The sequence below is a fragment of the Ricinus communis genome, chromosome 6 (genome assembly GCF_019578655.1).
Source record: "Ricinus communis isolate WT05 ecotype wild-type chromosome 6, ASM1957865v1, whole genome shotgun sequence".
Classification (NCBI taxonomy): domain Eukaryota; kingdom Viridiplantae; phylum Streptophyta; class Magnoliopsida; order Malpighiales; family Euphorbiaceae; genus Ricinus; species Ricinus communis.
This window is the reverse complement of record NC_063261.1, coordinates 18,981,148-19,218,080: the sequence shown is the minus strand read 5'-3', so window position 1 is coordinate 19,218,080 and position 236,933 is coordinate 18,981,148. Positions and strand designations below refer to the sequence as shown.

Sequence of the window (236,933 nt, the reverse complement as noted above, 5' to 3'; positions counted from 1 at the left end):
AATATATATTTATTTAAATATTATTTTTATTTTTCATTATTTATATTTATTAATTTAATAATTATATATAATATTTCATATAAATAATTATAAAACTCAAATAATATAAATAATAAAATTAAATTATAAACATAAATAAATATACTTAATGAATAATAAAATTTATTAATAAAATAAAAATATAATAAAAATAAATACAATATAACAAATATTATAATTAATCTAAATAATATGATCATAATTTAATTTAATTACTCTTATTAAATTATATTATTTACTATAGTATTATTCTCAATTTAGTTAATTTTATTATATTATTATTATTAATATAATTCTAAAAATTAAAATAGAGACCACAATATTGGTCTCTATATGGTAGCTAAAAACTCACGCTATTATTTGGCGCGCAGTTTAGCAACCACAGTTTATGGTCTCTAACTTATCGTGGTCTTTAAAATGGTCACTATTTTCTTCACTATTGATTGACGCTCAGATTAGAGATCATGCACGTAGTCTTTAAAGTGGTCGTTATTGTTCCCGCTATTTTTTTGCGAGAAATTAGCGACCACTTACGGACCACATCTAGTGGTCGCTAGTAGTGTGTTTGCTATATGGTTGCAAATTTAGAAAAAATAAATTTTGTATTCAAGTGGAAATAAAGTGATCGCTATGTGGTAAGTAAATAGGTGGTAGCTAAAAGTTTTCTCTAAATTACTGTTATCTTGTAGTGATAATTGCAAACTCTATAGTTTTATTGAATTCTAAAGAAGGATTTGAGCTTGTTTCAAATAGTAAGATGTTTGAATTTGAATTTTTTCTTTTATAGCTAATATAACGAGTTGATTATTTCCATATTGTATATCCTATCAAGAAAAGAAATGAATTAAATGAACTTAATTTTTGTTGTTGAAATTGGTTATTGTTGGTTGGTTTTTCTTGCGTTGCTTTTGCTGTTTATAAGGGTACATAAAATAACCATTGCCAGATGATGTTCACTTCACCGTAACCACACCTTACTCCACATTTTTCTCCATTTTCTCAACAATGTAACTTTCTCCACTCTGGAACTTCCTTCACCTTCCTCCATTTTTCTCCATTTTCTAGTACTGCTCTAAAAGTATCTAAAACATGGATTGTAGAATTCGGCTAAACATTACTGTTAATGGGCTTAATAAATTCATGAGCTTTTAACTGAGTTGGCTAAATATCCAATTAGGATACAAACAGTATTGCATGTTTATGTGTTAGACAGTGATAAATTAATATATGTTTATATAAGTATTTATAATATTTTGTCAAAAAAATAAGACAAAAGAATGCAAATCCTAGCTGGGACGAAGATCCCATAGGATAGAAATGGGAAGAATATATGTTCCCTATTCAGAGTGGTGAGTGACAACTTGAAATGGCTCCTCGTTTCTGCTCCACTTGCCATTCATGAATGCTTTAGGCCGGAACTATATACGTAGCTAATAAGTTTAGTTAATTATGCATCCACTTAAGAAAATACAGACAATTTCTAGAGTTTCCATGGGAACATTAAGAATAAATAACTACCTAAAAGATCATTAATAAGTAGAAACTAACTACTAAATATAATGTAACACTATATATTTCTCTCCACCTTTTTCTTTTTTTGGTACTTCATTACTAAGAAGCAAAAGTCCTCTCAAAACAAACACAATATTTCTCAATAAAAATTTAATGGTTGTTCCTCATCAATTCTTTGGAGCTTCACTATCCTAGCACTTTTCCTGCTAGTAAATTTATTATTATTATTAGTTCTCTTATTCGACTCCTCTTTTACTTCATTTCCACTTCTTCTTCCGGAGATTGATGTTGTCAGAACTTCACTACTTTCCTTGTCATTCCTTGAACTCCATGAACAAACAATGGAGCTTTGGGGCAAGCTCATTGTTTGCACAGGACAGTATACTGCTCCATTGGAACCTACCTTGCCAGCACAGCCCTTTACGCACGTCGCAAAAGAATCTGCACTCTTTCTTAGAACCTTGATGGGTGCTAATACAATCTTCATGATCTTCGTTCCCTCTCTTTTCATGTTTCCGGAGCTGAAAAAAACTTGTTAAAAGGGGCTATGCATATGAGGGATTACAGGTATTTGGTATTGCAGGAGTAATACTACATAGACACATATAAATGTGGTGAATTTCTGTTTATCTTAATGGTTGTTGGACTTGTTTATTGGAAATGTAGCAATGGTATATAGAGTTTGAATTAAATTAAATGGCTCTGGCCTTTTATTTGTCATATATATGTACTGATTATTAGAAAGAAGTTGGAAAGTATTCAAAGAAGAATATACTTTTTGCAGGGGAAAGAAGGCGTAGTTAGGAGTCTCATAAGACTATGAAAAGTTCAATAAAAAAATCTGAATTAATTATCAGTCGTATTTTACTAAGCAATAAGAATTTATTTACCCATCGCAACTTTTGGTGTTATCTTGCATTTTATATTATCAATTAATAATATTTTTTTTTATTAATAATTTAAACTGCACTTATCACCAAATTGTGAAAAATTGTGTTTATATTTCTGTGATTAATAATGAATCTTTACAAATGAGAATACTGAGTAAGTTTGCTTTGATATATACATGAGCTTGTAACAGTCTTTAAGCTACTTAGAGAGTTCCTATAATCTATGTCAATATTAATTTCTCTATTTGGAATGGTTCAAATGATCTTTCTTCCCTAAGGAAGAAAGTTTGCTCATTTTTCCTTTCTGTAGGCCTGTGATGACTTCAGTTGTACATATTTGAGGTCATTCACTTTGGTCTTTAAATTCTTTGTCCTTTGGTTACTAGTGCATGAACTGGGTAAGTCTTATTTCCTTTAATCTTCAACAGATTAAATCTATAATTATTTAATCGGTTATCATTTGTCAAAGAAAAGGAACCACAAATAAGCAAGATTTTGTTCTGTTAAAAACATTTAATTCTTTTATTTTCTTTTGGATTGGGGGATGTAGGGACATCCTGACTTGTTCAAAAAATTTAAAAAAAAAAAAAAGAGCAGTCAACTTGCTGCTGCAACTACATTTTCAATTGACTTGTTCATTGGATCACACTAATTTGACTTGTTCTTTTCAAGTTAGCTAGCAATTGCAGTTAGCTTTTTCTCATAAAACTATTATAGTTTCTGATTGTTTTGTCATATAGGTTTTATTTTTATCTTGTTATCTAAACCTCATCAATTATGACACACTACCAATTTAAGAATTAATTTTCTTTAATTTTCTTTAATAATATCAGTGAGCGGAGGTTCAAAAGTCCACCAGAAGATCTCAAACTAATGTCTTAATTGCATCAACATCGAAAATATCTAAAAGAACATATATTGAATTAGACTCGATAATTTAATTAAATTTTTTTATTACAAAGCAGATACTCAATTACATATAATAGAGCATTTTTTAATGATATATAGTAATTTAACTTCTAAGTAATCTACATTTATGTTGCTAAAATTTTGAGAATTATTCATTTAATTGTTAGAAAAATATTGTTTTGACTTGGTCCCTCTGGGGCTTTAAATCAAATTGAGAATAAAAATTTCAATAGTTTTTCTTGCACCGTCCTCTGAATTTGGAATGGACCTACGTACGAACAAGGACAAATGTGATTTCTATAATTACCTAAAGAACATCTACTTATCATTTACCTAGTCTTTGTATTGTTGTCGTTTTGATGACAAGTAATGGTACGGTTGACCATTCCCTCACAACAAAATCACAAACAAGTCAAACTTTTCCATTACTCATTTAGCAGAAAAAGTCCTTAATGCACCAGAAAAAGACATGGATAAAGAACATTGGCAGTTTAATATCATTAAGGTACTAATCAGGCTTTATTTTATAGGCTTTCTTGTATCTCTTATATTTTTTTTTTTTTTTTTTAAGAATAGGCTTTCTTATATCTTATAATGATACGAAAAGTGAAAAATTGCTAAATTCAAATCAATTTATTTTTTAAATATTTCAATCACAAAGTGTTCCCGTTGATATTTTCATTCATGTTAGTTAAAAAATACTTTTATCAATTTATGGTGAAGAAAATATTTATATATTTCAGATTTATATTCCTGTTTATATACCCAACTGATAAGTAAATAATATAATAAAAATAAATAATACATATTTATTAGTTATAAATAAATAAATATATGTCAATTATTTTAATATTAAAATTTAATATTATTTATTGCAGTATATACAGTTCAATGACAATAAATAAATAATTTTTTTTCTTAATGTAATTCACTCACCATTAAACCTCCAATGAATAAAATGCTTTCTTCAAAATATTAATGTTTGTTTGAATATTTCATTCGCTGTTTTTCTTTTTTAGTTTTCCTGATAAGCAGTTTCACCTTTTTAATTAATGATCTTGAAAATGTCCACACATATAATGCTGTTCCGTTCAAACTGCCCTTAAGTCTCCCTTCCAAGAAATAAGTCATACGTAGTCTACTATGAAGCCCGAACCGCTATTTCCTTATTTATAAATACACATATTTCCATCCACTCTTCATCATAAAACTTGCCAAGATATTTTTTTTTATCTTCTTCTTCACAACCAATTCCCATTTTCCATTTTCTTGTAACTAAGCTTGTCGCAGGATTACAGTGTGTCATTATTATAGGTACAAGAATGAGGAGCAATAAAGCAAATAAGCAAAGCAAATTCATCTTCCAAATCATTTTCGCACCCATTAAGATTCTTAGCAAAGCAAGAGACTTCTACATGAAGAGCATGCAAGACTGCGCCGGTAAGATTGGCTATGGCGCCGTGACATTTGGTGGTCCGGCAGTGTCTGAAAGTGTGTACTTGCCTAAGAGTTTCAGTGTCAGTTATACACAATCAGGCTCATGCAACAATGAGGAATTGAGACAACTTTTGAGGAGGAGAAGAAGTGTAATTCAATCATCAAATATGCATATTGCACAAAGAGAGGTAAGGGTAACTACAATGGTTTCTTGTGATGAGGGGAGAAGTTACAGCGTTGGGCTGGGGAGGATTGGAAGAATTGATGAAGACAGGCCTTGTTCATTTAAAGAAGGGGATGATAAGGATGCAGATTTGTATCTTAGAAGTAGAAGTCATGCCCTTAGGAGGAATATTGTCTACCAATAGTGATTAATTAGTAAAATATGTTACCAATATGGAGTCATTTTTAGAGTTGTGGATTACTGGTTCAAATGTTAAATCACGAAAATTCTTTGTTAGACTTTATGAATATCTTCACTTACATACTAAATTAATAGATAATTGATACATATTTATTAATTTTAAATATTAGAGTATGTGTCTATCATCTAATATTAAAGTGTAATACTCATATAAATGTGTTACTTTCCTATTTGTTATGATGCATACATAAATATACGTAAAAATTTCTCGCTAATGAAAATTTGATTAGTTAATAAATAAAATTCAATTAAATTGTGTCAAGTATCTTTATATATCAAATAGTCTGTTATTACTTTTTGACTTCTAATACAATTTACCTTTCATCACACTATCACATATTGTTGGATGAAAATTCAAATATTAATTTTTTTAGATATATATCGAATTTGGATTTTATATTTTTATAGAGAAAAAAAATAAAAAAAAACTATAATAACAGAGTTATTATACGGTTAATTTAATGTGATAGACGGAGTTTATCTTAGAATTTCTCTACTAGTTAGTAAGTACCAGCTACCAATAATGTATACATTTTCCAAAAGTAACAAATAGAGAGAGAAAGAGGTTAGCAATCACTGGAAGATGGAAGATAACAAAATCAATCACATTGAATTCCATTAAAGAAATACAGAACAAATTCTATCACAATATAAACAACATATTAAGCTTAAACCACAACTACCATGTTTTTATTAAATACATTGGTGGTAGATCTAACGTTTTCGCATGCCAAGACCGTCACCAATTATTTTTGTGGTTAAGTGCACACATGCATGGTAGCTAGATAGTCTTGCTAATAGCAGAGAGCCTCTTATCTAAGAAGCCTTCTTTAAAGTAGCTGATTGAACCCAGACAAAATGACCAGCTGGCAAGAAATGGCATACAGGGGTTGTTGTTCCAGGCTTGATTTTAAGTAAGTGATGAAGAATATCATCAGGATTTTGTCCTGAAGTGTGCATATGGCAAACACCAATTGCTTCCATTTTATCTCCGTTTACAGTACCTAATGAGACCTTCAGAACCTTGGTTTCGATAGAACAATGGCAGTAGAAAGCATCAGACATAGGATGACAGAATACCTTTCTTGGACCTTGAATCTCTCGTGGATCTTCCACAACAGTATATTCTTGTAACGAGGCAGTAGATATTTCAGCTTGTTTAGTTTCCACAATTCTGAAACTCCCTTCTGATCCAAAAACACGACTGATAAATTCACTGATTGATTCCATATTTCTAATACAGACTTTGGTTTCAGCTTCATCAGGTTGAATTTCACATTTATCAGCATCAGGTTGGATTTTGAGTAGAGAATCATCGAGTACAGATAAGGGCTGGAAAATCTTTGGCAGGTCAGACAATGGATAAGTAATGGAAGAATCAACCATTTCCTTTTGAATGGTGAAAGGAAGGTAAGAAGAACGGTCTTGAACAGGAAAATAGATAGGCAAAACCTTGCCAACATATATATCATCAGGAGTGAACAAGCCTATAAATGGAGCTTCAATGTAATCAAACACAAAGTCATCAAATTCCATTCCTTTTCCTGGTAATCCAGGCCCTGGAGGACCAACAGTTGCAGGCCTTTTGAAAAGCTCGCCCAGGATTTTGTAATACAGTTGAACTGATTTATCCTTGACAACATCCTTTATATTTTGGTGGGAATGCTCTTGGTTAGGTACTTCTCGGATTCCTTTTGCATGGCCACTCTGCACATGAGATTATACATCAGAAAAAGAAGATAAATTAGACTCAATTGTCATGTAGATTAACGTATAACTACCGCAAAATTTAATGACCATAAATATAAAATTAATAGTGATAAGGAAAATTGAACATCTTGGTATGTCTTAGAATTTCGCCAAGTTTATTGTTGTTTTACATAACCAAAATGTGGTCAGTAGCTCACTAAACTGCATACTTGATAAACTTAGCCAAGGATGAAAATCTTTTTTTCTTTTGGCATTTTCTTTCACAATAAAAAAATATAAACAAAATTGGAAAAGGAAACGAACCAAATTATTGTTTCAGAATAATAAAAGTTCTAAATCTGTTGAAAAAGAAACAATCATATAATGAACTATGTTTATTGATAATAAGACTCGAAGGCATGCTTTCAAGTAGAAGCAAGAAGTTACCATCAAAAGCAAAACATGAAAGAAAATAATACAATAAGCAAATCGAAGAACCATATTTTCTTTCCCTCTCTCTCTCTCTTTCTCTATGCTTCTCACTTCTTACTAGTATTTTTTTTTTTCCTTTGTTACAGAGTTTGTGATTCCAAGGCTTCATTATATAAGTAAAAAGAAACCTTTAATAATTATAAATTGGCCTCAATTATAGTTTGTTTTTATCTCTTTTTCCAAAGGGTTTCATAATATCTGCTTTGGTCAACCCATATCTTTATATATATATATATATATATATATATATAATTGTTTACTTGCTAGTTGAGGTACTTAAAACAATATTAGTACATCTCCTCGTACTATAAAAATAAAAATATTGACGTGATCACATATCTTATACAAAAATAATTATTTAATTATTTATTACATAAATTTATATATATATATATATATATATATATATATATATATATAAAATTGTTTACTTGCTAGTTGAGGTACTTAAAACAATATTAGTACATCTCCTCGTACTATAAAAATAAAAATATTGACGTGATCACATATCTTATGCAAAAATGATTATTTAATTATTTATTACATAAATTTTTATTTAATTAGTTATTACATCTCCATTAATAACGTTAATAACTTTTGTTAGAGATCCGACATTATTAAAAGAATAAAAAATACTTCAACCAACCAAATTATTAGTTATAGTCATTTTATTATTAAATAGACTCAAACCCAATTCTATTAATTAGACTTTATATGTCATTTATATATTTAATTTTTTTAATTAATTAATTCAATTTCTAATATAGTATCAATATAGATCTAGTTCAGTTTTTTAATTTTTTGATTTTTTATTTGGATGTCCAGTTTTAGTGGCCCAGTTGGACAGGTACAAACTGAACTCTTTTTTATTTAATTGATCTCTACTACTTGTCGAGATTCCTTATGCAAAGTTCTTTTTTAAACAAAATACCTCTAATAATTATTTTTTAATTATCTTAAATAAAAACAAATAACTTAAAAGTAGTTATACATAGTTATATAATAATTAATTAATATCTCTTTGTGGGCCTTCATATATTCGGCTAGGCCTTTAAAGTTAATAGTCCATGCGTCTTTATTCTGAGTCTCAGCAGTGGCAGTCCAATTTAAGCTCGTTTATGAATATTTAGCTCGTATTTTTCCTTTTTAGTTATTAACTCTTGAAATTAAACAATAAAGCTAAAGTGAGGTAATAAGCACATATTTCTACATATTATGTATATAAAATATACCAATAAATCACTACAACTCCTTAAATATATATATATATAATATGAACATATCAACAATCAAGTGGCTAGTTCTCGTCATTTTGGTATTCGTTAAACCCAAGTCAAATTTTATTAGTTGAATTCTACATTTCACCAATTTACTTAACTCACACCTTAATTAATTAATTCAATTAAGGTCTGGCTCAGTTTGTGAATTTTCGGTTTGTGTTGCTGTTGCACAATTCAATTTCAAGTTTCAAGTAATGAATTTAAATTTTTAAATAACAATTGAGCGTTAAAATTAAATTGTAGTTACATTTAAGAGGGAGTTGACTATAAATTTTATTTTTTAATTATTAATTAAAAATATTAAATTACATCAATAATCATACATATTTTATTAAAATAATGATAAAATTGACTAACTCCAGAAAGAAAGGGAATCTACATAGAGTGTTGAGCCTTGCTAGCATTTTCATAGATCTATTATTAGGGTATTCTCCCAAATCGGTTAATCCAAAAAAACTCAATAAAAAGTGAAAAAAGATATATATTAGATTTAAACTGTTTTGGATTGAAAATGGTTTGAAATTTTCTAAAACCAAGTAAGAGTAGGTTGGACTAAGATTTTACTTTAAAAAATATAGTAAAATCTAACTCAATCCGATATAAAATTAAAAATTAAAAATTATATATAGAACACGAGTTATATAAAATTACATCGTTTTATATATATATAATTTTTTTTTTCTTTCCTAACTCTAAGGCTTTAGATAATAGTTTGCTTTTTCATGTTGACGCTCTCTTCTCTTAATCTCTTAAAATTATTTCTTAGTTCTACTTTTTATCATAAAAGAATAATACTGAATTTTGATCTTTATTTTTTTAAATTAATTTTTATTTATTTAATTCTATCTATTCATTTAATTTAATTATACAATCATATGTAATTTTATTTAAATAGAATTTTACTTTTAGATTGTATTTTTAAAATCGAACCCAACTAAAAGCCGATAAATTAAAATTTAATAATTTTTAATTTTAAATAAATGTAAACCAATTAATATAATTTAAGTTAACATCTAGTCTCTGGACCAATCAATCCAACCCACTAATATCTTATCTATTATGATCAAATTGTACACATATAACTGCACCAAACGTAAAGTCAACCAGAGCATTAACAAGAACTTGTATGGATCCCAACAAAACATTTAGAATATGACTTCTCTACCAAAATGAAAACAGACAAGATCTGGAGTAAAAAGAAAAATTAACCCATCATTAATTGGAATCTGAAAGGAAGAAAAAGAATGTATATTTTCCATGTTATGTGTCCTTACCAAATTATTAAAATGTTAAAATTGTTGACCTCGTTTATCTCAATGATATAAGAAATTGGTAGCGTGCTTGGATATTATTAATACAGATTGTGATAGATTATGTTTCGATTACCTATTAGAGGTTGGGCATGTGATCAGCACTAGGAAATATCTAGATTGTTGATTAGTTATGCTTGCTACGGATTATATATATATATATATATATGCTACTAAAATATACCAACAATTCGTTCGCATGACCACAACATAATTAAATCAATCTACCAGCATGACCGCTTAATATTTTTCCATAGTTTTAACAGACTAAAATAAATTGTTCAAGCTTTGAAACCACTACTGCAGAGAGTCTAGATTTTTAAATAGTTCGAAATGCAAAAAATAAAAATTAATTACAATGGGCCTGAAAGAAAAGGAAGTCGGGCTATCAAGAGAAAGACGACGGAAAACCTACCTGTCACCTGAAAATTTAAAATTAAAACTGTCAGCCTCGAGAGTGAGTTAAAATCATATAATCCTAAAATAAATATAGCCATCTCATTAAAATATTTCTTTAATCAGAATAAACTATCATATTATATCAAATCATGTGTCATATGCCATGATTTAGAAAAATATAATTTAAATGTTTATGAGATGATTACCTCAGTAGAACCCTAAACTCCAATCCTATTAGCCATTCCACTCTGTTATTCTAATAAGACTAGCGCCCAGAGAGCAAAGCTTGACTACGGTCCTTTCATCCAGCCTGATCACTTAATTTCCAATAAAGCCGGTGCCCAAAGAGCAACGTTTGACCAGAGACCTTTCCTCCGACGATTAAATTTTTATAGCCTAGAGAGTTATACTAGACCAGGGCATATCCTAAAAAAATATTCTTTTACTACATGTCTTTATTTAATACCGGTGCGCATGCTGTTCTAATGCAATCCATCAGGTGGCATGTTCTACTGCCGCCTCATCCTGAAATTATAATCATAACATCAGTAATAATTGTAAATAGTACAAATTATAAGTAAACATAATTATTCAATAACATATTAAGAATTAAAATTGAATAGCTTCGAGTATAGCAAACATAAAAATTAAGTATAATAATAATAATAATAATAATAATATTAAAATAACAATAAATATGATAGCAAAAATAATGATAATAATATTAATAATGATATCGATAATAATGAAAACAAAATTAATAATAATAATCGTAATAATTTTTAATCAAATAAAATTCCTAATAATAATGCTAATAATGATTATAATAATTATTAATTAATTAACAATGCATTTAATTTAGACATGACATAAAATCAGTTGATTATATGACTTTAACTCACAGTTCTGCGGCGCTCTGCAGTCTGCTCCTACGCCTCAGGTGGAGCTAGCTGGTTGGATGGATTATCTATTTATGAAAATAACTCAATTAATAAGATATTCTTATTTTTTCCTAGGTTAGACTCCTAGATTAGACTGCCTAAGAAATTCCGACTCGGAAATTCTACCAAAAATTCGGTAGAACGTCCCCTAAATATGGACGTTTACCTCCCGTAAAACGGGTACAGAATCTGCTAGAAACACTTCACATATTCTGCAATTATTTAAAGGGAGTCGGGCAACTAAGACTATATTATTTTTTTCCGACTCCACAACGTAATTCAAAACACAAAATTATTTATCTGCTCGGCAAAAACATTTAACTCTCAACTAACCCACAAGAAATTTGCTAGTATTTAAACTAATATTACACAATCACATCTATCACAAATCAGAATAATAATTAATCATTCTAATTAATTTATAACATTTATAACTAAGTTATAATTAAATAAATCTAATTAAATTAAATTATTTATAATTTACAATTAATAGTAATAGTATTTTCTAAAATTATTAATTAATTTATAAGGTCAAACAAAATAATACCAAGCCGAAAATCTGAAATTCTACGCGTCCGAAAAACACCAAGGTCCGAAAGCCGGTACCGCCAACGGTTTCAAATTTTGAATCCGGAAGCGCCTACATGAAGCTTGAGTTGCAGGGAGTTCGAAAATACAAATGCTTTTGCCAAAAACTCGTCGGAAGCTACCGGATCGAGGCTAGAAAGTTTCAATTTCGGCGAGGCTATATACTGCCGCCGGCAGAGGAAAAAACGGCAGTGGAGCTTGGCTTGGAGGTTTTCGACCGTGGGAAGCTCGTTTTTCGGCATCGAATTTACAAGAAAAGGGTGGTAGACGGTTGTTGCTTAGCGGCAGCTTCCTTTCTTCAAGCTCGATGTTGGCAGCAAAGGAAAGGAAGAAGGAGGCGACACTGGCAAGGGAGAGGAAGAAGAAGGAGGAATTTCCGACGGCTGGATAGTGGCAACAGTGGTGGAAAAAAGAAAGGGAGGAGGAGAGGAAGGTGGGGGGGGGGGGGGGAGGAAGAGGGAGAAGGAAAAATTGTGTTTTATATATTATTATTATTATTATTATTATTATTATTATTTATTTTTATTTTTTATTTACGGGTATTACATTTTATCCCTTTTAAGAAAAAAATTCGTCCTCAAGTTTTGAAAGAAACAAAGCTTACTTCAAGATTGAAACAAATGAGACTAAAGGTTCCTCATCTCCTGCTCGGTTCTAAGGTACACTCCTCTGATGAATGATTCTGTCACAACACCTTAACCATCAGTATAACCTTAGAGCGTAGTTGGCGAACTGGAGTATCCACGACCTGTTCCTCGTAAGTGAAGTCTTCGCTTACTTCCACATATTGAGGCTGCAATATGTGCGAAGGATCCGAAATATACTTTCTCAATATGGATATATGAAATACCGGATGTACATGTGAGAAATTTGACGTTAAGTCCAACTTGTATGCTATCTCTTCAATCCTGTTAATAATCTCAAAGTGTCCCACATAATGAGGGGCCAACTTGCCTTTCTTTCCAAACCGCATCACACCACGCATAGGGAACACCTTCAAGAGCACATACTCCTTAATACTTAACTCCACATGCTTCTACTTTGGGTCCATATAACTCTTCTGCCTATTGAAAGCTGTCTTCTGCCACTCACGGAGAATATGAATCTTCTCTGAAGTGATATGAACCAATTTTAGTCCTGCTAACTTTCGTTCGCCAACTTCTTTCCAACACACAGGAGATCTGCACTTCCAGCCGTATAATGCCTCATAAGGGGCCATCTCAATGCTTGCATGGTAGCTGTTGTTATAAGCGAACTCAATCAATGGTAGGTACTAATCCCACTGACCATCAAAGTCTATCACGCACATCGGAAACATATTCTCTAAGGTTTGAATTGTCATCCCCGATTGTTCATCAGTTTGGGGTGAAAGGCTGTACTGAAGTCCAATATAGTACCAAGCTCTTTTTGTAGCTTTCTCCAAAATCTTGAAGTGAACTGTGGTCCCCTGACTGACAATTCTCTTTAGATACACTCATGCAAACTTAGCCACAAAATAAGTAGTCTTTACAAGAAGGAAATGCGATGACTTAGTCAATCAGTCCATAATTATCCAGATAGAGTCATAACCAGCCGAAGTCTTGGGTAAATTTGAAATAAAATTCATAGTAATCCTTTCATATTTCCACTCTGGTATGGGAAGCAGTTGCAATAACCCTAATGGCTTCTGATGCTCCAGTTTAACCTGCTGACACGTTAGACACTTAGAGACAAACTTTGCCATATCCCTTTTTATTCCATTCCACCAATAATTACCTTTCAAATTGTGATACATCATGGTAGAACCCGGATGCACGCTGTAAGCTGTACAGTGAGCCTCTTCTAAAATCTATTTTCTGAGATTATCCATATTGGGAACACATAGCCTAGTGCCCATCTTGAGAGTACCGTCATCATCTATAACAAAATTATTAGCTCGATCCTGCTGCACTTCTTCCAAGATTTTTTTTAATTGTGGGTCCTAACTCTGAGCTAACTTGATTTTTTTAACAAGCACAAATCTAACACTGAAATGTGCCAACAGTGCTCCCGATTCTAATAGCTCACTCTACAACCCTTGGTCGCATAATTCGTGCAACTCTTTGGTTAGAGGTCTCTTCTCTGTACTGATGTGAGCAAGATTACTTGCTGACTTCCTGCTCAAGACATCTGCCAAGACATTCACTTTACCTAGATAGTAGAGAATACTACAATCATATATCTCACATGTCTCCCCGTAGAGATAGTGCCTCCAGATTTTTAGGGCAAAGATTATTGCTGTCATCTCCAAATCATGAGTATGGTAATTTTGTTCATGCCTCTTCAATTGCCTGGATGCATAAGCCACTATATTACCATGTTGTATTAGAACGCAACCCAGACCCACTCTGGAAGCGTCATAATACACTGTGAATCCACTAGTCCCAAAGAGTAAGGTTAACACTGGAGCTGAAATTAAACGTTCTTTCAGTCTCTGAAAACTTCTTTCACACTCGTCAGTCCACTGGAATCTAACGTTCTTCTAAGTCATCTTAGTTAAAGGCATTGCGATTCTCAAAAACTCTTGTACGAATCGACGGTAGTAGCTTACCAAACTCAGAAAGCTACGAACCTCTGTCACTATGGTCGGTTTCTGCGAGTCAGTCACTACCTCTACTTTCTTGGGATCCACTTGAATACCCTCTCTAGACACAACATGACCTAGAAAAAAGCAATGCTTTCTAACCAAAATTCACACTTGGATAACTTAGCGTACAACTGATGCTCCTCCTTAACGTTTGAAGTACCATTCTCAGATGCCACACGTGCTCCTCTTTGCTTCTAGAGTACATTAAAATATCACCAATGAATATAATGAAAAAATGATCTAGGAACGGCTTGGACACTCGATTCATCATATCCATGAAAGTTGCAGGAGCATTAGTAAATCCAAATGACATTATCAGGAATTCATAATGCCCATAACTCCTTCGGAATGTCTTCCTCACGGATCCTCAACTCGGGATACCTCAATCGTAAATCAATCTTGGAGAAGCATAAGGCTCCTTGAAGCTAATCAAATAGATCATCAATGCGAGGAAGCAGATACTTGTTATGAACCGTCGCTTTATTCAGCTGCCTGTAGTCAATATAGAGGCGCAAAGTACCATCTTTCTTCTTCACGAATAGAACAGGAGCACCTCACGGAAACTTACTGGGTCTGATAAAATCCTTATCCAGGAGGTCCGACAACTACTCCTTTAACTTGGCTGGTGCCATTTGGTAGGGTGCTAAAGAAATAGGTGTCGCACCCGGTACCACATCGATACAGAACTCTATCTCTCTATCAGGCGGCACTCCTTGTAGCTTTTTTGAAAATACATCGGAAACTCGTATACCACTTGTACGTCCTCAATTCTTCCTTTTTCTGTCGAGGTATCCCTGACTAATGCCAGATATCCCTAACACCCACGTCGAAGCATCCTTTTAGCCGTAATGGCTGACATGAGATTCGATAGAGTAGGTATCTGCTCGCCTTTAAAACAAAACTCTGAGTCTCCCGGAATAAGAAAAGTTACTTGCTTTTTCTTGTAGTCCAACATGGCATAATGCATAGCCAACCAATCCATTCTCAAAATTACGTCAAAATCTATTATATCCAATAGAATTAAATTAGAAATCAAATCCCGATCCTCCCTGACACGATGGAAATACAACATCGGTCTCTAAAGCGTCACTTAATGGCGTAATGACCAATATAGGAACCTGAAGTCTAACCGGTTGAACATCGAACCTTAAAGCAAAACTGGGCGATATAAAGGAATGGATAGCCCCACGGTCTAACAAAACTCTAGCCTCAGAATAGCAGACTTGGAAATTTTACCGAAAATTCGGCAAAACCTCCCCAAAATATAGACGTTTACCCTCCGTAAAACGGATCCAGAATCTACTAGAAACACTCTGAATATTCCGCAATTATTTAACGGGAGTCGGGCCACTAAAACTGTATTATTTTGCCCCGACTCCGCAACGCAATTCAAACCATAAAATTATTTATCTGCTCGGCATAAATATTTAATTCTCAACCAACCCACGAGCAATTTGCTAGTATTGAAACTAATTATACACAATCACATCAATCATAAATCAGAATAATAATTAATCATACAAATTAATTTATAATATTTATAATTAAATTATAATTAATTAAATTAAATTATTAATAATTAATAATTAACAGTAATAATATTTTCTAAAATTATAAAATAATTTATAAAGTACAAACAAAATTATACCGAGCCAAAAATTGAAAATTTTACGCGTCTAAAAAACATCAAAATCCAAAAGAAATAATTTATTGCACTATATACATTTCAATGAGAATAAAGAGATAATTTTCTTTTTAATGTAATTCACTCACCATTAGACCTCCAATATGCTTTCTTCAAAGGACTTTGGCCATATTCATGTTTGTTTGAATTTTTCAGTCACTGTTTCTTTTTTTCTTTTCTTTTTTTAGTTTTCCTGATAAGCAGTACACCTTTTTAATTAATGATTTTGAAAATGTCCACACATATAATGCTTAAGTGTTCCTTCCAAGACAGAAGTCATACGTAGTCTACTTCGATTAGTTAATAAATAAAATTCAATTCAATTGTATCACCTATTTTTATATATCAAATAGTCTGTTATTACTTTTTGATTTCTAATACAATTTACCATTCATTATACCATCCCCCAGCGTTGGATGAAAATTTAAATATTAATCTTTTAGATATATATCGAATTTGAATTTTATATTTATATAGAGAAAAAAAGTAAAAAAAACTATAATAACATAGTTATTATATAATTAATTTAATATGGTAGACGGAATTTATTTCAAAATTTCTCCGCTAGTTAGTAATTACCAACTGCCAATAATATATATATATATTTGCAGAAGTAACAAATAGAGAGAGAAAGAGATTAGCAATCACTGGAAGATGGAAGATAACAAAAATCTATCACACATTGAGTTCCACTAAAGAAATACAGAACAAATTCTATCACAATATATTGTGATAAACAACATATTAAGCTTAAACCACACTTAAATACATTGGTGTAGATCTAACATTTTTGCTTTCCAGGATCATCAACAATTATTTTTATGGTTAATTGCACACATGCATGGTAGCTAGATAGTCTTGCTAATAGCAGAGAGCCTCTTATCTAAGAAGCCTTCTTTAGAGTAGCTGATTGAACCCAGACAAAATGACCATCTGGCAAGAAATGGCATACAGGGGTTGTTGTTCCAGGCTTGATTTTAAGCAAGTGATGAAGAATATCATCAGGATTTTGTCCTGAAGTGTGCATATGGCAAACACCAATTGCTTCCATTTTATCTCCGTTTTCAGTACCTAATGAGACCTTCAGAACCGTGGTTTCGATAGAACAATGGCAGTAGAAAGCATCAGACATAGGATGACAGAATACCTTTCTTGGACCTTGAATCTCTCGTGGATCTTCCACAACAGTATATTCTTGTAACGAGGCAGTAGATATTTCAGCTTGTTTAGTTTCCACAATTCTGAAACTCCCTTCTGATCCAAAAACACGACTGATAAATTCACTAATTGATTCCATATTTCTAATACAGACTTTGGTTTCAGCTTCATCAGGTTGAATTTCACATTTATCAGCATCAGGTTGGATTTTGAGTAGAGAATCATCGAGTACAGATAAGGGCTGGAAAATCTTTGGCAGGTCAGACAATGGATAAGTAATGGAAGAATCAACCATCTCCTTTTGAATGGTGAAAGGAAGGTAAGAAGAACGGTCTCGAACAGGAAAATAGATAGGCAAAACCTTGCCAACATATATATCATCAGGAGTGAACAAGCCTATATATGGAGCTTCAATGTAATCAAACACAAAGTCATCAAATTCCATTCCTTTTCCTGGTAATCCAGGCCCTGGAGGTCCTGGAGGTCCTGGAGGACCAACAGTCGCAGGCCTTTTGAAAAGCTCGCCCAGGATTTTGTAATACAATTGAAGTGATCGATCCTCAACAACATCCTTTATATTTTGGTGGAAATTCTCTTGGTTAGGTACTTCTCGGATTCCTTTTGCATGGCCACTCTGCACATGAGTTTAAAAGAAGGTAAATTAGACTCAGTTGTCATGTAGATTAATGTATAACTACCGCAAAAATTAATCACCATGAATATAAAATTAATAGTGATAAAGAAAATTGAACATTTTGGTATGTCTTAGAATTTCGCCAAGTTTATTGTTGTTTTACATTCTGAATGAACTTTGCATCATTTGTAACCAAAATGTGGTCAGTAGCTCACTAAACTGCATACTTGATAAACTTAGCCAAAGACGAAAATCCTTTTTTCTTTTGGCATTTTCTTTCACAATAATAAAAGAATATAAACAAAATTAAAAAGGGTAACGAACCAAATTATTGTTTCAGAATAATAAAAGTTCTAAATCTTTTGAGAAAGAAACAATCATATAATGAACTATGTTTATTGATAATAAGACTCGAAGGCACGCTTCCAAATAGAAAAGCAAGAAGTTACCATCAAAAGCAAAACATGAAAGAAAATAATGCAATAAGCAAATCGAAGAACCATCTTTTCTTTCCCTCACTCTCTCTCTCTTTCTCTATGCTTCTCACTTCTTAGTAGTATTTTTTCCCTTGTTACAGAGTTTGTGATTCCAAGGCTTCATTATATAAGCGAAAAGAAACCTTTAATAATTATAAGTTGGCCTCAATTATAGTTTGTTTTTATCTCTTTTTCCAAAGGGGTGCCTTTCATAATACCTGCTTTGGTCAACCCATATCTTCTTAAATATATATATTATTGTTTGCTTGCTGGTTGAGGTACTTAAAACAATATTAGTACATCTCCTCGTATTATAAAAATAAAAATATTGAAGTGATTACATATTTTATATAAAAATAATTATTTAATTATTTATTATTTTTTTTTATTTAATTAGTTATTGGATCCCCATGAATAACATTAATAACTTTTGTTAGAAATCCAACACTATTAAAAGAATAAAAAATACTTCAACCAACTAAATTATTAGTTAGAGTCATTTTAATATTAATCCGACTCAAACTCAATTCTATTAATTAGATTTTTTATGTCATTCATATATTTAATTTTTTCAATTAATTAATGAAAAAATTTAATATAGTATCCATATAGATCTAGTTTAATTTTTTTTTAATTTTTTAGTTTTTTGTTTGGATGTCAAGTTTTAGTGGCCAAGTTCGATGTGTTGTTGCATTTCAATTCAATTTCAAGTTTGAGGGATGGATTTTAATTTCAATTGATATTAGATGTCAAACTCAAACTTCAGATGCATTTAGAAAGGATGTTAGAGATCCAATATCACTAAAAAATAAAAAATATCAATATTTTAAAAGGGTTAATTAAGGTCTAACCAATTGATGTCTCAAACTTAATACTTGCAAGTGTACTAATCGAATTATAATATGGGCAAGTTCACAACGAGGTCGATCTCATAAGGAACTGTAGAGCATATGTTATAAAAACTAACTGTCACACAAAATCACTAAAAATAAATCTAAAAACTTTAAGCCAATATTTTGAAAAGAGTTTAATGGTTATAAAAGAAATTAGATAAACTATAAAGTAAATATGCAAATGAAATAATTAATAAAAATTATATGATAAAACTCAAAGCTAATGAATGAGATGATGATGTGTCTTTTTTCTAACTCCCCCAATCAAATGATGCAACCTAAGTTTCTTATACCAATATAGACTGAAGTGAAGATGTTGTTTCTAATACATTCAACTTAAAGCTTTTCATAATAAATATTATTATTGAACTGATATGATGGTCAACTAATAATAATAAAATTATAAAGGTAAAGAAATTATCCATTAAATATATAAATAAATAAAGTTCATACATAAGTAAAAAGCTAAATTAAACACTTATAGAAATTAGCCTGACATATTTAATCCAAAAATTATTATAATTAAATAGAAAGATATAAAAATAATATAAAAAGTAAAAGCTCCCTCAAAATTTAGAAATGCTTCAAGGTATAATGATGATTAATCATCACTCTCCACTTCTTGAAAAACTTCTTAGATTTTCAAAGAGTAATGTAAAAACTAACTAAAGTGTTTGTGGAAGATGAACTGTAGAAAGTTGCAGAGAAAGAAACAATGGACAGGTACAGATTGAACTCTCTCTTATTTAACTGATCTCCACTGCTTGTAGAAATTCCTTATGCAAAGTCCTCTAAACAAAATAGCTCTAATAATTATCTCTTAACTATTCTAAATAAAACAAACAACTTAAATGCAGTTATCTATAAGTACATGATAATTAATTAATATCCTTTTATGAGCCTTCATATATTCGGCTAGGCTTGTAAAGTTAGTAGTCTATAGGTTTTTATTCTGAGTCTCAGCAGCGGTAGTTCAATTTAATTATATTTATGAAAATTTAGCTCATATTTTTTATTTTTGGTTATTAACTCCTGAAATTAAACAATAAAGCTAAAGTGAAGTAATATGCACATATTTCTACATATTATATATATAAAACATACTAATAAATCACTAAAATACGTTTTATATATATATATATATATATATATATATATATATATATAATATCAATATATCATCAATCAAGTAGCTAGTTCTAGTCATTTTGGTATTGGTCGAACCAATTCAAATTTTATTAGTTGAGTTCTACATTTCAGCCATTTACTTAACTCACACCTTAATTAATTAATTCAATTAAGGTCTGGCTGAGTTTGTTAATTTTCGGTTTCTTGTCTTGGTGTCCAATTCTAGTGGCCTGGTCTGTGTTGCTGTTACACAATTCAATTTCAAGATTCAGATAATGAATTTAAATTTTAAGTAACAATTGAGCATTAAAATCAAATTGTAGTTACATTTAAGAGGGAGTTGACTATAAATTTTATTTTGTAATTACTAATTAAAAATATTTAATTACATCAATAATCATACATATTTTATTAAAATAATAATAAAATTGACTAACTCCATAAAAAAAGAGAATCTACACAGAGTGTCGAGCCTGGCTAGCATTTTCATAGATCTATATTAGGAGTGTTCAACCAAATTAATTAATCTAAAAAACTCAATAAAAATTAAAAAATGATATATTAGATTTAAACTGTTTTAAATTGAAAATAATTTGAAAATATCTAAAACCAAGTTTTTACTTTAAAAATATAGTAAATTTTGATTCAATCCGATACAAAATTAAAAGTTAAAATTTATATATAGAAACGACTTATATAAAATTATATTATTTTAATATTATATATATATATATTTTTTTTTTCTTTCATAACCCTAAGGCCTTTAGATAATAGTTTGCTTTTTCATGCTGCCTCTCTCATCTCTCAATCCCTTAAAATTATCTCTTAGTTTTACTTTTTTATCATAACAAATAATACTGAATTTTGATCCTTATTTTTTAAAATTAATTCTTATTTATTTAATTCTATCTATTCATTTAATTTGATTATACAATCACATGTAATTTTATTTTTTATTTGTTCTTAAGGATTCTCTATTTGCTTACAAATAGAATTTTACTTTTAGATTGTATTTTTAACATCGAACTCAAGTAAAAGCCGATAAATTTAAATTTAATAATATTAAATTTTAAATAAATACAAATCAATTAATATAATTTAAGTTAGCATCTTGTCTCTAAACCAATCAATCTGAAGCATAAATATCTTATCTATTATGATCAAATTGTAAACATATAACTGCACAAAACGAAAAGTCAACCAGAGCATTAACAAGAACTTATATGGATCCCACCAAAAGATTTAGAATATGACTTATCTACCAAAATTAAAACAGACAAGATCTGGAGTAAAAAGATAAATTAATCCATCATTAATTGGAATCTGAAAAGAAGAAAAAAAAAATGTATATTTTCCATGTTATGTGTCCTTACCAAATTATTAAAAATGTTAAAATTGTTGACCTCGTTTATCTCAATGATATAAGAAATTGGTAGCGTGCTTGGATATTGTTAATACAGATTCTGATAGATTATGTTTCAATTTTCTATTAGGCGGGTGTATGCCTTTTTCTTTTCCTTTCTCTATTTTTTTCCCTTTTATCATGTAAGATGCTTTCCTTCATTAATCTTTCTTCAACAATTTTTGATCTCTAGTGAACCTTTCAGTAAGATTCGAACCCAGATGAAGTTCTGACGATCTGTCAGAGAAAAAAGAACGAATGGATCTTGTACGAGGTTGATTTCTCAAGGAACTATAAAGCTACTTATTGTAAAAAATAATTATCAACAAAAAACAATAAAAATAAATATAAACACTATAAATTAATATTTTGAAAAACTAATATTTATAAAATAAAATAACCAAATAATAAATAAATATACAATGCAAATGTAAATGCTTATGATTTAAAACTATATGCTAAAGGCAGTATTTAGTCTAGCCATTTAATTAGTGATATTTTTATTTTACTATAAACCAAGATCTAATGAATGAGATGATGATGTGTCTTTTTCTTTAGTCACGCAAACTAATGATGCAACTAAAGTCTACCAAGATAAATTGAAATAACGTTAGTGTCTCTAATACATTCAACCTAAATATGTTCATAACAATTACTGTTATTAAGTTAATGTGATGGTTAATTAACAATAATAACTTAAACTAATAAAGATATGAAGATAAAGAAATCATTCATTAAATAAATAAATAACAAGATTCATACAAAAATAAAAATAAAAAGCTAAACTAAACACTTATGAAAACTACCCTAACATATTTAATTCAATGATCATGGTATTAAATAGAAAGACATAAAACAATAAAGTAAAAGCTCCCTCTAGATCCAAAATTTCTTCAAGTAAGAAGATGATCGGTACTCACTCTCCACTTCTTAAAAAGCTCCTTAAATCTTAAAAAGAGTAATGAAAACTAAACTAAAGTGTTTATGGAAGAGATATAGAGAAAATAATCGTTGACATATGTACAGTGCAGATAGGAGAGAATTCTCCCCTCCTCCTAAAACTAGGTTTGTAGGGATATATATATAAAAGAATCATCTTCTAAGTAAGTCTCCCTAGAGATAAATATACTAATATAAATCTATCTGATAGATAAGAATATATGTATTTTTATCGCCACTAAGTACTATCCTATAAACAACTCTTAATATAAATCTTAATAATTATACAAAATAACTAAAATATCCATTGGGCCTTGTAATTTTTAGCTAGGCCTTACAAATAGCAGTCTATTCGTCTTAATCTTGAACCTTCATACGAATATATCCAATTAAGTTTCTTTTTGAGTATTTAGCTCCATTTTTTTCTCTCTTAGTTAATATTACCGAAAATATACAATTAAGCTTAAGTGAGATAAAAATACATATTTTCACCATATTATATATAGAAATCATATTATTAAAGCTCTAAAATACCTTAAATATCTATATATAATTTGAATCTATTAACCACATTATTAAATTATAATGATATTAGAGAAATAAATAAATATATATATATATATATATATATATATATATATATATATATATATATATTAAGTTATCAATATTATTTTTGTATAAGTATACTATCAACGACTTAGCTTACGAGCCTTATGAGTTAAGATTTATTTAATTTAGATTTGGTTTATTTATTAAATCAATTTCATTAGACACGAAAAAGCATATTTGAAAAAAATAAGTTCACCTGCTTTAGGATATTCAAAACAGCGAATTACCTTATTTGATCTTAAAAGTTGTGGTTTGGGTTATTATGGCATAAATGTTAATTTTGGTTTCATTTGATCTTTTTGCACAAATATAAAGGCCAATTTGATCATCTATCCAAAGCATAAGAACGCATAGAAGTTAATAGTAATCTATTAAGCTTTGTGTAGGGTGTTTGAGGGGGCCTTATACCCTGCACACTTGTCAGAATACTGATGCAAGTTTTTTCTTAAGAAATTTATTTTTATTAAATTAATATTAAATATTTATTAATTTATATTCATTAAATATGTACTAAATATTTATTGTATATTAACTTTATTTTACTAACAAAATATTTGTACTACAATATAAATTTTTACAAAATAATCTTAGTTTAATGTTTTATTTGTTTACTAACTGTAAAAATGATTATATTATATTTATATCATATATGTCCATTTAAATAAATTAATGAATATACATTAACAAACTAATGAAGATTATATCTATAACGATGAATGCTTATATCAATCCCAAAAGTATTTCAATATATATTACACAAACAATGAATCTAACTTTCATAAAGAATCAACATTATTTTCATTTAAAAATAAATATTTCACGGTGATTTAAAAAATATATATAAATTTATAATTATTGAATTGACAATAACAAATTAATGAACATAAAGATTATAAATAATAAATATCTTTCACTAAAATAATAAATATTTAAAAATTGATTGAATATAAAATGGACATCATTAAAGTAAATAATAAGTATTATCTTTTGAATATTGAATATTGATGTCTATTATAAAAAGGTAATGATTTTGATTATGAAATTATCAAATTACATATTAATGAACTATTTAAACTGTGAAATATGCAAAAAAATTATTTTATTCACTAATAATATAAAAATTTAGCATATAAAGAATTTCTAAAGATTATATTATATTAGTTTTAATAGATCAGTTATTTTATCATTTATCGAAAGTATATTAATTTTTAATTCTTTAAAGCATGATTAATTGAAAAATAAAAATATATGTTACTAATTATATTAATTTTATTATAGATTTTTAACTTTTATAATTGACAAAACTAACCTTAGTTAACTTAAAGAAATCGTAAACTGGATACAAGTTTTAAATTTTATGCAATAATTGAGTAGTATGAGACAAAATAACAATTAACTTAATTCAACCTAATAAATTCTAGAATTTTAAATTCTCTCAAATATTTATATTTCCTGCATTTATATTTACCCTTATGATATACATAAAAAAGGATTAACTTTAATTATCAACATTTATACGTAAAGGAAGCTAACATTATATTTTAAGATGGCCCAATATGGATTTTTACTTAAACTTAAAATGCCGATTGATTACTAATTTATAATATTAACAAATATTGAATTAAAATCATTTAATTTTATTTATTTTATAAAGATTAATAACACTTAATATGACAGGATGAACAATAAAAAAAAGAGTATAAAACTATTTTTATCAAATGAAATTTTAGTTTTTTTTTTTTTTTCTATATGGCTAGCTATGTAAATTCATTTAATATATGTTTATTATGCTATTCATATTATCCTACAATCTAAATGAGTGTTGCTTTAATTCATTAATTAAATATATAACTCAATTCTTAAGATATTATTTATGTATAATAATTACATTACGCAAAATATGTTTTATAATTATTTATATATATATAGCATGTTGTCTGAACCGTTAGTTAACCAATTATTGTCGGTCAGACCATATCAAAGTCCACACAGGGGTCTGTGCCATTTTGTTTTAATTCATCCCCGAAGCTCAACTGCTTTTTAGATTAACAATTAGTATTAATTGGGCGGAATCTATTCATAAAATTATAATATATGGCCTAAAAATCTCTCTTTTGATTTCCCTTTTATTAGTTTAATTTGCTCAACTAGGATAAATTATATCATGAGATTATATCTAGGAATTTTAGTTGGAACAGAAAAAAATCAAATATTTAAAAATACCTTGAATATTAAATGTTAAAAGAAAATCTCAATTCAGTTTATATATATATATATATATATATATACACGCACGCAGTTCGGCCCATATCTGCAAACTAGTCGCAAAGAGGAGAAAAATTGCTTTTATGAATAATTATTTTTATTTTTATTTATTATATTACAAATTTTATCCGAAATAGACCCTTTCTAAATACCATTTTATTTATTTGCTTATTTCTGTATTCAAATAAGTCTTTATTTATCAAATAATAGCAGCTTAATCAAGTGGCAAATATATATTAATGCCTCTCAGAGAACTGTTAGATTGTCCTATGTATTAAGATATAGAAGAAAAATTCAACAACCATCATAATTTATAGTCAGAGCACATTTAAGTAGACTGAGGACCGTCGCTTGTATTATTCTTACCATCATTTTAATTCCCTCACGTTTATTCTACTCTTTTTTGCTTGAATATTTATATGTTTCAATTTAATCGGTTTAGCCAGGTCAATTCAAAGCCTTAATGTTGCTTCCAAGAAACAACTTCAACAGCCATTGGAAGTCAGAACTGGTTAACATATAAATACCACGCTCTCCATTTCAATCTCAAAACCATCATCAACGCCAATCCAAATTAATTGCCTGCTTCACAACTTGCATCCAATACCGATCCTCTTATTATATATCTTTAAAGAAAATCAAGAATGAGAAGCAAACCAAACAAGCTTAGCAAGCTCGTCCAAATTACAAAAGCACCCATCAGGATACTATGCAAGGCAAGAGATTTTTATGTGAAGGGCATACTAGGTTTTGCTAATAGTGGTAACGTTGGCTGTGGAAGCATAGGCGGCGGTGCCACTGACTTGCCGAAGAGTTACAGTGTTAATTCTTTGAGGGATGTGGATGATGAGGAGTTCAAGAAACTTCTGAGACTGTTGTCTGAGAAGGGTACTGAAACGGAGTCATATATGCAAAGTTCCGAGCAAGGGGATTGGAGATCATGCAGCAGGAAGGCTAGTGCGATGAGAAGGAATTACAGTGTAGGGGTCGGAAAGATTGGGAGAATTGACGAGGGCAGAGCTTGTTCATTTAGAGAAGAAGAGGACGATGTTAATGGAAATTCGTATAGTAGAAGCAGAAGTCATGCAGTTAGAAGGAACGTCGTGTATTATTAGAGAAAAAATTAGGCATACTAGATTTTTTAAAATGTCCTTGAGTTGATTTAATTGAAGATGTAAAATTTAGAATATGCATGTTGCAAATGATTCTCGTGTGCTGTGTAATTACTCATGCTGCCTGGAACTTTGTTCAGGCCAATTATAAAATCAGGAACGATTAGATGCAGGATTCCTGAAGCCAGTTGGATACAAGTTCTTAATGTTTGCATTAGTTCTAGGCAAGCCATTTCAGCGTTTTCAGAAGACTTGCTCTGGCAGGCAGCTACTATGTACTTCATAAGATTGTAATATAACATATTGAGTTGACATCAATAATTTGGTGGTTTAGCAATTCAGTACCTTTCGACCAAAAATTTATTTTTCAGTCCATAATCTTAAACACAAAAATTTATAAAATTATATGTGAAAAAACTTATGACTCGAACATAATTGTATATAATAAATAATTTAAATATAATTACAGTTAATCAATAATTAAAGAAAATTATTGATATTTCTGATAGTAAAGATTGAGACTAAATCAACTATCAACTATTGCTTTTAAATTCTTACCAAACGTTTCAATTCAGTGAAAAACAGCTATCAACTGTATCAAGTATCTAAACCAAATACTAAAATTGTAAAATCTTTTAACGTTTAGCAATTGTTCGAGGCCTTTTAAAAAAATTTACATTTTTTGAGCTATTTAGCGTGTTGCATGTAATTCTTTTCATACATTTAATTACAAAATTTAAAGAATATTTTCTGTTTGTAATTCAGTTATATTACTAACAAAATTAGTAACATTTTCAATGGTAGTTGATTTTTTTTCTTTTGAAGTCTCAATGGCAGTTGATTTAGATGTATATATTGATCGTTCCTATTGAGTACAATAATTGTTCACAGCAGTAAGATATTGCTTTCTTTAGCAGATGGGACTTTTTGGTTGGTCGTGGCATTGGCAATATTGATGAAAATATGGAGCCAAAAAGATGAATTCTTTTACAGTAATAAGATAGTGCCTTTTTCAGCAGATAGGACTATTTAGTTGTTTATAGTATTAACAGTATTTTCTTTCTCATCATTTCTCCTCTCTCCGACAGAGTGCCTTGAATTTCTCCTGTCTCCTAAAGGGTGTCTTGAATCTTTCTTTCTTTTTGTTCTTCAAAAGATACATTGAAAGAAAAGTTCATTAAAAGACTGCGGTAAGGAACACAAATTTAATTGCTATATTTCATGAAGTTGCTATTTCAAAATGTTATTTGAATAGTTTAATCTAACATTTGAAATGTTTTTGTTCTTCAAAAGCTAGAAGTCTGAATCTGTTATTTGAATAGTTAATTGATATATAAAAGCTAGGATTATAGAAATACATGCCATGCATATTGTATTAGTTTAGTCAAAATGTTAGATTAAACAAAATATATAGTCAATTCTTGTATATTTAATATTTAATAAATTAATAATTCAAAACTCATTAGTTATTAAATAATAGAATTATTAATTATCCAAAGAAAAACAAAATTAATGTATTAACTACAAAAATATAGTCTTTAAAATAAATAAATAAAATGACCCGCAGGATCGCGACTAATTAATTATGCTAGTCAGTAAATAACTTGCAATAAGCTTCCCTGAATACTAATATTAATTAGCTAACTTTTTTTATAAAACATTTATATTTTTATTTGTTTTTAAAGACAAATTTTAGATAATCAAAATTATCTTCACAAAATTTTAAAATACACTATATAACTATCCTGATTTACAAAATTGAAGTTCTTATTGTCGTAATTACTAAATATTATTGTATTTATTTTTTCTTTGTTTGAAGATCAATTATATTTTCTTTTTTTTTTCTTCTTATGCACTTTATAATTTTATTGTTAATCCATTATATTGTATATTAAGTATTTCTATGTAATATTTCAAAAAAAAAGTGTTTCTATGTAATTTTTATAAATACTTTTAGATTAGACGAAATAAGTATAAACACACTAAATTAAAATAATCATTTATACTTTAGATGTATCCTAATAAATAATTAAATTACTAAATAGACCATTATTCTTATTTTAAAATTATTATTAGTATTTTATATAAAGTAAATCCTTATATTTTTTTTGTAAACTAGAATTGAAACGATAACTAATTTAATTTTAATTGGATAATACTTTTCTTCTGAAAATATATTATGTTATAGCTTGTTTTTTAATTAAAGTACTATTTTCTATTCTAAGTTTGCATGTATTTTCCTTTTAAAACTACGAGGCTACTTTGATGGTTTAAAAAAAAAAGGAGGGAAATTTGATATATATATATATTTAATTTTAATTTATGGTAATATATTAATAACTAAATTATAGAATGTTTATTTTATTAAAATATTGAATAATAATTTAATATGAACTTCTTTTTAAATATTCTTGCACCTCAATAATTATATATATTATTTCTAGATATTTTATTTTTTAATATAATATCTTATTAGAATCATTATGTTTATGTAAATTATTTTTTAATATAAATAATTTTTTTTTTCTTTTAGAATAATTGGAAGTCGGAAGTTAAAAACACAATTGATACAGAATTCATAGTACTATCAATTCCCCCAACCCAACCCATCTCTTTTATGTACCTTTTTGTCGCTTGGAAACTGCGAAACCTAAAAGCCCAAACTTAAAAACTATAATAATATAACAACGATAACACTTTTCTTTTTCTTTTCGGAGTTAAAGAAAGTTCCTTATTTCTCTATTCGAGTCCGCACAAATTGGAGCAGGACCACCGCTATCTTTAAACGCCGTTAATCCCTCTCCATCTCTTCCCGCATTATCAAGAAACTATACCATCATCGTCATCGTCAACAGTTAAGCACTTCGATTATTTTTATTTTTTTCATAATATGAGGAACAATGCTGTCAGGCTAAGCATCATGTTCTTGCGAATAGTTCTTATGGTAGTTCTTCGCAAGGCAAGAGACATGTTAGGGTTTGCTTATGGTAGTGAGAATATTGGGTATGGAAGCATTGGCGGTGCCCCTGCCACCAACTTTCCCAGGGATTTTAATGTTAATAATAATGCGACGGAAGTTGGGTCATATACGCGAAGACCATGTAGTAGCATTGGGCGAAGCGGGAGGAGGAGGAGTTACGGGCTTGATCTTGGAAAGTTGGGAAGGATTAACGAGGATAGAGTTTGTTCATTCAGGGAAGATCGTGTTTATGAAAATTTGTATCGCAGAAGGATTATTGTCTATCGTAAGGGAAAGAATTATTTAGTCAGATAGATCATGTTAACGGAAGCTCGCTTTTCGTATTCAGGGAAGTACTCTTTCTTTATTTTTCTTACTGTATTGATACATTTAGGACAATGAAGGGTTTAGTGTGGGGAAAGAATATGAAAATTAGATTTATAGTTATTTTGAATTATTTTTTTTAAGGAAATACTCAACTCTTTATCATTAATTGAAGCAATATTCTGAAGAAAAAAAAATGTTTGAGCTCAGTAAGGAAGCATGACTAGAAAATACATGACTTATTTTGAAATATTTTTCTTTTAAGCTAGTCCTAAATTCAAGGTTTAAGTAAACATGAGAAATATTTTGAGAAAAAAAAAGTATATATATATATATATATATATATATATATATATATATATACTTTTGAATTTTGGCATGACGTAATAGGATGGAGCATTAAATGCACCTGTTAATCAAGTCAAATAATTCTAAAGGTGAGATGGAGCATAAAATGCACTTATCAAAAAAATAAGAAAAAAAAAAATAAGACGGAGCTTAAAATGCACTTGCTATAAAAGCATTTTTAAAATGTTTTCCGTAATTTACTACCTGGTTTGTAGTAGTAAAAAAAGAATTAGTTGATTGATAAGTTTTGTATGAATTAGTCGTATTGATTGAATGGTTTACAAAGATTGATTTTTAATATTTGTGGAAAATGATGAAAAAGAGTTGAGTGGATTAGAAGACGATCAAAGTTTAAATGTGAGGAAATTTATTAGATGGTATATTATTCAATAATTTTACATTTTTTTTTGTTCTTGTTGATATTTTGCACTTAAAGAATAATATTTTTACGGTGAATTTATTGATGGGTGCTCTTCCTAACTCGAGGTAAACCATACTAGGAAACTATACATTCTTGATTCTCATTCCTTCTAACTTCACAAATTAAAAGGTAGAAAGCAATACAAGAATACTAATGCAAAAATCATGCGCAGCTTATTTTATTAGAATCGCAGAAGAGTAATATTAGATGTAAGCCGGACCTCAAGCCTCTGCTCTGTATCATTCCACTCAAACATTGGGAAATCAGTCAACCGTAGAATTGAATGTCTGGACCAAAATATCAGAGGAAAAACAAGAAAGATTTCAGAGAATGACATAACAAATATTGTAAAATTTCATAATCCAGACTATGTGTGTGTCTGTGAAGGAGATTATTACATCTTTCAACTCGATCAAATCTTGTATCCGACCTGTCTGAACCATAACGGCTCATTGCTTCAGCATATGCAAGTCTTGGAAAAGGGTTTGGCAGCTGGACACCTTTAATCTTCAGGAAAACCTACAATGAGCACAAAATGAATCATAATCGGTAATGAAGATGTTAAACAAACATAGGAAACGGTGGCAAATTCTGCAAATATAAAGTGAACTCATGATACAGATACATGCAGCTAGGTTGAAATACGCCCTAGTTGACTTATTCCCTCAGGACCCACCAAAACCACAATTACATGGAAAACTTTTGATGAAATATCTCAACCTAGATACTTTGGTTATCAATAAGATAATCTGGCTTACTTTGTTACAGCCTAGATCGACTCAAAATTGGTTCAAGCTGAGTTTGAAAAGTAAAAGCAAAAAGCAAAGCCTGACTACATTTCATAGATTGCTACAGGCTACATGAAGCTTTCCTCAACTTCAGCCATAACAAAAAACATACAAATTTATTCGCAAGACTGAAGGAAGCCTCACCCTCATATTTGGCTTCTATGTTTTATAAATGACTTGGTGTATATCAGATCATACCTCTTATGATGAAAGAAAATATCATATCATATTTTAGTGGTAGACATATAAGAAAAAGAAAATCAGTAAATTCTTTCAGTTTACAAACTTAACTAGACATAAACATCCCAAACTAGTATGGTCCTTCAATTTACCGAGCCAAGGATAGGTAGGAAGGCCAACATTATTTTTATCGTTTTCCTTTCCTTTGAACTCCTAATAATATCCTGTCATACTAACCTTTCTAATCACATCTTCATTGAGCTTTAGCATGTCCTCCAAGAGAGTCAATGCAAGTTCCATATCAAGCTGAGTGAACTCAGGTTGTCTGTCAGCCCTTAAATCTTCATCTCTAAAGCATCTGTATAAAGAGAAGTACAATCCCAACTTTAACGCCATTATAATTAACATTGCAGACCTCCCCATCCCTAAAGTAAAAGGCAATAGACCCACAACTCAAACCAAAAAAAAAAAAAAAATTGAAAAAAAGAGCATGTCTGTCTTGCTCAGTTCAGAAAAAATAGTCAAATGAACAAAATAGTCAAATGAAACTAATTCAGATAGTCAAATAGTCAAATGAACAGAATAGTCAAATGAAACTAAGTTCAGATAAAGCTCAGTGGTTCTCTTTGAGGCATGCAGAAATGGTCCACAAGTCAAAGATTTATCAGCAAAGGAAGAGAAAGAAGGATGATCACAATTGAATAGGCAATAACAATGCAATAGAAGGCCAGCAAAGCCAGGAAAAGTTACCTTGCAAATTGATAATATTTGTCAAAACCAGAGACCATCAACATCTGCTTAAAGAGCTGAGGAATTTGGGGCAAAGAATAGAAGTTCCTGGCTTCAGAATACACAATAGATTGACTCAGAGGAATCTCCTCTTTGATAGAATCTTTAGCATCATCTGATGTAGTAACTAAGAATGGTAACTTCGATACCACTGCATTCAGTATTTGAACATTTTCTGCAGCGACCTGCCATGCATATTATGAATCAGTACAGCTTCATCAAAAATCTGTTACATAATATCAATTTCACAGAAATTGAAGTAACAGTGTCCCCACACACCAAACAATGAAATGGGGCCAGCCGTTAAATTCCATTTCTTCTCATAAGTAATACGCAAGAAAGGAAAACGATAATAAAGAAAAAACAGAATAGAATGAAATGGAATGGAAAAATACCTCAGTTAAGCCAGTTTTCATTTTCTTATTAACAGACTCATGAGGCCGGGACCGAACAACACCTTCAACAGCTACCACATACTGCAACCTCAAATCATTCATAATCGAGCGGGCATCGGGAAACTCATCAGGAAGGGCAGTAACCTGAAACATTCCACCATATCATTATAACAAACGAACAAAAAGCAAAAAGACCTAAACTTCACAAACAAACACATAAAATTAACGACACCGCGTCTCAATCCGTCTCACTATTAAAAAGAATAAAAAGAAAAAGATTGAACTTATAAGCAAATACGTAAAGTTAACAATATCTGATAATTGGAAATGCGCATTCAGAACCATACTTATTCAAAAATTGCACATTCATATGCCTGGACAGTACCAGTGTGGTCTCTAAGATTGAGGAAAGTGAGACCACCGTGGACTCTATAAAGAGCAACCACCCACAAAGGAGGACCCGTTTACCCGCATCGTTAACGGACAATTCACCACAAAGCCCAGAACGGGAAACCCAATTGAGAGTTTCTTTGAAGGGTACTGGTGGTTGTTGTTGTTGTCTTTGATGATGTGGGAATAGTATAAGTACAAGCAGAAACAGAATTATAATCATACTGGAGAGTGAGGGAAGGAGTGAGAAGAAGAGACACGGTGGAGAGTGACAGAGACGTTATGGATTTGTTGCTTATCCAGTAATTATAATGATATAGTCAAAGTAGGATTCTACATTGTCAATAAATAAATACGCCACCCACCCTCTCCATCTTATCTTAATATCAAAAAGAAGACAATTAATCATCACCATACTTCCAATAAAATTAAGAAGAATGAGGAACAATGGTAAGCTAAGCATCATGTTCATGCGAATAGCAAGAGCACCCATAAAAGTTCTTCGCAAAGCAAGAGACGTTTACGTTAACAGCATGTTAGGGTTTGCTCGTGGTAGTGAGAATATTGGGTATGGAACCATCGGCGGTGACCCCGCCACCAACTTTCCCAGGGATTTGAGTGTTAATAATAATGCGACGGAAGTTGAGTCATATATGCGAAGACCACGTAGCAGCATTGTGCGAAGCGAGAGGAGGAGTTACGGGCTTGATATTGGAAAATTGGGAAGAATTGACGAGGACAGAGTTTGTTCATTCAGGAAAGATCTTGTTAATGAAAATTTGTATCGCAGAAGGAGTGTTGCCTATCATAAGAGAAATAATAACTGAGTCAGATGATCATGTCAACGGAAGCTCGCTTTTCATATTCTGGGAAGTATTGATTCTTTATTTTTCTGATACATTTAGGACAATATAGGGTTTAAGTGTCGGGAAAAGAATATAAAATTTAGATTTGTAGGTTTATAGTTTCCTTTAGGAAATACTCAACTCTTTATCATCAATTAAGCAATATTTTAAAGAAATCTTTAAGAGCTTAGTAATGAAGCATGATTAAGTAATATATGACTTATTTTGAAACTTTTTTCTTTTAAGCTAGTCCTAAATTCAGGTTTAAGTAAATAGAGAAAATATTTTGAAAAAAAAAAAAAAGAGTAAGAGCATATGCTTTTAAATTTTTGACATGATGTAGTAGGATGGAGCATTAAATGCACCTATTAATTAAGTCGATCAATTCTAAAGGTGAGACGGAGCATAAAATGCACTCATCAAAAGAATAATAAAAAAAAAAAAGTAAGATGGAGCATAAAATGCACTTGCTGTAAAATAATAACATAGTAAGATGGAGCATAAAATGCACTTGCTATGAAATAGTCAAATAGTAAAATAGAGCATAAAAAGCACTTACTATAAAAGTTTTTTCAAAATATATTCTCTAGTTTACTACCTGGTTTGTAGTAGTAAAAAGAATTGGTTGATTAATAGGTTTTATATAATTTGGTTGTGTTGATTGAATAGTTTGCAAAGATTGATTTTTAATATTTGTGGAAAACGACGAAAAAGAGTTGAGTTTATAGTATGGTAGATTAGAATTTGGGAAAAGTGTAAATGTGAGGAAATTTGTTAAGAGTGTATGTCATTCAATAGTTATAAAATATCTTTTTCAATTTGTATTCATATATTTGGCACTTAAGAATAATATTTTAATTTTACTATGCTATATAATTTGAATTTTAAGGGTTTAATTACTCTTCAGTTAAAGGTCTCAAGGCTCACTACATCCCTTTTATCTTATACTATACTTGTTTTCATCAATTTTTGGTAACAAGTTATTTTTTATAATTTCAGTAACTTGGGATTTCAATTTCAAAAGCAGATAACAAGGAATTTTCAAATAATTGTACAAGTAAAAACTGCAGAGGTAATGCAAAAAATGTCTGGTTCAATAATGATTCAATCTTAAAGAGGGTATAAGAAAATAATAAAACATGATTCCACAATATACATAAATAATTCCCTGATTATGCAAAACTGGAATCATGCAGACTGCCAAAATGGTAACTGAAGCAACCCAGTGCACAGAATACTATTAAGCATTGAAAGATAGATCTTTCAGCTGTTGCGGACCAACCTCCGATGGAGCACGAGTAAGAGCACATTGGGCGGTTGTTGTCTTGGGGAAAGCTATGACATCCCTGATAGAATTAGCATCAGCCAACAACATAACCAATCTATCCAACCCATATGCAATTCCCCCTACAAAACCAGAAAGTAGATATCAAGACCAGTAAATTCATTATGCACTACAGCAAGGTGAAGAGGTCCATACCGTGAGGTGGAGCACCCATGTCTAAAGCCTCTAAAAGATATCCAAACTTTTCTTCAGCCTGTGAAGAAAAAGAAACCTCACATCATTTATGGTCATATTTTGTGCTCTTAGCATTGTTGACCTTCTGTCCCACCTATTTCTAGTGCTACATGCTTGAGGTTCAAGATTGAGACTTGCAAGTTCAAGCTGATTGCTTCAACTGGTTAGCACCAATGTTTACACTCGGCAAAATGGTTTCCAGATTCAAATTCAAATAAGTGAAGCAAAAATGACAAATAGCAATATAAACTAATGCAACCTGCTCCAAATATTAAAGTACTGGAATATGGACCTGGTGAATCAAAAAAGAAAACCTAATAGCAAATAAAATAAGGGTCTTCTCACCTGTTCAGCGGAGATGCCAACAATTTCCAAAACCTTTTGTTGAATTTCACGCTTATAAATTCTCAAACTTCCTCCACCAATCTGACAGCAAAATATTAAACGGGACAGATAGATTTTGTTACTGTCTCACTTAAGCTTCAAACTTGCATCGATAGAAAGAAATAAGAAACTACCTCAACCCCATTGTAAACCATGTCCTAAGCAAGGGCTCTAGCAGAAGAAAGGTCTTCCATATCTTCAGGATTAGGTGCCGTAAATGGATGATGTAAGGCCTAACCCTTTCAAACAAGGGATAGAAAAGGATAAATGTAGTCAAACTATAACTAAAAATAACTTGCTGATGCTATAAATTGAATACACCAACAACTAGCCCAAAGAAAACTTATAAGGTGAGAAACTATAAGAGCTCAATTCCATTATTTCAAGCAAATTCCTTGAGCTAACTCGAGGTAAACCATACAAGGAAACTAAAGATTTTTCTTTCTCATTCCTTTTAACTTCACAAATTAGAAGTAGAAGCACTTAAAGAGGCAAAAATATTAAGATTTAAATTACACAGTTAATTTATTCAGACAAGACAAAGAAAACTTAGTATTTTATGATTATGATCATACGGGAAGAAAAGAAGCTAAAATTATCAAATAAAGTAACTAACACTTGTATTAATAAGTTGTGCAGTACAAGGATAGTAATGCAAAAATCATGCACAGCTTATTTCATTAGAATCGCAAAAGAGTAATGTTAGATGTAAGACAGACCTCAAGCCTCTGCTCTGTATCATTCCACTCAAACATCAGGAAATCAGTCACCCATAGAATTGAATGTCTGGACTAAAATATCAGAGAAAAACAAGAAAGATTTCAGAGAATGACATGACAAATGTTGTAAAATCTCAGAATCCAGACAGGTCAAAGGCATACATGGTGAATCAAGCAAATCTCATTGGCTATAAACATCCTAAGTCGGTCCAAAGTTTTATTAACTGATGCATAATGACCCACTGCAAACAATATGAGATCGCCTGGTCCTGCAGAACATCGCCTCAGTAGCTCTTCCTTCTTCATTGGATCCAAACTTGACACTAGTGTATCCCAAGTAAATGTAGCCAAAAAAATCTATTTTTAAGTACATTTCAACAAATGGTATAACTGTAACAATAAACGAAAATTTGCCCAAAACTCAATGATAAAATATTAAGGGGTTGTCATAAAGACACATCAATATCTTTCTGCTGTACATCTACCTCATGGCTCTATCTCTTTAGTTCATGATTTATGAATTTTACTAATTGATTGCGATCTCTTCATGTACATCAGACAGCCAAGACATTGGAAAATCATTTTATTTTTAAGAATGACTTTGTAGAAAGACCATCTTACAGTGCAGAAACTATTAAATCAAAATTAAGCTGTGCAATCGCCAATTGTTAAAAGTATATCCGTAAGAGTAGCATACCACAGCCATAAAAGCATCAAATAAAATATTGACATCTGCTGAATAAAATGACAAATACCTGAACTCTCGAGGGGACCAAATAATCTCGAGCACCTTCTGGAGTAGATCTAGAAAGTATTGGAGTCTCGATCTACCTTATAACCATGAAAAATCACAATCAAAACAGAGTGTAACATAAGAATGTAATACAAGAAGGAAAAAGAATCCAGTGACAAAGGAGAAGAATATAATTAAAGTAAATGATATGCCATACTTCACATGGTATACCCCCACAAATCCATATACATCCTCTAGATATCTTCGAGTCAGTTTTACTATTCTCTGCCTCAACATTATATTAAAATTCATTTGCTGCCACTGTAAGTCAAGGCACCGGAACCTAATAACCCTCAAGTTACTTTAACAACATGAACTTCAAAAATATAAATCAATGGATAAAAAAAAAAACAAAATAAAAGTGAAACCTTATGTGAGAAAGAATAAAATTTGTGAGCCTTGTTCGAAAAGCTATTGACAAGTTATAAAATCTTTTGGACCAAAATTTTTAAGTTCATGAACTATGGCAACTTTAAATAAGAAAAATCTTAAGTTAGCTACCTCAGATGAATCTCCTATTTGACAGAATCTTTAGCGTCATCTGCCGTAGTAACTAAAAATGGTAACTTCGATCTCACTGCATTCAGTATTTGAACATTATCTGCAGCGAGCTGCCATAAATATTATGAATCAGTACAATTTCATCAAATATCCATTTCACAGAAATTGAAGCAACAATGTCCACACACACCAATGAAATAGGGCCAGCCATTAAATCCATTTCTACTAGTAAGTAATAAATAAGAAAGGAAAAAGATAATAAAGAAAAAACAGAATAGAATGGAATAGAAAATTACCTCAACTAAACCAGTTTTCATTTTCTTATTAACAGACTCAGTAGGCCGGGACCGAACATACTCCTACCTTCAACAGCTACCACATACTCCTACCTCAAATCATTTATAGTCGTATGGGCATTGGGAAACTCATTAGGAAGGGTAGTAACCTGAAAAATTCCACCATATCATTATAACAAACAAACAAAAAGCAGAAAGGCCTAAACTTAACAAACAAACACATAAAATTAACAACACCAATTAAATGGGATTGTGTCTCAATCCGTCTTACTATATATATATATATATAAACAATAATTAAAGAAAAGAAAAGAATTGAACTTATAAGCAAATACATATAGTTAACAATATCCAATAATTTGAACTGCGCACTCTTCTTCAAAATATTAAGGAAAGTGAGACCAACGTGGACTCTATGAAGAGCAACCCACCCACAAAAGAGGAACCATTTACCCACATGGTTAACGGACAATTCACCATAAAGCCCAGTACGGGCAATCCAACTGAGAGTTTCTTTGAAGGGTACTGATGGTTGTTGTTGCTTTTGTTGTGATTATATGGGGATAGTATCAGTCGTCGAAGAAGAAGAAATACAAGCAGAAACAGAAAAAAGATTTGTTGCTTTTCAATGAAATGGTTTTGGAAGGTGGTGATAGTGTGGAGAAGTGGAAGAGAGGATTTTGAACGGAGAGTTCCGAAAGGAAGTGAGCTCAGAAGAAGAAGAAACACGGTGGAAAGTGAGAGGGAAACAGTTTGAGACAGAGAAAGGGTTTAAGGATTGCGTTTAAAGGACGAGGATGAAGAAAACCACAACTAAAATCAAATTGACAAACTATAAATCTTAGTTTATACACTGTAGTTTTATCATTTCAATAAAATTAAACAATTTAGCAAATTTAATTTTATGATTGATCGACTAGCAATCTGTCATGAAGTTCCAGCTCAAATCCGAGCTTCATTTTGCTTATATGGTTAATAATGTTTTTTTTATATGATTTTAGCTTATTATATAATTGTTATCAATCCCCTGAAGCATATCTTTGAATATTCAACACCTTATTGATCTACAATTTTTATGGATTTCCTTTATGGAACTCTTTTAGATTTTTTCAATAAAAATGTAAATTAATTATATAATAAGTAAATATCTTATTCATTTTCTTTTTGTAATGCCAGACATTCTTTTATGTAATCCTTACGTAAAACTTGCACAATGTCAATAGTTTAATGGACTAAACTTTGCATGAAATTGTTAAGGGTTGATACCTTTACATGGTATAATTAAGCATCATTATATAGAAAAGAGATGACTTTAAAAGGTAACATAGAAGGAAGAAAAGAAAGATTGCAGTAGAGAAAATAATGTTAAAACTACAAGGTAAACAAACAATATGAAAATATATGAAAAGTGAATGAATTAAAAACTATTTGGAGTCAAAAGTTGAAAAATAATAAAAGTAAAGGGTAATAAGAGAATTTCAAAATGTGGTGGGACTCATGACAAAAAAATTCATTAAAAACTTAATATCCATAATTTAAGAGAATATAAATAAAATACTAATAGTCTTTTGTTAGCCTTAAATATAGACTTTGTTGGCTTGCTTCATACCAAAATTTTTGTTGGGATTATAGTGGGCCCTTTCTAATATATCAAGTTCTAAACTGCTCGATATTTTTTTGATACAGAAAGACATATTTCAAAAATAAAATTCAATTTGGCTATAAGTTTTATAGTTAGGTTTGATTTAATTCTTTTCTTAACTTTTATGGTCAATTTAATTTTTGATTTTTTTGAATATGTTTGATTTAGCTCTTTTATAAGCGAGTTTATTGCACGCACTATGACAAGAGTGCGAAAAAAGAATAAATTGAGCATGATTGTAAAATTCGAGAGCCAATTGAACTCGAGCCACAAATTGAAAAGCCAAATTGAAATTTATTATTTTTAAGTTAAAAATTAAGAAAATAAATATAAAATTTTTTAAATTACCACAATCAATAAAATATCAAAATCAACTCACTATCACCGCCGTTATTTTTTTTATCACTATTACCAATACTTTTTAAATAAAAAATTATTAACATTATCACTAGAAAAATAAAAGTGTATATGAAATTTTACAATCCAACACTATCATTTTTACCATTTCATCCGTCTTTACATGACTTCCACCAATTAATTCAAAATCTAAAATATATAAAAAAATTAATTTATAAATTTAATTATATAATTAAATCATTAATTATTTTTTAGAGTTAAATTGAGCCGCACAAAAAGTTGAATGGCCAAATTGGACTATATATCTTGCGCACTTCACTCTCTTACAAAATGATTATATTATATTTATTTAAAGAGTTTATGGATTAAATTGGCTGGAAAAGTTAAAAACACTAAATTGAAACTTATTGCAAAGTTTAAATGTCAAATTGAACCTTATCAGTATATTTTATTCCCCTCCCGAAGAAAAAGAAAATGTCATCAACAGCTTTTGGTCACTGCAAGAAAGCAATGTCATGACCCATTATCCGTTTACTCTAAACATGTTTCAAATGGGAATTTTCTACCATGTGAATCGAATACTAAAACCAACAGGGCTTGATGAATCCTTCACTACACCTGATGCTTTTCCTTGTTTGCAAGCAAAGCATGCCCTTTTTTTTTTTTTTTTTTTTGCAGTTTCTAAACTTCTTTACCTTAAAGGCTTCAAACATTACAATGATTCCATTTTTCAATTAAGAAATAAACTTACTCAAGCTCGGACCATCCATTTAGAGTTGAGCCCGACTACTAACAAGCAAATTCCAGAATATCTAGCTCAGGAACTCACAGTCAGGATGTCCTACTTGAATACCAGCAATAACAACTGGCGAAGAGAAGAATTATTGTGTTCTTTAGTTTCCTGCCTGATAAGCTACCCATTGTGGGTAACATGCTATAGCTCTTTTAAAGCCTATAGCCTATAGCCTACTGCATATACAGAATACTGTCAGAAACAATTCAATGCAAGACACACTATCAATTTCTTGTCTTTAAAGCATTGAAAATAAAATATACTTTAGGCATGGTTATGCTTGAAAAACTATTTGACTAAGATTGTAGAGTGTAGGAGTGGATACTAGGATTCTACTAGGATCCAAATCTCATTAGACCAATCCCTTTGCCCATGCCCATATCTCTTTTGCCATCTCTGTCGTAATTAATCAATGGAACAGTTTGAGAAAATGGCAGGACAGGAGGTGGGTATGAAGTTAACGAAAAACTTGAGAACATGGTGAGAATTCCAATAGAGATTGAGGAAGAAAAAGTAATGGAAGTACAGGATTGGGTCGCTCAAGTTAATAAAAACCTTCAGAACATGGTGAATCATTCCGCTGAGATGGATGACTCCTGGACGAAACGTTCAATCTACAAAGTTCCTACCCGAGTGTCAGACCTGAACGAGAAAGCCTACAAGCCTCAGGTAGTCTCTCTTGGTCCTTATCATTATGGAGAAGCTCATTGGCTGATGAACTGATGGATTTGGAAGAAGCATACGACATGCTTGACAGAAAATGGCAAAAAGATATCCGCAAATTTCTGCAGATGATGATTCTTGATGGCTGTTTTATGCTGGAAATCTTTCACTTTGCTACTCTTACATCTGATGATGATAAGGGTGGCGCATTGGATGGCTACACCGTTAATTATCCAATTTTTAGCAGACATGGGAAACTTTACATGATGCCCCATATCAAGCATGACATGTTGTTGCTTGAAAATCAGTTGCCAATGAGGGTTCTTGAGAAGCTGTTTTCTTTTCAGTTTGGGCAGCAACACAAAGGTATAGATATATTACACTGTTATGTTGACATCTACCCTGATTTTTTATTTGCAAAACTATTGAATTTGTGCAGGAAGAAGAAAATCTCAACAATCTAATACTCAATTCTTCTTTCCCTACATGACTACCTCATCGCGCCTTGGTAAATGCTTGCACGACTTAGATTTGCACAGGAAGAGCATGGTTCAGAACGATGCACCCAAGAGCAAACCTCAACGCCTTCAGCAAATATCTCATGTAGGAACTGAGGAAGTTCATTGGTCTGCACCAATCCTTATGCAAAGGTGGAGAAGATATAATCCAGTCTGCAAGAGAGCTCAATGAAGCAGGAGTCGAGTTCAAGAAAAGCAAATCTAGCAGTTTGGCAAGCATCTCATTCCAAGGAGGACTCCTTGAGCTACCTGTCATCGCAGTTGATGATTCAACTGAATCGATCTTTCTTAATATGATCGCCTTCGAGCGTTTCCATTTCTATACAGGAAATGAGGTAATTTCTTACATCTTTTTCATGGACAGTATCATTAACAATGAAAAGGATGTTGCATTGTTACATTCTAAGGGGATAATCAAGAGCCCCATTGCTAGCAACAAAGCTGTGGCTAAACTGTTTAATTCTCTCAGCAAGGACATTCCATTTGACCCAGCTGAAAGCGACCTGCATAAAGTGCACAAGAAAGTCCATGACTACTGTCAAAAGAGCGGGAATCAATGGCGAGCTAATCTAATTCAAACCAATTTTGGAAATCCATGGGCTTTTCTGTCTCTTTCTGCTGCAGTCATCCTCTTTATCCTCATTATTGCTCAGACAGTATCCTACCAGCCCGGGAAATGGAAGTGAACCTAAAACCACTCCACGTCCTCGTCGTAAGCTTCTTTAAATGCCCTCTACTATTCCATTTTCTCCTATTTATGCTTTCTCCAAAACCATCTTCAACCCATCACCGACTGTCATCAGTGTTTCCATTACTCTATATCCACTTGATTTCTAGAGAAAATTGATGAATCCTATTGCTTCCCATGGCTAGATATCTCCTAATTGGTTCTGCCATCTATGTAATATCTTGAACTGTTCTGTGAGCGACTTGATACTAGGATTTGCAAATTAGACAAATTATGAGGATTAGGTCGACAGTAATGTATGATTGTATATGTAAGACAAATAACCTCTGAAACTAGTACCGAAAATTGACTGAAAATTTTATTTATCAGAATCGAGCATAATCTGCTGTTTACAATCTCTTGTTCTTTTTCTTTTCTTCTTTTGGAACAATTACAATCTCTTTTTCTGCTATGTTTAAGTTCACTCTTAACAGTAAATAGAGATTGCTTGGAGAAGGGAGAGCATCAAAGGCATGCAGTTAATTAACAAAATGGAAATTATTTTCCAAGGGATTTGCAGTGCCTTTATGTAGAATTTTGGATTGTTGAGCTATGATGAGTATTTACAATAGATTAAGAATTCTGAGTTCATATTTACAAATGTGATGAGCATATATACTAATGCTGGTACATGTCCTAACGGCTACTTTCTGAAAGGGAAAAGTAGAAGTGACCTTTTCTGCTTTGCAGGAAAGGTTGCTCCCTTTCACCCTTGGTCAGGGATGAGAAGCCTGCACAAGCAATCTAGCTTGTGCAGTCTCTGAGACCATGTCCCTTAATCTGTTTTCTTCAACACTCCCCCTCAAGCTGGGTTCATATAGGTTTATTGAACCCATCTTGCTGAGAATGGACCGATGATTCTATTTGTCAAGAGCCTTTGTAAATATGTCTGCCAGTTGATCTTGACTCTTGATGTAAGGTGTTTCAATTTTCCCTTTTTGAACCTTTTCTCTGATGAAATGGCAATCGACTTCGATGTGCTTGGTCCTTTCATGAAACACTGGGTTCGATGCTATGTGCCGGGCAGCTTGCTTGTCACAAAACATTTTCATAGGCTCCTTGGTTTCTACTTTCATGTCCTTGAGAACTTGCTTTATCCAAATGAGTTCGCTAGCCGTGGATGCCATTGCGCTTTTTTGCTTTTTCATGTCACCAAGTTTCTCCGACGAATACACAGAATTCAGTGGTTGACTTTCTATCACAGCTTCCAGCCCAATCTGCATCCGAGAAACCGACTGTATTAGTAGAGTTATTTCTTTTCATCCAGACTCCTTGTCCGGGTGTTCCCTTAAGGTATCTGAGGATTCGATCAATGGCTTCTAGATGGCTGGTGCAAGGAGCATGCATAAACTAACTTATCACACTAACTGCAAAAGAAATGTCAAATCTAGTGACAGTTAAATAAATTAATTTTCCTACTAAACGCTGATAGTGTCCTATGTTGGTCAGTGGATCTCCGTCTTCTAAATTGAGTTTAATTTTGGTTTCCATTGGGGTGATAGCACGTTTGACTCCTATCTTGCCAGTTTCCTTTAATAGATCAAGGGTATATTTCCTTTGGGATAGGAATAAACCTTTGCTGGATTTTGCTATTTCTATGCCTAGGAAGTATGATAGCTGACCTAGATCTTTAATGTCAAATTCCTTTTTTAGACTTTGTTTGACATTCTCTATCTCTTGATTATCGTTCTCGGTTATTATGATGTCATCAACATATACCAAAAGAATAATGGTGTGTGTGTGAGTGTGTCTAACGAACATGGAAGAATCAGAATCACACTTATTAAAATTCGTGCTTAATAAAAAACAGCTGAGTTTAGCATACCATGCCCTTGGGGATTGTTTCAAGCCATAGATTGCTTTCTTGAGCTTACATACCAGGGATAAGTCTGAGTTTGATTTATATCCAGGGGGAATGGCCATGTAAACTTCTTCTGCTAAATTTCCTTGAAGGAAGGCGTTCTTGACATCCATTTGGAATAGATTCCAGCCTTGATTGATTGCTACTGAAAGTAGGATCTTGACTGTGTTCATCTTGGCCACTGGAGCGAAGATCTCTTGATAATCAACTCCCTAAGTTTGGGTGAAGCCTCGTGCTACGAGTCTGGCTTTGTATCTGTCAATAGTTCCATCACTATTGTATTTGATCTTGTATACCCATTTGCATTCCACTAGTTTTTTATTTGATGGAAGGGATACAATGCTCCATGTGTCATTCTTTTCAAGGGCTAGAAGTTCTTCTTCCATAGCCTTACACTATTTGGGGTCGGCATTGGCTTCGTAGAAGTTTGTAGGTTCGGAGTGATTGGAGATCTAACATAGATAATTGCGATATTGGTTAGATACAACATTATATGAAATAAAATTCTGAATGGGATATGTCACCGTATGAGACACATAGTCTCTAAATTTGACAGGCAGTCTGGTTTGTCGACTAGAGCATCTCAAGGCAGTTGTTTCCTCTCTGACTTCGTGAGATGGGGCTTCGTAGGGCCGGATCGAGCGGTCGGATCGGGCTTCTGAGTCGGTTCAGTGGAGCCCTATGTAACCGGATCGTGTTTCGGGTCGGGGCGTCATATAATTTTCGGCATATGACGCCCCAGCACCCACACCCCTTCTCCTAGGGTTTTCATCCCTCTTTTCTCCAATTTTTCTTCCTCTTTTCTTCCAGGCTCCCGGACCTTCCCACCCCCGTGCTGGTCGCAGTTGAGGGTGGAGGTGCCAGCAGCCGTCACGATGGTGACCCTGCTTTTTGCAGTGGTCACATCATTCGATGGCGCTGACTCCTCCCTTCTATCGATCTAAATCGCGGTGGGTGGAGTAGGCTCGGTTGTCGGTGGTTTCTGCAATCTCGTTCATCGAGTTCTTTCTTATTTCCTCACGCTGAATCGTAGCTATTATGGCTTCGATTGAAGGCAGTTGAAGGGCGAGCAGGATCTGCGATCGCAAGCCCTCGTAGCTTGAATCCAGACCCCTCAAGTAAGTATAAATTAGATCTTGCTCCGCTATTCTCTGTAGTTCTTCCGGATCATTTGATGGTAGGAGGTAGTTTTGTAACTCCTCCCACTTGGTTAATATTTCTGTCGAATATTCTGTGGAATTTTTGGTCCCTTGAACGATCTGGGACAGTTCCTGCTTTAGCTTGAATATATGTGCATAGTTGTTTTAATGGCCATAGAGGGTCTGTATTTTTTCCCATATTGCTCTTGATGTCTCCATAAGGATACATAGCCGAGCAATTTTACTTTCCATTGTGTTGGTGAGCATGGACATGACCAAATGGTCAGATGATTGCCACTCTTCGATTTTCTCTAATTCTTCCTCTGTCGGTGCTTCTAGAATTGCTGGTTTTGGTTTTTGTTTGCTGCCTGTAATGAATCCAATTTTTTTTCAGGCACTGAGGGCAATGAAAATGGATTTTGACCACTCAAAGTAGTTGTGACTGCCCTGCAGCACAATGTTGGTGATTTTGGTGGTTTCATTGTGAGCCATTATTTTTGAATGTCGAAATGTGAGTTTTGTGGCTTGGTAGGTGATGACTGGCTAGACCAGCTCTGATACCATGTAGAATTTTGGATTGTTGAACTATGATAAGTATTTACAATAGATTAAGAATTATGAGTTCATATTTACAAATGTGATGAGCATATATACTGATGCTGGTACATGTCCTAACGGCTACTTTCTAAAAGGGAAAGGTAGAAGTGACCTTTCCTGCAAGAAAGGTCGCTCCCTTTCACCCTTGGTCAGGGATGAGAAGCCTGCACAAGCAATCCAGCTTGTGCAGTCTCTGAGACCATGTCCCTTATTCTGTTTTCTTCAACACTTTATATACCAAATTAATTAGCCTAAACCTGCTACTTGACAGTTCAGTTAATTGATAAAGAAAGGAGGATTAGAGAAAAAGAAAAAGAAAGCTAAGGTTTGCAGATTGCCACTCTAGTGGATATAAAGTTGCAGAATCATTTGATCCTCAGAAGGGGATACTTTCACAATGTTCCTCATCTGTTATTGACTCTTTTTCTTACTGAGGAGCCCATAAAGCCTCCACTGCTTGCATGAATATGTCAGCAAGATATCATGCACTTGATTAATAATCTATTGAAAGCAGAAATAAAGTAGGTATGGCCTCAGACACTCACAGGCAGAAAAGCCTGTGCATGATTGCTCATCACAGGCCCTGAAGAAAGGGAGCAACCATCCCAGTGACAGGGGAAGGCCGCTTCAACCTTTTCCAGAGAAGAAAAGGACGTTGGACAGAGATACCAAGGCAACCAAGTAGAATAGGGTACCATTGTATATGTGTATATAAATACCAACACAATCAATTGTAAAAAGATCAGAATCATATAAACAACCAATTCATCATTTCAATTTTCTACATGGTATCAGAGTAGGTTTAACCTGTACTCATCATCTACCATTTTTTTTTCAGCCATGTCTCAAAATGACAAACTAACCAACATAACACTTAAAGGAAATTCCAACTATTTCGAATGGTCGAAATCAGTGTACATTGGCCTCAGCGGCAGAAGAAAGCTGGGGTTCATCACTGGGACCAAGCAACATCCAAAGCCAGAAAGGCCAGAGGCCCCAACAGAGGAAGAACTAGACAGAATGGAGGAATGGCAAATGAATGACCATTTGGTCATGTCAATGCTTACAAACACTATGGAAACCCAGATTTCCAAACTCTGTATTTTAATAGAATCATCAAAATCAATCTGGGACAAAATGCAGAGCCTATACGGCCACCAACACAACTTCACACACATATTCAGACTCAAGCAAGAGTTATCAAAAATCACACAGGGGACCAAAAGCTCATCTCAATATGCAACAAAAATACTCATAAGGTGGGAAGAGTTACAGAATTACCTTCCGCCATCAAACGACCTAGAGGAAATACAGAGACAAGCATAACAGGATCTCGTATATACCTACTTAGGAGGTCTGGACTCAAGCTACGAAGGCTTGAGATCACAGATCCTCCTCGGAGCGAAACTCCCCAAAATCGATGTTGTAATACCAAACATACAGCGCGAGGAGACTCGAAGAAGCACAATGAACCCTGTCTCCGACCTCACAGACAGCCAAGCCTTCAACATCCGTCGAGAACCGGCCGAGGCTGACTCCTCTACCCACATCTGCGGCCATCTCGGGGGTGAGAAGGCCCTGGGGGAGTGAGGAGAAGGGGCAGAGGAGAGAAACGGGGTGGCAGCAGAAGAGAAAACCCTAGAGAAGGGTTACATGTCGAGAGTGGGAGCGGGAGTTGTTATGAAATAGGGTTAAGAGAGTCAGGTGTATATACCGGGTTAGATAAGCAAACCCGACCCGGCAGTGAGCAACCCGACCCGACCCGCCTTTCCGCTGCCCCCAATTCTGACTCGACCCGTCTCAGACATAGATCTGACCCGACAGTCTCCTTTCAACTCAATCAACTACTGTCTCAAATCCAGGCTCTGGTTCAAAATCAACAACCTAGTGGGTCAGGTTCGGTATCTAAATCATTTAATTCTGTTCCAACAAAATTAACACACTGCTCTACTGATTGGATTATTAACTTTGGTGCCTCTGATCACATGACATGGGATTTCATGAAATTGCAAAATTTCTCTCCCGGAAAAAAATTTCAACATGTGACAGTCGCTAACGGGCACAAAACTCCAATCCAAGGTAGTAGTAATACTACATTACTCAGCCAACATCTAAATAATATCTTATTTATTCCTGATTTTAAATCTAATCTATTATCCGTTGGACGAATCACTAATGAATTCAACTGCAATGTTATTTTTTCATCTTCTTCTGTTCTGTTTCAGGATCGCACTACAGGGACGATGATTGGTGAAGGATATTATGACAATGGTCTATACTATCTTAAGAACACCAATCAATATTTTATGTCTGCTAAAACAGCCGATCAGGGCATGTTAATGCATTTATGTTTTGGACATCCGTCCGACTCTGTCTTAAATACCTTATTCTATTATAATTTAAATTCCAGTCACTGTGAGACTTGTAAATTTTCCAAACACACTCGTCTCACTTTTCCTCTCTCATATCATACCTCTTAAAAACGATTTGAATTAATTCACTCTGACATTTGGGGTCCGGCCCCTGTTACTTCTTACAATCATTTTAGGTATTTTGTCACCTTCATTGATGACTACACTCGCACAACTTTGGTCTATTTATTAAAAGGCAAAAATGAAGTTTTATCATATTTTCAAGAATTCTTTCACTTTGTTAAAACTCAATACACCGATAGTATTAAACCTTTTCGTTTTGACAATGGTACAAAATATATAAATCAACACTTTAAAAACTTCTTTAAAAAGGAAGGTATACTTCATCAGACTACATGCATTAATACCCCTGAACAGAATGGGGTCTTTGAAAGGAAAAATAGGCATCTGCTTAATGTCACTCGCACCCTGCTTTTTCAAAATAATGTTCCCTCTATTTCTTGGTTCGATGCTCTCCTTACTGCTACCTATCTTATTAATCGTCTTCCAAGTGTCAAACTCCACAATCTCAGCCCCTTAGAAATTCTCAAAAACTGAAAAATTAAGCTAGGGCACATTCGTGTTTTTGGTTGCACTTTGTTCACATTAAGCGTCTTCACAAATTTGAAAAAAGCTCTGCCAAAACCATCTTTTTAGGTTACTCCATAGGCAAGAAGGGATATAAATGTTATGATCCCCTCACTCACAAAGTCTATGTTTCCAGGAATGTCACTTTTTGGAACACGAACCATATTATAAACCTTATGATATTCACAGTACTTGACCTCAACACTCTCATGGGCCATCCACATTATTTCCACATAACTTTTCTTTTTCAGATCTCAGTAGTTCCAGCCAGGACACTCATCTGGAGGGGGAGCCTCCTCTCGACTTAAGAAAATCCCTTCAGGGGGAGAAACTATTGCCAGAAGCGAGGACATTGCACCTCTACAGGAAGAGATTGCCTTAAGACGATCCACTCGAATAACTAAACCATCTGTCAGGTTAAGGGATTACATATCCCATAAGGTATCGTATCCAATTTGCAACTTCATCACTTATGATCACATGTCTCATAACTATCAAGCCTATCTAGGAAATCTTATGGCACATACAGAACCCACCTCATTCTATGATGCCAACACTAACCTAAAATGGTGTAAGGCCGTGGAGGAAGAACTATCTGCCTTAGAAAAAAATAACACTTGGGAAATTGTCCCTTTACCATCAAATAAAAAACTTGTAGGATGTAAATGGGTTTACAAGATAAAATTTAACTGTGACGGATCAATCGAGCGATATAAAGCCAGATTAGTAGCCAAAGGGTTTACTCAATCCTATGGCGTCGATTACCAGGAAACCTTTGCTCCTGTAGCAAAAATGAACATTGTTCGTATTTTATTATCTGTTGTCACTAACTCAGGTTGGAGTCTATTTCAAATGGACATAAAGAATACCTTCCTCCAAGGAAATTTAGAAGAGGAAGTCTACATGACTCTCCCCCCAGGTCACAAGTCCACATCAGACTCGTCATTGGTATGTAAGCTAAACAAAGCAATTAATAATCTAAAGCAGTCTCTAAGAGCATGGTATGCCAAGCTGAGCTTGTTCCTTCTTAATATTAATTTCAGTAAATGTATTTCAGATTCCTCAATGTTTATCAAACATAATCACTTATGCACCATTATTATCTTAGTATATGTTGATGATATCATCATAACTGGTAACAATAACAAAGAAATTAAAAAGGTTAAGAAAAAATTAAAAAGGAAATTCGACATCAAGGACCTTGGTCAGCTTTCATACTTTCTTGAAATAGAAATAGCCAAATCACAAAAAGGTCTATTTCTATCTCAGAGAAAGTATGTGCTCGGCCTCTTAAAAGAAATAGGGAAACTAGGAGCTAAGCCTACATCCACTCCAATGGAAACTAATGTCAAACTTAACTTAGAAGATGGTAACCCATTAGATAACATAGGACATTATCAACGGCTAGTAGGGAAGTTAATTTATCTGACTGTCACTAGACCTGATATCTCCTATGCTGTAAGTATGGTAAGCCAATTTATGCATGCCCCTCGTACTAGCCACTTGGATGCTATTGATAGAATTCTTAGATACCTCAAAAGCACTCCAGGTCAAGGTATTTGGATGAAAAATAACCACTTTAACACTATAATTGGTTTCTCTGATGCAGATTGGGCAGGAAGCAGCGATAAGAAGTCAACAACAGGTTTTTGCACATTCGTAGGAGGAAACCTAGTAACATGGAAAAGTAAAAAGCAAAGTGTAGTGGCAAGATCAAGTGCAGAGGCAGAATATAGAGCCATGGCATCCACGGCAAGCGAGCTCACTTGGATCAAACAAGTGCTCCTCGACATGAGGATTGATCATAAAGAACCTATGTTGATGTACTGTGATAATCAAGCTGCCCGACATATCGCATCCAATCCAGTATTCCATGAACGTACTAAACACATTGAGGTGGACTGTCACTTTATCAGGGAGAAAGTACAGTCAGGCGAAATTAAAACTCCATTTGTCAAGAGTCATGATCAATTGGCCGACATATTTACAAAAGCTCTAAATAAAAGTAGTCACCAGACCATCCTTAGCAAGATGGGTTCAATCAACCTTTACGAACCCAACTTGAGGGGGAGTGTTGAAAGCAGAAATAAAGTAGGTATGGTCTCAGACACTGCACAGGCAGAAAAGCCTGTGCAGGGTTGCTCATCACAGGCCCTAAAGAAAGGGAGCAACCATCCCTATGATAGAGGAAGGCCGCTCCAACCTTTTCCAGAGAAGAAAAGGACATTGGACAGAGATACCAAGGCAACCAAGTAGAATAGGGTACTGTTGTATATGTCTATATAAATACCAACACAATCAATTGTAAAAAGATCAGAATCATATAAACAATCAATTCATCATTTCAATTTTCTATACAATCCTAAATATTAAAAATCCAGAAGAAAAGAAACGGTTGATTAAGACAGCATGTATTTCATAGTTCAAATTCAGTCAGGCCAATGGTTGGTACTACTTGCAAGGCTTCCTATAAGTCTACAGGGCCATTGATAGTGGGCAATTTATTAGAACTTCCATAAGTAGCAACCAAGATTGTTACCTGAAAACAAAGAAAATTGAAGAAGAATGAAGTCGGATATTTTGAATTCAATGGAATCCCAGTTGCATAAGCAAAACCAGAACATCTAATACTCAAGCTTACCACTGTATGGCCTCTGCTTAATTCATTATCTTTTATGCTTGATACTTTTTCCTTTCTCTTGTTGTCTACATTAACAAGTGTCTCTTCATCGAACTTTTCCCGTTCTTCCAAGGAAAGTTTATCAAAGAATTCCATAGCAGGATCGCATTTCTCCTGCTGATGCACCTACAAAGAAAGAGTATGTACTCAAGTTCATGATTACAGGTATATGTCATCAGATGTATCAACAAATACAAGATTAGAAACTTACAGAAACGTAGCCAGATATGCAAGAATCGAAATGCTTAAGCAATAGCCTTGTAGTATCTGCAAACACAAAGGTAAAAGAAACGACAATGCAAAGTATTACACAATCATAAAGACAATAGCAGCAGCATCTAAAGATATATACTCCTAAAGATTTAATCCAAGTAAGAAGGAATAACACATAAGTGTTTTCATATAAAAGAGAATTTAAAATTCAAGATCATTACCTGAAAGCATACGATGCAAACCAGAAGCTTTAGATGTATCAGCCTTTTCAGCAATTCGATTAAGGTCCATTCGGAAAGTCCTTTCTGCGTCATATACTGCTACCTGATATGGACAATGACATATAATAATTTCTGAATCAAATGACATATACAACAAAACAAATAAATTTTGTATAATCAACAGCTTCCTGTTAAAAATTGAAAAGAGAAAATGATACCTGAAGCTTGGATACATAATAGGTCTTTGTGCTGTCGATAAAATTTCAAACGAAATCAAAACTACAGAAAAAATTATAAGTGCTAGAACAAAATAATTAAAAGAAAAAATTTCTTCTTCAGGTGTTAGTTTTTCAGGAGAGCTTGAATAAGAACAGGAAGAGGTTGGTCCTGAATACAAGCTTGAACCACCACTACTGTAGCTCGAATAACGACTACTGATACTATAGCTCGAACAATTACTACTTGAACGTCCGCCCATGCGGCCACCAGACAAGGCTAATGCAGAGTCACAGCCACGCATAAAGCTCATCATTAATTCAGCCATTGCCAATGCCATTACCATGATGGTGGCTGCTTTCGTCGGAATTCCATAGGATTTCTTGAGAGTTTCTGGGATGATACTATTAACCACTTCAACGATGTTCCTATTTTGGCTTGCGATATTGTTCTTGGGATTCTTTTGCTCTCCATCAAGACTGGAAGGGCTAGTTTCTGTAGTTAAGGATTCATAGCAATTCTTGAATAATCATTTGAACCTATGAAACATTTAAGGGCGAATTTATTAGGATCAGGATGAGCAAGTTTCTGGAGGAATGCAGGGTTGTGGCGACCAAGCACTGGCCGAGAAAATGATGGTTCAATGTAAAAACCAAAAAGCTTTAAATAGAGGGTTTGCTCTCACAAGAGAAACTTGTGCCTGTGCCATGGTCAGGGAGAGGCATTTGAGTTGTTATTAATTTGCATAGAAATTTGATAAAAGATTATGGTGGTGAAGAGTGTGCTGAGTTTTGAGAAGATAACTATTCCGAATAGTTTAGAGCAAAGCCCAAGATTTTGAAGGTAAAAACCTATAGTTTATTAGTCTTTTAAACTGTGTTTAAGTCCTACGTAATCTTTTCTTTTTGAATAAAAAATTCGTGAAGTTTGAATCCATTGCGGTTTAATTAAGGGATTAAAATTGTTTTATGTTCAAATTCAACATCATAGATTATATTTATATAATCTTGATTATTGATTTGAAGTCAGATTAAAATTTGTTATTCAATAAAAAAAACTACTAATTTTTTAAATTTTAAATTTAAATTTTCAATAAAATCTTTTGATTTTAAATTAAAAATATAAATTATGAACATTGGTATGTTATATTCACCCGAACATGAACATGAGAGAATCTTGTACTGTAAAATAGATATGGAGATTCTTAATTAGATTTAATGTATACATCAAAACTAATAGAAGTGACCCATTGATTAAATGTTTTACATTTTGATATTTGGATGATTGACACATACTTTATCATATAAAACTAATAAATATATGTCATTTATTTATTATTTTGGTGTATAGATAGAAATATACACTAAATTTATACAAAAAATTTCCTTCCAAATAACAAAACTTTTTAATTAAATTTACAGCTCAACAAATCCCGCAGTAAATTTAATTTTTCCCCATACTTTTGTTTCACTTTATTTCTATTGCTACAAAATTGCTATCTATTTCTTGGTTATATACAAAATAAAGCTAATTCTGTAAAAACTAAATCAACCAAACAAAAATAAGTTAAGAATTATGAAAAATTAGGTTGAGAAGTAAACGAATTACAAGAAAGAGAAAAATGAATTACATTCCCAACACAAAGATTATTATATTTGCTTTGTTATTAGCAGTTATGACTCTTTATCTTTACAGTTTACATCTTTTCCATGTGCAAGATAATTGGAAGCAGAAAAGCTTCGGCAATCATCCTTTCTTTTATCCTCACTCGGTATACTTTGCGTGAAGTTCCTCTCTATGATACTGACTCATTTTCTTTTTCTTGCTCTGCGGGGCAACATATTTCACTCAGCTTAATGCAATTTGGGAGGAGTTAAAGTCTTACTGTCCTCACCCTAAATGTGAATGCGGAAAATGCAATGACACTTGTTTTGAAAAATATGCTGCTCTTCAACAGAAGAATTATGTGTTTAGTTTTTTAAATGGACTGAATGAGAGCTACCAAGGACTTAGATCACAAGTTATCTTGCTTAAGCCGTTTCCAAGTCTTGATCATGCTTATAATATGGTGTTGAGAGAGGAATCCCAAAGAAGCATGCATTTACAATCTACTAATTTTACTGATGCTGCTGCTATGGTTGTCAAACAGTCTAGACAATATATTAAATGTTTAAAGTATGGTAAAATGGGACATTACAAGGATCAATGTTTGTCAAATGTGATTTGTGCATATTGTGGCAGAAATGGTCATTACAAACAAAAGTGTTATAACTTACATGGCTATCCATAAAATTATAAATTTAATAATACCAGGTCAGTGGACTCACCTCACTCTAAACTTGGTTTTGCTAATCAAGTTGCTCAGTTAGATGACAGTGATACCACTCTAAGGATTCAGATTCTACTGCTTCTCAAGTTGACATGTTGAAGGATCGAGTTCAGAAAATCATGCACCTCCTCAATGCTCAAACTTTAGCCATAAACAACCCAACTACATCTCTACCAATCCTTTTTAATACTCCATCAGTTTTTAATGTCCATTCTAAAAACTTTTCTAATATGGCAGGTATATGTCTTTCATTTGGCATGAATGCTCATATGCATCCTTTGCATTTGCATAATCATGCCAACTGGATCATAGATACTGGTGCTATAGATCATATAATTTGTACACCAGAAATATTTTTCAAAACAATTAAAGTTCATAATTCCTTTGTTCATTTACCTAATGGACATAAGGCATCTGTTACTCACATTGGTAGTGTTTAGTTGTTACCTTCTCTATTACTTACTAATGTTCTTCTAGTTTCTTCTTTCACTTTTAATTTACTGTTAGTAAGCCAACTTATTGCTTCTAAACAAGTTTCACATACTTTCTTGCATGATCATTGTCTGATTCTTACTCAGGTCCATTCATCATGGATGAGGACTGTACTTGCCAAGATGCAAGCTGGGCTATATTTTCTTCGACAGGACAATTCAAAAACTTCTGAGTTTATTGTACCTAGTTCTAGTTCGGTCGATTGTATTTCTCATTTCAACTCAGGAACTATAAATTGTACTACTTCAGTTTATAATGTTTTTTTTTAATGTTTGGCACTGTAGATTAGGACATCCTTCTCAAGCCAAGCTTTCTCTTCTTTCTCCTGTCCTTTCCATTGCCAAATAACCTATTATAACTCCTTGTTTTGTTTGCCTAAAAGCCAAGCAGAAAAGGAATTCTTTTCCAATTCATATTAATAATACTAGTCACACTTTTGAAATTGTGCATGCTGACATATAAGGCCCTTATTCTCAAGCTGATATTTCTGGTCACCACTATTTTCTTACTCTTGTGGATGATTTTTCTAAATCAACTTTGGTTTTCCTTACGCATAATAAGTCTCAAGCTTCCTAATTATTGCAACAGTTCTACAATCTTATCCTTAATCAATTTCATGTTAGCATTAAGATTGTAAGAACAGATAATGGCCCTGAGTTTGCTATATCTAGTTTCTATGCTAATAAAGGGATTCTTCATAAAAAATCGTGCACTTATACTCCTCAGCAGAATGGAGTCGTTGAACAAAAACATCAATATCTCCTTAATATTGCTAGATCTCTTTTATTTCAGGCCCACTTACCTACATGTTTTTGGGGGGATACAGTGCTTACTGCTATATACATTGTTAACAGACTTCCAACTCCTCTCTTACAAAACAGAAGTCCATTTGAAGTATTGTTTCAGAAAACACCTTCTTATGATCATTTTAGAGCGTCTGGTTGTTTAACCTTTGCTTCCACTTTATCTAATCATAGAAAGAAGTTTGAGCCTAGGTCCAGGAAGTGTGTTTTAATTGAATATCTTGTTGGTGTTAAATGTTATAGGCTCTATGATCTTGATACTAAAGCAATCTTTATTTCTAGGGATGTACAGTTTCATGAGTTTGTTTTCCCTTTTCAAGATCTTTCTTTTTCTTCTGATATGATACTATTCCATTTGTCTGATCATGACATTTATTTTGATAGCTATTCACCTCCTGTTCACTCTAATGTCCCAGCTGCATCTCATGCTCTAGCATCATTTCATGATCATGCATCTTCTCTTTTTCCTTCTTCTTTTCCTACCGCTACTTCACCTCCAACTATCCTTACCAGACATAGCACAAAAATTTCCAGATTACCTTCATGCTTACAAGCCTATCACCATTCTTTGAAAACTGGTACTTCTTCAGTTACAAATTGTTCTACTTCTCATCCTCTTCATCATTATCTTTCTTACAGAATCTTTCCCCTCTTCATAAGCATTTTGCACTTTCCATTTCCTTACAAACAGAACCTACTTCTTATAACCAAGCTCTTGAATACGAGCATTGGAGAGTTGCCATGAAAGACGAATTTGAGGCTTTAACAACAAATCAAACTTGGACAGTGGTTCCTTTACCCCAAGGACATGTCATTAGCTCTAAATGGATTTACAAGATTAAGCATAACTTAGATGGTTCAATTAAAAGGTTCAAGTCTCATTTGGTGGCTAAGGGGTACAGCCAAAAGTATGGTTTCTATTATGAAGAAACATTTAGCCTTATTGTCAAGCATACTACAGTCAGGGCATTGCTTGTTGTGGCTGCTGTCAAGGCTTGGTCATTGTCTCACTTAGATGTAAACAATGCCTTTTTAAATAGTGACCTTCTTGAGGATGTTTACATGGAGATTCCTGAAGGTATTGAGCTTCAGGGGGAGAATTACAAGTCTGAATATGCAAAACCTTCTTCTAATTATGTTAACAGTGTTAATTGTCAAGCTAGATTAGTGTGTAAGTTACAAAGATCACTGTATGGTCTGAAACAAGCTTCCAGACAGTGGAATGCTAAGCTGACAGAATGTTTAACAGACAATGGGTTTATTCAGTCCAAGGTAGATTATTCGATGTTTGTAAAGCAGTCTAAAGAAGGGTTCATTGGTATTTTAGTATATGTAAATGATATTCTCATAGCAAGTTCTAATAAACTTCTTGATGAACAGTTGAAACAACTACTAAGTTTAAGTTCTAAATTGAAGAATTTAGGAAACTTAAAGTTTTTCATTGGACTTGAGATAGCAAGAAAAAAGTATGGAACTTCTTTATGCCAGAGGAAATATACACTTAATCTTTTAGAAGAATATGGTTTTCTTGGTGACAAGCCAAATAATGTTCCAATGAGATGAATCGCAAGTTGGTTAATACTGATGAGAATTTGCTTAGTGATCCTTCGAGTTATAGACAGCTGGTAGGAAAACTTAACTGTCTCAAGACTAAACATCTCATATGTTGTTCATCTTTTGACACAGTTTATGTCTAAGCTAGCTAAATCACATCTTATGGCAGCTCATAGGTTGTTGAAGTATTTGAAGAAGTCTCCAGGACAAAGGATTTTCTTTCCTGCAGAATCTGATTTGAAGCTGAAAGCTTATTGTGACAGTGATTTGGGTAAGCTGTAAAGATTCAAGGAGATCACTAACAGGTTTTAGTATTTCTCTTGGTAGAGCTTTGGTTAGTTGGAAGACAAAGAAGCAGAATGTAGTAGCCAAAAGTTCAATAGAGGTAGAATATAGATCAATGGCTTTCTTTTCTTGTTAAAGGACTAGGGAGTAAAACATAAAGCATGAGTTGATTTGAATTGTGATAATATGTCTGCTACACACATCAGCAAAAATCTTATTTTCCGTGAGAGATCGAAGCACATAGAGATTGACTGCCATTTTATCAGAGACAAAGTCATCGAATGTGTCATTAAACCAGTTTATATCAGCACTCATGAACAAGTTGCTGACATTCACATAAAGACTTTGAATCCTAGGCAGTTTAATTACTTACTTTCCAAGATGAGTATACATAATACACATGCACAGCTTGAGGGGGAGTGTAAATAGTTGTACATAGCCAAGATTAGTTTAGTCATTTCTATTTAAGTAGTTATGATTTATGTTAGTCCTTTACACGCATTCTTTATATATTGAGAAGCTGCTCTTGTTCTTTGATTAAGCTCAATCTACATAAATCTTTTCCATATTCTGCTTTCATCTACCATCTCTTGTGAGTACTTTCTCCTCTTTTCTTGTTGTCTACATTCACAAGCGTCTCTTCATCAGGTTTTGTTGGTACTTTCCAATGAAAGTTGATCAAAGAATTATATAGCATTTTCTAAGAATCCTATCGTTTTAGTTTAGGCATGCACTTGATTTCAACAGTGTCATGTACGTAAGTACATATGCATGCATTGTAACTCTTGATGTCTCTATTAAATTGTAAAATTAAGAGCAAAGAATGTGTTTTCTGGATTGAAAGGTAAAAGGCGGTGCCCTTTGAACCAACACAACAGGCATTGCATCTACATTTCTACTGATTGATGTATTTCCGAATGTCTAAAATTATCGATCAACTTTAATCATTTCTCAATCGAAACAAAATTTATAGTCAACAAAAACATGATGCATACATCACAACTAATAGGAAAGTGAAACATACGTATAAGTATTTTACATTTTAACGTTAGATGATTGATACATACTCCATCATTCAAAACTAATGAATATGTGTCAATCATCTATTTATTTGGAGGATAAAAATGGAGATATATACCAAGCCTAGATAAAAAAAAAAATTATTTGCTAAATTAAAATAATTGGTGATTGAAATATGAGTTTAAACAAATTAATAATTATTATTTTAATCTTACATTTACTAACACAATTCTAACGTGATAATAAATTATAGTAATTTTATTTGTTAAAATTAATGATAAAAATATATTACTTAAAAAATTTTATTTAATAAATAAATAAATAGTTTTCACACAATATCAAATGTAAGCTATCTATACATATAACATAAACGCTTTACTCATCTAAAAAGGCTATATCTCCAGACATTTAGATGGATAAGTTAAGTATATATCATTATGATCTATACTATTAATGAATATTTATGTCGATCTACATCATATATATATATATATCAATTAATTTGATATAGTTGTAGAATAGATACTTCTACTCGCATTAAATATCAAGTATTTAAAGTAAATATAAAATAGTCTATGACAACTTGGTTATTCTTTAAATAAAAATCATAACTCTTTAAATTAACATGGAAAATAAAATTGAGATTTTGTATTATTAAAAATTAAAAACACTTTTAAGTCCTACAATCATGTACATACAAGAATGTATTAAGAATAAAATATTATTATTGAGACTTCACTTTTCATATTAGAAATATAAAATTATTATTTTTGAGACTTCACCTAACAGTTTAAGTTTTCAAATGGATAACTCTTTGACATTCTTAACAATCAAACATTATTTTTTTTCTTTCTCATATTCTCAATAGCAATACATTTAATAAAATGTTTGTTTTTGTTATGAAACAAGATCCAACAATGCCACCACCAATTTTCTCCCTAACCTAACTAACCCATATTATGTTTTGCACATCCCATTAGATTGGAGGAGCACCAACAGCAGAACCACCACCAGGTCCTAAAGCTCCACCACCAATAACAAACAGTTGCTCCACCACCAACAGCAAACTGAGCCTTCTTCCTTGTTTGTTGTTGGGTGGATATCAATTGTTTACTGAATTTAATTTAAAGAGCATAAGAAAGAGAAATTAGAGAGAAAGGGTAGATACAAGAATGTGAAATTTTTCAATTAAAATTTTAACAATGAAATTAGAGTTTAATCTAGAAAATTATATTGATTACAGAGAAAGAGAAATTCCGTTGTCCGTTAGAAAATAAATGAAAAATTTCATCTTAGTATATTTATTTTTAATCCATTTAAAGACAAATAACATTTATCCGATAAAATTCAAAATTAGGTTTTTTTATACAATGATAAGGAATTTTATGATATTAAAATTAAAATTTAAACGGTTCCGTATTATAAATTAAAAATTAGAAATAGCAGTGATATTAAATCTAAATTTTAAGACGGTGAGAATAATTTTTTATTTTTTATTTTTTTAGTATTGAAGAAAGAAATTATACATTTTGTATTTGGTGGGACCTGAGCACTAAGGTTCATGTAGACTAACCTAACCGATCGAATTTGCTCAATCAAATGGCTGCAACCCACAAAACTTTTCAAGCGTTGGACACAGAGCACTAACCAAAATTATCCAATACACGAAGTCATCCATATGGTCCTGTCGGTGGTGCTATAAATCAAATCAACCAATAACATTATCGAAATCTAATGGTATATATCAAATTAATATTTTTAGTTTATAAGAAGGGAAATAGTTTGAGTTTCTCTACTGGCATTAATGAGAATTTAGTATTTTTATAAGCGCACTTGAATTTTGGCTGTTATTTTAATTTTAATTTAATTTAATTTAATAGAGATTTGAATTTATATTTTTTATGATATTTAAATACTTTTTGACATCTGAACATGTGTTATATATAGATGTTTTAAAGTTATCATAAGATAAAGTTCAACTATATGTTAAGTTAATTAAAAATTAAAATTGTTTCATAGATTATAAAAACAAAATTTAGATGTTAAATTAAATTGAAAGTTAATATGTTAACTTGACTAATTAATTAAAAATTTAAATATCTAAATATATATTATGTCTTTTATAACCAGAAATTTATATGAATGATCAATCTATGAAATTGGATCGAGCCAAATGAAATTCTATCCAATTTAAGATTAGCTTGTTTATTATCGAGTCACACTAAACTGGAACTTATTAAACCTCTTTATAAACAAACCAGCTCACAATTATTCAGTCTTAAGTTTGGCTTATTTATTAAATGAATTACAAGCAACCTCAAGTTTAAGTGACTTACAATCGGCTCTCCTCGTACATGTTAAGCCTCTAATGAATAAATAACAATATTGTAATGATCCAGAACCACTCATCCTGGAATTTATCTGAACCAATCACTTTTAATTTTGGAATTCCTATAACTCTACAGCCAAACAACCGAAAAACACTCCATGTGATTAATTCTAACTCTTTACATATATGTTATCAATTATTCTACACTCTGTTTTAATGTGTAATTCGATTCATTTATATACTCTCGTACCTTAGATTGTTGTCATCCTAGAAGTCTGTAAGAAGCTGCTTCTTGTCTAGACATCTTATCTTTATCCCAGCGTCTACTTTTCACCTTTATTGGACCGTTTTTCTATGTCAGACAGTCAAATATAATAAATAGAGTTTGATTGAAGCAAGCGAAATCAAGTCATCACTATCACTACCGGAAGCCAAGACTTCTTGACAATGTTAGTCCAATTCTCTTCCAAAATTCAATTGTATTATAAATGAAAAGGAGATTCATGCTTATGCACTTCATTCCCCAAATTTGGAGCCCTAAAAGTCTACTTACAGTCTCACCGGTGAATCAGAAATAGTAATGTTGTTAACCAGAATTTTCCTAGCTTTTTCATACCTCTTCACAACATCAGTTTCACAAGAATACTATTACGATACGGTTAATAATACCATAGAGAAACACAGACACTCTCATCCAAATTAACCATCCAAGTGGCAAATAATAAGGGTTGGTTTTCTCTGTGTGAAAAGCATCATTAATTGATGATCAACATTACTGTATTCCGTTGATGAAGGCTTGGCTGTTAAAAGGTGATTTGCCATGGCGGCGCGTCCAGGTTTTGGCAGGGCAAAGCTGATAGTCACGGTTTTCATCCTCGGATTTTCTTGTGTTGATTGTTTTTGGACTATTTTTGTCCACGTTATTTTGGCTTCTGGCTCTTTGTATTTTTTATTTTCATTTTTTCAGCTTTGCACCTTTTAATGCAATGGATTAATGATTAAAAGTATAAATAAATATACTCTCCATTTCTTAGACCAAACTTGGTTTAAAATTTGTAAAGAAGAATTAAGGAATTCATTAAATATTCTCAATTATAGTAAAAGTAATTTAATTTAAATAAAATATTTTTTATTAATATTATTCAAAATCATTATAATTTCTTATTTATTATATTTCTCTTTTCTTCTATTTTATTAATATTTTCACTCATGAGGGTAAAATTGATGAAAAAAAATCATTAAATGTTTCATTACTTTTTAAATAACACTTAAATTTGAAACAATTTCAAAATAGATAAACATCAATCTTGGTGACTACAACCAACTGTTAGCTGCTTAACTGCAATTTCCTAAAAGAATCTTTATTCCTTCATACCCACACCCCTTGAACTTCCTGAAGAAAAACTAAATGAAAGGCCTTGCAACTCTGGTTTAGGTTTGAAAGCTAATTCTGAAAGCACCATAAATGAAGGCTCTGGTTGAAATCTCATATGAAGATTCAAATCAAGAATCTTTTATATATATGTTTTTGAGAGACCATACTCTTAAACTGTTCATATCTTCTTCTTTTTAATACCTGAGCAAGCACCATGTTAAATTCCAAAAATAAAAAATAAATCAAAACAGCCTTAAAAAGATTTGACAATCAGATTTCATTCACAATTAAAACGGCTACATGAACAAAACCAACAGATTGTTATAAGCCAAACCTGAAACGGTTCTATATACTCTTAAAAGATTTTCCCAAGAAAAGAACACAGAATCGGCAGGCACTCGTAAAACAAAACCAAGAAAATCTAATCACCTCTATACAGAAATATAATAGAGACCCGACAAAAGAAGAAAGAAAAGATCAAGAAATGCTGCGCTTCCCAGGACGATCAGCCTTTTTGAGAGTCTTGTCAATGAGTTGTTTTGCTTTTCTGCTACGGATCTCAACTTTGACACTTGAGCTTTTGTCCATTTTGATGTAAGGTTTCTTGGATTTCTTCAATGATCTGACCTTTGATTTTATTGACTGCACTAGATTCTCTAGCTGGTTTGCCATTTTGGGTTTTCCAATATATATATATATATATATATATATATATATCTTCTTGATCAAGAAAACAAAAAAAAAAAAAATGAAAGAAACAAAGATTTTCAAAAAATGGGTTGTTTTCTATGAAAGGTTGCCACTTTTCTGTTTTTGTTTCTTTTCTTTGTTTTGGCTTTGGCTTTTGGTTGTTACTTTCTCTTGATGAGGTGTTTGTGTTTGTGTTTGTGTTTAGCTTGAGTCACTTACTATGGCTTTTTATTGACATGGTTGTTTAGAAGGGGACTTGATTTTGGCAGTAATTACAAGTTTGCAATTGGGTGTTTTTCTTTGACTTTTTGTTGGGTTGGAATCAATTGCATTTAGATGCACCAATTTCTTTAATATTCACCAGAAATGGTATTACAAATTTCCAAAACATGTACTAAAACTACATTCTTTACATTTTTTAACAAAATAAGTGAAAAAAAAAAACAATTACATATATCATAAATCAAGTCTAGTATGCGTTTTAGTAGATCATGTTAAATTTAATTCTCTAATTCAACCAAAATCAAGATATATAAACTATATACAATTAGTTCTTATGTAAATAATTACATTAACAATATAATTTTCTTTTGAATAGAAGTTAGAAAAGGCAATATACATTTTGGATTGTGATTTATGAAGTTGATCCAAGTGGGAAACCTATAAACTTTATTGATTTAATATGTTTGATTGTACATCATATATTATTTCATGTAGAATTTACTAGAACAAACAAAATATAAAAAAATGAAAAGAATCTCAACAACATAGACCATAGAGTACTCAATCAAATGGATTATTTATTTATTTAATTATTTGGTCAAATGCTTTTAAGAAGATGAGATAAACAAGTGTGAGAAATTTGAGGTCTATCCTATCATATAGAAGCCAATGACAAGTAACAAAAACAACATGTAAAGCAAGATTAGTGTGATTAAGCCTTTTCTCCTTCTATTAAGGCTTTGAACAATACCAAGCCTTTTACCAAATTATATGAAGTGTCTTTGTTGTTTTCTCACTTTTTTTTTTTTTAAATAAACTTCACCAAACTACTTATAATTTAATATATTTTTATTTTAGAATATTATACTTTGCTTTTTGTCATTTGGTACCGTGTGAATATGACTATAAGCAAATAATAACTAAATTGTACAATACCGTTAGTGGTTGCTGATGTAGAAATTAAAAGAATAGTGACTATTGCATGCCATATCAGAATTTCTTAATGGTGTTGTCCAATTTGACCGTTATTTGCTAATGATTAATATTCACAAAGTACCAAAATAATTATAAAAAAAAAAAACAGGCACTAAAGTAAAAATATGTTAAACTACAATATAGTTTGATGGAAATTTTATTTTTTCTTTTCCTTTAAGTTTGAACAAAAACAGAAGTGAATGAAAAGAGTATTAAAAAGAGAAGGATATGTTTGATTTATTAAAACTTATTATGCTTATTAATTTTGATTTTTTCCCAAATTTTTAACTTAGAAAAAGTGTAGATATGGGAAATTTCTAATTCAACATATTTGAGAATTATGTGTGCATCATAGGCATGCATATTCTCACACACAACTATGAAATGATTAAATAAATGTAATTCAATTGGTGATCAATGGCACAACCAATGTATCCATTATTATCTTAAGCTTGATATTAATTAATTTAATAAATGGAATTATATCACTCAGTCATAATTGAGTAATCATGATAGAATCTTGATGGTTTCGATTGACTTTTTTAAGTTTAAATTTTTTGATGTTTAAACAGCAAAATCACTTAATTATGTTAATTGAGTTGAAGATCGAAAATTGTATTTCAATGAAGTCTAAATGTCAAATTAATCATCCCCACCTGAAATAACGTTCGAATATTTTAATATATAGTATAATGTTTAATAAATCTCTAAAGATATGATGAAGTTGAAATTGAACATTTTCTTTTTATTATATAGTACAGATTCAAAGTCTTCAATCAAAGAGTAAAAGGGCACACAAAAAATTTGATGGACGAACCTAATATCATCAAATTGACGAATTTCATTTAAAATGTGTATTAAATTGCAAAAAGTTAGAAAGATTATTCTACTCTTTAAAAATGGCAGACATTCTTTGTATTATTTTCAGATTTAAATGAGTATCTGCTTTCTTTAGAGTTTAACAAAATTATATTTTCTTTAGAAGTAGGTGTAATTTAGGGTATTAATCGAATGACAAAATCTTTACTATGTAATAATTATTAGATAGAATATTCTTTTTTATAATAAAAATAAAAATGACTCAAACTTAGAATTTTACTTACATTTAAATTTATGTGCACCACCAATTCAAGCATATGATTATATAGTTTGGCTTATAATATGGTTTGATAATACACCATCTAAAATTTCATTCCTTTTATAGACAAGCTATGCACACCCTACCGCTCCTTTAGAAAGATAAAAATGCATACCCCTAGATTCTCATCAATATAACCGGTGGCTATATTTAGTATAATTTTATTAATCATAATTGTTGATATGTTAAATAATTATTGAAAGTATAATTTATATATATATATATATATATTTTTATTTTAATAATATTATTTTAAATGATATAAATTAATAAAAATGGCTTATAATAATTAAAAATATTATTATTTATTATTTTATTTATTATTTAAAATAGGATTTAAAATTTAAATACCACAAATAATTTTAAAAAAAAAATTAAGTGCTATAATTATAAATATCATAACTATAAAATAATAATTATTTGTTATAAATTACAAAAAAATTGATTATATGAGCCCAACTTAAAATAAGTTATTATTAATAATTTTGATAAGAATAACACTAAAAACTAAAAAAATAAAATAAAATTAGCTATCAACTGATAATTAAAATTTTTAAAATAGAGCTGATAGAATTAACAGTTGATTAACGCTGATTTTTAAATTTTATCAAGTGGGTATACTTTTAAAAAAAAAAAATATTTCATTAATGAGATTAACAAATACATCTTGATATAAAAAGATTAAAACATCAAACTTCAATAAATATATATAAAGAAATTTACTTCTAATAATCATCAATTTTGTTGATGAAGTAGTAAATTATAATCTGTATGACAAATGCCTTTACTCGATGACACCGAGTCATATATCAACTTTTTAAATATTTTTTTTACGAATTCGATTGTTTGAATGTCCATTTGATTTCTTTTTTTTCACCATTCTTGTAGAGAAAAAACTCAACATTTCCATAATGTAGGACTATAATACTCTTATAAAAAAGAATTTAATTAATAAAAAAAAAAAAAAGCAAAGGGAACTACTACTGATCTAAAAGTGATAGGTGATAGGAGATGAAATTTTGATAAATAAAAAAAATAAAAGAGATCGATAATAGACTAAAAGATAAAATTTTAATAAAGAATAAGAAAATAAAAGAGAAAGAAAAATATTAAATTGTTTTGTTTTTTTATCCCAAATAAATATGATTGAGTGAGAAACTAAATATTATAAAAATATCTAAATTAATCAGAAAACCTTTTACTTTCTTGTTTCACATTCAAACACTCGCACAAAATTGTCAAACATGATAAACAATAAAAGGTAGGAAATAAACTCCAAATTGACCGCAAAAATAGTTAATTAACATTAAAGTCTTTCTCAAAAAAGAGAAAAAAATATTGAAGTCGTCATCAATAAAGATAATGCCAGCTAGCACGCCACTTTTTTCTCATTCTTGCAAATTTTAATTCTGCATTTTCTTTTAAAAAATTAAAAATACAGAATTTTATATTTCGTTAATATAAACTTTTAAAGTTAAAAATAGAAAAAAAAATTCAAATTTGATATTTATAGGTAAGTCTAGAAATGTTATTTTAATATTTTTTTTATTTAGAAAAACTAAAAAAAAATTTAAAAAAAAAACTAAAAATTGAGAATAAGAAAATCTCTCCACAACAAAACAACCCCTCACTATTTTTTTGTTCCAAGAATTTGGATTTTCCATTGATTTCTATTTTATTTGTTTGTTTATCTATTTAATTTAGAGCTATTTTTTACAATGATAATTTTAAGTTAAAAGGTGAAAAAATACAAAACAAAAGCCACCGTTAGTATTATGTGGGATTTTTATAACCAACCAATCATTCAAACCGACAAATTTCACGAGATGAATTTAAATTAAAAAAAAAACATAATAATTTTTTTTTTTTAAATCTTATGCTTATTTTTAATATTTCTTTATTCTAAGTTTTGCATCAAATATCTATATAATTTTTTTTTGTCATACAAAATTGGAGATTTTAAAAGAAAACCTAACCTTCAAATTCAATCTTATTCAATACAGAAACTAAAAATACTCTTTTTTTTTTAAAAAACATTTCTTTGTAGCAATGAGTCTCAGTTTACACGTGGCTATATTTAAAAGGAAGCACACGTGCAAGAGATACATATCCAAGTAGGAATCAGGTGCTTCACCTGACTAAATGAGAGGTACAATAGGCCATCTTCCATAATTTATCTTCTCATATTGCACATGGCTCTCTCTCCCTCAGACTCAATCCAATGGAACCGTCCCCAGATGTTTGGGATAATTTCATTGGCTCATCCATTTAAAATGTCAAATTTATATAACTTTATATTTACATCCAAAGTTTTATAGACCACACATCTTGCACTTCATAAATAAAATCAACATTTCGTAAACATAAATTCAGCTCACAAGCATATATTTGAGGCCATGATAGCAATACAAGGTTAGAGAAATATGTCGATAAAGGAGTTACTTTGCAAATTAGAGAATGACCCGATAAGTATTTTTACTTGTAAAAATTGAAACGATCTTGAATTTGAGTCTTTCTCAATCACTATTAATGGAAATTTCCTCACGACCATTGACCGGTATTAATGGAAATCAACCCTTTATTCTGTAGCTTACCACTCAAAAGACATGTATATATGAAAGCTTTCAAAAGGCCAAGAAGGGGGCAGGGAAAACTTTAAGCGCCCAACTAGTCTCCAAGAAAGACAAAAACAAATGGGTGAAGAGAAGGAGTTGGAGTAGCATGTGCAGCACATAAATGCATTATCTTTGCAAATACTTATTCAGAGATAACACTAGCAGCAGCCGACCACAATTGGGCACACATAAATAATGCACCGCAGAACTTGGGGATTCTCCAAGTCAACATGTCTGAATCAAATTTAATGCTAAAATGTTGGATGCAAGGAAAGGGAAAGTATATTAAAGGAGAAAAAAGAAAACGGTGAGATATGAACAATAACAGCATAAAAGCCTCCCCTAGTGAAGCTCATTTCCCTTCCGCTCTCTTCCTGCCCCCATCATCCCTATGTATGCCCACTATAGAAGACACTAGATAATTTTTTGAGCGAAAAATAAAAAAAATTTAAACGTCTCACTATTATTTGTTTCAATTCTTATTCAACTGATGCGCCACATAATATTTTTATTAAATTACCTTTTAATATTTTAAAATTTAAGAAGTAGTTCAGCGAGATATTATATGCCACATCAAGTAAGAGTTGAAATATATAATGGTGAATTGTGTAGCATTACTCAAGAAAAACTAGAAAATAAAACTACATTAATGGCTTTGAATAAATTATGATCAATGAGATTGAGTTCAAAGTGGATGAAAAGCATACAATTATTGTGTGTTCAGACTCTAGGAAGTTGAACATTGACCTTAGTGGAGCCTAAAGATTGTAGCTTGCATCAACCTGATTGGAGAGTTGCGTCATTGTCTGCATCAAGAGAAGAATTTGCATGTTAAAGTTTTAGGCAAGGAAAGGAACTGAAAGCATTACAAATGTAGAGAAACACCAGTCAACTAAAACATTCAACTGGTAGCAGAAACGACCATTCATGTAAAACAGGGTAAATGATGGGTTGCGTTAGATGCATCATAGGTAACAAGACTTTGCTGCAATTTTCAAGCCAAAGTCCTAATCTTATTATTTTGCAATCCCAGCCAGCCTGTACTGTACTAGACCTAGTACGTAGTGTACTACATCGTCTAGCCAGCATTCAATGCCTCTTTAATCACAAGCAACCATCACTACATAACGACTAAGCAATTGGAAACATAAACTTTGATGTAATTAGTTGACTTTTCTTTTTCCCACAATTTCATTTTTCTTGCCTCAGCCAGAAGCTGAGTAATTTAGGTATAGATTTGTCAAAAGTTGACCTTTGAACGGCTGAAGAACTTATTTCATCCAAAGTATAATTACACATTGCTAATAAAAATGAAATTTATGCTGCAAAGTTTGAGATGCAATACACCTCATGTTCTGACTCTTCAACGTTTCTTTCTTCTTTCAAGAATAAAATCATCGAGGCATAACTCAGGATTTCTTTCTTCCCTTCTTTTTCTCTTAAAAAAATTATCGAGGCATAACTCAAGATTTCTTTCTTCTCTTTTTCTTAACTAAATAAGAGAATTTTCAATGGAGGGTGATGAGTCTGGTTAACTTTCAAGCTATCCAACTGCTATTGGCACAGGTAGGATTATCTAAACCAAGTTCAATGCGTGATGCTAGTCTTAAACCAAATCTACCCAAGCTACTCTAGCTCCAAGAGAAGTTTTCTAAAACCATATTACAATACTTCAATGTTGTAAAAGAACTAAAATCTTTCATCCAATAGGCTTCATTGATGAATATAAAACTAAAACATGTCCATTTATGTCTTAAAAGAAGTAGCTCATATTAGTCAATATGGCCAAGTTGTAATCTCATGGTGTCACAACAGAGAGCAGCAATCAAATACTAACTTTTGTCTGAACATTATTTGTCTAGTAATTCACTTGGCCAGTTATACATTGGGCTTACTGAAAATGTTCACATTCCATCAACGAGCATTTCAAACCATGGAAACAAATGGGAATAGGAATCTTACAACTACTTTTAGATGGTCAATAATAATAAAAAAAGTGAAAATTAAAAAAGTAGCAGTCTCTCCAATAGATGATATGTTAACAGAACAAAAACTGATGTTGAGAAGAAAAGGTAACTATTGTAATTCCTTCCTGTCTTGAGTTGGCATCCTTTACATGTATCCCATAATAAAGCAAGATAACATCTTCTAGTCTTAATAAGCCATTTTCTAAAGGTACATCTGAATCTGACAGATTGTAGGAGTAGCAAAGCAGGAAATCCAAAATGTTAGACCCATCTTACTTGCAAATGTAACTAGGCAGAAGAGAATTGCTGAGCATCAGACCACAACATTAGAGTTCCCAAAAGTGCCATTGTTGCAGTTTCAACACGAAGGCGAAGTGGTCCAAGACCAACAGCTGTGGCACCTGCTTCCATCATCAAGGCAGCCTCTCTCTCCGTGAAATCTGAATTATTGTCCAAACATAGTTCCACAATAGTTTACTTTTCCATTTCCAGGAGAACAATAAAATAGAAGGCAACTGAACCAAGAACTAATTAAGACATTTATGATCCACCGAAGTGGTAATACTTTAACACTAGCTACACATTCCATGTGTAAGGAATCATTCAAATTAAAAAAACTATAGCAGCCAAAATGCAGAAGAAGAAAAATTGCAGAAGTCAGGGACTAACAGACATGAATACTGACCCCCTTCTGGTCCCACGATTATCAATCCACTTGACTCTTTTCTAGATGAAGCCAGTACATTAACAACCGGAGTAGCTTCTGCAGCTGCCAGAAAAGATAGCTTTGAATCGGCAATCTATACAACAAGAAACATGAACTGTTACTTCCACAAACTCTTATCTGATGATAAGAAACAGTTCAAGTACCTTATAAAACTAGTTTAATGCACATTACAGTTCCTTAATCTTTCAATAGACTGAAACTAGTGATTTAGCATGGTTAAGACCCGAACTTGAACCAGGGCCAAGCTAGGCTAATCCAAGCCAACCTGCAAAAACCCTAGGCTTGGGCCTTGCTAGTCCCTTGCGTTGATTGCTTAATTTATTTCTAGGTGAATAGTACTTGGGCAGTCTTCAATGCATTGCTTCTCTTCATTTTTGCATTACTATAAATGAAAGATAAAGAAGTCTAATTGAAATCTAAATATACACAATATGGACAATTTTAACCTTTTTCATAATCATGTTAGGCACCTCGATTGCTTCCACGTCCTAACAAGATATATATTGAGTCAGTTTGTTGTTGAAAACTCTTTTGTCATTAACTACTTTATAGCCAGAGGTACTACTTGCCGCATGGTAAACAGCAACCAACATAAGAATAAAACTTAATCTGACCAGAATCGTATCCATTGCACACTGTCCATAAACCTTAATCTTTTCAGTTATTCCACATTTTCCCTTTGATTAACTATTTAAGAAAACAGTGTGCACCCTGATTTCCCTGCTGCCTAAAATGTTCCTACAAATATTTCCTATCAATACAGCCACAGATAGCTGTTTTTCCCCTCAAACATTTAAAAGTAATGAGCTACAATACGAAGAATACCTTTCTTGAACTATAATCCCTTTCATCTATATATAACACACCAAAAAGCTCATAAAGATAGGTCTGTTCCAACCTTCCAGTTTGAAGTCAACCAAGAAATAGCCAATGTTTAAAGTGTGAATAGAAGAGAAGAACAACTCACAAGAGGCAGAAGGCCTTCAACTTTTGTAGGAGGATTTAGAACCATTTCATGCAGCCGCTGACCTAGTATAGAGGCATGCATGATTTAAGAAAAGAAAGTGAAGCTGACCAAACAATTTCAGACTAAATAGACATAAATTAATTGAGTGAATTAGATACTTCAAAATTTAAGAGGATAACATTAAGTTGTGCATAAAGAAGAACAAGAAAAAGGATACTTGCTAGATCAATTCTTTACATTGTTTCGTTGCTGCTAAAATGACACGTTCCAACCTGTCCACTCGATTATCTGAGATTGATGGGGAGCGTTCTGTTAGCAGAGGGGTCACACTATGAGCCCCCAACTCCTAACAAAAAAGAGAAGTGTAATGTTAGCAGTTAGCATTTAAAAACAAAGGACAAAACGATTTACATTTAAACTAGAGAAAAAAATCTGTGTATGCATTTAAGACTTACAGTGCATTTCTCAACAAGCCAATCAGCTCGACCACCTTTTAAACTACCTAAAGAGGAATGAGTATAAGCATGTGATGACATATACAAGCACTGAAATGACTTTAAAATCCTAACTAATTTTATGTATGAATTCTATTAAAACTCACCGAATGCTGCAAATACATGCCACTTTATTGTCTGGGGAAGAACTATCTTTGGATCATTGACTGCCACAAAATCAAGTCCAGTACGGTCAATTCTCTCAATGCACCCTTCTACTAGAGCTCCTTTCCCATTGAAAAGCTCTATCCTTGCATTTAATTAGTTGGAAAATTAAATTATTGATTAAAAGCATACACAAAATAAAGAAATGAAAAGAAGCCAACAGTGACATAATTTTGCAAATTCTGGTAAATTGTTATTCTAAACAATGCCTAAATGAATAATAATAATTGATAACCTATTAGACACTAGCAACAGTGAAGTTACAGTCTTTTATTAATCTAAGTCAAGAAAACAATAATAATAATAATAAGAAGAAGAAGAGTCAATAATTTATTTACGAAGAAGTGAAGAGTAGTACCTGTCGCTGATGGATAATCTTAAAACTTTAACAATGTGCCAGAATTCATCACCTTGTACACGAACAATACCACCCTGCCATTTTCATTGTAAACAATAACAGTAAATATAACTTTGCAACAGTTAAAGCAGCTTTAGCAAACGCAATGGTCAGAGAGAGAGAGAGAGAGAGAGAGAGTACTTTTGAAGAAGGAAGAATTTCGCAGAAGAAGCGAGGGAGGCCACCACGTGATTGGTTGGAGTATTCCGATGACGATGAGTATGCACGGAGGCTTAAAGGTTTGAGCCATTGACGAGTTAAGAGTTCAGTAAAACGAGGTCGTATTGGTATCATTAGGGCTTGCATTTGCATTTTTCCCTGAGATTGCTTGCTTCTCTTCTTGTTTTTTGTTCTGGGGTTTAAGATATGGAAACATTTAACATTTAATATGTTTTTGCCCTTCACACGACGTCGTTCTGTCAGCTTAACTTGCTCATAAGCCGTTTGATAAAATGCCCCAAAGGGAGGTTGTTCATTTGAAAGATCATTAGTTTAATTCTTCATTTGGCTAAGGGTCAGCTGTCTTCTGCGTTAACTGGGTTTTGTTATAGCATGTTATAGGTTCATGATTCCCAAACTAAGAAATAAACTGCTAATTTGATGTCACTTTACCATTCATATAAGCAAGATAAAGCTTTTAACAAAAAGTAAATACTCCATACACACACACAGACACACATATATATATATATATACAATACTAGCATTCTCCTTGCGAGAATCACAGAGATGGCAACAAAAGCCCTGCCTTACTACTGACTTTAGGACTTTTCTTCTTTTTACCAAAAGAAAGCAAAACATAAAGTTGCAACAAACTAGTCTTGTTCTTGATTATCATCATTTCCGTCCCCTTCAAACCCATCACCCAATTCACAAACCCTCTCCCAAACCTCCTTGGGAACCGGCACAACCGACAGCCGAGGCTGCCTAAACAAAGCAAAATCACTCAACCCATCATCATTTTTCATTTCTTTCAAATCAACTGGCCTCCTCATTTCCCCGACCGCCTTAACATCCACAACTACCTCATCATCATCGTTACTATACCATTCTTTCACTACCGCCACAACACCAACCACGCGACGAGCTTTAGCACCCGAATGGTAAAAGAAGCATAGATCTTTGATGTTCATGGCTTTGAGGTTTTTCTGGGCTTGTTTATTTTTGACTCCATCCCAATTTGTTATTCCTCCATTTGATGCTTGATCATCCCATGACCATTCTCCTGGTTCAGTTTTGAGCAGCCAATATTGCTTTTCTTTACCCATTTTTTTGATTGATTCCTTGCTTTCTTTTGCAGGAATAAAGTGCGAACTGGTTCTGGATTCCTTTTGGAGGGAAGTTGAAATTGGTGGTCTTTCAATGGCTGGTTACTGCAGATTTTGGAGGCCAGTTTGCTGGCCCTCAGAAACCCTGATATTCGATAGCCCAATCTCTTGGCCCAATAAACAAACATGGATGCTCGAACCTCAAAATAATAACCATCTCTTAAAGAAATACTATTTCCTTTTATTTCTTTTTGTGAGCTTTATGTTTTTCGAACCAGCCCATGATATCATTGAATGTTATAGAAATAAAAATAACTAGCCAGGACACAGCCACCACTCATAGTGGTCAAAATATCATGGCATGAACATCATGGTTGTTGAGGCAAGTTAAAGTTAGAAATCATGGTTACAGCAACATGCCATGGCATGTCAAGTCTATTCAACAATGCAAGTGTGAAGTGGCTTGCAATTACAGCCAAAGACTGCAAATTCAAGTGCACCACCAATTTTATGGTTCATATATGTAGATGAGGCCATTGCTTTCATTAATTGAATCAAATACTTATAAATTTTTTTAGATTTAGTTAGCTAAAAAAATCAAAAAACAAGGGGGCGGGTTTCGAGAATAAATAAAAAAACGATATCGAACAAAAGTATATAAGATATAAAATATATATAATTCCTATTTGAACTAACCTCATTTTTCCAAAATTGTTCTATTGAATAATTTAAATTTATCTAAAATCTGAGACGGCATTAATTCACATATCTGATTCAGATCTGTAATTAAGGTGAAGGATCACATAATGGTGATTAGTGGAGTGGTTTGAGTGATTTCATGGAGCCGTGTGCATAATGCTGCAGTTATTGTGGAGCTATGAAATTTCAGCAAAAATAATGTCTTGCACATAACTCAAAACCGAGTGGGGTCCTTCTTCCTTCTTGATCATAAATGATGTCTAAAGCAAGATTATTATGGCTACTAAATTTAAGACTGAATAATTAACTAAGTTGCCCTTGTTTCTTAATGTCTTCTTTTACACAAGCATTCCCTTTTTACCACAGTTTTTAACCCTTTTTTTGTTTTTGGCAACAAGAAACCTGCAGAAGACTACTGCATTATTCATATAGACATTGGCTAGATTGCACATAAACTTTAAAATGGATTGCGTTATATCTGACACGTTTTAGACACCGACACTTAAAAAATACTTTTTATTATTTTTTATTTTATTTTATTTATTTATTGAGATTTTAAAAAAATTTCAAAAAGTCTTTCCATTTAATCATATTACCTTACTTACAAAAAGATTTTTAATATTCTTTTTCTATTTATTTTATTTTTTATTTACAGATGATTTTTTACTTTTTTCTATTATATAATTTTTTAATTATATAAATATTTTTAATTTTTAGTTGTTTTACATTTAAAGATTTTTTCTTGGTCTATAATAATTGTATAATTACTAATATTAAATAATTATATTAATTGTATTTAATTTGTATCTTGATTAAGACTAATGCAGTAGAGAATCTAGAATAGTATATATATATATATATATATATATATATATATATATATATAAAATATTTTTCTAACATTTCGTTTCTTAATTTTTTAGAAAATTTCATATTCTTATGTCACGTCGCGTTTATCCATTTCTATTTCTATATAAGCTAAGAAATTAGAGTTGATAGAGGTCTAGTCATAAAAGAAATATAAATCAACATTTAATACTCTTAGTTGATTCTTTTAAATTGCTAGGCTTAATTTTTCCTCAAACCCACGGCTAGTTTAGGGTTAAAGAGCATAGACTTGGTGGAAAATTAAATAGTTTTATTCTCGTAATGAATTTGTATAAAATATTAATGCCAGTTGTTATTGTCTAAATTTAAATGGAAAAGATTAATATCGTTGAAATTAAAAATGGTCCATCGGTAAACTATTATTTGAATGTTAGTTCAAAAGAACCATCCATTTCTTGGTACTTTATAGTTCATAGATTTGAATACAATTAAACAAGGTAAAAAATGTAATGATAAAATTGCAAAGAAAGATGACAAGTCCGTCAACCTGAATAAATATTGAAACCCTTTGTACTTTAGGGGAAAATTTGTTAATCTGTTACCATCAACGAACATTTGAAATCTGAAAAATGTTTTTGCAAGTTATTACAATTGACCATTTGCAAATTCTTCCATTTAACCAGTTTTTCAGTCTTTGCAAGTTACAACAACTGACTATTTGCAGAATCTTTAGGTTTCCACATTCTCAACAAATAGGCAATTACTTTCTTGGCAATTCAGAAAAACATTTTGCTCAATTAAACCAAAATGTTTTACCACTCTATAATTTGCTTTCTAGTAGATAAGTAGGCAGAGACTAAAAATGGTTTCATTCAAAAGCTATTCCATTATAAAAGGTTTCGCCAGACTCCAATTAAGTAGCATAGGCAAGAATTTTCCTTCCAGGATATCTTAATGCAAGTAAAAGCTTTTTAACAAGCTTCCTATATACTCCTGTAAACTTGGTCAAAACAGAGATGAGAAAAAAAAAAAATAATAATTCTGGTTTTAGATAATAAAATTGAAGCCATAATCAAGAAAATCAACACATTATAGCATCTTGGTAGATGGTCAATTCCATCTTGAAATTTACGTTAAATATTACAGTTCAAATTTAACTTCAATGGCTACAGGAAGAAAATTCAGACAAGCAGCTTGCTGTCAATCTTAACCTGAAATTGCTTGAGAAAATAATATCTCAAATTTACTCAAGAAAGCCAAATAAAAATCCCCAAGAATTCATTATGACATGATGTATAATAAAATTTAGAATATATATAAGAGCCCTGAAATTAATAATGTAATGTGGCTGCTCTATTTACGTACAGGAAAGACAAAAATCAAAGAAAAAGAGAACTGATAATTTAAAAGAACAATATCATTCATGGATTGGTTTTCTGGGTATAGATATAATCAATGTGAGCTGCAAGCGTTCTCCTCATCAAGCAATCTTCCTTGCCTTCGCCCTCGCAAGTCTCGGCTTGACCATCATCCTTCAACAAAGGAACAATTTTGTATACTCATCAGCCAAAACTAGCCACCATAAATACAGGTAATAGCAATTATATGTATGTATATATATATAAATATATATATGATCTTGTAGTAAGGAAATAATGAACCCATTTATAACGTACCTCATCCCGGATTTCTGCGACGGCATTCGGGTATTTAGCGAAAGGCTCCGGCCGGACGGCTTTGGTGAGAGTGAAGGAGATGAAAAGGAAGGCTATTATGAAGAAGGTGGCGGTGACCTTGTTAGCCATATTAATGTTGTTGCAATGTATAGTTAATGTCAAGGTAGTATGAAACATGGAAGGGAAAGACTTGGTAGGAGTTGAATTTATAGACAATAGTGGAAGGGTAAGAATGGAATACTAATATTAATGTATTTTTATTATTAAGGTTTTTTTATATAATTATTATTTATATTATGATCACCAATTTTAGTGAGACTTTTTTGAAGAAAATAAATAAATAAAAAGATATGGAATAGGTTGTACGGAAGTCATGCGTCATTCATTGTTGAAAAGTAATTGAGTTCTAGAATTACGATTAAACAACTTGATTTCACATCATTTCTTTTGTTAGCTGTTAATTTTTTTTTCATATATTCTATTACATAAAATGTGATAATTAATTATTTTTTTTATCGTCACTCTGACCGTATATAATATGATTGATATTTATATTTATATAATTAAAAAAATCTCAAATTTGAATCCTTGTATCACAATTTACTAATATTGATAGGAATTTATTGCATTTATATAGTAAGTGTAATCCATTTTTATGCAGGTCATTGACTTTTAATGAATCGGAAAAAATTAAATATACATGTTTGCTTAATATGAAGTGACTATTTATATTAAATTGGGTCTTTTAATAATAAAAATTTAATGCATGAAGTAATTGAATCTTTTAATAATTAACAGATTTTAAAGTAAATCTCACACCAAAAAAAATAAAAAAATCTTCTGTATAATACAAGCTATGTGAACACTGTCTAATACATGATTTTTATTTATTTTTTTCAAATATGTTTTTGAAGGGCTTATTGATTTTTCCTTCTTGAGAATTTAAAGCTTATGTATATTGTTAGGTATTAATGTCAAAATACATATGGATTTTCTTTATTTTAATCTTTTGCCTTAGGTAAGATGATTTTGATTGCAATATTAAAAGGACATTGAGATTAAGCTTATGAAATTTGCCTTTTCTCGTTTGATAAGGCAATTACATATAAACTTCACTACTCCACAAATGGTGTATTGCTTCCAAATTTGTTTGTTGCTTTTGGGCCACTAGTAATGTAAAATGGTGTGATTCATAAGATAAGCATCACATGATCTTAAGAGAATTTGGGTGGGCAGTTAATTGAGAAACATGCTTGGAATTTAAGTGTTTTTTTCACTTAGTCAATGGGTATTTAAATGATTTTGATCACTTGCCATTAGTTTCCACGTGCAGGAAGATGGTATGTATTTCATAAACAATTTTTCTCTCATTATTAAATAAGTGATAAAAAAAATAATTATAAGAATAAGTATTGTAAAAGATTGAAATATTTACACTATAAAATACTCAATTTATCTATCACTCATAATAATATTGATAAGTTAATTGGTTTCTAATTTAAATTTATAGAAAAGGAAAAAGAAGAAATTCTTTTATTCTTTTTCTTATTCTTAATTCTCAAAAATAGTAATAAATGACAAGTATAAAAACTAAGTAAGCTTTAGAGCTCACTAAAAGCAAAATCAATGATAATAGGCATACAACAGCATCATGGGGGGTGCATCAAATAGAGGGAACAAACTTGAAATGCAGCATAATGATGAGTTTGGCATGCTCATTAAGCAATCAAAATATATGTTTTAGTGGGTCAAATGAAATGGTTCATGCTCCGTAGGTGTTACTAGAAATGATGAATGTTCTGCTGTTGAATCATAATTTAGTCAATATTCATTATCTTAATTTAATTAATTAACCATATATACTTGTATTAAATCAGAATGAAAACGAAAACCAATTAAGTAGACCATTCTTTTTGGCATTAATTAATGGGTGATGCTGGTGAGGTTGGGTGGCTTGAAAGTTGAAAGATAAAAATAAATAAATAAATAAATAAAATTATGTGTAAGCATATGATATGGGAATTGGTAATGGAAGAAGCTTCTTTCGGTAAGCTCTTTTACCTTATTTCTTTTCTGGGTTAAACAAAATAAAATAGAACAAGTAAGCTTTTATTATTAAATGAGGCAATTTGCATTGATTAAGGTCTGAGTTAGCTCGATTTCCACTTTCCTTCCTATCCTATGTATAATATCCTCACCAGAATGTTCCTCTAATTCCAACTGTTCTCCTGCATTCCACATCGCAGTTCATGCAGATAGTGGCTTATAGCAATTGCATAAGATTTTATTATCTTAATTATGATATAAACTTAACTGAGTTTGATTAATCATGATGTTGAAAAATCAAACCTTCAAGCACATAATAAACAAGCAGAAAGGGAAAAAAGAAAAAGGCTTCAGGTCTGTACATTAGAAAGCTATACAGACATGTCATCACAGGCCTGTAAGTAGAAAAAGGAGCAACCTTTCTTCCCTAAAGAAGAAAGGCCGCTTCAACCTTTTCCAAATCGGAAATGGACGTTGGAATAGATTATAGAGAGACGTTAGATGTCTTAGAACCGTTACAACATAATCATGTATATAACACAACAATTTTATACTGTAAATCTCAGAATTCTTACTTGTAAAAACTCATCATTAATCAATAACATTACCAACACATTTTCTACATGGTATCAGAGTAGGTTTAACCTGTCATCATCTACCCCCTCAACCTCAAACTCAAATTTTAGCATGTCTCACAACGATGTCACAAAAATAACTAACATTGTGCTAAAAGGCAACCAAAATTATTTTGAATGGTCAAGGTCTGTATTCATCAGTTTGAGCGGTGGAAATAAAATTAAGGTTCATCACAAGAACCAAAAACAGGCTAACACTAACCAACCCAGAGCAACCAACCAAAGAAGAAATAGAAGAAATTGAGGAATGGCACAAAATAGACCATATGGTCATGTCTCTACTCACAAACACCATGGAACCACATATTTTCAGACTGTGCATGTTACTCAAATCATCACAGGCAATTTGGAAAAAGATGAAGAGCCTATACAGCCACGAGCAAATTTTCGCTCATATTTTTATTCTAAAACAGGAACTATCACAAATCAAGCAAGGAACTCGAACCAGCACAAATTACGCAACTGAAGTTCTAACCAGATGGGAGGAGTTGCAAAACTACCTCTCACCTACCACAGACCTAGAAGAAGCCAGAAGAAGAGCATAGCAAGACTTAGTCTATACTTACCTGGGGGGATTGGACTCAAGTTATGAAGCCTTGAGATCACAAATCCTTATGTCAAACAAACTCCCAAAGATCGATGCTGTCATAGCCATCATCCAATAGGAAGAGACCAGACGCGCCACGATGAGCGCAATCTCCAGCCTCATGGAGAATCGAGCCTCTTTCTCTCGGCACTCAAACCCCAACAAGACGGTGCGCTCTAGGGGAGCGCCTGTTACTGTCGAAAGGTGCGACCACTACAGAAAGTAGGGCCACACCCACGACAGGTGCTGGCATCTCCACCCTCAACTGCGGCCAAATCATAGTCGGGTTGAACGAGGAAATAGCACGACCAACAAAGTCGGAGGCGGATGGAGAAGAGAGAAGGCAGAAAAAAGGTTTGACGGCAGTTGTCTCTCAAACCCTAAGGGTTACACAATAAATGAAGAAAGCGGGTCAAGGGGCGACATATGCAGCGGGCTGCTTGGGTCGGGTCATTTTAAAAGATCCGAGCACGAAGACTCGACCCGACTCGGTTCGTTGGCCCGATTCGAATCCGACCCGTTTTTCCCAGCAAACCTGACCTGACCCGGCAGAAAATTTACAACTTTCACAGTTAATTGCTCAGTTCTAATCGCTTGTCCATCAACAGCAATCTCATAGGTCATGTTCATATCTAACTCCAAAAATTGTTCAAACTTTTTCAAATCACAAGATTGGATTATCGATTCTGGTGCAACTGATCACATGACACGGGACTCAATGAAACTATAAAATTTTATCTCGGTTGAATCTCAACATGTAATCGTTGCAAATGGTGGTCAAGCTAAAATTTCTGATTTTGGCACCTCCACATTATTTCACAAAAATATACATGATATATTATTGTTACCTGATTCTAAATCAAACTTATTATCTATTGGAAAAATAACTCGTCATTTAAATTGTAATGCCATATTCTCACATAATTCAGTACTATTTCAGGATCGCATCACAGGGAAGATGATTGGTGAGGAATATTTTCAAAATGGGCTATACTACCTTAAGGACTCTACCAACCAATGTCTTGTGTCGACGAGCCCGCTCGATCAAGGATGCTGATGCATCGGGGGTTTGGGCATCCTTCCGATCAAATTTTAAACAAACTTTTCTCTTACAATTTGAATTCCAGTTATTGCGATATTTGCAAATTTTCTAAACATACGCGATTACCTTTTCCTTTATCTACTAGTATCTCTGAAAATATGTTTGAATTAATTCATTCTGATGTTTAGGGACCTAACCCCGTTACCTTTTATAATCATTTCAAGTATTTTATCACATTCATTGATGATTACTCACGTACTACTTTGGTTTACTTGTTAAAAGGAAAAAATGAAGTCTTTACCTATTTTCAAAAATTTTTTAACTTCATCCGAAATCAGTACGCTGCCAATATCAAAAAAAATTTGTTCCGATAATGGCACTGAATATATAAGTAAAAACTTTTCGAAACTTTTTACTAAAGATAGAATTTTACATCAAACTACCTGTATTAATACCCCTGAACAAAATGGGATTTCCGGACGAAAAAACAGGTATCTTTTTGAAGTCACCCGGACCCTACCTTTTCAAAATAACATTCCAAATATTTTTTGGTCAGATGCTCTCTTAATCGCCACGTATCTCATCAATCGATTACCTAGTATAAAATTAGAAAATCTGAGTCCTTTAGAAATCCTTAAAGGAAGGAAAATCGAACTAGATCATATTTGAGTCTTTGATTGCACTAGCTTTGTCCATATCAAACGAAATCGCAAGCTTGACAAAAGCTCGGTTAAAACTATGTTTTTAGGATACTCCTCAGAAAAAAAGAGGTACAAATGTTACGATCCTTCTACTCACAAGACTCACATCTCCCGAGATGTATCTTTTGTCGAAAATGAACCTTACTACACATGTGACCAAATTAGCACCAATGGAACCCACACTTTATTATTTCCGCATAACCTTTCCTTTTTTGACAGTCAAACACAGGACACTCATCCAGAGGGGGAGCCCAATCGAGTCTCCGAGGTAATTCCTTCAGGGGGAGATAATAGAGAAACTGAATCACAAGAAGAATTTGCCTTATGAAAATTCACTCGATCAACCAGGCCTCCTGTCAGGTTAAGGGACTATGTGTCCCATGAGGTATCATATCCAATCCAACATTTCATTAATTATGAGTGAATATCAAGAAAGTATAAAGCCTATCTAAGAAGTCTCACAACTCACACAGAACCCACATCCTTCTATGAAGCTAACACCAATCCTAATTGGTGTAAAGCCATGAAGGAAGAGCTTCAGGCTTTAGAAAGAAATGACACTTGGCATATTATCTCCCTGCCACCTAATAAAAAACTCGTCGGATGTAAATGGATGTACAAAATAAAATATAAGTGTGATGGAACAATTGAGAGATATAAAGCTAGGTTGGTAACAAAAGGGTTCACCCAAACCTATAGGGTGGACTACCAGGAAACTTTTGCACCAGTAGCTAAAATGAGTACTGTTCATATTTTATTATTTGTTGCTACTAACTCAGGATGGAGTCTATTCCAAATGGATGTTAAAAACGCATTCCTCCAAGGGTTCCTAGAAGAAGAAGTCTATATGACCCTTCCTCCAGGCCATAAGTCTACATCCGATTATTCCCTGGTATGTAAGCTAAAAAAGGCAATCTATGGATTGAAACAATCTCCAAGAGCATGGTATGCTAAGCTAAGCCATTTTCTTTTAAATATCAATTTCAACAAATGTGCCTCAGACTCTTCTATGTTTATAAAACACACTCACACATGCACTATCATTATTCTTGTATACGTAGATGACATTATCATAACCAGTAATAATAATGAGGAGATTGAAGAAGTTAAACAAAAATTAAAAAAAGAATTTGATATCGAGGACCTAGGTCAACTATCATACTTCCTTGGGATAGAAATAGCCAAATCTCATAAAGGCCTGTTTCTATCTCAAAGAAAGTACGTACTTGACCTATTGAAAGAAACTAGAGCCAAACCTTTAAATACCCCAATGGAAACCAATGTCAAACTTAATTTGGAAGACGGTGATCCACTAGATAACATAGGACATTATCAGCATCTAGTAAGAAAATTAATATATCTAACTGTCACTAGACCTTATATCACTTACGCAGTAAGTATGGTAAGTCAGTTTATGCATGCTCCTCGTACCAGCCACTTGGATGCTATTAATAGAATTCTTAGATATCTCAAGGGCACTCCAGATCAAGGTATTTGGATGAAAAATAATAATGCTAATACTATAGTTGGTTTTTCTGATGCAGATTGGGCAGGAAGCTATGACAAAAAGTCAACTACAGGACTCTGCACCTTTGTAGGAGGAAACTTAGTAATATGAAAAAGCAAGAAATAAAATGTAATTGCAAGATCAAGCGCAAAAGCTGAATATCGAGCCATGGCATTTATAGCTAGTGAACTCATTTGGATCAAACAAGTACTTATTGACATGAAAGTAGAATACAAAAGACCTATGAAAATGTATTAAAATAACCAAACTGCCAGGCACATCACATCAAACCTTATTTTCCACGAACGAACTAAACACATTGAAGTCGACTATCACTTTATTAGATAAAAAGTACAATCTTGAGAAATTGAGACCCCGTTTGTCAGAAGTCACGAACAACTGGCTGATATATTCACAAAAGCTCTTGACAAAGTAAATCATCAAATCATCCTTAGCAAGATGAGTTCTATCAATCTATTCGAACCCACTTTAAGGGGGAGTGTTGAAGAATCAAACCTTGAAGTACAGAATAAACAAGCAGAAAGAGAAAAAAGGAGAAGACCTCAGGTTTGTAAGCAGAAAAAGGAGCAACTTTTCTTCCCTACGGAAGAAAGGTCGTTTCAAGAAAGAAGAATGTACATATGAGATGATAAGATTCTCTTCTAATTTAACTAAAATTTTGAGTTCGAACTTTGGATATGCAGTTGCATTAAAATTCTTGAGAAACTGTTTTGACACTCGTAAGGATTTTAATTCTTGAGGAAATGTTTTGACACCCGTAAGAATTTTACTTGTGCGGATTAAACCTTTTAACCCTCCTTAATCTATAAGAAAGTTTGTACTATAAAATTTAAATTTAAAATTTTTGCCTTCACCATCAAACTAAATTGAATCTTAAAACCTAATTTTAAATCTAATCAATGTATAACTTAAAGTCTATACTATAAGCGTCACTTTAGCAATTATCAGAATTATGATAGTATATCGCAATTTACTAAATATCAAATATAACAAATATATGTCCCTCTATCTATCTCATATGAAAAGAAAAAGAACGAAAAAATGAAAGAAAAGAAAACATGGATCCTATGATGTTTCTCATCGAACCCTATAGAAAATAAAATAAAAATAATAAATTAATGAATATGAGAACTAGTATTTCTCTACAAGCATATACGCCATTTCTTTCATTGCCCCAGTAGATTAAGCCTTGGAGTTGTAACAGCAAGGGGCATAAGTTGCTGATGGAAGCTATAACCAGAAGTGCCTTTATCAAAATGTTAAAAAGTGGTGCAAACTTTATTTGATGATATCCAACAATCATCCCTGATGAATTAGTCAAATGGGACGATGCAATAGCACCTCTAATTCGATTAAAATCTGACAATAGCAATAAGATAATAATAGTTTATTAAAGTAAAAATAGTTAAATTCTTATAAATTGAAATTTTTTAACGGTGATATATTTTTTTTATTATAATTTATAACTATATACTTCTTTTATCTAAAAAAAACACATACTAAAAATCACACACATTAATCTTTTATAATTATCCCAAAATAAAATGTCAAAACCCATTTTCACATTGAAAAAATTTATGGGCAGCGAAGTGTTTGGCCAAATCATATCACATCAAATGGACTAATTGGCTTAAGGGTATATTTACTCCGTTTATATTATCAATATATTCTTTTACTACTGTATTTTTTTTTTCTTCTTAAAATGCAATTGGTTGTCTACTAATTATCTCTTACTTTTCGTCAAGTCGCTTGCACAAACCTAATTAACTAATTAGGCTAAGACATGCTGAAAGCTAACCAATGCAATCTGTAATAGATATATATCCTGTTAAAGTTTGTATTGATACCTGCAACAATTCAAGTGTCTATGGTTAAGAAAGCAGTCTCGAGGTTATAAGACAAAAAAGGGTCAAAGACAAAACTGAACCTTTCATTTGGCTTGCTCCCATGTTTGATGTTGTATACAAAGGCACAATTTGAAACAACAGACTCTTTACATGAACCAAATGGTGTGTTAGCCAATGCAATTTTTTTTTCTTGGCCTAATTTCCTATGTACTCTTCATCTTCAAGATGTCTGAAAATAATTTCTACGTAATCATAAGTAACTAGATTGCCCCATCAGCAAATCAAGCATGTCATCAGGGGTTAGAAGTGTTGTTCCACCAATGATCAATTCTATATCAGGCCTTCCACTTTCAGATATTGCTTCCCAGGCTTCACGTACCTATGGACAGATGAAAAACAGTTGGTAAATGAAAACAACAGTTTTGCCAAAATAATCCAATAAATTTACACAGAAGATCTTCGATGTAAAACATGTAACTAGCAAATAATTTGCAAAGGCAAAATGTAAGAGCAAAGATTCAAACACTAATCTCAAGGATTTTGATATAGGAAAATAACAGGAAAAAGAACAAATGTTGACACAACAAATATTTGCAGAGAAAGCTCAGGAACTCCATACCTCAGTGCCATTGATGCCCCCAATAACAAAAATCATTATGACATTTTGGTCTGCAAGACTTGGTTTTGCCTGCAGAACAAAAATCAATGTCAGAATTTAATTTCAAGGCAGCATGATCTTAGAAATTTATGATAATGTAACTTGCCTGTCCAAGACCAAACCTTCCAAAACCACTCTTAAAAAGTCTCCCTACTGCAGAGGAATGGTACTCTAATCCAGGCACATCACTTTTGCCCAATACTCTTCTCAGAATCTTGTAGAGTAATCCCTTATTGGAGTCGAGATCACCACTTAAGTTGCTTTCCAAATAAGATGTTCCTTCTCTCAGGGGTTTATTCCTTACTTTCAGTGTAGATAACTTGTGAAATAATTTGAAAAGGTTATCCACCTTATCACGCAACTCTAACTTCAGCTGCATGTCATTGTATTGATGTTCCTTTTTATTCTTATCATCATCATCTTCTTCTTCTTCATCACCCCATTTACCCCACTGGTCATCATCAAAATCATTAATTTCTAGATTATCTGGTGATGTACCTGCAGTTTCTTCCAATTTTTTTCTATTGAAATTGGCCTCAAGCTCCTCTGTTAGACCATGGAGAAACTTCAGTCTTGATACTGATGCATTTTCAAGGATTGCATCTACAACAGCTTCTTTTAGAAAATGCTCCTCTTCCCAAGAAAAAGGACCGCCAGAGCCAGATGTTGGGAAATGCTCACCAGCCAATATATATCCAGCAACCATAAGAAATAGCGCGTCCTGAAAAGAGAGTAATGCTTGTTGGGTTTTGTTGTTCTGTCCATTTGATGCCACCAAAGTACTCTTATTGATAAGGTCGCCAATTTGAGCAGCAAGACTCTGGCTCGTGTCTCCAGCACTTGCACTCAATATTTTCTCAGCACTAATAAATGCATCCCATCTGGCAGAATGTGATTCATCAAGGGCAACTAGGACAGCTGTTGTTAACTGAATGATTCCTTTATTCCTGATTAATGATGATTGACTTTTAGTTAATGCCTCAATCATGGCTTTCAGTTCTGATTTAGTAGCAAAACCAGGGCGGGTTCTGAAATTTACATCAATGTTTTCCCGGCGTAGAGTTTCTTGAAGCCACTTCCTTACTAGCACTGTCCCATCTTTTGTTCTTCTATCAAATAAAGCTTCCATGTATGGCGTTCCCCGAAAAGTCTCAGCTGAAACCAAGGATCCATTAAGTAGCTGAATCTCAGGGAGAATAGACTTCTCGTTGTGAACTTTATTGCAGATATTAACCAAGTCTAAAATTGGGGGCAGAGAATTATTGCTATCCCATCCACTTAGGAAAGTCACAATGCTTTCTAAAAGCTGAGAACTATTTATCTCAGAAGCTTTTTCTCGCAATATGTTGGCAAGTGGTATCTGAACATCAAGAGTAGCACGTTGTACATTAGAAGAACCTAGTTTGAGATGACTTTGCGAGCCTTTCATGTGGGAATAAGATGTTGTTCTTTCTCGCCGAGGCAAAGATGAAAATATGCGGTCAATCAGCGAATCCCCATGACAGCAGGGAGTTAGGAGATCAAGTGTGCGGTCAATAAGTAAAAGCCCAGCAGAACGTTTACGTCGACCTACATCATAAAGACTTGACATGTCTGTCATAATCTTTCCAACAGTTTTTGATAAATCGCCAAGGGAAAATATTTCCATTTTCAGATCCATCTACAAATTTTACAAATTAAAAGCATCATCACTGCACTTTACGAAACAAAAGAACAAGCATATGAAGAACATAATACAATCTCTACTAGCTGACTACTTTTCTGAACCACTTTATATATCCCCTGGTAGAAAACAGGACTCAGCTGATAGAGAAAAGCATGTCTAACAGAGCTTCTAATGATGGGAAATGTTTTACTTCTCTTATTCATTTATTCCCATCATCTAAAGCTTGTTCAGTTACTTCAGTTCTCAAAGAATCATGCTGTTAGATGTAAAAAGACTCCAATTGCACTTCGGATTTAATTTTTTCTTTTTATCTCATCTTTCACAGGATCCAACTTTTTTAATGTTGTGGTGATATAAGAACATGTTCCATTTATTTTTGCTAAAGGTATTCTCACAAACAACAGAAAGAAATAAACACAAGTACACAAAATCAGCATGCAGGTTAAGGATAAAAGCCATGAATATAACTTACTACCTTTGCAGCAAGATGGTAAAGAAAATGTGCAGTTAAAAGTGCCCCAGCAGGAACATCATCTCCATCAGGAGCAACTCCAGAACTTATGGGAGGCAACCCAGGGCTAAGTGAATCCTCATGTTCAGTAGATAAGCATGCTTCAGCAACTGAACCCTCAGAAGGCAAGACAAAGACTCTAGGGGATAAAGGACAAAAGATCATTGGGAAGTGATACACTGAAACAACCAGCTTTGTCCCTGCATCTTCCACAGAACCATCAGCTCCATAAAAGATCTTTCCGCTTGAAGAAGCTCCAAGATGGAAATCTTGGAAGGTTTTACTTTCTGAAATGTCACTATCTTTTAAAAATCCAGATTTTGTACCACGTTTCTTAACAAGCTCCTCATAATCTTGAAGAAGCAAGGATTCATATTCACGAAATGCATCAGGTCCCAGAGGCGAATCAGGATATGCCGAGTGAGCTACCTATACTTAGCAAATAAACTTATAAGAACCAATCACAATATGCAAGATATTAACAATTAAAAGGAACAGAAGTACCTACATGACCTCTCAAATCTTGTTCTAGTGGTGACAATTATATTTGAAATTTGAAAGTTTTGGTTGCTGCAAAAGATTTCAAGTCTCATAGGTGACTTGGACATTTCTGCTCAATAATGATTAACATCTATAATTGCACTCATCAAAGTCAAGCCCCTTATAAAGAAAGGCAGAACAAGCATGGACCAGTAGCCCAAAATATTTCTACTAGCTTTTTCTTAAGATCTATTTTATCAACTTTTAGATCTCAACTGATTATTTCCTGTTCATAAACTACTCCTCTGTGCAAAGCATCATATTCGGACTTTAGAATTCAGCCTATTAATGCATTGAATCAGGTCTGTTATATAGTGGAAGATAAGATGTGAAGCCACACTTACCACTAGAGAAAACAGCATCTTTCTTCTTTTACACAAGACTAGTGAGAATGGGATGCCAATATTTTAACTCAAATATACAAGTAAATATCAAACATAGATTGTAAATCTAAAGTAGGATTTATCGTGGTACAGCATTTAACAAAAGGAAAATGAAAACTGACTTATGGCAACATCTTTAATTATTCCTAGTGTTATTGCTGTTATTACTACTGCTATGATTTTGCCAGATTAAATAGTAAGATATGGCAGCGTATAATTTATGTGGTACTGATACAGATGCATGGAAGAAATGGGAAAGACCATATTCACAAAGCTCAACCCCAAGTAAATGGTCTGGCTGAATGACCCACTCTTGCCAATCTAACCCTGCCTAGATTTAATCCACAACATGGTAATGATATTATTCTCACTCGCTCTGTCCATTTCACCATTTGTCTCCTTTTTTCCATTTCCATCCATTGAATTTGCATCAAATCCAACTTTATTCAACATGTTTCTGACAGATGTTGCTGCAGAAGGCTAAACCATCTAAAGAATTCCCCTCAGCTTATCCTTGATGGCATCAACAATTCTTACAAATGAAATCAATTTTATTATCTTGTTTCTACATATGCGACAGCCCCTTTATCATCTTCAGTCTTTAGGAAATTAAAAGATATAATTAAGCGAAATCTCTAATCCTGAATAACTAATCAATTAAAGGATTTCATCCATCCTTAGGGCATTCAAATTGATGCATCTATTGCAACCACAAGGAACAGGGAAACAACCAAATGGAAGGTGGGGAGGGATTTTCACAAGTGAGAGCAGAAAAATGACAATCATCTTCATCAGTTCATCCTCATAAGGCACCATCTTGGCATCTTTCCAAGAAAAAGAAAAGATACATAAAGTAGTTTTCAGTCAACTACTTTTCATTGGAATGAAAAGTTAAAACCAGAATTTGATTAGTACCTATTTATTACATCATCTGCAGACATATAAAATTGAAATAATATTGTGGGCAGTAAATTTCAAATAAAATGTAACAAGAAGAATGAGACAAACACGCAAAAAAATAGGCCAGCAAATGGCATATGGTGAAGAAAACTGAGAAGAAAAACAAGAAAAGAAGAACTAGGATGCTCAGATGGAATTCAGTCCAGAAACATAAGAGATACAATTCCAAAGAAGTACCTCTGAGATAGAAGTGCACACTGTAAGATGCTCAACACCTTGATGTGTGCCCAGGCAACGTAAAATATATCGGTGTGCATCACTGAGTAGGCGGGATGTGATAACAACAATTTTTGTTGCAGGATCAAAATTTGCATTCCAATTAGCTACCTGTATGAAGAAAGAAAATAGATTATTAAAACCTCTTAAGATTCAAATTGAAGTAATTTGAATGAAATTATTCAAGTTTATACTTCATAAACATGAAAACAACACGGGTTCTTCGACACCATAACAGCCAATGAAGTTGCAAGGCTTTTGGATGCTGTTTTACTTGCTTCCTTTATTCATTTGATTCTGCTTATGTTCTACATTTGGTATTGCACGACTTATTGCTCAGCATGCTACAAAGTTTTCCAATTTATGCATGATCTGTTGATCACTAGGACTACTGTATGGAACCAATAAGAATAGCAATTCATAATGTTAATATCAAATAATCAATCACAGCATTAATTCTATATTAAAGCATTTTCATTATGTATAAAACATTGTTTGGCAGTAGCACATCAACAATGCAAAAGACTGTATGGTTAAATAACAAAATTTCTTCAACCCAGATCTTTCACTTTCCAAGTCTACATAATAGGAGTTTAGGGAAAACTATACACACAATAGGTGGTTTTTTCAAATTCTCACCGCATCAAGAGAACACATGTTCTCTAGGCTACAAACAGCTCGCGCACCAAGTTCCAGTAGTGTAGGAAAAATTCCAGCAAATTGGAAACTTTCTGTACATCCAGAATCTAGGTAAAGAAGAGCACCTTCGATATGCTCTGATATCTACAAAGTAAACAAGGAGGTGAAAGTAAGTTAATCTATAAAAAGGTGAAGGAAAAAAGGCAAATGGAAAAACAGAAGATCACAATTCGTAAGAAGTTACAAAGATTCCAAAGCAAGGGATGACCCCAAATGACGAAACAAGCATGTAACAGACATATATGCGAACAAATTCAACAGAATAAAGTCAGAACAAGAAAAAGCAAAACTAAGTAGACTCAGCTCTTAAAAGATCAGTTATGTAAAAATGCCATAAAAACAATAATCTAGTTTTAAGAAAAAAAAAATTAATGATCCTGAAGAAAGAAAAATTAAACTCCACGAGTATGGAGAGCACATTTCTCAGAGTAACAATAATTCAAACTCAAAACAATAAACAGCAAAGTCTGCCATAACTGCTTTTCCATTTGAAATTAAATCAATATTAACATCTGCATAAAGTTAAAGATAGCAGGAGAACCCCTCCTATGATAATGATATGCTAATGAATATCTCATGGAAAAATAGATGCAGTTTATAAATGAGCAAGGGTGTGGAAAAACTCTAATAAGCAACTAGCTTAGCAAATCAGCATGCTACACATAAGCAATTGAAAATGCTATCAGAATGAAAATGACAAATACAGGTCAGTTGACACCTAAAAGAAGATGATTACTCTTATGGAACTCAAACCTCAAATCTCATTGCCAATTTAGTTGGCTCAGCTATAAAAATATTTTTTACTCCATTCTACTCAGTATATGGCTACACTCTCTAAGAGGTTTGAAGATCTTAAAGCCTTCTTAACCACTCCACCCTTATGCCATCCTCAAGTCTTCTCAAATTCTAATCAATCAACTCAACTGTGCTCAATTTTTCCTACCCGTACCATCTGTTATTCTATGTTAGATATGCGTGAGCTATCTCAATCACCCATCCTTCAATTCATCTACAAGAGACACCACTTCCACCTTCCTACATATGAAATACTTCCTAATCTAGTCCTCTTTTATGTTTCCGTAGGTTCATTTCAGCATGCTAAGCTCATTTTATGGACAACAATCATTTCATATTTTATAGACAGTGAAGTTGCAATCTCGTTTAACTTCTCCTTCAACCTTGCAGAGATGTTATGACCACAAAGAAACACCTTCCACACTTTTCCCGCATCTAATCCTAAAATCATTTTAATTCTCGCCAATTGTCAGCGTGATGTAGAACGTAGGTACCAAAGGCGGTAACTTTCCACGACTTCAGCTACCTCTAGATTAACTCTAATGCACTCACTTATACTTACATTACTATAGCTATATTCTTTGGGTTTTACTTTCCCTGAAAGTTGGTCCTCCATTACCCCAACTTCAAATTAGCCCAAAATAAAGTTTCATCCAGGTTGCATCAGAAAAAAACACTGAATCTTTATACAATATTGACAGTTTTCTATCGAACCCATTTAATATATTTTCACATTTTCATTGAGACCCACAAGCCTATGTAACCAAATGATGGCAAAAAAATTAACAAAAAGATAATCACAATTAAACTCTAAAAGGAAACCAGAGCAACAATGATAATAATAATAATAATAATAATAATAATAATAATAATAATAGTTCCATGGAGTTAAACTTACTTGATTAATGGAATCAACGCATGCTTTTGTGACATCGATCACAGCCATTTTGGAGCCCACAAAATGATTTAGTTCACAGATCAAAACTGTAGAAACCGATATCAGAAGTCTAAGGATTGAAATGAGAAAAAAAAAAACAAAAAACAAAATAAGAATTAGAATTTCTATCTGTAATTATTAATTTTATTCATCAGATATGAACTAAATTGAAGCCTTAGAAACGGGAATGGAAGATAAAAACGGTCTGGAGATTGCAGTTAAACGGCACCGTTTAGTTTGAATGTATGTATTATATTTTTTAGCGAAAAAAAAGCATATTTGGGCCCTAGACTTTATACGTTTTCGGTTTTAGCCCCTAAGGTTAAAAACGATATATTTATGCCCTCCAAATTTGTAATACCATGTAGTTCTGCACTAAATTAACAAAGTTTATGTGTGTTTGGAACTTGTTTCTCAAGTCGCATGAATCATATTTTGGACAATAAAATACGAATTTCAATATATAAATAATAGAAAAGAAAACCCCTCACATCCTTCTCTATTTTTCTTGCTCTTTTTTATTAAAAAATCTCTTTCCAAAATAAAGAAAAAACAATGAAAGATAAAAATTAACAAAGATGAAGTGGTAATTGAATTTATTAAAATGTGAAATAAATGTTAGTATTGGTATTAGTGAGTGGAATATAAAAATTGGGAGTTACATAAGATTGCTTATATCTTCTTTACTCATTATTTCCTTTTCATTTTCCTTTTTTCCTTTTCTTCTTCTTCATTAGTGAGTTCAAAATAAACAATTTTCCAATTTTATAAAACTTATAAAGACGGCCCCAAAACAATTTCTACTTACAATCTTTCTTCTCCAAAACAAAATTTGTACCCTTTTCCAAATTAAGATATACTCCTGACTTTAAAACTCAAACCTCTATGTTGTATTTTTTTCTATTTTTATTTTCTGTTATTATTGTTTTACAAATAATAAAAAATTATTTTTTAAATAATAGTACTTAACAACATTAAGTTAAAAATATTTATTAGGATATTAAGATAGAGTGTCCGTGACACCAAATCGTTATGTAAAAGGGTCAATTTTATTTTTTTAAACATGAGTATTAGTTACAAAAAAAAAATTAAAATTCAGAGGCCCAATTATGTGTTTTGCATACTTAATCTATAAACTTTTATTTTGACTAATTTTAGGATTTTGTTAGAGTATTATCAGAGTGCTCCACTAATTATAAAAAGCCTATTTTTTATAAATAATTAAAAATTGGTGTTATTTTAGATAATCTTTTAGCTTTATATGTTTTTATACTAGTTTAGACTCTCGGTAAATTTATATATAACTCTTAATTATTTATATAAATCAAGATTATATAATTGAGTTTCATAGTTGTTAAGTATCATCAATTAATTTTAAAAATAGATAAGAAAATGTAATAAATAAAAATAATATAATTATATAAAGGAGTCTTTTTATTAGAAATAATTTATTTTTAATGTAAGATCCATAGTAGTTCGCTTAAAAATTCTTTCATCTCCTTCTAATACTAACGATTAACATATATTAATCATATCTCTTGTTTAAAAAAATAATAAAAATCAGGTTACCTAAACGGTAGGGTTCTTTTTTTATACATTTGGCAGAGTAAAATGATAAGTGGTGATCTCCATTAACATGTTGGTACCATCATCTAATAAAAGGCAACATATAAGCATCGAATCTGAAAAGGCACTGCAAATGTTAATTTCCCCTTGTAACTCTCTACAAATGGCAAACTTGCTTCTACAAATGGCTGTGTGCACCAACTCTTTTGACTAAACTATATTAATGTTTTAGGAGAGTATCTACTTAACTTTGAAAGGAAAAAAGAAAAGAAAAGGAAACGTAATTCAAGTCTAAAACAATAATGTTTACCAATATCAACATAGCTTGCTTGCTTACTTTGGCACCTCTCTTTGCATCAATGCTCTCCTCAGCCTCGGACCAAAATCGGTCCCCGACAATCAATCAGGGAATGATCGGACCAGTATTTTCATTTACGAGAACTGAAAATATTTCCAATTCCAGCCTTCCGGTTCACCATCCATCGAAATTGAAAAATCAATCGACAACGGCAAAAGGACAAGTAACATTTGGTGTGCATATCATCAATGGATTGAGAACAAGGGTCTTGCTTAGTCACTGCAAGTCTGAAGATGATGATGATGATCTTGGCATCAATAAAATTTCTATTGGGAATGAATTTTCTTGGGAGTTCACCGTCTCTGGAGCAACTGTTTATTGGTGCTATTTGGCTCCAGACAGTAACTCTCATGTTAATATCAGGGTGTTTTGGAATAATCGTCACTTTTATCAAAACTGTGACAAGTATGATTGTTCCTGGATAGCTAAAGACAATGGCGTTTTCTTCAGGAATGATCGTCAGGATATTGAGGAGTTTGTTGCAGCTTGGAAACCAGGAAGATTGAACAAGGGATATTAAAATACTAGTATAATGTATTTTAGATATTTTATTATTGCAAAATAAGCAATTGTTATATTGCATTATTAAGCTTACCCATCAGTTGTTTTATGCTAAAACCTTTCAGTTTTAGCATTACCTTTAAAATACGAAAAATGGAAGCTCATAACATTTTTATTTAAGAAATAAATTGAAATTTAAAAATATTAATTTAGAAGACACCTAAAATTGAAAATTCAGAACTGCAAATGGAATTTTCATACTGGAGGCTTCTAGTTCTGATCAACAAATGAGCAGCGAATGTTTTGTTGCTTCTAGTTGGACTTCTGATTTTTAGGAGTATTTTTGTCATAATCCAACATGTGCTAGATTTGCACCATTGCCTTCTGATCCAAATGCAATGACCATTTGAGCAAATTGTACTAAATTTTTTATTGTTTTAGCTTCATGTACTAATTAAACTTTGGAAATAGGGGATATGGTTTATAATCTTTTAATACCAAGGATTCTGTATTTTATTATTTTTCAAGAGTTAAACCGTTAATAATTTATATTTAAATTTATTAACCTTATTAATAGTTTTAGTTATTAAAATTCAAACAAAGTCTGATAACTGTAAAATCGATCTTATCAGAAAGATGGTGGAGTGTAGAATTCTCAAATCTTGTTAAATCATTCAAAATTCGTTGAAATTTATTAGAATCATTGACGAATTTTGAGACTATTTTTCTCTTCGATTTTTCTCCCTAAACTCTATAAAAATTAAAGTAATTAGATTTGAATGAAAGCTATGCTAGTAAGGAATGAAATGGTGGTGGAATCACAAGCAATTGACATCGAATAAATAAACTATAACCATTAAGTAAATTTAGACTTAAATTATTAATAATTAACTCTCAAAATATTAAAAATTCAATAAGAAAAAATCATAAAACCCTTTGTGTTAAAAATAGCATCTGAAAATGTATACTTGTATACATTTGGCAAATTGAATTGACAAATTTATGATTCTCCATTAACATGTTGATACATCATATTCCAAGTTGCAACAAACATGATCAGCTTCAATCTGAAATGTGATGCATTTGGCAAAATGAAGTACAAATGGTGATTTTTCCAATACACAAATGGCAATAGATTATAAAGTAGACAAGTCTTTGAGCAACAATATAAATATGTTATAAAAGAAAACACACTCAAAACACAAGAGAAGAAACAAGAAACAAAAATCGACTGAAAAAGAATGAGGAATACCCATATCAACTTAGCTTATTATTGCTTGTTTATTTTGGCAGCACTACTGGCTCCATTTCCCTCTTCAGCCTCTGATCAAAATCAATCCAGAATTGCAAAATTAGGAGAACAAAAATGTAGTGTGCATGTTACCAATGGATTGGGCACAAGGAACTTGCTTGCTCATTGCAAGTCCAAAGATGATGATCTTGGCATCAGATATGTTTCTGTTGGGTCTGAATTTTCATGGGGATTCAAAATGAATTTCATTGGAACAACTCTGTACTGGTGCTATTTGGCCCCAGACACCAATTCTCATGTTAGTATGAAAGTATTCTGGAATAACCGAAATTTTACTTCAAAGTGTGACAATTTCAATTGTTATTGGGTGGCTAAAGATGATGGGGTCTATTTAAGGAATTTCCCAAGAAATATTAAAGAGTTTTATGCAGCTTGGCAACCAGGAAGATTGAATTAGGGAGATTTTTTTTTTTTTTTTGTTTTGTTTTGAATAATGTCTTATAGATATTTGATGATTGCAACATTAAGTAATTGTCATATCTAATCTAGTCAATAATAAAGTCTTTCCTTTATTACCAAGTTTTCTTTTTTCAGACAATTAAGTGACCAATATCTAATAACTCAATGCTTAATCTAGCTAAAAGGTAAAAATTAGCCCTTGACTTTTGCCCTAAAGTACAATTAGCTATCTCAATTAAATTCTAAATTTTTTTAAAACAGCTAAGTTAAATCCAAAATCAGCCATAAACTTGCAACTCAGTAATCCAAGAATTGTTGAAGCACATAGATAAGTACTCAAGACGAGTGACTCTCCAACAACTTAAAAGAAATTGACAATGCGTGCTAACTCTCCGACTAATAATGTGAAAGAATGAGAGAAGACATCAATTTTACGGCTTTGATTCTAATGATTAAGAAGGCATTTAAGGGAAGCGAGACAACTATTGATAGCTAAATTGAACGAATCTAGAAAAGATAGGTTATCGGCTCTATTAAGAAGGTGACTATGTTAATATCCATTGCGGCAGAGAACACCAAAATAGATGTTCTTATATATTTTACATTAGTATTTAGTACAATAATAACAACTTTAATTCTCGGTCCGATCTAAAATGGGGTTAAATTTTAATATAATTAGACCGATTTAAATGCATAGAGTTTACCCATGAAACAAAATAAATATAAGGTAGTTAATCGTATTTTGAGCTAAAGGTTGAAAGCTTATGTATACTTTTTACCCTTGTATACCTGACTAGTTGACTTCAAACTAGAATTAGGTAACTGAAAAAGACAGATTTAACAAAATTCAATCCAGGCCCTAGAGATTTGATCTTAAACTTTTAAGGCTCTAATTAAAGAAACTTCTTGTCATAGATATGCTTTGATTCCAAATATCTGAAAATGATCCCCTCCAAAAGTGACTCTCCTTTAAGGACATGCAATATAGTCAAGTACAATGCTGATATAATAATACAATTATTTTATAAATTAAAATATAATCTCAAGTCGCGTCGGATGTGAACAGACACTCCACTCTTCTAGAAGTGTTAATTCTCTTTTATTGTATTATTTTTGTTAACTAGATCATAGAAAAATTCAAATTCAAAACTTCAAACACTCCGACTATAAATAAATTTAAATTCATATAAATAAAATTATAATTGCCCAATAAATTTAGAACAATGTATTCTGAGAGGCAAGTTATGCCCTGCACCCGGGCACATGGTGCATTGTGGTCCAAGGACCACTGTGCGCGTGTGAGCTTTTATTAAAAAAATAATTATTCTGCATCTCCTAGCTAAATGGTTCGCACTTTGCAAGTCCGCCTCCGTCTCTTTTATTTTCTTCTTTTCTTTTTTCTTCTACTAGTTGAGTTAGTTTTTCGATTTTTTACTTGAAAACTGTTTCATTAATCTTGTTAAACACTAAATTGTTGTTATTATTTTTAAATTGTGGAAAAAATTATTTAAAAAGCCAATTTTTTTATATCAAAATTAGTACTAGAATAAATAAATGAAAATAGAATAAATAAATGAAAAAAATTGATAATGGAGTACAATAGCAATTATTTAATGAATTTTCTATGTATGATTTTTTATGAACTAGTCTTTTACTCGCACGTCATACGACTACCATAATTATTTTAATTATTAATAATATAAATTGAATTAATAGGTAAGCTTAAATATTTTATAATATTCTTAATATTCTTATAAATAATAATGAATTAAATATTTCTTAATGTCTCATTTAACTTTTTTTAATACGAACTTGAATTCTATGTATTAAAAATAAATACTCCGAGTAAACTAAAAAATTTATATGTTAAAATATAGTAACACATGCTAAAAAAATAATAAAATTAATTATTTATTAAAATTAATATATAATATAATTTTTAAAAAGTCTTCATATGAACTTGATTTCTTTTCATATTTGATAATTTATAAATTTCATCAATATATAATTAATAATTTTATAACCAAAAGTGTTATATTTTTATAATAGACGTTAATATTTATCATTAATAAGTACAATATTCATTATTTATTATAAAAATATTTATTTTTTATTACATCAATTTTTAAATGTTCATAGTTTTAATAAAAATTGTTCAATAATGATATATATATTTATTAATTTAGTAGTTATAACTTTATAAATATTTCTCGAATCATATGAAATATTTATTTTCATTTAAAAATAATATTACTTTTTATAAAAGTTAAATCCATTATTTTTTTATGTATATTGAAACATTTTATAATTGATATACACATTCATTATTAATAGACATAATAATTATTAATTTGTCAATAAATATTCATCATTAATGAACGTCATATTTATTAATTTATTCGAACATAAATATAATATAAATTATCTTTACAGTTAATAAATAAAAGAAACGTCAAGCTAATGCTATAAATAATTTTTTAATAAAATAAAATAGTGTTAAACAAATAATAAATATTTAACATTTAAATAATAAATCTTTATTTTATGTTTAACAAATAAAAAGATAACGAAGACAAATTCAAAAAGAAAAACACGCATCAAAACTCATTTTTTAACACCACAGTGCATTGTCATCAACAAATGTGTCCCTCTCATTTTCTTTGTCATACTTGGACAAAGAAATAACAAAGACACCCATAAAAAGGACTTACCCACATGATGAATTTATGATCAACCACATAACTTAAATTTAAGTGGACCAGACAGTACAATTTCTAGTCCTGCAAGAAATGGACATGGTAAAATAATTTTGGGTAATTGTACATGTGTACACAAGGCATGTTTGTATGTCAAAGTATTAAAATATGTAATGCAAATCATTGAAAAGATCATAAAACAAATGAAAAATGAAAGAATTTCCTTAGATCGTAGACAGACAGACTACCATCATGCATGTGTAGACATTCAATTTGCCTTGTGGTTGTTCACACAAGACAAAGCTGCAAGAGACCATACAAACTTTAGGATATTATCATGTAGGATTTTATTTTATTTTTGTATATATGTTGATGCAGAGTCAATGGAACCCAGTGATTGATTGGGAACAGCCAAAAGTTGAGGAATTGGCAATGTCATTATTGATTGATGAGGCCACAAGATTAGACCACAAAATCCAATAATCTTGCTCAGACCTACTCCGCCTAAGCTGTTTAAGTCTCCAAAACACCACATCACCTGCTCATATATAGCCTTCAATTTGACAGACATACCCTGTCAATTCCATCTAACACATTGCAGGTCACCTTCTCCACCAAATCTAGCACTGAATTCTGAAGGATGTAAATGGCTGCTTCTTCATCAAAACAACTAAGGGAGCATCTCCAAGAGCAACAGGAACCCTTTATATTGGACATTTATCTTTCAGAAAGGATGGTGTTGAACAACCACCAAAGAAGACTATCAAGGAGCAATTTGAAGAAGAGGATTTTCAGCACCAAAAAGATCCTGAAGTTAATATTATACAAGTTCATTCGCCCTAATCTCGGCCGGCAGGATTTCAACTGCCACAAAGCTCACAGACATGGACTTGCTTCTGAGACAACCGAACAACCACAGCAGATTGGAGCGTCAAAAAGGTATTTTAGCATAGGCAGATCAGTTGCATATCATGCCTCCTCCAAATGTTGCATAAGAAATTCACCTTGTTATGAAAATTAGCCTTGCTTCTTTCAGAAACTTCTCAATCCAATAAACATACTAGCAATAAAGCAAGAGGTAAAATATCATCTAATTCTCATCTAAGTTATTACCGATAAATTTAACAGGCAGATACAAATACAGAAGATAATAAGAAACTCGACACAAGATCAACTACTGAGTGAAGCTACATCATCAAACACAGGTAGTAACAATCAGCTCTTTATCTGATAAACTAACATGAAAATATCAGCTTTGTATCTAAGTAACAATGCAATAATTCATTCCCACAACAAACAGGATGTCAAGATGATGAAGAAGAGGATGACGCATCAACATCAAGCACCGCTTTGACCAAAAATGTTGAGGAAGACTCCATATTTTCGTCTTTTCTATGGGATTTACTAGTTAAGACTCTGCTTGAGAAGCAGAATCAACCTGGATTAATGGATGTACAGAAGATGACTTGTCTTGATTTTTCTGAACTCCTGAAGAACAAGAGGGCATTGCAGCAAACCAAGCAGCTTCTATTTGATTGCATAAATGAAGCCATAAAAATACATGATACGAAGAGTAGGAATAAGAAGTATAATCGAGAATTCATGGGCTTACAAGAACATGGAAACGTCATCTATGAGCAAATTTGCTCATGGGCAAACCAAAATTCAGCCCAAAAGACAAAATTTGATGTCTCCCTCGTAGTAGAAGGTTGGGAAGAAATGAAGCGACTAGACAGGAAGATAGGGACACAGATAGGAGATGCAATCATGGATGAAATGACTCAGGAAGTAATTGGTCTCTTCTTTCAGTAAAGAACTGTGCACCTTGTCAGTTCAACCACCACGAAAATTAGGATGGTTCACCTGCTAAGGCTGTCCTTTAATTGAAGATAGCTAGGATTGGTTCAACTATCATGTTCAATTATCAAACAGCTGAACATCAGCTAAACTAAAAGGATTTCAGCCATTTAATTTAAGCTACTTAGTTGCAGGAGTTCAAAAAACAGCATAAATAAATCCATTTATAGATCATTTATAAATCTGATTATGAAATTTAATAGATTGGGAAACTATATCATAACATTTCCACTATGTTGACTTGGAAAAAAGAAAAGGAATCTTTAGAAAATTAAGCACTATCCAAAAGATATCCACCGAAAAGATAGCAGTACACTTGCTAAATGATATATATTGTCTGAAAAGACTAAAAAGGTATTTAAATATGCAGGATCTGCAAAGAGGAATACTAACAGGAGGGATAATATCTTTAATTATGTAAAGCATGCAAGTAGCAAAACTACTTATTTGAAACTGAATTGTGATAAATGGGTTTCAGTAGACTCAAAAGCTAGCTCAAAGAAAGAGGGTACCCATTCCACATATATACACCATAACAGCTCAATAACTTAAACGATGTAGGACAAATACAGCTTCTAACACCCTCCCTCACGCTTAGCATGATATGCAAATGGGCCGGATCCAAAGCCATCATCGCAGACAAAAGTCTGGCTCTGATACCATGATAAAAAGGCTTTGGTAGAACTCATTCCCAAAAGCTAGCTCAAAGGAAGAGAGTGTCCAATTCACGTATATACACCATAATAGTCCAGTAACTTAGCGATGTAGGACAAATACAACTAGCAAATTGAACTTATCAGCTTCAATTATATCAAGTGGTGCACTTTGAGGACTCTGTCAAAGTATATACCCTATCTATATGCTCCTTGTCTAATGCCACAAAAGTTATGTATTTGGTATATCAGTTCTCATGCTTCAGAAACAGAAGCATCGGCCATATCCAATTACATAAAAAATCCTATTTGTGTTGCATTCTAAGTCATGCCCAAAAAGCATTAGACATGAAAAAATATCCTCGGAAATGTGTATGGATCGAAATTGAACACCTACCCACCAACCTTTCGTATTTCCAATTAATAAAGCATCTAAGGAGATTTTCACACTTCATGATCATAATACAGTCATCATGGGAAGTTTCATAGTCATATGAGATCGAGAAAAGTTGTTTCTCATTTCTTGGATGAAATTACCAGCTTAGATAACACCAAAATTTCCGATTAAAGATGGATATTCAGTTATCCTCACAAAGTCGCAAGATATTCGAAAGTTGGAGGTGAGGGGGAACATGATGCATAGTTTTCATAAAAGAACAAAGACAAAAGAAGTACATATTCCTTCCTGGCGAGCGTGTAAGCAATATATGTGAATTGCAGGCTTTAGAGTCAACACAAGCTATTTCAGGGAAGACTGAAAAGTTTCTCTTTCGCCTCAAAAGAGAAGAATTTAGATGCATTTTCACAAAAGTTTTACACCACAACCATATGAGTAACGTGACCAATTTCCTAATTTCTTCCATATGTTAAAGACATTTGTTGTATAAAATTTATGTCAAAAAAACAAAGATAAGAGAAGAAAATTATGCACCATGGCAAATTCAAGGGTATTTCAGATTTTGTAAGCTTATTTAGCAATGTTATAAAAAAAATCACATGCGAGCAGGACTTATCTTAATAATTTATCCAAAAGCCCGTTACTATTACATGGTTATATGGCTAATTTAAGCAGAAACCGCTGATGTAGAGACTACAATAAGCCTAAAACATAATTAGAATATACTACAGAAAACTGATATCTCCCAACACAGATAAGCATTGAAGAAAAGAAGCAACCTGTAGGATGAGATAACTACCGAGTTTCCCCATCCTCGCCAAACTCCCCATCTTCAAGCTCTTCATGATCGCCATATCTACGAGAACCATTACGATGATCTCTCTTATGCCTCTTATGCCTGCTTTCACCATCTGAATCAGGAGTGGAGGCATGCTGCACCAATTATTAACAATAAAATAGTGCTTTAATGATTAAACAGACCAAACAGTCTACCATTTAGACATAACAAGAAAATAAATCTCAGCATACCCATTTTGATTTTTTGTGGTCACTACTATGCCTATGGGAACTCTTAGACCTATCTTTCTCACTCTCATTTAGATCATCCTCCGCATCATGATGCCTCTTCCTTTGTTTTTTGTTACTGTCATTCACTGATCTTTTGTTATCATTATTAAAATGATCATCTGTTGTATCAGCACTTCCAGTGTCTGCTTCTTCCTTCTTCATGTGCTCCTTTTCCCTTTCATGTCCTCTGTCTTTGTCCCTTCTATGCTTAGCCTTTCTCCTGTCTTTTTCCTCTCTCTCTTTTTCCTTTTTTGCCTGTAAAATATGCAAACCAGAAACTTACAGCCTCACTGTCCAAGTTTATCATTGCGGGTGCAAATGAATCAAATTATACATTCTCAAATAATGGTAATAACCAGATATTCGTATGTAAATGTACACATTGAGGTGTTGGAAAATCATTTAGAAACATGTAAAACTATCTAAATACCTTTTCCTCCTTCCGTTTCCTCTCATTCTCCTTTGCATGTTCTTTCAATTGAGCTATGTACTCCTCAAATATATCCTGGCAGATACTCTCTTCATTGATAGAACTACATGATAGCACCCAATAAAATTATATAAAACCAAGACCAAACAACATATCTGAAAAGTTGAAATTTCATAATATATTTTTTGGCCAAATACATACACAGCCACTTGAACTTTTTCAAATTTGGCACTTAGCCATTCCAACTTTTTTTGGTTCTCCTAGCCACCTTAACTAGTCATTTTGGACCAATTGAATCTTTTTTTGCTGACATGTAATTGAGCGTGACTGCATGCAGATGAAAGCAAGTAGAACTAAATTTACAGACTAACATGGCTAACGTGTCAAAATATACACAAGCCATGGATACTGAGAAATCATCTAAGCCTATAAGGTGTGTCTCCCTTTAACAATCATAAACTCAACACAACCTAACAATTTAAAAGATCCTAAATTAGTCTCTTTCTCTTTCTCTTTGTGACTATCTCCTCTGCATTTTTTAGAAAGAGAAAAATTAAAACAAATAACAATTTTAATCTTCATAAAGACACGCTATTTTTCATTAATGTCTTCCTAATTTTTTTCCATAACCCAATTTGGTTTTGACACATCTCTCTTTCCATTAACACCGCTCTCTCTTTTTATTAACACAAAATTAAGAATAGAAGCTGACCATCTTTGTTTACAAAATCAAGGAAAAAAACAAAAGGAAAAAGGAAACCCATTTGACTCATTTTCTTGATCACCCACAAAGAATCAATGAAAACAAGAATTCCATTTTCAAATACCCAAACCCAAAGTTTATTTATAGCTAATCCAAATGACATAAGGATTCAAATTAGCCTACCACGGCTAGAATTTACCTAGTAATTAAAATCATCTTGAAGAACACAAATTCTTGAATTTGAAAGAAGAGGGATAAGAAATTCAAGAAGCAAAATCATTCACTCTCCTCCTATCTTGTGCAGTTGCCATTTGGATGACGAGCTAGCAAATAAAGATGGTAAAAAAGAGAACGATGGACATTATAGATAAGAGTGATAGGAAAAGAATAATGTGTTTTGAGTAGATTTGCAGAAGCTATACAGAAAGAATGAGAAAAAGACTAATTAAGAAAATTTTTTTGGTAAAGCCAAGAAAACAAAGAGTGGTATAGTAAAGAAAAGAAAAAAGAAAAAAGAAGAAGATGAGTCATTAGTGTTCTTTTAATACGTGTCAACATATTTTCCACATCAACAAATGTGTGTTGCACGCATTTTTATTAGCTGAAATAAGAGTTTATATGGTTAAAAAATTTCAGTTTAGGTGTTTGTGGAGACCAAAAAAGAATTGAAGAGGCCAAGTGACAAATACAAAAAGTTCAAGTGGCTGCATATGCATTAAGCCTATTTTTTTCTATGTTTCTTTGCATTCCCCACTATTAAAGAAAAAAATATTAATATTAATAAAAAAAAAAAGAGCAGATTTAAATTATAGCATCCAACCATCAGGATCAATGCATTATAACCTAAAATGTAAATGAAAAAATAGTTAGAAGTTTTGGAAATGTATATTCACTAGGATTTGAAATGCATAGCTATAAGTCATGGAAACCTAAGAACTGTTAAAGGTAATAGTATTTGTTTGGACCTGATTGAAAATCAACAAACCGTTTTAAAAACAGGACTATTAAAAACTGCAGCCTTGAGTTTTATGTTATCTGTTTCAAGCTTAGTGAGTCTCATCCTCACCTATTTTTATTTGAGAAGGGGATCGGATAATTCAGGATCATCTTTTAGGACTTTAAGGAGAAATTTAGCATGTCCAAACACTTTGGAGGCTTTAGTTTATAGCTATATAATGGAGCACATAGGGTAGTAGAGAGGAGGCTAAGTTCTTTTGTTCTGTTTAGTTTGGCAGTACTTCGACGGAAAAGAATGCACATATTTCCTTTTTGAATCTTCTCTTTTCAAGGACGAGGTTCAGTCTTCTAATTTCTTGTTTACAAAATGGTTTTATTGGTTTTCCTGCAAAAGACTTGGAGGTTTAGCTGCTTATTTTTGGCAATAATTGCTTTGGAGAAAAATTAATTCTTCAAAAAAATTCTCCCTTAATATAATTTCATTTTTGCCAAACGAAATAGCTGAGATACAAATCTCTGAAACATCAGCAAAAATTTCCAACACAACCGATTAGCAGCCAACCCAAGAGAAAACTATTACAAAAGTACAACATTATGACACAACATTACAAAGTTAATGATCAATACCTGAACTCTCGGCTACCTTCAAAAAGTTCTTTACAACTCTCCCACTTTGAAGATGCAGTTATATCCTGCAGAACAAGAACAATAAGATGGATGGTTAGGAAGGATGAATCTTAATTGTTCTTAATTGTCCAGTTTAATTCAAATCAACTACTGATTAGCAAAGATACACCTTAGTAGAATGCAATAAATTAAGAAAGTCATCCGCAAGACGTTTACGCTTCTTTGCTTCTTTCTCCTCCTTCTCCTTTGCTCTTTCCAGCAATTCATCAAATACTATCTACAAACAGGTAAAGCATTACATCAAAACATTAGAGTACAGTAGCTAAGAAGATGAAAATGCATACTAGGAAAATTCTTTCGAAGGTAACAAAAACTGAGTCAAGACAACCACTCTACTGTCCTCTCAAGGAGTTGGACCATCATATAAGAAAATAAGCATATAATACTGGGTTTTCTATTGGGTATTGATCAGGGTCAGTGTGGTACTGTAGATTTGTGGCTTGAGCTTGATTCACATGACAGAAGGCAGAAGCATAAACTATAGCTTTCTTGGAGAATGTGCTTGATGCACATGCACTTGACATACCAACCCCAGGTATCAGCCCCTTCTCCCTCCATTCCTTTCCTTCTCTCTTTCCCTCCCTCCTTTTACGTCTTCTTTTTCTTTTACTTTTCTCTGGTTCTGATTTAATTCTCCCGTTTTCTTTTTTAATATTTAAGAAGCAACTACCCACTTCATGAAGCCAAAGAAAGAAGTTTAATATAAAGACTGAAGAAGAAATCAATTAGATTGAGAAAATAAAATACCTTTAGGTTCATGTCTGATATAGATGGTGAGCTAATATCCTCCACAATGGCAGCCTTAAGATCATCAAGTGTCCAGGTCGATGCCATAGCAACCTGAAAACTTACCAGCATATCAGATATCCAAGAGAATGAAATAGGAAAAAGAAAAACATTTAAGGACCATACCTTTTTCAATTTCACAGCATCCTTAATACGAGATTTATCCTCATGATACTGTAAATTAAAGTTGGCACGAGGAAGCTGTGTGAATACCACTATAATAGTGAAGAAAGCCCACAACAAACCACAAAACACCAATAGCTTTAAATTGCAAGCTTAGTGACAAAGGCTAAAGGTAAGAAACTGCTAGAAAGCAGTAGCCATATAATTTTAACTTTTAGCACACAGTAGATACATTTTGTTCCTTTTGTTGAAAGCCAAACCATATGGCCTAATCAATGGAGAAAATTAATGTCCTCTGCACAATAATTCCAACATTGCAGGCCCTGGGAGAGTAAGTCAGAAAATCCAATCTACCCCTTGCATGGCAAGGAGGCTGTTTCATGATTTGAACCTGCCACCTCAAGTTCATAATGGAAAAGCTTCAAATTGATCCACCAATCAACATTTCATGAACTAAAAAGACATTGATATATTAACTTAGTGCTTGATCTTCATTTAGTTAATGAACTACACTAGTTGAGATGAGAACCATTGCAGAGCACAGATAAGAATTCTCTAAAAGCTGCCTACTACAAATACTCTAAAAGCTGCATACTACAAATACTCTAAAAGCTGCTTACTACAACTCACTTAAGAAGGCAAGCCTAGTGATATACGTCATGAAGCAGTACAGGAGAGAACAAGAAAGCTCAAGTATGAAAGTGAAAACGCAACTGCATATGCATCAACGCTAATGTTCATGGCAAAATATCTACTTGAAAGCTGCTTCTTGAGGCATAAAAAAGTTCACAAGGCCATGAGACAAATGTAAAACTGTACAGAGTTAAAAAAAAAACCTGTTTCTCTAGCTCCTCTAAAACATCTTCGAACAGATCTTTTGGAGTTGAACCTGAGGTGTTTGATGCAACAGCTAAATATGCAGGTAAATCTTTAACCTGGGTGGTGAAGAAATTTAAAATAAAAATATGAGTAAACACATCCACAAACAAAGGATAAATAATTTAATTTCCACAGCAGTCATCCTACAACGGATATCAAAGTGGAGTTTCAACCTTCAAGTAGTAATCACGCCAGTGAGTTTTAGCTGTCATAGTGCCTGCTGCAACATGTTCTTCTAACAGCTTGCGGAATTCATCACGATTTTTACGCTCTGCCTTTCTCTGTTCTTCCTATTTTGACCAGAGAAAGATTAAAATTTAAGATTCAAACATAATCTGCAAGCGGCAAAGATTAATTGCTACATAAAAATCTAAGTAACTTTAGCACCTTCTGGATCTTCCTCTGCTCCTCCTCTTCCTTCTCCAAATCACGTAAATAATCCTGAAACATCACTCTGAAATTAGCTAAAAAAACCTATAAAAACTTTTCTAGTTAATGAACAAAGATATACCTGGAAAATTTCCAAACGGTCAATTTTTTCAAGACGAGAACACCTTTCATCTGCCTCCAACCGATCTTGAACTTTTCGCCATTGTGTACTTGCCTAGAGGGAACGACACATAATTAGAAGTTGCACAGCAGGAAAAGAAAACCACAAAAGTGAATCACAACCTCATAAGAAGGTACCTTAATGAAGTCACAAGATTCCAAAAACTGCCTATACTCCATAATATTCCGCTTGCGCTCTTCCTGCGCCTTCGCTCGTTCCTAACAACGTATATTATTAAAGAAATCTCAAAGGAAATATGCTTGAAATACTTATCTTCAAGCTACACCTTGTTATACTGTTATCACTGTTCAACCAGGACTATTGATATTAGTATTAGGTTCTGACCAACACAATTATCACTTTTTTTAACAATAAACTCACTCTAAAACTGAAATTTATTAAGATACTAAGTTTAGTCTCAATTCTCCCAATATTCATTAAATCTCTAGTTCATAGAAATCCATATTCAGCAAGGGGGGAACATTTGAGAACATATCAAAACCATGCTACAAAACATTCACAGCAATTTTGGACTCCAAGCACTACCTGGAAGATGCAGTCACCTATGACCTCTACACTTATTCACCATCTGCACATCTCATTTTGAAGGTGAGATGCAGAGATGCCATGTTAGAAATACTAATGACGTAAAAATAGTAATACTGTGTGTACCAAATAAAAAATGCTAGAAGTAAGAGAGTAGCCAAGCTAGTTAATTCTTTACCTTATCTCCAAGTTCCTGCAAGAAAGAATCAAATATATCTCTGCGGTCTCTTTCTCGTTCAACAGCTTTAAAACGCTCATCATTTTCAAATAATGTCACTGCTTTGCTGGTAAAGGAGGCATTCAAAGAGCAGACAGAACTTATCAAGAATATAAGCAACCATTAACCAGAAACAATGATTTAAAATGATGTAAATAGAAACCTCCATCTCATGGTTGACGTCAGCTCTTTAGACTCCTGTAAAGAACTCAAGTTTTAAAAGAAAATTCTTTTTATCTTTAAAATATATGTGCAATAAATACATAGAAGAATCCAAACAACTCACTTCCAGCATATTCTTGAATTCCTCCCTTGCTTTTTTCTGCTTACTCCGCCTTTCTTCAGCATCCTGCTTTTTCTTCTGACTCAAGTACTGGAACATAAAGTTAACAGCCAGGTAAATCCTATGTTGAAATTTGGAAGCAATCTTGATAAAACAGCTATATAATCGTTGCAGAAAATTTGGAATTAAGAATTACTTCCAAAATTGAATGTGAAACAACCAATATACTGAACCAAGATTAAATTAACCTCATTAAATGCTTGCTTCCGCTCTCCAAGTGTTCTCAGTGCACCATATCTTCTGTCGTTAATTATCACTCTCATGGCCTAACAGAGTCGGCAGAAAAGTTAGGTACTCCCTGAAGTGGAAATAGAAAAAATTACACATCATTGTAGAACTACCTGGTCCCAGGTCCAGTCAGACCCAACACTTGCAGATTCCAGAAGTGCTTTGAATGCATTCTTTGCCTCCTAAACAAGATTAAAAAACAGTAAGATCAAGATGCTAATGGCCAAAAAGAAAAACCAATTGGAATATGGGCAGTTCTATAACATACCAGCTTATCAGTGTAAGTTAAGGGCTCCTGACTAACTATTTTTTCTTCAATTCCAATACTATTGACTTTTTCACTTCCTGCTACATCTTTTGATGCTTCCTGTGAAGTATTAACCATATCAAGTCAATAGTAAAGCAAGTCAAGAATCTTTACCACTTTATCAGACAAGAAAAATTACCTCTTTATCTTGTGAAATAGCATTATTTGCAGAACTAGAATTATCTTGACTTAAAAAGCTGCTGGAGTTGTTCCTAAGAATATTAGACCAAAATGCCATAACCCATAAGTTATACACTTCTCCATATAAAATAGCAAAGAATGTTTAATAACAACAATAATAAGAGACAACATGAAGTTTAGGAATAAATACATTGGTGCAGTTGAGATATCAACCCCTGTCGCAGTTACTTCAGAACTTCCAGAAACAGTAGAAACAATATTCTCAGTTGTCTGAACTTCATCTGAGTTGCTAGTTAGAGAAGATGCCATAACAGCTAAGCCTGGTGATTCAGAAGCTGGCTGAGATTGCAAATCAACAGCAGCAGCAACAGGAGTGACCGGAACTGGGCTGGAAGGTGTTACTTGAGCTGTTAAAGATGAAGCATCTGCTACAGATGGTGCTTTATCCACAGATGGAGGAACAAAAGCTGGGACATGAGAATTTGCCAAGGTATCAGCCTGTGCTTCCACTAGAGATGCCTTTTCAAGTCGCTTGCGGGCCAACTAGAAGCAGAAATGTTGAAGCAAAAGTGAATGCAAGTAACAAATGCACAAAATATCATACTAAATCAGAAACAACCTATAAAGAGGTCTATGAATGGAAACCTTCAATTCTTCAGGGATTTCCCATTTTGACTGCTTGGTAGTCTTGTTGTAGTAATACCTACAGGAGATCAATGAATAGACAGAATACAGAATCACAAATAAATTAACAACTTCAGAGAAAGAATGGCCTCAAGAAGTCACAGAGTATAAATTTGAATCACGCACGTTCTTCCCTCAGGACTTGCAAATTCCTTCCATTCAGTTGAAGCATCTGCTCTCTGTCATGGTAAAAGAAATAAATGGATGAACAAAGAAACTCTAATAAATATGTAGTATATCTCAAAAAGAAACAATAAACATTCTATCAAAGATCTTACTCCAGGACACAACTTAATCAAAATGCAGAAATAAAAGAAGTAGAAGATTAATATGCCAAACAGACACTACTTTCACAAAAGCAGAACAAATTTGCGGCTAAAAGGTAATGATAACTCATGCATAACAATTTCTATGCAAACTGAACCATTCATCAGGGCTTTATATGTATATTTAGGACATCAACAAACTCCCTGTTCCAAAAGGTAAAGAAATCGGAAAAGGTGCAGCCAGAAATACTTTCAACCATAGTTTTAGTAAACAATAGAACGTCATAATCAATTTCTTGCCAGAATTAAGAAAGTGAAGAAAACTATAGTAGAAGAATAATTCAAGCTTGCTATCTAGTCCTTTTTTATTCTTAAGGTAGCAAATTTGCATATATTTACTCAGTTACATTTACTTTATGAAAATGCACCTTTTGTATGGAACAAAGATTAATGACAAAGTTATAAGAAACCATATACCAGGAACTTATTAACATCATTTTTATGCTTCTAAAAACCTGAGTTTTCATTTGACCAAAAGAGCCAAGAAAACCGCTTTTATGCTAAACCAGTTTTTATCCCTTGAACCACAACCCAAATGGGCAACTATCATGGCATTTTGACAGAAAATAAACTCATAGTATAAACTATTCATGTGCAAGGAATCTAATTCAAGAATGTAAAGAAAAACTTTTTGAGTATTTTACATTTACTACAGGGACAGGAGCAATAGATTTATACTCTAGGAGCTAAGAATATCAAACAGTGACCTTTAAGCCATGGTTAGAATCATAATTTACAAATGAAACCCAATGCATGAATTGTTATAAGCACTTTGATGGCCAAACACGACAAAAATTCTTGCAAACATTCATGCAATAAAAAACATAAAATCAATGAAAAACACAAATGATGAAAATTACTAACATTCAAGCTACAAAGTAGGTACTGCAAGCAGCAAAGACCCACAGCATATCCTACCTCTCAATAGTGTAGCACAGCATGTACCTGTAAGCACCTTTCAAGCTATGGAAGTCACAGAAGGTATATTTGGATATAACAAGAATTCAATAAAGAATTTTAGGAGTCCATATACCACTAAAGCTAAGCAGAGGACAAATTTTATAGTACCTTGCAAATACTTACCAAATACCACATGAGAGTCGTTGACGAGTACATAAACAGTAATTGAAGAAATATTAATAGGGAAATATGTGACAGTAAAAAGAATCTAAATAAATCATGAGCATACATCAACACTAGACGGTTTAAATAAAATTTTCTTCTACCGAACTGTATATACAACATTTTAGTGGTGGACAGAAGATTGCCAAAACATTGCCAATCAGTGCGAAGTATACATACATGAGCACAAAAGTTAGAGAAAATAAGAAAACAAAAAAAAAAAATTTCCTATATAACCCAAATGAACGAACCAGTGAGCAGGCAAAAGAGAGGACAACTCTAAAAGTGTTACCCATTGCAATAAAATTAGGATTTTAATTCTAAGAAAAGAAGGACATCATAGGCTTTTCCAAAAAACAATTCCTCTATTGCAAAGAATCTTAAAAAGAGAATATAAAAAGGAGACAAAAGAAGCAACCTAATATTTTCCTTCAAATACCAAACATGCAGACAGAGATAATTGTAAGAACAGGGAAACCAACTCCATATCTATTTATCCCATAAGACAAGGGCAGAACTATATCCAGCCGAAGCTCCCACTAAGCGTTAAGATCTTACCATTTCCAAAGGAACTGGAGTTACATCTCTTTTCCATTTCCATTCAAGAGTTCTTATGTGTTTGTGTTTCCACACCCCCTTGAGACCCCGAAAAATGGACAAATTCCTTTTCTTAGGAACACATACAAGATTCGTCACTACAAAAAGGATAAATCTTTAAGAATATGATATTGCCCCACCACATCCGTCCACCCAAAAAAAATAAAAAGAAAACAAATTCTAGTTCTGTCCCTGAGGACAGAGCTTTTGTCTAAAGCAAATGGAGAGTATATTGGACAATTCAATCAACCAATCTTACATAACCACCTCAACATGATAAGAAGTTTCAAAAGCAAAGGTTACTGGATTGAGGGAAATCTGGACCTTAACAATGAGCTGATGTGGCAGGTATCACTCACTATTGCATATATCTGCCCATGGATCAACAGACAGGGATCGACAGTAACATGAAATTTGAACATGGTGAAGCTTAACTTAATCGTGCACAAAATGCAGAGTGAAACATATACAATCCCACAACTTTAGCACATTAAGACATCATCCACAAACTAAGAAGAGTTAAAGAGGAACCACAATATCATTAACATGATCTCACCTCAATTGGTGTCATCAACTCAAAAGGCTTCTCCCAACTAGATTGTCTTGTCCTCTTATTGTAATAATACCTGAATATCATGCAGAGAGTAGTACATTCAGAAGGCATCAAAAAAATTCTACGCACCAATTCATTATCAAATCACATTTATATTCACATAAAGTGAGAGAAGAACGAAAAGAAGTAATGGCAAGTAGAAGTCCCTCTTGGACAAGGGTAGCACAGATTGCTTAATGAACTAATACATCGCCTGTGTTACATCATTAGGAATAACCTACAGGCTACAGCCATTCTTGTGAAACTGATGAAATATATTGACAGAAAAATGAAAAAGCATCTAGGCAGATGCATTTTTAAATTTGAGCCACGCCTTTTGAAAAGTACAATAAGGAAGCTAAAAATAATTAGTAAGGCAATCATGGAGTGGGGATATATATCGAATATAGCTCACATTATTCGAGGCATTGGCTTTGGATATTGCTGGAGAACACCAGGTTTATGGAGTTCAAAAGGATCCTATGAAGTCATTAAAAGAAATTTAATGGACTCAAATTAATGTGAAAGGAAAATAATTTTGGGAAAACATTGATATGATATGTCAAATCTTTTCAGCATAACAGGTGATCATTCACATGGAACATCTTTGCATTGGGACAGAAGCAGAAAAAAGGGGGAAAAGGGGAAGAAGGGCCCCTTTCTCTCATCATGTTCTCTGGATCAATTAGGTTAATCTCTAATAAACATTACCAATTGTTTTTCTGTTAAGGGGATTAGGTTCACCAAATGCACAAACAATCATTATTTTTAACTTATTCTCTAATGAACAACCAACCTTGTACTCAAGCTGCAATATGTTAGCAAGATGCATACTCATAAGGCTCCCGTCTCATACAGGCAATAAAACAGGTTACATTCAGGTCCAAACAAAATATCTTCCTGTCATTTTATCTTTCAAAAAACATGGAGATTTTTACAACTTATAGCAGCATAACTTCCAACTAAGGTCCATTGTGGAAGAATATGAAGTATGAACAACAAGAGTGCAAAAAACATTAACCAATCAGATATGCTCAAATTTAACCAATTAATCATGTACAGTCAACTCTCCTATCTCAACATGTAAGCCACACGAGGGTCATAAAACACCTAAATACACACACGTACACGCGAGAGAGAAAGAGAGAGAGAGAGTGATATGAAGCAAAGACAATCTAGATAAGAGGGAAATGCCATATTAAGACAAGCATTTAGAAATAAGCATGAGCCAGATAGGTGGTCTTGCTCTAGCAAGATAAAGTTTCCAATGCTCATGAATTTATCTTTGCGATTTGAAAATCGGATTTTAGTTTATCCACATAAAAGAAAAAGTATTCCACAGAAAATTTAGAAAACAAGTCGAGTCTAAACGCCTTAGATACCTCCTTCCGTTAGCAGCTAAATGCTCCTTCCAGTCCATTGTGGTCTCTTCATTGGGCTTTGTAGGATGGAGATCTGTTGCCTGCGGATTTAAAAATTGTCAACATTACAACTTTGAGATAAGTATTGATAAAATGAAATAGCAAATAGAAGTAGAACAATAACATAGAAAGAAAAGAATGAGACAAGAAGATCTTCCAACCAGAACACCACCATTGGTAACTGAAGATTGTTCCCCATTAAGCTGCATAGGTGTAACAGGAGTAATGCTCTGATTTACGGATGATGACCCAGCCAGTCCACCAGCAGGAATACTCGGCGGACGCATTTGAGATATTGGCTGATACTGACTTACAGTATTAGCAGCCACTGGTGGTTGCCCATAAGATGATGGCACAAACTGAAAAAGATAGATATTGGATTAATACAAGAGACTTTGAACAAAACCATTAAATTGAGGGATAATCACAGTCTTACAGTATACGAAGAAGAGAGAGGTGCTCCTGGGCCACCTAAACCGGGCGCATAGTTAATTGAAGTTGGAACACTAGGTGGAGGCAGTGATGATCCAGATGTAACATGCCTGTTTGCCTGAGCATTTGGCAATGAAATGACCTGTGATGGAGGTGGACCGTGGCCTGGTTGTCCGGGCCTTGATGGAAATTGCTGCACAGATGGAGGAAATTGGGACTGCGGCGGTTGAGAAGGCAATCCAGCATTCATGAAAGGGACACCTCGGCCAACAGGCTGAAAATGTGGAGAAGCCACAGGAATGAACTGCTGTGACTGCTGCGCTGGAACAACCGGGCGAAACTGCAGTAATAATCGATTGAAAAGGTTGTTTTGGATCTAACTTAAGCAATTGAGGAAAGGCCATAAAAGTGTCGATTGATGAAAAATATTACTTGCATAGGCATGGGTGGGACAAAATTTCGGGGAGGATCCATGGAGCCGACCAAGGGAGGCTGAAGAGGCTTTTGTATAAGAAAAATACACAATAAGCATGAGAAAAAGGGTATTGCTAGCATAAGTAGTTTAAAAATCAAAAAATGAATTGTCTAATGCAATCAAGGCAATCGGCTATAAATAAGAACTTTTAGGGAATGAAAATGCAACAGAAAATTTTACCAAAATAAGGTTAGCCTTACTTAATTAGTTTAAGGTCAAATTTAAAAGTCCAAGCAAGAGGTTATTTTACTTATTTTTACTTGTTGACTGATAGCAATAAAGAATGTAACAACTCAATAATCCTGTCTTTATTGCACGAAAGTCACAATTCATTTATATCTGAAAAGAGAAATTCAAAATTTGCCACATCTAAGATAAACTCACAGTGGCATTTTTGATAAAAGACTCCCAGAGTATGCAGAATCATTTCTATGCAATGAACAAATTAAAACTCCCTGTATAGCATCAATAAAGATCCTAAAGAATGCCAATTATTAACTATTATGAGCCTCAGAGTGTCGTGAAAAAGAATTCTTCTCCCTACTGTTGAGAAAGAAAATCTTATAAAAAAAATTTAAATAAAAATAAAATAAGAAAGAGACTTGTATATATTGTAGTAAGGAAGAATGAATTGGGTAAAGTAATGAAGAATGATAGTAAGCAATAAACAACTCTACAGATTCAACTTTCAAATAAGTAGCTCTGCTAATGTGCTTCAAGACACGCATCTTAACTATTATCTTTATCACATTTGTCTTCTTGAACTTTTGTGCTTTTGGCTACCATAAATAGAAAAAAATTTACTCAAAATTAACATTTCCTTTGAGAGAAGATAGACTGAAATATAATAAAAAAGAGAAATGCAGAAAGAGACGCGTAACTCTCTAAAGCAAAGGTGGAATGATAAACATGGGTTACTTGTTACAGTAACATGCTATCGTGGAGCATCACAACGATACATAATTCAAGGATCCAAATGCAATGCCAAGTAACCACAAAATAAATCAATTCCTGATGGAAAAGAAGTATGTTATAAATTTTGAATCAAATCACGGATACAAAAATATTCACATTGCTGCCTAACTCGAGTCATAGACTTCCTGAAACCAATGAAAAGCCAACAAGCCATTGAGTGCATATAAGCAGTATGAGAGTTGTTCCTTTCCTTAGTGGAACGTTACCTGCATACTGGAATATGGAGGGTTGTTCGCCATTCAGTAATGTAGCATGCTCTGGATGCCAGCTAAAACCAAAAAAAAGAAAAAAGAAAAAGGTTTACCATCACATTAGCATGTAGATATCATCAGAATGCTTACATGGAAGAATAGAAACAACCCTGCTAACATAAGTAGATGCGGTCATTGTAATATATATAGCATTAAATTGGACGAACTTCCATCAAAGTTCAGCAGCTTCAATAAAAGATAATGAGACTACAAATAAGACTATGCACTTGCATCACAAGCTATTAAGAAGCCTCAACCATGAACATAGACACAACATATTATGCATAGTTTCTACTTAAACTGGGCATATTCTTCCAGCCGATGTTATTAAAAAAATAAATAAAATTTATTGATCCATGTAGAACAATTGAATTAAGATGAGGATCTACCTAAAATGCTCATGGAATTGCTAAATGGTTCAGCTCTATTGACTTTGGACAACATTACCCCCAAGTGTTTTTCAAAAGAAACCCTTTGAGAACATAGAGCTCTATAGAACATTTCAAAAGCATTTCCATCTCCAAAAATTCTTTGGAAACATGCAGAATGTATGGCATATTAGACATAACAGACACTTCAGCATAATATCACGAGGGCAGGCGAATGGCGTGTCACATCCACATTGTAGGAAACATTTCTTTTTAACATCCATGCATACAGGGGAAAAAAGAAGAAAAATACAGATAAGAAGAAGAAAAGCTTTTCCTTCTGCCATCTTCACTATGTTTAAAAACCAAACAAACCACTAGTAATTGGCAGAAAAGCAAGGTACAATAAATTGCATCTCTACATTGCCCCAACTCCCCCTAAGACTATGAAATTTCAATACTCCCCAGAGTCTCCAAATAGATCTAGAGGTATTTGAAATGTTTAAAAGTAAAAAGTCATTAGGGTAATAAGCAAAAAAGACAGGCATGTAAATAGAAGCATACACACATCTAATATAAGCAAACAACCAAAATCAATAAAGCAACATTATCTCCGAAACAAGAAAATGAGATCAAAGAGCACTAAGATGACAATAAATACAACAAATACTGCTTTTGATATCCCAAAGATTCCAACAGATTGCAATGGCACAAAAATAGAAAGTAAACTCCATCTACCAATGACCATACATATACACACAAACACATGCAAGGATCCTGCAGGCTGAAAATTCAATTCACTGTGCCTCAAATAGCAGTGCCGACATAACTGTCATTTGTAAAAGCCATAATTTGCAAGCTTTACCCTAATACCTCAAACAAAATCTGTATTCTTCACAGCAATTACTCTATTCCCACATTAAGTTGAATAAAAAAGTCTTGCTCCAAAAACACTTGTTTTTCTCCTCACTGTTTTCAAGCAAAACAAGTTGTGACCTTAATTAATGATCTCCTACAAGACTACCATCGCATCACCTAACTATCTCAATTTAAATTCACCATAACTTTTACAGCTGGGAATAAGAACTTCACCTAAACAAATAAAGAAACTTAACAAAACCAACAAAAGGAATAACCCAAGAAGTCCCACCATTGTCACGAAATCACAGTTAGACAAACTGGGCATACCTTAAATCCTTCAAAAACAATTCCCCTAATTACCCAAATCAAAAAAATAATAATAAATGTACACCCAAACCCAAAGAATCTTTCAACATTCTAAACCTAATAAAGCCCCAAATCATAAACCCATATAAATTTAAAAAATTCCACACCCAATACAATAGCACTGTTCACAAGATAGCTTAAATTGTATCATTCTGTTTAGAATTGAAGAGCAAGCAAAATTAGCTTGAGAGTGGAAGGCATACCACACAATAAAGTGTAAAATTTTATTCTTTTCTTGTCGTTAAAAATCCAAGATTAGGGATTTTTGTATAATTGCAAATTGAAGCTTTTGCCTGTTTTGGTTTTCGTTTGTACAAATAAAAACTGAATTTTGGGTACGTGCGTTTCTTTCAGTCAGAAGAAACTGAAGAAGATGAAAGAAGGACGGGCTTTTGTCTCCCCGGTTTTTATACGATATAAACTCGACAGTGCTATTCTCTAATGCCTGTAGCAAAAATTCTTTTTAATTTTTTGAATTATGTTGTATCATTGTTTTATTTATCTATTATATATTAATTTTTATTTCATTAGGAATCTTTAGAATTACATTTCAAAGTAATTCATTCAGAAAATTAAAAAAAAAAAAAACATATTGTTTAGGTTTGATAATACGCATTTTAAAATATTTATATATAGTTTTATAGTAAAACTGATAATATACATTTTATAATACTTATATATAATTTTATAATAAAATATTACTAAAATTAGTGATGGGCTGAGTAGCCATAGAAATTATTTCGATGACTGTTTTCGATTGATGAAATAATTACAAGCTATTTTTATTTTTATTGAAACATTTTTTTCTCCATTTACATAGAGAAAATTTTAAGAAATTAATTTATGATGAATGTCTATTGAGATTATCATTTCTAAGCATTATTAAATTTTTAAATTTTTGTGTAGATGATATAAAAGTAAAAATTGGCAAACCAAATAAATTAAAAGAAATTCAGAATGGTAATAAAATTCATTAAAATGAATTCTATACCAAATTTAGAAAAATACAAATGAGATAGATAAAGAAATAAAAGTAGAACATTGTGTGAAAGGATGATTAAAGAGAAAGAAAGACTTTTGGAAAGGCATGTGCCAATTTAAGACAGTTTGCTTGTATTAGTAAGTTTGCAAATGGTAAGATTATGGACAAAACAATACAAAATCTCAAATTTGATTACAATGTGCACAAGCACAAAGAAAACAATTTTCAGTGGATTTGAGCAAAGTTATAATTGCTTCTTTTAGGTGGCATTTACTGTAATTTCCTTTTTCTTTTTGAATTTATCTAAAAAAATAAAGGAAAAAAGGAAAAACAGAACATCTCATATTTGCTATATGGTACATAAAATATAATCACAGAAAATAAAATATTAACTAATAATAAGAAAAATATTAAAATAGATAGAGATTATAAAGACATGTTTATGAAGGTTGAGCACATTTGGCACAAGGAAAGAATGAGATTATTATTGCTATTTAAAAACAATTTGCTTCACTATTACTACTAGATTTCTTTAAAAACAATTGAAAGCTATTTCTTTTTTCTTTTTATGTAAGTCAATCAAAGTACTGTATATAATTGTTCAATCAAGACGATGAATAAAGTTTAGAGGAAAAGTTAGTATTATTAATAAAATTTATATGTAAGATATTTTTTATGATAAAATTTTGAAAATGATGGACAAGAAGATTTTAGAGATTGGTATTTTTGTTTTCTTTTAGAATATAAAGCATTTTAAAATTACTTTTGTATGCTCTAAGAAAATCTGACTTGAAAGAATCTATCACCATTTCTTGAGAAATACTAATACTAAAATGGAAATAACAGTTTGGACCAAAAAAAAAAGGGAAGATGGTTCAATATTTTGAAGAAATAGAATATAATTACAAAGTTTCATCTTAGGGACATTCTTAAGTAAGCAAAAATATACAATCCATTTGTAGTAAATTAAGGTGGTTATAGGTAGTTAATAGTTAAAATTATTTTTAAGAGAGAGTTATTAAAGAGAAAGAAAAGAGTTATTAATAAAAATACAATTGAGGAACAACGGGAGATTAGATCTCATAGAGTTCAATTTCCTGATTCATCGCCTATGTGCCCTTTACACCCAGTCATTCTGCCTTTCAAGTAAACTTTCTCGTTGATGAATCAATCGGGAAATCAATAAGGATGAAAGGTGGGTTATAACGAAGAATTATAGTCTCAATCCTTGCACCTGACCGTAGTCATAATTTGGCAGCAAGAAAAGGCGATCTTGTGCTATACTCCGGTGATCTCTTTCCTAAGTTGGCAAAACCAACACAACATTAGTTAGGGCCGCCTTGAGTCCTAGAGCTTTCATGCCAAGAGTAGGGATTTGTCCCGTGGACACACGAGCAATCCAACCCGTAGGATTTCCTTTTCCTCTTCCCATTCTTACTTCTGTAGGTTTTTTTGTAAGTATTTATTTTTTATTTCTTTAAAAAAATAAAGAAGTTTAAAGGATGACGGTTACTTTTTGAACGAGAGTCATCTCTCTCTTTTATTTGTGTTTTTAGTTCTTTATTTTAATAATTTTAAATTTTTCAAATCTGATTTATCTCTTAACTTTCATTGTATGATGTTTATTTTCTTTTTTTATTATGTAATTTTTGATGTTTTATTTTATGAGAGTTTTATTATCTTTCTTTATTTTTTATTCATGGGAGTTTCTTTGTCTTCTTTAATGAGAGTTTAGATAATTTGTATAAAAAGTTCGATACGATTTTTTTCTTCATTTAGACTCATATAAATAAATAAAAAAAGCACTTAACGGCTAAATATTTTAAGACCGTTAACATGATTGGTGATTCTTTATGTAAATTTTTATATCCATTATTATTATATTTCTTGATCATTCTCATAATAATATAATTCTATATCAGAATGTACAAATTTATTCTTATGAATGAAAACTATGATGATTCTCTTAAAAAAGACATACTTGAGTAAGCTTGCTAAAAAAATGCTTAAAAATATATTCTGCTTATAGTGGAATTTAGAAAAATCACTTAATGCTTGAGGAAGATCATCATATGCAAATAACATTACCTAGGTAATATTTTTATGCTATAGTTATGTAGCAACTTGATATGGCAATATCAAGTTGTAAATGTTTTCATTTTTCATATTCAAATAAAATGCATCATAACTTAAGATTCTAATTATTAACTTGCTCATTGATGTCATAATAGAAGCATTTTATTTTATAGCATCATAAAAAAAGTAGCAGCTTATTGCTTCAAGAGCATAACCCCAAACTAATGCACATAGTATTACAATTTGATTAGATTAAAGAGGCTCATTAGCCATCCACCTCTCAATCAAGGCAAAACTTTGAGGTTTGAATTCTGCAGCAAAGTGGCCTGCTCCCTGTACAAGGCAAAGCATAAGTAGTTTAAGCAACATTTGTTTTGTTTTCCACTTGTAAAAATCAGTTGAATTTTCCAAAACAGTCTCTTACCTTTATAGTGGCAAATGTCAAATTGAATTTCTCATTTTCAAACTTCTCTGTGTATCTACATTGAAAAAAGAAAAAAAAAAAAAACATCATATGCATTGACCATTTTAAAATTTTCAATTTAATTATATCAGTCGGCACTATTGATATAAAAACTCTCGAAATTAATAGTATTTTATTTTAAATATAGCTTAGCAATCGTGATTTTTCCAGCTATATATTTTAAATGTCGGATTTAAATTTTATTCTATAAAATGTATATGAAAATAATAATTAAAAAATTTAGATTGAAGATTTGAATTAAATAAATAGCAAAAAAAAGATAATTTTCATTTAAAACTCACCCAGCAATTTCACCACGAAGAAGCCATTGTCTCCACTCCTCAGTCAATGGCAAATCGAGAGATTGTATCCATTTTTGTGTTGCAATGTATGGAATTGAGAAGTCATGATCACCACTATTTACAGGGCAATAAATAAATAGAAGTAAAAGTATATGGTAAGAAATTGTTAGACTAAAAATTGCATCATCTATATATATATGTTAATTTTTTATACCTAAATTTTTTTTGATAATTGTACTTAATATTTGACATGTAAAATTTTTATTTTGATATTTACTATTTTTGATTTTATTTTGATATTTACTATTTTTGATACATATGATTCAAATTTATGTGTAATTTTGTGATTTTTTTCTATTAATTTATTAATTAATAAGTTACATACCTAATTAAATACCCATTCTAATCCTAAAAATAATATATTACTAATATATTAGTTTTCCAATTAGATGATGATTAGTTTTCTAATTAGATAATAATTATTTTAAAAATAGTATATGCATTATATTTTAATATTATATTAATTAATAAATTAATTTTTTAATTAGATCACGATTCTAATTATAAAAATAATATTTTTAAATATTATATTAACTAATAATTTAATTTTTAATTCTAAAAGATAGTAATATCAATTATATTATTAATTTATATAATATTAGAGTTAAAAATAAATATTTTAAAAATAATTTATGGATAGTATTAATTCAAAAATAATATTAATAATTAAATATTTTATTAATGCAATGATATAAATAATTATTTTTTAAAATTAAAAGTATTTAAAAAATGGTTAGTTTGCTATTATTTTTTAAAATTATATGAATTAATATTACATATTGAACAATTGATTAAATTATATTTATAAACTTAATTTTATAATTAAAATAATAATAACGATCGTACAACATACGGGTAAACGATTAGTACGATATTAATTCAGTTTCTAACTCTTGTATTCAAAATGTAAAACCAAGCGTTAACAATAATATTTAAGATTCTAACCATATTATAAATATAATCGATCAATAAAAATAAAATAAAAATAAAACTCTAATAACAAAGAAATTGCAGTCTAATATTCATTATATAATTATAAATGTAAGGGATTTTCCATCTAAATCAACTTATTTAAACATCCGATTGAGTAAGAAAATAATTGATGTTCTTTTCCAATAAAATAAGAACACATAAGGAATAAAAAAATCTGATTAGGTACATAAATTTAAAGTGTATATATATATATATATATATATATATAAAAGAGGTTTTATAAAAATACCTGTAGATCAAACCTCGAAGATCTTGGTGAGTGAAATTCTGATGGTAACCGACAACACTTGAAACTGAATGATTGTAACCCATTTGGTCTAAGCTGCTACAGTAACTCCATGTAGTTATTGTTCCCTGATCATCATCATCATTCATTACAAATTATTCGAAAATCTGTTTATAATACATATGTAAATTGTGCGTGCGTACCTCTCGAATATGAAGAGCTTTCTGGACATCTAAATTGTTCGCCCAGTTTTCAGTAATGGATTGGTAAAATTTCTGATGGAAAAGAGTAATCAATCAGCGACGCACTTAATTTCAGAAAACAACAGTCTAAAAGAGAAATTATACACTGCATTTTGTGTTAGAAGCATGAGGGAGTGAGATGAAGGGATGTTCAGCGCTGGATCTGCGTTGGGCTGTTCCGCAATTCGTACTGCAGGAAGGTTGTAAAATATGGGTTGGCTGTATACGGCAAACTAGCTGCAAAATTCAAACAAAAACATATAATATTATAATTTCAGATTTCATAATTGTGCCTCTTTTTCTCCTTTTTAGTGAAATTACAAAATAACAATCTTAAAAACAAAATCAGCCCTTCTATTTTGAATCAATTTTGACCCACTACAAAATTATTAAGAAATTAAACCAAAAATAATAGTTTAACTAATTCAATTTTACTAATTTCTTCTCATTTTAGATGAATATTTATGCCTAGATTTATGATTTTCTGATTACAAAATAACAATTACAAGTGCTAATCTTTTTGTACACATAACCGAATTACTAAGTAAACTGACCTCTTCCATGGCCTCAATGGCTGCAGCACAGGGGCCGGTGTCACCGCTTGGTGGTGGAGGAAAAAATACACCATTACAACTTGCATTTGCATCCTTAAAAATCAAAAGAAATAACAAAATTAAGAAATTAACATACTAATAATAATAATATAAAGAAAAATTAAATTAATATAATAAAGGGAGAAATAAGAATGAATTAACTGACCTGAAAAAGTTGATCTGAGATGAGTGCCAATCGGTGAGCAACAGGATATTTTGAATTGAAATCGATATTGTTGTCTGTTCCAGGATTCCCCATCGCATATCCCTAAAATATATTAAAGTCTATTAAAGAATAAAAAATGAAAAGCAAGTGAAACAGAAAATTAAAAGTATTTATAGAAACCATGTCCAAAGTAACTCCCATGAAAATAAAAAATAAAAAAATCAAACTCAATTAGTATATTGCTAAAAGTCATAAACATTAATAGATTACTATTTACCTTAATATTTATAATTGGTCCACTTTCATCTTTATTACCTACAAAATCAATGACAACACAACACCAGAAGTGAATCCAAATTGGCAGAAATTACATCATAATGAATTACTCATTCATTTATTTTAGCATTTTGTGGGCTTTTGAAAATTTGGACACAATGGTGGGTTTAAAAATTATCAGTGATGTTCAAATATTAAAAATTAAATTAATCTAACTTACCATCCAAAATGCTTTGTATTACTATTGGGATAGGTTTTCCAGAGTACCCTTCTCCAGCCATGTAAAGTGGATTTTCCAAGAAACTTGGGTGTTCCAAAAGCCACTTCACATATAAGAATTTTAGTATCAATTAATTAAATGTAAAAGAAAAATAAATAAATAATAAAAGAAGAAGAAGAAGAAGAAATTCGATGAACCTGTTGAATAAATTCATAGCTATTTGCTGCAAATTCATCATCATTTAAAAGGTCAGCTACTGCTCCTGTTGTTGAGTAAGAGAATCCAGTAGTAACAGGTGCATCTAAGAATATTATATTGAGGTTCTGCAATATTAAATCATATATTAGCTGTTAAATTCAAACATAATTGAAAAGGGGAAGGTTAAATAAGCTTAATTGAGCATTTTTACCTTTGTCCATGTATTACTATTTAGAAAAAGTGTTGGCACACCTCCAATGTAATTATCTGTATCAATTGCTAGTGGACCTGTGCAAAAAGTACATATAATTATTATAATTTTTCATGCTGATTGAGATTAAATATTTAAGAGATAATCAAGAAAATTATTTAACTAATTTTGATTACATTTTTTAATATATAATAAAACCTTCATAATTAGTTTTTTAATCTTTTTTTTTTTTCCTTTCAAGCAAAATATCATGAAGTCAAAAGTCTATATCTACTCTTTGACTGAGTCTGACCTAACTGTTGAAAGGTTGATAAGATAAGATCACGTGCTAAGTTAATGATATGAACTTTATTTTTTAATTTTTATAAATAAAAAATTCGAAATTAATATTTAATACCGATCATCACATTATTGTAGGTACAAACGCGGCCCAACTACCACTAAGTTATTTTCTAATTTAGCAGTGAAAACAAGGAAAAACAAAAAGAAATTATTTATTTATTGTGAGGAAGTTAAGTTACCATTTTCAAAGAAAAATGCAGCAAGACCAGAGCAACCAGGGCCTCCATTGATCCAAAGCATTAGAGGGTCTTTCTCTGGATCATCTTGAGACTCAACAAAATAGTAGAAAAGTTGCACCTCCCTATTCTTTCCTACACCAATGTATCTAATATATACATACACAAATAACATTACTTAGTTCCAAATTCAAATGATACTTACTAGTGCTTAAGCAACAAAATAACAGACAATTAACATACCCAGTTTCAAGCTTGAAAGGAAGATCACCATAACCTGGTAAGCTAGGGACAGCATCCCCACCTGAGGCAGATGGCACTGTGGAACCAAACACAAGAAGAAGAAGAGGAAGAAGAAGAAGAAGAGGAGATTGAGGAATCACAGCCATTGTAAGGTATGTATTAACGGGAACCAGGCAAGATTTTTATACATGACAAGAAGCTGCATATTATATGCGTCTGGAACACGTTTTTCAAAATGGGCTTTGAATACGTGGTAATGGTTTTTATTATCACGGGTGCTTAAGTAAGTTCTCCCATGGGCGGCTGTTCTGGCGATGGGTTTCTTTATTTATTCTTTTGGTCTTTGTACATAATATCGATTCAATTCATAGAGAGCAGCTTTCTACATATATTATAGGGTAATACCCTCTATAATTTTTATTTTTTTTTGAGAATGTAATACCCTCTATAATTTAACTGATATATTAATTAATTAATTTTTATTTAAAAAATCAACTTAATTTACTATACAATTCATTTTTTTTAATTTTCTGAGTTGTAATTTATTTTTATTATTTTTTAAGTTACACGTGACAAATAATAGATTCAAAATTAAGATCTTACTAAGTTACTAAGCATGTGAATGTATTTATTATTTTTATTATTTTTTAACTAGGATAACTTTAAAGATGTATTTAACTCAAAATATTATAAAAAATTATAAATATAATTTTCTTTAAAAATTTATATGGAGGTCAATTGACCGTAGATTACACAATAGGAATAACGATAATTATAAATGTAAAAATTCACTTAGTATAGAAAAGAAAACTTAAACTAGAAATCTCTATTCTCAAAAGCAACACATTTATTGCTCGAGTTAGACTTCAAATATAATTAGAAATATAATTTCACTCTATATCAATTTTAAATTGAATAAATAAAATAAATAATAAAATTTAAAATTTAGCAATGATAAATACGTTTGACTAGTAATTCATTCAATGTGCTTATTTTTTACTAATAATATATTCAATGTGCGTATGCATGTGTATATATATATATATATATATATATATATATAATAAATCAAATGATGGTGACATGATACAGAATCCATTTCAGTCTTTTCAATTTATTAAAGTTTAATTATTAAAAAAAGAATTAACTAATTCAATGTGCCTAAACTTATAGTCTGATTTGAGTTTTTTGTTTTTACTATTATTTTTTCCATTGCTCGAGGCTTCTTTAGTTTTAGGTCTGAGTCAGCTAATTTTATAATCAAATAAGCCATTAAGTGCTAACAATAATAAGTTATTTGACTAATTAGACATAATCAATATTAAATTAGTGTCCTCTTTAGGAAGTCTTGAGTTTCAATCCAACTTTTTTTCTTGTTCAATAATTACAAATTTTTGAACTGAAACGTGGGTCTCGATCGAACTGAAGACTAGAGTAGAACACAAACTGCACAGGTGGCGGTCCTATCCAATTGTAATAGAAAGTAGATAAAATATAATAATGATTAATTTGAAAAGACATGCTCAAGGTTTTTGAAATGCTCACTTGAAGAGAAAAGAAAGAAAGAAAGATATGATTGAGATGTGGTAATGAAATATAAAGTAATGTTAGGAAGTTTAATAATGGAATTCAAGGCAAAGGCATCTTGTGTGTTTTTCAATGTATCAATGCAGGCTCCGTGATTCATGAATCTGTCTTTTATTACATTCAAAATTTGTCATTTATTAAATTAATAATTCAAAGCCATGCTACCCTTCTTTTTTTTTTTTTTCCTTAATTAAAAAATTTAGAATCACAGAAAGGAGTAGGAATAAAGAAAGTTAAGGTCATATTTGAATTTGAGACTTTATTATATTTATTAATCATTATAATTAAATTAAAAGGAATAAAAATAATAAATAAATTAAGGATTCTTGAAAAATTAATTTTTTTATAAGAACTGAAGAAATAAAAAAATTCGAAACCAATTTCATTTTTCCAAGCTAAATTAAACAGTCAATTCAGTTAATTACTTTTTTTATTTTGTTTTGGTCTATTTTTTAACAGATTTTATTTTATTTTATTTTTAGTTCATTTTAGCGATATATTTAATTAAAAAGTTATGGAAGGACCTCCCTATGAGCGAGTTCTGATTCTTACGGTTAAAAAGGCCAAAATATAATTATGAATTTTGGACTGATTATGGTTTTTAAATACTATATATATATATATTATTAATTTATAAAATCTAAAATTTTTAATATATAAATTTTTTATTTTAATATATATATTTACTTTTAACAAATAAAATTCAACTTTATGTATAATTTTATAATTTTTTATTAATTTATTGATTCATAAATTATATTCTAATTAAATACTGATTCTAATGTTAAAAAATAACACATTAGTTATATTATTATATTATATTAATTAATAAATAATTTTTTAATCAGATAATAATATTTATTTTATTTTAAAAAATAATATAATATTATTATATTTTAATATTATATTAAATAATAAATTAGTTTTATTTTTGTTATTGAAAATTAGAATTATATTAATATTAAATTATAGATATCTAAAAATAATAATTTATAAGGTAATAAAAATATAAGAAAACTAAATCACAAAAAAAGTATAAATGCGCCAAACTACAAGTCAATTTTCTATAATTTTCCCAATTTTATACTATGGGTGTGCAAGCATGCTTCTTCTCATAACCTGCAGGTTAATGGTGGCATTATCCAAAATAGCCATGCACTTTCTGAATTTGTCATTAATGGGTCCTATCAAGAATCTTAACTGGAGGGGAAACTGGAAACTATGAGCATATAAAAGAAGTCTAAACCTGAAAATCAAACATAAAAGCATTGTGCATTCCTCAGCATTTAAATAGAAAAAACATCAGTATGGTCAAAACTGCAGAAAGCAGAATCAAGGATTTGCCATCTCAAGTCTAGCCTAAGAGAATGGAACTATTGATCCAGAATTTGGCAAAATGAAAGGAAGAACAAAACTATTGATTGGAATCAAGAAAAAGTGATCTTTTAATTGTTATAAAATGGATTCAAACTCCGGGTTGATGTATATAAACATGTCGAGAAGCAGAAACAGCATCGGCTTTTCCCTCCGCAGAAGATGTAGCATGACATTGTTAGAATATATGCACGATATCATATGCAAATCTTTTCACGTCAAGAAAATACCATCATAAAAACAGATAGCTCAATGAAAAAAAAAAAGATCAGTTTAATGTTTTCAAATCTTCAGAAAATTTGGAGAAATAGTTGCTTATAAGTGCTCTGAACCACCATTCATCTGCTTATTACCACATGGCAAAACCAAAAAAGAAACTAACAAAGAATTAACTTTCAAATGCTAAGTGCTCCAAGAGCAAATAAGTTTTCCAGCTCTTGTGTGGATTTCATAGCATATTCAGTCACCCATATAGGATTTGCCATTATCATATGTGCAGTTTTAAGTTAATTGATGAGGAAAAATGAAAGATCAGCAATATCATTTTCGAGAAAGACTATGCACTTCATAATTTGATTCATGATTATTGCATCAATGATTTTTAAAATTTTAGTTTTAATCAACTAGCTGTAAAATATCTAAAATAAGAAGAAAAAGAAGAAGGATACGTCCAGAACAGCACGAACGACTGCATAAACATAACAAAATACTGTCAGTGGTTAGTCCATTAAAAAAATAAACTACACAGAACCAAATCCAGAACAAAAAATTTGTTGATGCAATTGTACACGTCATGCTGACAGTAATATTGAAATGGCCACATACAAATCAGAAAAAGATAGGGCATATACATAGACAACTTTTTAGAAAGTGACATCTGAAAATCAAAAAGCACCAACCTCTGTCCCAACCTCAAATAAAACTTTAGCTGCTTAAAATAAGAAGAAGAATAATTCATATTTTACTGAAGGAGAAGTCATTGGGTAGGTAATCATATAGCCAGCTTATAAAAGAAAAAGAGCTCTTCGTGGTGAAATTACCATCAGAAGCACAACGCAGACATTTCTACAAAAAACATGATTCACTAACATAGCTGTATAACTTATGAAACATATCACCATAATATGAAGACAACCAAACATACAAATACTAACTGTTACTGTCAATACCATCGCCATCAACCTCAAAACAAATTATAACTTCTATGAGAATAATGGTACACAAAATACAGTTGAAAGAGGGAGGCTCATCCAAAGGGAAATCAGAAATTAAAAATAAAATTTATTAACTAATAAATTATGGAGAAGCATACCAGAAGACCGCTGAAAAAGCCATCAAGTATAATCTGGTTCCAAGAGCCAAAGTATGAGTGAACAGAAAACTTTGCTTTTGCTAAGAGTCCAATTGAAGTGGTTGCCATGACAAGGAAATAAAAGATAAATCCATTCAACCCCGTGAACCCCAAAATCCCAGCAATCACCCCACCAATGATAGATAAAAACGTTCAGCTGCAAGGAAAACCAAGCTTAGGTATTATCATAAACATGTAACTAAAATCCAATGGAAGTTTGTAGATGGCAAAATGATGTTTTCATTGCCCAGTTAAAATACTTTGCAATGCCTTTGTGAATGTCTCAATCTCATTTTGATACTAGAACCAAATAACATCTCAATCTTGTTCCATATTAACTATGAAATGTGTTCAAGTGCCTAACTAGTATACTGAAAATGCTGTTACCTTCAAGATATGTTTATATGAGAAAAATGCCAGAAAATCTTAATGGGGTTTGAACCAGAACAAAATCTCATTGATTGGTTACCATGACCTATGGCTGCAGTGCCCCCAGATAACATGCCTAGCACATAAACAGTTTACTCCAATAATCACAATCCTCAAAAACATTGTAAACGAAGTAGAAAGAAAGCCTCAGACTGATCATATAACATAGCTCTCATGGTACACATAATCAGCAGAATTTATCCTGCAGACATGTATAATCAACAAATAGAAGGACCAGGATCATAAAAATAGCTCCAAAGTCATGTTAATGAACCAAAACAAACCTGTAATATATGACTTTCATGTTACTTTGCAAATTTTCAGCACTGAACGTCTGTAAGTCATTTGCAGCTTCACTTGATTTCTTCTCATATCCACCAGACTCGTTATGTCCAGCCATACCTTCTGCTTTGTATAATCTTTAGAACAAGAAATACCCCAAAAAGAATTCACATGAATTTTACATTAACACTGATAATATGATTAATTCCTCAATTAAAAGGATAAATGGCACTCAAGTTACCACTAATTGATAATGAATCTCCAAGTCTGTTAGTAGTCGAGTTTGCCAACAGTGAAACCAAAAAGAATATAACTTTCTGTAGAAATGAAACACAACTCAATAAAAAATATAACAAGGACGAATCAAACATAGATAAGCAGTCTATAATGCCAACAATCTATGAATTGGGACCAATAAAAGATTCACGTTGTTAAAGATATGAACTTCGTAAACAGACTTACAAGTAGAATCTCCAAAACCTAAGTAAAAGGCAGAATCTTTTTTAGTCTAAAAGAAACCAAAGACATAAACAAACGGAGAAAACAAACCTTTCTTTCCAGTGTTACTGGGTCAAGAAAAAAACTTCTTGAAGTTGTTTGTGTCTCGATTTTGCTTTGATTCACTCACGCATATGAAACCCAGATTTATGTCGTTTCTAATAATTTCAATTAACATCCTCTTGTTCTTCAAAATTTACAAATTGCTCCTCAAATGTTTCTAATATGACATCGCAGTCCTCCTATAAACTATAATTTAAAGAATGCGCAGTCTCAAAATTGTTATTGTTCAAAAAGAGAATATCGGCTACACTTCGGTTTAAATTTTAGAATATATATAATATTAATTTTGTAGAACTAATTTTTTTTAATATATTTACTTAATTTTTAACACATAGCATTTATATATATGTAATTTTATAATTATCTTTATTTATTATTAATTAATAAATATATTTCAAATAAAATAATAATTTTATTTTTAAAATAAATATATTAATAATAAATTAATTTTTGATTAGATAATAATTAATTTTTTAATTAAATAATATTATTTAAACATATATTAATTATAATAAAAATAATAACAACACCTGCCCAAAATAAATTGGTAATAATAATTAGATTATAAATTTTAAAAATAAAAAAAGAAAAGAAGAAACCTTGTCCTTATTTATCACCGTAATCCATATAGACATGTCACCTTCAAATAAAAAATCACATTCCCACTGAAGTTCATGAACCACACAAAGATTTACATAGGATTTTCGTGTAGGGTCTAATGATCTTTGTCACCATCCTCAATGCCTAGTCCACCTGTTACACTTCTCCAACTTTCTAGACAATTGAGTCTAGAAATTTCCCTCTTCTAAAACCTCTTTTAAAATCACTTACCATGAGTTCTTTGTCTTTGAATTTGATAGTGTTCAAAATTCTTCAATGGCTACCACTCTCTCCACCACCATTTCAAATTCTTCTTTGTCACAATGCAGTCCTAAACACAATGACAAGAAGCAAAACAGTTTAGGTAGTAATCTTTCATGTTCATTTTCTTTTTCATTCAGTTCAAGCAACAAGCCAAGAAAGTATGTAAAGTTTATAACAAAAAATGAGCAAGAAAGTGAGGCAAGAAAAAGGCTATTTATATCATGTTCACCAAAACATTCATTTGGCCAAAAAACCCGGTTGTCATCTTCAATTGTAACAAAAGAAAACTTGCTACCACCTATTAAATTGTCAGCTAAAGAGGAGCAAGAAAGTGATCAGAGTTCATGTTCAGTGGCTGTGGTTGCTGAAAAGACTGAAACTGAAACAGAAAAGAGTGAGGACAGTAACTCAAAGGAGGATAAAATAGAGAAAGAGAAACAGCAAGAAATGGATTGGAAGACAGATGAAGAGTTCAAGAAATTCATGGGAAGTCCATCAATTGAGGCAGCGATAAAGTTGGAGAAGAAGAGGGCTGATAGGAAGCTCAAAGAACTTGACAGAGAAAGCAGTGATAACCCACTCGTGGGGTTTTTTAATAGACTACTTCGTGATAGTTTAGCTAGAGAGAAAGAGAGATTGGAGATGGCTGAGGAGGCTTTCAAGGCCCTTGATCTTAACAAGGTAAATAAGATGTACATTTCTCTCTAAGACATGCTTAATTGTTCATTTATTTATTAGACCATTCTTCTTTATGCAAAAGAAAAGTCAATACTTAAGTTGGTGTTTGGAGTGCAATCTGTTATAAGTTCTGGGCATTATTGATTGGAGCATTCGTCTAATAACTAAGGAGTTGTTCAATCAGAAAGATGATAAGTCATACCACTTCTATTAAGGGTAATTTGAGTCCTTGTATGCATGTTAACTAATTTTTGTCTAAATTGTTTTGAAAAATATTGTAATGAACTAAAATTTCTTGTCGTATATTATGCAGTTTAGTGTTAGCATTATGCTTGGTATTAATCATGTTTGAGCTTGGAAAGCTTCTGCTTAAAAGTACTAAGGATTATCTAATGCAAAATTTACTATGATAATTTGGCAGTTAAAGAGCTGTTTTGGATTTGATACATTCTTTGCAACTGATGTTAGAAGATTTGGTGATGGTGGGATTTTTATTGGTAATTTGAGAAAACCCATTGAAGAAGTCATTCCAAAACTGGAGAAAAAAATATCTGAAGCAGCAGGGAGAGAGGTTGTTATATGGTTCATGGAGGAAAGGAATGATAACATTACAAAACAGGTACTAAGTTCTCATCTAAGTTAGGTGACTTAAGCATTTTAAATGCAGTTGTGTTTTATGTTCTCCCTAATTGCATCTAGTTGAACTAATCAAGCTAAGTTCTGATCGCATAGGAAGGGATTGTTACAGTTGTCTTTATGATGTTTTTACGTACAAGTCTAGTTTAATTTTTTTTTTTTGAAGGCTTGTGTAGTCCAACCAAAGTCAGAAATGGATCTCCAGTTCGAGTCGACAAAGCTAAGCACACCATGGGGTTATATCAGTGCTGTAGCATTATGCGTTACAACTTTTGGGACAATTGCTCTGATGAGTGGCTTTTTCTTGAAACCAGATGCGACTTTCGATGACTATATAGCTGATGTTGTTCCCCTCTTTGGGGGCTTCCTCTCCATTTTGGGAGCTTCTGAGGTAAGTCATCATCTAATTGCTTTATAACACTAATGATACGTTAGATATGATCTGATATGGAATTCTCAGAACCTCATTCAATTGACAATTTTTGTTGCTTGTAGTAGATTTCTTCATTACCTGATTTCCTTTGAAGGGTTTGATGGTACTATTATTGTACTCTAGAAAATGCAACTGCTATTGTGGAGGCTACCTATGTTGTTTGGAAGAATAGGTTTAGGCGTATACTAGTTTCTTTGGTTCACTTCTCTTGCTGGATTTTATAGTTTCTCAACTCCTGCACTATAGTTGAAGTATTGCGTCTGTTCAAAAGGTCTTGTATTCTTAAGAAAATGTAGAGGTATCAAAGTATTGCTTGTCAGAATTGGTGGGAGAGAAGTTGGCTATCTAGAAGCTGACTTGAATGATATAGGCCCAAAGATAAATTAAAAATTTATGCTGAACATTACTTACTGAATCAGGATCTTACATTGTTGGTTAGTAGGGAGAGACCAGAGTCTCCTTTTGATTCTCAAGGTGTTCTATTCATAGTATTATTACATAATTCATTTAAAATTTTGAGTATTTTTTAAGTGGTGACATTTTTGTGCAAACGATTAATCTTATTTTATATGCAATCAATTGAATGATGCATCTATTTTTATATTTGCAGATAACAACAAGAATAACAGCAGCTAGATATGGTGTTAAACTGAGCCCATCGTTTCTTGTTCCATCCAATTGGACAGGATGCCTAGGAGTCATGAACAACTATGAGTCATTACTTCCAAACAAGAAGGCCCTTTTTGATATTCCAGTAGAACGTACAGCTAGTGCATATTTGACATCACTAGTGCTGGCAATTGCTGCTTTTGCAGCAGATGGTAGCTTCAATGGCGGTGACAACGCACTGTAAGCTTTCTGCAATTCCCTTTCGTTTTTCTCTTTACACGTATTAACGGTTTGAAATTATTGACATGAAAGGGACAGAAAATTGTCAGCATACATCAAAACTTGTATCTGTTGTTTATTCGATTAGTTTAAGCCTTTAATACTTGACCATTTTTCTTGCAGGTATATAAGGCCAGAATTCTTCTACAATAATCCCTTGCTTTCTTTCATCCAATACGTTATTGGACCTTATACAGATGATCTTGGAAACGTATTGCCTTATGCAGTTGAGGGTGTTGGTGTTCCTGTTGACCCTCTTGCTTTTGCTGGACTTTTAGGTGAGTAACTTCATGTTTATCCTACTATATACCAAGAGTAAGATCAGGCAGGCTTCAATCCCTTACCTCTAATATGAGAAAGCTTGGCAGCACAAAGGCTGATACACTAAAATGATAACTTATTGGAAAAACTAAGAACTCTGTAATAAGTTATAATCTCTTGTAGTTTCTCGATATCTCGGAGGAAAGAGCAGTTGACTATTAATAAAGCAGTAGCTAAAATGATAACTTCTGCATTCTTGGATTATTATATGCACGTTTCTACCGAATTGGCCTTATTTCTCAAATCCTGACAAACTGCAGGAATGGTGGTAACTTCTTTGAATCTTTTGCCCTGTGGGAGACTCGAAGGAGGCCGCATGGCGCAAGCTATGTTTGGAAGAAGCACAGCAACTCTTCTTTCTTTTGCAACATCACTTTTGCTTGGTATAGGTGGTTTGAGTGGAAGTGTTCTGTGTTTGGCTTGGGGATTATTTGCAACCTTCTTCAGAGGAGGAGAGGAATTACCTGCTAAAGATGAGATTACACCTTTGGGAAGTGATAGATATGCTTGGGGCATTGTTCTTGGCCTTATTTGTTTCCTCACCCTTTTCCCCAATGGAGGAGGAACATTCTCCAGTCCATTTTTCAGTGATCCATTTTTCAGGGGTGATCTGTAGAAAAATGTTACCTTCTTGTATGATAATGTTTGGTATATAATTGTGTACATATTCATATTCCTTTACATCTGAAGCAAATAGTTTATTGATTTTATAAGATGGATGGAAAAATAGAAAGACAAAGTAATAGAATCATATGACACTATTATGTCATAATAATTTTATTTTAATCGTTAAAAAATAATTTATTATTTTATTAGTAAATTTTTCATTCAACAATTACAATTAATTTAACAAATTTAATAGTTTAAAATATACATGATACTGATGTCATCGAATCAATTGTTTTTAAATATTTATTTATTTTTTTACTAAAGAATTTTTTTACAGAAATTATAATCGATTTTTTAATTCTGAATTACTCAAAACCTAATTTCCAATATAGCACTTGTACAATTTGAGTAAAGCAGCCACTAAAATGGAAACTTAATCATATGCCTTTAAAAGAATCCCTCTTTTGATCCCTTTTCAACAAGGCTTGTAGTTGGGATTTTATGGATTTCTAGCGGTTGCTAGTCCAAAGCAAATTAGAGAACTCATGAAAGTTGATGGCTTGACCAATGATACAGTAAAGAGTCATTTGAAAGTGAGTTTTCTTTAAGAAGGTAAATGACTTGAGGAAGAAGGGTAAGTTAGCTTTGTGTATAAGGTGTGAGCAAAGCGTAGATGCTAACCTAAATTGCACATACCATGGTTCGAGCCATGCAGAAAAATAGAGATGATGGTTAGACATCAATACCAATCAGTCAGAAATTAGACTCGAGCGCCCTCGGAACAGAGCACACTTATTAAGATCAGATAGCTTGTTTAATTTTAAGAATAAAATAATTTAACTAAGAAAATAATATATTAATTAATATATTAATTGTATCATAATATTATTAATATAATAATCAAAACAAATATAAAATTACAAATATTTATATTAAAAATATATTTTATTTTAAATTTTGTATTAGGGTCACGTATTTATTATTATTATTTAATTATAAATAAAAATAAAAATAATTTATATTAAAAATATAATTAATGTGCAATTCTTTTAGGATTTAGAATCCTTCTATAATTAGGAAACTAATTTCATAATCTTAACCTATTTCGATTAGATTTCAAAAGAAAACCTATTTCAACCGAAAAAACTCATAATTTAAGCTATACATATAGCATGGAGTATGAATACAATAAAATAAAAGCACCCTCCTCTTTTGTAAATCTGTCACTAAAAAAACTTTTGTTTGCCGTTGTCTCTGCAATATTCAGAGGTCAGAGATATCCTCTCTCTAGGTTATAATCAATTTTTTATGTTTCTGTTTGAACTCTGTGTTATTGGATGCTGTCGTCTGTGCGTCTTATTTTGAGTTTCTGGACTATAATTGTGTTTTTTTCTCTTTATATATATGTAAAATTGTAATTTTTTAAATTTCTGTTCCAGTGGAGTTCTGATGGTTCATTCTACGTTGTTAATAGGAGAAATACAGAAGAAAATTTTAGTTCAGGATTTGTTTCGAATACCCAGATGGGAGAAACTCAAGAAAACAAAGTGTTCAAGTCTGCTGATTTGGAGAGAATCTCTGAGCCATATTTATTGGAGAAGGTATTGAGGGGAGAAGCATTGGGTGATGATTTTAGTGACAATAAGCTTTTGTTTATAGCACAATTCATGCTGTTTTTTTAGAATCTGGATTTGTTGGGTTCAAAACAGTATCCGGATTGAGAGCTGATCTATTTCGTCATCTGCTGCTAGAGCAGCCTTTTAGGACCTTCACTACATCAGTTAGCTATACTCTTCCTCAACTTTTAGCGGATGATAATTTTACTGACTCAGTTATTTTGAAGTTTCAGACTTTAGGCCAATTTTTCAATGTATTTGGGTCATTGGCCAAGAGTAGCTCATTGGTGCATAAATTAAGCTTGGACAAATGTAGATTTCTTCCAGCTATTGTTTCAGTCTGGAGTGGTATGGAAAACGAGAACGATGATAGTTCATCTTTGTCCTACACAGAAAAAGCTGATATTTTTTAGTTCTGGAAAATTGTCAAAGATTGGCTTGTTTTGCCACTGCTCATAGATCTTTGTGAAAAGGCTGCTTTGGATCTTCCACCATGCTTGATGCGCTTGCCAGCAGAACTAAAGCTCAAGATTTTGGAGTCACTCCCTGGTACTGATATCGCAAGAATGGCATGTGTTTGTAAAGAGATGCAGTGTTTGTCTTCAGACAATGATTTGTGGAAGCAAAAATTTGGAGAGGAATTTGGAGATGGGACACGGCCTCAGGAAATGTTGAATTGCAAAGCGAACTTTGCATCTTCTTGGGAGAATAAGAAGAAGCGGAAGAGGGAACGCTTGTATTTTATAAACAATGAACGTCCTGGTCCTGCTATTCCTCGTCAAAATAATTCTTATCCAATGGGTTTTCCTATTCGGATAGTAGGTGGTTATTATTACCAATGGCCATTCGGAGGATTCGGTTGGTAGCATGGCCAATTCAATGTTTCGTCATCCTGACTGAATTCTGGGAAAATGGATATCACAGGTTAAAGATTGTCAATTCTACCGCTAGATTTAGCAGATTGAAGACTCCTATAGGAGTCTGTTAAAACTTCAACATCCTGGTCCGATCCGAACGGATCTTGTTGAATGAATTGATCCATTGTTGTATGCCCATTGATCTACAGCGGATAAAGACTCTTCGACTAAGACATTGCCTTTCTATTTCAGGATATCGTAACTATGGCGAATACGTTTTTCTTGCTTGAACTCACGATGGGTGTACTACGGGACTTCCAACGCATTCAGTCATTGGAAAGAAAGAGAGTCGAATAAGGAAGAGAAGAGATCCGGATCATTGTGCAATGTCTTAATAAAATGCCTAGTGGCATGATCAAAGAGCCAAAATAAATGATTTTTTTAGCCCTTATAAAAGGAAAACTGATTCTTGAGAACCCTTGCACGCTCTTGGGAGTCATCAGCCTGTTATCCCCGGCGTACCTTTGATCCGTTGAGCGAGGCGGAGGACCAAGAAATCACTCGACCCCGTACATCTGTAACGGTCACAATAGTATTGTGAAATCCGCGAAAAAGCTAAGTGCTAAAAAAAAAAATCAAAAAATCAATTAGTTTTTTAATAGTCTAATTAAATTGGACAATTCTGACGTTTATATATTTATGTACATATTCGGCTATTATCATGGATACTTCTGAAACTATTTGTTCAAAATATACAAGGGCTTGTTTCAATGAATGTAGCAGAGAAGCTAGGTCTCTAGAAGCTGATATGAATGTATAGGTCCAAAAATAAAATTAAAAGATATGCTGAACATTACTTATTGAATCAGGATCTTACAGGGCAGGCGAGGGGCCAGAGTCCTCTATCAATGAACTGATAATGGTAGGAATTTGGTCTAGATTTCAGCATCTTTAAGGAATTTGGTCTAGATTAGCATGCTTTCATTGCATTCAAGTGCTGTACTGTTTATGTAAATTACAGGGGTGACAAATTTATGCAAACTGAACATATGTAATCAGTTGAATGATGATGCATGTTTTTATATTTTGCAGATAGCAACAAGGGTAACAACTTTCTTTGTTAATGTTTTTGCTGGAGCAAGTGGAAGTCCCATAACCAAGTCATTTCTTATGGCATCATCACTCCTAATCCTGTTCTTACTATTTTTTCAGGGCTATGATATTCAAGGAGGACTTTGTGCGGGCATGATAAACAATCCAAGATGGGCAGTCTAAGACTTCCTATCAGGAGAACATCAGAAGCTGAACTCCACCAAATCAGGGAGCTCTCAAGTTTTAACATTTGTGAAGCTGCATGGAACAAAGATTCAAAGATGGCAGGGCTAATTGTCCTTTATCAGAAATTGTAAGGAAAGGTTGTGGACCCTCCTATAAGGAGGGTTTGATCAAGGCTTCCGGTCCTTTTGATTTTTCTGTACAAATTCAGGCTCAACAGATTTATTAATTAAATATATAATATTTATATCTTGTTTTATCTTTTCAGGAGTAGAAATCATTATATAATATTTAAAATATAATAGAATACTATTATCTATAATTAAAATACTTATTTAATTAAAAATATAGTTTATGAAATAATAAATTAATAAAAATATTATAAAATTGTCTATCAATTTAAATTTTATTTGTCAAAAGTAAATATATATTATTAAATGAATAGACTTTAATTATATTTTAAAAATATAATTATGTTAAAATTAGATTAAGTTTTGTTCAATTGACATTACTGTCGTCTCTTGGCAGTGAAATTTCGATTTCAAACTAATGGGAGCTAATTAATTCAAAAATAGATTAAATTTTATGAAAATAAGATCTTTACATCAGTGGATAAAAGAAAAGAAAAAACTTTAGTTTTGGATCTTAGCTGGACTACTTGAGGAGGCTATCAGCCAATAAGAACTGGACACGCAAATCAACGCAGCATAGAATCCTCCTAGGAAAAAAGCACTCCAAGAGCAAAGAGTATATAATATATAAAGAAGCGATCCTCAATTTCATGAATTCCGCAACCAAAAAACCCTTCTCTTTCCCTTTGTGCCTGCAATATCGAGAGGTATTTTCACCCTCTTTATCTCTCTGTGCTTTATGTGTTAATTGCGTTATCTTTTCTCTGTTAATCGTTAGTTTTCTTTTGAACTCCGTGTTATTGAATGCTGTGAATGTGCCGCGAGTTTAACTTGTTTTGTGTTTTGGACTTCTATTTGTTTACGTAATAATGATTATATTTTTGTTCTATCGGAGTTCGGATGATTCATTCTTTAATCTTTAATAATATAGAAGACAATTTTTAATTCAGGGATTTGCTGGTGCAAGGACAATATCACAGGATTATGTGAAGGTATTTAAGAATAATTGCATCTTGTTTCAAATACCCAGATGGGAGAAACTCCAGAAAACCAGGGCTTCAGGTCTATTAAGAGAATCTCTGAGCCATATTTCTTGAAGAGGGCATTGAGGGGAGAAGAATTTGGTGATGATTTTAGCATCGACAAGCTTTTGTTTGTAGCAATTCATGCTGTTCTCTTAGAATCTGGATTTGTTGGGTTTGATTCAGTATCCGGATTGCGAGTTGATCTCTTCCATATTCTACAAGAGCAGCAGCCTTTGAAGAGTTTCACCACATCAGTTAGCTATACTCTTCCTGAACTTTTAGATAATGATAATGTTATTGATTCAGTTGCTTTGAAGTTTCGGACTTTGGGGCATTTTGTAATTGTTTATGGATCTATGGTCGGTGGTAAGTCACTGGTGCATAAATTACGCTTGGATAAATGTGAATTTGTGCCAGCTATCGGTTCAATCTGGTCTCCATGGGACGAGAATGATCCTATGTACGAGAATGACTCCTATACTGAAAACCTTGTTTCAGAGCTGTGGAGAATTGTGAAGGATCAGCTTGCTTTCCCACTGTTAATAGATCTTTGTGTTAAGACTGGTTTGCTTCTTCCACCATGTTTTATGAGTTTACCACCAGAGCTGAAGTTCAAGATTTTGGAGTCGCTTCCTGGTCTTGATATTGCAAGAATGGCTTGTGTTTGTAAAGACATGCGACATTTGTCTTCAGACAATAATTTGTGGCGAAAAAAAGTTGGTGAGGAATTTGGAGCTGCCTCAGGAGTAAGGCGGATTACAAATTGGAAAAAACAGTTTGCTTCAAGTCTGGCCGATAAGAAGAAGCCGAAGACCTTGGGATCCTATACGCCCAGGTATAACATACCAAACGAACCTTATCCAATTGGCTTTCCTCGTCATCTTCGTCATTATCCATTAGCCATTCCTCCTCATCATCGTCGTCACCCTCATCATCATCATCATCAACATCAATTTGGAGGTGGTGGTGGGATAATCGATGAGTACTGGCTGCCAGGACCATTTCCTCCTCAACTTCTGATGCAGCAAAATTTTCCCTCTAGCTATAATGTTGTAGGATTCATGAATGCTTGGCCTTGACAATTCAGGGTTTCCTTCATCATGGCTGAATATGTTATGGTGGCTTCCATGTGCATCTGTTAAATTTTATTTTGAAAAAAGAAACTCTGAAGTCTGATTTCAGGTTTATATGTTTATGTTAAATTTTATAAATGATTTTCCTTTTTGGCTTGTCAATCTATCACTAGTAATTATAACTTAACAATATTTGCTATGATTTCCTATTTATCTCAGAACTTCATTTACCAATTTAGGCCGTTGGTAGCAGATTTTTTCATTTTTATTTATTTTTTGTTTAATGTTACTTTGTTTGGTAACTGATTTAAACAGGTCTTTTTCCAGAATAACCAATGTATTTTCAGAGTGTATTCTTTTTTCGTTAAAGAGAAAATAATAAAAGAATAGTATTTTGTACAAAGTCAGCAGAACCTAGAGAGGAAAGTGGTATCATCTGGCCACTTCACACTATGTTGTTTGTCGTCCGGAACAGGTCGTTTAAACGTATCGCTGATTATCATCAAGACATTGTTTAGCCGAGACGTGTTTAAATCAAACCGACACCATCTATCTTTTTGTCCACGAAATCTTCGACAAGTACTACGCATTTCGACACGTCTCTGATCAATCAAATCGAAAGTCTAAACACTGTTAAAGAAAAAAGTCCAAACCTACACCAGGAAGAAAAGAAGCAAACAAACACCATGAAATTGAGGTTAAGATCTGTGGAATCAAAAGAAACTGTTAAATTAGAAGTACCCAATGACTGCAATCTTCAACAACTCAAAGAAACCCTAATTCTTGCCCTCTCTTCTTCTTCTTCTTCTTCTTCTTCTTCCTTGCATTTCTCTCTCAACAGAAAAGATGAGCTCTTATCATCGTCCTTGCAAGATTCTCTGCAATCTCTCGGTATCACCTCCGGTGATTTAATCTATTTTACACAAAAACCAGATGGGCTTTTTTCTCCTTCTCAACAAACCCAACAACGTACTTTTCAAGAATCTGAATCTTTTGCTCAAGAAAATGCTGCTCAGCTTAATATTAAAGAACCCAGTTCAAAAGAAATTGAGATATCTGAAGAATTGGAGGTTATTGGATTGAATTGCTCGAATCAAGAAACCTCATTTCAAGATTCTTCTATAAAAGAAACTCGTCAAGGTCTGCCTGCTGTGTCCAACACCCAATTCGGAGAAACCCTAGAAAACGACCAAGGGTATGCCAGGGGGGATGACGTGGATGTTGGTACTGAGTCTGCTGATGTAGATGTTAAGAGTAAGAGGATATCTGAGCCGTGTTTCTTGAAGAGGGTATTAGGGGAAGAAGATTTTGCTGTTGATTTTAGTGACAATAAGCTCTTGTTTATAGCAATTCATGCTGTTTTCTTAGAATCTGGATTTGTTGGGTTTGATTCAGTATCTGGGTTGCGAGTCGATTTGTTTCATCTTCTGCAAGAGCAGCCTTTAATGAATTTCACTACATCGGTTAGCTACACTCTTCCTGAACTTTTAGATAATGATAATGTTATTGATTCTGTTGTTTTGAAATTTCAGACTTTAGGGCAATTTGTCAATGTATATGGGTCTGTTGCCAAGAGTCGATCTTTGGTGTATAGATCATGCTTGGATAAATGTAGATATGTGCCAGCTATTGGTTCCATCTGGATTACATGGGACAAGAGTGACACGGCTTATGAGAACAACTCCTACACTGAAAATGTTGTTTTTGAGTTGTGGAAAATTGTGAAGGATCAGCTTGCTTTGCCATTGTTAATAGATCTTTGTGAAAAGACTGGTTTGGTTCTCCCACCATGCTTGATGCGTTTGCCAGCTGATATAAAGCTCAAGATTTTGGAGTCGCTTCCTGGCATTGCTATTGCAAGAATGGCTTGTGTTTGTAAAGAGATGCAATACTTGTCTTCCAGCAATGATTTGTGGAAGCAAAAATATGGAGAGGAATTTGGAAGTGGGACACTGCAACAGGAAATGGTCAATTGGAAAGTGAAGTTTGCTTCTTCTTGGGAAAACAGGAAGAAGCGGAGGAAAAGATCATTTGTCCGGCCTACACCAGTGAATTTCATAAGAAGTGAACCTTATCGATTTATGGTTCCTCCGCAAATTGGCAGTAGAATTATCATAGGTGGTGATTACGACAGGTTGCCAGGCCTTGGTGTCCCCCCTCCTTTTGGACAGCCTGGTCGGAATCTCAGAAATATAGTGCGACGAAATATTTCCCCTAACTGTAATCTTGGAGGATTCAATGCGCAGGCAAAACATGGGTAATCCGAGGTCTCCTTCAGATCATGGTTGAGTGCTGCAAATGAACTAGTTTGGACATTTTTCTACACATGTTAAATAGTGTAATCAATCAACTGTACTGCTTGGTCTACTAGGCTGGCTGTAAGGAGCACTTAAATATCTCCAAGTCTGTTTTTCATGTTTTTATATATAATATAATGTGTATATATGTTTGGACCCCTAAAATGTGCCCTTTTAATAAGTTTAAAGGGATGGTTCTTTTTATTGTGTTTGTTGGAACTTCAATAGCAGAATTTAAATGGCTGGTTCTGAACAAAAATCAGGCACACACAAGGTTGCTATAACAATTACATTTGTTTTGGGTAATAAAGAGATTAACACTACTATAATAAAATCACAACTTTAAAATGTAACAATTTTTAATTTCAATTAATTGGTTGAGTTTCTTAATAAACCTGAGTTTTTAATTCTAATAAAAGATGAATTCCGAGAGCCATGCTAATAGGCTTTTAATAAAAATTCGAGGTGTTAGCTTCCGCTTAAAAAACGTGCCGTTTCTGTTTAACTGCCACTTTTGAAGACTTTCTTTGTCTGTCTGTCTGTCTGCTGTTGTTAGCTACTGTCACATAAAACTCGCCTGGAAAACTCATCATCATTTTTCAGTCACCGCCATGTCATTAGCTGTCACTCTCTCATCTCCTCCTTCTTCTTCTTCTCTCTCTCAAAGTAAAATTCACCGTTTCAATCACCATCCCAAATTCAATATCCAATTTTTCTCTTCTAAATCACCTCTCCGGGCTTCTAGAAGAAGCATTTCTAATACTACTAACACCTCTAATCTTATAAATGATCCTCGAAACTGGGGCCGTTCGATTAATACTAGTGAATTGTTTGATGATGGTAATGATGATGATGAAGAAGAAGAGGAGGAGGAAGAAGATAGAAGTTTAGATCTGTTTGTTAGATTTATTCAAAATGTTTTCAAGAAAGTATCTAAACGAGCTAGAAAAGCTGCGAGATCGGTTTTGCCTCTTTCTATCTCTACTAAACTGGTAAACTTTTATTTCTTCGAATGGTTTTTCGATTTGATTAATGATTTCTGTAATTGGGTTTGTTTTAATTTTTGCTTCTGTTGGTTATTGAAGGTTGGGTTCTCTGTCAACGGAGTCCTGATTCTGGCGTTTTTGTGGGTTTTGAAGGCTTTTCTTGAGGTAACTACAATCTTATAATTCTTAAATTGATAGCCAAAATGTTAGTGGTCCTTGTTTGGCAAATGTTATTATGATTATGGAATATCTATACTTTTGCTATTCTGTATCAAAAAGCTGTTACTGTCCAACTGAAGAGAGCGCAGTTAGTCTTTTTGTTGATCTTTTTTGCAGAGGGGATGGTTATTGTAGGAAATTATTTCTAGTTTTGTGAAATTAAATGCATGAGTTGAACTGAAAAAGAGCTGTTAAATGCAAGTTGGATAAAGGATTAACTTGGAGTTGAAGGCTGCTAAGCTGCATTGGATATGAATGGATAGTAGAACTGATTAGTTGAGTTGATATATGGATAACATGACTGGCTGGAAACAAGAAAGATAAAAAATAAAAAAATGGCAGATTAAGGGAGGTAATCACAAAATTCAGTTCCATGCTTCTATTTTAGGGTGTAATCCATATAAGATGCTGAGCTAGTATAGTAGAGCCAAATCACATCATGTAGTAATGGATAACATGTCAACAAGCCATCTGCCTCATAAGGTTGTTCCTTTATTACTGGCTCCTCGGTGTAATAGTTTGCATTTTCTGCTTTGATTTGTAGGATATATTACATGTATTGTATGTAGATGTCATGTCAACATGGTTTAGATTTCTGTATTCCAAAAATCTGGAATATAATACGCAGTTGATATGGAAGTGTCCACTCTTCTGTATCATGGGGGTTGCACTTTGCAGTCCTGTCCATGCATTTTATTTTCTGATGTGGGCAGTTCATTTGCTTTTGACACTAGATATATAAATGTATTGTTGTAATTTTGGGGATGATCTGCACTGTGAAATGAAGTTATGCTCCAAGCTTCCTGTTGCTAAAAATATAAATAAAAAGATGAGATGCATTATTTCTCGCACATGATTTGTTTTATGTCTGTTCAAGTTTGAAAGAAATTCAGATGGTTTCCACAAGGCACGATAAATCTTTGTTTGTTGTGGTTTAGTACATTATGTTGTTGACATTGTTGAACAAGTAGCTCAGAACCTGGGCCTTTTAGGTAGTGATGTTGAGCATGCTTTATTAAATTACTGAAGCACTGTGGGTCCTCCTGTAATTTGTTCTATTATGTATTAGTTTGTTTCTTCTTCCTTTTTTTTCTTTCTAAAATTGTAAGTTTGCCTGCTCCTTGTATCTAGGATTAAGATGCTTATGTTTGACTATATTTTTTGATATCTGAGATCATCAAAGGACCTCCATTGTTGAATATTCATCTTGGTGATGTTATCTTCTTGAAGATGCTTCATCAGAGTGATTCATATTGATGCTTATATAAAATTTCTCTTCAACAACTGTTTTAAAGTGATCTTTGTTTTGGAGTGTGTAGTATCTTGTGTAGAATGAAGTAATAAGCTCCTAACATGCTGAAAGAAATTAGAATGGATCCATGAGTTCATAATTTCTAAACACTGGGTTAAGGGCTTTATTATATAATAGAATGGCATAAATCAAAAGCACCAAGCTATCAAGGTTGCCTAAGCTTGACTTTACGAAATCAAGCTTTACTTTGGATCTCTTACCCACCATTTTTTCCTCCTAGGACTAAGCTTGAATTTAGTAGAGTCGAGTTGCTATTGCTCAACCTGTGTTCAAATCTGAAGAATACTTGTGTTTTCCACTTTTTGAAAGGTGAAGTTGTCATCATACAACTGTAACATTCAGAGTTTTTGGTGTGGACGATTGCTGCTTTCTTTCTCATCCTTAATCCCCATGCATTTCATATTCTAAGAAATCGCACTATGCTTGTTTTGGATTAAGAGTGTTTAAGGTTAAGATTGATCCGCTTTGCTTTTCAAAATGATGAGAATCTACTTTCTATTTTAAAAATCTATTCCTTCAAAGCCCACCCCTCACTACACCCATGGTTGGCTACTTGTTCAAATCATTCCTGATCTCTGGAAGGGTTCTCACATTCTATCAATAATGTCTGTTTGTTGGCGTTTCAAATGTAGGTGGTTTGTACACTTGGAAGTGTAGTTTTTGTAAGCATCTTACTCATACGTGGAATATGGTCCGGCATAACCTATCTACAAGAGAGCCGTTATCTTGAGTTAAACGAAGTTGAGGATGAGCACCATGAGTGGACTGGTGCTCAGCCTGCAACTTGATTTTGATCTCCCAAAAAAGGAAATGTGGCGAAATGGAATCCCGGATCAAGAATAAAGCCGGCCTTGGAATAAACAAGCAGCTAATATAAAGGATGATGAGAAGATGACACCAGAGCAATTCATTTGTATATTTCAAATAATTGACTGTGTGAAGTTAGCTTCCCAAAATGGTAATCCAGAAGAGCAGATTCATTAAGAGAAAGCATTGACAACAAAAAACAGTGGAAAGCTTTTTTACAAGGGGTATATGGATTATGATAGCAAAACTATAAATCTTTTGCTTCAGAAAGATGCTAGTTATAGATGTTGTAGTCTTTAACATAAATTACAGTGTTAATATCACAATTACAATGTGGTAGTAGTATTAGTAAACACATTCTTAAGCTTACTGGTGATGTGAGCTCATCTCGTTTCTCAAAATAGACTGGGATGCCTAATGGAAATTGTGTATTTTTCCCCTTCTTCCATAGCTTTTTGTTTTAATGTTGCAATTGATAGTTCAAAATGAGAAAATATAAATGCAAAAGCCTTGGAAGGTGGCGTAAGATCAGTTCAGACTGCTCCTAACTTAGCAGGTGGAATAAAGAATTTGAGTGAACTGTGTGATCTGCTGCTTTTAACTATAAACTATAAATAGCACTTCTGTGGGCAAAAGTGCATTTTAATTCATTAATTAGTTTATTTTTCAAAATCAGATTTAAAATAAACGAATTATAGATGTAATTAAGAAATAATCTTTAAGAAATCAAAATAATTTTTTAAATAAAAAATTCAAACCTAACCAAATAGACCTTTAATTCTGTACTTATGTTTGTAACGTTTGTAGCGATCTTTTCTGTTGTCGACATTACAGTCAATCATTTTATATATAAATAATTCTATTAATTAATAAAATTTGAAATGCATTGAATAATTAATGCTTCTTTTATTTAATAATTAATAAATTGTGATAACATTCTTTTGTAATTATTAATTATTAGGGAAGATATTTTAAGAAAAACTAAAATATAAATAAATTTAGAGAGTTCTATTATTATGATATTGAGTTAAAAATTAAATATTTAGTTAGAATAGAAATTCATTTTTATATAATAATATTTCAATTTTAGAATTTATAATATATATTTTTTGAGTATTTATAATTTTTTAATTCGCCAAATATATTGATTATTAGAGGGTGCATTTTATTGTAGTTGGCAAATTGAAATAAAAGTTTTTCCTCTATAATTATGGCTGTAATAATTTCCCTTCAAAGGAAAGCAATCCAACGGACGGATCGCAATCGTTCCAATGAGGGGATAGCAATAATCCTCTTACCAAACAGACCCGATAACATCCCATTCTCATCCATTTGTCAGGTGCCATGCCCTCCTTATTAGCTGGCCACGAGCGGCAAGAATTTAAGAACAAAAAATTCAAAAATAGAGAAAAAAGAAAACCTAACCGCAGTTAATCCCGAAAACCAATCAAACACCACCACGTCACATATCCAACCGAACCAGAGTTATAATCAGCAAATATCTCAACCATAAATACCCTCTCTTATCAAACCCTTGGCCTCATCGTTCACAATTTGAATCTAAAGAAGGCGTCTTGATAAACGCCTTCGTTTCACAGCTTTTCGACTTCTCTCTTTCTTTCTTTCTTTCTTTCATTTGTTGAATTCAACTTTTTTTAGCGAAAATGAGAGAGTGCATCTCGATTCACATCGGTCAGGCCGGTATCCAGGTCGGAAATGCCTGCTGGGAGCTTTACTGCCTCGAGCATGGAATTCAGGTATACATCTCTTCGGTCTCTCGTTCTGTTTTTTTTTTTTTTAAATTGTTTCGTTCGGATCTGTATTCTTAAAGCATTTAAAAGAATTATGTTGAAAATATAATGTTTAATCGCTCTTGATTTGGATAATGCATGCTATTTTCAAAAATCTCGGATCTGCATTTGTTAAGCAATTTTTACGCATATGTATAGATCTTGCTTTTGTGTTTATTTAGTTTAATTTTATAAACGTAAGGTTCATTTCTCAAAATTATCTCGTATAAAGCCTAGATCTAACTGTTCTTTTTTGTTTTCATTTCGTCCTTCCAGTCAGATCTATGAGAATATATTCCAGCTTTTGATGTTTATATTGCTGCACATCTTCTTTTGTATTAGCTGGATTACCTTTTTTTAATAATTATGTACAGTTCATTTCTATTCTAAAACCTATCTGAGTATTAGTTATGATTTTGAGTTACATTCTTTGAGTATGGATCTGATTTATCTTGATGGATCTGGAGTTTACCACTTCCATTGATGCTTTTATTTTTATTTGTAAATTCATTGATTTAGGAGATGCTGATTTTGTTTTGTTTTGTTGTGTTTGTGTAGCCTGATGGCCAGATGCCAAGTGACAAGACAGTAGGCGGAGGTGATGATGCATTCAACACCTTTTTCAGCGAAACTGGTGCAGGAAAGCATGTTCCTCGTGCTGTTTTTGTAGATCTTGAGCCTACTGTTATTGATGAGGTCAGAACTGGAACTTATCGCCAGCTCTTCCACCCTGAACAGCTCATCAGCGGCAAAGAAGATGCTGCCAACAACTTTGCCCGTGGCCATTATACCAGTAACTAACTTATCTTGTTGCTCCCCTATCATTTATAATCATGAATGTCAAATTTTAATTGATTGACTTAATGCATTTTAGCATTGTAATGTGAGATGATATTGTTTGTTTCAGTTGGCAAGGAGATTGTTGATCTCTGCTTGGACCGTATCAGAAAGCTAGCTGATAACTGTACCGGGCTTCAAGGGTTCCTTGTGTTCAACGCTGTTGGTGGTGGTACTGGATCTGGTCTTGGATCCCTTCTATTGGAGCGTTTGTCTGTTGATTATGGAAAGAAATCCAAGTTGGGTTTCACTGTTTACCCATCTCCTCAAGTCTCTACATCTGTTGTTGAGCCTTACAACAGTGTGCTTTCAACACACTCTCTTTTGGAACACACTGATGTTGCTGTTCTTCTTGACAATGAGGCTATCTATGATATCTGCAGGCGCTCTCTTGATATTGAACGTCCCACTTATACCAACCTTAACAGGCTTGTCTCCCAGGTGAATACTTAGATCATTGTATTTATTCATTGATTGCCTGGTGTCAGTTAATTTATTGAAGTTTGAATTTGAGCATTAGTCCTAATACTGTTTTGTTTGAATTTCTAGGTGATCTCTTCCTTGACTGCATCTTTGAGGTTTGATGGTGCTTTGAATGTGGATGTGACTGAATTCCAGACCAACTTGGTCCCCTACCCAAGAATCCACTTCATGCTTTCCTCCTATGCACCAGTCATCTCAGCTGAGAAAGCTTACCATGAACAACTTTCAGTAGCTGAAATCACCAACAGTGCTTTTGAGCCCTCATCCATGATGGCCAAGTGTGATCCTCGCCATGGCAAGTATATGGCTTGCTGTTTGATGTACCGTGGTGATGTTGTGCCCAAGGATGTCAATGCTGCAGTTGCTACTATCAAGACTAAGCGCACTATTCAGTTTGTTGACTGGTGCCCAACTGGATTCAAGTGCGGTATCAATTACCAGCCACCTACTGTTGTCCCTGGTGGTGACCTTGCTAAGGTGCAGAGGGCTGTTTGCATGATCTCTAACTCAACCAGCGTTGCTGAAGTGTTCTCCCGTATTGACCACAAGTTTGATCTTATGTATGCCAAGCGTGCTTTTGTTCACTGGTATGTTGGTGAGGGTATGGAGGAAGGAGAATTCTCTGAGGCTCGTGAGGATCTTGCTGCTCTTGAGAAGGATTATGAAGAAGTTGGTGCTGAATCTGGTGAGGGTGACGATGATGAGGGTGAAGATTATTAGGCTGTGTTAGTTTCTAATGTTCTCTATGCCATATCAACCATGTGTCTTTTTGTTTCGGCAGTGTCTTGCCTGTTGTCCCTGATGAATGGTATTCTGTTATTTTGAAGCTATCTTGCTTCATTATAATTCTATGTTGAATTTTTCTTTGATAATGAACGAATAGCTATTTTCTGTTCTGTAATATCATTTCTCTTGCGTTAGCAAACCTTACAGGCCACTTTAATTATTAATTTTTGAAAGTGAGAATATCAGCCAAGGGTTAGGAATCATAGAATATATGATCTGCAGGTTTGTTTTTGTGCTGTTGTAATGTTTTTTCCACAGAAATGGAAGAAGAAAGGCATGAAGCAATATGAAATAGAAAGAGAAGTAACCAATAATATCCATTTGAGATCTTCTGCAATCCAATAGCAAACGATTATCTGTTATTCCATACAAGCATCAGTTTCTCTACTAAATTTGGTGAGAGAATTATGATACAGAATGGAGAGGCTTGAAGTTGCTAAGATCCATAATAATGCCTCGAATGCTAGCAGCAGCAGCAAGGAGTGACGCAACCAAGCAAACCATACTCAAAATGTTTAGCCATATCCAAGTGAAGCTAAATCGAGCAATTTTGGCCTGAGAAATGTACATCTCTAGAGGGAAATAAAGAGTCAACGGCCAAAATGATAGAGCCCCAAGTAAACCCAAAACACTGTTGAAGAATGGAAATGTCATGGCCAGCAAAGATGTTACCATGACATATCCTGTTCTCCATAGTAATCTGAAGAAATTGACATGGAAAACACCACCAATTGGATATCCCTTTGTCAGGAATCTACTTTCTGGCCATTTTTTGTTACACCAATCTTCCACAAGCTTGAAAATTGGTTGGCAAAATACCTGCACATATATGAAGTCTTGCACCATTGAAGCAATTCTTTGAAATTTTGGTAATGGAGGAGTCAAATTTCAAGTGAGATGAGATTCATTTAACTTCAAATTTCAACTCCAAAGCATTCGATGACTTAGCTTCCATAACTAAATCTCAAACTATTCTGAAAGTGTGATTTGCATGTTTAAATTATCAAATTGTTCGATTGTTAATTTTCATTTAATTAAATGGAGTGTTTAAGAATCTCTGATGAGATAGGTATTCAATTGCTAGGCTATAAATCAAAATGATCTTGCAATGGGAATAATGAAATAGAAAATCTTGGCAGTGAACTTTAGGAAATTACCTGGTAAGCTCCAACAAGATGAATAACAATACAAATGTTAGCAAGGTCAACAAGCCAAAAGGGTTCATAAAAGCCAAATCCTGTTAGCAAGTTCCCTGGTGCCTGTTCCCCAAATGCTGCATATCCCAATGTTCCACACAAAATGTAGAATATTGTTGTGGTTGTCACTCCAACTAAGGATGATTTCTTCATTACTTGGTTTTCTGGTGAACTTGGCTTTAATGTATCCTGCAATCATTGATTTATCATTTTTATGTTTGTAATATCTTTTTACATATAGTTCTTTTTCTTTTTTCTTTCTCTTTTGATACTAATAATGAATTTCTGACAGAAAATTTGCTTGCAAGTATAATGATCAATTCCTGAAATTGGCATAATTACCTGAATCTCAATGAGGACAACAGAGTAAGCAAAAGCAAAAGCAATGTCCCCAAGGGCTTGGAGGGTATTCCATATTTTCTCTGTGCTTGCCATGTTCACTCCACCCGTTGCTCCTGTTAGGCTTGTTCTAACATGGTTCTCTCCTTAATTAACAAGCCAAAATAATTACCAAAATAAATTCATAATAATTAAGAATTTAACTTTGGGATAAATTAAATTGCAAATTAATTTTATATATGATATCAAATTTATTTTTCTCATTTGATTATTTTTTACGGAAGTAAATGAATTTATAAGCAAAAGAAATTACTTATTATACATAAGATTTAAACTTCAATTAGTAAAATATTTAAGCAAATTCACTTGCTAATTTGAGCTAACTGGGCAAAGTCTTCTTATTATTTCCATTATCCTGAGGAAAAGGGGTGGAAAAAAAAGATTAAACAAAAGAAGTTTAGCATTGCTACAAACCTGCAATTTTAGCAATAGAAAGACCAAGAGCAATGGATGAGTAAGCAAATGACATGATAGCAGCAACAATTGAGAGTCCTGAAAGCTCATGAAAATTAGGTGTTTGGCTTAGTATAATCTCTGTTATCCCAAAAATGATCATGAACATGTTGTTTGATGTATGGCACCCTGAATTATGACCCTCCTTGTGAAAGCAGTTGGATCTTGCAATTGCCCTATTTTTATTTTTTGTTTGAAAAAAAAAAAACACTTCAGAATGAGATTAAATAGAAATAAAAAAATTCAATAGTTGAAACTATAGTTATTTTATCTTAAATTCAAATAATATTGTCATTATGTGCATACTTTTAAACCCTTTTCTTCTTTTCTACATTTTTTTTTTAAAGTAAGACTCATATATTATTGAATCAGTATAAGTAAAATAAACTGTGATATCAAGAATAATAAATTAAAATAAAAATGAATTTTAAAACTCATTAATTAATTAATTAATTTGCATAAGAATATAAACAACTAAAAAGAAAAAAGAAAAAAAAAAAAACAGGCAATTGAGATTTTTCAAGAACTTACGCCATGCTAATAGATGCAGTTATTGTGTATCCAATAGATACTCCTACCATGTTTCCATATTGAGCCATCCCACAAAGTTTTTGCTTCATTCCTCCTGTGAAGTCAAAAGGGCAAACCAAATAAATCTTTAATTAAATTGCAAACTAAAAGTTAAATCTTTTTTAGAGTGTGAATAACATTTGAGTATTAATTTAATAAAGAAAAATTTGAGTAAAGTTCAAATAAAATAATGTGATTTGACGCTTTTATATTTGAAGGACAAAAATACTTTTAGCATTAAATGATTAGCATGTGGTTCTTGTTTTTAATATTTTTTAAGTATATTTAATATTTTTTCATTTTTAAATTATAAATATTAATAGAAATATAAATATTTTTAATTAATTTAGCATCTAATTAGATATCTTGTGATTATAAAAAATTATTAAAATATTTTTTAGTTTTAATTAAATTTTAAAAATAATTTTTTAAAATAAAATTTTAATATATTTATAAATGCTTTAATGCACTGTTAAATACTATATTACTTATAAAATCATAATTAAGTAATAGTTCATATCAAATATATATTAAATTATGTAAAAATTAATAAAAATATAAATATGTATTTAAAAATCTTAAGAAAATAAAACAAGTCCTACTCTTTTTATGCTAAAAATATTTTTGTCTTCAAACTAAAGAACAGTTGTTTAAACTATACCCAAATTTTAGTATATCACATTATACACTATAATGTAATATTAATAAGCACCGATATTAGAAGCCGAGTTAAAGTGGTAATTACGTTTTTACTTTTATTATAATTTTTATGGTTTTTATAAAGAATATAGCATGCCGTAATAGTAAAATAATTTTAAAAGAAAGGGAAAAAAAAAAAAAAAAAAAAGAGGATTCCCTACCTAAATGAGCTTTGACTGCATTAATGTAAGTTGGATTTCTAGAGCCAACAAGGGGGCCAGGAAATCTGTAACAATCAGCTAATAAACAGGAAGAAAACCAAGTGATGACAGCAAAAACTAGCAGAGACACAGGTCCAGCAATCCAACCCAGTTGAGCAGTTGCCCAAGCAAGAGACAGCACTCCTGACCCAATAACTGCTGTTATGATATGAGCACTTGCAGTCACCAATGTTCCTTCAACAAATTAAACAGATTTGAAAACCAAAAAAAAAAAAGAAAAAATTGTACAAATCAAATGAAGTGAAAGAGAAGAAACCCATACTCAGATGAAAAGAACCATTAGATCTAATAATAATAATAAACAAAAGAAATTACTGTCTTGAGGTTAATTAGTTCAGGGACTGATCATAACCCATTATGCAGTGTATTCTATTAAGTAATTGAAAGATGAACAAAGGAAAAATGTGAAGAATACCTGTTCTCTTTCTGTCATCATCATCTATTTCTATCATCTTGAAAGGTTTTTTTTTTTTTTTTTTTCTTTTTCTTATTTCCTTTTCTTTTGCTTGCTATGTAGATTGCTTTCTAACAGAGAAATATGTCCAAAATGAAAGAGAATATAAGGAGAATTGAAAAGCAGGCTCATTTATTTTGCCAATGTTTTATATGGAAATGTAGAGTTATAATGTCAAGATCAGCAGATTTCATTATTAAGAGCAGATTTTCATATTGAATGAAAAGGAGAAAAGAAAAGAAATTATTTTGTCTTTACTGTTTATTTTTATCTTTAAAATTGATATATTTTATCGTTACGCTATAATATTAATAAAAATTTGCATCAATATTACAAATAGAAAACAAATTACTTATGCTAGTGAAGTAGGTTTTCTTTTTTTCCTTTTTTGGAAAGATTGAATATTTTATTTATTGCAAAAGATAAATAATTATAGAAATTTTAGAAGCGAGTTTAGGCTGTGTGTAGTAAGGGAAAGATGCTGGGCATAGTACTGAAAATAGTGATGGTCAACTGAGTGATTTGGTATCACTTTACAAATATCATGTTATACAACTAAGAAATGACCATTTTTAATAGATAATGTACCATTTATGGTTAAGCCAAACAAACCCATTTGATTCGATAAGACTTACTAATATGAAATTTATTTAAAAATTCTATCTATTTTATTAAAATTTAATATAATTATAATCAATTCAACACAAATTTAATTATATAAAATATTAAATTAACATTTACTCAATTAATATATATAAATTCTATAAATTTTATTAATTTTAACCAAATACTGTGTTAATGTTTTTGATTAAGTTATGCTTCTCTTAAAAAATACTTTAGAAATATATTTCTAAATGCATGGTTTATATGGAAAAAGACCGTCCAATTTTAGTTTTTCTCAATTTAAAATTTTAGTGATGTGACATATAATATTTTTATAAAAAGAATCCAAGTTTTTTGGGGATAAAATAACATTAATGTATATATATATTTTCTAAGCGAACAATCATAACTTTTTAGTATAGTACTACTATGGAAATTCTCACAAAGACAAGGCAATTTTGCCTTGCCTCTTTGTCCACAATGTGGCTTCGAACCAAAAGAGAAAATATAACGGAAGTAACCTGACTACTATCTCATCTCATCACCAAGATAATGATGTACCAGAAATCTAAGCCTGTCTACTCTTATAGCTACCTGTTTCCTCTCAATATGAGTAAAGGGGGCAAGTAAATTCAAGGGCTGCTTTTTTAGAGATATTGGACATGGTATGTAAGCAGCTGGAAAAAAAAAAAAAAAAATCAGTATGAAAGATGCTGACTATTAAGCTGGTAAGCTTTCTGATAGGTACAAGTATTTACACAGGGAAAGAATTTAACAGGGAGTTATAAACTACATAAGATCTGTGGAAGATTTTAAGAATCTAGCATTAGTAGAAGCACTTTATCCTTCATTTTAAACTAGGTGCTATTTGAGATATTCTTTCATCTTCCAGAAGTTCATATGGATCAATATACGGTGGTGGTGAGATAGGTGTGTTGCTTCCATCATGAACGAAAGTTGATCCAAAATACTGCCAAAAGAAAAAGAAAAAGAAGAGGAAAAAAAGATGAAACAGATAGGTAATTAGCTTTCATGAATCATGAGGCAATACATAATATATTCAAGCCAAAATGATGTGACTGAACAGAAGCATTTTTAGAAAATAGACAAAAAAACATATAAAAATTGAAAGAAGGGCCAGCTAGTAGCAGTAGTCTGGTTGCAGGACCACATGAATGCTAAACTTAGCAGCTTTACTTATCCAACTCAAATTCCATCAAACTGCCAAGGATATAGACCTTACAAGGACCGAATAATTTCCGTCACAGCATTTAGAAACAATGATAAATCAATTTGCAACTCCATAAAGAGAAAACATCCAACCAAAAGATATTGGGTTGTCCACAATCCCTGACATTGATCAACATGCAAATCCAGCCCAAAGAGTGAACACAACCATCAAAAACTTTTTGCCAATACATGATTATGATAACTTTGAAGAGGCCTACTTTTTGATCTTATTGACCTTGCCGACCCAAATTTTAACATGATTTTAAGGAATTTGATTTTGCTGGCTGTCAGTTAATACACTATATCCAGCTCAGATTCAGTACCATCAAATTTTACACTGCCATATTTGAAGTTTCGACAGTATTGCTCCTATCTACATTTGGCATGTGCTGACTTGCCAAGAATTCAAAAAATAAAGCATTAGCATCTTCTTAGTTTCTGCTTGATGAATATAAACCAAAAAGATCTCATCACTAAGTTATTGCTATTCAGAACAAGTTGTTGTAATACATGCTCTACTGTCATTTAAAATCCATCAAGGGCTAGATACACTATAGAAACGGACTATGAGATAGTAACTACCAGCTTCCAAATGACCAAATTCAGTGCACCACTTCAAACTGCCATCTCCAGAATGTAGTTAAATAAAAGATCAGACTACAACTAATAAAACGAAATGCAGATCTACAAGAATTTTGCATTTGTCCATAGTACAATCAAGTGTCTAGCCTGTGAAAACAGCTCTGTGACTAAACGTGGAACCATATTTGCTAACACATTACATAAAAAGAACAGGAATAGAACTTACAAAGTACAGTGCAGAAAAGAACCCCACAGTTACGAGAATCAATGGCCAAAATCCCAAGAAGAATGTTCCTCCAATGGTAAGCAATAGTTTAGCACGAGGAATTAAACCCTGAAAACAGAAAAAAATGTAAGTAATAGCAAAATAATACTACTCTGCTAAAAAATTAAAGAATTAATCTCATTCAATCAAATCTGAATTACAAGAGTAATGCCTGAATCAGACAGTTAATAAGTAAACTTTTAAGTCATGGCTCCTAACATTCCTCCAAACAAGCTTTCAAGAGGAAATTCTATTGCAGATGACCAAAAAAATTCCAAATCAACCACTAGAAGTTAAGATTTAATCTGGCTTATCATTTTGATGTTCTTCCTAAAATCAATACAATAGAGAGGACAGTAGGGATTACTTTCATCATGCCAGGTGACTAACAATTCCAGTGGGTGATGAAGTCAAAGGATAATAGAAACATGCTAATAAAATGTTTATGAACATTATTTCTCCAAGAAGTAACAGAAAAAGGTATTATTGCAATCACTAGAAGAAATCTGACCAATTATGCTTTGACAATTAAAGTTAGTTCAAAATTAATACAAACAAAACCATAATTCTATGTTTCAGAAAGTTTGTTTTGTATTTTGATATATATGAATCTAAATTGTTTCTATTTTCAATATTTGACATAAATAATTCTAATTATGAGATACAATACTAAAGTAGATAGAAGGTTGGAAAAAAAAAAAACCTCAAGTCCTTCACTATTCAATGCCATGGATGTCTCTCTTTGATTAGTAAGGCTTTTATCAAATTCAGTTGAAACTACTTTTCTTTTAAAAAAACCTCTATCTTCTTCTTGTCCAATCTTAAATTCATCCTCCAATCCATAACTACCCTTATTAGAATCCTCAAGTAATGAAGTTGGTGTCATCCCTCTTCTCTTCAATTCCTTCATAAACAATGATTCTGGTGCTTCCTCAGCTAAAAGAAAGCACACAAAAAATTCAAATTAGAATAACAATCATCAACAAAGTAAAAACCATAGAATTTCACTAACAAAAACTATACATAACTTTATAATTTAAAAAAAAAAAACAATTACAAGGAAAATCACCCAGTAAGAAAAACGAAAATATCCATTAAAAAAGAGTGAAACATTAAAACTTTAGAATTTAAGAAAATAATTGACTAAAAAGACTTACCATTGTTCTGATTATCCCCTTCTTGTACTGAACAACAGACACTAAACTTTTGCTTCTGTATGTATCTTCTTGAGGTGAAATTTTCCAACTTGAGAATTGTTCTCCTGGGATTTGAATTCCCGGGAAAATTTTTCTGTTGAATTGAAATTGGAGAAAGAGTGGATTTCAACACGTAAAGAGCAGCCATTTTCTTTATTTTTCTTTCTAGGGACTATTTGGCATCACAAATTTGAAATCATTTAAGAAAAACAGATTTACAACCAAAACAGAAACTGAAGAATTTATTTTTTTCTGCGTTTGTTCAATGGAGCGAAAGCAGAAGAAAAGAAAAGAAAAGCAAAGAAACGGCGGCTTTCAATTTCTTCTGGTGTCACTCAGTGGGCGTATTATAGCTAATATGTACTGTATGTGGCTAATGTGCGCAGGATGATGATGCGTGTCGGGTGAGTTTTGTGGCTTAGGAGTTCAGCGACGTCACTTCTAGAATTGCCACACAATTCCAACCAGCATTGGATTGAAACCAAATGGATTAAATAAAATAAGATTTTTTTAAAAATGTAATATTGAAAATATTTAATTACTTACAAGATAATTGAGAAGTGGGGTCTTTTTTTAATAATTCAATTTTAAAATTTCTTATGAGTTTTATCATTGCTTAATATAAATAAAATTCAAGTAGAAGAGAGACACAATAATTTTTCTCTAAAAAGAAGAAAAGTTAAAATAATTTAATCTTTCTTAGATGACAATTTTCCTCGGAATGTATAATGAATTTATTGAAAAATTAATTTGATGGAATTTAATAGTACGTAGATAAGTTGGTAATTTAACTATTAAATATATATATATATATATATATATATATATATATATACTGAAAAAATAGCTTGATGGATATAGACGTTGAAAATAATTAATAACTTTTTAATTTTTAATAATTTTATTAAAGTGTTTGATAATTCTCTTAACATTTATTTCATTTCAAGTTTTTTACCAACAATTTTATTTTTATAAACAAATAAACAAAATCAACTTTTTCAATATTTCTTAATCATTATTTTTATTCTTTTAATTTTAACTAATATTAACTCGATTTAAATATTATACGAAAATAACAATATAAAATTATATTTTATGTCTTTTAAAAGTATCAATTTAAAAATTTTAAAAATTTAAATAAAATAAAATATTCATTTTATAATTTTATTTTAAAATTAAAATATTATGTACTATTATGTTTAAAATTAATATTTACTAATGTAAATTTTTTTATTATATAACGAAATATTTTTAATATATATTTTATATTATTCAATATGTGTAAGTAATATGTCTAACTCGTTAAACTATTAATATTATATTACATATGACTGTAAAATATTTATATTAGCAATTTGAGATATTATCAGCAATAGTTAATATCAAACATTCAATATCTATTAGTTACACAAACTATTAGCTTTTAACTATCGACAAATAATTTAACTAAATAAATCCTAAATAAATATAGGTTCTTTAGTAACTTCAAATTATATAATTTCTCTTATAAAATTGAGTGCAAACGATTTTGAAAAAAATTTCCTTCTAATTCCATTAGATTTAGTCTAAAAATACAATTAGGTTATTTATTTTTGAGAAAATTTTATTTAAATAATCAAAGAAGAGAAACAGAGGAAAAATAAGAATAATTATTTTATTTTTCGGGTTAATTTTTACTCTTTTTTTTTTATGAATAATAATACCAATTAGACAATACCTTAGATGGCAATTGTTAACAACTTTTTACAAGATGGACAATTTGGTTTTTGTATATTCTATCATCTCCTCAAATTTGTTCTTTTTTTTTTTTTTTTTTTTTTCCATTTTGCTTAAATTTTATATGTTTTCAGTTTCATGACATTGATGTATATGATGGCATAATATTATATAAAAATGACTCAAAAAAATGGGTTCATCATCATTGAACTCAATTCCCATCTCATGAATGTGAGAATGTCTTTGGGCACATGATTCATAAGGTTATGATTTTGTTTCAAGTAGCTCTCCAAAAGTCTTTCTTTTATTTCTATTTTGTTGCTTACTATTTGGATATTTATAATTCATGATTTGAGTTTTGTTTGTTTATCAAATGATTGAGTATTGGTATATGATGCTAATACAAACAATAATGGTTGTATACAAATTTAATTATAAATTATACTCTTGAAAAACATACTTTTCCTTTCAATTAAATTATATTTTATTTATTAAAATTTGATGCACTTACCAAAATAGTTTGTCCATATTTTCTTATTGATAAATTCTTACCAATATTGACTATGGTAATAAAAGATTCTAATTCAGCTGTCTCTATCTTCTTATTGTTCTTCACAAAAAAACAAAAAAAAATAAAAAAAGAAATCTTTTAACCACCACCGATTTAAAATTTTGATAAGAAATACATATTTTTCAGATTTATTTATTTATTTATTATTATTATTGTTATTAGGATTTTTTTTTGACTTATTCTTTTATGGAGTTTTTTATTCCATTTATGTGGAAATTTTAATTATATTTTTTTATATAATTTGAATTTCTTTTTATGAATGTGTTTACAGTTGATGTTTTTAGAATCTGACTCATTTAAAGACCAACGAGTTAAATTATGGCTCAAAATAATCATCGAATGAAACATGTAAATTGCCGAATTATAAATTAAAAAGGTCTGTAAACGCAATTGAACGGATGTGAACACAAATTTGTACTATTTAAGTGAGATTTCTTTTATATTTCTTGATTGTACTTAATTTTTATTTTTATTATTGATCAAGTTGTGATTTTTATTTTCCAATGAAAGAAAGATGCATAATTTCTATAAAAAAAAATATTTAATTCTGTTTTTTTAAATTTTTGGAAGTTTTTATTTTCAAAAGAAAATCTAAAATAAAAAAAACCCAATCAAGGCTACTGATTTGGATAAGCTATAGCAATTGGAACCTATTAACAAATAATGTAAAATTATTAAAAAGAATTGGCTAATTTAGAAAAACCTTAATTATGTGAGAAGAGGGTTTACTTTAGAAACAAAGCTAGCAATGTTGCCATCAGGCCTATCACAATATCACATAGCTCCAAGCCAGACCCACCAACCCTAATTATTTACCTTGTCTCTTGTAATTGTAGGCCAATATACCGACTGGACCACAATGGAAAAACCCTAGACCTGCAAGTTTCAATTGCTGCATTTTACAAGCATACTTCCAGAACCTGTAGCCTAACAAAATAGATAGCTGTTACAGACATTTGTTAGTTAGTTATGACCCGGCAACATTCTTGACAAAGGTTTCTTGAAAATTCCCTAAAATTTGGCAGTAAACAGAGGCTGAAAGATAAAATATCAATATAATATATGATGCTAATGGTTTAGCAGACCATAACAGCCCACGTCAGAGACTCAAATCCTGACAGTCTCCTCTCACTAGGGAATTTCATTGGAGAGGAATAAAAGGAAAAGAAGAAAAGACATTGATACTTCCTAACACGGTATATAATTACAATGATCACAGTGAATGACCAGAGACAGATATATTACACTCTCTTGTCTGACACGGAAAAAAAAAACAGCATTCTTTAAGTGAGAAGTTCTGCTAAACAACAGTCTTCACCTGGATTGATTGGTGGAATGCTGTTGAACTTGCACCTGCAGGAGTTAAATCTGAGACTACCAAAACAACGTCTCCTGCTTTGATCACCCCTTTCCTTCTCATAAGACCAATTGTTTTTGAGATGTTATCTTCTAAGTCCTCTGATAATTCAATGAGCAGGGGTGTAACTCCCCATTGCAAATTCAACGCCATTCGAGTACTAGCTTCGTCGGTGAACGCAAATATGGGAGGGTATGGGCGGTTGCGGGACAAAAGTGATGCCATATATCCATGCTTTGTGTACACAAAGATAGCATCTAAACCAAGGTGGTTAGCTGCATAAAAGAGCACAGAATTATTAATCTCAGAATACCTGACCTTTTGTTAGTGTCCAAAGAACATTGTCTATTTCATATATGAGTATAGCCAGAGGGAAACATTGCATATCAATAGCATATCTTTAATGATGCCTGTATTTAGTGTCTATTATATGACCAAGCTATCTTTGCAGCTTTTGTACATCAGTATTTAAACTGTGAAAAGATGTCAAGCAAAAGTACGATTACCCATTTCAACAGCTGATGTGCAAATTTCTTCTGCAACGCGATCTTGCAATGTCTCTCGAAGTTGAAATTTGTGGATATTAGCTTGCCGTTGTTCCTCGTGACTCCATAGTTCCATCCGATTGCTGACCATTCGCAAAACAGAAAGTGCCTTCTGGCCATATGATCCAATAGCTGACTCACCAGACAACATCAATGCATCGGCATACTGTCGAACTGCTTCAGAAACATCTGCCACCTTATTGCAGAAGATATATAATCATTTCAAAAAATTTTACTTTGTGATATTATTCTCCTTCAAAGAAGTAACAGCATGAGCTGCATATTTAGAAAACAAGGTCGCCAGAACAGACATTTTATCACAGAGATGCCTGAATCTCATTAAAATATCTATCATCTCTCCACTCAAACACTCCAAGTGAAAATCCCAAAAATCACATCGCCACCATGTGCAGGAAAAATCATCCAAGTTCATACAGAGAGAAAATGAAGTGAGGATATCTTGCAACCAAATATTAACTAGACGTCTCTCTCTTGCTACAAAATACCATTTCCTAACCATAATGCCAAGAGACTTTGTAGAATAGTACCTCAGCGCGTGTTGGAGTTGGATATTCGACCATTGACTCGAGAAGTTGAGAAGCTATAATCACAGGCTTGTTTAGTTGCCTGCAAACATGAGTTATTTCCTGTTGAACTGTTGGAATCTGTTCAAGAGGGATTTCTACTCCAAGGTCACCACGAGCTACCATGATTCCATCAGAAGCTTCTACAATTTCTTCCAATTTCTGAAGAGAATCCAAGCTCTCAATCTTTGCTAATACCCTTATTGATCTGTAAAAGAAAATATACATGACCTTCATAAGTTCAGCAGACACAAAAGACCCTTTTCAGCCAGCCAAGAAACACATTGAAAGTCATATATCCAGAGTTAATGTGACAGAGTTAGCTAGCTAGGGCCCCAGGAATTAAGAGCAGGTATATACTTCAATTACTAAAGGGGACTTGCCAGCTCACTGTAAGTGAGAGTGAAATGCAACAATGATAGATCATAGCCACATTTAGCGAAGGAATGTAATCTGCAAAACAGCATGCTTAAGTAGAAACTTAAGTTTCAGTTGAACAAATTAATGTGAGGCTTCGTAGATAATTTTTCCCGTATGCATCATACAGAAAAAGAAAGTTCTTCAGAAAAGAATTATGTAATATGATATTAAAGTGAATTCCACTTACTTGGTTGAATTGGTAGATAGGTAGTTCTTCAGATTCTTCACGGGATCAGCGTCATTGACAAATGACAGAGCAATCAAATCAACACCTTCAGAAACTCCAAAGTCGATATCTGCCCAATCCTATTGGAACAAGAACAGGATTCTTTGAGCATAGTAATGTAAAATCTAGAAAAAGTTTCATCGTATTCTCATTGGTAATTCTAAAAGTTGAAGGTTTATATAGAAAAAGATAATTAAAGCCCTCAAAGACCGAGAAACAAATAGAAGAACTGAAAGCAATTGAAAATGACCTTGGCCGATAAAGTAGGCTGTTCATAATTCCTCTCCACAAGTTCTCCTTCTCTCCAAAAGCTCAATTTGGCTCGAGGCAGGAACAGGCCAGGATCAGTGCACTTACAATGTAAATCATTCCCAATCTTTTCAATTACTTCAAAGCTTGCCATTCCACCATCAATAACTAGTTCGTCGCCAACTATGATACCTACCAATCACTAGACATGTTTAAACTTTCCAGTTGCATTTATAAACAAACAAAAAAAAAGGTCCATGACTTAATAAGCACTTGATGTATTACCTTCAGAAAATCCTTCATTGTTTGCTTGAACAGTGAAGGGAAGAGAACCCTCAAACTTTTTCCCAGTGAAAAACCAAACTGAACCTTCCTGAAGCCCAAGGAGAACAATAAACCTTCTAAACTTGAATTTCCTTTCGACAAAACTATTTCTCTGAACTAATTTAGCACTCACAATTTCCCTTGTCAAGAAAAATTAAATACTGGACTTGAGAGTAACCCCATAATATCTGTAGTTTTTCCTTTTAAGCAAAAAGAAAACATGATTTATCATAAAAACAGTAAAGACACCCATTTTTGCTCTTTCTAATTTAAGGAGAACCAATCAGTGCTGTAATTTGCAACTCTTTTATAAGAATAACAACCGTAGAAATATATAATTCAAAAAAAAATTTGAGGCACTTCCATAATTTCTTTTTCCCCATTAAAGCAAAAAATAGTTACTCTGCTCATTTTCTACTTATTTTCCATTATCATATTAAATACTGGATTCTAATTAAACAAATACCTCAGCTTTGAGGGAGAAAGGAGCTCCATGGTCCACAACATGAATCTGACTTCCTTCAGTATCTATCATAACAGAAACACAAAACCCCTTTTCCTCATTCAATTTCTTGATCCTTCTAATCACATTGCTATGCCACTCCCTTGTCCCATGACACATGTTAAGTCTAGCCACATTCATCCCTCCCATTGCCATCCTCTCTAATTCCTCAGATGAAGAACATGCTGGCCCTATTGTACACACCAGTTTTGTCTTTCTCATACCCAAGAACCCTTTTTCTCTTAACTCTCCTTCTGCAACCACATCAAAACCCAAAAGATCCGAGCTTCTATTAGACACTTTCTCAGTTATCACTTCTGCTACTGCATATATCCCTCGCCTAATAATGGGTTTGATCTTCTTCACTTGTTTTACATTCCTAGAAACTCTACTAGCAAACACTGGAAGACCTAACACGGTCTTGTTTAAATCACAAGGTTGCTTCTTTACAGGGATTGAGGTATGAAATAAAAGAGTAGAGCTAGAATTGCTTGCTATTTCCATTGATGGGTTCTTGATGAAAATGTAGTCTGGTTACTGAAGATCAAGAATTAGGATTGCCACTAGTGATTAACAAGGAGTTAAGTGGCATAAAGACGTTGGAACTAACAATGGATTTTTTCTTTTGGACTTTCTTGCAATAAAGGGTGGAGTTTACTAGGTGAGAAAGAAGATATCTAAACAAAATGAAATCAGCACTAATTACTAGTAATTAGCATAATGATTACTGTGTTAGGTACATTAGGCAATCTACTGTTTGATACTTACAAGAAGCTGGTACTGGCTGCCAAGATTTTAACGGTAAACTACCTTACTTGAGGGGTTGCGTTTAAAGAAAGAAGGAAAAGGGCAATTTTGAACTTAATTGTGAATCGATTTTAACGGTAAAATGTGAATGAATTTTAGATTTTCTTTTGAAGGAAATTATTATAAAAGATCGAAGAAGTTTTAGAAGTGATGAAGATATGTGCCAATGCAGCATCTGTCTACGGACAACAGACTATAATGTGTAGCAGACAGAGAGTTTAAAGTGTGGTCCTAATAGACAACAGCTAAAAATTGCAATGGGGAAACATTACGAAATAGAGAGATGATTTTCGCCCCTGTCATGATGGATTTTGGCATACACTTTCATGTGACTGTTTCTGTTCTTCTTGCTGTTTTTTGTTGTGTAAAGTGGGCGCTTCTCTTTTTCCTGTTTTTCTGTCCTTATCTCTTTTTCATTTATATTTTTCTTCTCTTTTGGCTTAATATCATTAGGAACAATTTTAAAAGAAAAACAAGTTTTCAATCTCACAGTCACATTTCTCCTTTGGTGCTCGATGCATGTTTCCTGCACTAAACATCAACTGATAGAACTAAACATTGCTTACAATTTAGTATAAAAGCAGGGTCTTCTTTTTCATTCACTGAAAACAACAAAATGTAAACATTCAGGAAAAGAAAGAAGAAGAAAAACATAAGTGAATCCTAACCAAAAAATCTGCAAGTCTGTTCAACATTCTGCACCTAAGCAACGTAACTCTTGCAGTCAATTTACAGAGATAATAAATGACAAAGAATTCAGTTTCATTGTATGCATATATCATCTGCAATCTTCTGCTGTGAACTCACAGTTTCTATTGTTTCTTTACTTTCCCTTGTATCACTGAGAGATGAACGCATTGAGAAGATGGGAAGTTCCCTATTCGATGGTCTTCACCTGGATTGACTGGATGGTGGTTCGGATTGCATTTGATGGAGTGAGATCTGAGACTATCAATATAGAAATCCCTTCTTTTATCATGCCTTTTGTTTTTATAAGATTGATAGTTTTTGAAATATTGGCTTCCATGTCATCAGACAAATCAACTAATATCGGGATAATTCCCCACTGCAAATTCAAAGCCATCTGAGCACTACTGTCATCTGTAAATGCAAATATGGGAGGGTTTGGACGATTGCGAGAAAGGCGGGACGCCATCTCCCCATGCTTTGTGTAGACAAAGATAGCATCAATACCGAGGTTATTAGCTGCAGATAGAACACATCAGTGAGTCATACAGGGCCAGCAGGATACAGGAGAAAATCAATTAACATGTTTGTGATCAATGGTGATATAAACAGATAACAATCCCCTCACTTTTTTCAAGGTTGTGTGTGAAGAAAAAACTCAGGTCACAGTTTATCTCGGCTAATCTATATATGTGTATATATATATATGTATATGTATTACAACTGGGTAGATCCTTATATAACCATTTTTTGGTGTGCATTTCTTGAAAATAAGCATTTCAAAAGTTGTTCATACCAATAACTATCACATGTTAAGGAACAAAGCCAATTAGCTGCCTTCAAAAACTCAACAATACATAATTCATGCACAAGAAAAAAGTCTAATTTGTTACCCATTTCAACAGCAGAATTGCATATCTCTTCAGATACGCGATCAGGCAATGGAACTCCAAGCTGATGTTGATGGAGAACTCTTTGGCGGTTTTCCTTGCGACTTTGTAGTTCCATCCGACTGCTGACCATCCGCAAGACAGAAAGAGCTTTCTCTCCATATGATCCAATAGCTGACTCACCAGATAACATCATTGCATCAGAATATTGCCGAACTGCTTCAGCTACATCCGCAACCTTATTGCATCAAAGAACATGCTATTAGAAAATATTCAACCTGTCTATGAGGCCTCTAAAAAGAACAATTTTCAAAGTAAAAGTCAGCACATTATAGTACCTCAGCACGTGTCGGCATTGGATATTCAACCATTGATTCAAGAAGTTGAGAAGCTATAATTACTGGCTTGTTCAGCTGCCTACAAATACGGGTTATATACTCTTGAACTGTTGGAATCTGTTCAAGTGGAACTTCTACTCCTAGGTCACCACGAGCCACCATAATACCATCAGAAGCCCCTACAATTTCTTCCAATTTCTGAAGAGACTCCAAACTCTCAATCTTTGCCAATACTCTTATTGATCTGTAAAAATGACAAGAGTTACATTTATTTGATTCCAGAAGATTCCAAGAGCAATATTCAACTTTCGTGAGAAGTTCAACGTATTTTATCTGAGTTGTTTTTACTTCCAAAACTCTAAAAGAGAAAAATATTTAGAGAAAGCTTCTATGGTTTTTGCATAGCTAACATAAAAGTATATTGGACATAGAAATTCAACCCTTCACATATGGCTGATGACATATTAATTTCTCAAAGAAGATGTAAATTTAAGTGGAGAAAGAGAGAGAGAGAGAGAGAGAGAAGAAGAAGAAGAAGAAGAAGAAGAAGAAGAAGAAGTGAAGCATAATGTGTTGCCATGTCATGTCTTGGGCAAATGGAGAGCCCATAGTGGATCCATTAATATCCAGGCTAATGAAGGTTGCCTTCACATGCTCTTTATCGAAATGCAAGTAAAGGTTTAAGCAATTGTATCATGTAACAGAAAGGCCTGCTTGAATAAGCTATGAGTTGACAGTATGAGACTTCATATAAACTAAAAGACACAGAAATTATTAAGAAAATGAGATGTTATAAAATGTCAACTTTGTGAATGTGTACTTTCGCTTACTCTGATCCCTTCGTTGAGAGATAGTTCTTCAGATCCTTGATAGACTCGGCATCATTTACAAATGACACAGCAATGAGATCAACACCTTCAGAAATTCCAAACCTGATGTCTTCCCAGTCCTGTAGAGTGGATAGGACGATATATGAGAAGGAGAAAAGAACTTGGTAAGATGCTAAATAGCTTCTACTAACAGTAACCTGCCATTCTAATTAAGATTCTGTTTTTGGCCCTACTATAGAGGTTCATACCACAACTATTTGGAGATGCTTCTTAAGAAGACAGCTCCATTTTCATTCTCCAACAGCTTTGACACAAGTCCACAGAAAAGAATCACTGGAATTTCTAATTTGAAAATCTGAAGTAGCAGGTAATTTCTTTTTTCTTGCCTAAAACTATCAAGGACAGTATATGCAAATTTTGTCATCAAACAACAGTTATTCCTCCCTTTCACCAGCTAAAATCTATGAACCTCCATAGAAATCCTTAGGACAGAGAAGAGACACTAGGCTTTCTTGAGTGCTGCTAATAGGATTTTGCAGGATCAGATTTTGACCTCTAAAGGTTTTTACTCAAACAACCTAATGATAGGCATCACAATCTTTTCTAAATTATATTGTGAGGAAGGCAGCAAAAGAAATGGTAAAAGTGATAAGATGCAAGAATATTGTCATGGCTGATATAGATACAGTTATCTTAAAACCAAAAGCATTTGGTGTTGCCTCAGAAGAATGTGGGGAAAAGTTGCCAGAACAGGATAAGCATAAATCAACCTTTTCTGATATAGTCGGGAGACCTTGATAGGATAGCTTCCCCTCCCTCCAAAAGCTCAATTTGGCTCGAGGTAGGAGTAGACCTGGATCTGTGCACTTGCAACGCAAATCATGTCCCATTCTTTCAACAACTTGAAAGGTTGCCATTCCTCCATCAATAATCAGTTCATCACCGACCATAATGCCTGATAATCATTCATATTAAGATAATGAATTAAATTATAAAAAATTTATCTTGTCCTTGCATTTAGAACAGAAAAGATCAATGGAATACTGAGCAACAAATCACCACCTTCAGAGAATCCTTCACAGTTGGCTCGAACAGTGAATGGGCGAGAACCCTCAAATTTTTGAGCTGTAAATACCCAAACTGAACCTTCCTGATGCCAAAAGGAGAACAGCAAAGCATCAGATATTGTACTTAATTGAAAAAGAAAAGGATTATGGAATTCAACATGAGCAAACAAAATCAATTACTTGTTCCACTTATCTATCTATAAGCCTGAAATGAAGTAAAATATCTTTTCTCCAAGCATTTAAAGTAAGTCCACGTCCATGCGTTTCCCTAATTAAAGCAAATCAGATACTGGGTTTTACTCATTAACTGCATATGCTACAAAGGGCAGAAAGCCTCGCAAAAAAACTGCAAGGTTGTTTCAGCAAAATTAGAATTTCTAAAGACAGACCATCTACCATTATATCCATAATTAATACAAAGCAAGTATTGGTTTCAGCCACTCAACTCATATGTTTTTCATCAATCAACAACTACTAAACAAAATTAATTGTTAAGAAGAATCCAATTGTAGTAATTAATGACAATGTAGAGTCCCCTAGCTCAAAAAAAAGAGAAAAGCAAAAACTTGGTAGAGTTCAAATTGAATACCTCAGCTTTAAGAGAGGAAGGAGCTCCATGATCAACTACATGGATCTGACTACCTTCAGTATCAATCATAATTGAAATACAAAACCCTTTTTCCTCATTTAACTTCTTGATCTTCCTAATAATATCACTATGCCACTCTCTGGTATTATGACACATATTAAGTCTAGCTACATTCATCCCCCCTCTTGCCAACCTCTCCAAATCCTCCAATGAACAACAAGCAGGCCCTATAGTGCACACCAATTTTGTCTTTCTCAACCCAGAAAACCCTTTCTCTCTCAACTCCTTCTCTGCAGCAGAATCCAAACCTAAATAGTCCAAATTCGCTTCAAAGCTCTTAAATGCCCTCTTAATACCTGCCTCTGCTACTGCTTTCACTCCCTGAATTCTCTCTTTTCTTGCATTACAAGAAACAACATGAGCTCGAACATCAACTCCAAAAACACCATTCTTTAAATTAAAAGTTGGACTCTTTACCAGGATCTTGTGGTGGAATTTAAGAATTGAATCACTAGAAACAGCCATTCTTAAAAAAAGGATTTTAAATTTTGATAAAAATATGTGATCTTTAACTGTATAAGAATAAAAGATCAAGACTTTATGAATCAGGAACTGGGTTTTTAGTGTTATAGATTAGTTGAATTAAAGAGTGGTTTTTTTTTTTCTGTTAATGTTTTGGATCGAAATCTCCGTTGATTTTTTGTAGTTTTATGTATGGTGTGAGTGGAGTTTCCAAGAATTGTTTTAGTGGCCAACTATAAGAAGGTTTAGCATAAACTAATGCAACTTGAAAAGTACATATATTATTATATTTAGGGTTTTGGATGGGTACATAAAATAATTTGAAATTAAGGGGCAGGTAAGAGGGCTTACCTGCCTGATTTTAACTGTCAACTGCCCCATTGAAGGGCAAGTAACCGATCAGGGAGTATAAAAGCAGGACATGTGGGTCATTTTTAAAGAAGAAGAAGGGCAATTTGGGAATAATGAGAGGATGCAAATGGGACCAAAAGTAGTTTGCTTTTATGTTTCAACAGTACGGACTCTGGACAAAGCCTGTGGTGGTGCTTTTTTGTGTTGTAGTATGTGGTCCCTTCTCAACACAGCCCGTTGCCATTGCCATTGCCATTGCCAAGTTTGCTTCAATGAGATCTTAAACGTTGTTGTCCTCTCCTGTTTCTTTTTCTTAGCTCAATTTCAGCTAGAGTTTGGCTTGCCTGGATATTCAGACATGTCTATTTTATCAAACCTGTGCTCAATATGTTTTTAATCGTAAAAATATAGTTAAAATACCTACATATAGTTTGATGCATTTTCATATAGAAATACATGAATTCTTTTTGCAGCAAAAAACATATTTTGCATTGACATGAACATCTTTTAATACGTGTACTTTTCTCACACCATAAATTATGAAATATAACAAAAACAAATCGTATATTTTATATAAAAATATATCAGATTGCAAATCAAAATCTCTATACACAATTTTATAAGTATTTATATTTTTTTAATTCGAACTATATTGGGAAATTCAAGCTTTGAGATATTTCTAAATCCTTTAAAAAAGAAATTTAATCTACTTGTGCATAATTGAATCTTAGTTCTTAAAAAAAAAATAAACATTTAAGTATGTTGAAATGAGTGATTTTAATCCAACTCGATTAGATTTTATATATAATTTGTATGAATCAGATTATTAATAGAATTAGACTCCACTTGGTTTGGGCATAAAATTTTGAAAAAATATTAAAAAATATCCATTAAAAATGGTTTTTTTATTTTTTTTAATTATAATTCTGGTTGTTTTTTCTTTTATTTTTTTAAATAGAAAAATCGAAAAACAATTAAAAAACAACCGAAAAACAACTAAAGTATAATCGAAAAACAATTATGCTGTAAATTTTTTTGCCATTTGAACAGATTTACAATATAAAAGAGTAACCTTGATCCAACCCTGTGAATGTGAGAATGGTGCCTGGTACTTCTGCTAGTTTGGACCTTAGAGGTTAAGGTGGAGGTTCAACCTCATAAAATAAAGTCACAAATGGTGCAGAGTACTCCAACTTGGCAAGTGAATCTATCAGTCTGTCTCCTGTATGTATACCGGAAACATTAAAACCATAATATTATTTCGTGAAAGCAAAGAAGATCACAAGAGCATAATGTATATAGTAATTAATAAAAGCGCGGTCCAAAAGCTAATAAATCTAACAAGGACAACCATAGATTCATACCAGAACTAGAATCCCTCTTACTATTGGTCGCAACGAACCAAATAATAGCCCATTGGTTAGTCTTCCTACAATAAAACCTATTTATAGCCATACATTTGAGCTCAGATAAAATTTATGATTGCAAAACAGTTCGAGTACTATTTTTTTTTTAAACTTAATATTTAATTTTGTCGTAAGATGATAGAAACTAGAGATAAAATATGTTAATATTTTATTATATTATATAAATAAAATTAATGAGATAAAATAATATTACAATACGATTGAATAACATATATTTTATATACACAAATATTACTAAAGAGAAATATTTTTTTAAGACGAGACTTAAAAAATATATAATTTATTATAATATAAAATCTATTCATATTTATAATTGGTTCAGATCGCGATTAAATTTTTTTATTATTATGTAGAGATTATTTTTATATAAATTATTTCTATATAGAATATAAATTTTTTTTATTGTATTCAGGTTTTAAAAAAAATAATATTTATAAATTACAGTTTTCTTTTATCAACAATTAAAATAGATTGTTGGTATTAAAGAGGTCTTTAAATCCAAAATAGTAGTGGAATCTAAGATAGGCCAACGGCCCTATAAACGGGTTTAAATGAAAGAGTATATAACCCATTAAACCTATAAAAATATACTTAAAAGTCCCAGAGGAATTTGGCCCATGTGCTTTCAACATTAATGAAATTATCAGGGCTATTTGCACTCTTTTTTTTATTATTATTATATTAGTTACTTTTTAACATTTTTTTTATTTTATAATTTTATATTCAAACCTCATTCCATTAGAATTTTTATAAGGGAATCGTTAATTAAGTTCAATTTTATACTATTTACCTCTTGATTTTTTATGTAATATATAAATATAAAATAAATTCTTAAGAATTTAAATTGATAAAAGAATATAATTTGATATTTAAACTTCTTATCAAAGTCACAAGCCTACTGCAATAAAATTAATACTAATAATACTATCTATTTTATTTTAATAATTTAAAGTTCAATTATATAAATTTTTAATTTTTTTATTAATATAAGTACTTTTAAGATATTTAAATTTTATTAAAATTTAATTATATTAAAAATTAGAGTAATTAAAGAATATTAGTTAATTATTTTGTACAAAAATTAAAATTAATTTTTGTATAAAATTAGACAATAAAGTTTTAGTATTATAAATAAATTATAAGAAGCAATTTGTATATTCCACAAAAGATCAAGAGTCAAATAGTATAAAATAAAACCTAATCAAAAATTGTTTACCGGAAAATCTGATGGAAAGGGATTTTTAGTATAAAATTATAAAACAGAAAAATGAAAAAAAAAATTTAAAATGTCAAGGGTAACTAATATAATATGGATAAATATAGGGAGCAAATAGTAATTACTCTAAATAATTAAAACATCCATGCAATTCATCTTTCCTTCCAAAATGATCCTCATTCTTCCTTATTAGCACCATCCAATAAGATGGAGTAAGGACTTCAACCAAACCCATCATAAGCAACATTGCACATCCAAACTATCCAATAAAATTCCAACTCATTTGATTTGTGGGTGTTCATGATAAAGCTTAAGGTTTAGATAAAACAGAGTATCACCATTTATCCATTGCTTTCCAACTTTCCAGCTTCTAGTAATGGTGGTAGAGATTAGCAAATAATAGAATACTACAATTCAAGCATAGTGCCATTTGAATCCCTTCCACCAAACCCAACAATTCTTTCTTTCCCTTGTAAGTTTCACTTTTTTTTTTTTTTTTATATATAAAAGGGAAGTCAAAAGTCCCCCCAATTAAATCTAGCTAAATGAGCTCTGCAAACTTTGAGTAAGGTAAGTCCACCACATGACAACCACCGGGAAAGTGAACCATTCATTAGGCATTGAGCCACCACATCTATAACATTCCACTCTCACTCTTTTGTTTATCTACTTCCCACCACAAGTCCTTACAACCAAAGACCTTCTTACATCAATGAACATTCCTCATTACAGCCTCAACCCTATTTTCTAATCCTATACTTTGGAATGCAATAAGTGAGCACAAGTGTACCTCCTTTAACCGAGAGCGGCTTCACATGATATGAGATATCATTTATTGACTCATTGATATATAATTATTACTGAAAGTCATTTAATATAATATAGCATATGGTAAAATATGTCATGTATTAGGTCATTTTGATGAAATGATTATGCTGCTTTAGTGCCATTGCCTATATACAACTCATACTATCCACATTTCACATGTGATCATGTATTTTCTCTTTTCTTTTCCTTTGCTTCTAATAAAAAACATGACATGCAATGAATGTTTTGATCTCTGAAATCATCTTGAAAGCAACAACACATTAGCTTTGTCTTGTCTTGATAGTGATCATGATTACCATCAAAGGAATTTGCATATTACATGGCAACACAAGTAATTCATGTTATTTAACTAGTTATTTAAATGTGCCTTTTTTTTTTTTTGTTTGACAACGTACCATTTATCATTGCATTATTTTTCTCTCAAAATATTATATATGCAAAAGTTGATGTGCCTAACATTGTGTATGTGTTAAAAAGAGATTAATATCACTTTAAACCTTAGTAATTCTTTAGTTGAATAGTTTTTAGCATAGTATTAATGCTTGTGACTGAATAGTTTAGAGTTTAACTTTTAGTTATTTTTATTATTATTTTCTCAATAATATTTTTTAAAAAAATTAATCTTACTTTAAAATAAAAAGCAAGGCTTATTCCAATTTCTCATTCTTTCAACCAAATAAATTTATGAAGTGCAATAATTTTGTTCAAGTTAACTATTATAGCTGATAAGTTCAGCTGAAGTGCAGATAGGCAGATGATTTATGAAGTGGGTAGGTGTGTCTTGTTCATCCTTCCAAACAAATTATTAGCAGCAGAATTAAGTATGATAAACTAAGGGGCTTTGCTAATTTTATATTCTTTTAAACATTTTCAAACTTAGACCCACCATTAATATCTATATTATATAGTTTTGGAGGCATATATACCTGTACTATGTATAAGTACAATAACATTATCCACACCAAACATCATCACCCAATAAAATTTTGCTGTTTTAAAACATTAGGCATCCAACATATCTTGCATGGATGATGGCTCTTGGTGATCACAAAAGAAAGAAATGATATGGATAAGATCCTATCTCATGTACATCTTTATATTTTAAACATGATTAAGCATCACTAAGTTATCATATTAAATGCATAATTAAGCTTTATTAACCTCCACTTCTTATAACTATACTTTAATCTCCATATATATTGTACCTTATTCCTTTGTATTGGAGGCTTAATTAATTATAAGGTGCATCGGAGGATAGTCATCTGCTTACATATTTTTTTATTATTAAAGTTTTTTTTATCAATTATTGATAAATAATGGATAGAAAAATTTTAATCAATTTTAAAAATTAATAAATAATCTTAATAAATCATTAAAATAAGACCTCGTTGAATTGGTTAAATTGTTAAATTTGGAGGTGAACTTAAGAAACATAATTTTTAAGTTATAAATTAATAAAGCATTTGAAACTTTCTTTAAATTGAGATATATATTTATAATTAGACCAAACTTATATTGTGCAACCTAGGAAACAAAATTTAGCAAGGGACTAGGTCAAATTAATTGTACTCTAATCAATTTGGATGACTCAGAATCATACTTAATTAGGTATGGATTTTCAATAATAATTTGAGTGCCAATTAGCTAGGTTGTAATTGGGGTAATTGATGGACCAATTTTGGACTATTTTGGCCTAACTTGATGAATATACTCTACATATTTTTCTTGTAAATAAGTATATTCTAACAAGGATAAGCATTTTCTCATTGGATATTTGCTCCAATTGAATGTATTGGCCCCAATTAATAGTAACCTAAAGAAGGAAAATAAGAAAGAAAAAAGACATTATTACTGAAAAATGCCATGCTTGATACATTTGAGGGACAGAGGTTTCCTTTTTAATTTCTTAATTTAATAAGGGATTTCAAAGTAATAATTTCAAGTTGAGAATTCACATTATATGTACATTGCAATACTGATAATATATGGTTTTAAATAATTTGTTTTCTTTTACATTATTTTTGAGTTTATGATGCAACAAAGAAACATAAATTATTATTTAAATATAAATTTATAGTTAATATAACAATATATTGTGAATTTCATAAACACTTAAAATTTTTTACTAAAAATATCTTTTAAATTTGATAAAAAATAACAAAATTGCATATTAAAATAGTTGATTATGATCAATTCTAATTTTCTTTTTTGTTAAAATATGATTTATATCAGTATTTACAATATTAAACTAAAAGTGCTGAAAATATGAAGTACAAAGTAATGATTTAGTAAATAAAAGAATACATTATCCCTCTCAAGCCTTGAGTTTATACTCCAAACCAAGTATGAGTGGTATTTTGAATTTCATTTCTTTTACTCGCTCAAAGATTTATAAATATTAATTGTATATGCGGTTGTTATAATTATTTTTAATTTATAAAATTTAAATTAAATTTTTATTTAAAATATATTTATATTTTTTATCAATATTATGCAATAAGTATTAATAGTTGGATTTTTTATGAATTAAGTAAAATAATTAGATAAAACTCATTATTAAATTTCTGAGTTTTTTTAATGTTATTTCTCTTTAAAAAATTTCAGTTTTATTCTATTGAGTCTCTAAATTTTATTTCGTTGTACATTTATTTTTACTTGAATTAAAGATTTCTTTATATGTATTTTATAAAATTTTTATTTATTTTATTGAGTAAAATAAAAAAATTTAATAAAATAAAATTTAAAAACTTAAAAATATATTTTTTTCAAAAAAGTAAAACAACTATTAAATATAAAATTAAATTAAATCCTTTTAGTTTACAAATTGATAAAATAATAAAACCAGAATATATTTTCAAATTTTAGTTTATTTTATAAAATAAATTATTGCTCTTATAGTCAAGTCCGACCACACTCAAATTTAATTTTAATCCATTTAATTATTTATTTAATATTTTAATTAAACTAGCTTAATTTAATAAAATATATAACAAGTACTTTTATTATATTAAAATAATAACTAATGCATAAAACTGAAGTAACAATAATTTTTTCTAAAATTAAATTTAAATAAAATTGTGATTGATCAAGTATACAATATAGTTAAACTTTATTTAATTAATTATTAATTATTTTTATTATTCAATCAAATTAGTAAATAGTTAAATTACCCTTAGTTAATGAATTAGTGATAACATTTGTAAATTTATGTGTCACTTCTTTTTACATTTTTATGTAATATTATAATGTTATATTGTATAAATATTAGGGGCAAAGTAGTCAATGAAATGAAATGTTTTTTAAGAAGTTTCCAAAGCTTCCACCACTACAATTCTCAGCGTAATAAATCTTTGAATGTAACAAAAAGAAAAATTCAGCTCAAAGTATGTCTTATACACATATACATTAACACACAAACAAACCCCAAATTTTTCCAAATTAAATTCACTTCTGGTTTGTTCTCTTCTTTTACTCTCTTCTCTTCTCCTTTTCTGTGTCTGCAATTTGAATTGAAATTCCTTATCTGTCTGTGTCTCTGTGGAGAAAATAGGAAAGGCCTAATCCAACCACTAATCACTTTAGCTCATCTTTCTCTTTATAACTTAGCATAAAAAAAGTGAAAAACATAACCCTTAAAAGAAGTTTGTGAATTCAATTTTTCTCTGTTTTTGAGAAATTAGTCAAACAGAATTCAGACTTTTTTAAGAGATTCAGTCTTTCTTTAAAAAATAAAAGCAAAGATTGAAGTTTTCATCGAGTTTATTTTAGGGTTTTCTGGGTTGTTGAGCTATGAGGATAAACAGTGAAATTTCATCTCAAGAAGGAGAGGACAAGGAGGAAGGGAAAACGATGTCGGTGTCAATACAGCAGCAGCAGAAAATGGTGGTGGTTGGGTATGCCTTGACATCAAAGAAGAGGAAGAGTTTCTTACAGCCCAAGCTTGAAGCTTTGGCCAGGTACACTCACTTCACTGTTTATATGTCTTCATATGTATATGCATGTACTCGTATCAATATGTTTTTATTACTGTATTTTCCAGCTTCATTGCTTCTTACACCAATCATTATTGTATCCATCTATATACTCTGGATTGTTGATGTGAAGTTTTGTTCTTTTGTGAGTTTGCTGTACAATTTCCTGAAATGGGTTATCTTAGTATTCTTGATATTTTGCAAGTTAGGTTCTTTCTTTCTTTCTTTCTTTTTTTTTTTTGATTTTTTTTTGGTTTGTTTTGGTGCTTTATTCCAAAATCAGAGTTTTTACAGTGGCTGAGGATATAATGTCTTTGTGGTAATGGTAAAGAATAAATTGTTGGGTATGTGGATATCACTGTCTTGAATAGATTTTTGGCAACTTGTTTTGCTTGACTTATTAGATATGCTTTTACTTCAGGCTATCTGGAATCTTTCTTTTTTCTTTTCTTTTATGCACAAGAATTTTGATTTCTATTGTTGTGGGAATATTCCATCATATATATATTCTTTCAATTGGCATCTGAGGAGTGTGGACTGAGGAACATAAAGTCAATATTTGGTGATTGGTTCTGTACTTTAAAATGTCTACTGTGCAATAAGTTGTCTAATTATTTCTAAGGATATGCAATAAGTTGTCTAATTATTTCTAAGGATATTTTTTATTTGTTGATATTGCTAAAATAAATGTATTTTGGTAATTTTTAATAGATTAGACCTATTTGCTCATGTTTGCTGCTGATTCAGTGCTGAATTTACCTTTGCTTTCTGTTAGTTTTTACTGAATATCAGTATTTACCATATACATCCATGAGTAGACGGTCTCACGTATAAAAGGAATTATTGGTTGGTCCAGCTGCAGTGGTTTGCCATTTTACATGCAGGTTGGTGGGATCCATTTGTGGGGTCCACCGATCTGTGAGAGACCACCTACTCTATAATTAAATTAAGTATCTAAATGAAGTTCTATTATCGTCTACTATTTGCATTTGTATAATGGTGATGATGTCTTCAATTTATGGTTATACTATTATTGTTTTGAAATCTTAATTCCATTGGGGCATGGGTGATTGGGTGGGAGTAATTATTGACTGGTGGAGTTCATATCCCTGCTGTGCTACTTGTGATCCAATGAACCTTCTGGTGGACCCGAAAAAAGGATAGAGAACATATTTATGAACTACATTCACATTAGCGGAAACAGCTTCATTTTTTTAAAAACTTTAAATGATGAAATGATTTTGTCTTGTGGAAGCAAGAGGCAGAAAATTTCAAAATGGCTTCAGTAGTTGGACTACGGACATTTGATAATTTAATTGGTTAAGTTTTCTGAATGTTTCCTCTTTATTTGGGCATTTTAGAATGATGAACAAAAGTGCTTCCATCTTTGATGCAGAAATAAGGGGATATTGTTTGTTGCCATTGATCTAAAGAAGCCATTATTAGATCAAGGTCCTTTTGATGTTGTTCTGCACAAGGTTAGTGCTCTCTCTCTCTCTCTCTCTCTCTGATTCTGACATATGCACGCACACACCTGTATAGCCATGCACAGCAATACTTGTAATTTTTGGTAGTATGTTTTATGTTTGAAAAGCTTTTTTTTCTGCATTATTTGCTTTTTATGCTGTGATGATTTTGGATATCTTATCAGATTGTGGATGAGGAATTTTTCAATTTCTACACCTCTATATTTTCTTTTATCTATTTGAGCTTACTTTACAAGCAAATGTCTGATGGAATTTATATGTTCCTTGTAGTTGTTGGGAAAGGACTGGTGTGAAGTAATTGAGGTTTGTAATCTGGCCTTTATGCTAATTGAATGTGTACTTACAGATAAATACGTGTGTAATGTATGATTTGGTCTAGTGTAGTTCCATCAGTTTATGCCAGGGATTAAATTTCAGCTCAACAGAAAATGATTGCACAACAGAGTCTTTTGAACCTTGGAACTATGTATCATTGGCATAATATGCAGAATTCTTTCTCTTTCCATCATGAATCATGATGACCAGATAGCTGAAGTGGGTCACCAAAATAAAATTTTATTTCCTGAGACTTAAATTACGGTCAACAAATTGTTATTTTAAATTTCTGTCTAAACGCCCCTTTTTTCTCAATATATATGATGTTAATAAGACCCTCAGAATGTTGTCTGTTACAATAAAAGCTTTGGTCTGAACCATCACATTTTCATGGTTAATTTATGCTAGCTGGCTTCATTAACCTGATAGTTACCATTACTAATGTATTGGGCTACATGGGATCTGGAGACGAATTGAGCATTGGGCATCTCCCAGTATGGGAGATACGAGCTGCTGTAGTTTCAATATTTTCGTTTTGGAACTCTACCTATTCAGTAAGGGCTCATCCTAATCCTTCTATTTCTTTTTGTTCTTTTTTCATATTAAAGGATTACCAGCAAAAAAATCCAGAAGTAACTGTTCTTGATCCTCCTGATGCTATACAACATTTAAGCAACCGCCAGTCCATGCTCCAAGATGTTGCTGATCTCAATTTGGCTGACTGCCATGGTAATCTTTCTAAATTTTCTTACTTTGTAGATTAATTAACTTCTTCTTCTTCTTGAACTTCTGTATACTAGTCTTTCCTTCAAAAATTGACGGTAGTTTCAGTAATACTGACTGGTTGAGCAATTATTTGTTGTTCCTACAGGCAAGGTTTGTGTTCCAAGGCAAATGGTTGTCAATAAAGATCCATCATCCATACCTCGTGAAGTTAGCAAAGCAGGGCTAAAATTGCCACTAGGTAAAATTTCCATGCATATGTGCAACTTGGTCAATCTCCAGTACTCACCTCTGCATACCTGATACCAGATGGTAGAGAAGAAGGGATGGATATGACCATTAGAATCTCATCAAGTTGTTAAGGTTAATGTACTTATGGGGCTATGGTTTTGTTCAATAGATTTATAATGATCAATTTTGAAATCCTTTAAGCATCAGTTGGAAAATATTTATTTGACAAGTTGTGGTTGTCCTGATTGTTACTTATATATTCCATAATTGTTTCAATTGTTCGTTTGGATCATGCATTGTTTAATTACTTTTCTATGTTACCATTGTAGTTGCAAAACCATTGGTAGTGGATGGAACTGCCAAGTCACATGAATTGTTTCTTGCTTATGATGAATTCTCTCTGTCAGAACTGGAACCTCCTATGGTTCTACAAGAGTTTGTTAATCACGGTAAGATATTTTGACTAAGGCAGGAAATCTATTTTAGTGCAGCCATCAATATTTTGTTGTTTGAAATTCTAAATTTGGCACCTCTTGTACTAGGTGGTGTTCTCTTTAAGGTTTATATTGTCGGAGAAACTATAAAGGTTGTTCGGCGATTCTCTCTGCCTAATGTCAGTAATTGTGAGCTAGCAAAAGTTGCAGGTGTGTTCCGTTTTCCAAGGGTCTCTTCTGCTGCGGCTTCTGCAGATGATGCAAATTTGGATCCTTCTGTTGGTGGTGAGATTCTTAAAAAAATCTTTTTGTTCAAGAGATGATACACTTATTTTTGTGAATAATACTTTAGAGTTTCTGATTTTATTTATTTACTTCTTTTGGGTGGTTGTAAGGGCTGTAATTGTTATGAATATTTAATCAATTTGTTTGTTCCTAACTGACCTCAAATTTGGGTAGATACCCTGAGAAATGAATGCTGAATGGTTGAATCAGTTGCTCTGTACCTCTTCATTTTAATTTATGTGAGCATTGTCATATGGATCAACATAGTAGGTTCTCTTTTTTTGTCAGAGATGGCAGAAAACAAAAGCAGTTCGTAGATTATCCTAACTCCTTTTGCATTAATCTGGTCTGGTGTTGCCTTCTTTCAGAACTTCCTCCTCGTCCTTTACTGGAGAGGCTTGCAAGGGAGCTTCGTTGTAGACTGGTAGCCTTACTTTCTCTCTCTCTCTCTGCTTTATTGGACTCTATGTTAATCACAATTTCTTTGTGATGCATTTTCCAGGGCCTTCGTTTGTTCAACATAGATATGATTCGAGAGCATGGGACTAGAGATAGATTCTATGTGATTGACATCAACTACTTTCCTGGCAAGTTCTTTTTTTTTCCAAATAATAAAAAGTACTTTTGAATATATAATTTATACACTTATCATCTTTTGCCTGCCTTTTCTTTTCATAGTCTGGGCTCTTTAACATTTTGCATAGCGTTAAGGGACTATTTTCAGTCTGTCTATTTTTCTGTGTGGTGTTGGTATCTTTGTTGATTTAATGATCATCCTATTGAAACTGTTAACAGGAAACTAGGTGGAACCAGAAAATTTGAAAACACAGGGGTTGTTTAGTTGTGGAGAATTTTTTTCATTTTCAATTTTCAGTTCTCTTTTTCATTTTCAAGTTTTTCTAATTTTTTATTTCTGATTTGAGAAATGGAAAAATTAAAAATTAAGTTAAGAGCCACAAAAAAGAAAAAGAGATGTGTTAGTTTGGATATACAAAATAAAAAGTAATAGTAGAACCCACACTTTATGGCTCCATGTTTTCTAAATAGTAAATATCAAAATATTGTTTTCTTTATGTATGTATATAAATATGGAGATTTGAAAAATGTTTTTCTATTTCTCAATTTTGGAAAATTATGTCAAGTAAATATGAATTTCTACTTCTCTGTTTTCTTGGAAGAATTTTCTAGGAAACAACTTCGGTTTCCCACAACTAAACAAGCCTATACTTTCTCCAAACAAATGGAGACATTGCTCGTTCATCTATATCTGAGAGATAACCATGTCTTTTCTATGCTCTTTTGTTTTCTAATTAAACAATGACTTTTGTCTCTATATACCAATAATCTTAAAATGCTTGAATATGACTTTCCAGCTAAATAGTGTAACTACTTATCTCATTGCCAATCAACTGGTCTTTTTGAGGCAAAATATTACTGTTCATAAGCTATTTATGAGTCAAATAGTTTTTTTTTTCTGAGCAAATTTATGAGTTAATTACTCTTTTAAGCTCTCCTATATGTACCTTTCTGATATGGCCACAAAAAAAAAGGAATTTTAGGACATAGAAAAAACAAATGGAGCTAAATCATTGGCAAGCTCTTTAAGCAATGAGCAGAGGCCAATAATCTCTCTCAGGTATAACTGTTCTATTTTTATTGTCACTAAATAGTAGTTTCGAGAGATTTTTTCTATTTACTTATATTTGCAGTTTATTGTTGTTTGATGAATCTCATGCTATGTCTGGTTGCATGGTGTATATGTTTCTGCCTGTAACCTTTTACACACCTGTGCTTCAGTTATACAATAAAGGCTGGATCTGAGATGTCTTGTGTTGAACAAGTTTTTGAAATTATTGCAGGGTATGGGAAAATGCCGGATTATGAGCATATTTTTACTGATTTCCTGCTGAGCCTAGTGCAGAGCAAGTATAAAAGGAGATCTGCTACATGACTTGAAAAAAAAACACTATTGTATATGAATGTTGGTTGCAGGTCTAGAACTCTTGCGAAATTGAAGAAAAGTCAATTTTCTTTAACTTCTGTAATTACTTAATGGTATGAAATGCCTTTTGCTCAAGCCACTACCATGTAAACCCGGTTCTTGCTGCTATTTCAGCTGTTTATCTAATATTTTGTACTGTTTCTAGGCGAAACGAGCAAATCCCAGGTGTCTGCGTATCCACAGGTACTCGCATTTTGAGACAAATCACAACTTCCCAGCTTGTAGAGTCACTCCTGATCGCAACATCTGACAGAACATAAGACCTTAGCATATTCCATAATTCATGAACTAGCAGGCTTCCATTTACCCCATTTTTATGTCGTGATGATTAGCACTGATCTTTTACTTTAGGTTACAGGTTTTTTTGGATTCTGATAAATTTTATTACAGTATGTTAAGTTATGTTATTTATTTAAGCTGCAAGAATATGATTAATGGAGGGTTATGAATGTTTCTAGTTGAGAGGTTAAAGGGTTAATTTGGCCCATGAGCTACTTTTCAAGGTCTAATTCATTGCAATTCTGCTAAAACTTCATATTTTTGTTCCAACTTGTTTCAATTCAATCTGAAATGGTGGTCTGACAAAACTGAAATTCTACCTCATGAAATGAAATGGTAAGCCTTTTTTTTTTCTTCTTATATTTCGATCATTCAAAAACTCAAAAGAGGCTGTCAGCTTCTTGAACATTATTCTTTTCAGAATTGTTGTTGCCCATTGAAATTAGGAGGATGCTGCTATCTTTAGTCCAAGCAGGATGAAAAGTCTGCTAATCTCCAAGCAGGAAGAACCAAGAACAGTTCATCATTTCGGATGAATAGTTTATTCGGATTTCGTGGCAAATTGGATCTTGAAAAATAATTTGTGAGCCAAATGGACCCGTGAGCCTAATTATAAGCTTCGGTTATAAGTGGGATCTTAGCATCCGCAAGGTTAGATATCGTCAAGAATTATTTTCTGTGGCGTTATTCTGCCCCTTAGAAACCTAAATATCACAGAATGCTAAATATCTGCCATTAGAATGTCTTCAGTTTTTACTTTTGTGGCTTTTTTTTTTCTTTTACAATTACATAATCCTCAATCAAATGTGTGAATAGGGAGCACAAGCTCTACATGGGAAACTAGGATCAACGATGGATTGCCAAGGTAAAGTCATCAATTACTTTCATCCTTTGTGATATCTACTGGAGTTGGGACTCAAAAGATTTTTTAGACCACCCACGAATAGACGGGCCCACATCGCACCTAAATAGAGTGTTGACTACGACCCATTTATATACAAAGACGCGCAATTAGATTAGACGAATTCAGATTTTGTATAAATTAAAGTCCGAATCATAAACAAATCGATAATAGAGGGGAGTCATGTTCAAATGACCAATTAAAGTTAGGTCCCATGTATAAAAACACATACATTTCTGATTCAGCCAGTTTTTCAACATAAATAAATAAACACATAATATATACTCCTTATAAAACAAAAGTAACAGCCCCTGTGAATTGACATCATTCTACCACCGAAAGTGAAGCAGCTACACCAGCAACGCTGCTCGCAATTTCTACAAAGTTCCATCCCTCACCAAAACAACCCGCCAAGTGAACCCACTGAAATCTGCTGTATAATCTACAATTGCAACCTAATTCTAATCCACTATTAACATCATAATGAGATCATACATAAGCTTTACAACAAAATTCAGGACTTGTCATCAAAAAATTGATGGAGCAATCTTCCCTCTCAAGCTGCATTGATTTGTCAGGTATATCCATTTCGGCATTAATGACCAACTATCCAGCTTCTCAATCACATATTAGTTATTTGCTTTTCCCTAAGCTATTCAGATAAAAATGCAGTAAATATTTCAGTTGAAAATTGCCAGAATTCTGTCAAACTAGCAGAAACATGTAAAACCCAACAATCATAACTTTTAACCGTACCCTACATATTTCATCCTGGACTTTAAGACACTGATGGTGTGAAGATATTTTTCCCGAGAAGGAAGAATTGGTTAAAAATAATTTGCTTCAGGATGCTAATCTCATTGGGATTTGTCAAAATTCTACCTTACCAAAATTCAAAGTAACAAGCAGAAATACCTTACATCTCAACAATTAGAATCTCCAACCATCCTCAATATATGAGAAATTCTCTCACATATTGACTACAGATAAAAGCAAACCAATATATAAGCAAGCAATAGCAACTGTACCTGCTCAACAGCTCCTTTCTGAAAATTCTCGCCGAGTATCCAATCAGCATGAACAGTCCAAGGGTTTCCAATTCTCTGGGAGAGGGAATATTTAGTTGAGAACTAAAAAAGAAGTTGGAACAACTTGCACCGATCCCATCAACTGTTAGTGAGGGAAAAAAAGATCATCTAATGCCTCACCAACTATTTATACAATAAATTCTAAGAGATCATTTTTTCTGTCAATCTCCACAGGCCTTCTCACAAAACCAGATACCCCAAAGGCAAAACCGTCAGCCAGAGCTTCTGTTCCTTTGAATAATTTAATCGCCTACTCCAGCATTCTCTTGGTCCCACCTGCTCCCATATCAACTTTCTAGGAATGTAAAATAACAAGTATTGAGAGTGCAATCGCCTTTTAACTCAATCTCACCTTTAACTCCAATGCAATCACCTTGTTCTGTGTCACAAATTAACTGTGACAATCAATTAGCTTCTATAGAATTGCTAGTTTAATATATGAAAACCAAAAGCTTTAAGCAAACATAAGCTTGCATAACGAGAGTCAAATTTATGAGCTTAAGAATTTCTTATGGTATGACATCAAGTCAATTCTTAATTTTCTCCCCAAGTGAATCTTCCACAATATGAATCAACTGAAGAGTTTGAACTGGCAAACTCAGTTTAAGAAAATCAAAAAAGTTTTTACGAGTTCTAAAAAGACAAGTCTGTCTTACAAACATTTGAAGACCAACACCAATTCAAAATCATTTCCAGACATAGTACATAAAAGCATACACATATATCACAGCCTAAAGCAATCTGAATTCGCAAAAGACAGTGCTTTTAAAATAACCAAATCCCAGGGAGATAAAAAGCTGCAAGATACAAAGAGAATTCTAAAATAATTTTCAAAAAAATCTGAACAGTTAATCATTCTTGCCCAACCGCATGCTGTTTCTGCAAGTCAGTAATAAGAATTATTGCTCAACCTGCATCAAAACCACTAGCAGCAAAATTTTATAAGCAATCTGAGCTCTAGGTGTTTGCTGACAACAGAGATCCATGCAGGACAAAATAGATCAAACATGCATTATGGAGAACCACTAGGTAACTTCTGAGTACAATGTAATTCCAGTTTATAGCTTGTAGAGCGATTTGCAAAACTAGTAAAATAAGTTGTGAATGCATAGAAAACAGTGGTCATAAAATTTCCACTATAAACAACCAAATTAACTACCATGGACATTTTAAAATGTAAGAAATCGAAGAACATTGCATGAGTGGAAGTAGATAAAGCAATTTTGTTATATCTCACTCACTGCACAAGGCAAACACGATTCGTGACGGTAGTCAAATAGTTCCAAAGCTTTTAAACTAAGTACTGAAACTTAAAATACAGTAGCTTTTAAACTAAGTACTGAAACTCCAAATACAATATTTTGAAATGAAAGAAAACACTGATAAAGCTAAGTAGAGAAAGCAGAAATACATTTTAAGAGTCTCTTTCTAGTAACCAAAAGCAGCATTTGTTCATATTTTGAAAGACTTCATTTGCATAAGCTCCATAAACTTCAGAAGAATCGGCAGGCCAATATATAAAAGACTGATGCATGCACCTATAGGGATCTGCAAAATTAGTAGGAAAACATAAAGACAACAATTTCAAAAGAATATAAGCGTTAAAATCCTTCGAAAAAAGAGCTTCGAGTCATCATTAAAACAAATTCTATGTAATTCTATCAATGCACACCTGATATAGAAAAAGTACAGCCAGTCAATGAATGCATAAATACTATAAAATGGCTAATCACAAGGTGAATGCTTAAAAAAAAAAGTTATCTAGACTTATGAGAATGAGAATGCTATTAGCTATAAAGATTGATTAGAAACACAAAAGAAGTACATATATTTCATAAAAAATGCATAAACACTAATAAATGCTTAACAAATAAGGATATGCAATAAAAGAGTTTCAAAGAGTTATCAGAGTGTTCTTATGCTTTAAGTTGTAAAACCAACTCTACCACAAAAATGCAATGAGACCATAAAAAATATAGCATGCACATGAGTATTGTACAGTTTCCAAAACAAAACTTCACATAAGAAATTGACCATCCATATCTACATCTTACCAAAGAGAGACAATATCTAGTGACCCATATAAGGCCCCACACCACCATATTGCCCAACACCACCATGCTGCCCTCTTCCAGAACTAGTCTGGCCTATCTGCTGACTTGAGTAACCACCCTGCATCACTCCCTGATTTCCATAACCAATCACTCCCGGGCTTATACTTGGTTGATTACCATAAGCACCCTGCATTCCAGCTGCAGCACCAGGTACACCACCCTGGTTAACCGCAGCAGCAGAACCCAAACTTCCTAGCAAATTAAGCCCCAATCCAGCACCTTGCGAAGCAAGCAGTGCTGTTAATGCCTGTCCAAGTGCAGGATTCAAAGCAGGTGCTCCTGCGGCTCCTTGGTACCCAATCCCCGGTGGGGCAGCAGGCGCCATTAAATGAGCTGGACCTGGAACATTTCTACCACTGTAACCACCAGCATTACCATTCCTTTGAAAATGCGACTTCTGCACATTATGATGCTGTTGCTGCTGCTGAGACTTACCATGTTTTGGTCCATCAACAGCTTTCTGACAATGCAAAATATGCCCTTCAAAATTTTTATGTGGCTCTTCAAGAGCTTTTTTAGCGCTCTCAACACTCTTATACACAAACAAACAGAACCCTTTGGGTTTACCAGTCAATTTATCTAACCCAAGTGGACCTTCTTCAATTTCTCCAAACTTAGAAAAGAAACTAGTAAGCTGCTGCGGGTCCAAATCCGCCCCAACATTACTAATGTAAATCTTCCTCTGTGTATATTCAGACACCTGCTGTTGACCAGGAGCGGGGGTATTCGCTGGAGCGGTAGATGTAGGAACAGGACCCATCGAAGCCAATTGACAAGCAGTCATTCGATTCCCAATTTTCTTCTGAGGCTCCTCTAATGCCTTGCGGGCCCCACTCCGCTTCTTAAAAAGTATAAAGCCATAACCTTTGGATTTCCCTGAAACCTTATCACAAACAGCCTTACAATCTTCAATTTCACCGTACTGCTTGAAGGCATTAGTAAGGGTTTCAGCGGTGCTGTCCCACCCAAGTCCGTGCACAAATATCTTCCTGTGAGCTGGATCTGCATCTGCTATTTTTCTAATCCGATCCGCCACGTCACGGTGCTTATCGGAAGCTTCTTTAAGAAGATTCACAAGTTGTTCTTTTCCAAATGGTTCTAGAAGGTTCTCTATCGGGTCATCATCATCATAATCATTATTAACATCACCTTGACCTCCACCGTCGATCTGATTTTGATTTTGATCATCTTCTTCTTCCTCTTCCTCTTCCTCTTCCTCTTCTTGTTCTTCTTCGACTTCTTCTTCGACTTGTTCGTATTCTTCTGTTTCTTCTTCTACAATTTCTTGTTTCTGTTCTTGTTTTTCAGTTTCCTCTTCTTGATGTTGTTGCTTCTTTGGAGGTTCAGTCGATTCTACGCTTGCCTTGGAATCGTGCTTTCGCTTCTTAGCCATTGCCGATTTTGTGTACTGTTAGTTAGGGTTAGGGTTTTGATGCAGTGGAGAATAATTGATTAAAAGAAGTGAGGTTCCCCTTTTAATTGAAACACGCCCACCACCACTCCATCTGAAAAAATCAGATTTATATATTGGAGAGAGGGTATAGATGTATTTGTCCCTGAACTTATGTTGTAAAGCAAACTGGCCCAAAAATTTAAGTTTTTATCCAAATTGAACCATAAAAAGAACTTTTGATTAATCTATATATATATATATATATATATATATATATATATATATTAATTTCTAAGATTTAAAATTTTTTGATATATGTTCTTAATTTTTGACATATAGTATTATTGTCTACATGTCTACATACTTTTGACATATGAGACTCAAACTTACATGCAATTTTATAATTTTCTCTATTAATTTATTGATTAATAAGTTACATTCCTAATTAAACACAAAATTCCAATATTAAGAAATAACATATCAATAATAAATTAGTTTTTTAATTAGATAATAATTAATTTTCTAATTAGATAATGATTATTCTATAAAATAGCATATAAATTATCTTTTAATATTATATTAACTAATAAATTAATTTTTTAATTAGATAATGATTTTAATTATTGAACATAATATTTTAAATATTATATTTACTAATAAATTAATTTTTAATTATTATAACTTTATAATTTTGTAAAATAATAATATCAATTATAGTATTAATTTATATAATATTAAAATATTTAAAAATAATTTTTATATTATTACACTAATAAAAAATTTTAAAAAAATTAAAGACATTTAAAAATAATTAATTTACTTTTATTTTTAAAAATATTATAAATCAAAGTCAAATATTAAAAATTTATTAAATTGTATCTTTAAACTTGATTTTATAATTGAAATAATAATAACGGCCGTAGAACGCACAGGTAAATGATTAATTAAGCTTAAATTCGAAATGAGATTTTAAACTTTCTAAGCACCTGCTATCCGTAAAAAGTATTTTTTTCTAGAAAATTCCATGCTACACGGTTTTTTCTACAAATTTCTTTTTATGACCTTTTAATGTTTTTTTATGGTTTTTGTTTAATTTTTTTTATTTATACGATTCATTATGAAAAATATTAAAAATAAAATAAAAGATGTAAAAAAATATTATTTAATTTGTATTATTATTATACCAGCCAAGTGAGATAAATATATTATTTTAATTTTATATTTTTATGTTTAATATTCACGTATTGAAGGATATTACATATTTTGTATCGCAATCAAAGTGTTTGGATGACGATGAAAAGATATATTTCAAAAAATATACTATACTAAAAATATACTCAAATGCAATTAAAAGTACATAATAATAAAATAAGTCATTTAGGGATGGCAAGAAGAATAATAGTTTTATGTTTATAATAGCTATTTGAATTTTAATAATAATGAAAAGGTTAATAGGATGAAGATTGAAGATGATATTGTCATAACTTTAATAAATAAAGCTAAATATATATTTATATTTCTAAATTTGTATCGATTAATCAGTTTAAACTTTAATTTTCGATTTAACCTAACAGACATCTAAATTTTATTTCTTTTTAATATATAAACACTTTTGCCTTTCAATTTAATCTAAAACTTGAACTTTATTGTTTAGTAATTTAAACACCTTTGTGCAATATACATGGATGTATTGAATAAAGACACATGTTAAAAAGTGTTTAAATATCATAAAAAAGTAAGTTCAAGTGTTTATTAGATTAAATCAAAAGTTAGAGTGTTAAACTGAGTAAACAGTCAAAATTTAGGGACAAAATATGCATTTAACCTTAAAAAAAAAATGATATTAAAAGAACACAAAAAGATATAATAAAAAAAAAGATACCATAATGCAATTTAAAAAAAAAATCCTATAAATAAAAAAATTAGACTTTAAATCGTAAAAGAAAAATAGTCATAAATAAAATTTTATAATCCATTTACGGTATATATAAAAAGAATCTTTTTATTTTTGTTAAATAGAAATGAGAATTATCAAAGTCCAGAAAGTACAAGAATAAATATTAGTTTTAGAAATAATTGTAAAAGTACCTTTTATTTTACTTCATTACATTTTTACACTTTTATTTTTGCAAGGTAAGTCTAATAAATACAAGTTACTAGTGGTTATTACAAAATTAATCATAAAGGTGTAGAATAAAAAAATAAAGTCTTTCTTCAAATTTTTCAATCACTCCTATTTTGAACTACTCTTTCATTTAATGTTTTATTTTTTAATTCTTTTATCTTCCTTTATTTCTCAAAATGTCTAGAGATTGGATATATGTGAAAGAGAATTACAAAAACTTAATTTCTATAACAAAATAATAATATGAGTGAAATTAATCAATTAAAAGAAGAATATGTCTAATTAGTCTTACAAGATAATTATAATAGTATTTAAATATAATCTATTTTTTTTTATAATTTTTCAATTTTTTAGTAAAATTTTAAATTTTAAAAATAAAAGCTAAAAATAAAAACAGGTAATAAAAATATCAACAAACATTATAACTTTACTCAGTTTAGCTTTAATTTTTTTTTTACCTTTTTCATTAGAGTGAATAAAATAATTTGGATCTTCTAACTATTTTAGATTTATTTTATTTGATCTTATAATTTATTTTTTTTTATTAATTTTCTGACTTATAAAAATGAAATATGTTTTGAATTTTTATGTAAATAAAAATCATAATAGGTTCTTAATATATATATTTATATATAATTTATTTATTTTAATTATATATATATATATATATATATATATATATATTAAGATTATTATATATAATATTATGTAGCTTTCTATATTCTTTTTTTACTTTTTTGTTTCTGAGAAATTCAAGTTATAGTACCTACAAATAAAAAATTAAAAGAATAAAATATTATTGAGTAAAATAATTAGTTTATTACAAATGATAACTATATATATTCTTTCCTTGATCAATATATGTTCGATGTGATTTGTCATTTCTTATTATTATTTTAATCATTTTAAATATTTTTCTATTTATTTAATTTTTTTAAAATATTTTCTTGTTGATTTCTATTTATTTAAATTTTTTATAACTAAATAATTTGTGTTGATGTTTAGTTAATATTTAATTGATTTTAAAATAAGTATGTTTAATGTTTGCTAAGATGTATGAATATTAATTCTTTCTAAATTCATAAGAAGTTCGACTTTTTCCAAATTTTACATAAAATATATATATGTCTTTATGTGTGTGTTTGAAGTCCTCTAAATTTTTAGGTATTAATCTTTTTATTTAATTGAATGATTTGGTTGATGTTTAATTAATTTTAAAATAAATATGATTAATATTTGGTTGATGTTTAAAACTATAAAGATTAGTTTTTTATTTTTAAATTTATGTTATAATATTTCAAGACAGAAATGGTTATTGGATTTTTTATTTTATGCAATAATTTGGCTTATAATTAAAAATTTTGGTTGAAAATGAGAGTGTAAATTATAGATCTTTAACTTTTAATTTTTGAATTTTAAAGATAATACATATATTTATAAAGTTTAAAAAAGATAATTTTATGAGTTTTTGTAATATATAATTGTTTCCTAATTATGTAAAAAGAATTTAGTAAAAAAGAATTACACTCAAGATTCAAATATTAACTATTCTATTCTTAGTGCAAGAACAGTTTGTAAGAATTTGTTTCTTTTATCAAAATGAGTTTGTTTTTTTGTCTAATGCATCTATTGTTTCTATGTTTAATATAATGTAATTATATATATATATATATATATATATATATATATATATATATAATTTTTATTATATATTTTTTAAAATGATATATTCTTTAATTATATTTTAAAAAAGTTTTGATTATGTTCTTATTACTTTAAATACTTTTTACTCATTATTCAAAGAAAACACTTTTTACTCGTAGTGTTTGACAAATATGTTAGTACGTAGGAAAAGACTCATGACAAGAAAGCTAGCATCATTGTAAAGCAAAAGCCTTTTCTAGAAGTCATAGAATTTACCATAATACCCCTGATCTAAAGCAAAAGCGCTCTTAAAACATCAAACATTGGGCTTATTGCCCAAAACAACCACCACTGCAAAGACATAGGATTTACCATAATACCCCTGATCTATCATGCCTTTCTAGAAGTCTCCACCATCGTCTTCCTTATTAACCTCTTGCAAAAACCATGAGGAACCAATCGCTATAGCAGCTAATAGCAAGATGGAAGGATGAATTGCTAAGCCATTTGTACCAATTGTACACCTTTTGAACCTTTGATTTTCCAAACATCTCACCGCAGATAGCTCTCATCTCTCCCTCCTTTCAGCAAGTGCAACTATTAGAAAATGGTAATCAGTAGAGTCAACACTGGTAGGAGAGTAGGAAATACTGGACTCAACCAACGCAAACTCATAGCCACCACAAAAGACGCACACAAACGACTGAAAATGAACAGAAAATCCAATAAACACAACATAATATATACAAATACACAAGAACAAGAGAAGATGGAGAAATAGATTAGGGCGAGCTTCCGATGACAAGAGCCACTAAGAACTGCCCCCAGAGGAGAACACCAATCTAAGAGATATGATAATTTTGTTGAGAGAGAAAAGCTTCTAGGGAGAGTTGGAAAGAGCAATGTAGAAATATATTTCATATGGTAAAAAAATAGTATATATATTCTAATTGTAATACTAATTAGTCTAATGGGAAATAAGGTCACTTTAAAGTTGGAAGTTAAGTTTCAAATCTTACTAACCTCAAATAAATGGCACAATAAATAGATCACTTTAAACAACTAGCTTCTCTTGCCTGTCAACCTTTTGTTCCGAATTGCTGCTGATTGAAGGTAGTCAAAAGAATAAGTGAGTGGCAGTTTCAGGTTCGGAATTACGAAGCACAAATCTGTCACAAGCCGCCGCCGCCCCGCCCATCTTCTCAATTTCTCTTTAGTTTGCAACTTCTTCCTGAGAGCCAATTAGAGGGACAAAATTATGCCTAAGGATGTTACCTTCTTCCATAAGATCTTACTCCACTCAACTTTAGCATTCAGCTCTTAAAAGTTGATTCCAAGCACGTACGGTACCAATATGTTTCCATCTAATACAGTCATCAGTTCCCATAATGTATCATTGAACTAATTGCATAATGTGCTTTTCATGGTACAGTTCACGAACAGGCTTGGATTATGTGTACCAGGAAATGAAGTGGCACAAAATGAAGTATCAAGACTAGGGTGGATTTTCTTTATCTTTCTCCTCAATAAAATTTGAGCAGTTTTTGGACGTTAGAGATATTATTGTTATCTGATGATGAGTCAGTGCATGACTTAACTAACATGCATATTACAAAGAAATATGTGAAGAAAAGAAAGTTGAATTATTTTTATCCGTGTTGGAGTTGCTGAGATTTTTGTTCAAGAATTTAATCAAGATTAGTCAAATTTCATATAATGTTAGGGAAAATGATCCCAGATACCCCAATTTTTAACCATTTTCGTGAATCTATCCTCACCTTTAAAACGTATCAATTTGGTCCACCATGTTTGCGTCTTGTATCATTCCTACCCACCTATATTTTGGCGTGTGCTAGTAATAACATGACGTCTACACGTGGCTCCACATATTTGTCTACGTGGCTGAGCATAATGAAGGACCTCAAAACTCACCGTTTCGTCCTAACATTTTTCCAATTCTTTTCCCTCAATTTATTTCCCGGCGAAATCCCAAATTCAGTATTCTAGAGCTTCTAATTTCAATCTCGTTTCGTCCACACATATAGCCTAAGTTCTCTCATTTCGCCGAATTCGCTCTATTATCTTTGTCCCTTTTTATGTGGTCCAATATTGTTGAAGCTCGTGCCTGTGGTCCCCCGCAAGATGGCTCCTTCCAGAAAAAAGACAACGAAGGTATGTATTTGTTAATACATTGAATGGGTAAAGCAATGCAAATGGTGGGGAATCTTATTGTCGTGGGTATAACATTGTACGAAAAATGCATTTGTTATTACTACAACCTTTGAGCACTTGCATTTGCATTTGCGTTATTTATTACTACATGCATTTGCATTTGTTATTACTAGAAAGTGGCATTTGTATTGCTGCATTGCTAATATAATTGTTGTGTGTATATTTCTGCAGTATTCCTATTGAATTTCATCATGGTGGTGCATTAATTAGTAATTCTATAGTCAACTATGTTGGTGGGTGTTCTGTAAATCTTAGTGGCATTTCTAGTTTCACTATGGATGATATTGAGGAGATAGTAAAAATATTAGGATATACACATTTCTTAAGTGTTACCTATGAACCCCCTAGAAGATGGAACCCTATAGGGAAGGAACTAGGCTTAGTTTTTATTGAAACTGAGGAAGAGTGCAAAAAGATGTTTGCAGAAGGTTTAGAGTACGGCTTTTTAAAAGTTTATGCTGAAGCTATAACAATTACTTCAAACTATGGGCAAACTATAACTGAAAATGAGAATCAACATCATAATGACAATTCAGATGAACCATTGACTGTAGTTGGATTTGAAAATGCAAATCAAAATGAAACTGAACCTGAAAGTGTTGTAAATAAAGGGGAAAATCAAGTAGAACCTGAATGTGTGAACAATATTGATGACTATGTTGGATCTAGTAAGGATGAAGATTATACCCCTGAAAATGATGAATGTGATGATGAGGATAGCCTATCTTTCGATGTTTCTGACTTAGATGTGGATGAGAAATATGTGACTGCAAAACAGAATCTGAAGGACTTTAGCAAGACTGTAGTTGACAATGGATTTGGTTTAGGATTGGATAGGGACCAAGGGAGATATGACACTGGGTTTGTGGGGGCTAGTAGCAATACTAGAATGGATGGCAATGTGAGTGATAGCAGTGAGTGCCATTCTGAGTACCCTGACAGTGATGCTGAGGTTGATACTCTTGTTTCAAGTGATGAGAATGACTGTGGTTTTAGAAAAAAAGAGGAAAAAAAAATAATTTACAATCCTAAGTGTAATCATCAAGAGTTAAAGTTTGTAGCAGGAATGAAATTCACAAATGCAGAACAATTTAGAGGAGCAGTACAAAATTATGCTATTGCAAATGGGTATGATGTGTGGTGGAAAAGGACTGGAGAAGATAGGATGGAAGCACAATATAAAGAAAACTGCAATTGGAGAGTGTACGCTTCAAAAGTTCCAAATGAGAGGACATTCATGGTTAGGACTGTTAGACCTAACCATAACTGTGCTAGGGTGCAAAGAAATAATATGGCAACTACAAAGTGGCTGGCTGATGAGTTTTTAAATGAATTTAGAAAGAAACCGAATTATTCAGTAGCTGAAATGGAATCTGATTTGATGATAAAATATGCACCAAAAGTCTCAAAATGCTCATGTTACAGGGCAAAAAAGCTGGGTTTAGTGAAGCTTAGAGGATCAATAGAGGCTCATTATGCCAAGTTAAGATCCTATGTGCATGAATTGAAGAGAGTTAACAGAGAAGGATGTTTTGACTTAGAATGCAATATGGAAGGGGATAATTCTGTTTTTCAAGGATTATACATATGTTTTAGTGGATTAAGGAAGGCATCCACCACTATTCAAAAAGATGCCAGGAAGACCTAAGGTGAATAGAAAGAAAGTTGTTGATTAAAAAGAAAGGGATCCAAACAAATTAAGTAGAAATGGAATAATGATGCAGTGTAGAATTTGCTATATATATGGACACAATAAAAGAGAGTGCCCAAGAAAGGATAATCCACCTGCATCTAAAGATATTCTGGACAATCAGATATAATTTTTTTGTTAGAGCTGTCATATCACAAATTAAGTAGTATGTTCATTCATGAATTTTCTACTTGTAACAGAGAAGCAGAAGGAGAAGTAGATGCCCACCAGCTCTTACAAGTAATGTTACCAATATTGATGTACCAAATCAGACTATAGTTGAAAATGTAGAAGCTGGTCCTTCATAATCCAAACTACCATATGATAAGAGAATAATTGCCAAAGAAAGAATTCAGGTATTGTTCATAACTTAGTTCTGTATGAATTATACTTAGTAATCCTATGAGTTATGTGTTGTTGTACTGCAGGCTAGAAAAGGATATGGCCTGCACATATCCATAGAGACTGGTAATATGTATTTAAGAGTACGTACTCAACATGTCAGATGTGAATCTCTAATTTTGTGTGTTTTCATGTTTCATATTCTAAATATAAAATGTCATAATGCAGATGCTAGGGAAAAGGAATGTGAAGACTATTAGTGGTTATACAGAAACAACAACAGCAACAAGGCAATCCAGAAAGAGGTCTGACACCCAAAGATCAACTACAGCTACAAAGGAATAAAGATCAACTACAGCTACTCATGTACAAAGTGTGAAAGTTTGTAGCCAAACTTCAACAGCTACAAAGGCAAAAGAGAAGGTGGTAGCTAGTTCCAAAGGCAAAGAGAAGGTGGTAGCTAGTTCGAAAGGCAAACAGAAATTGGTACCTACAAAGACAAAGACTAGTAACAATGCATAATTGGTGATTCAAGAAGGGCAACATGTTTTGCCAAAGCCAATGCAGAAGTTTAAGAAGTTGCCTTAGAAAAGTTGCAGTACTGTGTTTTTGTTAGAGCTTATAAAGTTGCATGGAACAAAACTGTCATTTGGACCATATCAATTAGTTTATCTTCATATGTATTGTTTTATGTGTTTATCTTTTCTAAGACATATGTTTAATGTACCTCATGATTTTTGTAAGGATTGTATATTACAGTAATGTTAAAAGGCTGTTTAATGCCTATTTTATTTGTCCAAATGTGAATTTGTCATATTAACTATAGGTTTATTTTACTTCATCAAAGCCAAAAGAAATACATGCAAAATATCTTAACAGAAAAATAAGAGCTTCATTGCATAATCAATTATAAAAGTTGGTAATACAATTCACCATTGATTACAAGATTCAACCCACCCATCTACTACAAAACCAAATCCTACACCTTGCTACATCAACCATAAAGCCTGTCTGGCAAAAACAAGCACAAACTGATTATCAAACATCAAACTTTCCTTCATCAAACTTCTCTGTCATGACTTTTCCAGCTTCACAATCATTCATTACAATGTTCAACCATACCACAGAAACCGAACTTGAAAAGCATCAAATGTTCCTTCACATTTTGTACAATCGTCAGTGCAAGAGCACAATTCCGCCCTAATTGCCAAACTTCTTCTCATTCATCCAATCGTCATGACAGCTAAACAAAACACAACTCCACCCCTACATGACCAAATTGAAACGAAATCATCATACATTGTTCAATCTTTCAAAATAAAACTACTAAATCCTAACATTGCTAACAAAGCTTACCCCAATGTAAGAGCAACCTCGTCACAGACACCCGAAATTTTTCGTTCTCCTTCATATCATCAGCTTCGCTGGTCTTTCAAATTCATAAAATGCTACTTCACTCCCACATAAATACTATCAATTGTTGACAACAGAAGATCTTGACGATGCCCCTTCTATTTAGACTTGCCATGAGAGGAACAGGAAAACCCTAGGTTTTAAAGGCAAAATAGAAATTAGAAACCCTAGAATACTGAATTGGGGATTTTGCTGGGGAAAAAATTGGGGGATAAGAATTGGGGAAATGTTAGGACGAAACAGTGAGTTTTAAGGTCCTTCATTATGCTCAGCCACGTAGACAAACATGTGGAGCCACGTGTGGACGCCATGTCATTACTGGCACACGCCAAAACACGGGTGGGTAGGAATGATACAAGACGCAAACATGGTGGACCAAATTGATACGTTTTAAAGGTGAGGTTAGATTCGCGAAAATGGTTAAAGATTGGGGTATCTGGGATCGTTTTCCCTATAATGTTAACTATGTTTCATTAATGTAATTATATCTCAACCATGTAATCAGTTTTAGGTGAAAAGGAATGGTGATCCTTGTTTCAAGAATATAAACATGGTGTCAGGTCGCAGTAGTTTTGCCTGAGAGAATTGACTTCTCCCTATAAAAAGAGAGGCTGCTAGAACATAAAAAGAGAAGTGTATTGTATCGAAAAAATTGAAAGAAAAGAAAGAAAAAAATATCCATATTTTTCAGAGTTATAACTTTATTTTCTGCTGCAATATGTTTTTGTTCTCTATTGAAACCTTTTATTCCATGTTCTTCTTTTCTTCCTCTTAAACCAAACAGTAGTATCAGAGCTCCAATGATCTTTGATGGGCCTGTTTATATTAAAAAAGAATATTCAGTTTTTAAAGTCTTTGGTTTAAGATGAAGCTTGGCTTCATGTTTGTTAAGTTGATATCTTTGTTAGGATTGAAGGAAGGTATTTAGTGTTTTATTGATTAGAAGAAAAAGGACAACATCAAAAGAAAAGTCTATAACCCTAATATAAAAGAGAGCTATCTATACTCCTACACTAAGAATATAGAAAAGACTAAACTACCCTTACAATATACAAAGAATTATATTATTTAACATCCCCCCTCAAACTCACGAGGCGATGGCAACAAGCATCGAGAGTTTGTCAGACAGAAAACGAAACCGTGAAGCAGTTAAACATTTTATAAACAAGTCTGCAAGCTGTAAGGAAGAAAAAACAAAAGGCAATGTCAAGGTGCCATTCTGAAGGTGATGACGGGTAATATGATAGTCGATTTCGATATGTTTGGTCCGTTCGTGAAAAACCGAATTGTGAGCAATCTGAATAGCACTCTTATTATCACAATGTAAAGGAGTCGGTTGCCGCAGAAAGACACCCATATCAGCAAGCAACCATCACAACCAAACTATTTCATAAGTAGTGGAAGCCATAATGCGATATTCAGCCTCCGTTGAGGATCGAGAAATGACGTCCTGCTTCTTACTTTTCCAAGAGATAAGGGAATCACCTAGAAAAATACAAAATCCAGTAGTCGATTTGCGGTCAGTAGGATCACCAGCCCAATTAGCATCAGAGTAAGCACATAACTCTAATGATGAAGTAGATGAAAGTAGAAGAGTCTGAAACTGAGTGTTGCAGAGATATCTTAAAATGCAAAGAACAGTAGCCCAATGAACTGTAGTAGGAGAAGTAACAAACTGACTGACTATATGAACAGCATATGCGATATCAGGACGAGTGATAGTGAGATAAATCAGACTTCCAACAACAGTCCGATACAGACTTGGATCCGACAGTAGAGAACCATCAGAAGCAGAGTAATGAGCGTTGAGCTGAATTGGAGTATCAACAGTCTTATTATCAGAAAGCCGAGCACGCTCAAAAATATCAGAAATATACTTAGATTGAGAAAAAAGATACCCTTTTGGAGAGGAAGCAACTTTAATACCCAAGAAGTAACAAAGGGAACCCAAGTCCTTCATAGCAAAACAACGAGTCAGTTTGGACTTTAATAGACTAATCCCGACAGCATCATCACTTGTAATAAATCATATCATCAACATATAGAGAAAGCAAAATTCGACCAGTCGAAGTACATTTGACAAATAGAGCAGAGTCATGGTTGCTAGGATGAAAACCAAGTGAAGTAATCACAGTAGAAAACTTTTCAAACCAGGCACGAGGAGCCTGTTTGAGGCCATAGAGAGCCTTCCTGAGTTTGCAAACTTCACCAAGGTGATGATCAAGACTAGGAGGAGGAACCATATAAACTTCTTCGTGAAGATCGCCATTCAAAAAGGCATTTTTAACATCCATTTCAGTTATATCCTAGTGACGAACAGAAGCAACAACAATGAGTATTCGAATTGTGGTCATTTTAGCAACGGGAGCAAAAGTCTCCTCATAATCCAGATCATATTCCTGAGAATAATCCTTAGCCACTAAACGAGCTTTATACCTTTCAATAGACCCATCAGACTTAGTTTTAATCTTATAAATCCAGCGAGAGCCAATAGAACGTTTACCTGCAGGAAGGGACACTAAATCCCAAGTATGGGTTTGATGAAGAGTTAGCTCCTCGGCCCATACGCCGAGCGGATCAAGAATGGCTTCTTTGAAAGATGAAGGTTCAGAAAGACGATGAATAGAAGCTAGAAAAGAAGCAAATGAACTCGAGTAACAAGAATAATCAAAATCAGGTTGTTTAGTGGATTTACGATTTCGTACATGATAACGAGGTTCAATAGTATCCGTAGTCTCAGGAGATGATATAGGGGAAGAGCCAGTAGAAGTGTTAGGAATGCCAGTAGAGGGTAACTCATCAATATCAATAGCAAAAGGATCAATGTGGATAAGATCAGGCATAGATATATTATGAGGACGATCAAGAATGGTAAAATAAGGAATATGTTCAAGAAAAACAACATGACGAGAAACATATAACTTATGACTGATTGGATCAAAACAATGATATCCTTTTTGACCTGCACCATAACCAAGAAAAACACATACAGTAGAGCGAGACACGAAGGGAAGAGTAATCTGGAGGACGACCATACAATCTTTCATAGGGAGACAAACCAGAATTATGAGAAATATGAATTCTATTAATTAAGTGAACAAAAGTAAGAATTTCCTCCCCTAAAATTCACTAGGAACGCTAGCAGACAACAAGAGGGATCAAGCAGTCTCAAGAATGTGCCTATATTTTCTTTCAGCAACTCCATTTTGTTCAAGAGTATCAGTGCAAGAAGTCTAGTAAATTGTACCATCTAAAGCAAGTAGGTCTTTAAAAGCATGAGAAGTATATTCTTCTCCTAAGTCACATCTAAAGCACTTAATGACAGTTGAATGTTGGGTTTTCACAAGAGATCGAAATTCATTATAAATGCCAAAAAAGTCTAAACGATGTTTTATAAGATAAACCCAATAATAACGAGTGCAATCATCAATAAAAGATACATAATAACGAGAACCCCCTTTTGTAGAGACATGAGAGGATCCCCATACATCATAATGAATAAGTTCAAAAGGAGTAATAAAAATAGTAGTACTTTTAGAAAAAGGCAATGCAGTAAACTTTGCTAGTTTACAACCACTGCAATCAGAAATATCATGAGTTCTCAAATTTCCTAAAGCTCCTGTAGAGACTAAAAATTACAAACGAGACACAGAGACATGAACAAGGTGAGAATGCCACAAATAAAACACAGATGAGGACGGACTTAAACGAAAGGATGACAAATTAACACCAGAAGCAGATGCTGCAGTATGAGGAGTTTTGAGCTGATCCAATACATAAAGTCCTCATTCTCTATGGCCGATCCCAATCACCTCCTGAGAATGTGGATCCTGAATTGAACAAGTAGAGGAAGAAAAAGAGACTGAGCATCCAGTATCACAAATCTGATCAACAGAAGCTAGATTCAAAGCAAGACTAGGAATGTGATAAACATTGGATAAGGATAGAGAAGACATAATAACTGAACCAACACCTTGCAATGGCATAGGTGCACTACTAGCATTCATAACAGGGACTGAAACTTTAAGGATTAGAGAAGTAAATGATGATAAATTAGGTGACATATGGTTTGAAGCACCAGAATCTAAAATTCAGGAGGAAAGGGATACCTGAAGAACTAGATGACGAACCTATTTGAGAGGAAGCAGACATGGCATGAGGCTGAGAAGAAAGGAACTGCTGAAACTGCTCGATCAATGATGGGTCCAAGGAGGAGGTTGATAGAGCATTGTGAGGACGAGGTAGAAGGGGAGGTCCATTGTGGAGAGGCGGTGGTCGATAAGACCACTGTTGAGACTGCTATTGTTGCTGTTGTTTTCCTCTGCCCAATTTCGGACACTGAGATTTCTAATGACCTTTTTACTTGCAGAACCCACATTCATCCCGAGCAACAGATCCAGATGGTCTGAATTGAGACTTAGAGTTTGATCGAGGAGGCATGGCAAAAACGGATGGAGTAGAAGTTGAAGAAACCTCTTTTACAACCGAGTGCTTTAGATTCAGACGAATTTCTTTAGCCAAAAGCTCACTGACAACAGAGTCAACAGAAGGCAGTGGATGACGATGCAGAATAGACCCGTGAAGTCCCTCAAATTCATCACGAAGGGCCATTAAAAACTGTACCAACCTTTGCTCCTCTCTTCATGCAATATAAGCCCCAAAGGCTCGCAATTCAACAGATTCTGTGAGAGCCAATTGATCCCACAAATCTGTCATAGATTCATAAAATTCATGAATGCTCATATTTCTTTGCTGAAGAGCACGAATGTCAGATTCCAACTGGTATTGTTTTGCAAAATTAGACTGTGTGTACAATCTGGCCAGATAATCCTAAACCTCCTTAGCTGTCTCAAATTTTGCTAGCTAAGTACCTATGGAATGTTTAACAGAATTATTGATCCAGGTGATAATTTTTGAATTATCGACCTCCCATTTATCCAGTAGTGCCACATAGTCCAAGCTTACCGCACTATCTTGGGGCTTAATGAAGACACCCGAAATATATCCCCACTTTTGTTTACCTTTTAGAAAAAATTTCATCACATAACTCCAATAGGCATAATTTTTACCATCTAATTGAATAATGATTGCTTGGAGCGAGTCATCCCTAACTTCAGCCATCATGCCAACAGATTAACAGTAATCAATTACCCAAAGTATAACAGTCAACTTGCTACAGAAAAATATTTAGCAGATAGTACCAACAAGCCAAAGTGATTAACACAAAGAGAAAATGCCCACCCCTTTTGTACAGAAAATCAATAAATCAACAAATGGCCACACCATTTTGCACAGACTAAGACAACAATTGATCAATAAACAGACGACCGTTTTGCCCAGACGAAGACGAAAACACTGCAAGCGGAAACAACAGTCGTCGAGAACACTGCAAGCGGAAACAACAGTCGAAAACACTAACAAACGGAATCAACAGTCGAAAACCAGCAATCCAGACCAAACATCTAAACGGACAAAACAATCCAGTTGACAACAGCAACAACAATCAACAACAATCGACAAAATAATCCAGTTGACAACAACAACAACAACAATCAACAACAATCGACAAAACAACACACAGTCTAAAACACTAACAAAAGGAAGCAAAACCAATTTCAGTCCAAACGACATCGTTTCACACTTACCTTCTTTTAGCTCATATGAAATAACACCGTTTCACAGCAGCTCTACAACAGCAAGAAGATGCACGCAGCAGAGTTAGCAGCCACACTGACCTTCTTTTAGCTCATATGAAACGACACCGTTTTACAGCAGCTCTACAACAGCAAGAAGAAGAACAACAGTAAGAAGACGCACGTAGCAACTTAGCAGCAAGAAGAAGTGTTTCCAAGACCCAGCTGCTCTGATACCATGTTAGGATTGAAGGAAAGTATTTAGTGTTTTATGGATTAGAAGAAAAAGGAGAACATCAAAAGAAAAGTATATAACCCTAATACTAAAGAGAGCTATACATACTCCTACACTAAGAATATAGAAAAGATTAAACTACCCTTACAATATACAAAAAATTACATTATTTAACAATCTTCATGTATGAATGTTGAATTCACGTTTTTTGGAAAGAAAAAAGCAAAAATAGTGTTTAATAAATTCTCTACACAATGAAAATGAAAATGTGCCTCCAAAATATCTTTGAAAGGATATTTTTACAATGCTGATATACTGTGCTCTGTTTTTTCTCAAAAAAGAAAACAAAAAGAAGGCTATGGTGTTTTCTTGAGTTGTCAAAAACATGATCTTTCCAACATATCCTTAAACTGAATGGAAATGACCTTAGCAAGTCTTTAAACTGCATAACTTGATGAAGACTATCATGTTTCTAAACTAAAGATTTGATGGAGACCTAAGCAAGTCTTTAAACTGCATAACTTGATGAAGATCATCACCTCTCTAAACTGAAATTTTGATGGAGACCTAAGCAAGTCTATAAACTGCAGAAATTTGATGAAGACCATCATAGCTCTGAACTAAAAATTATATTACCAGAACACTGAAACTCACTGTCTTGAATGAAATCAGAAGTTGGACATTCTCCAAAATACAGAAAATGATAACTGAAGAAAAATACTGCAAAGTGGGGATCAAATCAACGCCAAGACCAAGTCATAAAATTTGCCAAAATCCGGGCTCTAGTCAACTCATTTTGCATTCTCATAATCTCGAACTGATCCTCTATCATCTGACTCGTTGCTTGCCTAATTGAATCCATTGTATCATTTGCTCTAGACTGCCCACCGGCTTCCTGAGTTTCTTGCTGCATCGGATTCAATCCTGCCTGTTGGTCAGTCTTCACACAATTCAAGTGACAATCAAAGCCACAGCCAACACATTTATACATCCAAAAACTCTTGTTCACTAACTCATTACAAACATCACACACAATAGAAATGTTCCCATCACTAGGAAAGTTATCAAAGGTAAGTGTGAGTTCATGAGAGTGTGCATCAATAAGAACTGTGCTAGGCAAAGTGGCACAATTTGTGTGCAAATCAAACTCACACTGAGCACAGCTAAAGCTGAAGGAACTTCCTCCAGGGATTCCACAAGCATTGCAAGAGTAGGACCCACAGGGGTATGTTGGAGCAGGAAGGAGGGTGAGTGTGTGAGAATGATGAGATGGGTGCTGAAGCCAACGAGGTAGATTTAGGCATTGATCATGGAGGAAATGTTTGCAAGAAAGGCAACCATGAGATGGTTCGGTAGCAATGATAAGTCTGTTACAGGCCTTGCATTTGATTTCTTGATCTACATCGTCATTAAAATGATGGGGTATCAAGAAATGTTTATGGCTGAAGTGTTGATATTCCATCTCTCTCTTTTTTCTTTCTTTTTGTTCTTGGTGCATCTATACATGCCTTACTGCAATATTTATATACAACTTGCTTGCAGTTCACAACTAAACAGGTTTAATCTAAAGTCAAGGTCAACTGCAAATTTGAAGTTGAGGCATGAAGATAGGCATCCTTTTCTATATTCTTGATTTTGTTATTCTTATTGAATCATACAAAGTCAATGCTAATTTGCAATTTTTCAAGAAATGCGGCGTCCTAGAATTGATTTACAGGGCGCCATATCATGGGTCTCTTTCTAATTCTCATCCAAACGGACCTTTCAGTTCATCATATTTTATGCATTCCAATGGGAGTTAAATCCACAACCAACACATTTCTTGGACCCAGAGATTGATATGGTTAAATGCACTGACTTCTTCTGGGGTATAGTAAAGTAGCCTAAGGAATCAAGCTAAAAGTCAAGGGGACAGTACAATATTTTTGGCATTTTGTGCAGCTGAAAGTCTACATTCTTACAAAATATCAGGGGAAGACTTAACCTCAATTGTGAAGCTAAGTGCTTCTCTTTCAGATGTCAGAAATTATTAGGAAGACTTAGATCACATGCACTAATTGTTCTTAAGTAAACTTTGACTTTTCCATTCAAAGGATTATTGTGTATACTCAAAGAAGTGAAGAATTGTTTTCTTCATCTTCCTTTCTGGAATTTATACTGGAGGGGTCTTCCTGCTTAAAATTCATGCTGTGTATCTGCTCTATATTCTTTACTATTTAGCTAAATAACATGAATCTGAAGAAGTATGATGTGTTCATTAGCTTTAGAGGTGCAGACATCCGTGATGGTTTTCTCAGCCATCTTTATAAATCTTTATGTAGAAACCAAGTTCATGCCTTTGTGGATGAAAATCTTGACAGAGGAGAAGATATCACATCATCCCTGTTGGAAATAATTGAACAATCATATGTTTCTGTTGTCATTTTCTCAGAGAACTATGCATTTTCTCCTTGGTGTTTGGATGAACTTGTGAAGATACTGGAATGTAAAACAACAATGGCACAGATTGTCCTACCAGTGTTTTACCGTGTAGATCCAATTCATGTGCAACAGCTTACAGGGTGTTTTGGGGATGCAATTGCTAAGCATAGAGAAGAATTCAAGAACTCTTTACGCAAGGTGGAGACTTGGTGCCAAGCTTTGAAGGAAACAACTGGGATGGCAGGGCTGGTTTCTCAGAACATTAAGTGTACTTTTTTTTTTTGTGGCATTGTGACCATGCCCAACATTATGAACTTTATCATCCATCATTTTCTGTGTTTCTTGTGGCTGATCATTTTGCCTTTTTGTACATGGTCAGGTCTGATTCTAACTTAATTGAGGAAATTGTTAGTCAAATCTTGGAGAAACTAGACTGCATCTTTCCAAAGTGATTCATGCAATGATGGGTTAGTTGGAATTGATTTACGTGTCAAGTATGTTGAGTCATTATTATGCCTCGAGTCTGCAGATGTGCGTGTAGTAGGAATTTGGGGAATGGGCGGTATTGGCAAAACAACAGTTGCTGTAAAAGTATTTGATCAAGTTTCTGGTCAATTTACAAGTCGATGCTTTTTTGGAGATGTTAGGGAAAACCTGGAAAAGTTCACACCAGATTGTTTACAAAGGGAACTTCTTTTTCAAGTGTTAGGAAAAGAAATTTCAAATGCAGGCATGCCAATTATGTTATCATCTTCTATTAGAAAAATGCTTTCACGAAGAAAAGTTCTCATTGTTCTTGATGATGTGAGTGATCTAAAGCAAATAGAGCTTTTGATAGGGAAACATACAAGCTATGGTCCAAGGAGTAGAATTATCATGACAAGCAGAGATAAACAATTGCTTCAGAATGCAGGTGCGGAAATATATGAAGTTGAGGAATTGAATGGCTCTGAGGCTCTGTTGCTCTTTTGCTTGCATGCCTTCAAACAAGATTCTCCAAAGAAGGGATACATGGCTCTTTCAGAAAGAGCAATTAAATATGCTCAAGGGGTTCCATTAGCTCTTAAGGTCTTAGGTTCCAATTTATACAGCAGAGATGTAGAAGAGTGGGAAGATGAATTGGAAAAGCTTAAAGGTGCATCAGATGAAGAAATTAGGAAAGTACTGAGAATAAGCTATGACGAACTATGTGAGAATGAGAAGGAAATATTTCTTGATATTGCATGTTTTCTTAAAGGAGTAGATAAAGATCGAGCTGAAAGTATACTGGATGTTCATGGTTCCAGAATTGGAATAAGACGACTGCTTGATAAGTCTCTGATATCTATCTCAAACAATGAGTTAGATATGCATGACTTGCTGGAGCAAATGGCTAAGGATATTATTTGCCAGGAAAAACAGCTTGGCAAACGAAGTAGACTGTGGCAGGCTACGGATATACATAATGTATTTACAAAAGATAAGGCAAGAAACAACGAGTTTGTGTCTTTATCCCCTATATATTGAGTTTTATATGAATGCAGCTTTGTAAGACATAAAATTTTCACTCTTTTGGTGTTGTTAATAGGGGACCGAAGCAATTAAAGGTATATCACTGGACATGTCCAGTGACCTAGAACTAAGTCCTACAGCATTCCAGAGAATGGATAACCTAAGATTTCTCAAATTCTACAATGATTCGGTGGCAAAACCAAAGTACACCTTCCTAAAGGCCTTGAGTTTCTTCCGGATGAGCTAAGATTTCTCTACTGGTATCATTACCCTTCAAAGTCTTTACCAGTGAAATTTTCTGCTGAGAATCTTGTTGAACTTCACTTGTGTAATAGCCAACTTAAAGAACTTTGGAATGGAGTTCAGGTAGGCATTATACAGTATGTTTCTTTTACAATTCTTTAGATGTTAATTCTGAAGTTTAGATATGCTAACTTACTCTTACCTTTTCTTTTCTGTTGCAGTATCTTGTAAATTTGAGATTTATTGACCTCAGCTATTCTGAGTATCTATTCAAATTCCCAGACATGTCTAGAGCTCAGAGTCTTGAGGTTTTATATTTGAGTTTCTGTGCAAGTTTGGTTGAGATTCCCTTGTCTCTTACATATTTGAGCAAGCTAACTGAACTGAATTTACCCTGCTGCACAAGTCTTAGCAGCTTGCCAAGCTTCTATCATTTGAAAAGTCTCAAGTTTCTTTCTTTTGAGCTTTGCCAAAAGATTAGAGCGTTTCCAGAGATTCCTTGTAACTTGATAGATCTAAGTTTAGGTGGAACCGCAGTAAAACAAGTTTCCTCATCAATTGGGTGCCTCTCTCAACTTTGCAAGTTGAAGTTGGATTGGTGTGAGAGGTTTGTGAGTCTTCCAGATAGCATTTGCAATCTGAAATGTCTTAGATATTTTGACATCATGGATTGTGTTAACCTACTTGGACTGCCAGAGAAGTTGGGGAATTTAGAATCTCTGGAGGTGCTTATTGCTTCCGGAACTGGTATCAAAGAACTACCTGACACCATCTGCAATCTTAAATACCTCAAATATTTAGATATCAGTAAATGTGTAAATCTACATGGATTGCCAAATGACTTGGGGAATTTAGCATCCTTGGAGGAGCTTATTGCATCTAAAAGTGGTCTAAGACAAGTTCCACCATCCATCAATCAGTTGAAGAAGTTGATAAAGTTATATTTTGATGAATGTGAAGGTTTGAAACTTCCTCCCTTGACAGGTTTGCCTTATATATTGGAGGTTCATCTAGAGTATTGTGGCATTTCAGAAATTCCCAACAGTCTTTGCTCTTTAGGATCACTGGAAAACTTGTTTGTAGGTGGAAATAATTTTGACAGCATACCTGAAAGCATCGAACAACTTTCGAACTTGGTTGTACTGGATCTAAGTGATTGCAAGAGACTAAAATATTTACCAGTGCTTCCATCTCTGAACTATTTGCATGCAAGAAATTGTACATCTATGGAATCAGCATTCAGTTCAATCCAACTCCTAGAAGAACAACAAAAGCTTGTCGTTTTAGAATTTGGTAATTGCATCAGTTTAGATCGAGCCGAATGTGATAAAGTTTTGGACCTTGCGTTAGCAAGATATTCTCTGGTACTAATTACAAAGAAAATTTTCCTTTATATTACATCTATTTTAGGATAGTAAGTATCTTACATGATCTTCTTGGTACAGGATTCGGCATCACTGTGTCTCCCTGGAAGTGAAGTTCCTCGAAAGATGAAGCATCAGAACAAGAATGGATATTCTCTGTCTTTGTCTTTCAGAGTACCAGAGCAGCTGAACTTCAGCTTTCTCCTTTTTTCTGCTGTTTTTGATCCCAAAGTTTATGGTCCTTCTGAAGGTGTCTTGTGTATTGGTTGTACAGTCAATTTCTTAGACAAGTACGGCCACTGCCATAACCAGGTTGATTCCTGCTGGAATCATGGTTTCTGTTCAAGTCACTGTATGGCCTTTCAATCAGAACATGTGTTCGTTTGGGCTAAGTCGGTTGATTTCATATGGAGAGAGGATGATTTATGTAACATTGTTGTGGAATTCTTTGCTGGAGCATACAAAACTGAACACAGTTGTGATGCAATTATCAAGTGTGGGTTCCATCTGCTACTCAATGATGATGAGTAGGAGGAGGACAAGAGCAGGAACAGGAACCTGCCCTTCAAGGATTACATACCTAGCACTAATTTCATGTATACAAGGTTATATATAACTACTTGCATTTCAAAGTCTCACCTTTAACAGATCTTTCATTGCATATTATCTTATTTAGCTGCCTGTCAAGCCAAATTTGAAGGCATGTCTAAGTTACCCTGTTCACCACCATTGTTTCCAAATATTAACTCTTCTTCTATTAATGATTTCTGGGTTTTATTGCTTGGCCAACTGATTTTAGTTACCAAACACACTTCAAAGATACATTCATAGTAGCAACAGCACCAGCCTGGAGTAATGAAGTAAACTTTCTATGTAACAATTGCTTTAGTATATAACACAAAATCATGGAAAAAGCTGCACATAACCAGTTAAGATAGCAATTCCTAAAATTACAATAGGTGGAAGGATGACAAAGGCTCCAATAGTAGCAAAAAAAACTGAATCATTCCTTTGAGAAACTTCATCCAAGTAAGCCTGTCTTCTAATGTTTCTCTTCTGTGAAATTGTTAAGAACTTTGGACTAAACTTCTTCAGGTTTTTACCTAATGGGATGCTGAATTCTTCATCTTCATCTCTTTCTCCTACCAATTTTGCAAGCTGCTGCCTTATTGTAAGTTTGTAAGAACTGCCATCACTTTCATATCCTGATCACCATGGCATAAGAAGTTAAATTTTCATATTCGAGATCAATTCCATTTTAGGCCTATTTGATTAACAGAATTAACATTAGCATACCGACTGTATCAGGGGATGATGAGGAGTTGGATGTAAGTTGATCCAAGAGGTCTAGCTGTGTCCGAGTGGAGGATAATGACCCTACAAATAAATGCACATATAAACACATCAAAAAACAACCAAGCAACTATACAAGATTCAATTTGAAAACCAAGAGCTACCAACTGGGGACTATATAATGGAATAATAAACATACCAGAAAATGGAGGAAGGTCTTGTTCCTTTATTCCACTTTCAGCACCTTCTGATTTAGCAAATATTTTTCTACAGGAAGAGTAGTAGAACTTGAACAGATGCTTGTGCTTTGGTATTAGGAAGTGAGAATTGTTAGCAGACGAAGAAGAGCAAGAAGAGATTTGGCAAGGAGAAGCAGGACTGATATTTAAGGCCATGGAATAAACTTTTCAGTTTGGGTAAATTGTAGGAGTTTTGAAGGCTTCATTTCCATGGTTTTGTTGTGATGTGAGGCTATAAAAAATTCATTTCCCAAACTTAAAATTTTTGTTGTATTAATAGCCACCTGAAATTTTTTTGTCAAAATATTATCAAATAGCCAGAATTTCTGTCCTCCACAAATGTCAAATTTATATGACTGCACCAGGACAAAGACCCATGTTTCAGATGTGGACTAGAAGCAAGAAACTGAACTAAATTTAAGCCTATCTGTTTCATGGGCTGGGGCATTCTTCAATGTGTGGTTTTGGGCATTTACCTACAGTGTAGCTATCAGAGCCCAAAAAGGGTTAAAAACTTCACCTTTTTGTCTCCTATGAAAATTAAAGATTTAGACACAAAGTTCAATATTTTCCTTCCTTTTAAAGTTTGAAAATTCATATGCAGTATTGATCAATATATCACACGTTAATAAGAGAATAATATGTATATATGAGTATTTTATATTTTAATATTAAATAATTAATATATATTTTATTATTTAAAATTAATAAATATGTATTAATAATTTGTCGGTTTAATATATAGTATAGGTGAGGAGATAAACCAAATTTAAGGAAGAATATTTCCTTTTAAAATTGTAATTAAACACCCTTAACTTGCAATACTAAAAGGAAATCATTGAGGAAAAAAAAACTGCAAGAAACATATATACATTTATATTGGGAATTTAAAATTAAAGGTTAAATAGGGAGTGAAATGGTTGGTTGATTGTTTTACTTGTAAAATTAGGAAAATTTTAAAGTTTAAATTTTTTTGTTCACATTATTTCAATATTGGTAAGAATTTATTACATTTGTGATGAAAATAAAGAAATAACTATTATTATTTAGTTTACGACCTATTAAGTCTCTAATAAATAAATAAATTGACCTATTTTCTAATAAAACTAGACTAATTAATACATTCATCTCACTGATCGATATTATAAATAAATTGAAATAAACCCCTTTGCAAACAAGATCAATTATATTTCTCAAAAAAAAATTTGAAGGTCAATTGTTGGCTAATTAACATTGAATTAGTCTAAGTCCATACATGTATTATTTGATTATATAACAAGGTGAAGATTGAAGAGTACAACAAACTTGTCTCTCAGGGCATGAAAGGCTAGCTACTAGCTCACATTTTTTTGAACAGTGAGGAAGTGATGGTTCTTGTTTATCTGCCTCCTTTGATTCTCTCTTTGGTGGTCCAACACTAATGATCTCTGCAATTTTTCCTGCCCTCTTCAGCCTTTTAACAACTTGAAATGGATCTACTTCTCCAGTCACTGTTAATGTTCCCTTCTCACTATCAATTTCTATCATATCAATGCCTCTTCACAAAGTTGATCAATATGCTTAATGAGGACCAAATTGCAAGCAAAGAAAACTATTTCTTGTTGTGTAGTTTAGAATTGGTGTGAATTTCGATAATATTTTTTATTTCTTAAACATAGAGCTCTAAAATTCATAAAATAGTTAGGATTGTTATGTATTTATCATAATTTTTCAAGAATGTTCAAAGTGCATTACTAATTAAATATGTCAAAAAAATAAAATACAGTAAGAACCTAAATGTTTGTAGGAATATGTTAGGGAAAGAATGTAATGTTTTGATCAGTTGTTTACCTTCAAGTCTAGTGACAGTCTTCAGAACTTCTGTCTGACATTTGTGACAATTGGTATCGACACCAAAAACTATCTTCTGCATAATTGGAAACTAGATCGTTAAATGGACATATGCTAGGGATATATGCATATAATATTACCCTTTCTACATACATCCTGTCATACCATGAGGCTATTGGTTGGATTCAAATTAGCTCAAATTAGAAAAAAAGAAAGAAAAGAAGCCAATAAAAAATTATCCTTATTGATATCTTCATTGTAAAAATTAATAAAAAGAATTCAAGACTCATCAAAATCGATGAAAATTGATGAATATAAAAATAAATTATTTTTATTGTATAATTCAAGTCGAATCATGATTTGTAATAACATAAAAGAAGTATGAAGACATACTTTTTGGCCTCTTTTCAAGTTCAGGTCAATATGCCAAGTAGACCTGTAGAAGAAGGGAAAGAGGAGGGAAAGAAATACCAACAACACGGATATGTATCAGCACATGGTAGCCAAGGACTAATGCTATGAAGAAAGTTACAAATGAAGCTTTTATATAGGCCTCCAATGCAGATCACTGTCTCTATATCATATTATTCCAAAATGATAATTCTTCCCAAACATTCTCTTTGTTTTTTTGGCTTTAAAAAATAAATAAATAAAAGAAGAATGTACAACTGGGCATTGAACTACCATCACAATACACTAGGCCAATTAGCTAATGAAAACATTATTATTATTATTTATATTCAAAAGTAATAAATTCATAAATTATTATATTTTTTTATTAAAGCTTAATCTTTTGTCCTATATAATAACAACAATAATTTTAAATATACTAATATTCAAGGATGATTGTAAAGAAATTCTTACTCGAGACCTTTTTTATAATAATTTATTTTTCCTTTTCAAGATTATAAACAATTTCATTTTAGTAATCTTATTTTGAAATTGTTGAAGAAGCCCCAATACCTGTTGAAGACACACCAAAACCACCAGACTATGGTAACAATGTTCAAACAGTCTTTGACTGTTGGATATGGCCTCAGAACTCCTGATCATCACAGGCCTATTAGGGAAAAGGAGCAACACTCTCCCCTAAGGGAAAATGCTACTTCTACCTTCCCCTAAGCTAGAATTGAACGTTGGAGTGCAACAAGCAGCAAGAAATAGCAATAAGACCGTTGCATTCGAAAACTAGTATATAACAGGATTCTCATTTCTCATGTAATCTCAGAATACTAACAATTACTGTATATTCATAATTGATAATAGAAGCTTAAATTCATCATGGTATCAGAGCAGGAATGATCCTATCATCACTTACCCACACAATCAAAATCCCAATCAAAAACTCAGCCAACCGAAATTCTCATCATGTCTCAAAACGATCTTACCAAACTCACCAACATCACATTAACAGGTAATCAAAATTATTTCCAATGGTCAAGAGCAGTATGCATCGGCCTCAGTGGAAGAAAAAAATTAGGGTTCATCATAGGAACCCGAAAGAAGCCACAGCTAATCAACCCCAATCAACCAACAAAAGAAGAGATTGAGGCAATCGAAGATTGGCAGACGACTGACTATATGGTCATGTCCCTTCTGACCAACACGATCGAGCCTCAGATTGCCAGGCTATGTATGTTGCTGGCATCATCACAGGCAATATGGGAGAAATTGAAACAATTGTATGGTCAAGAGCAAAATTATGCTCATATATTCAACTTAAAACAGGAATTGGCACAGATAAAGCAGGGAACTCGGTCCAGCGCGAGTTACGCGACCGAGGTATTAACCAGGTGGGAGGAGCTACAGAGCTACCTCCCACTTACATCGGACCTAGAAGAAGCAAGGAAGAGAGCATAACAGGATTTAGTATTCACTTACTTGGGCGGGCTCGATTCAAGTTACGAGGCCGTTAGGTCTCAAATTTTGCTGTCCAGCAGACTCCCTAGACTTGACGCGATCATCTCTCTCGTTCAACAAGAGGAGACCAGGCGTGTTACCATGGGAGTAATGTCAAACCAACACATATCAGAAAATCGAGCTTTTGCTTCTCAATCGCGAGAATCGGCTTGGGTGCGAAGGACGCCTAACAACGTCGAGAGATGTGACCACTGTAAAAAGCAGGGTCACTCCCACGAGCGTTGTTGGCACCTTCATCCGCACCTTCGGCCGACGCTCAATCAAGGGGAACGAAGCAGAAATGGAGAAAGGAGAAATGGCGAGGAACGAAGAAGAGAAGGGGGATATGGCGGCTTAGGAGTGCTGAATGCGTCTAACCCTAAGGGGTATGATGCGTTCAGTAGGTCGGATGTAGCAAGCGGGTGCGGGTCGGCATCTTTTAATTCAACCCGACCCGACCCCGATACTTACACTCGACTCGGCCCTAATGCCTCGGCCCAGCCCACCTACAACTTATGGGCCGGCCCAGATTCAAGCACTTCGACCCAGCCCAACCCGAAGCCCGACCGACCGAATCCGGCCAGGAAAATTGCCAAATTTCCCAAATTCTCTCTCAGCTTCAGTCCATTTTACAGCTCCAACAGTCCCATGGAACAGGTTTAGTATCTCATAATTCCCAAAAATCTTCAAAATGGATTATTGACTCCGGAGCGACTCATCACATGACTTGGGACCAAACAAAATTATATAATTTTGTTCCTACGGATACCCAACATGTGATCGTTGCAAATGGAGATAGAGCCAAAATTTCTGGTTTTGGCTCTTCACAATTGTTTAATAATACTAATCTCATACATGACATTCTTTTATTACCTAATTTTACATCTAATTTGTTATCTGTGGGTACTATAACTCGCACTTTAAATTGTAATGTAATTTTCTCACATTCAACTGTAATATTTCAGGATCGCACCACAGGGAAGACGATTGGTGAGGGGTACTTTGAAAATGGTCTCTACTACCTGACCAATCATACCAATCGGTGCCTTGCAACCACTAAATCCTCCCACGACAACACCTTAATGCATAGGCGATTTGGGCATCCGGCCGATAAAATTTTAAATCAATTATTTTGTCTTAAAATCAACTCTGGTTGTTGTGACACCTGCAAATTTTCAAAGCATACCAGATTGTTGTTTCCTGTATCCTCCACTATTTCAACAAAGATGTTTGATTTAATTCACTCTGATGTTTGGGGACCTGCCCCTGTACTTCATACAATTATTTTCGTTATTTTGTAACATTTATTAATGATTTCTCCCGTCTCACATGGGTATACTTACTAAAAGGCAAAAATGAAGTTTTTTCTTATTTTCAGAATTTCTTTTATTTCATTCAAACTCAATATAATGCCAAAATTTAAATTTTTCGATCTGACAATGGCACTGAATATATTAATAAAACTTTCTCTGATTTCTTTTCCACAGAAGGCATTTTACATCAAACTACCTGTATTTACACTCCTGAACAGAATGGCGTTTCTGAAAGAAAAAACCGTCATCTTCTTGAAGTTACAAGATCACTCCTTTTTCAAAACAATGTTCGCCATATTTTTTGGTCGGATGCCCTCCTCACAGCTGCCTACCTTATTAACCGATTACCTACTCCCACTCTTAAAAACCTCAGTCCTCTGGAAATCCTTAAAGGCCGAAAAGTAGAATTAGGCCACATTCGAGTTTTTGGCTGTATTGCTTTTGTTCATATTAAACGATCCCATAAACTTGACAAAAGTTTCGTTAAAACTATTTTCCTAGGACACTCCTCTGAAAAAAAGGGGTACAAGTGCTATGATCCCTCCACACACAAGTCTTATATTTCCAGAGATGTGTTTTTTTATGAAAGTTCAGCCTACTTCCCCACTGCTTCTCACCCCACGTCTCCCTTATTTCCCGATAACTTTTCCTTTTTTGACAGATCCGATCCATCTCTCTCAGCCGAAGTAGAGATTTTAGGGGTCCCATATGTGGCTACTCCTTCAGGGGGAGATCGGCCTATTCCTGCGGCAACTCCTTCAGGGGGAGAAAATGAACCACAAGTGGAAGAAGCAATTGCCCTGCGGAGATCATCTCGACCATCTAGACCTCTTGCTAAGCTAAAGGACTATGTGTCCCACTCGGTATTGTATCCTATCCATCGCTTTATCAATTATAAATCAGTCTCGAACTTTTATAGGGCATATCTCAACTCTCTTTCTTCTCACACTGAGCCAACTTCTTTCTATGATGCTAACACCAACCCTAATTGGTGTAAAGCCATGAAAGAAGAACTCCAGGCCCTGGAGAAGAATGAAACCTGGAAGCTTGTCACCCTACCACCAAACAAAAGACCAGTTGGTTGTAAATGGGTATATAAAATCAAATACAAGCATGATGGTTCAATTGAGAGGTATAAAGCTAGGCTGGTAGCAAAAGGCTTTACTCAGATCTATGGTGTGGATTACCAGGAAACCTTTGCTCCGGTAGTAAAAATGAGCACTGTCGTATTTTACTATCTGTTGCTACTAACTCAGGGTGGAGATTATTTCAGATGGATGTTAAGAACGCATTTCTTCAAGGATCTCTGGAAGAAGAGGTGTACATGTCTCTCCCTCCAGGTCATAAATTTTCCTCTGACTCCTCCTTGGCATGTAAGTTACAAAAGGCAATCTATGGATTGAAGCAATCTTCTAGAGCATGGTATGCCAAGCTAAGTCATTTTTTTATTAAAAATTGATTTCAGCAAATGTACCTCCGATTCATCCATGTTCGTTAAACACACTCACACATACACGATCATTATCTTGATTTATATGGATGACATTATTGTAACAGGGAACAGTAATGAGGAAATTGAGAAAGTAAAGCAAAAACTAAAAGAGGAATTTAACATTAAGGATCTTGGTCAATTAACTTACTTTCTCGGAATAGAAATAGCAAAATCTCATAAAGGGCTATTTCTGTCTCAAAGAAAGTATGTTCTAGATCTCTTAAAAGAAACAGGAAAAATAAGAGCTAAGCCTATAGATACCCCTATAGAGACCAAAACTAGACTCAACTTAGAGGATGGTGATTCTTTAGGTGACATAGGTCATTACCAGCGCCTGGTGGAAAAATTAATATATTTAACCGTCACCAGACCTGATATTAGTTATGCTGTGAGTATGATTAGCCAATTTATGCATGCTCCCCGTACCCTTCATTTAGATGCGGTTGATAGGATCCTAAGATATCTCAAAGGTACTCCAGGACAAGGTATCTGGATGAAAAATAACAATAATACTATCACTGTTACTGGTTTCTCTGATGCAGATTGGGTAGGGAGCTGTGAGAGGAAATCGACTTCAGGATTCTGCACATTTGTAGAGGGAAACCTAGTAACATGGAAGCGCAAAAAATAATCAGTAACCGCAAGATCCAGTGCCGAAGCCAAGTATCGTGTCATGGCATCGACGGCTAGCGAACTCATTTGGATAAAGCAAGTATTGGTTGATATGAGGGTAGAACATAAAGGTCCAATGGAGATGTACTGTGACAATCAAGCAGCCAGACACATCGCATCGAACCCAGTCTTTCACGAAAGGACTAAACATATTGAAATTGACTGTCACTTCATAAGGGAGAAAGTTTAATCAGGAGAAATCACAACTCCGTTCGTCCGAAGCCACGAACAACTGACAGACATCTTCACCAAGGCCCTAGACAAAACAAGTTATCGAAGGCTTCTCAACAAGATGGGTTCTATCAACTTATTCGAACCCACCTTGAGGGGGAGTGTTGAAGAAGCCCCAATACCTGTTGAAGACACCAAAACCACCAGACCATGGCAATAATGTTCAACAGTCAAAGACTGTTAGTAAGGACCAACAGTCTTTGACTGTTGGATATGGCCTCAGAACTTTTGATCATCACAGGCCTATTAGGGAAAAGGAGCAACACTCTCCCCTAAGGGAAAAGGCTAGTTCTACCTTCCCTTAAGCTAGAATTGAACGTTGGAGTGCAACAAGCAGTAGCAATAAGACCGTTGCATTCGAAAACTAGTATATAACAGGATTCTCATTTCTCATGTAATCTCAGAATACTAACAATTACTGTATATTCATCATTGATAATAGAAGCTTAAATTCATCAGAAATAATACCTAAAGAAAAAATTTGATTACATGATGATAGAGACACCTCTTCTCATGGATTTAAAAGGAGTCTCATTGATGAGATACCATGAAGGAGCTAGCTGGTTTTCAATTAAAAGAATTAAATTAAAAGGCATTTGTTACATATCCCAGTAGGCTTGGTCAATTTCTATATATATATATATTATATAGTTGACCCCATTGATATATAAACATTTGGATTTCTTTAAGATGAAAAAACAATTCCCATTCATGAAAAAGTAGTACGTGGCAACTATACACAAAGATTAATTTTACTGGATTGGAGTAGATGATGATGCCCAAGTTGTGCTACTAATAATCAATTCTAAGGAATTGAGGCAATAGTTAATTATTTGCAAATGGGGTACATTAATTCTTTTTAGATGCAGTCAGCTTATGACACACGAACAAGTTTACATCTCCTGAAACAAAGGGATCAAAGAACTTCAATTTCTGATGTCTGATGTAATACAACTGAAAAAGAATTATCAGGTTAAGGATTATCAGGTTAAGGATGTCAGGCATGAAGGAGATCAAAAATAGCTTACATTACTTGATTACAGTACACTTCCTGATGCAGGAAATATTTATATCCATGATCCATCCTGATGTAACATAATTTTTGCAGAGTCTCAATTCAATGCAAAGGAATGGAATACACAGAAAGGCACTAATCAAGTGCCCATTAAAGAATTCAAAGTAGTTTAGGAACTACGCTGATCAGGTTCAGAATTATGTTAACAGAAAGCTACTGACTACTGACTAGCGGAGTGGAGTAGTCACTGTAATTACAAGCAGTCAAATAGGAACTTAAGTCGGCTAAACTAAGTAGTGGCAACTGAGAGAGGAGAATTTATCTATTTGTGTCATGGAGAAGTGACTTGGTTTTTGATTCTGCTGGATCGTCTGACCGGAGTAACCCACACTTCTTCTCCATTTCCCTTCAAAACCATAACAAGAATATCAGTATTAGAAGAAATGAATTTTGGTTTATGCTTAAAATACAGGTCCACAAGTCATATATGCTTACATGCTTGTTTGTTATTTTCTCATATGTGGTGAAACTGCCATAAGAAGGTGACCCCATAGAACAATCTGATGAGGCCATGGATTCTCTCCTGGTGCTCCTTTTAGGCTTCCTTTCTTGGCTCTGAGCTTCACTTGTCATGCGCTTTTGTCCTTGTTTGCTATAGTAAGATGAGCTGCTGTACTGGAAACTGCTCATTTCTGATGGACATGACTCCCCAGTTGTTTCAACCTCTGTCTGCCAATTCCTTGAAGAAGGTGACCTCTCCTGGGATGTGTGTCCCGTGGTCACTGACAAGGAATTGTGATAAAGTTTCTGAGTCAGTGGCACTTCATCCCCTGTGATAGCAGCTGTTGGTCCTCTGGATGTCTGATTCTTCGTTTTAATGAAAGCAACAGCAGCAAGTAGACTCAACACGAGCAAGGAAATTCCCATGATCGTCTGTGCTGAAAACAGGTTCTTGTTTCCTACAAGTGACAAGTCCACTGATTCTGTACTTTGAGAACTCTTCATTTTAGCATCTGACTCTAAGCTTTCAAGTTTGTTCTCTGCTATAATGGACTCAATTTTGGCTGAAAACGTATCAGTTTCAGCTATAGAGTCACTGGACTCAGACACTTCTGGCGGAATGTCAGCAGCCTGTGGGATTGGAACTGGGAGCTGAAAGTATTCATGTGCTGCAATCACTTCTTGTTTTTCAAACTCTTGGCCCTTGCTATCTCCTTCTATTACTTCTTGATCAATTTCAGCGGTGGCTTCTACAACTTCTCGAATGGTCTCATCAGCTTCAATTGGCTGATCCTCCTCTTTCTCCATTAACTCAAGTCCTGCAACTTCTTCAATACTCTCATAGGAATCAATTGGTTGGACTTCCTTGTTCTCTCCTTCTATAACTACTTGATCAGCTTCCTTGGCATCTTCTGCAATTTCTGGAATGGTCTCGTTAGCTTCAATTGGTCGATCCTCCTCTTTCTCCAATAACTTAGCATCTGCAACTTCTTCAATATTCTCATCAGAATCAATTGGTTGGACTTTCTGTTCCTTCAATGACTTAATATCAACCTCTTCTTCCTTTATTGGCCCTAGCTCATTGCTTTCATACTTGAAAGTACTATGACCAGCCAGAATGAAATTATTATCGACCAAGTCATCCTTGAGCAAAGTAGACAAGTTGGCGAATTGTAGGGGAGCTGGTCTGCGCTGTTCTCCGAAGCTGATGATCAGACTATGAATATAAGATAAATACTCATACAACCATTGCCGGAACTTCTGGGCTAGACCCTCCAAATTGTCTCTGGTGAACTCTGTGATTTCAGGTGGGACATATAGATTGGAGAAGCTCAAGTTATTAAGCACAGAAGGGTCCATAACGGGCGAATTACTGACTGATGCCCATAAACAGGCAATAGCCAGGACAAAAAGCAAAGCAGTGAACTTTGTTCTCGTAAAAAAGTTTGGCTTAGACACCCTTTTTGCTGTAACAGCCACCTCAGATGCATTGATGGGATTTGGTTCAGAAACAAGCAGCTCTTCTTCTTCTTCTTCTTCTTCTTCTTCTTCTTTCACAACATCACCTGAAGAAGAACCTTCAGATTCTTTCTGTGAATCCTCAGACTGGGTTTCCTCTTCAGTAACTTCAGCATCTGAAGAACTTTCAGATGCAAAAATCTCCTCAAGCTGCTTGCCATCTCTTTCCTTGTTAAGATACAGCTCGATTCGTGGGTTAGGCTTATAATGAAGAAACTGAGGCCTTGGTGAGAGGTAATTAGTCTTGGGATCATAAGGAGGCATTGATGGATCAGCATCAAGAGGTGCCAAAGCAGGAATTGGCAAAGAACAAGAAGTCCTTGGACTAATATTAAAACTTGGATCAAGATTAACACAATCATTTTCCATAGTAGCACTCTCTGATGATGAATCCAAGTCATCATTGGTACTTGAATGTACCATAGAATCAAGATCTTCATTACTATTTAACTCTTCCTTGTCCTCCAAATAAATGATTGTTGGATCAAATGAGACCTCCTTCTTCTGATTCAAACCCTTTTCAGGCTTTTTACCCAAGACTTCCTTAGTAGGGCCTTTACTATCGGAATATGAACTAGAAGAGCGAATTTGCTCATTCCTCTCAGTCAGGATTTTCTTTCTTGGAGATGCATGGATTTTTGAGGCTGCAGAGATTGTTGGAGACATGAAATTCTTGGCACCCTTTGAAGAAGCTGGTGACTGAACCTTGGCCTGTTTCAAGTTCTGATCTTTACCGTTTTCTTTGTCCTCAGAATCACGCAAGGAAACAATTATATTTTCTCTTCCAATGGATTTTCTTCGCGGATAATCTGCCAGTCAAAGGAAGAGCGTGATAATCAGAACTAGGAAGTCTAACCTACACTATTAGCCAAAAAGGTAACTTGATGACAAATGTTTCCAGGCACTGTTTGTTTCAAAATAATTAAAACAACCTGATACAATGACTGAAATGACAAAAATAAAATAGAGAATTCTCCAGGATCCAAAGTAAAATTCATCATAATAAACTGATTTTCCTGGAAATTAAACAAACAAACTAGGATGTGCCGAGCAATTAGTTAAAGGCTAGAAAACCAATTATGCACCAAGTCCCAAATTATTGCCTACTATCCTCCTATTTTCTTGATAACCAAACAAGCCAACATTGAAAATCTGACTCCAAAACGTATTTCAACATACATGAACCCAGGCAACTTTTTCCTAAAATAAAGAGAAAATTAAACAAAAGCCACATGTTATAAGAGCTAGTTAATTGCTTATTTCACTTCCTATAAACCCCAAATAATAAAAATCCATTAAACTTTTTCTCCTCTTCTTTCCTATCCTCCCCCAAATCTCACCAACTAAACAAATAATTAATCCAGAAAAAGCAACAAATCTCGAAAAAAGGAAAAAGAAAAAGAAAGGAATTTGAAGGACTATTAATACAAGAAAAGGAACAAATGTAAGAAGAAAATAAAGAAAAAAATTCTAAATAGTATTAAAACAAGATAAGAAACAAGTACTGGAAAAAGAATGTAAAGAAAGAAACAAACCTGAAGGGCTATTAACAGGAGTATTGGGGTTAAACCCAGGTCTTTGATTAGTAATAATCGAAGGTTTAGCAAATGGATTACCACTAAAACTCCTTCTCATGGGATTGCTAACCTCTGAATTTCTTGGGTTAGTGGGTTTGTTAGGTGCTGGAGAGCAGGAAGAAAGGTTCTTGCTTGCAGGCGCAGCCATGGATAGTGAAAAATATTAAAAGAAAATATTACTTTACAAGTATTGATTAATGGGTAGCGATAATTTCTTCCAGAACTGCAAAAGAATTATTAAAGATGGAGCCTTTGAATAGCAACTATCGTGAATTGATAGAATCTTGAGGGTTTTGATCATAGAGAGAGATATGGGTTTGATGGTAACGGCTAGTTTTGGAAAAGAATTGGGGATTTAAGTGAAAGTATTTGTTGACCGTTGAAGGTTGGTGATTTGAATAGTGGAAAAGAGTAATAGCCGTTAGATTTTGTGTGCGCTTGGTAGCCGTTGACAAAAAGAGGATTTATTATGATTTTTGTAATTTTATGATCTTTTTTCTTGATTTTGTTGCCTTACAGGGAATCGAGAGAAATGTTTATCTTTTGATTTTTCTTTTTAAATGATTTTCAATGCTTCTGAAGACAAACTAGGATAAATGTTTTGGCCTAAACTTTTTTTTTCCATTACATACATAGTATATTTATATTAAAATAATTTTTATTCTAAATGCATGCTGCTTATGATTTTTTGTCATTTAGTCAGTTTAGCACTTTAACCGATATAATCTAACGGACATTTGAATTTAATTTTTTATGATATTTTAATTTTTCTTTTTAATTTGTATCTTCATTCAATATATTTATATATGGATAGAAATATTTAAATATTACAAAAAAATAAATTTAGATATATATTAAATTTATATTAAATTAAATTAAAAATTAAAATATTAAATTAACTAATTAATTGAAATATATATTTAGTCTAATTTTTAACAATTGATATTATGGACTAGATGAATTATAAAGAATGACCACCTCTTTTAACATTTTCTCTTTTAACTTTTTTCCATTACATATATAATTAACAATATTTTTACACTAAAATAATTTTTTGCCAATGGTAAGAAATTGATATTATATCATTACTTTTCACATTTAATAAGTTATAATCGCATGTATAACGAGTATGGGAGATGGCTTTTTTTAATTATATACAATAGTTAATGTTTTCTTCAATTAAAATAAATTTTAGCATTGTTAAGAATTTTGAATCAGCGGTCGATGGAGCATTTCAAATTTCGGGTCTAGCCAGACTTAGCCGGGCTTAAAAATGTTAAAATTTATATTTAAATTTAGCTATGTGAATCTAAATTTTTTATTGAGCTTAGTCTGTCATAAAAATATATTTTATTCTTTTTATAAATTTATATTTAAGTCTATCCAAAAAATAAATAAATTTTTACGAGTTTAGATTTGAGCAAGATTAATATAAAAAGAAAATGTCCAAAGACATATATTCAAGCCTATGAACAGGTCTAGCTGCCACTCTTGCTAAACAAAGAAGGGAGATTATTGGTTTACCTGAGAGAGGGCAGCATCATCTTAGCTAAAAGGATGGGTGGTGCAGTCTGTTCTTATTAAGGTGATACAAAGGTCCTTATTGATCAAGTTCATGTTCAAATCCAAGGAGTCGTCGCTTCTTTTTGGCTAAAGATTTATTGGATGCATTATTTTTATTTAATTGGGTAACCAATGATTTCTTAACTTTTAATGATAACTTCTATTTTTCAGGAAAAAAAGAAAATTTTGCCTCTATAAAATATATAAAAAGATGACTATTACATATACAATAATTATGGCTTATTTGATATATTTATGAATTTAAAAAATTTAGCAATGTCAAATTCTTTTTCTCTTTTTTTAACTCATTTAATTTAAAAGATTAAATAAAAATAATACTATGCATAGAGAGAGGCAATTTAAGAAGATGAGAAGGAAATAGTTGGAAAATTAAGTTTAATCATATTTGTCTAATAAAACATATTTAGGAGGAAAAGAGAATTGAAGGAGAATAATTTCCTTTCATTCTCTTTGTAGAAGTTGAAATTGATTATATCCTAATTTATGGTGTAAAAAATTTTAACTCATGAAAAGAAATTAAAATTTAATTAATTATCATTTTTATCTCTATTTATTGTAATAGAAAAATTCAAAATTAATTAATTCACCCATTTTCTCTAATAAAATATTTTTCTCTAACCAAATATAATAGGGTAAAAAAAAAATTTCTCTTTCCTTCAACTCTTTTCCGTTCCTTTTAAAATACATTCCCTCCCATCCTCCCTTTGTTGCCATGCATAGTGTTAGTAATTTTTTTTAATTTTATCTATCAATTGAAATGTTTTATTGATAAATTATATATTTTTTTTATTTATGAATTAATTTTATATTTATATCTTATGGTCCTTATATAATAATCATATTAGTCAATTTTTATCTAAATTATTATAATTTCTAACATAAACTAAATAATTAATAGATCATTTATGTTAAATATTTTCTATTGATATTATTTTATTTTCTAGTGATTTACCATGTTAAACTTGACACCTTCTAATAGTTGCAGACACCTCTCAATAAAATGGTTTATCGAAAGGAAGAGTCAGACAATCATGAATATGGGTGTTAATATAATTTCAGGAAAGAAAATTTTCAAAATATTATTGGCCTGAAGATGTTAATTGCACAATTCATGCATACTCTTAATAGTTATAGGAGTCCAACACTAGCACTGAAGAACAAAACTCTAAAAGAAGCTTGGAGGTAGTGAGGAGTCAAGAGTATATATAAACACATTATATGGTCATATTTTGAATAAGATTATGGTGACCAAAGATGTGTTGTTGGAAGAAGACAACAGTTTGAGATTAGGCAAATCCATAAGGAAGTTATCTTGGTTGACTTGAATTAAGGCGACAATGACAAAGAACAAAGTGTAGCTGCTAGAAATAGAGACGAAGCTCATAAAGAGATCATAAGCTAAAGAAGACACTAATTACAACTGCCACGAGCTTAGTATAGCCTGATAGAATCATATTTTACTAAGGAAAATTTTCTTATGAGCATATACTTTGTTCATTAAAGTGGGGAAATATATAAAATTTTAATTATTTATCTCTATATCAACCGCTGAAGTTTTTACGGATAATAATGAACGTATAATAGTTGAATGTAAAAATTGTATGATGTATATGAGAAATTATTAATGGGAAAAAGATAATCTTTATTGATTATAATGTGTGCTATATATACAAGCATCTGTACATCCAATATAGGAAGAAAACTAAGCTTGCTCCTAAAGAATAGGAAGCAAATAGGAAGCAAGAAATATAGGAAACAAAACTAAAACAAGGAACATCTAAAATAGGAACATCTATGATACAGGAAAATCTCTACACTTCCCCTCAAGTTGGAGCATGAAGATTACAAATGCCCAACTTGCCCAACAAGTGGTGAAACTGTTTGAATCCCAATGCCTTTGTGAAAAGATCTCCAACTTGGTCACTTGAACGAACATGAGAAGTGCGTATCTCATTACTAATCAAACGATCACATACGAAGTGGCAATTAATCTCGACGTGCTTTGTTCGTTCGTGGAAAACCAGATTGGTAACAATATGGAGAGCAGCTTGGTTGTCACATATGAGAGACATAGGCGAGGATAATGTGACATTGAGTTCCAAAAATAAGGAGCGTAACCACAATAACTCACTTGTGGCATTTGCCATTGCCCGATATTCTGCTTCAGCTGAAGAGCGAGAAACCGTAATTTGCTTCTTTGATTTCCAAGATATAGGACTCTGTCCAAGAAAGACTATGTAGCCAGTGGTCGATCATCTAGTTGTAGGGCAACTTGCCCAATCCGAATCACAATAGGCTGTCAAATGTAATGAGTTTGAAGAAGAAAGAAAAATGCCTTGGCTTGGCACAGACTTTAAGTAACAAAGAATGTGAAATGTTGCATTCAAATGAGGCACTTAAGGGTCTTGCATGAATTGACTCAGAACCTGTACGGGGTAAGTGATGTCAGGGCGTGTAATGGTCAAATACAACAATTTACCAATGAGCTGATGATATTGTCCCACATCTGATACTGGATCTCCAGCATTTGCAGCAAGATTGTGTCGTGATTCCATGGGAAAGCTTGCTGGTTTAGCATCTAATAAGCCCACCTCTTTAAGAAGATCCAGTGTATATTTTCGTTGGCTAAGAGTTATCCCTTCTTTGTTGCGTGCCACTTCAATACTGAGAAAATATTTGAGGGTCCCAAGATCTTTGATGCGAAAAGCCAAGTTTAAATAGTCCTTTACTTGACTTATAATATGCAGATCATTTCCTGTTATAACAACATCATCAACGTAAACCAGCAAAGCTATAAAACGATTATCTCGTACCAATGTAAACAAGGAGTTGTTTGCTGCACTTTGCTGAAAACCAAACCTTTAGAAAGACTTAGAGAGTGTTTGGAACCAATTTCGTGATGCTTGTTTAAGTCCATAAAGGGATTTTCTTAACCCGCAAACACGATTATCACCTGGATTAGCAAAACCTTGTGGGACTTTCATGTATACCTCCTCATGCAAGTCTCCATGAAGGAAGGCATTGTTTACATCTAGTTGGTGTAATTCCCAGTGACGTATGGCAGCAACTGAAAGCAAACATCGCAAGGTTGTAATCTTGGCAACTGGCGCAAATATATCATGATAGTCTAACCCTTCAATTTGCGTCCCTTAGCAACCAAACGTGCCTTAAAGCGCTCAACAATACCATCAGATCAATATTTAATTTTATAGGCCCATTTAGAGTCAATGGCATGTTTGCCTGGCGATAAAGGTTCCAAAGTCCATGTATGATTCTCCTATAATGCATGAATTTCTTACTGCATCGCATGTTGCCATCTAGGGTCTTTGACAACTTGATGGAAAAATTTAGGTTCATCTAGTGAAGAAATAGATGCCAAGAAAGCTTTGTGGCTATTAGTAAAATGAGAATAAGAAAGACAATTTGAAAAAGGATAGGACATACTTGAGTTAGTTGATGGAGGGGAGCCTTGTGATGGCGCTAAGGATGGTAATAGCTCATAGTCGAAACCAGAAAGCTTTGTGGACACACGTCGGGACTTGACTGGTCGTTGAAAGGGAGAAGAGCTATTTTTGTTATTACTGATTGGTTCAGGTTGTGTGGGGTTATTGGTTTGGTCAGGCGTGTTTTGGTTGACAGATAGAGGTCTGACTGGTGAGATCGTTATGGTAGTTTCTTTGCTTGCTTCATCATTTTGATAATTATCAATCTGAATAGACTCGATTTGGTCTAAGGCAGCAAGATCTGAAGAATGTGCCGATTGGTAAATGAGATCAGGTGGTTGGTTAACCAACGGTGATGGAACGGGTATATTCAGGTTTGTGTTAGTTTGGAAAGGAAAAATCTTTTCATGGAATATCACATCTCTGGACACAAGCAATTTCTGTTTTTCAAGATTATAAACCTTATATTCCCTTTTTCATGTGGATATCTTGAGAAGATACAACGATGTGCTCTAGCCGAAAATTTATCTTTTGGTTTATCATGGACATAACATAGAGAGCCAAAAACTCTTAAGTGGTCATAATCAGGTTTCTTATGAAATAAAACTTCATAGGGACTATTATTGGCAAGGATGGGTGTGGGTATTAAATTTATGAGATAAACTGCAGTAAGAACACATTCTCCCCAAAATTTTAATGGCAAATGTGCATGGAAACGTAAAGAACGTGCTACCTCAAGTATATGACGGTGCTTTCGTTCCACTCTCCCATTTTATTGTGGTGTGTAGGCACATGTAGTTTGGTGTTCTATCCCATGATTAGTAAGGAAATCTCTCATTATGTTTGAAACAAACTCTCCCCCATTATCACTTCTTATCACCTTGATCCCGGAATGAAATTGGTTTTGCACAAGATGGTAAAACATGGTTAGGTAATCATAGGTATGTGATTTATTTTTCATAAGATAAACCCAAGTACATCTAGAACAATCATCCACTATGGTCAAGAAAAAATTAGCACCACTTAATGAAGGAATTGAATAAGGACCCTAAACATCCACATGAATGAGGTCAAAACAATTGATGTTTTTTTTACTGCTGATAGAAAAAGGTAAACAAGTTTGTTTTGCTTTATGACATGCATCACAAACTTCATAAAAATCATTAGAGGGAGATTTCTCAAAAATAAATTTAAACTTACTAAAGGAATAATGTCATAATCGCATGTGCCACAAAACATAATCCGTTTCAAGAACACTTCGACTTGTCATTCCATATCTTCCTTCCATTTGATAAAAGCCATCTTTTAGCTTATCCGCTTCAATCAGCATCCTCGTACGTAGGTCTTAAAAGAAATAAAAATTAGGAAAGAATGTAGCCGAGCAATTCAGGTCATTGGTTATCTTAGAAATTGAGAGGTTATATTTAAAACCAGGTATGCAGAAGACTTTCTTTAACTCAATGTTTGGTGTAATGCGTACATCACCAACATGAGTGACTGAAAGGGAAGAACCATATGTATTTTTATTTTTGGGTGTGTCAAAACATGCACATATTGATCAAATTGCCTCTTATCTCCAATCATATGATCGGACGCACCACTATCAACAATCCAAGGATCATTAGTCATGGAACTTTTACCTGCAAAGTTTGCTAAACCTTCATTACCATTGTTCTGGTTGGCAGAAGATGTGAGAAAGGACAACAATTTGGAGTATTGATCTGCTGTTAGTCCTAGAGTTTGTTGAACTTGATGTTGCACGGCATTAAGTTCATGATTTCCTGGTTCTGAATTACGCCATTGCTATTCACTAGGACTTAATGATCGAGATCCTGTTGTGGCTATATTGTTGTAGCCTTGTTGAAGCCTCAAGGCACCTTTTCCATTGCTTCCACGGTTTTGTTAATTGGTTTTCCAATTGGGAGGATACCCTATGATCTCAAAACGTTCTTCTTTAAGATGTCCATTTTTGCCACAATGCACACTTTTCTTTAGACCGATTTGCTGAGTTCTGGCCTCTGTTTGAGTAGTTCTTTTCGTCACCGTTTAGCTTTGTTGCGAATGTTGCACCTTCTATAGTTGATGGCTGATCTGTGTTCTTTTGCATAAGAAATTGTTGTTCTTCTTGCAGTGCCAAAGAGAAAATTTTGTTAAGCTATGGTGTTGGCTCTATTGATAACACATGAGACCTTAGCCTATCAAAACTGTTGTTCAGACCCAATAAGAACTGATGAGCTTTTTCCCTTTCTCGGTGTTCTTGAAATCCCTTTGCTGCTTCACACTTGCAATAGGGCAAAGGATCACAAATTTGTAATTCCTGCCACAAGGTTTTGAATTTGGTATAATATTGGGTTAAGGGTTGTCCATCTTTTTGACTGAGGTTAGAGAACTCCTTTTTTATTTTGTAAAGACGAGGTACATTACTTTGCCCATATCTCTTGCAAAGTTCATTCTATATCTCTTGTGTTGTGTCTGCATACATAACACTTTCATGTATGTCTTTAGCTAGAGAATTTCTTAGCCAAGCTTTAACCATGAAATCATTCCTTTTCCATCGCCTAAAATCTGATGAGTCTGTTTTCGGCAGTTGTAGATTTCCGCCAATGAATCCTCCCTTGCTTTTTGCATACAAAGCTGTTTCCATGGAGTTTTTCCATGAAGCAAAATTTTCTCCTATGAAAGGTGTGGTGACAAACACAAGTCCTAGATGATCTGAAGGGTGAAGAATATACGGTGAATCATCATAATTCTGCATTATGATTTCTCCCCCTTTCATTGAGCTTTGTGACTTTTCTGAATTTCCTTCTTGATCTCCCATTGATGTTATTAATAAGATGAATTCTGGTTCAATTTGTTTGAACCAGGCTCTGATACTATGAGAAAATATTAATGGAAAAAAGATAATCTTTATTGATTATAATGTGTGCTATATATACAAGCATCTATACATAGGAAGAAAACTAAGCTTGCTCCTAAAGAATAGGAAGCAAGAAATATAGAAAATAAAACTAAAACAAGGAACATCTAAAATAGGAACATCTATGATATAGGAAAATCTCTACAGTATAAGTTAGAAATGACATATCTTAGAAAAATAAAATATTTTCTTTAGTATAGAAATGTCAAGAAGGTATTTTTGATAGTGTTAAAGGGGTATAATATATATAAGTGCACTTCAATTTAATAGTTTTTGTTTTAGGTTATAAACTCGGAATTTTTCATAAACACCTTAAAATCAATAAAAAATATCATTTTTATTGTATATATATTTTTTAAAAAAATACTGTTTTTAACTTCTTTTTTAAAAAATATTTTTCAATTATTTTTTAGTTATTTTTTGAAAAAACCAAAAAAAAGAAACCAAAACTGTAATTTAAAAAATTAAAAATATCATATTTTTGATATTTTAACTCAGTAAAAATAAAAAAATAAATTTTAACATTGTAAAAAATATTAAAGAAATAAGAATTTATGGGTATTGTTTTTTTTTTTTATTAACTCATCCCTTAGCATAAATAGACGCGTCACAAGTTCCAAATAAGTAGTAAGCCCGTCAAGGCCTAGGAGCCTTCGAAGATCCTTTCTTAAAACTTTGTTTTGAATTTTCTCATCCTCCAAGGAAGGGGCGAAACATAATCAACTTAAATTCGGGACGAGATATGCGAATGAAGTAAGAGTAGATAACAATCGCTATAAGCAAGTAATTGGTAGTCTAATGTATTTGACTATTATCTGATTATTCTGACATTATATTTGTGGGAAGTCTTTTGAGTAGGTTTATAGAGCATCCAACATAGCTTCATTTCTAGGCTGTTAGAAGAGTGTTAAAATATTTAAAAGAGAATTCTAATTTTAAGATATGTCTAAATTCTATGATTTAATAAATTCTCTTCATCTATTACGGGTTAAGGATTTCTTGTAGAAAAATATGAACCTGATAGAGCAAAATCACACCTAATAATTTGAGAAAATAAAGATAAAGAAAGACAAAATACACAATAGAACACACAGATATACGTGGAAAACCCCTAAACAAATTAGGGTAAAAACCACGGGCAATGATAGAAGAATTTTACTATAAGAAAAAATAATAGGAGTTACAAACTCTTTATTTATAAAGGAGAAAACATTAAAATTCTCTCTTTATAATAGGAGAAAAATAATTGCTTAACTCTCTAATATTTTTCTCTTATTTTGGGATGCTATAATAACAAGGTGAGGCCTCTATTATATAGGCTTGGAAAGTACCTTCACATTGTTAACTTAGCAATGTGGGAGAAAATGCTCCTCAAATATCAACAATCTCCCACTTGAAGATTTGATTGAGGATCAATCAGATCTTCACACCGTTCTTTCTTCCTTGCCTTTCCATGCTGCTTATACTTTTATCAGGCCACTAGAGGATTGACACCAAATAAATTTGTCAGTGTTAACAGCCTTCGTCAAAAAATCTGCTAGGTTGTCTTTAGTATGAATTTTCTGCATATCCACAGTGCGCTCTTCCACTTTTTCACGAGCAGTGATCTTGGACTCGTATGTGCTTTGACTTTGAATGAAAAGCTGGATTCCTTGCAAGATGCAAGGCACTGTAGAGGAATATGCTCTTGTTCGTGCCCGAGTTCCTCCATCATCATTTTCAACCATACCGCTTCCTTACTAGCTTGTGTACTACATATTTTGCCTTGTTGATGTCGCCACAACGATCAAGTGTGAACACATACCCTGTAGTAGATTTGCTTTTATCAAGATCACTGCATAATCCGAGTCAACATATCCTCCCGATAATAAAGTCCGATCCTCCATAACATAATGCAACATCCGAGGTTCCCTTAACATATCTTAGAATCCTCTTTCTGACATTCCAATGCTCTCTACCGGGGATTCGCCATGTACTTACTACTCCCACTGCATGTGCAATGTCTGGTCGTGTACAAATCATCGCGAACATTAAACTCCCCACTACTGATGCATACGGTACTCGAGATATTTCCATCCTTCCTTCTTCACTGCTAGGACTCATACTGGAGGATAATTTGAAACTAACAG

The 236,933-nt window shown here is 32.7% G+C and overlaps 34 protein-coding genes, 1 long non-coding RNA gene and 1 pseudogene across 56 annotated transcripts; 13 read left to right on the top strand and 23 right to left on the bottom strand.

Annotated features, from left to right (window-relative positions):
* The first annotated feature begins 4,486 nt into the window (after positions 1-4,486).
* LOC125370455 lies at positions 4,487-5,258 on the top strand. The gene has a single exon (XM_048375999.1). It carries the CDS (start codon positions 4,673-4,675, stop codon positions 5,153-5,155), a length of 483 nt encoding a protein of 160 aa, XP_048231956.1. The 5' UTR covers positions 4,487-4,672; the 3' UTR covers positions 5,156-5,258.
* A 537-nt stretch (positions 5,259-5,795) lies between these two features.
* On the bottom strand, positions 5,796-7,423 carry LOC125368606 (BURP domain-containing protein 3-like). The gene is made up of 2 exons (XM_048375905.1): positions 7,348-7,423; positions 5,796-6,918 (listed from the first exon to the last, which is right to left on the bottom strand). The coding sequence occupies exons 1-2, from the start codon at positions 7,399-7,401 to the stop codon at positions 6,028-6,030; spliced, it is 945 nt and encodes a 314-aa protein (XP_048231862.1). The 5' UTR covers positions 7,402-7,423; the 3' UTR covers positions 5,796-6,027.
* A 9,438-nt stretch (positions 7,424-16,861) lies between these two features.
* On the bottom strand, positions 16,862-18,598 carry LOC8273840 (BURP domain-containing protein 3). Its single transcript, XM_025157876.2, has 2 exons — positions 18,441-18,598; positions 16,862-17,991 (listed from the first exon to the last, which is right to left on the bottom strand). Exons 1-2 carry the CDS (start codon positions 18,492-18,494, stop codon positions 17,083-17,085), a joined length of 963 nt encoding a protein of 320 aa, XP_025013644.2. The 5' UTR covers positions 18,495-18,598; the 3' UTR covers positions 16,862-17,082.
* A 7,666-nt stretch (positions 18,599-26,264) lies between these two features.
* LOC112535315 lies at positions 26,265-27,155 on the top strand. The gene has a single exon (XM_025157891.2). It carries the CDS (start codon positions 26,351-26,353, stop codon positions 26,819-26,821), a length of 471 nt encoding a protein of 156 aa, XP_025013659.2. The 5' UTR covers positions 26,265-26,350; the 3' UTR covers positions 26,822-27,155.
* Positions 27,156-30,906: 3,751 nt separating this feature from the next.
* On the bottom strand, positions 30,907-34,349 carry LOC8273837 (aspartate--tRNA ligase, chloroplastic/mitochondrial). Of its 3 annotated transcripts, none has more exons than XM_048376098.1 (5): positions 33,023-34,349; positions 32,589-32,812; positions 32,076-32,196; positions 31,301-31,389; positions 30,907-31,157 (listed from the first exon to the last, which is right to left on the bottom strand). In XM_048376098.1, the coding sequence occupies exons 1-5, from the start codon at positions 33,173-33,175 to the stop codon at positions 31,052-31,054; spliced, it is 693 nt and encodes a 230-aa protein (XP_048232055.1). In that variant the 5' UTR covers positions 33,176-34,349; the 3' UTR covers positions 30,907-31,051. The 3 variants fall into 3 exon arrangements, with proteins under 3 accessions (XP_048232055.1, XP_048232056.1, XP_048232054.1); XM_048376099.1 differs by having other exon boundaries at positions 30,907-31,389; positions 33,023-33,166; positions 33,370-34,349; XM_048376097.1 differs by having other exon boundaries at positions 30,907-31,389.
* Positions 34,350-35,330: 981 nt separating this feature from the next.
* On the bottom strand, positions 35,331-39,319 carry LOC8273836 (aspartate--tRNA ligase, chloroplastic/mitochondrial). Its single transcript, XM_048376100.1, is given in 9 exon segments — positions 35,331-35,664; positions 35,738-35,795; positions 36,122-36,202; positions 36,295-36,393; positions 36,880-36,951; positions 37,042-37,202; positions 37,635-37,710; positions 38,174-38,283; positions 38,470-39,319. Coding segments are annotated over 6 exon segments (621 nt in total). The 5' UTR covers positions 37,186-37,202; positions 37,635-37,710; positions 38,174-38,283; positions 38,470-39,319; the 3' UTR covers positions 35,331-35,497.
* Positions 39,320-41,738: 2,419 nt separating this feature from the next.
* On the top strand, positions 41,739-43,128 carry LOC125370315 (UPF0481 protein At3g47200-like). Its single transcript, XM_048375340.1, is given in 5 exon segments — positions 41,739-41,961; positions 41,964-42,290; positions 42,368-42,388; positions 42,391-42,510; positions 42,563-43,128. Coding segments are annotated over 5 exon segments (1,257 nt in total).
* Positions 43,129-52,232: 9,104 nt separating this feature from the next.
* LOC8273833 lies at positions 52,233-53,804 on the bottom strand. Its single transcript, XM_048375339.1, has 7 exons — positions 53,781-53,804; positions 53,275-53,615; positions 53,098-53,128; positions 52,880-52,982; positions 52,657-52,712; positions 52,407-52,571; positions 52,233-52,304 (listed from the first exon to the last, which is right to left on the bottom strand). Exons 1-7 carry the CDS (start codon positions 53,802-53,804, stop codon positions 52,233-52,235), a joined length of 792 nt encoding a protein of 263 aa, XP_048231296.1.
* Positions 53,805-63,535: 9,731 nt separating this feature from the next.
* Positions 63,536-64,066, bottom strand: LOC8268931. The gene has a single exon (XM_015721114.3). The coding sequence runs from the start codon at positions 63,952-63,954 to the stop codon at positions 63,760-63,762; it is 195 nt and encodes a 64-aa protein (XP_015576600.1). The 5' UTR covers positions 63,955-64,066; the 3' UTR covers positions 63,536-63,759.
* A 5,430-nt stretch (positions 64,067-69,496) lies between these two features.
* On the bottom strand, positions 69,497-74,173 carry LOC8268930 (ribosomal RNA small subunit methyltransferase E). 6 transcript variants are annotated; one of them, XR_007216470.1, is made up of 9 exons: positions 73,781-74,173; positions 73,601-73,674; positions 73,185-73,327; positions 73,039-73,085; positions 72,821-72,929; positions 72,584-72,645; positions 71,559-71,689; positions 69,845-71,329; positions 69,497-69,728 (listed from the first exon to the last, which is right to left on the bottom strand). XR_007216470.1 is itself a non-coding variant. In XM_002522073.4 (9 exons), exons 1-8 carry the CDS (start codon positions 73,949-73,951, stop codon positions 71,178-71,180), a joined length of 873 nt encoding a protein of 290 aa, XP_002522119.1. In that variant the 5' UTR covers positions 73,952-74,173; the 3' UTR covers positions 69,552-69,728; positions 71,166-71,177. The 6 variants fall into 6 exon arrangements, 2 of the variants coding, with proteins under 2 accessions (XP_002522119.1, XP_048231986.1); XR_007216469.1 differs by having other exon boundaries at positions 71,166-71,329; XR_007216468.1 differs by having other exon boundaries at positions 69,552-69,728; positions 71,575-71,689.
* Positions 74,174-74,224: 51 nt separating this feature from the next.
* LOC8268929 (thymocyte nuclear protein 1) lies at positions 74,225-75,092 on the bottom strand. The gene has a single exon (XM_002522072.4). The coding sequence runs from the start codon at positions 74,905-74,907 to the stop codon at positions 74,455-74,457; it is 453 nt and encodes a 150-aa protein (XP_002522118.1). The 5' UTR covers positions 74,908-75,092; the 3' UTR covers positions 74,225-74,454.
* Positions 75,093-77,728: 2,636 nt separating this feature from the next.
* Positions 77,729-78,293, bottom strand: LOC8268928 (phytosulfokines). Its single transcript, XM_002522071.4, has 2 exons — positions 78,111-78,293; positions 77,729-77,966 (listed from the first exon to the last, which is right to left on the bottom strand). Exons 1-2 carry the CDS (start codon positions 78,285-78,287, stop codon positions 77,856-77,858), a joined length of 288 nt encoding a protein of 95 aa, XP_002522117.2. The 5' UTR covers positions 78,288-78,293; the 3' UTR covers positions 77,729-77,855.
* Positions 78,294-86,555: 8,262 nt separating this feature from the next.
* On the bottom strand, positions 86,556-94,190 carry LOC8268927 (sec1 family domain-containing protein MIP3). Of its 2 annotated transcripts, XM_015721129.3 has the most exons (7): positions 93,822-94,190; positions 92,069-92,212; positions 91,391-91,540; positions 89,295-89,759; positions 87,260-88,813; positions 87,115-87,183; positions 86,556-86,874 (listed from the first exon to the last, which is right to left on the bottom strand). In XM_015721129.3, the coding sequence occupies exons 1-7, from the start codon at positions 93,867-93,869 to the stop codon at positions 86,746-86,748; spliced, it is 2,559 nt and encodes an 852-aa protein (XP_015576615.2). In that variant the 5' UTR covers positions 93,870-94,190; the 3' UTR covers positions 86,556-86,745. The 2 variants fall into 2 exon arrangements, with proteins under 2 accessions (XP_015576615.2, XP_048231891.1); XM_048375934.1 differs by lacking the exons at positions 92,069-92,212; positions 93,822-94,190 and adding an exon at positions 91,624-91,963.
* A 3,297-nt stretch (positions 94,191-97,487) lies between these two features.
* Positions 97,488-98,116, top strand: LOC107261485 (S-protein homolog 74-like). Its single transcript, XM_015721113.3, has one exon. It carries the CDS (start codon positions 97,527-97,529, stop codon positions 97,992-97,994), a length of 468 nt encoding a protein of 155 aa, XP_015576599.2. The 5' UTR covers positions 97,488-97,526; the 3' UTR covers positions 97,995-98,116.
* A 2,780-nt stretch (positions 98,117-100,896) lies between these two features.
* Positions 100,897-120,478, bottom strand: LOC8268924 (pre-mRNA-processing protein 40A). Of its 6 annotated transcripts, none has more exons than XM_048375473.1 (30): positions 120,238-120,478; positions 118,395-118,456; positions 117,171-117,239; positions 116,743-117,078; positions 116,468-116,665; positions 116,268-116,347; positions 114,850-114,919; positions 112,375-112,427; positions 112,210-112,267; positions 111,755-112,107; positions 111,563-111,635; positions 111,385-111,483; positions 111,230-111,298; positions 111,077-111,154; positions 110,832-110,918; positions 110,709-110,743; positions 110,507-110,612; positions 109,920-110,000; positions 109,744-109,836; positions 109,620-109,673; positions 109,406-109,522; positions 109,190-109,288; positions 108,357-108,404; positions 108,192-108,284; positions 107,554-107,661; positions 107,385-107,449; positions 105,098-105,200; positions 104,629-104,922; positions 104,379-104,510; positions 100,897-101,696 (listed from the first exon to the last, which is right to left on the bottom strand). In XM_048375473.1, exons 2-30 carry the CDS (start codon positions 118,425-118,427, stop codon positions 101,637-101,639), a joined length of 3,144 nt encoding a protein of 1,047 aa, XP_048231430.1. In that variant the 5' UTR covers positions 118,428-118,456; positions 120,238-120,478; the 3' UTR covers positions 100,897-101,636. The 6 variants fall into 6 exon arrangements, with proteins under 6 accessions (XP_048231430.1, XP_048231432.1, XP_048231431.1 ...); XM_048375475.1 differs by having other exon boundaries at positions 104,379-104,532; positions 120,238-120,476; XM_048375474.1 differs by having other exon boundaries at positions 101,636-101,752.
* On the top strand, positions 101,339-102,752 carry LOC8268925. The gene is made up of 3 exons (XM_048375477.1): positions 101,339-101,631; positions 101,821-101,897; positions 101,993-102,752. Exons 1-3 carry the CDS (start codon positions 101,339-101,341, stop codon positions 102,502-102,504), a joined length of 882 nt encoding a protein of 293 aa, XP_048231434.1. The 3' UTR covers positions 102,505-102,752.
* Positions 120,479-123,238: 2,760 nt separating the features above from the next.
* Positions 123,239-128,117, bottom strand: LOC8268923 (serine carboxypeptidase-like 17). Its single transcript, XM_002522066.4, has 14 exons — positions 127,804-128,117; positions 127,564-127,709; positions 127,043-127,119; positions 126,831-126,956; positions 126,634-126,736; positions 126,415-126,452; positions 126,138-126,239; positions 125,933-126,025; positions 125,484-125,615; positions 125,340-125,411; positions 125,140-125,264; positions 123,858-123,971; positions 123,517-123,571; positions 123,239-123,425 (listed from the first exon to the last, which is right to left on the bottom strand). The coding sequence occupies exons 1-14, from the start codon at positions 127,947-127,949 to the stop codon at positions 123,345-123,347; spliced, it is 1,410 nt and encodes a 469-aa protein (XP_002522112.1). The 5' UTR covers positions 127,950-128,117; the 3' UTR covers positions 123,239-123,344.
* A 2,520-nt stretch (positions 128,118-130,637) lies between these two features.
* Positions 130,638-133,529, bottom strand: LOC8268922 (ER membrane protein complex subunit 6). Its single transcript, XM_015721095.3, is given in 6 exon segments — positions 130,638-130,973; positions 131,433-131,452; positions 132,077-132,272; positions 132,829-132,963; positions 133,068-133,143; positions 133,376-133,529. Coding segments are annotated over 4 exon segments (363 nt in total). The 5' UTR covers positions 132,945-132,963; positions 133,068-133,143; positions 133,376-133,529; the 3' UTR covers positions 130,638-130,942.
* A 365-nt stretch (positions 133,530-133,894) lies between these two features.
* On the top strand, positions 133,895-138,027 carry LOC8268921 (probable zinc metallopeptidase EGY3, chloroplastic). The gene is made up of 6 exons (XM_002522064.3): positions 133,895-134,932; positions 135,351-135,548; positions 135,732-135,956; positions 136,609-136,847; positions 137,010-137,164; positions 137,468-138,027. The coding sequence occupies exons 1-6, from the start codon at positions 134,264-134,266 to the stop codon at positions 137,821-137,823; spliced, it is 1,842 nt and encodes a 613-aa protein (XP_002522110.2). The 5' UTR covers positions 133,895-134,263; the 3' UTR covers positions 137,824-138,027.
* Positions 138,028-138,988: 961 nt separating this feature from the next.
* On the top strand, positions 138,989-141,825 carry LOC8268920 (F-box protein SKIP22-like). Its single transcript, XM_048375338.1, is given in 2 exon segments — positions 138,989-139,085; positions 139,463-141,825. Coding segments are annotated over 2 exon segments (933 nt in total). The 3' UTR covers positions 140,299-141,825.
* A 216-nt stretch (positions 141,826-142,041) lies between these two features.
* Positions 142,042-143,955, top strand: LOC8268918 (putative F-box protein At1g23770). Of its 2 annotated transcripts, none has more exons than XM_025157883.2 (2): positions 142,042-142,402; positions 142,627-143,955. In XM_025157883.2, exon 2 carries the CDS (start codon positions 142,726-142,728, stop codon positions 143,797-143,799), a length of 1,074 nt encoding a protein of 357 aa, XP_025013651.2. In that variant the 5' UTR covers positions 142,042-142,402; positions 142,627-142,725; the 3' UTR covers positions 143,800-143,955. The 2 variants fall into 2 exon arrangements, with proteins under 2 accessions (XP_025013651.2, XP_002522107.2); XM_002522061.4 differs by having other exon boundaries at positions 142,044-142,402; positions 142,646-143,955.
* Positions 143,956-144,198: 243 nt separating this feature from the next.
* On the top strand, positions 144,199-146,294 carry LOC8268917 (F-box protein SKIP22). Its single transcript, XM_002522060.4, has one exon. It carries the CDS (start codon positions 144,480-144,482, stop codon positions 146,052-146,054), a length of 1,575 nt encoding a protein of 524 aa, XP_002522106.2. The 5' UTR covers positions 144,199-144,479; the 3' UTR covers positions 146,055-146,294.
* Positions 146,295-146,536: 242 nt separating this feature from the next.
* LOC8268916 (protein SHORT HYPOCOTYL IN WHITE LIGHT 1) lies at positions 146,537-149,862 on the top strand. The gene is made up of 3 exons (XM_002522059.4): positions 146,537-147,082; positions 147,176-147,241; positions 149,240-149,862. The coding sequence occupies exons 1-3, from the start codon at positions 146,702-146,704 to the stop codon at positions 149,393-149,395; spliced, it is 603 nt and encodes a 200-aa protein (XP_002522105.2). The 5' UTR covers positions 146,537-146,701; the 3' UTR covers positions 149,396-149,862.
* Positions 149,863-150,932: 1,070 nt separating this feature from the next.
* Positions 150,933-153,425, top strand: LOC8268915 (tubulin alpha chain). The gene is made up of 4 exons (XM_002522058.4): positions 150,933-151,171; positions 151,763-151,997; positions 152,112-152,482; positions 152,591-153,425. Exons 1-4 carry the CDS (start codon positions 151,079-151,081, stop codon positions 153,242-153,244), a joined length of 1,353 nt encoding a protein of 450 aa, XP_002522104.1. The 5' UTR covers positions 150,933-151,078; the 3' UTR covers positions 153,245-153,425.
* Positions 153,426-153,602: 177 nt separating this feature from the next.
* Positions 153,603-157,570, bottom strand: LOC8268914 (amino acid permease 6). Its single transcript, XM_002522057.3, has 7 exons — positions 157,264-157,570; positions 156,789-157,022; positions 155,890-155,983; positions 155,320-155,534; positions 154,849-154,991; positions 154,468-154,695; positions 153,603-154,129 (listed from the first exon to the last, which is right to left on the bottom strand). Exons 1-7 carry the CDS (start codon positions 157,298-157,300, stop codon positions 153,716-153,718), a joined length of 1,365 nt encoding a protein of 454 aa, XP_002522103.2. The 5' UTR covers positions 157,301-157,570; the 3' UTR covers positions 153,603-153,715.
* Positions 157,571-158,603: 1,033 nt separating this feature from the next.
* LOC8268913 lies at positions 158,604-161,524 on the bottom strand. Its single transcript, XM_002522056.4, has 4 exons — positions 161,140-161,524; positions 160,686-160,918; positions 159,944-160,051; positions 158,604-158,875 (listed from the first exon to the last, which is right to left on the bottom strand). Exons 1-4 carry the CDS (start codon positions 161,324-161,326, stop codon positions 158,753-158,755), a joined length of 651 nt encoding a protein of 216 aa, XP_002522102.2. The 5' UTR covers positions 161,327-161,524; the 3' UTR covers positions 158,604-158,752.
* A 2,977-nt stretch (positions 161,525-164,501) lies between these two features.
* On the bottom strand, positions 164,502-168,767 carry LOC8268912 (pyruvate kinase isozyme A, chloroplastic-like). Of its 2 annotated transcripts, none has more exons than XM_002522055.4 (7): positions 167,637-168,767; positions 167,132-167,219; positions 166,848-167,038; positions 166,559-166,677; positions 165,916-166,159; positions 165,329-165,563; positions 164,502-165,097 (listed from the first exon to the last, which is right to left on the bottom strand). In XM_002522055.4, exons 1-7 carry the CDS (start codon positions 168,174-168,176, stop codon positions 164,766-164,768), a joined length of 1,749 nt encoding a protein of 582 aa, XP_002522101.2. In that variant the 5' UTR covers positions 168,177-168,767; the 3' UTR covers positions 164,502-164,765. The 2 variants fall into 2 exon arrangements, with proteins under 2 accessions (XP_002522101.2, XP_048231830.1); XM_048375873.1 differs by having other exon boundaries at positions 167,132-167,310; positions 167,637-167,756.
* Positions 168,768-169,047: 280 nt separating this feature from the next.
* LOC8268911 (pyruvate kinase isozyme A, chloroplastic-like) lies at positions 169,048-173,755 on the bottom strand. The gene is made up of 7 exons (XM_002522054.3): positions 172,881-173,755; positions 172,287-172,374; positions 171,995-172,179; positions 171,225-171,343; positions 170,395-170,638; positions 170,060-170,294; positions 169,048-169,685 (listed from the first exon to the last, which is right to left on the bottom strand). The coding sequence occupies exons 1-7, from the start codon at positions 173,403-173,405 to the stop codon at positions 169,357-169,359; spliced, it is 1,725 nt and encodes a 574-aa protein (XP_002522100.2). The 5' UTR covers positions 173,406-173,755; the 3' UTR covers positions 169,048-169,356.
* Positions 173,756-180,558: 6,803 nt separating this feature from the next.
* On the top strand, positions 180,559-187,202 carry LOC8268910 (inositol-tetrakisphosphate 1-kinase 3). Of its 2 annotated transcripts, XM_015721135.3 has the most exons (11): positions 180,563-181,180; positions 182,592-182,673; positions 182,953-182,985; positions 183,606-183,726; positions 183,869-183,961; positions 184,281-184,400; positions 184,494-184,670; positions 185,039-185,094; positions 185,173-185,257; positions 186,530-186,725; positions 186,818-187,202. In XM_015721135.3, the coding sequence occupies exons 1-10, from the start codon at positions 181,014-181,016 to the stop codon at positions 186,619-186,621; spliced, it is 1,026 nt and encodes a 341-aa protein (XP_015576621.1). In that variant the 5' UTR covers positions 180,563-181,013; the 3' UTR covers positions 186,622-186,725; positions 186,818-187,202. The 2 variants fall into 2 exon arrangements, with proteins under 2 accessions (XP_025013658.1, XP_015576621.1); XM_025157890.2 differs by lacking the exons at positions 185,173-185,257; positions 186,530-186,725; positions 186,818-187,202 and having other exon boundaries at positions 180,559-181,180; positions 184,959-185,096.
* An 834-nt stretch (positions 187,203-188,036) lies between these two features.
* On the bottom strand, positions 188,037-192,586 carry LOC8268908 (UBP1-associated protein 2A). Of its 6 annotated transcripts, XR_001535417.3 has the most exons (4): positions 190,995-192,585; positions 190,352-190,488; positions 188,881-189,335; positions 188,037-188,504 (listed from the first exon to the last, which is right to left on the bottom strand). XR_001535417.3 is itself a non-coding variant. In XM_048376091.1 (2 exons), exon 1 carries the CDS (start codon positions 192,445-192,447, stop codon positions 191,011-191,013), a length of 1,437 nt encoding a protein of 478 aa, XP_048232048.1. In that variant the 5' UTR covers positions 192,448-192,586; the 3' UTR covers positions 188,037-189,335; positions 190,995-191,010. The 6 variants fall into 6 exon arrangements, 3 of the variants coding, with proteins under 3 accessions (XP_048232048.1, XP_048232049.1, XP_015576612.2); XR_007216485.1 differs by having other exon boundaries at positions 188,037-189,335; XR_001535416.3 differs by having other exon boundaries at positions 188,037-189,319.
* Positions 192,587-196,262: 3,676 nt separating this feature from the next.
* Positions 196,263-198,776, bottom strand: LOC112535320. The gene is made up of 2 exons (XR_003079475.2): positions 197,240-198,776; positions 196,263-196,919 (listed from the first exon to the last, which is right to left on the bottom strand). It is a non-coding gene; the product is annotated as an uncharacterized LOC112535320 (long non-coding RNA).
* Positions 198,777-202,032: 3,256 nt separating this feature from the next.
* Positions 202,033-204,416, bottom strand: LOC107261483 (annotated as a pseudogene).
* A 3,593-nt stretch (positions 204,417-208,009) lies between these two features.
* Positions 208,010-209,285, bottom strand: LOC8268907. Its single transcript, XM_002522050.3, has one exon. The coding sequence runs from the start codon at positions 209,257-209,259 to the stop codon at positions 208,501-208,503; it is 759 nt and encodes a 252-aa protein (XP_002522096.2). The 5' UTR covers positions 209,260-209,285; the 3' UTR covers positions 208,010-208,500.
* Positions 209,286-209,401: 116 nt separating this feature from the next.
* Positions 209,402-213,912, top strand: LOC112535312 (disease resistance protein RPV1-like). Its single transcript, XM_048375337.1, has 5 exons — positions 209,402-210,572; positions 210,615-211,685; positions 211,860-212,039; positions 212,138-213,280; positions 213,362-213,912. The coding sequence occupies exons 1-5, from the start codon at positions 209,991-209,993 to the stop codon at positions 213,809-213,811; spliced, it is 3,426 nt and encodes a 1,141-aa protein (XP_048231294.1). The 5' UTR covers positions 209,402-209,990; the 3' UTR covers positions 213,812-213,912.
* Positions 213,913-214,128: 216 nt separating this feature from the next.
* LOC8268904 lies at positions 214,129-215,072 on the bottom strand. The gene is made up of 3 exons (XM_002522047.4): positions 214,773-215,072; positions 214,577-214,657; positions 214,129-214,485 (listed from the first exon to the last, which is right to left on the bottom strand). The coding sequence occupies exons 1-3, from the start codon at positions 214,966-214,968 to the stop codon at positions 214,184-214,186; spliced, it is 579 nt and encodes a 192-aa protein (XP_002522093.1). The 5' UTR covers positions 214,969-215,072; the 3' UTR covers positions 214,129-214,183.
* Positions 215,073-223,249: 8,177 nt separating this feature from the next.
* Positions 223,250-227,464, bottom strand: LOC8268902. Its single transcript, XM_002522045.3, has 3 exons — positions 226,819-227,464; positions 223,760-226,092; positions 223,250-223,670 (listed from the first exon to the last, which is right to left on the bottom strand). The coding sequence occupies exons 1-3, from the start codon at positions 227,006-227,008 to the stop codon at positions 223,596-223,598; spliced, it is 2,598 nt and encodes an 865-aa protein (XP_002522091.2). The 5' UTR covers positions 227,009-227,464; the 3' UTR covers positions 223,250-223,595.
* Positions 227,465-236,933: the final 9,469 nt, after the last annotated feature.

Coding starts and splice junctions, on each gene's coding strand:
- LOC8268915 (XM_002522058.4), top strand. CDS start 151,079: ATGAGAGAGTGCATCTCGATTCACATCGGTCAGGCCGGTATCCAGGTC. Junction 151,172..151,762: donor GCCTCGAGCATGGAATTCAG/GTATACATCTCT, acceptor GTGTTTGTGTAG/CCTGATGGCCAGATGCCAAG. Junction 152,483..152,590: donor TTAACAGGCTTGTCTCCCAG/GTGAATACTTAG, acceptor TTGAATTTCTAG/GTGATCTCTTCCTTGACTGC.
- LOC8268913 (XM_002522056.4), bottom strand. CDS start 161,326: ATGGCTGCTCTTTACGTGTTGAAATCCACTCTTTCTCCAATTTCAATT. Junction 160,052..160,685: donor TGAATAGTGAAGGACTTGAG/GTTTTTTTTTTT, acceptor TTCTGTTTTCAG/GGTTTAATTCCTCGTGCTAA. Junction 158,876..159,943: donor TCTTTTCTGCACTGTACTTT/GTAAGTTCTATT, acceptor TTCTTTTGGCAG/TATTTTGGATCAACTTTCGT.
- LOC8268925 (XM_048375477.1), top strand. CDS start 101,339: ATGGCTGCTTCTTCATCAAAACAACTAAGGGAGCATCTCCAAGAGCAA. Junction 101,632..101,820: donor CAGATTGGAGCGTCAAAAAG/GTATTTTAGCAT, acceptor TAAATTTAACAG/GCAGATACAAATACAGAAGA. Junction 101,898..101,992: donor AGCTACATCATCAAACACAG/GTAGTAACAATC, acceptor CACAACAAACAG/GATGTCAAGATGATGAAGAA.
- LOC112535315 (XM_025157891.2), top strand. CDS start 26,351: ATGAGAAGCAAACCAAACAAGCTTAGCAAGCTCGTCCAAATTACAAAA.
- LOC8268927 (XM_015721129.3), bottom strand. CDS start 93,869: ATGGCTGTGATCGATGTCACAAAAGCATGCGTTGATTCCATTAATCAA. Junction 87,184..87,259: donor GAAGGTTTGGTCTTGGACAG/GCAAGTTACATT, acceptor TTTGTTCTGCAG/GCAAAACCAAGTCTTGCAGA. Junction 86,875..87,114: donor GGGGCATCAATGGCACTGAG/GTATGGAGTTCC, acceptor ATCTGTCCATAG/GTACGTGAAGCCTGGGAAGC.
- LOC8268916 (XM_002522059.4), top strand. CDS start 146,702: ATGTCATTAGCTGTCACTCTCTCATCTCCTCCTTCTTCTTCTTCTCTC. Junction 147,083..147,175: donor TTTCTATCTCTACTAAACTG/GTAAACTTTTAT, acceptor TGGTTATTGAAG/GTTGGGTTCTCTGTCAACGG. Junction 147,242..149,239: donor TTTTGAAGGCTTTTCTTGAG/GTAACTACAATC, acceptor TTTCAAATGTAG/GTGGTTTGTACACTTGGAAG.
- LOC8268918 (XM_025157883.2), top strand. CDS start 142,726: ATGGGAGAAACTCCAGAAAACCAGGGCTTCAGGTCTATTAAGAGAATC.
- LOC8273833 (XM_048375339.1), bottom strand. CDS start 53,804: ATGGCACAGGCACAAGTTTCTCTT. Junction 53,616..53,780: donor CACAGGCACAAGTTTCTCTT/GTGAGAGCAAAC, acceptor TGATTATTCAAG/AATTGCTATGAATCCTTAAC. Junction 52,713..52,879: donor TTTGCATCGTATGCTTTCAG/GTAATGATCTTG, acceptor TTGTGTTTGCAG/ATACTACAAGGCTATTGCTT.
- LOC8268911 (XM_002522054.3), bottom strand. CDS start 173,405: ATGGCTGTTTCTAGTGATTCAATTCTTAAATTCCACCACAAGATCCTG. Junction 172,375..172,880: donor CTTCCTCTCTTAAAGCTGAG/GTATTCAATTTG, acceptor TTTTGGCATCAG/GAAGGTTCAGTTTGGGTATT. Junction 172,180..172,286: donor CTGTGAAGGATTCTCTGAAG/GTGGTGATTTGT, acceptor AATGATTATCAG/GCATTATGGTCGGTGATGAA.
- LOC125368606 (XM_048375905.1), bottom strand. CDS start 7,401: ATGGTTCTTCGATTTGCTTATTGTATTATTTTCTTTCATGTTTTGCTT. Junction 6,919..7,347: donor TTCATGTTTTGCTTTTGATG/GTAACTTCTTGC, acceptor TCTCATGTGCAG/AGTGGCCATGCAAAAGGAAT.
- LOC107261485 (XM_015721113.3), top strand. CDS start 97,527: ATGAGGAATACCCATATCAACTTAGCTTATTATTGCTTGTTTATTTTG.
- LOC8268914 (XM_002522057.3), bottom strand. CDS start 157,300: ATGATAGAAATAGATGATGATGACAGAAAGAGAACAG. Junction 154,696..154,848: donor TTGTCCTCATTGAGATTCAG/GTAATTATGCCA, acceptor CAATGATTGCAG/GATACATTAAAGCCAAGTTC. Junction 154,130..154,467: donor ATCTTGTTGGAGCTTACCAG/GTAATTTCCTAA, acceptor ATATATGTGCAG/GTATTTTGCCAACCAATTTT.
- LOC8268930 (XM_002522073.4), bottom strand. CDS start 73,951: ATGCAAATGCAAGCCCTAATGATACCAATACGACCTCGTTTTACTGAA. Junction 73,328..73,600: donor AGATTATCCATCAGCGACAG/GTACTACTCTTC, acceptor ATTAAATGCAAG/GATAGAGCTTTTCAATGGGA. Junction 72,646..72,820: donor TTTAGCAGCAACGAAACAAT/GTAAAGAATTGA, acceptor CCTCTATACTAG/GTCAGCGGCTGCATGAAATG.
- LOC112535312 (XM_048375337.1), top strand. CDS start 209,991: ATGAATCTGAAGAAGTATGATGTGTTCATTAGCTTTAGAGGTGCAGAC. Junction 210,573..210,614: donor CATGGTCAGGTCTGATTCTA/ACTTAATTGAGG, acceptor TGGAGAAACTAG/ACTGCATCTTTCCAAAGTGA. Junction 211,686..211,859: donor TGTCTTTATCCCCTATATAT/TGAGTTTTATAT, acceptor ATTCTACAATGA/TTCGGTGGCAAAACCAAAGT.
- LOC8268902 (XM_002522045.3), bottom strand. CDS start 227,008: ATGGCTGCGCCTGCAAGCAAGAACCTTTCTTCCTGCTCTCCAGCACCT. Junction 226,093..226,818: donor TCCTGTTAATAGCCCTTCAG/GTTTGTTTCTTT, acceptor TTTGACTGGCAG/ATTATCCGCGAAGAAAATCC. Junction 223,671..223,759: donor AGAAAATAACAAACAAGCAT/GTAAGCATATAT, acceptor ATGGTTTTGAAG/GGAAATGGAGAAGAAGTGTG.
- LOC8268928 (XM_002522071.4), bottom strand. CDS start 78,287: ATGTTTCATACTACCTTGACATTAACTATACATTGCAACAACATTAAT. Junction 77,967..78,110: donor TCGCAGAAATCCGGGATGAG/GTACGTTATAAA, acceptor CCTTTGTTGAAG/GATGATGGTCAAGCCGAGAC.
- LOC8268929 (XM_002522072.4), bottom strand. CDS start 74,907: ATGGGTAAAGAAAAGCAATATTGGCTGCTCAAAACTGAACCAGGAGAA.
- LOC8268917 (XM_002522060.4), top strand. CDS start 144,480: ATGAAATTGAGGTTAAGATCTGTGGAATCAAAAGAAACTGTTAAATTA.
- LOC8268923 (XM_002522066.4), bottom strand. CDS start 127,949: ATGGCTGTGATTCCTCAATCTCCTCTTCTTCTTCTTCTTCCTCTTCTT. Junction 126,240..126,414: donor GACCAATTATAAATATTAAG/GTAAATAGTAAT, acceptor AATATATTTTAG/GGATATGCGATGGGGAATCC. Junction 123,572..123,857: donor CTTCGTGGTGAAATTGCTGG/GTGAGTTTTAAA, acceptor TTTTCAATGTAG/ATACACAGAGAAGTTTGAAA.
- LOC8268931 (XM_015721114.3), bottom strand. CDS start 63,954: ATGGCAAACCAGCTAGAGAATCTAGTGCAGTCAATAAAATCAAAGGTC.
- LOC8268912 (XM_002522055.4), bottom strand. CDS start 168,176: ATGGAAATAGCAAGCAATTCTAGCTCTACTCTTTTATTTCATACCTCA. Junction 165,564..165,915: donor CAACTCCAACACGCGCTGAG/GTACTATTCTAC, acceptor TTCTGCAATAAG/GTGGCAGATGTTTCTGAAGC. Junction 165,098..165,328: donor CACATCAGCTGTTGAAATGG/GTAATCGTACTT, acceptor TCTTTTATGCAG/CTAACCACCTTGGTTTAGAT.
- LOC8268924 (XM_048375473.1), bottom strand. CDS start 118,427: ATGGCGAACAACCCTCCATATTCCAGTATGCAG. Junction 107,662..108,191: donor TATCAGACATGAACCTAAAG/GTATTTTATTTT, acceptor ACCTGTTTGTAG/ATAGTATTTGATGAATTGCT. Junction 105,201..107,384: donor GAAGGTAGCCGAGAGTTCAG/GTATTGATCATT, acceptor GCTATCATGTAG/TTCTATCAATGAAGAGAGTA.
- LOC8273837 (XM_048376097.1), bottom strand. CDS start 33,175: ATGTTTCAGGTTACTGCCCTTCCTGATGAGTTTCCCGATGCCCGCTCG. Junction 32,813..33,022: donor TGAAAACTGGCTTAACTGAG/GTATTTTTCCAT, acceptor TATGCATGGCAG/GTCGCTGCAGAAAATGTTCA. Junction 32,197..32,588: donor AAATATTATCAATTTGCAAG/GTAACTTTTCCT, acceptor CTCTTTATACAG/ATGCTTTAGAGATGAAGATT.
- LOC8273840 (XM_025157876.2), bottom strand. CDS start 18,494: ATGGTTCTTCGATTTGCTTATTGCATTATTTTCTTTCATGTTTTGCTT. Junction 17,992..18,440: donor TTCATGTTTTGCTTTTGATG/GTAACTTCTTGC, acceptor ACTCATGTGCAG/AGTGGCCATGCAAAAGGAAT.
- LOC8268908 (XM_048376091.1), bottom strand. CDS start 192,447: ATGGCTAAGAAGCGAAAGCACGATTCCAAGGCAAGCGTAGAATCGACT.
- LOC8268921 (XM_002522064.3), top strand. CDS start 134,264: ATGGCTACCACTCTCTCCACCACCATTTCAAATTCTTCTTTGTCACAA. Junction 134,933..135,350: donor AGGCCCTTGATCTTAACAAG/GTAAATAAGATG, acceptor ATAATTTGGCAG/TTAAAGAGCTGTTTTGGATT. Junction 137,165..137,467: donor TGCTTTTGCTGGACTTTTAG/GTGAGTAACTTC, acceptor GACAAACTGCAG/GAATGGTGGTAACTTCTTTG.
- LOC8268910 (XM_015721135.3), top strand. CDS start 181,014: ATGAGGATAAACAGTGAAATTTCATCTCAAGAAGGAGAGGACAAGGAG. Junction 182,674..182,952: donor TTGATGTTGTTCTGCACAAG/GTTAGTGCTCTC, acceptor TGTTCCTTGTAG/TTGTTGGGAAAGGACTGGTG. Junction 185,258..186,529: donor TGACATCAACTACTTTCCTG/GCAAGTTCTTTT, acceptor AAATTATTGCAG/GGTATGGGAAAATGCCGGAT.
- LOC8268907 (XM_002522050.3), bottom strand. CDS start 209,259: ATGCACCAAGAACAAAAAGAAAGAAAAAAGAGAGAGATGGAATATCAA.
- LOC125370455 (XM_048375999.1), top strand. CDS start 4,673: ATGAGGAGCAATAAAGCAAATAAGCAAAGCAAATTCATCTTCCAAATC.
- LOC8268904 (XM_002522047.4), bottom strand. CDS start 214,968: ATGGCCTTAAATATCAGTCCTGCTTCTCCTTGCCAAATCTCTTCTTGC. Junction 214,658..214,772: donor AGACCTTCCTCCATTTTCTG/GTATGTTTATTA, acceptor ATTTATTTGTAG/GGTCATTATCCTCCACTCGG. Junction 214,486..214,576: donor ATCATCCCCTGATACAGTCG/GTATGCTAATGT, acceptor CATGGTGATCAG/GATATGAAAGTGATGGCAGT.